A 257,294-nucleotide genomic window follows, 5' to 3' on the forward strand; every position below is an offset into this window, starting at 1 on the left:
CTAGGATCCTGACCTGAAAACTAGTGAAGCTGTTCTTGCTTATTGGTCCCTATCATGGTGAGCCAGAAAATAAGTGTGTGTGTGTGTGTGTGTGTGTGCATCCATCCATTTATAGCTACCTCTATATCTGCCCATATATCTTTTCACCAAATCTGGAGTCCACACCATCATTTCCAGTTCCAATTCAGTATGCAGGGTTTGTGGCAGTCCTTCCTGTGGAGAGCCCAATTCTTTTCCAATCTCTCATCTGACAGTGAGTGTGCAGATTCCATTACCTCCAGCCAGATGTTCTGTTTGCTCATCCATCCCCCCCCCATAGAATCAACCCCTTATCTCACAGCTCGTCTCCTCCAGTGTGACCCAACAGTCCCCAATCCGGCCCAGCAATGGGGAGAAGAGCCCAGAGCCATGACTTAGAGTGAATCCTCAAGCTGCCTCCCCTACAGTGTGGCCCTCCTGTAGCTGGCTCGTAGTTCACGGTGAACGGGTCACCTGGAGGAGCCCCTTGTCCCCTGCCCCAGGCCCTGGGCTTCTGGGCAGCTGCAGTAGTGTTCGTTTCAAGGAAAGAAAACACCACGGACTGTAGGACAGCTTCAAAGGAGAAGGCCACGGCACAAAAGCAGGGTGCTGGGGCAGCCCCGGCCCCGCTGCGCGGTGAATCTTCCCAGCTGGAGTGCTTGAGTTGGCTCCACCTTAAGAGCATCCAGCTGGGAGTGAGGAGGGCGGTTTGTCTGCAAAGTGCTTACCCCCAGACATAACCTCAGCTGCAGCAGCTGTGATCCTAGTGCCAGGGAGGCAGAGACAGGTGTTTCCCTGGAGTTTGCTGGCCATCCAGTCCAGTCTAATTGGTGAGCACCAGGTCAACAGGAGACCTTGTCTCAAAAAGAGGTGGTCTCGGGCTGGAGAGATGGCTTAGCGGTTAAGCATTTGCCTGTGAAGCCTAAGGACCCCGGTTCGAGGCTCGGTTCCCCAGGTCCCACGTTAGCCAGATGCACAAGGGGGCGCACGCGTCTGGAGTTCGTTTGCAGAGGCTGGTAAGCCCTGGCGCGCCCATCCTCTCTCTCCCTCTATCTGTCTTTCTCTCTGTGTCTGTCGCTCTCAAATAAAGAAATTTTAAAAAGAGGTGGTCACTATACCCAAGGAACAAATACCCAAAGCTGTCCTAAGGCCTCCACACTCATGCACACATGTATTCCACACATGCACACACCCTTCGTTTGACCCCGCCATTGGGTGCAACCGCAGGACAAAACCTGTATTTCCCACCGCAGCTGACTTCATGGGCCAGGCGTCATGGCTTTGCGTGCAGTTAGTCCTCTCAGGATCCTCAGAAGATGGGTCCCGGCTCACCCAGGGCACTAATGTCCCTGGATTCTTTAGTCCCTTCGGATGAAGCATTTGTATAAAATTAACACAAACCTTCCAGATAGGTTTATTTTTATTTTTGTTTTGTTTTTCAAGGCAGGGTCTCACTCTAGGCCAGGCTGTCTTGGAACTCACTCCAGGCTGGCCCTGAACTCATGGCAATCCTCCTACCCCAGCTTCCCAAATGCTGGGATTGAAGGCATGTGCCACCATGCCTGGCTAGTTTAGTATTTATCTATCGACATACTTAGGATGAAACCCAGGACTTTGCACATGCCAGGCAAGATTGCTACCACTAAGCTATAGCCCTAGTTTCTTTTTACTTTTTGTATGTTTTTGCTTTTTTGAGGTAGGGTCTCACTCTAGCCCAGGCTGACCTAGAACTCACTCTGTACTCTCAAGCTGGCCCCAAACTCACAGGGATCCTCCTACCTCTGCCTCCCAAGTGCTGGGTTTAAAGGCATGTGCCACCATACCCAGTTTTTTTTATTTCTTCAACTTTTTATTTTGCGATAGAATTTCACCGCGTTGCTAAATCTTAAATTCTCTCTGTAGCATAGTCAGGCTTTGAACTTGTGATCCTCTAGCCTCAGCCTCCTCAGTAGTGAGTATAGGGGTATAGTCCTGCACACCAGGCCTGCTCTTCCTTAAAGCATTGCAAGATTAGGATATCAACACTGTGGAGTGTTGTGCTGTATTTTTATGCGCATTATTACTGTTAGCATTATTATTATTTATTTGCAAGTAGAGAGAGATAAAAGAGAGACAGACAGAGAGAATGGGTGCATCAGGGCCTCCAGCCACTGCGAATGGACTCCAGGTGCACGCGCCACTTTGTGCGTCTGGCTTGACATGGGTACTGGGAAACTGAGTTCAGCTCATTAGGCTTTGCAGCAAGTACCTTAACCCCTGAGCCATCTTTCCAGCCCCCCTCCATCATTATTTATTGTTGTATTGTATTATTTATTCATTCATTCATTGTGTGTGTGTGTGCAGTACTGTGGTGTGGCATTAGCGCGTAGGCAGTTGTGCATATCCCATGGGCCTGTGTGCAGAAGCCAGAGAGCAGCAAGTGTCCCTCTCTGCTGTTAACCCCATGTGCTTCTTGTTGCAGTCAGGTCCGCGCTGCGGGTAGAAATCACCCAACCAAGAGCAGCTTGTGGGGGGAAAAGGAGGTTATTTTGGCTTACAGGCTCGAGGGGGAAGCTCCATGATGGAGGAAAAATGATGGCATGAGCAGAGGGTGGACATCACCCCCCTAGCCAACATAAGGTGGACAACAGCAACAGGAGAGTGTGCCAAACACTGGCAAGGGGACACTGGCTATAACACCCATAAGCCCTCCCCTAACAATACACTCCCTCCAGGGGGCATTAATTCCCAAATCTCCAACAGCTGGGAACCTGGCATTCAGGACACCTGAGTTTATGAGGGACACCTGAATCAAAGCACCACATTCCTGAAACGGGCTCTACCCTTGATTCCAGAGCTTGCTGCTTTTTGTAAGCTCCAGTGACTCTCAAGCCTCTGCTCTCCCACAGGACCGTTACAGATGTGTTGTGGCCATGCCCAGATGTTCCGTGTGGGTGCTGGGGAATTAAACTCAGGCAGCTCAGACTCCGCGTTTGTGAGGGAAGCGCTCTTGCCTGCTGAGCCATCCCTGCAGCCCCCATCGAATGTATCCATGATCGCCTCGGCTTCCTGGAGAATGCTTCAGCTGGCATGCTCATGGCTCCTCCTTCATCCAGCTGTCCCTGCCCATTGGCATCTGCTGGACCATTTCTTGGCTCCAGCATCATGGAGGGTAAATGCCTCCTTCCGACATTCCGCAAAGCTGTCTTCCTTTACACGCGCGAAACAAGTTCACAGGTAATGGAAGCTATAGGAGCACACACTTATCTTTTTGTGGGGGAGGGGTGTTGTGGTAAGGTCCCCTAGCCCAGGCTGACTGGGAACTGGCTCTCACTCTGCAGTCCCAGACTGGTCTTGAGTTCTGCAGTGATCCTCCTACCTCTGCCTCCTGAGGGCTGGGATTAAAGGCGTGCGCCACCAAACCCAGTGCAGCAAACACTTTTCTTTTAACTACTTTATTTTTATTTAGTATTAGAGAGAGAGAGAGAGAAAAAAAATATGGGCTGCCGGGGCCTCTACCCGCTGCAAACGATCTCCAGATGAATGCGCTACCTTGTGCATCTGATTTATGTGGGTACTGGGAATTGAACTTGGGGTCCTTTGGCTTTGCAAGAGAGTGCTTTAGCCACTGAGCCATCTCTCCAGCCCCTTCCTTTTCTTTTCTTTTCCTTTGTTTTTCCTGAGGCAGAGTCTCTTTCTAGCCCAGGCTGACCTGGAATTTACTGTGTAGTCTTAGGGTGGCCTCAAACTCATGGCCATCCACCTACCTCTGCCTCCCCAGTGCTGGGGTTAAAGGCGTGCGCCACCACGCCTGGCAGCACACAGTTTTCAAAAATTACTAGCATGCACTAACATTTGTAGGAGGACTGAAAGGAAATTAACATTTTGTGTGGTATACACGTGTGTACATATGTGTGTGTGCATATGTAGAGGCCAGGGGTAGTAGTCAGATGTCTCTTCCTATCACTTTCCACTTTATTGAGATACTGAATCTACCAATCACTAATCCAGCTAGTCTACTTAGCCAGCTTGCTCTGAGACCCCCATCTGCCTGTGCATCCTGACATAGACTTACATACATGTGCCACCGTGCTGGGCATTTACTTGGGTTCTGATGATCTGAACTCTGGTCCTTATGTTTGTATGGGATGCACTTTATCGACTGAACATCTCCTCTTAGCCCTGGAGATTAGCATCTAAGGACTGAATGTATATTCCATGTATAAGCGCTCTGGAAGCTGTCTGCATTGATACCTGCAGTTCCTATAAATGTCACAGTGACACAGGGACAGAGAGAGGTGTGGTATGTTGACTCGGATCCCTTACAGAAGGGATTTCTCACATCAGGAAACAGTTTTTGTTTTTTAACTCACTATGTATTCTCAGGGTGGCCTTGAACTCACAGTGATCCTCCTACGTCTGCCTCTCAAGCGCTGGGATTAAAGGTGTGCGCCACTGTGCCTGGCAAGGAAAGAGCTCTTGGTGGAGAAAAAAGAATCATGGCTTCCTTCCGTATTCATTGTTCATGAATTCCTCAGTGAATGATCCATTTGTGCACCAAATTCTTCAAACCAAGGTGTGCTCTGGATTCAAACAAATACAAGCAAAATTTTCACCTATGGGAATAGTAGTTAGAACATTCTAGAGTGAAACTCAGACAGTCTCTTTCATCCCCCATCTCTTCAACTATCTTGCGCATGGCAGGATGACTGGCTGACACCAGCCAGCTGAGCACCTGGTGTGCACCCTAATGTATGTGCGTCTGTGCTGAGGAGCTAGCTAAATTTCCAAACTACCCACTAGGTGGCACTGCCACACAGGGCAAGAAACACATCAGGCGTTGGGCTTTCTTTTTGTCCCCCACTCACTGCCCAGAAGCTTACTCCCTGCCTTGCCTGCTTCTAGCTGCAGGAGGGCACTGACGCATGCCCCGTGCTTAGAACAACGCCTCATATAGACCCAACGGAAAGTAGATGCCTGAGGAGCAGTTTCCTAGAACTCTTAAGAGTTCAGACTCATCTAGAAGGTTCACAAGATTTGATAGTCAAGCAGACCTACACTCAGTCTTTTTTAAAATACACTCCCTAACTTTGTTGACATTGAAGGTTTTCCATCATGGTGACATCCAGCACCCTCTCTGCCCATCCCATATTTTACTTTGGTTAAAGTAATGATTTTTTTTGGGGGGGGCGGGTTTCTAGGCAAGGTCTCACTCTGGTCCAGGCTGACCTGGAATTCACTATGTAGTCTCAGGGTGGCCTCAAACTCATGGCAATCCTCCTACCTCTGCCCCCGAGTGCTGGGATTAAAGGGATTAAAAGCATGCACCACCACGCCCGGCTTTACAGTAATGATTTCTGATATCCAGTCCAAGTTCCGAGCAAGCTTTGCAGGGGGGCTCTGCTTAACCTCCAGGAAATCCCTCCAGCCAGGTGCTGTCATGTCCCAGAGCTACAGAAGAAGGAAACTCATGCTCAGCAGTGGCTCCAGGCAACTTCACACACCCAAGCATGAGGCCTGGCTTTGAGGTCACACTCCTGAGGAAACCAGGAGTTTGGCACAAAAGGAGGAAGAAATTTCTAGAAACAAAATGGGCTTTCCAGCTAGAGGGGGAAGTTTAGGTGGACAGAGGCTAGGCAGGAAAGGGATCCAGAGTCTTCAAGCAGATCTTTTCCCCATCGCCAAGATGCAGGACAGATGGGCTGACGTTCTTCTCTGCTGGAGTTCCCTGCCGGGGGTTGAGGCTAAGGGCCCTTTCCCTTCAGGGCCAGGCCTGCCTGGATATTGCTCTCTCCCAAAAGATAACAGCTGGGCGTGGTGGTGTACGCCTTTAATTCCAGCTCTCCGGAGGCAGAGGTAGGAGGATCACCTTGAGACTACATAGTGAAATCCAGGTCAGCCTGGGCTGGAGAGAGACCCTATCTGAAGAAAGAAAAGAGAAAACAAACTTTTACTCACCCATGTAAGCAGGCAAGACAAACAAGCCAGCTCCTCTAGGCCATACCCCACTATCCAAATACGGCTTCAGGGACTGTACCCCCAGCATCAGTCCACACGACGATGGTCCCACTCAGAGGAGCAGAGACTGACTCCAGGTGCTAGATGAAAGTCATCTTCAGGGCTGGGGAGATGGTTCAGGGGAGCTTGCTTGTAAAGCCTGGCGTCATGGATTTGATTCCCCAGTACCCACGTAAAGCCAGATGCACAGATTGGCGCACGACCCTGGAGTTCGCTTGCAGTGGCAGGAGGCCCTGGCCTTCTCTCTCTTCCTGTCCCCCCACCCACTAGTTCTCTATCTCTTAAACAAACAAGAAAGTCATATTCACACTGAAGTGGCTTCAAAGAGCTTTCAGAGCAGAGTTGATGAATAAATACAGGACCAGTTACATTTGAATTTCCCATAAATAGCGACTTTTAAAAGCATATCTCCTTTGGGATACACTCAAATGCTGCTCATCACAGAGCGGGATTTATGTGGGCCTCCCGTATGTACGCAGCCTTCTGGGCCGCATAGAAACATGGCCAAAGACCTGACTGGTTTCTTTCAAGGGAAGAAGCACCTTTCAAAGATGGATATTGACCTTGAGCTTGTGGTCCAGTACTTCTCTGTGAAGCACTTACTATGTGCTTCTTAGGTGCCACGATCTAGGAAAACACAGCCCCTTTTGCACTAAAAAAAATAACCTATGCAGAAATGGCTGCTGCTGAGCAGGAATCACCACCCAGGAAGTTTAAGTCACTTTCAGTCCTGGGAACTACCTGTGACTTGGAATTTGGTCCTGTAGTTCACATAGGAGGAGTCATTCCCAGTTGTTCTCAAGAACATAGTAGTCGTAGGTAAGCCGGATGGGCTAAGGCCCTCACCCCTACCTGAAATTATCACTAACACGGACATGGTCATGCTGCACTGAGGCAAATTGCTTAACGCATACAATTCAAGTGAGTCAGAATAACACAGGGAGAACTCAGGTGCTCAGTTGTCAGGGGACCAGTGAAGTGAGATGATGGCCCAATTAATTGGTAGGCTGAATATTAGGCAGCCATTAAAACTAATGACTATGAACGCTGTTTTAGCACGTATGCTTAAGGTATGTTGACAAGAGGGGACATGCAGGATATGAAATGGAAAACATGTCACCTACGAGATAGTAAAGTCCCAATAAGGAAATACAGGTGAACTAATTATGTTGGATATTTTTTTTTTCTCTCATAATTTCATTTTCATAAACAACTGTTAATGAGGGCTGGGGGGGTAGCTCAGTGGGTAAGGTGCTTACCTCACAGTGGGACCTTGCAGGGCCGACGTGGGTTTGATTCCCAGTACTCAAATAAATGCCCAGCGTGGTAGCACATGCCTGTAATGCCAGCGCTGAGAAGTGGGGACAGGAGGATTCCTGGAGCTCACTAGCCAGTCAGTCTAGCATAATTGGTGAACTGAAGGCCATTGAGAGACTCAGACTTCAGCAGCAAGCACTTTACCCACTGAGATATCTCTCCAGCCCAGCAAAAATAAAAATAAAAAAATTTGCCGGGTGTGGTGGCGCATGCCTTTAATCCCAGCACTGGGGAGGCAGAGGTAGGAGGATCGCTGTGAGTTCAAGGCCACCCTGAGACTACATAGTGATTTCTAGGTTGGCCTGGGCTAGAGAAAGATCCTACCTCAAAAAAAAAACAAAAAATATCAGTTTGGGCTGGAGAAATGGCTTAGTAGTAAAGGTGCTGGCCTGCAAAGTCAAAGGATCCAGATTCAATTCCCCAGGACCCATATAAACAAGCTGCACATGGTGGCACATGTGTCTGGAGTTCATTTGCAGCAGCTGGAAGCCCTGGCGTGCCCATTCTCTCTCTCTATGTGCCTCTTTCTCTATCTCTTGCTCAAATAAAGAAAGAAATAGGGCTAGAGGGATGGATTAGTGGTTAAGGCACTTGCCTGCAAAGCCAAAGGACCCAGGTTCAATTACTCAGGACCCACGTTAGCCAGATGCACAAGGGGGTGCATGCATCTGGAGTTTGTTTAAAAATATATATATAGGGCTGGAGACATGGCTTAGCGGTTAAGCGCTTGCCTGTGAAGCCTAAGGACCACAGTTCAAGGCTCAGTTCTCCAGGACCCACGTTAGCCAGGTGCACAAGGGGGTGCATGTGTCTGGAGTTCGTTTGCAGTGGCTGGAAGCCCTGGCGCGCCCATTCTCTCTCTCTCTCTCTCTCTAACTGCCTCTTTCTCTCTGTCACTGTCAAATAAATAAATAAAAATACACAAAATATTAAAAATATATATATATTTAAATATGCCAGGTGTGGTGGCACACACCTTTAATCCCAGCACTTGGGAGGCAGAGGTAGGAGGATTGCCTTGAGTTCAAGGCCACCCTGAGACTCCATAGTGAATTCCAGGTCAGCCTGGGCTAGAGTGAGACCCCACCTCGAAAAACCAAAAACAAACTATACATACATACATACATACATATATATTTAACAGAGAAAGAGGGAGAGAGAGTGAGAGAATGGGCATACCAGAGCCTTGTGCCATTGCAAACGAACACCAGACGCATGCACCCCCTTGGGCACCTGGCTAACGTGGGTCTTGGGGAATTGGACCTGGGTCCTTTGGCTTTGCAGACAAGTGCCTTAACCACTAAGCCATCTTTCCAGCTCCAGTCTCACCATTCCATCACTGTGACCTTGGGCACAGCTGACCTTTCAGCTTCTAACTTTCCTCAGTTGTAAAATGGGAGGAAAGAATTGGCCAGCACACACCACTGTTAAGAAGACTGGCATGTACATTTAATCCCAGCACTCAAGAGGCAGAGGTAGGATTGCTATGAGTTCGAGGCCAGCCTGAGATACATAAGTGAATTGCAGGTCAGCCTGGCCTAGAACCCTACCTCAAAAAAACAAAAACAGAACAAAACAACAACAATAAAAAAGGGGGGGCTGGAGAGATGGTTTGGTGGTTAAGGCACTTGCCTGTAAAGCCTAAGGCCCCAGGTTCGATTCCTCAGCACCCATGTAAGTAAGCCCGATGCACAAGGTGGTGCATGCATCTGGAGTTTGCTTACACTGGCTAGAGGCCCTGGTGTGCCCATTCTCTCTGTCTTTCTTTATCTGACTCTTTTTCAATCTCTCTTACAAATAAATAAATAAATAAATAAAATACTTTTTATAAAAAGAAGCTGGAAGTGGTGGCACAGGACTTTAATCCCAGCACTAGGGAAGGGAGGCAGACGTAGGAGTATCACTGTGGGTTCAAGGCCAGCCTGAGACTACATAATGAATTCCAGGTCAACCTGGCCTAAAGCAAGACCTACCTCTTAATGAAGAAGAAGATGATGATTGGATATGGGACTGCTGGAATAATTCAATGGTTAAAGGTGCTTACTAGCAAAAGCTAATAGCCTGGGGTTTGGTTCCCCAGTGCCCATGTAAAGTCAGATGCACAAAGTGGCTCATGTGTCTGGAGTTCGTTTGCAGTGGCAGGAGGCCCTGGCACACTCACACTTACTCTCTTTCTGTCTGCCTCTCTCATTCTCAAACAAATTTTAAAACTATTTTATTTATGAGAGAGAAAGAGGTACAGAGAACAAGAGATAGAATGGGCCCACCAGAGCCTCTAGCCACTGCAAACATCCAGATACATGTGCCACCTTGTACATCTGGCTTTATGTAGGTATTGGGGAATTAAACCTTGGTCCTTAGGCATTTCAGGCATGAGCCCTAACTGCTGAGCCATCTCTCCAGCCCTTAAGATAAATAATTTTTTAAAAATGCATAAAAAAGAAGACTGGAAAGGCGGGCGTGGTGGCGCACACCTTTAATCCCAGCACTCGGGAGGCAGAGGTAAAAGGATCGCCGTGAGTTCGAGGCCACCCTGAGACTCCATAGTGAATTCCAGGTCAGCCTAGGCTAGAGACCCTACCTCTAAAACCAAACCAAACCAAAACAAAACAAAACAGACTGTATGTTCTAGGCACAGGTCATGTTTATAATACCAACACTTGGGGCTGGAGAGATGACTTAGCAGTTAAGGCCCTTGCCTGTGAAGCCTAAGGACCCAGGTTCGACTCTCCAGGTCCCATACTAGCCAGATGCACATCATGGCGCATGCATCTGGAATTCATTTGTAGTGGCTAGAGGCTCTGGTGCGCCTATTCTCTCTCTCCCCCTCAGTCCCTCTGTCTCAAATAAATAAATAAATAAATAAATAAATATCAACACTTGGTGCTTGCTTTTTTTTTTAATGCAAACAGCAAGAGGATTTTTATTCCAAGCGCGCTAGGGCCCACAGTCGTACACCACGCAGGGGTAGAGGACTGCAGAGCCCCAAATGCAGGAATGGGACAGCTTTTATTTATTTATTTATTTATTTTTTTGAGGTAGGTTTTCACTCTAGCCTACCGTGATCTGGAATTCACTCTGTAGTCTCAGAGTTGCCTAGTATAATACCAACACTTGGGAGGCCAAGGCAGGATGATTACTGTGTGTTAAAGCCCACCCTGAGCTATAGAGTTAGTTCCAAGTCAGCCTGGGCTAGAGTGAGATCTTGTCTTGAAAAACGTGTGTGTGTGTGTGTGTGTGTGTGTGTGTGTGTGTGTGTGTGTATGTGTGTGTTTCTATTTTATTATATATAATAAAAGTAAAATACATTTCTCTCACTGAAAGAGGAGTGGACATAGCATTGCCTACATATTTCAAGAACTTTATAAAAGTAGGCATGATAATATACATACCTTCTAAAAGATATTTTATTTATTTATTTATTGGAGAGAGAGAAAGGGGCAGATAGAGAGAATGGGTGCGCCAGGGCCTCCAGCCACTGCAAACGGACTCCAGATGCATGTGCCACCTTGGGCATCTGCCTTACATGGGTCCTGGGGAATCAAACCTGGGTTCTTAGGCTTTGCAGGCAAGCACCTTGATTGTTAAGCCATCCCTCCAGCCCTGCATGATACCTTTTTGTATATGCTGGGGATTGAACTCAGAGCTTTGTTCATGTTAGGTAAGAAATATACCCGTGAAGCCGGGCCTGGTGGCACATGCCTTTAATCCCAGCACTTGGGAGCCAGAGATAGGAGGATTGCTGAGAGTTCAAGACCACCCTGAGACTCCATAGTGAATTCCAGGTCAGCCTGGGCTAGAGTGAGACCCTACCTTGAAAAACAAAAACAAACAAAAAAGAAATGTATCCTGAGATGTATCCTTAAGCTTATTAGTTGTAGATATTGGGTGACTGAGAGATAGCTCAGTTGGTAAATTAGTTGCTGTGCTGGCTTCCTCTACTGAACAACTCTGAGGAAAATGCCATGTCACCCTTCCCACACAGTTAGAAAGAAGTGTGTGGTGGCACACACTTGTGATTGCGGCACTAGAGAGGTGGAGACAGGAGGATCCTGGGTTTCACCAGCCAGTCAGTCTAACCTACATGTTGAGTTCCAGGCCAGTGAGAGACCTAATCTTAAAAATAAGGTGGGCTGGGGCTAGAGGGATGGCTTAGCAGTTAAGGCATTTGCCTGCAAAGCCAAAGGACTCAGGTTCAATTTCCTAGGACACACGTTAGCCAGATGCACAAGATGCATGTGTCTGGATTTCGTTTGCAGTGGCTGGAGGCCCTGGCATGCCCATTCTCTCTCTCTCTCTCTCTCTCTCTCTCTGTTTTTCTCTCCCTCTTTCTTTGTCAAATGAACAAATAAAATATTTTTTTTTTTAAATAAGGTAAAAGCCAGGCATGGTAGCGCACACCTTTAATCCCAGCACTCGGGAGGCAGAGGTAGGAGGATGGCCATGAGTTCAAGGCCACCCTGAGACTACAGAGTTAATTCCAGGTCAGCCTGGACCAGAGTGAGACCCTACTTAGAAAAACAAAAACACAAACAAACAAACAAACAAAAAGAGGTGAGCTGGGTGTGGTGGCACACACCTTTTATCCCAGCACTCCAGGAAGGTGAGTTCCAGGACAGCCCAGGGCTAGAGTGAGACCCTCCCTCAAAACAACAACAAAATCAGTGGACAGCCCTGAGGAACTATGCCTGAGGCTGTTCTGTAGCCTCACTCGCACCTACACCCTACACACAAGAATACTGGGTCATTGAGTACAGAGGATGGCAGTGACTTCCTGATTCCCTCCCCCATTACTGTACAGAGCAGTGGTTCTCCATTCCTTGAGCACCAGAGTACCTGGGGAGTGCTGTTTGGCTTTTCATCGGAGGCCGAGGGTCCTTGCATCCCGGCTCTTCAGCCCTGGCTCGCCATCCTCCCTGTGCATTGCGTGCTGCTCTGGCTTGTGGATTTTCTTTTCTTTTCTTTTCTTTTCTTTTCTTTTCTTTTCTTTTCTTTTCTTTTCTTTTCTTTTCTTTTCTTTTCTTTCTTTCTTTTTTTTTTTAAGGCATGCGCCACCACGCCCAACTAGAAAGAGTGATTCTATTTTTTTTTTTGTTTTATTATTTTTATTTATTTGAGAGTGACAGAGAGAGAAAGAGGCATATATATATATATATATATATATATATAGAGAGAGAGAGAGAGAGAGAGAGAGAGAGAGGGAGAGAGAGAGAGAGAGAGAGAGAGAGAGAGAGAGGGAGGGAGGGAGAAGTGTGAATGGGCATGCCAGGGCCTCCAGCCACTGAAGACGAACTCCAGATGTGTGTGTCCCCTTGTGCATCTGGCTAACGTGGGTCCTGGAGAATCGAGACTCGAACTGGGGTCCTTAGGCTTCACAGGCAAGTGCTTGACAGCTAAGCCATCTCTCCAGCCCATGGCTTGTGTATTTTCTGTGTCCAACCTTTCCAAGAATTCTAATTTGACGGATTCAAAGTGAGACTCAAACAGGGGTCTCTGTGTGTGAGCGCAGCCAGGGAATACCTGATCCTGTGTTTTGCTAAGACGCATGCCTTTAGTCTCAGCACTCAGGAGACATATAGGAAGGACGGCCGTGAGTTTGAGGCCACCCTGAAACTACAGCATGAATTGCAGGTCAGCCTGGGCCAGAGTAAAACCTTACCTAAAAAAAAATAAAAAAAGAAATGAAGGAAAGAAAGAAAGACAGACAGACAGATCTTGGTCCCCATTGGGTAAAAGCTTGCAGGGATCTTTGTGGGTTTTGCAGTGCTGGGATTGAACTCAGGGCCTTACGCATAAGTGTGCACTTGACCCTTGAGCCCCCCTCCTGCTTCTGAAACCTACAGTTTAACCAGCTTTCAGTGCCTTGTGCGCTGATGGGAAGAGGCATAGCTCTCAGCACGTGCAGAATGCTGCCCTGTGTGTGTGACCGGTGCTTTAATGTGCTGTGTGAGTCCCACTGCTGTAGATGGGATCATGCTGGGACCCATACAGGTGCTGGTAAAGCACTGACCACCAGACTACCAAGGGATGTGGGCTGTGGACCTTCCTTCCCTCCCTTCCTCCCTTCCTCCCTTCTTCCCTCTTTCCCTTCCTCCTTTCCTTCCTTCCTCCCTTTAAAAATATTTAATTTTTTATTTGAGAGAGAGGCAGATAGAGCGATAGAGAGAACGGGCACATCAGGGCCTCCAGCCACTGCAAATGAACTCCAGACCCATGTGACACCTTGTCCATCTGGCTTACATGGATACTGGGGAACTGAACCTGGGTTCTTAGGCTTTGCAGGCAAGAAGCTTTCCCACTAAGCCATCTCTCCAGCCCTCTTACTTTCTTTCTTGTTTTCCTTTTTAATTCTAGATTTCTCGTAAAGTGAGATCCTGTTTCAGTTGTCTATCTGGCAGAAACCAGAGGGCAGGACCATGCCAGAAAAAGCAATTTAGGATCCAGGAGGCCACCAGGGGCCTCTTTCCCCATGACCCCAGAGGGTGGACGTCACTGGGCTGGTGGGGCTGGCTAGGGGTGGGTGGTGGCTGGCATTTCTTAATATAGTTAGTCAATAGTTATATTTTCCAAGTGCCACAGAGGACGAAAGGAATGCCACTAAATGTTTGCACCAAGGGAAATGATGGCTTTCCCAGGCCTTGGGAGGGTAACAGATATCACAGAGGGGCTGTCATGGAAACCAGTCCCCATGTCCAGGTCTGCTGAAAGCAGCAGGGTGAGCTAGCAATGCCCAGGGAGTCTTGGACTTGGCTCCGGCTCCAGCTCAGGCAGTCAGGCAGGCAGGGCAGGCTCTCTCCCTCCACCTTGCCTTGGTTTATTGGCCTGTGCAAAGGGCAGTTGCTGCAGAACTCTGTTTTGTTACCCTACTGCACTGCGGCCGTCCCTCTTGGAGAGTTTCCTTCTTCCTTCCCTCTGGAGGTCGTGAGCGGAGGATTTCTCTCGTTGCCTTTCCCCGCAGTAGCTGCATGTGTTTAGAATTCTCTCTGCCTCTCTCTCCCTCTTTTTAAAATATGTACTTATTTATATGAGAGAGAAGGAGAGAGAGAATAGATGTGTCAGGACCTCTAGCCACTGCAAACTCCAGATGCATGTGCCACCATGTGTATCTGTCCTTTGTGGGTACTGAGGGATTGAACTTGGGTCCTTAGGCTTCACAGGCAAGCTCCTTAACCATTAAGCAATCTTTCCAGCCCTCCCTCCCTTCCTCTTGATGATTGGGCCCAAGCCCTTCACATGCTACACAAGCACTCTTTGAGCTATGGCCTCAGCCCAGAACGAACTTCCCAAACATCCCTTTAATGAAATCATCTCCCTCCTTCAGGGCTTCTAATGTCCATTTGGATCTCTCCTCTCCCACTCTTGCCAGAGATACCAGCTGACATTTGTGTCTGGAAATCACTGATATGGGATTCAAGATATTGTTCAATGATTAAGGCATTTGCCTGCAAAGTCTAACAACCCAGGTTTGATTCTCCAGGACCCACTTAAAGCCAAATGTACAAACTGACACATGCATTTGGAATTTCTTTGCAGTGGCTAGAGATCCTGGAGTGTGTGCTCTCTCTCTCTCCCTCTCCTTGCAAATCAATAAATAAACATAAAACAAAATAATCAGGAAGTCAATTATCAGTGAGGAAAAACTGTGGCATATTTATGTAATGAACTAGGACAGTGATGGAGAAAAACATTGATACCCACACAAAATGGCTGTATCTTATGGACACTACCGTGGGAAAGTGTTCCTACAGGACAACCCCATTTGTATGAAGAATGGGGTCAGGCAAAAGTTACTCATGACCTTACTCTAAGCTCTACCTCTCAAAGATTTCACGTCAAGGTCTGAAGAGATGGCTTAAGGGTTAAGGGCTTGCCTGTGAAGCCTAAGGACCCCAGTTTGAGGCTTGATTCCCCAGGACCCATGTTAGCCAGATGCATAAGGGGGCGCATGCATCTGGAGTTCGTTTGCAGTGGCTGGAGGTCCTGGTGCGCCCATTCTCACTTTCTCTTTTTCTCTCTGCCTCTTTCTCTCTCTGTCACTCTCAAATAAATACAAATAAACAACAAAAATAATTTTAAAAAATTTCATGTCAATAGTGCCACAAAGGGGGTCAACCTTTGAGTGCATACATCTTTGAGGGCTCAAACCCAGTTCAGTCCATAGAAAATTCCGATTAAGTTTGGATGGTGTTAAGGAATTATTTGTAATGTTTGTGATGTTAAATTATTTGTAATGTTGAAGTATGTGAGTTCTAGTTTGATTTTACTGGGATATGTTTTGTTTTAGATTTCATTTTTGAAAATATTTATTTATTTCTTTGAGAGAGAGAATGGGTGTTCCAGGGCCTCCAGCCACTGAAAATGAGCACTATCTTGTGCATCTGGCTTTGTGTGGGTACTGGGGAATTGAACCTGGGTCTTTAGGCTTCACTGGCCAGGACCTTAACTGCTAAGCCATCTCTCCAGCCCCAAATATGTATGTATGTATGTATGTATGTATGCGTATATATATATATATATATATATATATATATATATATATATATATATATATACACACACACATATATATATATATATATATATGGAGAGAGAGAGAGAAAGAAAGAAGAGAGAGAGTCTTGCTGTCTTGCTATGTAGCCCAGGCTGGTCTTGAACTTGTTATACTCTTGCCTCAGCTTTCCAACGGCTGGAAATTGGAAAATATTATTTTTTTTAAAAGAATCTTTATTGTTTTTTTAAATATTTTATTTATTTATTTGAGAGTGACAGAGACAGACAGAAAGACAGATAGAGGGAGAGAGAGAGAAAATGGGCGCACCAGGGCTTCCAGCCTCTGCAAACGAACTCCAGACGCGTGCGCCCCCTTGTGCATCTGGCTAACGTGGGACCTGGGGAACTGAGCCTCGAACCGGGGTCCTTAGGCTTCACAGGCGAGCACTTAACCGCTAAGCCATCTCTCCAGCCCAGAAATATTGTTTTAAAAATAAACATATTGAAATAAAAAGATTTTTTGATACATTCCTAGCATGTTGAGGAAGAGGAGAACACACTTGGGTGTTTCAGGTACTTTCTGCAAATAGCCCTTTGTACAGGAAATGGACGTTACTTGGACTTTTATGCTCTGCCAGCACTTCACATATTTTCCCGCTTCCTAGCAGCCATGTGTTTTCCCTTGTTATCATTATTTTTACTCTAGAATATACATATATATTTGATTAAAAATATTTTAGCCAGGTGTGGTGGCACACACCTTTAATCCCCCAAAAATAAATATTTTAATTTATTGATTATTTATATAAAAAAAAGGTTGCACACAGAGACTCCCTTCTCCCCCGCCCCAGTTTTGCTGAGGGTCCTATGTGGGGTTATTGGTATTCACTGTGGGGACCAAGTCTCTGCAGGGACAGGGGAAACATTGTCTCAGGCTATTCCCACCTGCCCTGAGGAGTTCACAGTCTTCCCGCCCCTTCTTCCACGATGCTCCCTGAACCTTGGTGGACAAGACAGAGATCTGATTGAGTATTGCTTTCTCTGCATAGACTCGGGATCTCTGTTTTTATGAGGTTTGAGTGACCACAGTCACCATTTCCCTGGAATGGTGGGTTTTAGGCTTGCCATGAGAGCAGTATTTGCATCACCACTTCTTCTGTAATGTAATGACTTCTGGGCCTGGACAGGTGAGGTGGAGGTGGCCCATCTCCCGGTAGACAGTGGCTCTCTCTCCATGAGGTATTCATGTAACCTGGTTCTCCCCTCCACACACACACAGTTCCCCATGCCCCACACTAGCCGCCAGGGAACCAGGAGTTTCTATAAATGGATGCTTAAGGCAACCCACCACCTGGCTTTTTAATTTTTTTTTTTTAGTATTTTTAAAAATATTGTTTATTTATTTATTTGAGATTGAGAAAGGCAGATAGAGAGAATTGGCATGCCAGAGCCTCCAACCACTGCAAATGAACTCCAGACACATGCGCCACCTTGTGCATCTGGCTTACGGGGGTCCTGGAGAATTGAACCTGGGTCTTTAGGCTTTGCAGGTAAGTGCCTTAACCGCTAATCCATTTCTCCAGCCCCTATTATTTATTTATTTATTCATTGAGGGAGAATCTTATTCCAGCCTAGGCTGACCTAGAACTCACTCTCGTCTAGGCTGGCCTTGAACTCATGGTGATCCTCCTACCTCAGCCACCATGCCAAGCTTACATTTTTTTTAAAAATAACATCTCTGAGACACTTCGATATTTGCTCTTCTGAAGTCAATGGCTTCTGCCATTAGATCAAAGACTTTTGTTTCACCCAGCTAGTCACTGCTGTCTTGTTAGCCACACTTCCCTGCCTCGGCCCCTTGGTCTCGCTGGCTCTCCTGGCTCTTCCTCCCAGTGGCTGGTTCCCCTGCTTTCCCGAGCTCTGAGCATCGCCATGCCCCTGGGTGCAATCCTTGACCTTTTCTCTGCCTACTCTCACACCCTAGGTGATCTCATCTAGTCTTGTGGCTCCTGGTAACGTCTCAACACTCACACAACTCCCGATGTTATCTCTAGCCTGAGTCACAGTCCTGAACTCCTGCCTCTTTCAGCGAACTGTGTGCTGTCTCCACTGGAGCGAGCTGGTAGATCTCTGACTTGAGGCTCCACAACTGTGTTTTTTGTTTTTTGTTTTTTTTTCAAGGTAGGGTCTCACTCTATCCCAGGCTGACCTGGAATTCACTATGGAGTCTCAGGGTGGCCTCGAAGTCATGACAATCCTCCTACCTCTGCCTCCCGAGTGCTGGGATGAAAGGTGTGTGCCACCATGCCCAGCTTTTTTTTTTTTTTTTGACTTTTCTGTTTCAACAGTTGGAAACTCCATGATTCCAGTTGTTCAGGCCAGAATCCTCCATGTGTAAGACGTGTATTCTCAAATGCCACAGGCTTTTTCTTTCAGCCATTTCCAGAATCTGAGCACACCTCATCACCTTCTCTGCTGCCACCGGAACACCCATGTGGTCCTGTGCAATAGCCTTCGGGCTGGCCTCTCTACCATAGTATTTTTTTTTTATTACTTAACTTTTTATTGAGAACTTATATAATTATAAACAATAAACCATGGTAATTCCCTACCCCCACTTTCCATTTGCAACTCCACTCTCCATCATATCCCCTCCCCATCTCAGTCAGTCTTTTATTTTGATGTCATCATCTTTTTCTCCTATTATGATGGTCTTGTGTAGGTAGTGTCAGGCACTGCAAAGTCATGGATAGCCAGGTCATTTTATGTGTGATAGAGTGCATTGCACTGTAATCAGTCCTACCCTTCCTTTGGCTCTTACATTCTTTTTTTTGCTTTTGTTTTTGTTTTGACAGAGAAAGAGGGAGGATGAGAGAGAGAAAGAGAGAGAGAGAGAGAGAGAGAGAGAGAGAGAGAGAGAGAGAGGGAGAATGGGTGCGCCAGGGCCTCTAGTAACTGCAAACAAACTCCAGATGCATGCAACCCCTCAGGCATCTGGCTAACGTGGGTCCTGGGGAATCTAACCTGGGTCCTTTGGCTTTGCAGGCAAATGCCTTAATCGCTAAGCCATCCCTCCAGCCTGGCTCTTACATTCTTTCTGCTACCCTTTCTGCAATGGACCCTGAGCCATGGAAGGTGTGATAGAGATATTGCAGTGCCGAGCACTCCTCTGTCACTTCTTCTCAGCACTATGGTGCCTTCTGCATCATACCAAGGTCCCCGCCATCTGAAAATATAAGTTTCTCTAACTAAAAGTGAGAGTAGCATTAATATATGGGTATGAACATTAACAGAAGTGCTCACTGGGCAGTTTGGTGAGCATAGTATATACATTTAGCCAGACACAAGCAGATGTTACACCCCTAGGGCTCATGATTTCCCTTGTCATAGGTTTTCAGTATCAGCATGTATTCCCTCCTGTGGAGTGGGCCTCCAGTTCAATTAGAGAACAGTTGTTTTCCCCCATAACAGACATGCCATTATTGCACCCATTGGCTCATTTGGCCTAGCTGGACGAAATAAAGGCTTGCGGTGTCGACTGTTGTTTATCTCCACTGATAATTTCTCTCTCTCCCATGGAACTGCATGCAGTGTAGCTTTTTCCAGCTTTCTGTCAGCTGGTCAATAGGGAGGAGGTTTTCAGCTCAGCTCCAGCAAGAATTCGCAGTGACCTTGCAGCCTGCACATGGGAAGTCCTCAGCAGTAGGGTCTCACCATCTATTCCTGGTAGGAAACCAAGAGCCTCGGCAATGTCCTGAAATGTTTTGGAACATCAGTGACCACCCTGGCCAGCAGCTCACTGGAAGGTTTCCCACCCCTGCTTTCTGCCATATACTTGTTTCCGTGACTTAACACAGCAGCAGGGAGATCACTGGTTAAAACCAGATAAAGTCCCACTGCCCCCCAGGGGATTCCTATCTCACTGAGGAAGAGGCCCATGAACCTCTGTGACCTCCTTCCGCTTCTCCTCCCCCTACTCCCTGCCCAGCTCATTCTGCTCTGGCCAGCCTGGCTTCCTTGCTATCCACTGTCAACACCAGCTCCAAACCTGCCTCAGGGTGCTTACTGTTCCTCTGCCTCACCCCAGCCAGGTATCTGCTCAAAATGCTCACCTTTTGCCCCATTTTTTTTTTTTTTCTCCTGAGGTAGTGTCTCACTCTAGCCCAGGCTGACCTGGAATTCACTGTGTAATCTCAGAGTGGCCTTGAACTCACAGTGATCCTCCTACCTCTACCTCCTGAGTGCTTTTGCCACATTATTGCTCAAATATCATCTCCCTGTGGTATCCCTCGCAACCTGTTTAAATTCTCACCACATACTTCCTGACCAAGCTGAGAAGAGATGGACTTGCTCAGTAACCCCCAAGCCAGATCTGAAGAGAGAACTTCCATTATCCTGTCCCAGTCTTCCACCACGCTCTGAGAGCATGGCATATTTGAAATGTTTTTTTTTTTAAATATTTATTTATTTATAAGCAGGTAGAGATAGAAAGACTGACAGAGAGAATGGTTGTACCAGTCTCTAGCCACTGCAAAGGAACTCCAGATGCATGTGCCACTTTGTGCATTTGGCTTTACATGGGTCCTGGGGAATGGAACCTGGGTCGTTAGGCTTTGCAGGCAAGCACCTTAACCACTGAGGCATCTCCCCAGCCCTTTTAAAATTTTTAATTTTTTTTGAGGTAGGGTCTCCCTTTAGCCCAGGCTTAGGGTGGCCTTAAACTCCCAGTGATCCTACGTCTGCACCCCAAGTGTTGAGATCAAAGGTATGTGCCACCACACCTGGCTTTTAAAATATTTATTTATGCATGGCACATTTTAGATGATGCAGCCATTGCCCTCATAACCTGAAGTGCTCTTGTAGAGCAAGGCTTATTCCTGAGTTTCTAGGATGGAGGCTCTAAGGTGCTGAGAGTTAGTGGTCTGCAAAGTCACATAACAAGTGAATAGATGTTCCTGGTCACCTTGGAAGTTCCAGTGGACAAGCCTTACCTTGCTGCAACTCAGAATATCAGAAGGAGGAAAGGTTGAGAAAATGGTACTCAGGGCATGAAAGCAGGTTCTTGGGCTGGGCCTTAAAGAAGGGCTTATTTATTTATTTATTTATTTATTTATTTTAGGGGGTAGTGGGGGAGAGAGAATTGGCGGCGTTAGGGCCTCAGCCACTGAAATCAAACTCCAGATGCTTGTGCCACCTAGCGGGTATGTGTGACCTTGTGCTTGCCTCACTGTTGTGCATCTTGCTTATGTGAGATCTGGAGAGTTGAACATGGGTCCTTAGGCTTTGCAGGCAAGTGCCTTAATCGCTAAGGCATCTCTCCAGCTCTATGAGTCTGGAGATTTCAGGGCTTTGTACACAATTGGCCTTGAAGTCAGGTCTCTTTCTGGTACCTTCTACCCTCTCAACAACTCTGGGTGGAGCATTTTCTGTCAGATGAAGATAAAGGAACTTCACCCAGAGCCCACTAAGTGACCACACACCATTCCCCAGTGTCCTTTTCCAATGCCCTTGTCATCACTCCCATCTCCCCGCTCATTCCACCTTCCCAAGTATGCAGTGTTCTTGCTATTTCAGCCTTAGGATCTTTGCACTCCTTCTATTCATCTGGAAAGCTCCTCTACCCCAAACGCCTACTCACCCTTCAAGTTCCAGTGCCACAGTCTCCAGTCATTTGGCAAAGCACAAGACAGATTGCCCTGTCCCCTCCCATTTCTCATATGGCTCTCATCACGTTTTGAGTCAATGGCTTGTGTACTGGAGCCTTACTCATCTCTGGACTCCAAGGCCAGCAGCTGCCACACCCTGAGGTCCCTGTGTTTGCTGAAGGAGGGAAGGAACTCTAGCAAGAGTTGTGGCTATGTCATCTAAAATGTGACATGCTCCTGAGCCTCTCAGACTCACAGTTCCTTTCTCCTAAGAAACCCACACCTGGTGCCTGTGCGCAGGAATTTCTGCTGACAACACTGAAATGCTTATGGTTGCCTTCAATCCTCTTTTTTTTTTTTTTTTTTTTTGGTTTTTCAAGGTAGCATCTCGCTCTAGCCCAGGCTGACCTGGAATTCACTATGTAGTCTCAGGGTGGCCTTGAACTCATGGCGATCCTCTTACCTCTTTGCCTTCTGAGTACTGGGATTAAAGGTGTGCACCACCATGCCCAGCTTTTTTCTTCCCCTAATTTTAAAATTTTTATTTATTTATTTGTGAGAGAAAGACACAGATATATAGAGAGAATGGGCATGCCAGGGCCTCTAGCCACTGAAAATGAACTCCCTTTGTGCATCTGGCTCACGTGGGTCCTGGGGTATCAACCCTGGGCCCTTTGTCTTTTCAAGCAAGCACCTTAATCACTAAGGCATCTCTCCAGCCCCCCCTTTTTTTTGAGGTACGGTCTTGTCTCACTCTAGGCCAGGCTGACCTGGAACTCACTCTGTAGTCCCAGGCTGGTCTCTAGCACACAGTGATTCTCCTACCTCTGCCTCACAAGTACTGGGATTAAAGGCGTGTGCTGGGCCAATCTTTTCTTTTGATCTCCATAGCTTTCCTTTTTCCATTTCTTCCCTTGGCCCAGGGCAGGCCTTGCCACGATGTCTCCAGAAACAGTTTTCCTGAGGCACAGAGCTGACCCCTGACACTGTCACATCTGGCCTTCCAGGCTTACTGGAGGGGGCTTTCCAGGAGGGGGACTATAGGATTCCACTCTGGCTACAGCAAAGCTGGGAATTCACAGTCACGGAGAGGAGTGGGGCGTCTGTGGGTGCAGAATTACTGAGTGGAAAAATCAGGGCTCCTGAGATTCTAGCTCAATTCACTTGACAATATTCGTACCACAGGCCGTCCAAAGTGATCCAATACCAAGAGTGGCAAATCTTCCTGACTCAGTTGGAGTGTGTGTTTCGAGATAGGGTCTCACTTTAGCCTAGGTTGACCTCCAACTCACAGACATCCTCCTACCTCACCTTCCCGAGTGCTAGGATTAAAGGCATGCACCACCACGCCTGGTCTGGGCACAATTTTTTGTTAAAACTGGTCCAGTGGGGACAAGGACAGAGCCCAAGAGTGGGGCCCAGATAAAAGGAAGACCCGGAGTCTGATCCAAGTTTGGTCAAGGAATGATCCTGCCAGTTCCCCCTAACAACTTGTTTGATTATTTATTTGTTTTCATTTCTCTCTTCTCAGTCGAAGCTCTTCCACTTCTCAGTCAAAGCTCTTCCACTTCTCCGTCAAAATGGTCCTTATTTCCCAAGGCCGGCTTAAATCTCGAGAACGTTCTTGAGCTTCCCATGAGAATCCACTTTTCCTGCCTGTGTCTTGGGAGAGGGCTGATTTTCCCCTCGTCCCAAAGCTCGGAGCTCCGAGGGCAGGGACGCTGGGTCCCGCTTCCTGGGCCTCCCTGGGTAGGGCAGGTGGCCCAAGGAGGAAGCCAGGGGCTGAGGCTGATGCCCACCATCGCCTGAACCTGGCCAAGGCAAGGGCCCCCTGGGATTGCGCTTACACAACCCCGCCGCTCCAGTGCTTGGTAAAAGAGGGGGGCCCGGGGTGCGAGCTGGTGGCTAAGGTCCCGCGCCCGGGCCTGGCTGACCTGCCTGTAGCGCTGAGACCGCCTGGGGGGGCGGGGGAAGAGGAGGAAGGGGCGATCCCACTTGCAGGCACGGAGCTCATTGGCTAGGCCATCCTCCAAGGACGACGAGCTCACCCCGACTCCCTCACGGCTCGCTCCTCTACAAGTCAAACCTCCCGTGCCAGGGCCGCTCCGTTCCTTGGGCGCCCCCAGCACTCGCGCCACCGACAGCGGCGAGGGCCCGAGCGGCGCCTTTAAGAGGCGGCGGCGCCCCCTGGCGGTCATCGGCGTTTCCTGCGGCGCCCGGCGGGCTCCCGCTGCGGCCGGCTCCCGGGGCCGCGGGCGGGCGGAGTGTGGGGCGGGGGGGAGCGTCGCCGCCGGGCTTCTCTCCGCGAGGACGCGATCGGGGCGGAAGCGGCGGGTGAGCACCCGTGGGCGGTGGCTGGGGAGGTTCGGGAGGCACGGCGGCGCGCACCCCGGCCGAACCCCAGCGCACCCGGAAGGCACGCGGCCCGGCTCGGAAGGGCCGGTGCGACCCCAGCCGCCTTGCCTTCGCTGTCGCCGACCGCGGGAGGGCGTGCTGCTCGGGCTCGCGGCGGGAGGGCGGCGTCCCCGGGTTTCTTCGGAGCAGTCCCGGAGGCCGGGCCGGGGAGGGCGGAGGATCCCGGCGGGCGGAGGGGGGCGGTGTTGCGGAGTGCAGGGGGCGGGGGGTGGGGGGGAGAGACGACTCATCCCGCGCCGGGTCCAGCCAATGGCGAGCGGCGCTGAGCCTCCGCCCCGCCCCGGCCCGGCCCTCCCCGCAGGCCCGCGCGCCGGAGCCCGCTCCGCGTCCCCGTCCCCGCCGCCGCCGCCGTCCCCGCCGCCGCCGGAGGGAGGAGGTGTCCGCACGCTCGCGGCGCGCGCCGGCCCCGCAAGCACTCGGCCTGCGGGCGATCTCCTCCGTGGGACCCAGGCTCTGCCCCGCTCCGTGCCCCCGGCCCGAGGAGGAAGATGCAGACCTTTCTCAAAGGGAAGAGAGTTGGCTACTGGCTGAGCGAGAAGAAAATCAAGAAGCTCAATTTCCAGGCCTTCGCCGAGCTGTGCAGGTAAGGAAAGGGACCGCGGCTGCTGCACCCGGGGACACCCCCATCCCTCCCCTTCCCCCCCAACACGCACAGACACGCGCGCGCCACAACCTCCCCCCCTCAGCCCCCCCCTCCCGGCTCCCCTTCCTCCACCCGGCGCTGGGCTGGCGAGAGCCAAACGGGAAGGAGCCGTGCCCCGGGGAGGCTGGCTCCGAGCAGCCAGGTGGCTATGGGGCCGTGGTCCGAGGGGAGCTGTGGACAGTGGTGGGGCGATGGGCTCGCATCGCGGCTCTCAGGTGCATTGGGACCCTCCCCCCCCTCCGACCGGGAGACCCCCCTGGCTGCTTCATGGGGTTAGGTGGGTTGCGCTGCCCGAGGTCGGCGGTGGGACCTGCGAAATCAGGGGCTCGAGGGTACTTTTGCACCGGCGTGTTCTTCCTTCCTCGCCCTTTCCCTTAGTGGGGAACGGTACCAGCGTTCGTGGGGTTGCTACTACGTGCCCCGCGTGGGCTCGGCTCCCGACGCTGTCAGTGCCTATCACCCGCTTTAAGCCCAATTGAAGCGAGTAGCAATACTTGGCTTGCCTGTGGTGATTTGCTGTCTCATTAGAGCCTCGTAGCACCCTTGCAAATTGGCCAGGGTGGTGATTCCAGGCCACGTGTGTGTGTGTGTGTGTGTTTGTGTGAAGGGGGACCCATCAGCAGAGGTTGGGTGCCCGGGGTACCAGGGCTAAGGAATGGCAGGGCATAGAAAGTGCTGGGTGGATGCTTTGTGAGGCAGAATGGTCTTCTGCCATTTGGGCTGGGCACCCACTTCCCACCGTGCTGGTGCTCAGTGGCGAAGCCCGAAGCTTTGCAGAGCTTGCCTTCTTAATAAATTACCGAAGTCCCGAGGCTTGGGCCAGCATGCCTCGCCTTGCTCGGCAACTGAGGCTCTGCACTGGTCACATCCACCCCCTGCTACAAAAGCACATGAGGGTCCAGCCCTGAAACCTTTTGCGGACTCCAAGTGGAAACCTTGGATTAAGCAGTGTCTCCACTTGGTAGATTTGACTTTTGAAAGTGAGTCTTACTTATCTCTTCATCCCTGGTGGGTCCCCCAAATCCTGGAGAACCGAGCAGTTAGCTGGGTTTCCTTATCCCCCAGTGCACCGGGTGAGCGGCAGTCTGAGCTCCCACACACAGGCAACCTGCCAGCACCCGGGTGCCACTCACTGCTGCCCAAGGGCCTGCTGTTCCTCTGCCCTGTCCAAACCCCACAAGTCCTCCTTTCCCCTTAGCTGGAGGGAGCAGGCTTGTCTACAAGGGGTCTCTGGGTCTGGGCACCTTGGTCCCCAGGGTGGGTTTGGCTAGACAGGCTTCTTAGGAGAAAGCAGGCTTTTCATGGTTGGCAGGGCAAGCAGTGTGGGCCGAAATTTTACAAGGAGATCAGAAGGAACTCCAAGCCAGGAGTTTTAAAAAAGAGTAGGGTTTATGGAACCTTAAAAAAGTAAAATGAAATAAAAGGCCAGTTAAAGCCAGGAGTGATGGTGTATGTCTTTAATCCCAGCATTTAGGAGGCTGAGAGTTTAGGCCAGCCTGGGGCTACATAATGAGTTCCAGGTCATCCTGGGCTAGAGTGAGACCCTTCCTCAAAAAAAAAAAAAGACGTTTAAACACTGTACCCTAAATAAACACACTTGTGGAAAGGCTGATCCTAGACAGCAAAGAAATTTGGAGAAGCTCCTTTGGCATGTTCTGGAAGTCCAGTCGTGATGTGAGGCTCGGGAGCTCCCCCTGCTGTTCTATATGACTTGGGAAACCCTAGTTAATCCCTTACACACTTTTTACTGATAGCTGGATTTGTGCCACCCTGTGTCTGAAACTAAAGCTTGAGACTTGTTCTTAGGTTGGCATGTTTCATTCTGTAATTATCAGGTTCTAGCAAAACAGTTCCGGCTGAGATTCAGTGCTGGGTCCTTATTCCATACGTACCGGTTGGCTCACCCTGCCTGTGGACCCTCAGCTGTTAAATTAGCCCAGAACTCAGGGCACCTGAGTCAACTATTGTCATGGGAAATCTGTATGGCGCCTTTAATTTCTCTGAAGGGTTGTTGAATTCAAGGTCTTTCGACATTCCTTCTCTTTGCATACATATTGGTCTCTGAGAGACCCTAGAAGGCCTCTGGGACGTTGTAGAATTCCAAGAACTCCGCTCTGTGTTTTCATCAGCAAAGCTTTCAGTGTTTTGTTGCTTAAGCTCAAGAAGGAAAAGAAAACACCAAAAAAGAGTTCTGTTGCTTCTTTATTACTTCCAGGGCAGTGCCCCCTGGTGGCCACATTTCTCTATTGGCTTCTAAATCAACAGTGTTGGGATGGTCCCTTTGGTCTTTGCTGGGTTTTGCTCTGAGTGAATGCTGCAATAATTTCAGGGGCCCCAGAACTTTGGATGGACATCATTATGGTCTCCATATTCAGGACTTGGGGGTGTAATGTTTCTGTATGAGTTGTCTACCAGTTCCCTAGTGAAAGAGGCCAGGGATGTAGGGAAATGACTTGAACTCTGCTCTGCATGCTTGGGACCTTATCAGCGCCAGGGAGAAGAACCTCTTGCTTGGACCAGGAAGAATGGGTCATCTCATTCTACCCTTGGTTTAAAAATATATATATATGTATATATATAATTTTTATTTATTTATTTGAGGGGGAAGAGAATGGGTGCCCCAGAGCCTCCAGTTGCTACAAACGAACTCCAGATGCATGTACCACCTTGTGCATCTGGCTTACATGTGTCTTAGAGAACTGAACCTGGGTCCTTTGGCTTTGCAGGCAAGTGTCTTAACTGCTAAGCCATCTCTCCCGCCCCCTGCCCTTGTTTTACAGATGGGGACGTGAGTGTCAGAGGAGGCAGGGTCCGTACTTCTCCTTTCCTTTAACTCCTGTGAGCCATCCTGGTGACCTTGAGACTGGCTCAGGGAGCTTCTCCCCAGCACTCCTACAGAAGGCTCCCTTGTCATCTTCCCAGGTGTCCAGCTGCTGCTATTCTGTCCCCAGGGACACTTTCCTTGCAAGGCTGAGCTGTGTCCTCTGCAAGTGTAACAAGACCTTCCTGTTGTTTCAGGAGGGGTATCTTTAGGTGGCTGGTGCCTTGTCCAGTGAAGTGCCCCACCTAGTGTAGGCAAGCAAGGCCTTTAAACTGTGCCTTGATGTGGGACCCCTGGCTGGCCAGCAGGTGGGTTTTGAAGCCGCTTGTTTTTAGTGATGCTATTGATTCCTGTTTCTCCTCTGAGTCTTCTGTGTACAGAGACATTTCCCCTCCCCCACGGCCTCAAACTGGGTGTGACCTGGAGGCTCCCCACTCCATGGCTTTCTCAATATGCCCAGGAAAGGTTCCTGGGGCAATGGAGAAGCAATGGGACTTGGGAAGAGTGCCCTATAGAGGATGGCTGGACAAGCTGGGGTCCTTCTTCGTGTTTTGTGCCCTTCCTCCAGCTCCTTTCCTCCTCCTTCCTGCCAGGAGGCCTGGGGTATAGCTCCTTGGCTATTGGCTGGCAGAGCGCTCCCCCCCTTGCTTTGGCTCTTATATTCTTTCCTATGTTTCTTCCCAATGGGAAACTCAGGCCATCTTAATATTTTATTTGTTTATTTCATTTTATTTTTTTATTTTTCATTTTTTTTTGAGGCCGACCTGGCATTCACTATGTACTCTCAGAGTGGCCTCGAACTCATAGTGATCCTCCTACCTCTGCCTCCCAAGTGCTGGGATTAAAGTCATGTGCCACCACGCCCGGCCCTTATCTGTTTATTTTGAGACAGGGTCTCACTTTATCCCAGCCTGACCTAGAAATCACTATGTAGCCTATATTGGCCTCAACCTTGTGGTGTGCCTCCCACCTTATCTTCCAGGAGTGTTGGCATTACCAGAATGAGCCACCACCACACAGCTTTCTACTGTTATTGATTTTTATTTTTTTATTTGCAAGGAGAGAGGGAGAAAAAAAATATTCATGCGAGGACCTCTTGCCCCTGTATATGAATTCCAGACATACACACCACTTTGCATATTTGGCTGTATTATTGAGAATCTGAGCCTGGGCCAGCACGATTTGCAAGCAAGTACCTTTAAATGCTGAGCCATCCCCCCAGCCCTCTACTGCGTTTTTTTCCCCTTGAGGCAAGGACTCACTATAGCCCAAGTTTTTTAGGAACTTATTCTAAAGTCCTAGGTTGGTTGGTATTTATTTATTTATTTTATTTTTATTTTTATTTTTTTTTTTGATGTAGGGTTTCACTCTAGCTCAGGCTGACCTGGAATTCACTATGTAATCTCAGGGTGGCCTGGAACTAATGGCGATCCTCCTACCTTGGCCTCCCAAGGTGCTGGGATTGGCTACATTTCTACATTTTTCTTCTTTGTTCCTTTTTTTTTTGAGATAGTTTTACTGCGGCCTCAAGTTCAAGTTCCTTCTGCCTCTGCTTTCTCAGTGTAGGGACTATAGGCAACACCAGCATGCCTGGCCCATGCTTGCTTGCATTTTACTTATTTTAGCCCTGGGGACTGAATGAAGGCCATCTTACATGATAGGCAAGTGCTCTCCCACTGAGCTACGTTACCAGTCATTTCTTTAGGGCCTTCTGGAGGTTGTTTCTGCTTATAATGGTTTAATGTTCTGAGCTGGGGTTCTAGGAGGTCCCTCAGGAGAGGAAGACTCTATCTACCAGGATTGAATGATGCCAGTCTGTGGGTCTGCATTTTCCTGCGTGATAATGATTGGCTTTGCCACCATCTCAGAGGTGTGGATGAGTCTTGGCAGTATTGCATGAAAAATATCTGACCATCTTACACATAAACCCTTTCCTCCAGTGTTTGGCATTTGTAGGTTTAGTGTTCTTCCGTCTGTGACGTGTGCTGGCTGACCATCTTGTATGGGATTTGTGGACTTGAACAGGTTGGGTGGGCTAGGCCAAGGAGGGGAGCCCACCTTACCTGGGGCCTGTTGTCCTGTAACATACAGCCCATCTGACTGGTGTAGCCCCCCTGCCCCCACCCCCCCCCCCCCCCCCCCCCCCCCCCGGTGGTGACCCCAGCTATGTGTAGAGAAGCTGAGAAAATTAAACGAGTGCAAAGTGATACTCTCACTCTTGGGAAGAGTTTGTTCTGAGTTTCCTGTAAGTAATCATATTACTTATTGTTAGCTAACATTTCTTGTTTTCTCCTTCTTCTAAAATATTTAATACAGACATATGAGACAATTTCAGAGGGCTTGAAGCACACAATGGGAAGTCGGCCTGTCCCTTTCTTGGTCCTGAGTTCTGAGTTCAGCTCCTCAGGGAGTTCAGTTGGCAGACTGTGCCCATGAGGGCTCATGTGAACATTGGGGCACCTGAGGCCCAGACCTCATCCTTACTGTTGGGAGCTTGCTCGGTGCGTGGGATTGTGTGCTTTGGAGAAGTTCACATCAGTGCTTCCTTTGGAGAAAGTTCTATAGCATTGTCTTATTTTTTTCCCCCATGGCAGCGTGGTCCAGCTCTTTAAAGTAGTAGTGTGTTTCTCCTGGCATCGGCTTCTGCTGGTTAGCTTGGCAGTGAGTGTTCTTGCCCCTTGGCTGGGCTGTGCAGTGCTAGGTAGAGGTCACAGGAGGTCACAGGCATCTTTGCTTTTACTTTCAAGGTCTGAAACTGTTCAGAAAAAGATGATTTGGGTTTCATTGTTTCAGTCCAAGTGACAAGAAGTGGGTGGGTGGGTGGGGGCCCCGTTACCCATGCACTCCCCAGCCCAGAGCCTGGACAGATGCAGGGGTGAGGATGGGCTCCCGGATTTGCATTTCTTTCTCCGTAATGAGATTGAGGGATCTCTCTTGTAGTTAACCAGGCGCCAGGTACAGTTGGATTTATGGTCTTCCAGGCTGGGTGCCCAGTCCTAACCTTCAGGCAACCCAGCCTGGCTCTTCCTCCTACACAGTTTAGGAGGTTTGAGAAATTCAGTAGCAGTGCTGTTCAGGAGTGTAGTTTTATACATATACATATACATATACATATACATATACATATACATATACATACGTACATACATACATATATATATATATATATATATATGAAGGATTTCTGTTCCCATTCATTTTGAATTCAGCTGCTAAGCTAGCTTTTGAAGGAAGGTGATGGCATATCTTTTTAAAAAATGGTATTTATTGTAGAGAGCAGATCATTATTCAGGACCTAGACATTGCCTCTCTGTACAGATAAAGCCTCATGTGGGCCCCATTCTCCTTCCCACCTGTCTTGGCACTCCCTTGCCAGGGCTCCCGGAGAGCTGGTCTGGGGCTGTGACCTTGCTGTGGAGAGGGCAGTAGACTCTCCAGAGGACCTGTGGGATGTAGTGGACGGTTCCAAGTCTCACAGTCATCTGGCCTTGCTCTGAAGCCAGTAAGTACCCCTTGCCATGACTGCAGCCTTCTTGCAAACAAGCCTTTTCTGGGAGCTGTGAATGAGGTTGTCTCTTGGAACAGGCCGGGCCATTCCCACTGGGCTGTTTCAATCTCCACTGGGGCTTTGTTTTGCCTGCTCTGAGTTTCCTTCTCAGAAAGCAGCCTTTGTGGTCAGTGCAGGCCTCAGTGACTGGTGTCCGAGTGCCAAGCTGAAGATTCAGGTCCCCCACCCTCTTAGAATCCTCCCCCACCTGCTTCTAAGATTCAGTGGGGTGGACTTGTCTCCTAGCAGGGAGCCCCAGACTTCCTTCTGCCTTCCCCCAGGCCCATGCGCACTGGATGCCCCACCCTGCTAACTGCTCAGTGTCCCTGGGCACGCCTAGGGGACTCTGCGAAACCACCAGCTGTCTGGGTGAATCAGGCAAGATGCATGTGAGGTCAAAGGCCTTCAGCTCTGGGAGATGCCTTTTTCCTCTTTCACTTAGTCAAATGAATCTTCAGTAAAATTTTGAGACCCATAGCTGCTGCTCTTGCCTGTCCTTTGAGTGTGCACTCTTACTTATTGTCTGTTTTCCCTTTAGAAGGTGAGTTCCACGAAGGGAGGGACTCAGCAGTGCCTGTGCGCTCCGCCCCGAGGAAGGGCTCAAGGAGTGTGTGAGGGGTCTGGGACCACCTGATGCTATTGGAAGCCTTCGGCATAGTCCTGTGGCTCAGCTAGCGCCTCTTGAGACCCTGGGTTGCTCTGGGCCAGGGAGAAAGCCCCTGGGATAGGAGGTATGGAAGAAGTAAGGGCAAGTCCTGGGTCCCTCTCATTCATTCCCCTCAGCAAATCCTGAGCCTCTGCCCAGTGGCCCTGAGCTGCGGGCTGCTTCTCATCCCCTTGTTCCTGGGGAGACGGGGGTAAGCCAGCACGTCACGTGCTGCGAGGTGCCATTAGAGCCAGGCTCTTGCAAACCAGAGAGAAAGAACTGTTTTGGGGTGGCTGTGAACTCAGTGCTCTGGTCAGGGAGAAGTAATACAAGGTGCCGAGAGCTCCCCTAGTGGTGAAAGAGCCACAGAGTGGACAGAGTCCCCGGCCTGAGGGCCACACACCTGGCTGTTTTGGTCAGTCCTGCATTGCACGTGACTGAACCGAGCCACTGGGGAAGTGCTGCAGCGCTGGGCAGAGCTGATGCCAGCATCATTTAGATGGTGTCCACCCCACGCCTGTTCTTTGAAACTGCAAGGGAGGCCGTGTGGGTGGCAGTGTGACCTTTCTTGTACCTGCTACCTGATCAGGAAGACGTAGTTCCTTCTGGTCTGTCTCAGTTCAGTCTTCTTGTTCGGGAAATCAGGAGCTGTGGGCTGAGGAGCAGGGTGGCCGGCCTTCAGGCTAGCTGACCTTGCCCAGTGCGGGCCTTAGTGTCCCAGGGCAGGAGGAAGCCCTGCTGCTGCTTGTGCCCTTTGGCAGTCATGTGACCAAGAGTTGGCTCAACTGAAGGCCCCTGGGAAGTTCATGAGGTGTACGTCCTCTTCCAGGCCTCTAAGGATAGGAGTTCTCTGATGAAGGGGCTGAGGGTTTTTTGGAGGGCCTGGTCATTCCTTTGGAAGACTCACACTGTCATTTCCTAATTATTACTGTCTTCACACCAAAACTGTCAGATGTGAGCAGCAATGAGTTAAGGCTGCGCAGGACCTACGGCCTTTCCAGGGGTGCATGTTGGAAAATGAGGTTCTCAGGCTAGTAGTCTGTGCCCATAGCCCCTGGCTACCAGATTTGGACTCCAGGGTATCTGTCCCCAGTACCCTCACTGGTACCAGATCCAGACTCCAGGCTGCCTGTCCCCAGTACTCACACTGGATACCAGATCCAGACTCCAGGGTGTCTGTCCCCAGTACCCTCACTGGTACCAGATCTGGACTCTAGGCTGCCTGTCCCCAGTACTCACACTGGGTACCAGATCCAGACTTCAGGGTGTCTGTCCCTAGTATCCACACTGGGTCTGGCATTGGCTAGAGGTCATCTGATGCCTCAGTGGAGCCCATCCCATGGCAGTGGGACAAGGCTGGACTACTGAGCTGCTGTCCATCCTGGCTCCTGGTTTACCCTGGATTGTCCTGATAGGGCAGCTAAAAGGAGACATTCCTGGGGACTGGCCAGGCCAGGTGTGGCACTGGTTATCAGGCGAGGGCTCAAGCGTTGAGAGCGCTGACAGCTCCGTGTTTCCCTCGGCCGCTTATGGGCTTCTCAGCTGCTCTTATGTAACTTGGGTTCACTCAGGACCTGGGAAGTCAGGACGTTGGGCTTGTTCAGGTGGTGTCTGTGCCTCTAAAGGACAGTGTTTTCCTCCTTTCAGCCCCATTGTGCATGGGTGGCTCGTACCAGATCTCAGAGGCTACTGGGAGACTCCACTGGCCGGGCATGACTGTCGATGGGCAACCTACTATTTGCTTGTCGGGACTCTGAGGTGCAGGGGGAAGCACAGAGCCAGTCACCCTTTCCAGTTGTTCCTGAGACCGTACAGCTTGCGCCTGTGTCACTTCCATCTTGAACGTAACATGCAGCCACTACCCACCGGGCACCAGCTTCAGAGGAGAATCGATGCTGTCTGCGCATCCTCTGTGTGCGGTTGCCGGGCTCAGGGGGCGGCTGGTGGAGGAGGCAGTGAACTTAGCTTCAGGGGGCCGGCTGGCTGAGAGGGCTGCAGGCAGTTCCGCGCTCCCCCCCCCCCCCAGCCTCTGCTCCTCCCTCTGGGGCCAGTGGGCATGGCAGTCCTTGATGGCGAGCATCTTCTGCCCTCCCAGATCTGGGCACGGGCCCTCAGCTGAGGCAGACAGGCTGCTCCTTCCACTGCAGGCTCTTCCTGCCCGAGTGTCCTTCGCTGTTTCCCAGAAGGGTTAAGGGTGGCAGGTGGGTAGAGGAGTGGGGCCGCTGGCAGAGAGGCCGCTCAGTGACAGTTTCACTTTCATTTCTGCCCCACACCCTGTTTCCATCCATTAGTCGGGGCTGGACTGCTGAGGTAAGGACACATCCGGTCCCCACGCTGGGGCATTTATCCTAGTTGCTAGTCCTCCTCTCCCCAAATGGATTTTGGGTATGTCTGGCATCTGTTATAAAGCCTTCCAGGGCTGAGGACCTCTGTTTGAATCCATGTAAAAAAGCCAGCTGTGGGCTGGAGCAATGGCTCAGTGGTTAAACGTGCTTGCTTACTTGCTCGCCAAGCCTGAAAGCCTGATGACGTGGGTTCCGCTCCCCAGTAGCAACATAAAGCCAGATGCACAAAGTGGCACATGTGTCTGGAGTTTGTTTGCAGTGGCAGAAGGCCCTGTGCCCTTACTCACTCTTTGTCTGCTCTCCCCAGTTAAAAAAAAAAAAAGCTGGCATTGTGATACAAGTTTAATCTTGGCACGGGGGAGGTGGAGGCAGGTGGATCCCTTGGGGCTTGTGGCTAGCCAGTCAGCCCAGCTGCTGAGCTTCGTGCCAGTGAGAACCTTGCCTCAAGGAAAGGTGGATGGCCTTCCTGAGGAAGGTTGCCCGAGATTGTTCTCAGGACCCTGGGCTCAGGGTTCCCCCCGTGAGGAAGTAAGTCACACAGGCCTGTTTCTCTTTCTCGGTGGAATGTCTTTTTTTTTTCTTTAATTTTTTTTCATTTTTATTTATTTATTTGAGAGTGACAGAGAGAGACAGAGAATGGGCGCACCAGAGCCTCCAGCCACTGCAAATGAACTCCAGACGCGTGTGCCCCCTTGTGCATCTGGCTAACATGGGTCCTAGGGAATTGAGCCTCGAACCGGGGTCCTTAGGCTTCATAGGCAAGCCCTTAACCACTAAGCCATCTCTCCAGCCCTGGAATGTCTTTTTTTTTTTTGCCTTGCTGACCCCTTTTCCACTTTTCAGAAGTGAAAATGAGGCTCTGAAAGAGTTCCTGTTGAGCTAGCAGACCAGGAGCCCAGATTTGACCTGGCCTGGCTGACATTAAAGCTTACTTTCGACAGAGCATGGTGGCACATACCTTTAAATGCCAGCACTTGGGATTGCCTCTCAGCCATCCTGAGACTACAGAGTGAAGTGGAGTCTCACTCCAGCCCAGGCTGACTTGGACTTCACTCTGTAGTCTCAGGCTGGCCTTGAACTCACAGCGATCCTCCTACCTTGGCCGACTGGACCAGTGTTGGGATTAAAGGCGGGCACCACCACACCTTGCAAAGCTCACTTTTTAAAGATTTATTCAAGCCCTAACCTTCATTGGTATTTGAAAAGAAAGGCATGCTGACCACCCTCTGCCCCTCTTCCTGTTACTGACTCCTGGGCAGTCTCGGGTGGCGCCTGGTGGAACTGGGTACCAAAGTGTTCTTCCTGCCCTCCCTTCCTCACTTTGACCCAAGTGCAACCATGTGGTGTCCTGTGCCCAAGAAGGTTTGGGTGCCCTGTCCCCTTGCTGGATTCCTGTGAGAGCAGGGCAGTAGGGATCTGACTCAGTGGCGGGGTGAGGGAGGGGTTGGAGCTCTGACTGGTCTCTTCACTAGGCGGCTGACCTGGAATGTTGTAGCCTCTCTGGACTCTCATTTCTTCTCTGGTAGGACTTGTCCCTGCCTGTGTGTCAGGAGTTTAGCATGCACAGACTTCCATCCTGTCTCAAGTAGGCCAGAGGCCATTTCTGGAAAGAGCTGCCCTTCAGTCATGTGAGTCACACAGGTGAGAGCAGCGTAACCTTGCTGTCCTGAAGTGTGTGGTGTGGAGATTCGGGATCACTCGGGTATTTTCTGGAACCTTTGAGTCAGAAGGGTCCTTGCCGACGCTAAGAAGGGGTGGGGGCCCTGCAGGTCCAGGCATGTGAATGTTTGACCTGACTGCTCTGGGGCCTCAGCTATCCTAGGTTTACAGGGAATCTCAGCAATGCCAGGCCATTGCGTTTTCAGCAGGTTGATAGGCTCGGGTGGCTGGTGCTCCTTCCCCCAGCCTAGTAGCCCATTCGCCTTGCTGGGAATTCTCTGGGGTTGGGATGCTGTCCTGGGCAGGAGGGGAATAGGCGCTGGTCCCCTGAGGTAGCTATTTGTGACGTGGCTCGCTCTGTGGGTGCTTCTGTATCAGTAGTGGGACCTCCCAAAGTATGAGACCATGTGTAAGGGACCATGTGCCTACAAAGCTATGCCACTGCTGTACCTGTGACACACGCCACTTGGGACCCAGCAGGTATGGTGAACTGGGTTTTGACAGATGCCCGCTGGGTACCATCTGGATCCTGTGACACAGCAGGGTACGCTAGCCCCCAAGAGTGTGACTTCCGGTAGAGGTGAGTTCAGGGCCTTGCAACCCGGACTCTGCTTTCCTGGGCTCCTCCGCTCGGCCCGTTCTAAGGCGTGCGGTGTGTGGTGAGTGTTCTGGGCAGGGCGCCGGGCTGAGTTCCTCCCTGTGTTTCCTCCTTTGATCTGCCTCACCACCCGGCGATGGCCTTTTCAGTACTGCCATCCACTTTCCAGACTTTCCCGGAGTCACACAACTTGTGGGGGTCAGAGCTGGCTCGGAGCTGGGCTGGTCAGCCCCAGGGCCCCTTTCTGCCTTAGGCCCAGGTGCATAGGGATGGGTATTCACTGTGACCTGTCATTGGGACACTTAGGCTGGTCTCTGAGCCAGGGCTGGGTCCAGAGAGTGCTGTGATCCAGGGCGAAAGGGGGGCTGCTCCTGCTGAATTATTTGGGTGGACCTCCAAAGGAATGTTGGACACTGTTCCTGGAGGTAGTGGGATAGAGATGACAGCCAGGGAGAGGTGGATGGCTTCCTCCCTGGTTCTGGTGACTGGCCTGGTGAGAACAGGACTACTGGACTGTGAAGACCCCGGATGGGGACACATAGTGTCCAGGGCCCAGGCTGAGGAGTGCATGACCCACAAATTAGTGCCCATGGCAGGACCCTAGCTTCACTTCAAATAAGTCTGATTCTGACTTGTTCCCATGGCCAGTCTGCCCAGGCAAGTGTGAGGGTCCTGGGGCCAGAAGCTGTTGGGAGGCATCTTTAGGAAAGTGCTGGTGTCTTCCTGCCCTGCGGGTGGGATTTCATAGGGCCCGAAGAGGCTACCTGGGGCTCAGGGTGAAGGACAGTGTCTTCCCTGTCCTCTTATGCTGTGGTCCTTGATTGTGTGTGTGGCTTGTGGATGTGTACACATGCATGTGGAGCCAGAGGTTGACATCAGGGTCTTCCTTATTGTTCTCTGTGCCTTAGGTTTATTTTTATTTTTATTTATTTATTTGAGAGCTACAGAGAGAAAGAGGCCTATAGAGAGAGGGAGAGAGAATGGGCGTGCCAGGGCCTCCAGCCACTGTAAGCCAATTTCAGACGCGTGCCTTGTGCATCTGACTAACGTGGGTCCTGGGGAATCGAGCCTTGAACCAGGGTCCTTAGGCTTCACAGGCAAGCACTTAACTGCTAAGCCATCTCTCCAGCCCCACCTTCGTTTTTTAAAAAAAATATTTAAATTTTTTTTTAAATTACTAGAGACAAAGAGAAAGGGGGTGGGGGGGTGAGGCGCAGAGAATGGGCACACCAGGCCTCTGGCCACTGCAAAGGAATTCCAGATGCATGCACGCCATGTGCATCTGGCTTATGTGGGACTTGGAGAAACAAACTTGAGTCCTTAGGCCTCACAGGCAAGCACCTTAACCACTGAACCATCTCTCCAGCCCCATCTTAATGCTTGAAACAAGGTCTTTTACGATTTTGAGACTCAGTAATTCAGGTAGACAAAGTAGCCTTCAAGTTCTAGGGATCCTCCTGTCTCCACCTCCCCAGTGCTGTGGTTACAAGCACTGTGCCACACTTGGCTTTCATGCGGGTGCTAGGGATTGAACTCAGGTCCTTATGTCACACATCAGTGACTGAGGCATCACCCAAACCCTGGCTTTGAAGGTTTGAAATTTAGTCTTTTTTTTTTTTTTTTGAGGTAAGATCTTGCTGCAGCCCAAGCTGACCTGGAATTCACTGTGTACTCTCAGGGTGGCCTCGAACTCTCGGCAATCCTCCTACCTCTGCCTCCTGAGTGCTGGGATTAAAGGCGTGCGCCACCAGGCCCAGTCCAACTTCAGTCTTTTTGAATGAAGCAGTCTAGTATGTAAGCTCAGCAGCCTGTTGCCATTTGGCCTTGTTCTGCTCGGAGAAAGTTGAGCTGTCTGCCTGCCAAGATCCCAGATGAGCCTGTGAGCCAGGAGCAGCTGTAAGTGATTGGGTCATTGGATCCAGAGGAAGCATTGGTCCAGTGGGTCACTGACCTGTTCAAGCTTCAGCTCCAGTGATACGCACAGCCAGGTCCCCTGAGAGCCATGGGAGACATCCCGAGAGTGTTCCCACCTGGAAGGGGGAGGAAGTAGCTAGGGAGCAGCTGTTGGTCACAAACTCCGGCTGTCCCCCATCTTAGAGCTCTGGGCAGAGGTAGTAGGAAGGCTGGGAGGAAGCTTGGGCCAGTGGATGTTGGGTCCCTATGGTCCTTTCTCAAGGAAATGAGGAGAGGACCTGTTAGAGACCCTTTCTGGGCTCAGTCAATGCTGCTGGGTGCCTCTACTTGGTGGCCTGATTCTCAGAGGCATGGGCCTCTGCATTGTTGGGAAGCAGCTGGAAGCCGCGCAGGGAGAGGGTGCTGTGGAAAAGAGTGCTGCTTTCCGCCATCCTCTGTGCTGTGGTCACCAGGCTGTGCCTGGGCTGAACTTTGTCCTCTGGGGCCATGAGCTCTTCTGGGAGGCAGAGGCTGGTACAGGAGCTCAGATCTGCTCTGTATTCTGCCGTGTGGGTCTGCGTTGCAGCCCCTATGGAAGATCAGAGATCCTGGAAAGTATCTGGCTCCCAGTGCTTCTGCTTGCTTAGCTGCGGGGTTGCCGGCCATCCCACTGGAGAGGGTTAGAACCACAGGGTCTGGGACCATGGGGTGGGTCAGCTGTCAGCTTATAAAGTCAGATCACTGGAAACTGAAACCACACTCAAGAAATTGGACCTCTTAACCTACACAGTTCTGGGAAGTCTCTCTGGGGCCAGGCTCACTGACATCTACAAATGGCACCAAGCAACTTTTGTTACAAAGCATTACTGGGAGCTGGGTGTGGTGGTACACACAGTAATTCCAGCCCTCTGGAGGCTGAGAGAGAAGGATGGCAAGTTCAAGGTCATCCTGGGCTACATATTGAGACCCTGTCTCAAGGAGAGCACATGATCAGAAGTCAAATGGTACCAAGGGCATGCAATGACAAGTGAGTCCCCACTCACCAAAACAAGTCAGCTGCCAGAGGCTGCTGTGTTGCCACATTCTTCAAATATTTATATTTACTTGTTTATTTATTTGACAGAGAGAGAGGGAGAGAGAATGGGCACGCCAGGGCCTCCAGCCACCGCAAATGAACTGGCACGTGCACTGCCTTGTGCATCTGGCTAACGTGGGTCCTTTGGCTTTGCAGGCAAACACCTTAACCGCTAAGCCATCCCTCCAGCCCTGCGTTGCCACGTTCTTAAATGTTCTCAGGCCTGTAGTGTGTCTGTATAAGCAAATATGCAAATGGGCTGACACAGCTGCACCCGCGTGGTGTGCATGCACACTACACACACTCACGAGGCTCTCTTCACGAGGCTCTCCGTTTAATAGAGCTTAAAGATGATTCATCATGTGCTCCAACTTGGTTCTGTGGGCACCAAGGAAGCAGTACAGGAAGACAGCTTTCCTTCACTGTCTCAGACCTCTGCTTGTCCCTGCTCTTCCTCTCCTGCCTCCGGACTCCTGGTGGCCCTTTCTCCTCATCGAATCAACTCCGGTTGCTTTAATAGTCACCATAGCCCGAGGGTTTGAAGCTCAAATTCAGTTCTCCTGCTTGGAGGCCGGAAGTCCAGGTGAGGCTTGCAGACCTGGCCCCTGGTAAAGGTGAAGGCTTTCTTCCCACCTTGCAAACAACTGCCTTCTGTCCTATGGCAGGGAGAGAGGGAGCGAGCTCCCTTTGATCTTTTTATTCATTTATTTATTTATTTTGGTTTTTCGAGGTAGGGTCTCACTCGAGCCCAAGCTGACCTGGAATTCACTATGTAGTCTCAGGGTGGCCTAGAACTCACGGCGATCCTCCTACCCCTGCCTCTGGAATGCTGGGATTAAAGGTGTGCGCCACCACACCAGGCTTTTTAAATTTTCTTATAAGGGTACTGATCTCATTATGGGGTACCCATTCTTGTGACTGGATGTAAACCTAATTACTTCCCGAAGCCCCCACCTCTGTATCCTTGTTTGCTGATCTCTGGGAAGACAAGCCTTCAGTCCATAGCATTCGTCTTGTGGTGCAGAGAGGCTTCACCTCACGAGTCGCCCCCTCAGCCCCCACCAAGGGTAGGAAAGGCTTCAGAATTTGGCCCCAGTGGGTGCTGTGTGGGAGGCAGGCTGTCAGGGGCACTGAAATCAGGTCAGAGCCGGGGACAGACAGAATGTGGGCAGGTTGGGACTCTGTAAAATGGAGTCTCAAGCACCCAGTCATGAGACAGTGTAGGGATCGGAGTGTATAACAACTGAATTGCTAGAGGTAGATTTCACAGAGTGGATAGTCTGATGGTCATTTTACCCTCCTCAAAAAAAATTTTTTGGGGGGCTCAGTGCCTAAACTGCTCACCATGCAAGTACGAGGACCAGAGTTTGGATCCCTGTCACTCATGCCAATGTTGGGTGGGCATGGTGACTGCTTATAATCCTAGCAACTCAGGAGGTATAGACAGGGGATCCTTGGAGCAAGCTAGACTAGGTCAACTCTGGTTCAAGTGAGAGTCCTTAGTAAAAAACTCAGAGAGTGGGGCTGGAAAGATGGCTTAGCAGTGAAGGCACTGCCTGTGAAGCCTAAGGACCCAGGCTTGATTCCTCAGAACCCATATAAGCCAGATGCACAAGGTGGTGCATGCATCTGAGTTCCTTTACAGTGGCTAGAGGCCCTGGTGTGCCCATTCTCTTTCTCAGTCTGCCTCTCTCATAAATAAATAAATAAATACATAAATAAAATTTATTAAAAAAACCCCATAGAGTGATTGGGAGAGATACTTGATGTCATTGTCTGGCTTCTGCATGCACACATACATGTGCCCCCACACCTGCAAACATGTAAGGCGTATTGTCGCACACACGTGTGCCCCCACACATGCAAACATGTAAGGCATAGTCAACACTGATCTCAAAGTGGTCTGAGGATGGGCTGCCAGTGTAGCCTGTGACCCAGGAAAGACTTCCCCCGGCCCGTATCTATATCTTGTCTTTGCCAGCTGGAGTAAGGGGCTGGGGCCCGTGGAGCGTTAGGGGCGGTCCTCACCTGTAAGGCATGTTTCCTCAGCTGGCCCATGGGGCTTCCAGCAAAGCTCTGTCACTCCCACTCTCACGGGCTTCTGGGAAGGGACCCCCAGCTTGCCCATGGCTTGCTCTGAGCCACAGCTATAGGAAATGAAACTTTAGTTCTCTGTAGACAAGTAACACCACACTAAAATTTGAAAAGACACATTATTTCTGTAGCCCATCCACCCACGTTTTCTTTTTGTGCATTCTTTTTCCTTTGAGTATCTAATTGTCCCAGTGTTGATGTCATTGTACAAGTAGCATTTTGGTTTCTGCCTTCTGCACATAGCATTGTAGGGAAGAGTGCATGTGTGCATGTATGTATAATTTTTTGTTATTGTTGTTGCTGCTGAGGATTGATCCCAAGCCTGGCACATGTTAAACACAGTCTACCATGAGCTATATATAGCCTTATCCCCATCTCATCTTTTAAAATTTTTTTTTGTTTATTTTTATTTATTTATTTGAGAGCCGACAGGCAGAGAGAGAAAGAGAGAGGGAGGGAGGGAGGGAGAGAGAGGTGAGTGAGAATGGGCATGCCAGGGCCTCCAGTCACTGCAAATGAACCTCAGATGCATGCGTCACCTTGTGTATCTGGCTTATGTGGGTCCTGGGGAATCAAGCTTCTAACCGGGGTCCTTAGGCTTCACAGGCAAGCACTTAACCACTAAGCCATCTCTCCAGCTCCTATCCAATCTTTTTTTTTAATCTCCCCCCATCCCCCCAGGTAGGGTCTTGCTCTAGCTCAGGCTGACCTGTAATTCACTGTGTAGTCTCAGGGTGGCCTTAAACTCACAGTGATCCTCTTACCTCTGCCTCCCTAGTGCTGGGATTAAAGGCATTAAAGTCATGTACAACCACACCCAGCCTTTTAAATCTTGATCAAACTTTTTATTATGAAAATTTCTAACATATACAAAAGAAATGGAATAAACACCTTCACCTTCCTTAACACCAACGGCTAACTATTACTAATTTATGGGTCCTCTTGGCTTATTTTCCCTGTATTTTTTTGAAGCAAAAAGTTAACATCTGATTTCATATGCACACAATTTTTTTGTGTGATCTTTAAAAGCTAAGAAAATGTAAAACACATGGTTATTATTGTGGCTGATAATTAAGTTCAATAGAGAAGGATCTTTTTCTTTTTCTTTTCTTTTTCTAGCTAGGGTCTCACACTAGCCCAGGCTGACCTAACTAACACTCATGCTGTAGTTTCAGGCTGGCCTTGAACTCACCGTGCTTCTTCTACCTTTGCCTCTTGAGTGTTGGGATTAAAGGTATGAGAATGAGTGTATGGGCATGTGTGCTGTGATACTTGTGTGGAGGTCAGAGGGCAATTTTGAGGTGTCTGTGCCCCACCTTCTCTGAGTCTCTGGCCTCTACAGACAAACTCTCCGACTGCAAGCGAACATCGGACTAACCGACCCTCATGCTGGATTCTCCAGGCTCTGCTTCCCTTGCGTAGGCAGGTTGGGATCACCAATGCACGTGCCACTTTACACTCCGCTTTCCCGAACGTGGGGGCTGGAGAACTGAACCACTGAGCCGTCTCGCCGGCCCTGAGAAGGATCACTTCTCATTAGTGTAGAAGTGCTTTATTGATCTATAACGTTATTATTGAGCATTTAGGTTATTTCCGTTTCTTTCTGGTGTCGCCAGCGTGTCGTCGCACGGCTCTGTGACAGCCCGTGGGGTCTTTCCGTAGGTGGTTGCTGTGTGACAGACGAGCCGCAACCTGCTGGCTTTGAGCAGTAGCATCTGTCAAGCTCGCTGCTCCAAAATTGGAGCCAGCTGTGTGGTGCTGGCCTGGGCTGGGCTCCCTTGCATGTCTGTGGTCAGCTGCAGGTCAGCAGGGGCTCTGGCACTGGAGGCTTGCTCTTTGGTTAGCCATGGTGGTGTCAGTGACCTGGCCACGTGCCTCATCCTCTGACAGGCCACCTGGGCTTGTTCTTGCCCAGGAGGCACAGTTTTGAGAGTCAGTGGACGTTTTCAAGGTCCCTGGAGGCTTCATCTCTCTGTCAGTCTGTTGGCCTCAACAAGACCCTAAGCCAGCCTGAATTCGAGGGGCGGGGAAAAAAACAAAACAAAACAGTTAACATCAACTTCAGCTCATGGGAGTGGCAAAGCCATTGCAAAGGGTATGGATTCAGGAGGGGTCAGGCATGGAGATAGTTTCTGCATGCTAGGTGTGTATGATCTGAGCCAGGCAGCCCATAGACTCTTCCCGATTCTGTATATGATAGCTGCCCCAGCTGGTGCCGGGCTGGGCATGGCAGCAGGTGGAAAGTCAGCTATTCACTTGGGGCCCTCTGTTTGCTTGTGAATGGATTCCACAAGAAATGAATATCTAGCTAATTCAGAAAGCTCTTCTTTCCCTCCCCTTCCCTCTCCTCCCTTTTCTTCTTTTCTCCTCCCCTCTCCCTCCCCTCTTTTTTCTTTCTGGTTTTTTTTTTTTTTTTTGTAGTTGTTATTGTTGTTTTTTGAGGTAGGGTCTCACTGTAGCCCAGGCTGACCTGGAATTCACTACAGAGTCTCAGGGTGGCCTTGAACTCACAGCTGAAGTTCTTGTTATGCTTATTTATTTATTTATTTATTTGAGGCAGGGTCGCACCCTAGTCCATGCTGACCTGAATCCACTCTGTAGTCCCAGGCTGGCCTCAAGCTCATGGTGATCCTCCCTCCTGGGATTAAAGGCGTGTGTCACCACGCCTGGCTGCATTGGTTTTTCTCTCTCCCCTTGGTAGGTTCAGAAGCCTTCAGAGAGGGGTGGCACTCTGAAGACATTAGCTCCGCCACTTTTCCCATGCACCTGTCTCTGCTGTCTGAATATTGCACCTGGCGTCTGGCTGACTTCCTCTTACCGTGGGCTGCTCGCCCCTTCCCTGGCAGCCTTGCTCTGGCTGCCTCGTCCTGCCATTCACTGGAAATCCACGTCCTTCTCCCTTTATTCCTTCTTGGAAAGTTGGTTCTACGCAGAGGAGCAGGGACCCTGGCTCCTCCTGATTCTGGGCTTTGGGTGACCTAGAACATGTCCAGTGTTCCGGACACGAGACCAGCCCTGCTAGGGACTGCTCCTCGGGTCTTAGGGACTCAAGTCCTTCGGGATCAGGGGTCCAAGGAAGGATTTTAGCCAGACTTGGGTGCAGGAATGTATGGGGTGGGGAAGAAGGGGGTGACTGTCTCCAGAGCAGTTCCTCTCCCAGAACTTTCAGAGGCCATAGACCTGAGACCCCCACCAACCCTGGTCAACCATTTCCTCTAGGGCCACCCCACAGTGTTGAGGGGCAAAGAGGTCCTTGCTGAGGGACAGCCATGACTTTAGGTTGTGGCGTTCTCATTCCTCTCGGACTCAGGTAAGAGTCGGTCTCTCATCTGAACGCATGTGACAGGCCTGCCCGGCAGCACAGCTATGGAAGTTAACTGTGAGGAATAGTTGAGTGCCCAAGCTGGCATTTGTGGGTGCCTCCAGCTCCGCCTCTTCCCTGTCCCGTCGCCTGCCTGGCTTGGTCAAGCAGGCCAGGTGGGAATGAGGCCACCCAGGCATTACAGATGTTGGCCTGGTTTTTATTTGGATCTCTGGAATTTCCCCAAACTTGAGAGTCTTGGGGGCATCAGGAGAAGGACTGTGTATTGCTAGAGTCAGGTGCTCAGTGCATCTGGGATGGGGGCTGGTACCAGTACCCTGCACCCCCAGGACCATAAGTGGGGAGCTTGCTGACTACTGCTGGACTCTGGTGTATCTGGGTGCTGGGCCCAGTGCTCAGGCTCCAACTCCTTCTGTGCTTGGAAAGTCTTGTCATGGCTAAGGGGGGACCTTCGGTAGAGCAGTGCCTAGGGCTAGTGGCTGGTCTGGACATCTCTCCGTGACCTCAGCATGAACTTGGGATCAGAATTGCCACCCCTCTTCCCAATTCCTAGCCAGAGTCCGAGACACGGGGAGTGGGTCACTATCCCCCAGGGCCCCTTTCTTCTTCCCAGGCCTAGGATTTCATCAGGGACCTCTGTGGCAGGTCTCTTTTGGAACCCCCTGTAGGCACTTTGTGAAGCTGAGTGCCAGCCTCCCCCTTGGGTGGTCATCCAGATGCCCCTTGAGATCCTGGACAGAGCCGCCTCAGTCTCTTCAGGCACCATGGGCACCTGGAGGGAGTGTCTGAGGGTCACAGGCTGGCAGAGCTGCTGGGTTTTGGTGCTGTGACTGACGGAGCAGGTCCTCAGAGACAACCAGGTCCCCGGGCTTAGCACCATCCGAGGACAAAGTGTTATCGCAGATGATCCTGGGGCTGGGTGGACCTAAGGCGGTTACAAAGGTCCTGATAGGAAGCTGGAGAGCCAGGAAGAGGAGTTGGGGCCAAGCAAGCAGAGACTTTGCGATGTGGCCAGGAGCCAGGGAATGCCACAGCCTCCCGGACTGGAGAAGATGGCGTGGCAGAGGCCTGCCACTGCTGCCCCTGGGCTGTGGATGCCCCGTGGTGCTTTTTGCTGCTCTGCTGTAGTTTTTTGTTACAGCAGCCACGGACGTGAACACAGTGTTCATTCATGCTGCCCTTTCAGGCCTGAGGATGAAACTGGGTCTCAGAGGGCAGGAGCTGGGTCAAGGTCAGAGCTGTGTGTGGCCCAGTGGGTTCCAGAGCCAGGCTTCTTGGCTCCCTACCCTACCACAGACAAGCAGCTAAAGTCACTGCCTGTTCCTTGGGACTTCCCAGCCTGTAGGCGTCTGAAGGCGGGGAAATATTTAGACAAATCTTCCGAGATGGGATCAGGGCCAACTCCTACCTTTGCTGTGATACGGCGGTGCCTGTGGTCCTCCTGGTGAGCGGCCCGGGAAACCCCAGGCCCTGCAGCTTGGCCACTGCCCCTCTGCTCTGAAGGCTTCCAGGGCTGGGCTCTGACCCCCCAAGGGCCTCCTGCCAGGGCCGGTGTTGGCTCTGCCTGGGGGCCCATGGCACGCACTGGTGCACGGCTTGTGTACTTCACCCATTTTCCAGGCAGCCGCCAGCATCTCTAGGCAGGGCTTGTGGCTTGAAAGCCCGTCTGCACCTGAGCCAGCCCAGGGTGCCACAGAGAAGCCCGGCACTGTCACATGGGCAAGCCTCTGCGTGAGGGTGGAGGCCCAGCAGCAGAGTGGGACCCAGACCCTAGGCCTTCAGGATTCCCTGTGGTGGGGCCAGGAGGGAGCTTCCAGCTGGAGGGCACGTTGGCAGCCCTCCCGGGCGGTGAGGGAGCGTTTGGCTACAGGCGTGTGTGCCCTTTCTGAGTGTCCGCATCCTGCATGAAGGTGGCAGACATGCCGGCTGATGCCCTCCAAGCAGGCACTAGAAAAATGTGGACCTCTGGGTGGGGGGCGGAGGGGCAGGCTTCTCCCTCCTAGAGCACCCACCCCCCCCCAGGAGTGCTGGCTCCCTACCCACAGCTGACCTTGCTCTCCAGGCAGAGATTAAAACTACTGTGCATTCTTGGGACTCAGTGCTGTGGGCAGAGACCCAGCCAGACTGTGCCAGGCAGGCTCAAGGAGGGTAGAGAACCCTTCGAGTCCTTCCTGTGCCTCCCTCCTCCAGTAGCGCCCCCTTCCCCCAGCTGAGAGGTCAGAAGAGCTTGGGTAGAGGCTTTTTCTACTAGGAAATGGAAGAAGGTCAGAGCAACTAAGGAAAAGACTTGGCTTCTTCGTGGCCTGCACCGGCCACACGTGGGGTGCAGAAGAGCACATCCTGGGTGCTTTGCAGTCTGCCTAGCCCCACCTTGGCTCCACACAGCCTCAAAGCCGCTGGCCTCTGCTGGAGGGGCAGCAGGGTGAGTCACCTGCTCTGCCCACATGCTGGGCCCCACGGGCTTGTCCAAGGTTCGAGGGATCAGTGACTCAGGCTGCTACATCAGCGCTGATGGAGACCCACACCTGGGGCTTGTCTGCCTCCCTTGGGTGGGGCACCAGTGTGGGTGGGAGCTTCAGTTAAGGTGAGTGCTGACCTTCCAGTCAGGGCAAGGACACTCCCACCCCCCACCCCCGCCATAAAAAAGACATATGGCAGCTTCCAGTTTATCTGATGCTTCTCTGGAGCCGGCCAAACAATTCATATGTTTGTACTGGCTTTAAAATTCTGCTCGTATGTTGTCTTTATATTGGGCCATTTCAGTTCCTGGCACTGTTAATAGGAGGAAAATCCAAATCACAAAGCAGTCGGCAAGGGAACCAGGATGCTGTGGAGGGAATAGGCAGGCGGGGTGGCTCCTGGCTGAGCCTGGCACCAGCTAAGCTGGCACTGGGTGGCTGGGAGGTGGCCACTAATACAAGAGAGCACCTTCCAAGCATTGGGAGGGGGCAATAAAGACCATCCTCTGTCCTAGGGACCTTATTGCCTGCAGCTGCAGCTGGTGGTGTGGCGGAAGAACCACTGTCTGCCCCGTGCTGGGTGGAAGGACCCCTGGAGAGAGTAGAGTGGGAGCAGGTCTCTTGCGCAAACTGCACTTGGATGGGTGAGGATGGGCAGTTAGAGGGGACAGCTGTGCAGAGGCCCAGGCGCAGGCCAGGGGTGAGAGCAGGGAGGGTCCCTGGCAGGCCGCCCCATCACGTGTTCCCATCCAGAGACTGTGCTAGGAGTTTGGGGTGTGCATAGGCCAGGTCAGGCTGCAAGGGATGGGAGCTGAGTTCTTAAAACAACCAAGGCCTCGTGTGGGCTTGTTCAGAGGCCTACCTGGGTCGCCTTCTCTCCAAGGCTGTGTCCCTTCCGCGGTGGCCCACTGTCATGTCATGCCCCTTTGTCTCTGCAGCCTGGATGTTTTCGGCGGGACCACTCTGTTTGTAGATCTCTGCCCCAGGCATCGTAGGGCCTCTCCCGCCACCTGCTTATAGCACCTCCCCCAGCTGCAGCAAGCAAAATGTCTCCCGTCTCCTGGGAGAGAACCAGCACTGGCTGAGGGCTCTCTTTTGCCAGGCAGGGGTTTGGCTGTTGCAGTCAGCTCCATGTTGCCAGGACAAGCATCCAGCCAGACACAGCTTATGGGAGGAAAGGGGCTTATTTCAGCTTTACAGAGTTCAGAGGAACACTATCAATGGTGGAAGAAGCTGGCTCCCTTTCATAGATCCAAGCACAGAGACACCACTGTATCAAGCAAACATCAACACCAGCAAGCATGGTCCACCACAGCCCAAACTTTGCTGAACAAACTTTAGGGCTGGACTTACAATTCACCGCCCCCCCCCCCGCCCCCGTGACACCTCTTCCCCAGTAGGGCATTGTCCACTGGAGACTCAAGATTCAAGCCTGAGTCTATGGGGCCATGCATTCGAACTACCACAGTGGGTAATGGTCTTACTATGTAGTCCAGGCTGACTATAAACTGCCAGTCCTCCTGCCTTAGTCTGGGCAGGGGTCTTTCTGATCATCGGTTTCTTTCTGGCCCACAGAGTGGCATCTTCATATGCTCTCACATGCTGAGGTCAGGCGGGCTGGCTGCAGGGTCCAGTCGTGGCAGTTGGACGCTGCTTCCCGGAAGGAACATGTCACTTCTGTTCACATTTCATTGGCCACAGAAACTCTTGTGGCCGTGCTTGACCGGAGGTGGGGGAGAGTCAGTGGCACCGAGGGTCCAGGAGGAAGACTGCTGGCATTGGTGACCATCTTGAACCTAGCTGTGGGCTCTGCTGCAGAGCCAGGTAGTCCCACTCTCTGCACTGGGTGCTGGGTGCTGGGTGTGGAGCAGCTTGGGCGTGGAGCTCTGGAAGACAGGAACCAAGGAAGGCTCCTCCAGAGGCGCTGACTTGGAGGGGGCAGGGATGATGCTGGATGTCATTAGAGACAAAGAACAGCATTCCAAATGAGGAGAGAGGAGGCCCCATGGCCCATCAGGAGCCCCAAGACCTTGGGAGACATCAAAGGCCTTTGGATGGGAGGCAGTGGACTCTGTCCTCTGCGGGCCAGAGAATATGGGGGATGCCAAAGGTACTGTTATTCCTTTGCTTTTTGTTTTGTTTTTCGAGGTAGGATCTCATTGTAGCCCAGGCTGACCTGGAATTTACTGTGTAGTCTCTGGGTGTTCTTGAACTCACTCAAGGTGATACTCCTATCCCAGCTTCCCCAAAACTGGGATTAAAGATATGCACCATGATGCAAAGCCCCGTTATTATTTTTTTTAATATTTTTATTTATTTATTTAAAACATTTAATTAATTTACTTTATTTGAGAGAGGGAGGGAGGGAGAGAGAAAGAGAGAGACATGGAGAGATAGAGGCAGATAGAATGGGCATGTCAGGACCTTCATCCACTGCAAATGAACTCCAGATGCATGTGCCACCTTGTGCATCTGGTTTAAGTGGATACTGGGGAATCAAACCTGGGTCCTTTGGTTTTGTAGGCAAGCGCCTTAACTACTAAGCCATCTCTCCTGCCGTATTTATTTACTTATTGGAGAGAGGGGGAGAGAGAGAGAAAGAGGTAGATAGAATTGGCGCTCCGGGGCCTCCAGCTATTGGGCTGTACCCCCAGCCCCTTTGTTACTGCTTTTGAGACAGAGTCTCACTGTTTAGCCCAGGTTGGCCTTGTGCTGTTTTGTTGCCCTTGCTTCCTGAGTGCTGGGATGCCACACCTGGCACCAGGTGCCCTTTGCAACAATGGCCTTCAGTTGTGCCTGGATAGGAAGCAGTGGCTGGGACTAGGCATGTTGGAAAGGCAGTTCTTTCCTTTCCTTTCCTTTCCTTTCCTTTCCTTTCCTTTCCTTTCCTTTCCTTTCCTTTCCTTTCCTTTCCTTTCCTTTCCTTTCCCCTTCCCCTTCCCCTTCCCCTTCCCCTTCCCCTTCCCCTTCCCCTTCCCCTTCCCCTTCCCCTTCCCCTTCCCCTTCCCCTTCCCCTTCCCCTTCCCCTTCCCCTTCCCCTTCCCCTTCCCCTTCCCTTCCCCCTTCCCCCTTCCCCCTTCCTCTTTCCCCCTTCCCCCTTCCCCCTTCCCCTTTCCCCTTTTCTTTTTCCTTTTCCTTTTCCTTTCCTTCCCCTTTCCATTCCTTTCCCTTTCCTTCCCTCTCTCCTTTCCCCCTTGGCTAGGTGCTAGGAACGCCCCCATGGGACACATGGGGAAACTGGGGACACAGCTGTAGCTGGGCTTGAGCCCATGTTCTTCTGAAGACCAGACCTTTTTTCTTCCCTCTTTGCCTTCTTTCTTCCCTTCTCTACCTCCCCTCCCATTGTATCCTTCCCTTCTTCCCTACCTCCCCCCCCCCCATTGTATTTTTCTGACCTCTGAACTGATTGCTAAGGTTAGTTCTGGCCTGGCACCACCCAGGTTGCAGAGAGTACCACTGCCACTTCCCTGTGGAGTCTTCTCCTTTGGTGGTCCTGCTGTGGGGCCTCAGCCAGCTCTTTCCAGTCTTTGTCTAGCTCTTAGGTTTCCTTTTCTGCCACCCCAAGACCTGGGTGAGCTGCCCTCAAGCCCTCTCACTCCTGTGCTTGCCCCAGCAGATGGATCTTGCTCCTGTACATCAAGGCCGAGTTCATCGTCAGAGTCAGGCTTGTAGGGTTGCTCCTTATTTTTTTTTTTTTTTTTTTTTGGTTTTTCAAGGTAGGGTCTCATTCTAGCCCAGGCTGACCTGGAATTCACTATGGAGTCTCAGGGTGGCCTTGAACTCACAGCGATCCTCCTACCTCTGCCTCCCAAGTGCTGGGATTAAAGGCGTGCGCCACCACGCCCGGCAGGGTTGCTCCTTATTGATAAGCTGCTGTTCTGGTGCTGCGGCTGGGGGTGTGCCAAGTCCCAACTCCCTCCCAGGCCCTGCGCAGAGCTTCTGAATCAGGAGTGGACCTCAAATTAGTGTATGTGACAAACCTGAGCAGTGAGCTTAGATCATTTCCTTGTTGTTCTGGACCCGCTGGTCCCTGTAAAGCAGCTTCATGGTGACATTTGGGCCTCTGAAGTGTACTCTGGTCTGCCTCGTCTGTCTTGTTCCTCACTGCCTACCTGGCTCTTGGTGGACACTCCTGTCTTCTGACACTTTGAGGGGACACTCCCAGGCCTTTGCTCCCCAGCGCCTGTCAGTGTCCTCAGCTGCCCTCCCAATGGCCAGTGCCGGGTCTGAAGCCTTCTCCAATGGCAGCACTTGTTCGTGAAAGGATGTAAACCTCTGGGAGGGGAGGGGCTGTTTTTCGTCAGTGATCAGCTTTTAGAACACAGATTTAGGGCTAGGGAGATGGCGCAGCAGTCACAGGCCCTTTGCTGGCAGTCTGCTTGCCAGGGTTCAATTACCTAGTGCCCACGTAAAGCTGGATGCAGAGTGGCATGTGCAGCTGTGACCCAGTGCACCTGGTGTTCATGCGCACTCTGGCAGGTGTTTTGTTCTTTTTAGATAGGATCTCACTGTACCCAGGCTGCCCTGGAATTCACTATACAGTCTTAGGGTGGCCTCGAACTCACTGCAGTCCTCCTACCTCTGCCTTCTAAGTGCTGGAATTAAAGGCGTGTGCCACCACACCCGACCTTTTTTTTTTTTTTTTTGAGGTAGTCTGTAGCCCAGGCTGACCTGAAATTTACTTTGTAGTCTCTGTCTGGCCTTGAACTCACAGAGCTCCTCCATCTTCTGCCTCTCTAGTGCTGCAGTTAAAGGTGTGTGCCACCACACCTGGCCAGTCCAGTCTGGCAGTTTAATTTGCAGCGGCAAGTAGCACTGTGACCTCCACATGTGCTGCACGCCATGGCACGTGGCCTCATACACAGATAAATAAATAAAAAACTAAAAGAAAGCAAAATAAAAAGTATTTCATTTATTTATTACAGAGGGAGATATTGAGAGAGAATGGGCACACCAGGGCCTCCAGACACTGCAAATGAATTCCAGATGCATATGCCACCATGCACATCTGACTTACGTGGGATCTGGAGAATCAAACCTGGGTCCTTAGGCTTCATAGGCAAGTGCCTTAACCACTGAGCCACCTCTCCAGCCCAAAAAAGAAAACAAAATTTTAAAGTTGTAGGTAGATCTCTGCTCCAAACTTATTAACGCGGTTGTTACAAAATGGAAATTTCCTGTGTGTGGTTTTTTTCCCCTTTGGTTTTTCAAGGGAGGGTCTCTCTTTAGTCCAGGCTGACCTGGAATTCACTGTGTACTCTCAGGCTGGCTTCGAACTCATAGTGATCCTTCTACCTCAGCTTCCTGAGTGCTAGGGTTAAAGGCGTGTGCAGATTTTCAACAGACGATATTAATTATTTAACTTTTCCCGTTACTCTTTCTGTGCTATTAGAAGCAGTGTATATGCTTATTGTAAAAAAGCACAGACAATTCAGGACAGTACTAAGGAAAAGCCCACTGGTCACTTTCCTGATGTCACCAGCCCTGTAACCACAGCAAAACTGAAGCCTGAGACCTTCCAGCCTGTTTTCCAAGGATCCAGATGCTTACACAAGTTTCGAATCAGTCCCAAGTGTCCAGTGGAGCTGTCCTGTGGTCCCACCACGAGGTCACTTCAGTGCCTCTTTGAACGTAACTTGGAAGCTCAGCAGCAGTCCTGAACACTGCGCTTCCTCCCTCAGCGGACCGTGTCTGCCACCATCAAGCCAGTGCCTTTCTGTCAGGTTCTGGAAAAGCTGGCAGTTCGGCTTTTACCTGTTTATTTAAAAATAATTGAATATTATTTTTCTTCTTTTTTTTGAGATTCTATTATAGTCACATGACAGAATTGAAGGACGTGGTGAAAGGGAAGTCACCTCTCCTGGTGCCTCTTGCCAACTGCCCCGCACTTGCCCCGGGGGTGTCCTGTGGTTGGTCTCTTGTAGCATTTACAGGTTCGTTCTGTGTGGACACAAACACGCGTCCTGGTTCTGGATGTTGCTCTCAACACACACTTGTGTACAGTACACAGGCGTTTGCCCCCTGCGTCTTTCCTGCCTGTTCCTCACGGCATGTACGTGTCATTCCTTCAGTAGCAGGTGGTTTGTCACTGGTGCCTGTTGGGGGCATGTAGGTTGCCCCCATCTTGCACAATCACAGCAGTTTTGGCAGGTGACATCCCAGAGCCTCCGGCATTTACATGTTTGAGTCTGGGTGATGAGGTAGATTGGGGGAGTCCCTTGACAGCGAGCTTCCCAGTTTCTCTCCTCTCCCCCATTCTCAAGATCCTGCTATCTCTTCCTCTTTTGTCTTAGGATTCTCTCTGTCTCTCTCTCTCTCTGTTTTTTCGAGGTAGGGTCTCGCTCTAGCCCAGGCTGACCAGGACTTCACTCTGTAGACTCAAGGTGGCCTCAAACTCATAGCCGTCCTTCTACCTCTGTCTTCCAAGTGCCGGGATTAAAGGCGTGCACAACCACACCCACTCCCCCCTCTCTACTTTAAAAATTATTTATTTCCAAAGAGAGAGAGGGAGAAAGGAAGATGGAGGGAGAGAATGGGCACACCAGGGCTTCTAATCACTGCAAATGAACTCCAGATGCATGTACCACTTGTGCATCTGTAGTACTAGAGAATCAAAACCCGGTCCTTAGGTTTTACAGGCAAACACCTCAACTCCCGAACCATCTTTCAGATTCCTCTTTCTGAACTTCCTGGTAGCAGCAGGAGCTCAGGAACCCCCGGGACTCCACACTTGCCAGTATCTTTGCTTTGCAGAAGTTTGTATGAAGAAACGAGCCTGACAGGGTGTCTTATGTTTCTGCGGTGCCCAGGGTTCCACCAACGCAGAGGTGGTGGTTTTCTGAGGTCCTCCTGGTGGCTGCAGACCAGCTGTACCACAGTTGGCTGGGATCCATTTTCCACCTCCCAGCTTCAGCTTTGTGCCTTTCTTGGGGCGGCAGGCCAGCAGCAAACAGCGAAGGACTTCTGATGTGCATGTAGACTGAGCCTGCCTGTTGTCCTCTCCGTGGAGCTGTGAGCGGGCGGAGTGCAGCGGTCCTGAAAGCTTAGGCCCTTCTAAGATCCCAGTATGTTAGTTGCCCTACCTCTTGCTTGCTTTTTTTCCCTGCTGCCTTACACACACACACACAGAGGGGGCGGGGGGAGAGAGAAGAATTTTTCTTTTTAAGTTTTTATTTTTATTTATTTATTAGAGACAGAGAGAGGGAGGGAAAGAGAGATTGAGAGAGGAAGAGAGAAAATGGGTGTGCCAGGGCCACTAGCCACTGCAAACGAACTCTAGGTGCATGTGCTACCTTGTGCACCCGGCTTATGTGGGACCTGGAGAATTGAACCTGGGACCTTTGGCTTTGCAAGCAAGCACCTTAACCACTAAGCCATTTCTCCAGCCCATCTTTTAAAAAAAATATACTTACTTATTTGAGAGAGAGGAAGAGGCAGATAGTGGGTGCTCTATGGCCTCCAGTCATGGCAAACAAACTCCAGACACATGCACCACCTTGTGCATCTGCCTTATGTGGATAGTGGGAGTTGAACCTGGGTCTTTACGCTTCGCAGGCAAGTGCCTCAACTCCTAAGCCATCTCTCCAGGCTTCTGCTTTCTTATTTTATGTGTCACATCTGCTTTTTGGGTTTTTTTTTGGGGGGAGTGGGGATAGACTTAAAATTATCATTAGTGCATTTAGAGTTTGGAGAAAGAACAAAGATACCTTTATAATACAATGTTAATGGAAATCAGCCGTGTATTGAGGTCACTTTAGTGAGCTATTGTTGCTTGAGTATAAGAAAAGTAATTTCTTGATCCAAATTAGTGAAATCTTTAAAAAAAATTCTTTAGAGAACATTATTTGAGGATAGTATTTTTTCAGATACATTCTGATACTCAGAATCACTTAATAATAGAATTATAGATTAGCCTTCCAATTATACCCTTCTTAACAAAAGCTGTCAGATTTCTGTTTCAGATTTTTATGTGCTGTTCATTTCCACATGGTAAGCTTTCTTCATTATTTTTAAGGACTTCATCCAGACTAGAAAGATTGCCATTTATTGTTTTGCCATCTTTTCGAAAAGACACAGGCAAACTGGCTAGACTAAAGTTGACATCTTTAAAGGCATGCAACAAAAATATCTCCATGGTGATGGAATAAGCCGCTCGTAGAGTCCCAATGACATCATCAACAGGCATATCTTGCCACTCCTTAAAAAGAATAGCTGAACAAGTTGAAACTGACGTAAAGAACGCATAATATATTGGAGTCATATTGGAGTCACTATGGAAGAGTTGACTATATCCAGAGCCAGGTTTAGGTAATTGATTGTATTTCTCATCTGTTTTAAAGTTACAGTCTCCATGGGGCTAGGGAGACGGTTCAGCAGTTTAAGGGTCTTGCTTGTAAAGTTACAGCCCCCACCCTCTTTTCTTCTGAAGGATTGGGATGTTGTAGAATGAGGTGACTAGAAGTGACCACCACTGGTTTGGTAGATGAGAGCCATGTGCTGGGATTACTTAGCTACTGGTAGGATTTTCCCAGAGGGAAACTGAGGCCCTGTTCCAGGGCCTAGGGAAACTGGCTTCCATGTGTCTCGTGCCTTTCCCTTTTAGAGGTTCATGTTGTGTTGAGGTTTACTATTTCCACTCTGGGGCAATGGTGGGAACTAGGCTGGCTACTTTGTCATGTGCTATGTGGTCTGGGGCAGGTTCCCTCCCCTGTGAGCAACTTCAGTTTTCTGTCTTCAGTGGAGCCAGTATGGTCTGGGAATGAGGTAGAGTGGGGTGCGGTGGCTGGAAGGGGTGACCCAGGTGCTCAGAATTGTTGTTGGTCCCCTTGGTGTGGGCTCTGGTGGCCTGAAACAGAGCTGTTGTGCCTCTGTCCTGCCCCTCACAAGTGGATGTTGGCCACCATTCCTTCAGAACTTCAGGGGTGGTCTGAGAGCCCCAGATGGCACCAGCACAGAGGTTTGCCTGCGGGGTTCGTCAGGGCCCTTGTGCCGTTGAGGTGTTGGGGTTGAAGGCAGGCTGGCCAGGTGCTTTTTTTTTTTTTTTTACGTTTATTTATTTGTTTGTTTATTTTAGAGAAAGAGAGAGAGAGAGGAAGAATGAGTGCGCCAGGGCCTCCAGCCACGGCAAACCAACTCCAGACGCATGTGCCACCTTGTGCATCTGGCTTACATAGGTCTTGGGGAATTGAACCAAGGTCCTTTGGTTTTGTAGGCAAGCGCCTTAACCACTAACCTATCTCTCTAGCCACGGCCAGGTGCTTTCTACAGTGGACCTGGTTGGCTCTCGTGAAGGGCTGGCTCTCAGGAGGAACTTGCCGAGCAAGCTGACAAACGTGTAGGCTGTGGTGGATGTGCCACATGTGACACCCTGCCCTCCTGGTCTGAGGTCCCCCTCTGCCGGCCTCTTCCCTGAGGCTATGAGGACCCAGGCTGGTTGAGGTACTTGTGACCTCTGAGGGCCATGCCAAGCTCTGGAGCTGAGTCGCTTTTCCGTATTTATGCCTCCACTGGCCAGCACTCCTTTATGAGCTAGACACGGGGCACACATGATGTTTTAGCTTTGTTCAGATCTTGCTCCAAGGAGCTTGGGCGAGTAAACTGGGGGCCTCCAGCTTTGGTCTGGTCTGAACCTTCTCTGAGCTTTCTTTTCCAGCAAAATACACACGCAGGCCATGTTGGTCCCTGTGGCTTAACCCTAGCACGCCTCCCGGGGGGGGCCATGGCCCACATGCAGGAACTAAGGACTGAGAGAGCCAGAGCTCCGGTTCTTGGGAAGAGCGTGTGGGTGGGCGAGGGAGAGCCCACTGAAGCTGAGTCCTGAGGGCCGAGCTTTTGCCCTTCTGGACGATGAGACAGTCCTCACAGAGATGGGCGCTAACTGGTGCTTGCAGTAAGAAATGGGGGGCAGGCCAATGCATGAAGGTAGTAGGTAGCCAGCAGGGAACCTTGGTACAGTGTGCTCTGGGCAAACATACCCAGACCCCAGGCTCTTAAAAGAGGTAGCGTGGACGGGAAAACGGTAGGGTGGGTGAGACGTGAGTGGACAAACACTAGGCGTGGAGCCCACGGGAGAAGGTAGAAGATGTGTCCCAGGTTATGTTCCGTACATGAGAGAAAACATGATGTCCGCCTCTCTGGGGTTGGTTGGTTTGTTTATTAGTTTATTTTAACACAATGATCTCCAGTTGCATCCATTTTTCTGCAAATACTATAATTTCATTCTTTATAGCTAATTAAACTCCATTGTATATATGTGCTGTATTTACTCTGTTCATGGACTTCTAGGCTGGTTCTGTACCTTGCCTATGGTGAATACCGTATCTCTGTGGCATGCTGACTTGAAGTCCTTTGGGTGTACACCCGTGAGACTATGAGAGGAGAGAAAGACATCTGAAGGGAGGGTAGTGGGGTGTGTGTGACATGACAGCAAGCGTGACTGTTCAGGAGAACGGATGGGACTAGCAGATGGGGAGGGCAGTGGGAAGGAGTTGAGAACAAAGTCTAACTCTATATACGAAAATATCACAGTGAAGCCCATTTCTTTGAGCGCTATCAGAAAACAGCTATATTGTTTATACAGAAAAAGAAGTAGTGAAAAAATTTTATGGGTTTTGCTAGATACAATAATGATGAAAGAAAGAAAGAAATGAAAAGAAAACCCAAAAAAGAAAGTCCAGGCTGAGAGGAACGCTGGTGAGCCAGGGGCCAAGACTGAAGGACAGAAGACCCGGGAAGGCTGGAGCCCGAACCCGAGGCTTCCTTTCTGCATAAGGGTGCCTGGGCTGTGTGTAACAGGTTGTGGCAAACGTGGGAGCCAGGCCAGGGTATTGCCACTGAGGTGAAAGGCTTTGGGGGACTGGCATGGTTGAGGTGAGCAGAGACATCTTGGTGCAGTCCAGGCTAGGGCTCCACCTCGGACTGCCTGGCCTAGGGTCCTGGGTGGGGGGAATGGATCCTGTAACTCTCCAAGCAAGTCCTCCAGGGAACCTGCCCTCCCTTCTAGGCTGAGTGGTGTATGGGCACTGAAGGCTCGGGAGTCATAAACCTTGCTCTGAAAAGGAGCTCATTCTGGCCTGAGAATCATCGCCCCTGCTCTCTCCTGCCTTCAGCTGGCTGTAGTGAACATTCTGGAAAGGATGCTTAGTGCTGATGGAGTGACACTTGTTTTCTTTGTTTTCTCCACAGGAAGCGAGGGATCGAGGTCGTGCAGGTGAGTACAGACCACTTCTTCATGTTTCCAGGTCATTGTCCCCTCTCCCTGGGCACCTGTTTGTGACTACCCCTTGAGGCTCTGATGCCGTGTCTGCCACAGGCTGCTCACAGACTTGGGCGATGGCTGCTTGGGTTTGGGAAGTTACAGTGGCCTCGTGTGTGCAGCGGGATAGAGAGCTGAGGAGCCCTGGGGGGGCATGGCACTTGGGTTTGTGGGGGTGGGGAACTAAAGTGACTGTAACCGCCCAACTGTGTTTCCTGTTACTCTGTCCTGTGTGGCTCAATCCTAGGCAGATTTGGGTCTGGTGCTTATTGGCTGGTGAAGGAGGAAGTGTGGATGGATGAAGGAAAAGGAAAGATGAATAGAGAGTATGAGAAGGAGGTAGGGAAGGAGGGAGAAGAAAGGATAGGTGCGGGGAGGGAGGAAGAAGATAGAGTGGTAAGGATAGAAAGAGGAAGAAGGAAAGTGGGTGGAAGAAAGAAGGGAAAAGGAATAATAGAGAAGGGGAGAAGGATGGATGGTTAGAAGAGGGAGAGAGATAAAAGGACAGAGGGCGGGGGAGAGAGGAGAAAGGTTGGATGAATGGATGGATGAGTGCAGGAGGGAGAGGAGGGACAGATCGATGGCTTCTGAGCTCTCCCAGGCACAGGCTGGGCCTGTGGCCATGCAGTGGATAGCCAGGCCCTGACAGCAGTCATGTCGGGAAAGCTGAGAGATCTGATCTGTCCCTGCCTAGAGCACTAGGGTGAGCAGCCTTGGCCTTCACTGGTATGTCTCAGCAGGGAGGGAAGGGGGAGGGGCGGAGTATTGTCCTCCATGTAAATACAGGCATACAGACCTGTAGTGAAGAACAAATGATTAGGGGCACCAAAGTTGTGCCCAACACCTCCTGTTGCCCTTTGCTGGCCTTGCAGGCAGGGTGAACCTGCCTGCCTCTGCTTCAAGCTGGCCGTCCTCCTCTTGCTTTACAGTCTGCCCGCAGCTGAGAGGCTCGGACCCCGAGCCGAGCTGATGGCAGACATCTGTAGGAAGTGGGGAGCACTTGGAGCCCACTTCTGTTAAATTTCAAGAAGCCCCCCTCCCCCACAAGCGGCAGCAGAGGGCTTTCTCAAGCTGACAGGCTCACACTTCGTAGGGACAGAGTGTCCTGTGCTCTGGGACCTTCTGTGCACCCAGTCTGTGGGTGGCACAGGAGCCTGGAGCATTGTTGTAGAGTGCGCCAGGCAGGAGGAAGGTTTTGCAATCCTTCAAGATGTGTGTGCTGTTCATTTGGATGATGACTTGGGGGCGGAAGTGATGGCTGGGGACCAGAGTGAAGCCAAACTGGATGCTTTCCACTCTGGCATCTAAAAATAAAAGCCATGCCTCACGAAGCCTCCCCCTGCACCTCCACCTCTTTTACAACTTGAGATGCTGAGAAGACGCAGGGAAGCCAAACCACTTGGCCGGTTTTCCAAAATCATCTGGCTTCTGTGTGCCAGATCCCAGGCCGTGGGCCCCTGGAAGCCAGAGGTGGGCCAGGTGCCAGTCACTGGGGTTCAAGCATGAATGAGTGAGAGGATGAGTGTGACTGTGTCCTGGCTACTCCTGTGTGGATCCTGTTGATGTGAGAGGTAGTCTCCCGTGTCGAGATAAGGCTATGAGGCTCATTATGTTGTGGCCTATTGGAGATGGGACCTGGTGACTGGTAGAGTCGAAGGTTCCTGTCTGTTTGTGGTCTCCTTCCCATGCTAGTAGATGCACTGTCTGCTACGTGCTTCTTTGCCTGGTGCTTTTGGTTGCTGTCTTAAGTGGATATAGAGGTACGGGGTCAGGACCCAAGCCTTTAGAACCCTGGTAACATTGGCACGTTGGCCCACGTCACGGGAGTCATTTCCCTTCCCGCTTCCCTCATGGCAATCGTGCAGTATCAGCGTTTGGTATTTACCGGGACTGTGGTCCACCAGCGAGCTGCATCTGCTCTCAAGGCACACTTGTGCAGAACCCTCCCCAGGTACGGCAGGAGCATGTTGAAGAAAGCGAAACCTGCAGGTCTCCAGCCGCCCCCCTGTGCCTGCCCGGCCCAGTGCCTGAGAGCTGATCTGGTGCCTGGGGGAGGAGCTTCCAAGTACTTTCCTGTTGCCTACTTGTCCCGCCTCTCCTCCCTCCAGAGCCACCCCGGGTTAGGTTCCCGGCTGAGTGACTGAGCCCTGCGCACAACAGTCTGCCCATCTGTACAGTGGGATAATCGTGCCTGACCCAGGACAGAAGCTGGTGGTCTGCGGAGCCATGGACTGACTGTCCCTGGCCGACCTGAGCCTCTGTGTGGGGCTGTAGGACACAGCCCGCTGGTCATCGGGGAGGGTGGCCACTCGTCATAATCCTGGGCCTGGGAGTGTTGTATTCAGGTTCACACTGTTGCAGAAATCACCCGACCAAGGGCAGCTTGTGGGGAAAGGTTTATTTTGGCTTACAGGCTTGAGGGGAAGCTCCATGATGGCAGGGAAAACAATGGCATGAGCAGAAGGTGGACATCATCTTTTGGCCAACATCAGGTGGACAACAGGCACAGGAGAGTGTGCCAAACACTGGCAAGGGGACACTGTCTATAACACCCATAAGCCCGTCCCCAGCAATACACCGCCTCCAGGAGGCGTTAATTCCCGAATCTCTATCAGCTGGTAACCCAGCATTCAGAACACCTGACTTTATGGGGGACACCTGAATCAAATCACCACAGGGAGGTAGTTCCCATTCTATAGTAGTGACAAAATGGAAAGAAGATCTGATAGAATTAACAACGGCCAGCACGCGATTAGTGGTTTCTGATGAGACTCGTGGGTGTGATTTAGAGGGAGCCCCCTGAATTTGCGATGAAAATCACCAGTCCTTTTTTTTTTTTTTTTAAATGTAAATGGTTGAAACATTAGTATCTATAGCAACTAGAAAAATGGACAGAACTGTTAAATTTTGTCTTATTGTTAGCAGTAGGCAATGCTCATCTACAAATACATGAAATAACTTTTTCTTATATGATTTAGGTCTTTTGTTTGTTTATGACATCCATTAAGCCATGGATTCATGGGGAGTAGGCTGCAGCCGCTCAGGCTCTTTTCCCTTAGTTCTCACACATGGGCTGCTCTGGGCGGGGCCGGCGGCCGCTCCAACTTCCTTTCTCTTTGGCTTCCTTCTTCCATCATCTTCCTTTACCTGTTTCAGGAAGCTGTCTCGGCTCTTAGAGTGCTTGATATGCTTGATACGCACATTAATTCCCTTGGCAAGAATCTTGCCCATAACTTGCTTGTCCACGACCATGCCAGCAGCATGCTGGGTGACCCTGTAGACTCTTCCAGGCTTCCCATGGTGACACTGATGGGGCATTCCTTTTTGGACAGTACCTCTTCTCGTGATGTCTACAGTATCACCCTTCTTGTAGGTTCACATGTATGTGACCAAAGGGACTGGGTGCCTCTGCTCTCTCCCCTTGTGTTGGCCACTCTGGCAGGTTACTAGAGGATGGCAGTTCCTACATACAGGCTGAAATAACTTAAAAAACAAATTATCAGGCTGGAGAGATGGCGTAGCAGTTGCCTGTGAAGCCTTAAGACCCAGGCTTGATTCCCCAGTACTCACGTAAGACAGAGGTGCACAAGGTGGCTCATGTGTCTGGAGTTTGTTTTCAGTAGCTAGAGGCCTTGGCACACTCATTCTGTATCTGCCTCTCTCATAAGTAAATAAAAATAAAATATTAAAAATAAGCAAATTAGGGCTGGAGAGATGGCTTAGTGGTTAAGGCGCTTGCCTGTGAAGCCTAAGAGCTCAAACCTCCAGGACCCATGTAAGCCATACGCACAGTGACACAAGCGTGCAATGTTGCTCATGTGCACAAGGGCTGCATGGCGTTTGTTTGTAGTGGCTAAAGGTCCTGGCTTACCCATTCTTTCTATCTCAAAAAAACAAACAAACAAACAATTTTTTTTTTTTTTTACAAACACAGAATGAGAATGAATAGATACACCAAGGCTTATGCTTCTACAAACATACTCCAGAAGCTTGCCCCACTGGCTTTATGTGGGACTGGGGAGTTGAACCCAGGCCGGGAGGCTTTGCAAGCAAGCACCTTTAGCCACTGATTCATCTCCCAGCCCCTAAAATATCTTTTTAAAAAGTTTTATTTGTCTCTTCAGAGTTGTGTTTTTAATCTTTCTATGCTTAGTATTTGTATAGGCTTTGCAGGCAAATGCCTTAACCACTAAACCATCTCAGTCCTATTTGTACAGTTTTGGGTATACTTCCATTATGTTGATCAGTTGTATATTAATAATAATAGTGATAATAATGTATTCCAGAAAAAACTTTTTTGACATGTAAGAATTTTAATATATTAATTTCTTTCTTTTTTTTTTTTTTCTCAAGGTAGGGGCTTACTGTAGCCCAGGCTGACCTGGAATTCACTGTATAGTCTCAGGGTGGCCTCAAACTCACAGCAGTCTTCTACCTCTACCTCCCAAATGCTGGGATTAAAGGCGTATGTCACCACACTTGGCTGCTTATTAATTTTTAAAAATATTTTATTTTTACTTATTTATTTGAAAGGGAGAGAGAATGAGAAAGAGGCAGATAGAGAAAGAGAGAATGGGTGCACCAGGGCCTCTAAGCCACTGCACATGAACTCCAGATACCATGTGCATCTGGCTTCCATGAGTACTGGGGAATCGAACCTGTATCTTTAGGCTTTGCAGGCAAGTGCCTTAACTGCTAAGCCATCTCTCCAGCCTTATATTAATTTTTTTAAAGAATATCTATGCATATCTGTTGCTTTAGCCCAGTGGTATAGTAGAATAATCAGTAAAAGGCTTTCTGACATAAAATACTCTGGCAGTATGAACATCTCTGAGGGAAGAGGATTGGAAATTAGAGTCTGAGGAAAAGCAAAAAGAACATTGCAGTTTCCAGCTGTCAAAGTCGGGTCTGATTATATAATTTTAAAATGGATGATGGTGGATCCCAGACCACTGTGGTATTTAGATTCCATTGGATCCATTTAAAAGAGAAACAGTAACAGTTTTATTTTAAAATGTTAATATTTACAGTATGTTGGAAATTACATCCTCTGCAAGTATTTAAACTTATGATGAGAAATTCTGGATGTCAGCTTGAAAATGTGCAAATAGTTTTTAAAAATTTATTTTGGGTTTTGGTGTGCAGACTGTTTACATTTCAGAGCCAGGTGTCTCCTTGAAGAGGGGCCGCAGCAGGCCTGGTTCTGGGGCCATCCAGTGGCCCTGCTGGGGCTGGGCTGGGCCGGGCCTGGCCTGTATTTCCCCAGAGACCAGAGGGACCTGCCAAGGTTTCCTAGCCGTGAGTTTGTCTGCAGAGGGACTAGCCTCCTCTGAAAGCTGGGCTTCTTACTTGGGGTAGCTTGGGAGAGGCCACAGGTGAGGGGCTTAGGAGGAGCATGGGTCCTGCTACATGTCAGTGCTGAGAGGCCCAGGCCGTGTGAAAGGGTTGAGGGATGAGGTGAGGACTGAGCAGGTATTGCCCTCCACACTGCACCTCTCATGGATGCTCTTGTAGGTCACGCAGTAGGTGTTGGGCCCATCTCTTCAGTTCCCATTAAAATATACATTAGGCTGCTAGGGGCCCAGGTGGACAGGGACATAGAGCTAGGCCCTCACTCCGCAAGTGCTCTCCAGAGGAGGAACCTAGCTGGTAGTGAGCCTTGTCCATTGGCAGGGCCTGCTTGAGAGGTGGGTCCAGGCTCACAGGGCCCTTAGGACTTGCTAACTTCTCAAAGCCCATCAGCCTCTAAAATAACCAAGTGTTGAGCACAGTGCAGCGACCACTGCCCACTGACCAGTGAGTCCTTGTTGGAGACAGCTTCTGGAGCGGAAGATCATTGGACCCAGTAATCTGTTCATCTGCTTACATATATACAATACCATCCCCTTAAGTCCTCCCCTCTTCTCCCTCCATTATAGCCCCTTTCTAGTTTACTGGCCTCTGCCTCCGAGGTCTTTTTTTTTTTTGGTTTTTCGAGGTAGGGTCTCACTCTAGCCCAGGCTGACCTGGAATTCACTATGGAGTCTCAGGTTGGCCTCGAACTCATGGCAATCTTCCTACCTCTGCCTCCTGAGTGCTGGGATTAAAGGCATGCGCCACCACGCCCAGCTTTTTTTTTTTTTTTTTGGTTTTTTGAATTAAGGTCTCACTTTAGCCCAGACTGACCTGGAATTCACTATGTAGCCTCAGGGTGGCCTCGAACCCTTGAACTCACTGAGATCCTCTTACCTCTGCCTCCTGATTGGCTTTTATTTTGTTTATTTTTAAATAATAATAACACACAGAGTGGAGAAGTTAGGTAAATTCGTGTCTGCTTGTAGTTTTCGTGTAGTTCAGGCGCACAGATGTGACTGAGGAGGCGTGTTGGGGTGACAGCTGTCACAGTCGCAGTGAGGCATGGAGATATGTGCAGCCCCCAGCTCACCGCCAAAGACCACACAGCTTTATATTCCTCTCGGGTGGGAGCCAGTGTCTCCCCACTCCCGTCTGGGCGTGCCTTCAGACCTGCCGAGATGCCCTCTTGCCTATGACCCTGCCCTGCGGCTGCCTGTCTGTCCACTGTCCCCCTGAGGCCAGAGCTTGCTAGCCTGTGAGGATTGTGTGACCTGGCCTGGGTGTGTGTGCTGTGTGCTCCGTGAGTGACTTGAGCACTGAGCTGTCCCTCCACACAGGCCGTGACAGGCCCTGAGGGTCTGCGCGTTAAAAGTAACTCTACCTTACTCTTTGTTTCTGAAGTCGTGTGAGCTCGCTGTCAGAACCTTGGGAAGTACCGAGGCGTAACAGCGTACACCCATAGGAAATCATCAGATAGAGCACTTTTTAGTATAGGTTCCTCTCCTAGTAGATAATGCTTTTATTATCACCTCTACTTCAGATGAGGAAACTGAGTCAGAATACTCACCCCAAATCCTCAGCCAGTGGGTAGTGGAGCTGGCATTCAAGCCCCACAGTTAGTTTGTGGCCCATCTGTATTTAAAACTATATATACAGGGCTGGAGGGATGGCTTAGTGGTGAAGGTATTTGCCTGCAAAGCCAAAGGACCCAGGCTCGATTCCCCAGGACCCACATTAGCCAGATGCACAAGGGGAAGCATGCATCTGGAGTTAGCTTGCAGTGGCTAGAGGCCCTGGCGTACCCATTCTCTCTCTCTCTCTCTTTCTCTGTCAAGTAAAAATGTTTAAAATTGCATATATATATACACACCCATGCACACATATTCTGTGTATTGACTCAACCTTGCTATAGATAGCACAGACTAGCCTCAGGTCTGCTACACTGCCAGACTGGTCTTGAACATGAGGTCCTGCCTCAGCCTGCTGGGATTAAAAGCGTGTGCAACCAGGCTCAGCCAAAAATACTTATTTATATGAGAGAGGGAGAGAATGGGAACTTCTGGGCCTCCTGCCACTGCAAATGAATTTGACGCATGTGCCACTTTATATACCTCTGGCTTTAAGTGGGTACTGGAGAATCCAACCCAGGCCATCAGACATTGTAAACAAGTATCTTTAGCTGCTGAACAATCTCTCCAGCCCCCCCCCCTTTTTATACAGTCCAGGACCCCAGCTTGTAGAATACAGGATGGTGCCACTTCCGGTTAGGGTAGGTCTTCCCACCTCATCCTAACCTAGAAACATTTTCACAGACATATCCAGATTTGTCTTCTAGGTGGTTCTAGATCCTGTCAGATTGACAGAAGTAACCATTATGAGACCTTTAGTTGATTCCCGCTCCAGGGAACTCAGCCCAGGCTCCACCCACACATGTCCCCTCAAAGCAGCCTGTGCAGGGTCCTGGTGTCCATGGGACTGGTCTTGTTTGCCACATCCTGTTCCGGCCATATCCCTCCCCTCTTCCATCTGGCAGGCACTCATTGTTCTGTCAAAACAAGATTCGCAGTTAGAGCTCCTTAGAGCCTTCTGGAATCTCCTCCCTCCATGCATATGCCCGGTGTGCCCGGCCTCACAGATGTCTAAGGTCTGATGTCACGATGTCATTGCTTGCTGCGTGGGTGTCTCCTGTCCTCTGTAAGGGCCATGTGTCCTGTTCTTGTTCTTCAGAGGCTGTGGCTGTGAGCACACATTCTGGCTTGCATAAGCATCTTGTCAAGAAACCTTTGGAAATCATCAGAAAGCCATTGAATATTACAGGAATATGTAAAGTGGAAAGGTTCCCCATTATCTCATTTTCTCAAAGTAGTCATAGTTAGCTTCTCTGGTCTCCCTGAATTTGTACTTACTTTTTGTTTTTCTTCTCTCCTTGGTTCTGTAAAAGCTGCTTAAATGCTTTTCAGTGCTTTCAAAATTGGAATGTGCCAAGTTTCCATGTTGGCCATGATGAAGGTGCCTTTGAATGTGAGAAATAGTTTCATAGCTGTGTCCCGTGGAAGATCCGTGGTCTGTCCTTGGTATGTACAGGCTGGGGCCGGGGGTAGAACTTGGCGGTACTTTCTCCATGATAGGCTGCTATCACCTGGTACCATTTTCAAAGGCCCATCCCTTTGGTACTTGTTCTAGGAACCCCTGTGGTACCAAATCCGTGGGTGCTCGAGTCCCCGATGTAGATATGTCATGCTTGCATATAAACTACACACGTTCCCTCCTAAGACTTTAAATCAACTCTAAATTACCTATAATACCTAATGCATGTAGATACTGTATATGAATGACAAAAAATGTCTGTTCTTGATCAGTACTGATGCAATTTCTTTCCTTTCAGATTTTTCTATTCTTTACTTTTTGGTTTTTCAAGGTAGGGTCTCACTCTAGCCCAGGCTGACCTGGATTTCACTATGTAGCCTCAGGGTGGCCTTGAACTCATGGCAATCCTCCTACCTCTGCCTCCCAAGTGCTGGGATGAAAGGCGTGCCCTACCATGCCCAGATTTCCTCTTAGATATTTAAACAAACAAACAAACAATATATATATATATATATATATATATATATATATATATTTAACTTTTTTTCTCATTTTTTTTCATTGACTGGATTTATTTATTTATTTAATTAATTTTTTATTAGCATTTTCCATGATTATAAAAAATATCCCATGGTAATCCCCCCCCCCACTTTCCCCTTTGAAATTCCATTCTCCATCATATTACCTCCCCATCTCAATCATTGTACTTACATATATACAATATCAACCTATTCAGTACCCTCCTCCCTTCCTTTCTCTTCCCTTTATGTCTCCTTCTTCTGAATGTTTTAAACATTGTCCATGATTATAAAAAGTATCCCATGCTAATACCCCCCCCCCCACTTTTCCCTTTGAAATTCCATTCTTCATCATATCCCCTCCCCATCTCAACCAGTCTCTCTTTTATTTTGATGTCATGATCTTTTCCTCCTCTTATGATGGTCTTGTGTAGATGGTGTCAGGCACTATGAAGTCATGGATATCCAGGCCATTTTATGTCTGGAGGGAGCACGTTGTAAGGAGTCCTACCCTTCCTGTGGCTCTTACATTCTTTCTGCCACCTCTTCCGCATTAGACCCTGAGCCTTGGAAGGTGTGATTTGAGATGTTACTCAGTACTCCAGTCACTTCTTTCCAGCACTGTGATACCTTCTGAGTCATCCCAATGTCACTTCCATCTGAAAAGAGAAGATTCTCTACCCAGAGTGAGAGTAGCATTAATATAAGGGTATAAATATTAAGAGAACTGCTTACTGGGCAGTTTGATAAGCATAGTTATATACATTTTTCCAGACATCAGCAGATGTTACATCCCTAGGGCTCATGACTAGCCCTGTTTTAAGTTTTCAATATCAGGGATGTGTTTCCCCCCATGGAGTGGGCCTCCAGTCCAGTTGGAGGGCAGTTGGTTTCTACCATGACAGATGTGCCACTATTGCACCCGTTGGCTCATTTGGCCTGGCTGGCCAATTATAAGGCTTGCAGTGTCCACTGTTGAGTATCTTCACTGGTGGTATCTCTTTCTCCCAATGAACTACATGTAGAATGACTTCTTCCAGCTTTCTGTCAGCTAGTATACATGGAGGAGGTTATCAGCTCAGTTCCAGCAGGATTTCTCAGTGGCCTTGCAGCCCAAGTATGTGAAGTTTTCAGCAGTAGGGTCTTACCATCTATTCCTGGTGGGAAACCAAGGGCCTTGGCAATGGCCTATAATGTTTTGGGGGCATCAGGGACCTCCCTGGCCAACAACTCACTGGAGGTATCCCATCCCTGGCACTGAAATTTTCTAACAATCTAAGAGTATGCAAATAAATCATATGGAATCCTCCGGTTTTAGACAATGGAACACTCAAGAGCCATAGATCGTTGTTAAAAAAATATGATGGAGAATGGAATGTCAAAGGGGAAGGGTATGACCATGGAATATATATATTTTTTATTTTTATTTTTTTATTAACATTTTCCATGATTATAAAAAAATTCCATGGTCATACCCTCCCCCGCCACACTTTCCCCTTTGACATCCCATTCTCCATCATCTTACCTCCCCATATCAATCATTGTACTTACATATATACAATACCAACCTATTAAGTACCCTCCTCCCTTCCTTTCTCTTCCCTTTATATCTCCTTTTTAACTTACTGGACTCTGCTACTAAGTATTTTCCTTCTCACGCAGAAACCCAATCATCTGTAGCTAGGATCCACATATGAGGGAGAACATACGGCGCTTGGTTTTCTGGGCCTGGGTTACCTCACTTAGTATAATCCTTTCCAGATCCATCCATTTCTCTGCAAATTCCGTAACTTCATTTTTCTTTACCGCTGAGTAGAACTCCATTGTATAAATGTGCCACATCTTCATTATCCACTCATCAGTTGAGGGACATCTAGGCTGATTCCATTTCCCAGCTATTGTAAATTTAGCAGCAATAAACATGGTTGAGCACGTACTTCTAAGGAATTGAGATGAGTCCTTAGGATATATGCCTAGGAGTGCTATAGATGGGTCATATGGAAGATCAATCTTTAGCTGCTTTAGGAACCTCCACACTGATTTCCACAATGGCTGGACCAGATTGCATTCCCACCAGCAGTGTAGAAGGGTTCCTCTTTTTCCACATCCCCACCAGCATTTATGATCATTTGTTTTCATGATGGTGGCCAATCTGACAGGAGTGAGATGGAATCTCAATGTAGTTTTAATCTGCATTTCCCTGATGATTAGTGACGTAGAACATTTGTTTAGATGCTTATATGCCATTCGTATTCTTTCCTTTGAGAATGCTCTATTTAGCTCCAAAGCCCATTTTTTGATTGGCTTGTTTGATTCCTTATTATCATGGGATATTTTTATAATCGAGGAAAATGTTAATAAAAATTGTGAAAAGATAAAAAATTAAATTAAATTAAAAAATACATTTATTTATTTGAGAGGGAGAGAGTGGGTGTGTTAGGGCCTCTATCCACTGCACACTGTCTCGGTCCTTTGGCATTACAAGCAAGTGCTTTCACTGCAAAGCTATCTCTCTGGCCCTGCTTTCAGGTATTTCTAAATGTTGGGTTGTTTGAACTTGCCAGGCACAAAGGGCTGGCTGTTTTCCTGAGCTGGAAGTCGTTTTATTTGTATGCAATACTAGCTTGTTAGATAAATTACCATCTAACTATTCTCAGAAGGGGCAGGATGAGCTGCTTTCATCAGCTTTGCAGTCCAGGATTTTTAGCTCTGAAGCATTCTGTGTGCTTTGCTTTTCATTTCCCTCCACGAAGGAGGCTCCTGCAGGCTTACAGGCCAGGGAGCAAGGCGCAGCCCTGCTGTGGGCAGCATCTCCCGGCGGTTGCAGTAGTGCATGCGGGAAGATGAGATTAGTTATTGTGCCGAAGACACAAGCTAAGTCCTCAGTGGGCGGGGGGTGGGGGAGAAAAACCACGGAGAGGCTTGGGGATAGGTACCTGTAACCCCTGAACCCACGAGGTAGTGGCAGGAGGATTACAGTTTCCAGGTCAGTTTTGACTACATAGTGAGATCTTGTCTCAAAAACAATAACAAGGGCTAGAGAGATGGCTTAGCAGTTAAGGTACTTGCCAGTGAAGCCGAAAGACCCAGGTTCAATTACCCAGGACCCACCTAAAGCTTGATGCATTAGGGGGCACATGGGAAGTTCGTTTGCAGTGGCTGGAGGCCCTGGCACACCCATTCTCTCACTTCCTTTCCCCCTCTCCCTCCCTCTCTGTCAATTCACTAACTAACTAAATAAATATTAAGAAAACAGTAACAAAGAACTAGGGAGATGGCTCAGCCGTTAAAGGTATTTGTTTGCAAAGCCTGATTGCTCAGATTGAATTTCCCAGTACCCAAGTAAAGCCAGTTGCACAAAAGTGTCACATGCATCTGGAGTTCATTTGAGGCCCTGGTACACCCATTTCTTCTCATTCTCTCCCCATCTCTCTTCTTGTAATTAAATAAAAATATTTAAAAACAATAACAAAACCACCAGCCCCCAAATAACCACCACCAAAACCAAAAGAACAAACAGCAAACAAACCAGACCATGTTGACTATTGAAGAAGCAGGCAGTGTCTCAAGCAGGAAGTCTTTATTTTGACCTGGATGGAAAAAAGGAGAATTACAATAAAATCAGGAGTGTGTGCTCTGAGCCCTTCTTCTGTAAGACTGGTGCAGGGGCATTGCACTCCGGGTCACGTCTCTCCTGGTCAGCCTGTCTTCCTGTTCTGCCTGGCCAGTGCCCATTCTCCAGCCCCTGGTGCCCATGAAGCTTCTCTGGGGGACTGGCAGAATTGTCAGCTGTCAGTAGCCAAGTGGGAATGACCGCGACCTATGATGTGTGGCTCCCACACCAAAGATGCTGGGTGCTGGTATACGTGGTTGGGTTGGGGCTCCAACATGCTAGTATATGCCCTCTGCCCAGGCCATGCCAGTCCCTACCCTCCATGCCAGCCTCCTGGCTCCAGGTCACCGCCGTGCTTCTCCTGTAACTAGAGCTGCAGCCCCAACACTTTCTAGGTAGTGGGGAAGGAGCCCCTCCACCCCCGCCCCCATGGCATCTGAATCTCCTCTCACTTGGTGGCCTCTCTAAAGGTCCCTTGTTCCACTGCTGCCCACCATGCCAGGTCAGAACTGAGCCACATCTGACGTCAGCGGGCAGAGTGTGTGAGGTCCTGAAGCAACCTCCAGATTCCGTTAGTGAGGAAGGGGGACCTTCAGAGTGGCTGCTGGGGTGCAGCTAGTGAGCTGCAGGCAGGTTTCTGTGGCTCTTGCTTAAAGCTAGACGTGTTACTTGTCCCCACCCACCAACTGATCCCAGTCTCAGTTTCTTCATCTGTAGAATGGGAGTTCCACTGATGGAGTCTCATAGGACTATCAGGCCTGAGATAATGCTAATTGGGTGTGGCTCCAAGCCCGGCGTGTGGTTTGTCCCTGGAAGCAGAGGTCCAGTACTGCTTACCAGTGCTGCCACAACCTTTGTCATTGTCCTCGGTGGCCCTTAGCGAATGCAAATCTAAGTGAGGCATTACATAAACTGCATGGGGAAGAGCCATGACACAGAGATCTCGTAAGGGAAGAACCAGAAATGCCAGTGAAGTGTATGCATGTCCAGTTTGCCAATACGAGGGATGCCCAGGGACAGTTCCCCACTATGGTCCTGACTCCTGGTCGCCCTCCGGTTCAGCAGCCCGGCTCTCTTGTACCCAAGGGTGGATACTCAGTGGCCTGTGGCACTGGCCTAAGTTTTGCTCTGGTTAGGATACACTTGTGGACATGGGCTATTTGACTTCTTTCTTCTGTTGGCTCTCCCAGGATCCTGCCATGTTGGGGTACAGAGGGCAACCCCTTTCCCCAAACCTAGCATGCTGCTGTGGTTGTCTAGGGAGCTCCAGACACTTCAGTTCATGGCTTTTCAAAAAGGGTTGCTCATCCGGGGCTGTAATTTGGCCTCTGCCTTTTGTCGCTCCCCATTACCCAGATCCTGGTGACTCCTCCTCCCCAAGGTCCTGTGCTTTCCACAAGTGGCTGGTGGTGACCACCTTTCAGGGCTTGGGCCTTTGGGGTCCTGGGCTCCTGTCCCAGGCCTGCTTCTTGCCATCCCTGCCTGTCTGCATCTCGCTTTTCTCCAGTTTTATAGGACGGCTGTGCAGTGTACCCTATAAGGAGATGCCGGCTTGCTGGGGCCCAGCCCACAGCCCCGTCTCGGGAACTTGATGGTGGTGTGGGGTTCAGTGAACTGTCTTCGGAAGCCACTTGGGGAGGCTCTCAGTGATCTGATGGGAATGAGGTATAGGGGCTGGGGTGGGGGTTGTAACCAAGAGTGCTGAGGAACATTTTGAAGGAGGTAGACTGGAGGCTAGGATTTAGGGAATGCCCGTATAGAACTTGGTGTCTTTGGGCTGGGCCTCCATGAACCAGCCCCATAGCAACCATGGTGGCTGCCTGAGTGAGTGCCAGCTTGCCAGACAAGAGCACTCAGACTCTTTAGTCGGACTTGGATTTGCCTTGTGCTGCCCAGCGAGACGGCTGCAGACCTGGGATCGGAGTCCAGTGTGCTGTGCTGGCAAAGCCAGTACCGTCTGTGCTCCAAAGACTACTGGCTAGGACTCACTTCTGGTTCTAGCTGCACCTCTTTGTAGCTGGGCATCCCTGGATAAATGCCATCACCTCTCGGAGATCCATTGACCAGATTGTGACAAGATGGGTGCCTAAGCTGAGGTGAGGGCTGGGAGAAGGCCTTATAAAGCTGTCAGCCTTCCTGTCAGGAGATGTGGGTAGCCTGAGGCTGGAGACAGGGCTGGGGTGGGGGAGCAGTGGCAGGGGTTGTGGGGAGTAAGAACTTGTCCACATTGCACTGGGCTTCCAGTTCCCAAGATGACTGCAGACGTCTGAAGTCTACGCTCTGACTAACTGAGTGGGAATTTGGCCTTGCCTCGCTGTGTTTCCCATCTCAGGTGGGAGGGCTGTGGTTTCCTGGTAAGGAGGTCTTTCACTTTGCTTTCTCCCCGCCTGCACAGTATTTTGCTGCAGGCCCTGCCAAGTGAGCATAAGTCATTTACGGTGTCTCGACAAGATCAACAGGAGCCAGGATGGGCGAGGATGCCTCTGGGGCAGAGCTGAGAGCCTGGGAGTGTGGCTGAGGCAGAGCCTGGCATGGGGGAGGTGGCGAAGGCACACAGTGACTGAGTTTGATCCACTGGTGGCCCAGCTCTCTCCTCAGCTCAGGCAGCAGGGCCCGGAGAGGAGGGCTTGATACGGCTGTCTGAAGACTGCATATTCTAGACCAGTTGTTCAGGACCAAGGATCTTTTGCTCTCTATTACCCTAGTGTTTTTTCTGGCCAGTGGGGACAAGGGCCCCTATTGTTTTTACTTAATTTATTGTTTATTTGAGGGTGAAAGTGGACAGGGAGAATGGGCATGCCAGGGCCCCTAGGCACTGCAAATGAACTCCAGACTTATGTACCTTGTGCATCTGGCTTACATGGGTACTGGGGAATTGAACCTGGGTCCTTAGCCTTCATAGGCAAGTGCCTTAGCCATTAAGCTATTTCTCTAGCCCAGAACTCCTACTTTTTAGTATATGTGCTGCCAAAGTGAGCATGGTACAAGGACTCCTAACTGTCCACTTTGTTTGGCCTTTACTGCAAATCAGGGAGACCCTCCAGTTGGGTTTTAGTGACCCTTGCTTCCTGGCACAGCACAGAGCTACTGTAGGACCAGGGCCCTGTTGCAGTCCTGCCTCTGACCACGTGATTTTCTGACCCCTTAGAAGGAAGTTCTAGAGCCTCCTATGTGGCTTGAAGGAGCAAAACCCACTTCCTCACAGCAAGGGATTCCACATGTCCTTTGACTACAGAGATAGACTGGGCCTTGATATGTTGTTAGTTTTTTTTTTTTGGTTTTTCGAGGTAGGGTCTCACTCTGGTTCAGGCTGACCTGGAATTCACTATGTAGCCTCAGGGTGGCCTCGAACTCACGGCGATCCTCCTACCTCTGCCTCCCGAGTGCTGGGATTAAAGGCGTGTGCCACCACACCCGGCTGTTGTTGGTTTTTAAAAATTAATCAATTAATTAATTTGACAGAGAAAAAGAGAGAGAGAGAAATGGGTGTTCCAGGGCTTCCAGCCACTGCAAACGAACTCCAGTGCATGCACCACCTTGTGCATCTGGCTTACGTGGGTCCTGGGGAATCGAACTTCTGTCCTTTGGCTTTGTGGGCAAGCGCCTTAACCACTAAGCCATCTCTCCAGCCCAATACATTGTTGTTGTTGTTTTTAAAGAAGTCGTGGCCTTGTTATAATCTGCCCCACAGTGTAGCTAGCTGCCGGAGTGTGAGTGCTGGCCTCCGGTGTGTGTGTGTGGGCTGGCTGAGCCCAGCCTTCCTAACCACGGGCAGTGCTGTCTGATGGTGGCTGTGGTTACTTGAAACTGTGGATGCTGGCCTGGCTCTCTGCTGTCATCAGTGTAAATAGTGAGTAGCCAGGTCTCACGTTGTAGGGAGAGGGCCATGAGGATTACTTTGTGCTGTATAAATAATGTTTATTGGTTCACAGCTTGTTAAAGTAACATACTTTTCAGGGGAAAATAACCCAGGCATCAAAGGCAATTGTAGACAGGGTGTGCTGGATTAGAGGTTGTCCTTCCAGGCTTGGCATGCCCTGCTGCCACACACTGCACAGACGTGTGGCGCTTGCTTCTCTCTTTTGTGTTTTTCCTCCTACCTTCCTTTATTTATTTATTTTTTGTTTTTTTTTTTTTAATTTTATTTATTTATTTGAGAGCGACAGACACAGAGAGAAAGACAGGTAGAGGGAGAGAGAGAGAATGGGCGCACCAGGGCTTCCAGCCCTGCAAACAAACTCCAGACGCGTGCGCCCCCTTGTGCATCTGGCTAACGTGGGACCTGGGGAACCGAGCCTCGAACCGGGGTCCTTAGGCTTCACAGGCAAGCGCTTAACCGCTAAGCCATCTCTCCAGCCCCCTTCCTTTATTTTTCTCTCACACCTCAGACCCTTCTCTTCACTGAGGCTGGGGACTGCCTGGCTGTAGTTTTGCTCACAAGCACTTGTTTCTGACAGGGCCAGAGTGTGGGCTGGTGAGAGGTGGCAGGTTCCTCCATTCCTTCTCTGACTGAGGAATGTCCACCTAGACCCTCTGCTGTCCTGCAAGATGACCAAGCCTCCAGCTTACTACTGTGCACTTGAGGCTCTAGGGCCAGGATGTCCATAGTGCTGCAGTAGGAGAGCTGAGGAGAAGGGCGGCCCTTGCCTGACCTGTGTCGCTCTCTGTCACCAGGCCGGGCTCGTGCTAGCCTGTGTGGTGAACCAGCAGCAGGTGGTCCCTTAGATGAGCTATGACTCCACCTCCCCTCAGCTCTTGATCACTTTCTCTGGGGCCGCCAAGCCTGGCAGGAAGGGCCCAGCACACACCTGTTGAGCATGTGGTGCCCAGTGTGTTGAGAAGAGACAGCACCAGGCCAGGGTTGCTGGTCCTGAAGGCCTACCCGCCCACCCTCCTGGGCTGTACTCTGGCCTCTCTGGTGGGGTCTCTCAGTTTCCAGCTCACTTGCATCTCTGCCAAATCTCTGCCTCTTCAGTGGGTAGGGAATCTCCCTAAGGTGCCCTCCCTCCCTGACTCCTCCCTTCTTAGCCTTTCATCTGGAAGACTTGTGCTCACACTGCAGAATCCAGGGCCTGAGCCCCTCCCACCCTGTGGGGGGTGAAGGGTTTGAGAACTTGTTGATCTGTTTGAAGCCAGCCCTTTTGATGGTCTCAGTAAGACAGATTTCCTGAGAATTCAGCCAGCTCCCTACTTAAGTGTGATGTTTTTGCACACAGCAAGTACATCACATGCTTGCGTGTAGACATGGAGCCGGCTAGCTAGGCTTCCATCTGCCTCTGACCTTGTCTGGTTTTGTGACCTTGGGCTAGTTGCTATGCTTCTCAAGCTTCCTGGCACCATTGCTCCTCATCCTGCTCCATGCCACTCCCTGTGTGTGCTGCAGTGTGCCCTGAGTGTGAGCTGTAGTGTGCCCTGAGTGTGAGCTGTAGTGTGCCCTGGGTGTGAGCTGCTCTCCCAGCAGTCCTGGTTGTGAAGGTCCAAGAGGCGTTCCCAGCAAGACCTGCTTTTAGCCTTGCAACATCATGCTCCAAAAATGCTCCCATGCAGTTTATTTAACTTTAAGTGGGGCAAATTCTGAAATGGGTTGTTTATTGTCCAAGTTGAATTTTTAATTTCTCATAAATTCCCCGCAAATTGCTGTAGTACACTTATATTTATTGAATCTGTCAGGCTTGTTTATGGCACCGCAGCCTGGGCTCTTTGTGTTTGTGGGCTGTTGCCACGGCAACTGTGGGGTCTGAGGCTCTGAAGGCGAGGCCCTGCTCCAGTGCCATGTGGAAGGTTCTGGATTGGACTCTGGTTGAGAAGTAGAGCTGTGGCTTGCCTTGGCTGGGCTGCACTGTTTGACTCTGGGGGTTTCTCTCTAACTTTGCCCGCCTTCTTTCCCGCGTCCCTCAGGGTCTATTGCAACATCACCTAGCTCTGCTCCCCAGGCCTGGCTGCTGCAGCATGGCCCGGGGCCATAACGAGTGCGCCGGGATGCCTCCAGCTGGCTACAGTCCTATGCACGGGCCCTGCCACGCTGCACTCAGGTGACCCTGAGGCCTTGGCCTAGTGGCTCTTTGCCCCTGCTGCCGTCCTGCCTTGTCGTCTTTCTAGCCCCTTTCCCGTTTGTCCGAATCTGCCCAGAGTGGGCTTTTACCCTTCAGCCCTGGCATTTTGAACAGGCAGCTTCCTCTGCTAACCCCTCCCTGTGCCCCCAGGTCAGGGGCAGTTGGAGGTGGAGGGGTTTGCCAACTGCCTCTTACCTCCTCGGGCAAGAGCTCTGTATTCCTTCAGTCTCTTAAGTTCTAGAATTAAGTTCCCCGTTTCTGGGAACTCCACTTCATCATGCCTCTTGGGAATGAGCTCTGTCTTCCTTCTCTTACGTTCTACTTATAATCTAATAAATTAACCTGGGCTACAGAGATGGCTTAGTGGTTGAGGCGTTCGACTGCAAAGCCTAAGGACCCAGGTTCAATTCTCCAGGTCCCACGTAAGCCAGATGTACATGGTGGCACATGCGTCTGGAGTTCATTTGCAGTGGCTAGAGGCCCTGGCATGCCCATTCTCTCTATCTTTCTCCCTCTCTCTGTCTCTAATAAATAAATAAATAAAAATAAATCTTAAAAAAAAAAGCCCTATAAGCTTTACCCTCTGGTCTATGGATGACAGTTTTTTCAAATAACACAAGAATCTGGAGATAGCCCCAAAATACCAGTGTGCTTGTGTATCATATTGGTGCATTAGCAAGGCACCCCCATTCCTGTATCACACCCTGCGGAACAAGCTCACAGGCAGGGAAGGCACAGCAAGGGAGGTAAGGCAGGTGGGCTACCCGGGCTAGGGGTCACAGGGAGCTCTGTGAAATGCACCTGACCTGGGGGCACAGGGAGGGGTTGGCAGAGGAAGCTGCCTATTCAAAATGCCAGAGTACGGGCTGGAGAAATAGCTCAGTGGTTAAGGCACTTGCCTGCAAAGCCTAATGACCCAGGTTGGATTCCCCAGTACCCATGTAAAGCCAGATGCACAAAGAGGCACGTGTATCTGACTTCCTTTGTAGCAGCTGGAGGCCCTGGTGCTCAGTTTATGTCTCTCTGTTTGCAAATAAATAATTAATAATATTGTTTAAAAAACTGCCAGAACTTCTAAAGAGTGAAGGTTAGGGGTGACGGGCTTGCAGTGGAAGTGGCAGGACCATGTTTTGTGGCAGGGCTGAAGGGAAGAAGGCAAGAGGACGGGTAAAGTCCACACAAGGGGTTCAGTTGGAGCTAGAAATGTCCTGGGTAGGGGCTTAATTGATCAGTCCTGGCTCCTGGTTTCTGTATCAAATGGGGGCTGAGTTCACCAACTACAACTCCAGGTTTAGGTTTGTACCTGGAATCTTGGTTCTAGGAAAGGTGAACTCCTTTCTAAAGAGGGACTCGGGTAAAATTTAAGGAGAAACAGCTCTAGGGAATTCCTTTAGGGAGCTGGAGGCAAGGAGAAGCCAGAGCCTTCTCTGACCTGGAGCCAAGTGGAGACTGGCAGGACAGGCTCAAGGGCATTCCTCACTTGTACTTCCTGGGGCCTTGTTACCCCTGAGATGCCTCCCGTGCTCCCGTGTTATTCCTTTCTCCCAGGTGTCCAGCAGCCAGAGCCTAAGGCTAAGCTTGCCCTGAGAACTGCCAGGCCTTAGCCCTCTGTCCTGGGGATTGTGGGAACAGCCCACAGCTCTCAGCCGCCACAAGAGGCCTGATTGGCACCAGAGGCTGGTCTGGGAAAGGCTGACCTTGGCAAATCACCTGTAGGAAGAAGGGCTCCAGGAATCAGTGTGACCCCACGAGACGTACGCTCGTGTGTGAAGGTGTTCCTAATAGGTTTGTCTTGGACCAGGCAGTGTCCAGGTCTGGAGTCTGTACAAGGAACAAAATAAATAAAGATGAGCATCCACGCCTGAAGGTCAAGAGACCGAGACCTGTCATGAGTACGTATGACCCCCGAAAAGGTAGAGAGAGAAGGGGAGAGAAATAGGCTGTGCTGCTGCCCTCTGACCTTACGATCCCACCTCCCACGTGTGCTCAGAGAAGGCAGTGCTCATGTCTACCAAGAGCGCCTAGGATGCCACAATGAAGGCAAACCAGCCACTGACATGTGCAAAACACATGCCCGTGTCTCTCAGACAAATCCAGGCCAAGCAGCCTTACCAGCAAACTCGGTGTGTGTTCCGTGTAGGTGAGGGTCCCGAGCCCAGCAGTCTGTGCCCCCGGGTCGGGAGGCAGGCCAGCGGTTCCCTTGGAGACCAGGTACTGGCTGGGAACACAGGGGGTCCTGCAAACACCTGCTCTTCAGTCTCCTCTTGAGTACATATTTTCTTTTTTATTATTTTTATTTATTTATTTTTGTTTGTTTTTTGAGGTAGGGTCTGTCTCTCTCCCTCTCTCTCTAGCCCAGGCTAATCTGGAATTCAGTATGTACACTCAAGGTGGCCTTGAATTCATGGCAGTCCTCTTACCTCTGCCTCCCAAGCTGGGACTAAAGGCGGGCGCCGCCACGCCCGGCTCCCTCCTTTCTATTTTAGACAGCACTTTGTTTATGATGCTAGGGGTTTTGAACCCGTGGCTGTGTCCATGCTCTGCTGTGAGCTACAGCCTTAGCTGTACTTTCTTTCATTGCACGGTACATACACTTCAGGAAAAGACACACACGCAGTGTGATAGTTGATGGAGGCAGACTGGCATGCCAAGTTCTGTAGTTTGTAATGCTGGGAGCTTTGGAGTGATGGTTCTTGTGCTGCTATGTCTGTCAGGACAGGGTGCCCCTCTGCCTGAGGGTGCCTGGTAGGAAGACCTCCCATTGCCAGGAGTGACCCAGGCCCCCTGCAGGAGCCACCTGGTAGAAAATGGCAGCCCCAAGGCGTGCTTGCTCCCAGTACACTGGAGCCCCTGCCTGGGAAGCACAAGCTCTGTGGCTGGCTCAGCGAAGGCCTGCAACACTTACTGCATGAAGGGGTCGCTGTTCCAGTGGCTCCTGATGCTTTTGGGGGTGTAGCGTCTGTTTCTTGGAGTGGAGATCCTGAGCCCCTCTTGCGGCTTCAGGTTGGCAGGGATGAAGCCACCTGCTGTGTGGGTTCTGTTTTCCATGCAGACGACACGGGCTCTTGTCTGTCAGGCACTCTTAAGTAAATAACCCATATTTGCTCTGTTCACCCTGCACCAGACGGAGTCTCATTCGAGCCCACAGGTGCTCAGCTCAGTGGCCAGGAAGTGGGGTTCTGCTGACTCTGTTGGGCTGAGCCTCAGGCCAGCATTTGACCCAGAGTCCATGCCAGAGAAGGGCTGAAAAAGTCACAAGAGGAAGTGGGGTGTTAGGTTCGGGGCTGGGTGAGGCTACAGAGGGTGCTGTCAGGCCCGCCACTCTTGCTTCCTTCCCACCCCATGTGACCCCCCTCTAGCGTTCCCCGAGGGCTCTGGCCCTGGGTGCTTTTGCTTGCTGTCTCTGAAGCCTGGTTGTCCTGTCCATGTCCCAAGCATCGTCCCAGGCTCCGCAGACCACCCGTGTCACTCTTCATTTGGGAGATTTCTTGAAAAATACAATTTTTTAAAAGCAATAATTAGTTCAAAGCACAAAGGGACAGAAAATAGGGTTGTCACCTGCCATCCGGGGTCTTGGCCTCTCCCAGGCGACACTCCCTCCCACCCCAGAGTGCATTTGTTACACTCAGAGAGCCTGTGTGGACACGTCATCGTCACCCTGAGTCCATAGTCAACACTAGCGCTCGCTCCTGCTGACATGCACTGTCGTGATGCCACACAGAGCGGTCATTGTCCTGAGAATCCTCTATTCTTGTCCTCTTGTCTTCAGGAGCATTTAAGTAGCTGATGCGAGGGTGTCACAGGAGTCACTCTGGGGTGCATTCTGACTTTGGAGTACCCGGAAGTTCCCAGGAGGTTCGGATTGCCACGTAGCCAGAAGGGGGGTCTGGGTTAAAGTAGTTGTTCTTAGAGCTGAGTGTGTGCCTGAACCCCCAGGATGGGCCTTTGGATAGGTGGCTGCCCACTCGGGGTCTCTGCACCCGCACAGAGGGGCTGAGAATGTGCACCTTTGGCTCCTGGGTGAGCTGGACCGTGCGGGTCTGAGCCAGTCTTGAACAGTGGTGGGGAAGGACAGGCTTCGACCAGAATGCAAGTCCAGTGCCACCCAAGTCCTTGGGGAGCCCGGGCGATAGAGCTGACTTCTTTCCCAGCCTGTATTGCCTGCTTTCAAGTACAAAGCCAGGGCCACTTCCCACATCCTCAGCCTCCTAGAGCTCTGGTTTGGGGGGAAACTTGGGGCAGGGAAGGTATTATATTGAATGTACCTGGCCATGAACTTTTGGCCCACTGACTCCCTCCCAGTAGTCTCTGGCCTCATTAGGGCCGCTCTGACCTCCCTCCCAGACACACAGAACCCTTGAGGTAAGGATGCCCTGCACTGGCCTCCCTGAGTGGGGGTGGAGGCTTAGACCCAACCTTGCCCGTGGCCCTGTGGGGGAGAGGCAGCCTGCTCTCCAGTCCCGGCTGCCCAGTGCCTGCATCAGTCATAAAAGGCTTGGAGCAGAAGCCGAACCAGCCAGACTTCCCTCCTGGGAGCCCGGCAGTGACATCAATGTAAATATAGCTAACATTTGGGAGTGCTTTATAAAGCACTTGAAAAAAAAATCCCTCCTATAAACCCAAAGCCAGTCCTACGAGCTGTTGGGACGATTAATTGTCCTACCTTTTGGCTGTGGAAACTGAAGTTCAGAACCGTTGACTCACTTGCCCGAGGCCACAGAGCCAGGATTCACACACAGGACCCTGGGCGCTCTGCACTCATAGTCCGCTTTCCGGTGGCCTTCCCTGGCTGGGATACAGGCTTCTCCCATGTTTGTTCTGGCTACAGGAGGACGAGGGTACTGACTGGTGGAATGTTGTAGTCAGCTCCACATTGCTGGGACAAATCCTTACCAGGCATAGTTTAAGTAGGAGGGGATTTATTTTTTATTTTTTTTATTTTTATTTTTTTCTGTGTTGGTATCAAGATAGGAGGGGATTTATTTATTTCAAGCTTGCAGATCCGGGGGAAGATCTGTCAGTGGCACAAGAAGCTACTTCTGCACACCCAAGCAGAGAGAGAAACCATCACTAGACAGGAAACACCAAAAGCAACAAGCACAAAACCTGCAGCAAACTCCAGGGGTCAGGCCCGAGCTCAGACTGCTCTGCTCGAAATCAGATCTGCCCCCAAACACACCTTAGGGCTGGACCCCAAGATCTAGCCAAGTAGCTAGAGAAGTTACAAGCTTTTTATTATTCATTTAGTTTTTGGTTTTTTTTTTTTTTTTTTTTTTTGAGGTAGGCTCTCGCTCTAGCTTAGGCTGACCTGGAATTCACTATGTAGTCTCAGGGTGGCCTTGAACTCATGGCAATCTTCCTACCACCTCTGCCTCCCGAGTGCTGGGATTAAAAGGCATGTGCTACCATACCAGCTTTGAATATTTTTTATTTGAGAGACAGAGAGAAAGAATGGGTGTGCCAGAGCATCCAGCTGCTGAAAATGAACTCCATATGTATGTGCCACCTTGTACATCTGCCTTATGTGGGTCCTGGGGAAATTGAACCTGGGTCCATTGGCTTTGCAGGTGCCATCTCTCCAGCCGATACTGGTCTTTTCAGACTTATCCTAACCAAACTCAACTGCCCACACCTTGATCTGCTACTATTCTTGTTGGTGAAGGAACTAAGGAGTTTGCATGAGCCCAGACTGACCCCCAAGGCATGTATGGATCTATTCAGAGGCCCACGTGTGATGATGCCTCAGTGCTGGCTCAGACTTTTGTTTTCTCTTGTTTTAGAGAGGCAGAGTTTCTAACTCAAAGGGCTTTTGGAGAGCGATTCTTTCTACTTTCAAGGTAGTGTCTCACTGTAGCCCATGCTGGACTCAAACTCACAGTGATCCTCCTGCCTCTATCTCCTGAGTGCTGGGATAAAGGTGTGTGCCACCACACCCAGGTTGGAGAGCTGTTCTGTGTTATGCTCAAGAGTGCATTGCTTTGCTTGTTTGTTTTGGGGGGGGGGGAGGGAGAGGAAGAAGGAGAAGGAGGCGGAGAGGGAGGAGAGAGAGAGTATGGGTATGCCAGGGCTTCTAGCCACTGTGAACGAACTCTGGACACATGTGCCACTCTGTGCATCTAGTTTTACATGGATACTGGGGAATCGAACCCAAATCGCTAGACTTTTTAGGCAAGCACCTTAATCACTGAGCCATCTCTCCAGCCCATATTGCTTAAATTTTGCTGTATGGCCTCATAGCCACTGTAATGGGAACTTTATTGGGCCAGCAGGAGAGGAAGGACCTCCCATCCTTCTGGGTGGATTGCTGGAGATTAGAGGCATTTTAGGGTCTCTTGGAGGACACACAATTGCAAACCCAGTTGTTTTACAGGCTGGCACAGCGATGCAGGCCAGTTAACCACTGGGCTTTCTTTAAAGTACTCCGGCCAGCGGCCCATCCTCCTTTGTAAACTCTGCACCAGCCACACATGGTTCTCTTCTATTTAAGGCAGTAAGCACACTTCCTCCAGCCTGCTGCCCCCCTGGCCTTACTTTGTCCCTCACAGGACCTTTTGGGACTGAGTGAGGCAGCCAGGAGCTGCCCTCTGTAGGCAGTGGGGCTTGTTCGCCCATTGCCTTCTGCAGGCCTGGGGTGTTCGAAGCTCCTGGACCTGAAGGGATTTGAGCTGAGCAAACCCGGAAACATGCCATCTGTGCCTATGCACTTCTATACATGCTCTGTTCCACCCTCCTGGGACCGGAGGAGATGCCACGGAGCATGTGGCCCCTGTTCCCTGGGCTGCTGTGAGGGTTTACTCACCGTAGTACCTGCGGGGGACCTGGGACAAGAGAGGTGCCAGGAAGGCCAGGCTGGCCGACCTTACCCCACGCTCAGCAGAGCAGCTGCAGAAGTGAAGTTTTTAGTTTCCCAAGGTGCTGCTGGGCTCTCTTACCCCTTTCCCTCAGCATGGGAGATCGAATCCAGGGTCTTCCCCATGCTAAGCCAATGCTCATAATTAAGCTATGTCTCCAGCCCTCTTTTGACTTTTATTTTGAGACAGGGTCTCTCACTAAGTTGCCCAGACTAGCCTTTAATTAATTAATTAATCAATCAGCATGTGAGATGGGGAGAGAGGGAGGGAAGCAGAGCAAGCATGGGCATGCCAGGGCCTCTTGCCCTGCACACTCTAGATGCATGTGGCACTGTGCATCTGGCTTCATGTGGGTACAAGGGAATTGAACCCAGGCTGTGGGGCTTTACAAGCAATGCCTTTAGTCAGGGTGTCACCACACCTGGGGATTCTCTTGTTCTTTCCTGTTAGCAGCAGGGTTTCCTTCCTCACATCTCTTCACTCTCATTCCCACAGTCTCTTTGGCTTGGGTGGCTGTGGACTGGCCGGGACTTTCCACACAAACACAGCTCCTTGGATTCCACACACTTCCGACCACTAAGACATCAGGGAAAAGAGCATGTCTCTGTGGAAGATTGCTGCCTGGCCCTGTTCCCCTCTTCCTGCCTCCTCGATACCCTGTTAGGAGTGTGCGGCCCTGGGACAGTCATTGTGACTACAAAGTAGACAAAAGTCACTCATGATAAACGTGGCAAAATAGGAACTTGAAAAGATCCTGGGTTCTTGCTAACATCAAGCTATTGAAACACGCTGACCCCAACTTTCTGTTTTTATGATTAAAGCCATTTTTAGTCAGTACTTAAAAACCAGTCATATGTTTACTCAATTCTGAGCTTGGTGGACGTTTGTTTGCTATTAAAAATAATTCTGGTACGCCTTTGGGATAAGTACTGGCCATCACGGGCACCGGTGTGCAAAGGGCAGGTACCCGAGCTGATGCCCGCTGCGTCCCATGCTCACGAGGCAGATCATGCCTGCGCCTAGGAGAAAAAGGCTCTTGAGGCTCTTGAGGTTGTTGGGAGTAGTTAAGTTATTTAACAGTTTTATTTGCTTGAGAGAAAGAGAGAGAGGAGGGAGAAAGAAAATATGGACGCTCCAGGGTCTCTTGTCACCGCAAATGAACTCCAGGTGCACGCACTACATTGTGCATATGGCTTTACGTGGGTCCTGGGAATCAAACCCAGGCCAGCATGCTTTACAGGCAAGCTCTTGAACCTCTGAGCCATCTCTCTAGCCCAGATCGTATTTTTAGATGAGTGAAAAAAGTCAAAGGATGTCATAAGTAGTATTTATTGGCTCGTACGTTCCCAAAGGTCCAGAGATAGGGCAGGCATGCTTCAGGCCATTAAAGACTCAAATTTGTGTCATTGGAAATATTTCTTTAGGCTTCCTGAGAAAGTTATTTCGGGCAGGTCCCTGCCAAGTCATGAGAAGAGGGCTGCCAGCCACTGTTTCCCTCAGCTTAGCAACCCCAGAGGAAGCTGGTGTCTCTAGGCCAGGAGTCCACCCCCACTCAGCTTGGCTCACTGGTAGGCATTGGTAGGTTCTGATCAACCTGGCAGCCCAAGTACCTTTGTCTTCGTCTTTCGCCTTAGTCTCCAGAGGCCGCAGCTGAAAAGAACTGAAGCTTATTTTTAGCTCTAGAGGTTAGGAGTTTGAAGTCAGGGTGTGGACCAGGCCATGATGCCTCCAGGGCTTCCTGGACTGGTTTTTATTTTTATTTTTTTTTCCCTTCCCTCCTCTAGCTGCAGAAGGTTCCAGGCTTTCCTGGCCAATGGCAGCATAACTCTACCCTCTGCCTACATCTTCCCATGGCTATCTCCGGTGGCCTCTATTTCTTCATACGGCTTTCCCTTTTCTGAGTCTACCAACATAGCCTTGATGCTATCTAGGGGTTTGGGGCTTGTTTTCTCTGCCAATTAAAAGGCAGGAAAGTATTTAAAAGAATAAAATGCATTTCAGAGTAAGAGGGAAAGAGAGCAGACTCCTTTGGGCAGAGGGGATTTTGAGAGTTGGCAAAACCACAGTCTCAAAGGAAACTGTCTAGCTGCTGTAGTGTTTTAACCTCACCTTGACTTGATGTTGCTGGCACAAAGCACCCAACCAAAAGTAGTTGATGGGAGGAAAGGGTTTATTTTGGCTTACAGGCTTGAGGGGAAGCTCCATGCTGGCAGGAGAAAGGATGGCATGAGCAGGTGGCAAACAGTGGCAGTAGAGTGAGCCAAACACTGGCTATAGCACCCATAATCCTTCCCCCAACAACACACCTCCAACAAGGTTTCCATTCCCAATTTTCCATCAGCTAGGGACCAAGCATTCAGAGCACACAAGTTTATGGGGGGCACCTGACCACACTTTATGACATCTGCCAAATCCTTGTTTCTAAACAGCCCATTCCAGTCACTGGTCTGAGTGGGGCTCCTACTGGCCAGGCCTGCATCACCCACTTACCTGGACTGATGTTTCTAGGTGGGGGAAGGACGGCTCTCCAGGGAACCTGAATTACAGGTAGACCTCAGCTGGGGCCAGGGTCACAAGCACGGGGACAGACCTCTCTTCGGTGTGTGAGTGGCCCATGGTTCCATTCTTTCCTCCCAGACAGCGCCCCCACCCCCCAACCCATGCTTTGACTTTGGAGAGAGCATAGTTAGTGAGGTGGGAGATTGATGGAGAAGAGAGCTGAGAGACAGCAGAGGCGTCTGTTCACCCCTCGGTCCTCACTGGTCAAGGCCAGCCCTGATGCTGCGTGCACGCTCTGCGTAGGCATCCCGAAGGCATTCCCAAGTACAGCGCCAATGTGATGCAGCCTGGGCTGGTGGTGCCGTCGTGGAGCTGGAGGAGGATGGACTGTCCGCTTGCCGTTCTTGTTCATTGACGGCGTTTCCAGCTGCTGCAGGAGGCGGTGGCAGTGTCACGGAGCAGGAGAAGGCTGCTGGGGTGTTCAAGTCACAGAAAAATGGAAAAATACTGGCTCCCCGAATCTCCCTGGCTTTTCTAGTTGGCTACTCATTTGGAGATGTTTTTGGCTGTTGGATTTTTTTTTTTTCTTCCTTCCTACCCAGCCATTTGTGGAAGGCCCTGGAGCCCCAGATCTCTTGGTGAAGTTTGAGCAGTGACTTGGGGCCTGCATGCCCACTGCTTCCTGTATACTGGCTTCATCTCTTTTATGTCAGCATCGTGGCTCCCAATTTCCTTCAATCTAGAATGGGGGGGGGAAGGGTGGCAACTCAGAGAGGAAACTGGAGTCAGACCGACACCAGCAGATCCTGGTGCCAGGTGCCACCACCACGCGTTGTGAGCCAGCACAGTTTCTTGAGCCTCAGTTTCCTCCTCTCCAAAATAGGAAATGGGAGCTCCGTGGTTGTGACATCCCTGGGCTGATTTCCTGCCAGCAGGCAGATTTGTGTTTAGGCTGCAAGAGCATTGCATCGATGTTGGCCAGGAGCTGAGATCCCCGTGTCCGGAGAAGGAAGATGGGGGGGTGGTACTGTCTTGGACTTTCGCAGAAGCAGAGCACAGGGGGAGCTGCAGGCAGAGAGCCTCGTGGGCTGTGGAAGGCATGGGGCCAGCAGTGGACTGGCCTGACCAGAGGAGTGAGCTGCTTTGGGAGGCAGCGAGGCGAGTGCGTGGAAGGGAGCCAGGGGAGTGTGCCCTGGTTTAGGGGCAGTGGGAAGCCATGGAAGACTTTTAAGTGGGTGAGAATATTTTCAGGAAAGGTGTCTTGGCAGGTCATGCCCAAGGTGCGTTGGGTTTTCCCCAGGCTAGAAACTGGCTTCTGCACTAGAGTGTGGCTTCCTTCCAGTTGCTGGTCCTGCGACGCAGGTCCGGGATTGCATGTAGCCACTGCCCTCTCCCTGGGTTTGGGGTGCTGTAATGGGGTTTAGGCGGGTCCACTTCTTTCTTTGCAATGGTGTCGCCTCGCTTCTGGCCACTGGCTGCAGAGCCTTGTGATGGGGGAGTCATAAAAGCTTCAGGTCTCCTTGTCCAGAGCAGGGCTCAGTGGAGTCCTCAGAGGAATTGAATTCAAGCCTCACTGACCTGGCCCCATGGTTTTCTGCCTGTTTGCCTGGACCAGCACTCTGAGGGGCTGCAGGAGGCCTCGTGTTGTCGACTGGCAAGGACAGAGGGCCCTGGGGTTTACCCAGAGAGAGAACTGGATCCCGCGCTCCCCCGAGCCGAGACCCCAAGGTTTGGCCTGGTTTTGAACCTCTGTGTGGTGAGCTAGTTTGTTGTGCATTGCAGCTCAGCGTTGGATTTGGACTTCAGCTCAGGCATGGGCTGTGGAGTCAGGGCTGAGCTCACAGCATGAGTCCTTCAAGCCCCTTCTCCTGAGTGAAGGGCTAGACCTGGGGCTGGCCCCTGCTGGTTGTAGTCTCAAGGGAATTTTTGTTCTCTTTTTTGCTTCTTCCTTTTACCATCCTCAGTGCCCTTCTGGCTCTGCCTGTAGATAGAGGCCACGCCCCTCTTCCCACCCCACAACCCTTATTCCTACGCCTCCTTTAATATCTGTGGCCCCTAGGTGGGTGGGTGGTATTCAGCCGGACCACTGGCTCCTGCTTGTGAATTGTTCTATGAGTGGCCTAAGGGGGCTTTGTCTCCACAGGGCTCTGAAGTCCAGCCCTGGCGTCTGTCCGTCTGCTGCCCAGCCTCCAGTACTCACTCGCCAGCCCTGGCCTGGGCTGTAGGCTAACTCTTGTGCCAGGCTTTCTCAGTAGCGACCAACCTGACCATAGTCATGATCCCCTTCCTTTCAGTGGAACCTCTGTTTCCCCATCTGCAGGGAAGGGGGTGGACCAGATCAGCTGGTGACGGTATAGCTGGGCCCACGGGCGGCTTCTTTGTCCCGCACGGGGTCTCTACTCTTAACTTTGAATTAGTTGCTGGTATGGACACCACCTGTTCCCGTAGCAGCGGGTCTCACAGCTCACATTTCCCCTGGACATCTTGGATCGGGCTTCTCTCTGTGGCTGTCAGGGACATCGGATGGAAGGGAAGTGAGGGGCTCGTTGATCCCCTTGTTTCCAAGGATACCTGGAGCTCAGGGCCTGGGCTTGGAGGAGGAGGCTCAGCACTCGGTGCGGGAGGGGCAGGGCTGGTGGCCGTGGAGACTGGAACACACGTGAGGCCTGGATGGTAGCATGGTGCACGTTGGAGCCATTGAGGAATGACAGAAGAGGAGTGGGCAGATGCTGTGGGAACCCAGGCAGGATACCAGCCCTGTGCTGCTGGGGTGAAGGAGAGGCTGCTACTTGCGGGCACCCCCTGGAACTTGGCAGGGGCCAGCTCCTGTGGCACACACCTGGCACTAGCAGTCCTAGCCTCCGCAAGTGAAACTGGACTTTCCCTTGCCTTGCCAAGGCTGCCCAGGCCTGGGCACACTGTCCTGTGGGTGTCCTTGGTTCTTCCAGGCAGGTGCGGCCAGAAGGAGGCTGCTTTGGACCTAGGATGGTATTTCCCATGTGCCCAGTACACATGGGCTCTCCTGTTGGAAATAGCCCCAGAGGAAAAAGCGGTCAGTGGAGCGACCATGTGTGTGCTGGCCATCTTCTGCAGAGGCCTGGACGCTTGCGGATACGGACATTCTCCAGCCCTGATGTCTTATGCTTTGCTGCTGGCCTTCCCCCCCACTCCCGCCACCTGCCACCCACTCGGCATACACCGGATAGACTTGAGTCTTAACACTGGGGCTGTGTGAATGAGTGTAAGTGCGTGCGCCTGTGCGTGGAGGCCAGAGGACAGCCTCGTGCCTCAGAGACACCATCCGCCTGTGTTTGAGATGAGGCCTCATTGTCCTGGAGCTCGCCAAGTAGGCTGCACTGCTCTCTGGCTAGGCAACCGCAGGGCTCCATCAGTCTCCTCCGCAGTGCTGGGATGACAAGGTCACACCACCCTGCTTGATGTTTCTGTGTGGGGCCTGGGGGCAAGCTGAGATCCCTCGTGTCTATGAGGCAAGCACTTTGAGGACTGAGCCACCTCCCCAGCTGCCTTGTGTAATCTTGGGTAAGTTAAGATGTTACCTACCCCTTGAGCTCCAGCTTTGCAGCTCTGCTGTGAACCTACCTGTGGCTCACCTGGCCAACCCTGGGTTCTAGAAAGTCTCTAAGGTGATCTTCAAAGCATAAGCCTAAGCCTGAGAGAGGGTTGCAGCTCTCCCCTTCTCTGTGGAGACCCTTGTCTTTCCTTTGGCTCTCGGTCCTCTCCTCTGTTCCTCAGCGCCGCAGCCTCTGAACCAGAACCTGGATCTCCCGCCAGGCCCGGCGGGAAGTGGAGAGAGAGCCTGAGTTTGGATCTTGACCGCAGTGCTGGGTCAGGCCCCAGCTCTACCTTGTCCCAGATCCCAGCCCTGTCCCTCGTCGCTGGTCGGGGGCCTCTTTTGATCAGCACCCTCAAAATGAGCAGGATCACAGACTCCCAAGTCCTTCCACAATGACGACATGGTGAGGGAGCAAGGGGTCCTGGAAATGAACTTCCCTCTGGCATCAGGCCACCCAGGGATCTGGGCTGAAACTCCTTGGGTAGAAGGAGGCATGTTTGTAACCACAGATGAGCAGAAAGTGGCTGCCATCTTCTGGGCATTCGGACAACAAGGTAGCAAAAGCGTGTCTGTCTGTCCCACCATATTTAACCCTTGGATTGTTCTGTGAGATCCGAGTTATGTATTTGTACTCTCCAAGGTTGATTTCCTTAAGTGGGGAAATGACTAACTGTTCCTGTTGAGGTGGGTGTCGCCAGGAGAGAGATAGGTATGAAACTAGTGAGGGCCCAGTGTGATGTCCTATGGGGACCATACGCAGTAGGTGGCATTGCTGTTAACATTTTGTAGGTGGCCTGTGGTATTCAACCCAGTGGGGAGACCCAGGCTCAAGTGAGGGTCTTGCCACTAGGAATTTAGGTTTGAGAGGGTCATCAGGGGCTGTAGTACAGGTGTGCTCTTGGGGCTCCGTGCATGTGATCTCTGTTTTGGTTTATATCTGAAGTTTCTCTTCCTCATTCTAGATTGTCCTCTGGTTCTGTAACGGGGTGCTAAGAGTTCAGGAAAGTCCTTCCTCCCAAAACCCTGGGTTCATTTCTAATTTTAGTCAAAGAATCGAGTGAAAAAGAAAACCGAGAAGGGTAATTATTAAATTATGATATTTATTGAGGGAAGTAGAGCCAAGGAAAGGCACCCACGTGGCTAGAGATCCCACATGGAGGGCCTGGGGGAAAAACATGGAAAGAAAAGAGAAAAGAAAGTTCAAGGAGCTCCAGCCATGTGGGGAGCTTCAGGGGATAAGGAACCCATGTGGAGGGTAAGAGCTAGGGGGGGCTCCCCACTGGGCCTGGGCCTGGGCCTGAGCCAGGCTAGCCCCGGCCCAGCCAAGAGAAAAACTCATCCACACCTGGAAGATCCCAAGTGATCAGAGATTCTGCCCTCCCCTCGCATAGGTGTTTAAACCCTTATAGTGGGGGGCTGTCTTCCAGCCCAGGTGAACCAGAGGGACAGCTGGTTGGTTAGGGATAGAGACTGTCTCAGGAAGAGATTAATTCTGGCACCAAGTTGGGGGGGGGGGTGAACTTGACCAACCACAATGTTTAATTCCTATGAAAGACCTCCCTCCCAGGAGGGGTCCTGATTGGTTGTGGAAAAACTGGTCTCTAGGGAACTAGGCAAAAGCTAAGAAGTCAGCCTGCTCTCTTCACCTTCCAGGGTCCCATCACCATAACTCTACCCCCCTCTCTGTTCTGGCCCTACAGAGGCTGCTGGCCTCTGGTCATGGGGTGTGCAGTAGAGGCAAGTACCAGGTAGATAGCACTAAGTGCCTGGGTTTGGGCAGAGTGGCAAGCCCGGTCCGCTTGCTGCTGGGCCCCGTTAATAGGCCTGTGGGCCAGCAGCCCCTGTTGCAGGGCCTGATTTCTGATCAGCCGTCCCTGGCTTCCCGCCTCTGCTGAGCTGCAAAGTGAAGTTTGAATGAGGCCATTTGCTCCTCAGGCCGGCCCCGCATAGGTTCTGTTGCTCACGCTCCCCTCACTTTGTTCTAGAACCCAGAGCAGCACACACTAAAAGCAGGAAGGGACGCTCAGAGTGTCCCCTCCAGGACAGAGGGACTGCTTCCTCTGCCAGCAGGGAGCCTCATAGAGGCTTCCAGGGGGGAGGAAGCTTTGAGGACAGGGAGGTTGGATAAATGTCCAGTGTGAGGAGAGAACATGGGATCCCCACACTCAAGGGATTGCTCCTCCCTTGGATTCATTTGTTCATAAGACATGGAGTATGTTGAGCTCCTCACCCCCTACATCCTAGCTTGCCAGCTGCGGCCTGGCCCTAACCCTGTATGTAGTCTCTCTGAACCTGTGGTAAAACACAAGTGACACTGGTGCCCATGAGCAGGGGCCTTTGTGAGGAGGAAGCCTTGGAATACGGAACAATTGGCTCCCAGCAAATGAATCAGGCCCACCGAGGACCACATGCTGGGCTTGTGGCAGGACCGGCTGCTCAGGGATTAACACAAGATTAGCCACCTCCCTGCCTGCATGCCTGCGTGGAGTGGGACAGGAGGCAGGGATTAGGGGCCTGCACACTTTGTGAAGCAGGCCTGGAGCCTTCCCTTCATGCAGCTTCACGGAGGATGGCTTTACTAGCTTGCCCGGGCTGTGCATCTACTTCTCCTGTCGCCCAGCCCTGGCTGGTTCCCATCACTTCATAGGCCTGACCAAGTCATGGGGAGTGAGAAAGCCAGGGCACTGGAGGAGCTGCTTGCAGATCCTTTGGAGGCATGGGCAGGTGCTAGCATTTGGGGGCACTCGGCTTTTGGTAATGTGGGGTACCCAAGCAAGAGCGATGGGAGGATGTTGTATGCTCATATCTTCCCAGAACATACTCTGCAGGGGCATGTGGCATGGGGGGCAAAGACTCATTTTCCCTTTGTACCTCAAGAGTATGCAGAGCCTTGGCTCTAATTTGACAGGAAAAAGCTTCATGAAGCTTGAGTCTGGGACCCAGCTGGGGCCTGTCTCTCCTCACACAGGTCCTCTAAGTCCCCAGTTCCCTGGCCTGCATGGTGGCTGTGAATCCTATATGTCTGCCTTCCCTAGGGAAATGAGCACACAGAGCCTACCAAAGGAGTGAAGATGTAGTCTTTAAAACTAAGATACTTGGTCTGGAGAGATGGCTTAGTGGTTAAGCACTTGCATGTGAAGCCTAAGGACCCCGGTTCGAGGCTCGATTCCCCAGGACCCACGTTAGCCAGATGCACAAGGGGGCGCACGTGTGTGGAATTCATTTGCAGTGGCCCCAGTCTATTCTGACCCACCCAGACCCCTCCCTCTGGCAGCCTGTGACGAGGATAAAGGGTGGGTGGTTAAGAACCTTACTGAAGTAGTCTGGAGGAAAGAGTGCCATTCACTCCTTCCCTCCCACCCTGGACTGAGGGCCAGCCAAGTGTACAGCTGTGTCTTGCTGGGGGACATGAGCTAAGGGCCTCTGGTTCCTCCATCATGTGTGAGGTGGCAGTGCTGTCTCCTCCCTCCCCAGCTGTTTGTGAGGGACACAGCGGGGCTCCCGGGCCTCCAGGTCTTTAGGTAGCAGCCAGATGTCTGCTTAGTCAGGGGCTTATTGAAGTGAACCTGAAGAAATTTCTGGGTCTAAGAATGAGAGGTTGAATTCAGGAACATGGGCTTACTGTGGAGGCATGAAGGTGGGTACAGGATGGACCCTGGCACTCACACTGGGAGTCAGGGGCTTTGAGCACTGTGAGAGCTGGGTGTCAAAGGAACCAGACAGAGGGCTCCAAGTCAGCATGGGTAGCCCACAGAATTTATTCCAAATCTTTAGAGCTCTGTTCCGAGAAAAATTGGGAAAGAAACAGTTTACTAGTTTCATGAAAAGTTCTCAGAGAACCTTGTTTTTCTACAGGTGCAGATGGCTGCCTAGCAGTTTGTGCCTTTTTGAACGAGCACTTTCAGCTCTTTTCCCTTCTAACAAGGGCCCATGGGTGGAATCTCTCTGCCTGTGTCTTAACCGTGCAGCTAGACAGCAGTCAAATGTTACACGGTGGGAATTGGCTCAATAAATTCTGCTTTATTGACCTTTTAGTGACAGTGCTTTGGAAGAATAGGCGCTGTCCAGAGTATGTTCAGTATAGCTTGTTAATTGAAAAGTGGGATTCAAACTTGTTTTCCCCAATTTGGGGGAAAATATTTTAAAAACTTGGGAGGATATAACAACAAAATGTTATTATGTGCTGTCTTAGAAATCAAATTAAAATTGCTTGGTATGAATAAATGGAAGTTTTAAGCCTCTGGTACAATGACCATATGTTAATTCGTTTGATAAGGCAACAAAGACGATTGTTTTTAGAAGCACATTCCCTTGTAGTGGCATGGGACTCTGTCTAGCTCCAAGTGTGACTTGGCCAGCTTTCCATACTGGCTTGAGTGTTCACAGCCGCCTTGGTCTGAAAGCAGGTTTAAATCCCAGTCCTGTCCTGTCTGGTGTGCACTGAGTATCAATTTGGCCTTGGGGTCCCAGCGGGGTTTGGGGACCTGCTGACTTTGCAGGTGATGCGGGCAGCTTGTTGGCTCTTGTTTTTGGGTCAGTTTGCTTGCCTTCGAGTCCCTCGCTGCCATTTCCTTCCCACGATGAGGCTGAACCTCACCATGGTTCAGTCTGAGCTTGGCCTGTAGTCAGCTATGTGAAACTAAGGCAGATATGCACACACACGCATGTGCAAGATGCTCCGCTCTCCTTATGTGTCCCGTGGGATCTCGTGTCCTGCGTGGGGAAGTGCTGGTCTTGTCCTCTCCTGTCAGGTTTGTGGGGATGGCTTTGTTCTGGGGTCAGGCAGTTGGTGGGAAAGTTTGCTGTGGTCCAGGGGCTTCCTCTGCAGCCCTCAGGAACTGGACTGGCTTGACCTAGAGCAGAAACCACCTAGGGAGTAGGGGATCAACCTCCGGGACCACCCCCCCACCTTGTCCAGAAGCATGGTCTGTCCTGCAGGTTCCTCTAAGTGGGGGTCATTGGCCCCACTAAAGAAGCATTGCTGATTGGGGACATTGCCAAAGGAAGGTGTTGCATGTCCTTTGACTTTCCCTGTGAGGCAGTGGGGCTTGGCTTCCTCCTGCTGGGCAGAGTCCCCTGTGGTCCTTTATAGCTGCTCTTGCTTCAGTAGCTGCCAGTGCCTTTGAGTCCCAGCTCAGCTCCGGGAGACTTTTCTTAGCATCTTCCCCTTCCCCTGCACCCACCCACCCGCCTGCCACCCTGGGTATTGAGTTGAGTGGGAGAGAAAGCAGTGTGTTGTTGATGGTGCCAGAGTAGAGGGTAGGGCAGTGTTCCTGGGGAGAGCACTCAGCGGGGGGGGGCGGGGGGAGCTGAGTCTGATGAGTCATGAGCCACAGGGGGTTGGGAAGGGAGCCATAGGTAGATCTCATGGGCTAGCATCTAGGAAGAAGTCACATTTTATTAGCTGTTTATTTGGGAGTGCATGAAAGGAGCCACCACCGTCAGGAAGGAGCCCAAGACATGTTTCCCTGTATTTTTACTGTGCCTTTGGTCTTGTCTTGATCGTTGAGAGATGCTGCCAGGTCTGAATGGCTTAGGGAGTCTGTCCTGGTGGTGTGGTCATTTCAGATCAGTGCAGGGGTCCTGGGCCAGGAGGAGCTGTTCCCAGCAGGCTGGAACAGGTTGTTTCATCTGCTCTCACAGCTCTCTGCTCACAAACCCTCTGGGAGGGTTAAGTTTACAGACTCAGCAGTTGCTTTTTGGAGTGGAGAAGCCTTCGAAATAGGCGTGCCAATGCTTGGGTCAGCCTGGGATGAAGTGACTGCTTGGCCACTTCACCGCTTCCCACTTGCTTCCCACCACCTTGTCTGGAATGCCCAGGCCCACTGTTCACATCCTTGAGCCTGTCCCCCAAACCCTGGCCAGGCCACACTCAAGGTACTGGCCTTCTGGGTCCCATCTGTTGATGTCTTACAAGAAGTACCAGGGCCAGTAATTAAAGGGAAGGCTCTGGTTGCTTCCTGTCTGTGCTATCTTCTGTGCCAAGCTGGGCTGGCAGTATATGTTGGTGCTACCAGGCAAAATCTGATCTGCTGTGGCTGTTGCTACCCTGGACTACATCAGGTGTGCCTGGCAGACCACAGTTTCCCCTCCATGGTCAGGAGAGAGAGGGAGTCTCTTGTTCCAAGTTGCTCTTCCTGTTGCCCAGGCAACACTGACTCTGGCCATTTGTTGGCCTTCCATTCCCTCGAGCCCCATATGCAGAATTTCTGTAGTGTAACTGGTTGGTACTATAATGGGGTGCTTGGGGGTTCATTATGTGTCCGCTCAGATGTTTCCAGAGTCCCCACCTCTGTAGGATGTGCAGTGTCCCAAAACACCAAGTGACGGGCCCCAGCCCTCAATGGTAAGCATAGCATGCCAGTGAGCTGTGAAGGAGCCCCCTCAGTTTCCACTCTTGGGGGCAGGGGTGAGGCTGCCACCGTCATGCAAGAAAATGAATACACTGGGGCAAGAACTGGGCAGAGGAGCTGGGGTCGTCCTCTGAGGAGGCCCACAGGAGCCCCAGAGGGAAAGAGAATTTTCTGGGTCAGAACCAGAAAGCTTGAGACCCTCTCCACATTCCAGTGAACACTAGCTTTGTCCTTGGTTGGTGTGTGCTTCTCAGAACCTTTCTGCTTCTTCAGGGACCTAGAGGGGTTTGCCATAGGCCCCCTTGGTTGACGTGGATGCTGTGCAGCCGAGGAGCCGAAACCCTTCCTCGTTCATTTTGATGCGCTGGGTCAGATCCTGGGGGCCGTGGGAGGAAGGCAGCTGTGCTGGTGCAGTTAGTTTAAGGTGGCATCACCCTGTCCCTGCTCCCACTCAGGCTTGTGGCACCACCCAGGGCCCTGTATACCCCCTGTGGTTGCACTCAGAAAATGACATGGTCAAATGGTCTCTGAGCAGAATCTGAAGCCCTATAAGTTGAATATGTGGGTGTCACTTGTGGACCTGGAGAACCCCAGGCCTGGCCTCCCTTGTACCCATGTAGGGCACAGGCATGCTTGCTGTCATATTGCTGCCCAGTGAGATGGAACCTTCCAGACCCTTTGCCAAAGGCCTCAGGCCCAGCTCTCAGGGAGAGGGGCTGGCTTCCCAGGGTGTACAGCCTGTGCTGGCCCGTGTCAGCTGCTGCCCCAAGCTTCAAAGCAGCAGCTCAGAGCTGTGGAGTGTATCAGTCAGCAGAAGCCCCCCCCCCGCCCCCCCCCCCCCCCGCCCATAACACATCTCGGTACTTGCCAAGGTCACAGCTAGAGCAGGCCGACACATGTCCTCCAAGATGTGGCTAATTGGAAAATATTCAAGGGCATCAAACTGCTCTCCTAGCATGGCACGTGTGTGGTCCACAGGGACTCTCCCTCCTTGAGGCCTGGTGCAGTGGGGGAGGGGCATGTGGTTACATTGGGTCTAGAAGTTTCTAAGACCTGGCCTCATCCCCTAGAACATTCTGACATGAGTACAGCAGAGTTTCAGCATTGCCTGAAACTCCAGTGCGCAGAGCCTATATGAGGAGACCTTTAATTCTCCTTAATGTTATGTCAAATACCAGGCTGGAAACTGCCTTAAGGGATGCTGTCTTTGGATTTGGAGGAAATGAATATAGAAGGAATATTGGCCTCAGAACTTAAGAAGGAATCTATGTGGGCTTTGTGGAACTTTGACTCAAGAGTTTTCCTTCCCCATTGTTACAGAGAATGCCAGGAGAGTATTTTGGGCTTGGAGGATTCTTAGCCACTTGTGGCGGGGGCTGTCAGTGGCATTCTGGGAGGAACATGGAGATAAAGGATGCATTCAGATAGAGATGTATTTTCCCTTTGTCAGCAGAGAAAAACATCCTGGGCCTGGAGCCAGGGTGGAGGAGAAAGGAGGTGGTTTGGGGCATGAAGTGGGGTCCAGCGGGAGGTGGACACTTGCTCTTATACTACCAGCTCCTTGGAGCCAAACTCAGAAGCCCTACTGCGGTCTTGGATCCTCATTTTTAAAGCCTAAACCCGAGCTGGAGGGATGGCTTAGAAGTTAAGGCGTTTGCCTGCCAAGTCAAAGGACCCAGGTTCGATTCCCCAGGACCCACATAAGCCAGATGCACAAGGGAGCGCACACATCTGGAGTTCATTTGCAGTGGCTGGAGCCCTGGTGTGCCCATTCTCTCTCTCCCTCCCTCTCCTTTTCCCTCTTTCTCTCTGTCAAATAAATAAATAAAAATAAAATATTTAAAGCCTAAATCCTAAGCTGCAATAGGGAAAGTTCACATGGAGGATGTGTCTGTGCCGCCCACCCCCGCTACCCATTGCTGCTTTCTTCGCATTGTGGTTTCTGAGGACTTACCTGAGCCCCATGTTCCATCGTGCTGACAAGCGGCGCCAAGCCCCGTGCTGCTGCTACCCATGTGTTGAGGGCATGTGGCTTCCAGAGTGCTCTCTCTAAGGAAACAGGAAACATCCAACTGTGTGCTGAGCCACTGGGATCTTGCCCTCATATTTGGTGCACCAGTGTCTAGTCATGTCCTTCCTAGGTTCTGAGATTCCTCACGACCTGCCCCCCCCCCCCCCCCCGGCTGCTATCCCCACACCCATTCTCTTCTCTGTGCCATGCAAGAGACACCCGCCAGGCACACCTGAGCACCTCCTGGGTCCTTCTCTTCAGAGCTCACTCAGACGTGGCTTCCCGAGACAGGCCGTGCGTGTGCTCCCAGTGGCTTAACAGCAGAGCTGGGCTGTTGTGAAGTCGGAGGCCAAGGAGCAGGCCTGTAGAGCTCTGCTGGCTCTGCGACCATTGACACCACTGATCGTGGATTTGTTCCTCATCTCCGCCTGCACCTTCCCGTGCTATTCTCCCTGTGTGTTGTCTGTATCCAAATGTCCCCTTTTGACAAAGACACCAGTCCCATTGGGTTGGCAGGCCACCCTAGTCTAGTATGATGCCATCTTAGCTAATTATGTCCGCAGTGACCCTCTTTCTGAGGTAATGGAGTTTAGGACTCCATAACATTTCTATGGATCAAGTCAGCCTGCATGGGACCTTCTATGAGAAGTCCACTTTCCTACCAAGACTCAACCACAGCCCTTGATGGCCTCCGGCGTTACCATATTTCCTTGTTTATTGTCATCTCCCCTGGCTAGGGTTTGGGGTCTTGAGAGCAGGGACCACAGCCACTGTCCCGCCTGCTGTGTCTTCAGTGCAGGAGCAATGCCGGCACAAAGCAGCCCTGCAAGGCACTACCAGGTTTCAGGAAAAGCAGAGCAGAATAGAGAATGTCTTCTGTGGAGAAGCCGTGGTGTCCTTTATAGAAACCTCAGATAACGGGCAGAAGCCCGATTACTACTAGCACGCCCCCTGGTTTTGTTTGCATGCATGCTGCGGTTGGCCTTGCTGAATGCACACTTGCACCCTGTCGTGAGGAGTATGTTCCCTTGTCCTCGGTCCCCACGCCTCCTAGTGAGCAGGAGCCAGTGGTGGTTTGTGAGAGGCAGCAGCTGGCGGGCAGGCTATTGGATGTGGGATGCACCAAGCACCGTAACCCTCCATTTGCCTCTGGGAGGGAAGTTGGGATCCAGGCCAGTTCGTCCTCACTGGAGGCCCCCTGCGGATGGTCCTACATGCAAGGAGGGCGCGTGCCACTGAGTTTGTGTGGCCAGAAGCTCAGAACCACACACCTCACCTCGGGTCCTATGTTCAGCTTCAGGTCAGTAACATGTCATGAGGAAGCCAGGACTGTTGGCCTGTTCCCTGTGTTGTCCATTTCCAGATGTGTGATGACTGTCCAGGCCTCTAGTAGATGCCCCAGGGCAGGGTCCTTCAGTGCTTCATGCCCTGCTTGCAAGGATGAGACTTGGGTCCAGCCTGTTGGGCTGGTGGCTCCTCCTTCAGCCTCTTCCTTGGTCTCTGTGGAAGCTGTGGAACCTTTAGTCCCCAGATCATGGCTGCAGACAAGTGGCGGAAAGCCTCCGTGCCTCTCAGACACCCCGTGGTCGTGGGTCCTCTGCAAGGGCCGTGTCCTAGGGCCGGAACCACAGTGCTCTAGTGTCCTTGCTTGCTCTGAAGCCCAGGATCCCCTGCATATTGCTTCCCCTGCTAGGTCAACTTACTCTTGGGCCTCTTGAGACTTGGAGAATTTAATGAGCAGGTGTCTCTCTGGTGGATCCCATGGAGCACCTCCAAAAGCCCGGCATAGGGATCCAGACATGGGGCTCGTTTAGAGAGAACTGTCGGCTGATCCCTGGTGAGCTATGGCTATGAGGAAAGGAGAAGGTGAGCATTTGTGGTGAGAAGATGCTTGTGTCTCTTTCTCCCTAGCAGTGGTGTGTTTGGGTGACTTAGTCTCCCCCAGCCCTCTCAGAGCAAGATGGCTTTACGTGTGCTTAGCGTGATGGTTGTGAGGTGGTCAGGAATTTCTGTGTACAGAGGTGGGTGAGTGGATAGTATGAGTCTTTTCCATGCATGTCTGCTTCCCTGGCACAGTTGGGCACTGTCAGGCCACACAAGGAATAGGGTACAATCCTGACGTTGACAAGGATGTAGAGGTCTTTTATGCCAAAGGTCTTTCTGCAGCTCACGGTGGGCATGCTTGGCCAGGCCAGGCTGGGCCATGTCAATACTTCTGAAGCCAGAGAGTGAGGCAGCTGAAAGCCCTGACATTGCACCTGGGCTCCTGAACCTGAAATACACTTCCTGTTTGGCACCTGAGGTGGAGGCTGCCCCTCCCTGCAAAGACCAAGACTGATGGATTAAGTGCTGGAGGGACCAGAGCAGAGAAGCCCCAGGACACAAGGCTGGCACCCTGCACAGGGGAGGGGCCTCCTGAGAACCTGCTCTGGGCCGGCTAGTTGCTGATACACTTGCCAGCGCTGCTTCGTTGAATGTGAAATGCGGGTGCCCGGGCTCCATGGTACAGATGAAGAAGCAGACGCAGGTGTGCTGAGAGTGACTGACCAAATCCTGGGCACTGCTCACGGCTTCCTACCCTACTCCATCCTTCCCAGTCCTGGTGATCGGAGTACCAAGGCACCCACTGGCATGGGGTCCCCGTGAGAGACACCCTGCCTCACAGGTAGTAGTGTGAGGATTAAAGGCAGAAATCTATCTGCAATGCTTACAGGCCTGGCCTAGAGCAGGGGCTCAGTGCATATTAGGTAATGATTGAATTTGAACCCAGGCTTCTTAGTCTCTAGACATGCTCTTCCTACATAAGATGCTTTACTGGTTTGAAGCTCTAGTTTTCTTTTTTTTTTTTTTTAAATTGTTTTGTTCATTTTTTATTTATCTATTTGAGAGAGACAGACACAGAGAGAAAGGCAGAGAGAAAGAGAGAGAGAGGGAGAGAGAGAGGGAGAGAATGGGAACGCCAGGGCCTCCAGCCACTGCAAACGAACTCCAGACGCGTGTGCCCCCTTGTGCATCTGGGTAACGTGGGTCCTGGGGAATCGAGCCTCGAACCAGGGTCCTTAGGCTTCACAGGCAAGCGCTTAACCGCTAAGCCATCTCTCCAGCCCACAGCTCTAGTTTTCCCAGTGTGAGAAGACTCCCTCACCCAGTCCCATGGGAGCCCCCCTCCCATCCAGAGAGGCTGCCACTCACACTAGGTCTTCAGAGCACACTAAGACACTCTAGGCACAGGTAAGCAGATGCCGCTGACTGTCCTGCTTCCGCATGCCGTAGCACACTGCCCTGGGCCCTCTGTCCTCTCACTCACTTCCTAAGCTTGCTCATGACAGCCTGGCATCCTGTTGCATTCTTTCTTACTGGATTTGGTTTATTAGTTTTGGTGATTATAAATAATGCCCCATGTGCTGGCCCACCAGCAGGATGCAAGAGACCAGAACCTTAGCCTTGGGCACACTCAGGAAACTTTCACAAGGAGGGTCAGGAGATGGAGTTCTGCTGGAGAGCTACAGTGCCCCCTGCTGGGGTTCCATAACATCCTCCATCTCCTAGATCCACAAGCCAAGAGTGGCTGAGATGCCAGGGCAGATGTTCTTGGATATAATCTTGGGTCACATAATCACTGCCTGTCACCTCCAGGGAAGGTTGTCTGGCTAGCTATGCCATCTGAAGGAAGCAGAGGCATTAGGGAACTCGCTCTGGATCCCAGGGATGGTATGGGGTGGCAACCCCTTGCTCACTGTTTTCCTGCTTTATTTCATTGTTTTGCCTCCTGGAACCTTCCTCACCTCACTTGTAGATGGTCGCCTTGACCTTGGCTGCTCTAGATGGAATGAGGGGGATTAATGTTTTGATCTGCTCAATTCGGCACTTGGTCTGGGTGGGGTAAGGCTCCTCCATTCCCGGGATGGGCTTACTAGGTTCACCTTGGCGGAGAGAGCCAACAAGGTGAAAAGTATTCAATTGAAGCTAGAGCAAATCCAGTCTCACATGACCACGGTGAAATCCCTGCCATTGACATCTGCACCACAAGCTGGCTGTGCTCAGCAGCTTGTCCGTGGTATATGCTGTTATGGGAAGGCCTAGGGCATGAGCCTTGTGTCCTCCCCAGGCCTGTGCAGCTGGACGCTTCAGCCCTACCCTCTGACCCCTTGGTACCGTTCTACCTGCGGAGGAGCCACCTTGAGCCTGGGGAGGCTCAGGTGGCGAAACGGCACTGAAAGAGAAGGGACCTAAGACAAGAGGATGCAGGGAGCTGCTTCCTCCAATCCCGGACGCCCACTGTATGTTCAGGACAGTCAGACAGTCGGACGCTGCATGTGGGTCCAGATCTGCCAGTCCTTGTCTGTTCCTTCCTCCATCCATTTATTTGTCTATTTGTGCCAGCCTGTGACGTGTGCTTCCCCTCAGGAAGGAAGGACGGCCTGGCGACAGGCACGGTTTGCTTCACATGGCACTGTCTTTGTCCCAAGCGTGCCACTGTGAACAGTAACAAGACAGGCAGCCTGTTGGGCAAGCACCTAGCTTTGAGGGACTCATGGGCGGGTTTAGGGGTTCTTAGCAGCTGTCCTGGGTGTGTGCAGCTTGCTCAGGGTCTCAGCCTGCGACTCCAAGAGATCCCCAAGTATTCTTCCCCTGACAGCTTAAATTATTGTTCCTGTGTTTCATCCAGAAACCAAACCATAGTTTTAAAAATCCCATCCGAAGCCCACTGGGGCCACTGCTGTAATTGACTTTTCTCCCATAGTTCCTGTCCCGTCTGCACACACTTCCCTCATTTCAGTCAGTGAAAGAAGAAGCACTTGGGGTGGGGGAAGAACCTGCGAGGTCCCAGGGGCCGGAACCCAGACTTTCCTTTTCCTTGTGCCACCCGTCATGGGGATGTCAGAGCCCTCCATCTCCAGGATCACAGGAACAGAGCCAGCCAGGAAGAACAAGAGCACCCCAGAGACCCTCACATTGTAGTGAAATACTCTGCCCAGGAAGGGGCATGGACCACTTCCTCCTCAGATCACTGGTTAGAGGTACTCACACTTGCCCTCCAAGGAAGCAGGAAGTACAGCGGCGCCTGCCCTGTGTCCACACGATCACTGCTATGCCCACTGTGCTCTGGCCACACTTGTAGTTTTCTCCTGTGCCCAGTGGTCAGAATACAGACACACGCCTTTTCTTCACCAGGACCTCCTTGTTGCCGTCTTGGTGGCTCCCTTGAGGAGTGCAGCCAGCCCCCACCCTTGACAAGTGCACCAGGTCTTCACTCTGGTCCGTGCGGACCCTTTCCTCACACCTCCCGGAGAGGGACTTCTAGACCAGAGGGCCTAGGTGGGTTTAGCCTTTCAACTCACTCTTGAACTTGGCTCTCAGACGCAGGAACGAAGCCTGGGCTTTTGCAGCTCCCAATAATGAGAGGTCGGCCCTGTTCTTGAAGAGCTGTGCTGCCGAGTGACTCTGGATCTCTGAGTAAACTTGGTTCGTAGGTTTCTCGACGTAGGAGCCACAAGGCCACTGTCCTGGGTCGGCTCTCCTCTGTGGTGGGGGGAGCTTGCCCTCTCTTCTGCCTTTACTGAGTAGCTGCTTTCTCCCACTTCTTTTTAAAAAAATATTTAATTAATTAATTTGTTTGAGACACAGAGAGCGAGAGAAAGAGAGAGGATGGGAGAATGGGCACAGCAGGGCCTCTAGGCCCTCCAAATGAACTCCAGATGCACCACCATGTGTATCAGGCTTACATAGGACCTGGAGAACTGAACCTGGATCCTGAGGCTTTGCAGGCATGAGCCTTAACTGCTAAGCCACTTCTTTGTCCCTGGAAATGGTTACTGGGGAACTGGGTCAGAGACCACTGGCACCAGCTTCCTTCCCTGGTCTGGGGCAGAGGCCTTTGGGTGACTGCTGGTTTTAGTGGCCTGGCACAGGTGACCCCCCCTCCCCCCCCCCCGCTGACCTTACTGAGGGACACACAGCCCTCCTTTGGGAGTGAGTTGCTCGTCCAGAAAGCCCCTGTGTCCTCTCTTGAGCCTGCCTCTGGAGTCAAACCCACAGAATGCCCGCTGTCTTTGAGGGGCGCAGACCTGAGTCTGACCTGCTTCTCCCTGCCAGACTCTAACCTCAGGGCCGGCCCCTGCTTGATCCGGGACTCTTAGTGGGTGCAGAGGCACACATCAGGCCTTTCTTCTAGATCATCTGTCCCACTCACGTTGAGGCAAAACTTTTGCTGCAGCAGCTTGCATTTGAAGTTGCAGCTGAGAACACACTGCCCCACAGGCTGCATGCAAGGAGGAAAGGGGAGGGACGCCTTGGGTACCTGGGGTACAGTAGTGAGGTGCCCGCGAGGGAGCAACCTGGGTTTTCGCCGTCCCTTGGGCGTGTGGCCAGCCATCTTCGTGACTCAGCGTCCTCATCCGCACCCCATGTGGTCAGTGCTTACCATCAGCACCGTTGCACCCATGGCCCTTTTAGTGGACAGCTGTCATTAGAACCGCAGCCTGCTTAAGTGTGGCCGTGCTTGCTTTGACAATGCTAATGTCAGCCAGTACGAGTGACCCAGGCTTTGCAGAACTTAAGTTCTGGCATGTGCTGAGCTCTTATGACACAATGCCAGGTTCACATTGGTCAGTCATAACGTGATTAACAAGGAGGCGTATAACAGCTGACATTTATTGAGTGCACTGAGCTCACTGGCAAGGTACCGTTAACATAGTGTCCAAGCTATGAGACCTCAGAACATGTGTTGGCTTACCACACTCTGCCTGCCTCAGGGGCCCTCGCCTTAGATCGCCGATTGAATTCATGAGTCCCCGCGTGTTCATGGCAGGCCTGAGCAGCTGTGTGGGAGCTGGATGTGGTGTAGACCTGCAAAGCTTTGCGCACCAGAGGCTCTGCAAAGGCGATGGCACCTGACCTCCCCTCCGGCTTCAGGTAGAGCTTTTGCACGCTGCGGCCTGATTGGACTCTCCAGGCAGCTGTAGGCTTTGGTCAGCAACCATGAGCTTCTGTGGCCCCGAGATGCCACATGCTGTGCATGAAGGATCCTGAAGAGCCAATAGTGATGAACAGTCCTAGAGTCGGGCAGTCATCACGTGTCCCAGGGAAACAGTGGGTTAAAGGAATGCCATGTATTGGAAGCTAGGAGGGAGTCCTAGTGCAGGTACCAAGGACTCTGGGAGTGTGGATGAGAAGAGGGGCCCAGGAATTCTTTCTGTTGTGGACAGGGTGAGTTAAGAAATGAGCAAAAGCATTGAACTTTTGCTTGGGTAAGTGTGAGAAGGGCTGACAACATCTTTGTCATATGAATGGGGAAACTGAGGCAGAGCTCAGTTCGATGACCTTGGTTAGCCGGGAAGCAGTGGAGTTGGGTGGATTTCCCAGTGTGCCTCGCTGTGGGCGCGGGGTGGTGGTCTCGGCGTGAGGGCCAGGCTCACTGCGGAGCCGTCCATGCCATGACCAGGTTAGATGAAGTCAGAGGCGACTCTCGGGCCACTGGTGTTTGTGGGCTTTGTCCTGCCCACTCCCCCAGCTGCCCCACCCCCTGTAAGCTTCACCGCTTTTGTCACCGAGAGAAACAGTGGCCCCTTGTTCTCTGTGAATTCTGAGCCCTGCATGCTGCAGGGAACTGGGCCCAGCGCTGGCCTCGCAGGATGGCGTGACTTGGGAATGGAGCACCCGCAGACCTCTGGCCTCAGCGGGCAGCCTTTTCACAGAGACGCCCTTACCACTTGCTGAGAGGGACAAATCAGACCCCTTTCCACAGAAGAGAACAAGACACTCCCTGGAATGTTCTCTGTTTTGGGAGCAGAGTGGTCACAAGTTTACACTCAGTTCAGGTATGCCCAGGTTCCCACTCCATGGGGACCGTGCTTTGGCTGACCCCTGCTCTGAGGTATACCTTCCCCTCCTCCAAGGAGTCCTTACTTCATGGAGGTGGCATTCTGGCTGCAGGAAGCGGTCTTTTTCCCCATGACACACTGTTCTGGTCTCATCAGAGTCCCATCCTGCCCTTTCTAAGCAGTAGGGAGAGCTTGAGGCTTCTTTGAAGAAGTTTCATGGTAACACATGGTAACACATGTTTTTGGAGTGATCGTGGCTTGTGGGGCTACTTGAGGGAACATGGTCCTGGCAGAATCCTGTGAGACATCTCAGGCCTGCTTACTGCCCCAGCAGAGCCCAGTATGGAAGTGCGTGCTTGTTATCCCAGCACTCAGGAGGCAGAATCAGGAGTATGGCTGCAAGTTCAGAAGCAGCCTGAACTACTGAGACCCTGTCTCAAAAAGCCAAAAAGAAAAGATGGCTGGAAAGATGGCCCAGCAATTAAGGTGCTTGCCTGCAAAGCCTAATAATCTGGGTTCTATTCCCCAATACCCACGTAAAGCCAGATGTGCAAAGGTGGCACATGTCTCTGGAGTTCATTTGCAGCAGTTAGAGGTCCTGGTGAGCCCATTTTCTCCCTCCCTCTCCCTCCCCCTTCCCCTGCCAGGCATGGTGGCTCACACCTTTAATGCTAGCACTCAGGAGGCAGAGGTAGGAGGATCACTGTAGCCTGACACTATGCAGTAAATTCTAGGTCAGCCTGGGCTAGAGCGGGACCCTATCTCAAAAAAAAAAAAAAAAAAAAAAAAGAAAAGAAAAGAAAAGAAGAAAAGATGCCATGGCAGGAAGTGGTCATGCTGGAGAATGGAGAGCCACCAGGCCTGATGCATGTCCCAAGTTAATGTTCTTATGAAAGGGTTTTACTGGCATAAAAATGCTTGGAAAATACACAAAGGAAGATGGCCAGTTTCCAGACTCAACTGTTTACCTTTAGCGGAGTAGCCAGGAATGCAGGGAGCTTATTTTCCAAACAGCCCCTGGTTGTCAGGTCTACAGGCCTCAGGCTGGTGCCCACCTCCTTCCCTGATCCCTCAGGGGACCCCTGGCTTATTTTGGGTTGGTGGTCTCTGTCCCACCTATATTGCAGGGAGAACTGGAGATGTAAGGATCCAGCTGTCATCACAGCTTTCTGGGTCTGACAATACTGACCTCCCGTGTGGTGCTTGTCCACAATGGAGATCACCTGGCATGGCCGTGCCACCTTGAAAGTCTCCCGTTCTCTTCCTGCCAGCTTCTCCACGTCCCTGCAGATTCTGCTGGGGTAGGATCAGAGTGTCATACTGTATCTGCAGATAGAGCCAGGGAGGCCCCTGCAGTTTCTTCACTTTACCAGAAGAAAAGCTGGGGTCTGGGGCATGATGAGCTCTGGCGAGCTGGTGGCTTGGCAGGGGCCGGCACTGGGACTGCTGATTTTCCTCTCTGGGCTCTTGGTGTTCAGTCCTGGAAGGTGGGAAGGTCATTCCCTCTCCTGGTCTTGCAGTGAGGACAAATGTGTGCCCAGGTTTCAGAAGACCCTTGGGAGGAAAAAGCAGGGGGATACCCGTAAGTTCAAGGCCAGCTGGGTGACATAGTGAGACCTTGTTTTGAACAATGAAACAGAACCCTCAGAATGTGCCCCTTCCTTTCCTCCTCCTGGCGTCTCAGCTGTCTGGCCATGCTGTGTTGGTTTGTTTGGTACACAAGCTTGTCACCATGGAAAGGAAGCATATTCTTCAGTGATTTCTTACTGTGAGGGCTCTTGGATTTTTTTTCCCCTCCCTCTAAGTAGGGTCTATCCCTTAACATCTTTCCTGGCAGACAGTAAAAAGTGGAGTTAAGGACATCAGCAGGAAAGAGCAGGCACATTCCAAAGGCTTATCGGAAAAGTTAAAATAAGGGGCTATCTGTGACAGGTGTGGGCAAGGGGATATCTGTAACGAGACAAAGTACCCAGTATTAACAAGTGTGGCGAGCTGTCACTACCCACAGCACTGCCAGGATGAAGGAACTGAAAATGCCACTCAAGCCACATGGCAGACTGGGAAAGGGGCTGTGAAGAAATACCCCAGGAGCTGAAGGGAAATGATTCTTTTGACCAACCTTTCCTGCCATCTTCTACTGGGGTCTCCAGTTCTCCAGTTCTGATTGCCAGCAGCCAGCAGCTAGGTGCTTGTGGCTCTGAAGGACAGACTCCCAGGGCATGGAGTAGGCACACAGCAGAGAACGGAGGTGGGTTGGGAGGCAGACCAGTTGCCTCAGGTCCCAGTTAGCCATCAGGCCACATTCATCAAGGCAGATTCAAAAGTCGCGTCTGTGAAATCCTTTCCACAGTGGTTGGGAATGAAAGGACACACTCACGCTGTCAGCCTGGCACCTCCTTGAAATGACCATTTACTGTCCTTCGATGACACGGCCAGCCTTGAATCCCCTGGATGGAGTTATGGTCAAGTGGGAGGTTGGGGATGAGGCAGAAGGGGCCTCTGGCCTCCGTTCAGGCTGTGTGTGGGGTCGGCCAGATGCCAGGCTGGCGCCACCCACCCCACCCCCACCCCCAGGAGACTGGCCTTGCAGGTGGTGGCGGCCGCGTGCTGGCGGCAGACATCTGGCGAGTCAGGAAGCATAGTGTCAGGCTGCCCCTGCTGTTGGCAGGTGTTCCTGGCTTGGGGTCAGGTGATGCTGACTGTCAGTCCGCGGCTCTGGCTCCCTTGGGGCGTGATCTTCCCAACCCTGTGTTCTTGACAAAACAAACACATTTTCTAGCAGAGCAGAGCACGCAGCACTCAGCTGACACAGGCACTCCTCCGCTGTCCGTGGTGGACCCAGGTTTTAGGGTGGACTGCAAGTGGCCGGGTTCTCGAGCAGTAACGCTTAGGTTTGCCAAGAGAGCCACGTTGTTGAGACTTTATGAATCTCCTTGAAAGAATACCTGCTTCCATCCCAGTTCTGATCTATGTGCCTACTTACATTACTTAGTCTCTCTGAGCCCTGCGTTCCCTAGCTGTAGGAGTGACGTGACGTGCTCAGTGAGCTTGGCTTGCTCGTCTGTTTCTGCACTGGGTGGCGAAGGGCTTGGGGAGCAGAGGTGTGTCTTTGGAGTTGTTAGGAGTGTAGAGTGGTGGGATCCCGGGGGGCATGGGGCTTGTCCCGGCCATATTTCTCTCTGGTGTGCTGACAAGGCTCAAGGGTGCTCTGACAACATGCACCGTGCAGGTGGGCGGTAGAAGGGACGTAGACTCAGGTGCTGAAACTGTTCTCGTGTGCTCTGCCTCACAGCTGAACCTCAGCAGGCCCATCGAGGAGCAGGGCCCCCTGGATGTCATCATTCACAAGTTGACCGATGTCATCCTTGAGGCCGACCAGAACGACAGCCAGTCCTTGGAGCTGGTACACAGGTTCCAGGTGAGTCGGTGCGGTGGGACTTTGCGGTGGGGCCTGTGGAGCAGAGGGAAAGCCCAGGACGGCCATAAGCATCTTGGAGCTATGGCGTGTGCAGATGGGTTCTGTCACTGGTGGGTCATAGGCTTTGCTCCAAGCCAGGCCTTAGTCTTGGGGTGTAGCATGGGAACTGACCCAATAGCAGCCCTCACTTCCCTGCACCTGTATTGGTTCCGATGGGCCCCTGTATTCTCAGCACAGGTATACTTGGCCCTGACTGGTGGCTCCTCCTTGGCTCTAGGGTGGGATCCTGAAGCGAGGGGTCTCCTAAGGGCCTTTGTACCATGACATGCCTTGGTAGCGTACCCCCCAGCTGTGTGCCTTGCTGAGCCCAGCTTGATGTTTCTCACGACTCTGCAGCCTGTTCCCCACTCCCCACCCATTTCCCCAGCAACTCCGGGTCCTGACCCCCGGGTGATCCACCCTCTGCCCCAGGCCTTTCACATGGGGCTGCAGTTGCTGTCGCCATTGCTGTCTTGCCCTGTGTGTCCTCTTTTGTGGACAGACGTGATTCTTTCCTCTGGAAAGCCACGTGGGGGTCATGAAACAAAGTCACAGTATCAGCAAAAATGCAGCCCAAACAGTGGATGTCCCTGGGCCTCCCTGGGGCATGGAGTGATTGAACTAGCGCTTTTCATGCGTGATGATTGGAGGGTGGACATCCGTTTCTCTGCCAGGACAAAGGGGCTCTTGTCGCACAGCAGCCATCCTGCTGACAGCGTTCCTCTTTGCCACGTGTTCAGGGTTGGTGGCCTCAACCTCCTGAGCTCCACATGGGTTTCCCCCACTTCCTGGCAACTCTAACTGTGGACATCGCCCCCGCCCCCCCCAACTACCACTCAGAGCTGCTCCTGGCGCCCTGTGTCTGGGGCACAGATTGGCGGGGTAGGGTTGCCTCCATGTCACACCCTGCCAGTCACTTGTGAGGTAGCAGCCCTGAGTTTTTCCCAGTTGCAAGCTCTGTCTTCTTACAGACTGAGATTGCTGGAAAGGTGTTGTTACAGTCCCCTCCCACTGAAGGGAGCCCCAGAAAGCTAGGGACGCCTGCTGAGGTAGGCTCTGCCTAGGAGCGCATCAAGGCGAGAATGTGTGCCCTATACCTCGGTATACAGTCGGTTGGCCGTATACCTCTCCCCATGACCCGGCCTGGCTGAGCCGAGAAGGAACCAGCCTGTCCCCACTTCATACGACTATGTCCCTCGGGCAGGACTTCTGCCAGGCTTGTTTTGTAACCAGGAACCTGAGGCTCATAATCACATGCAGCATGTCTGCAGGGACCCGCAGAGCCAGAACTTCATGTTGTCTTTCTTGGAGGATTTACTGCCAGCTTGGTCCCTCGAGCAGCCCACGTGCCGCCTCTCAAGCCCCTGCCTCTGCCACCATTCCGTGGTGCCGTCCCCATGGGAGTCACCGAAGAAGCAATCATCCTCATGCCTGCTGGCCATGGCTGCCTCCTCTTCTGTCCTATGAGAGGCCCACAAGTGTCCGGCCCCTGGGTGACAGATGTGGTCTGGGGAGACGCTGACCCTGCTAAGTCACATGGTCCCTTAGGATAGGAGCTGCTGATCCCATGGAGGATGGTGTCCTGCCAGGGACCCTGCTAAGCTGTGTGTGGTTAGGCTGGATGGTGTGTAAGGAGAGTAAGGAGACGCTCACAGAGTGGTCACCCTGCCGGGCTCTGGCGTAAAGCCCTTTACTGACCTCAGCCCACTCGCTCGTGGAACAGTGAACTAGCCCCACTCCCTGCCTAGGTGAGGAGGGGGAGGAGCCTGCCCACATCTCTGTGGTCTGGTAGGATTTGAACCCTTGCCAGCTACACTGCTTGCCTGCCTGCCTTTGCAGTTGGATAAGAGGGAGGACTGGAGTCAGACCACCCGGGAGACCCACCCAGCTTCTAAATCCACTGGCCACGTGACCCCCGCGATGGCAGTTTCTCATCATGAAGATGAGGTTCCCTTCCCAGGGAGGGTGTGAGGAGTAAATGTGGGCAGTGTGCTGAGGCCCTACCGTCTTCTTACTGCGGCTGCTTCCAGCTTGACCTCTGCACTTCCATGGGGGCCATCTATAAAGGCCTGGCCCTTAAGTAGCCCCTGCCCTGAGGGGGCCAGACCCGTTGCTCATTGCCCAGATACGCAGGGCCCTCAGCCCAGGAAGATGGCTTCACAGGACAGCTGCTCTGGGTCTAGGAAACAGCATCACAGAATGTGCGTGCTTTGGGACATGCGATTTGCAGTTCAAGGCTACCAGCTGTGGGGGGAGTTTTCCTGGGAGGGTCTTGGCTGTGTCCCGGAGTCTGCCTGTCCAGGCCACACAACTAGCTGGCCCCTGCCCAGGGAAGTGACCTCATGATAACCTTCTACCTGGGTACTTCTGGGGTACATTTTCATTACAGTCTATTTCAGTGAAAGGCCAGGCCAGATCCCTGATAAGGCCAGGACATGCCCTCCAGGGAAGACAACAAACCTTTGGGGAAGGATCTCCAAAGGCCGGGGTAAAGGCCAGCACACAATGGGGAGACCCCATAAGCTCTGCTTTAGTTATCTCCCTCAGCCACAGATGAGAGAGCCAGACTACATGGACTTAGGAAGCTGACATTTGACCATAACTATGTCCTTTGTTTTCAATTCCTTGTTTCAACTCTTATCTTTGGACAAAAACAAGGGGGCATTGGCATGATTTGGGGCCTTGGAGAGATAGGGAGGTCACAGTGGTCATGCACATTGATTTTCGAGACAAGAAGCAGAGCCCATGCTGGGCATGGTGGCACACGTCTTATAATCCCAGCACTCGGGAGGCAGAGGTAGGAGGATCACCGTGAGTTCTAGGCCACCCTGAGACTACATAGTGAATTCCAGGTCAGCCTGAGCTAGAGTGAGACCCTACCTCGGGGAAAAAAAGAAGAAGAAGCACAGCCCAGGATCCAGTGTGCAGAGCAGTCCTTCCTCACCTTAGATGTCACTAGCAGTAAGGCAGGATGAAGGAGCTTTGCCTCAAGGGGAGCTGTACTGTCCTGTCTGGGATCAGGTGTCTGGCAAAGGGTCGAGGGGCTGGTTGCCACAGAAACCACTGCTTCCATTTCTCTCTCCCTCTCCCTCCCTCTCTCTTGCTCTCTCTCTGTCTCTCTTGGTTGTTATTGTTTGTTTGAATCAGCCTCACCAAGGCTGCATTTGGGGGGGTCCCTGTGGTGATTCAGTTGACTTTCTGCTCCAAGGGTCATGTGGAGCCAGCAGCCTGGCACCTCTGCCCCTGCCTACTTCCTGAGATTTGGTTATCAGTGTACAGACCTGGGCAAAGGTCCCTTGGGGATCTGCCCTCCTGGGCCAGGGGTGTGGCCCATCCACAAGGACCCTGGGGCCTCTTGGCCTCGTTGTCAATTCCTCAGGAGCTCCAGGAGCCTTCTTTGCTGCTTCTGGCTCCACCTGTTAGGTATGGCTGCTAGGGTTGGAGCTGGTGGCCCTTCTCTGTAGTTGCCCCTTTGGACTCAGAACCCCAGAATTGCCCCATAAGGATTGTAACCCACAAGGCATGTGACTCTTCTGGGCCACATGCATGAGCTTAGAGGGCGGAGGCTGTTGTCTCCGTCCCATCTTGATCAGCTGGAAAGACCTTGATTGTCCCCAGTATGCCCTGAGAGACATGGCTGCTGCCTTTGTCCCAGTCTTGTCTACCCTCCGCAGCACACTCAGGGCTGACTCTTGCCCTCCCTTTGCACATGTTTCTTCAGCTCAGACACATTTCCTGAGGAGCATCTTCCTCCCTGACAGCTGGCACGGCTCCTGGCCTGGGCCCCCCTCATCTTGAACCTGTCCTTGCCACCATTTGAATGTCTGCAACTTGTCATCAGTTGTATGTTCTGCCCTCCTGGATGGGGGGTAAGGAGACAAGGCTGCATCTATTCCTGGTACCTTGCCCCTGGTGCCTAGTACATCAGAAACATGCCTGTGCACATGTCAGCAGGAGCATGTTAGGGGACAGCCTTGGCTGGGCGGACCCGAGGGGTACGCGGTTGTGGTAGGAAGTGGACAGCGAGAGGAGGAAGGTTAGGAGGGCTGATGCAGGCAGCACAGGCTAGGCTGGTACTAAGAGCATTTTTTTAATTATTTTTTTAAAAAATTATTTATTTATTTATTTGAGAGCGACAGACACAGAGAGAAAGACAGGTGGGGGGGAGGGAGGGAGAGAGAGAGAGAGTGAGAGAGAGAGAGAGAGAGAATGGGCGCGCCAGGGCTTCTAGCCTCTGCAAACGAACTCCAGACGCGTGCGCCCCCTTGTGCACCTGGCTAACATGGGACCTGGGGAACCGAGCCTTGAACTGGGGTCCTTAGGCTTCACAGGCAAGCGCTTAACCGCTAAGCCATCTCTCCAGCCCACTAAGAGCATTTTCGTGCCAGGTTCTAGAGCCAGGATTGCCTCCTGTGGAGAGACCAGGGAGCAGGATGGTGGAGATGAGAGCAGTCGCATTGGCAGACAGAGGCTGTGTTCAGGAGGAGCACTGCCAGTGCGAGATGAACTCCGAGCAGGCAAGACGCCAGACAGTCCCCTGCAGCCCGAGGTTCCAGGCTGTGAAGGGAGCGTGTTCTCAGCCTCAGCTATACTGCGGTTGAGTGTCAGCTCAGCTGCTGGGACAGGAAAAAGCATCGTCCTCGGGCCTTCATTACGTGTAGAGGGACAGAGTGCTTTACTGGCCCCACGGATATAGGAAGGGAGTGACACCATGCGTTGGCTCTCCACCGTGCTAAGTGGGAGAAACAGTGCTTCGTCACAGCGCAGAAGCTCCATCCAGGGGACAGGAATCAGGCAGGTCTGGGCCCTGGCAGGAGGGTGTCTCCTACCTCTAAGAGGGGATTTCAGGCTGGGCTCTCCCGCTAGCGAGTCATGCAAGTGGTTCCTTGAGCCTCGTGACCTCAGGAGACTGCATGCAGCCCCTCGGAGTGTTGAGAGCCCGGGGTAACGCGACAGCCCCCGACAGGTTGACTGGCCACAGGCACAAGAAGGTGGTGAAGTTCGTGGTTCTGCCCTGCAGCGACATGGCCTCTTATGCCACACTGGCCCCTTCAGCGTCCTGGCCATGACCAGTTCCTGCATTAGCAAATAGGCTCTCCCTGTAGGCGACAGACTTGAGTGCTGCCACAGTCCCTTACCTTGCTAAAAAAAAAAAAATTGAAACATCCCGTAGGTTTGTTGTATTAGATTAATAATAATGCGCTGAGCTTAGAACAATGCCTGGCATAAGTAAGTACTGCCGGCACTTGCATGTGTGTGTGTCGGGGGGCAGCACATGTGGACCCTTGGCACTGGCCTGGCCCTTTGGAGCGCTCGGCCACCCTGCTGAGCACGTTGTTACTGCAGTGCAGTAGCAATGCTCTCCCAGCCTTATCTCTGGCCCCAGCCGACCTGAGAGTCCTCAGTTGTAAGTGGAGTCAGTGAGACAGTGATTAGGAAAGTGTCCCAAAGTGGGAGGCAAGCCCGTGAGAGGGCAGCGGAAATATGGCTGCACTTAGTTTAAGAGGCAGGGTCGGGAGGTGGGCCAGGGGGATTTGGCTCTTGTTCCTGGTTCTGCTCCTCCCCAGCCAACCTACTTGGGCCCCGATTACCCTGCTTGCTGCTCAGGACGCACGCTGGACGGCACTTAAGTGACTTTTGGAGTGGTCCCATCTAGTTCCAAAGGTGGCCACCGTGAGCATGGGCCATCACCTCCTAGGTCCTGGTGCAATTGGGCCTCCAGCAGGGTGTGCTGGCCCTGAGGCCGACCTGCCAGCCGCAGGAGAGGGTCTGTGCTGCACTGAAGGGGTGAGAGGAAGGAGCGAAGGACAAAGGTTTCATTGTTCTCAGCCCAATTAGGAAGCCTGCATCGAAACCCGTGGAAACATTATGTAACATTATAAACTTGTGTTGGTTTTGCATGTGGCTCTGGGGCTCAGAGTCAGAACCTGGTCGCTGCGTCGTCACCACCCATCCCCAGCTGAGGCTGCCTTTGGTTGGGCAGTGCCATCACTCTGCCCGTGGCTCTTCTCCCACCAATCTTCACGCTAACGAAGTAGTTACTGAGTTTTCAGTCAAGGAAGCTCACTCCAAGGAAGTTGTCACTTGCCCCTGGTCAGTTAGCAGCAGGGCCAGCATTGTAGCTCACGTTCTCTCTCTTTTTTTCCTTCTTCTGAGGTAGTCTCAGGGTGGCCTCGAACTCATGGCGATCCTCCTGCCTCTGCCTCCCGAGTGCTGGGATTAAAGGATACACCACCATGCCTGGATGTTGCCCATATTCTTTACGTATGTGGCCCAGAAGGGCTTTGACTACCAGCCAGTGGACACTCCTCTACCAGGTGGCTGGCTGGCTAGTCAGTGGCCCAGGGGTAGCCAAACATTGGCTGGTAGAAGGCAAGGACTCAAAGCGGGCTCTCATACTAATCCCTAAGGAGCAGATCCAATCCTGGGGTGACCATGAGGTCAGTGTCCATGTGACTGCTCCTGCGGGTCACAAGTCCAGTCCTCCCATGAGGGAGATGGCCACACAATTTGCCCATTGTGTGCAGAGGCTGAATCAGGTGGCAGGGCTGGACGTTGCTCTTTCTGCCACAGGAGGGGGCCGTTCAGTGCCTTTGGCCTGCCCTGTGGACAGGAGGTTCAGGCATCAGGTAGACCTGCCTCCCGTTACCACCCAAGAGAGGGGCTGGGCGTGATGGCAAAGGATGCTCGGAATCCTTGCCAAGAGTGAAGATGCCCCTCTGCTGATGTTGGTCCTCTGTGGGAGGACAGTGTGAGGCATGACATTTTCCAAGTCCCTCCCTGCGCACCCGTGTGGGTGGCTCTGCACCTCCTGGCACCCGGCCCCCATGTGTCTTTCCTTCTCTGCACTGATCTGTGGTGTCAGTCATTCGTCATGTTGTAATTGGGCTCTCAACTATGTGCCAGGCACTGTAAAGGACATTACAGATACAGCAGTGGGTAAGACAGGCCAGGAGGACGCAGCGCCTGCCCTTGCGCAGTGGGTTCCCTTGGTGCGTGTGTGAGCTGGGAACAGGGATGCTGCAAGCAAAACCCGAGTAAGTGGACGAGAACATAACACGGCCCAGTTAAGATAAGGACTGGGACAAAGCAAGGCCTGTGCAACAGGGAGGCCCTTGTCACTGGACATGCCGGCTGAACCTGGCCTCTTAAGCCAGGGGAATCCAGAAGCAAGTAGAAGTTCTGCCCGGGCCCTTGGGGGACGGGAGACATGCAGGGACCTGGGGTTGCAGTGGCTGGGGGAGGATGCCCGCAGTGCGCTGAGGGACAGGCGGGGCTCAGAACAGGCCTGGGCCGGGTCGCCTCTGAGAAGCCGTGGGCCCCTTGAGGACAAATGGCATTGCCTTTCTGATGACCCTTGAGTTGACCTCCAGGCGCCACAGTCTACTTCTTTTTCTTTTTTAAATATATTTTTTTAATTAATTTATTTATTTGAGAGCAACAGGCACAGAGAGAAAGACAGATAGAGGGAGAGAGAGAGAATGGGTGCGCCAGGGCTTCCAGCCTCTGCAAACAAACTCCAGACGTGTGCGTCCCCTTGTGCATCTGGCTAACGTGGGACCTGGGGAACCGAGCCTCGAACCGGGGTCCTTAGGCTTCACAGGCAAGTGCTTAACCGCTAAGCCATCTCTGCAGCCCACAGTCTACTTCTTAAGCTCACTAAGTGGGAAGAGGCCCTTGCCCGTGGCAAGGATTGGTGGTAGGGCAGTTCCCACCTCCAGCCTTTCCTTGGCTGCTGTTGAAGTAGAAACCCAAGCATTGCAGCAGCAGGCCAGCTGTCTGTAGAACTGTGTGCCAGGCTGGGAGTACCCCTGGCAACGAGAGCTCTTCCTGTTCTCACGTGGCCAGAGCGTGCTGGAGACGGGCAGGCTGCAGAGGCTCATACACAGGTGAGGAGCCTCGGGTGCCTGGCCCCCGCCCCTTGCTGTCCCGCAGCTCAGCCGCACTGCCAGAGACGGTGCCCGGTCCCAGGACTTGTCTTTCTCTTGGAGGTAGAAGCTGAGTTTCTTGGATCATGGCTTCCTCCTGCCAACCAGCCACGTGCTGTGTGGAGCGGGCGGGGAGCCCATGGTCACAGGGTGTCCCTGCTTGCTCCGGGAACTCGGGCAGAGACGGGCTGCAGGCGGGCCTTTGCTGCTGCGGGTTTCACTGTAAAAGTCTCAGAGGAGAGTGGGGAGGACTCTGTAGGCACTTTGGTTCATGGAGTAGGACTACTGGGGGGTGAGACTATACATACATTTATATTTTATTCATAGATTGATTGATAGATAGATAGATAGGCTGGAGAGATGGCTTAGCAGTTAAAGCACTTGCCCACAAAGCCCCCGCGAAAGCCAAACGTACAGTGACACAAGTGCACAAGGTCACACGTGCACAAGGGGTTGCACACATCTGGAGCTCAATTGCAGTGGCTGAAGCCCCTGGCTCACCTATTCTCTCTCTCCCTTTCAAAAAAACAAAAAACAAAAAAAAGGCCAGTCTGTTGGGCTTGTGTTTAAAAAAAAATATATATGTATATATATATATACATATATATATGTATGTATGTATGTATATGTACATGTACATACACACATACATGTATACATATATATGCGCACATATGCATACATGCACACTATATATATGTATATATATGTGTATGTATGTGTATTATACATATACATAGTGTGTGTATATATATATGTATGTATGTATACACACACACACACACACACACACACACACACACACACACACACATTCATTCATTCATTCTGTGTGACCTTGGACCAGGCCGCCTCTTTCCTGTCCTCATGTGGCTCAGCTGATCACGGTGACAGTGATGCAGGATGTACTTCAAGCCCTACCAGCCCCACAGCCTGTGGCCCTTAATAAGTGAAAGTCCCAGCCCGTCCCTCCGTCCTTCCTGCTCTATGGGTTGTGTGTAGTCTCTGCCTCGTCCAGATTCCCATCCGGTGCTGCGGCGCTAGGATAGAGCGACGACAGCTGGCGGTTAACTACGCAGGCTGGTGCCTCACCTGCCTTCCAGCGAGAGAAGATGGAGAAAGCTTGTGTCCAGTGCTGGCATCTGGGGACAGACAGGGAGGAGGTGTCTGCATTGGTGGCGCCCAGTCCCCAGCACTTGGGTTTTGGCCAGGGCATGGTTGTTCTGGGCTTTTCTGCAGGAGCAGCACTCTCCCCACAGAGCCCATGGCTCTCCACACTCACACTGCTCGCGGGTGGCTGGTGGGAGCATGAGCTGTGCTGCAGGCCGCCTGCGAGGTGGCTGAGGTGGATGGTCATGATTGGTATCTGCCTTCCCTGGTGTGCCAGTGCCCTGGGCATGCATGCAGAATCATATCTAGGAGCCCTGTTTTCTTTCTGGGTGCTCAAGCCACAGCCCCCATCGCCCAATCCGGAGTGGGCCTCCTCCTCCCATCAGGTGATGTAGGTCACATGAAGTTCTTTAAAGAGCCCAGAGCCTGCTGCTGTAACTTCCGGTGCTCCTTTGTGAACCCCTCACTGAATCCTGGAAGGGAGGCAGGTTGCTCTGCCCTTGTCGCACGTCCCCAGGTCTCGCCCACCCCTTGACCAATGTGGGATGCGAGTCTTATCAATGTGCACTGGCATGGTGATTCTTAACAGTCACACGTGGTGGCATCTCTGTGGCTCTCAGTCGTCCTGTGGCACATTGATGACACCAGTGCATGGAACACTTTCTGATGAGTTTTCCTCCTGCCCCTGCTGCCCAGCTGCTAGCTTTACCCCCTCTTGGGGCAGCCACTGGTTCTGGTGGCTGAGAGCTTCCAAAGGGGTGTGGATAGGCTGAGCACACAGGTCTTTCTTTACCCAGACCTGTCGTCGCATGCAGGGTACCTTGGAGTGAACGCGGTTAGTTGTTGTGAGCCGCTCAGTCATTTTACCAATGCACATCCGCCGGCCGTACCGCCCTTGGCTTGCTGGGGCTCCACTGTGGGGCTATCAGGACATCTCCAGCCACTGTTGAGAAACAAGCGCCGGTGACCACCCTTGCATGCTCGTCTTAGGAATCTACAGGATGGATACTGGGAATGGAAATAGCATGTCTGCGTTCTCCATCTTACCTCCATAGAAGCAGTCCCAGTTCTGCCCCCACCTGCCAGGGGTCGCTGCACTTCCTACTGCTTTCTTTCTAATCAGTGAGTCTTGGCCTGGAGATAACCTGGTGCCCAGAGTGCCAGGATCCCAGCCATCTCCTGTTGCCTACTGGTGTGTTGCCACATGCCCAAGGCCCTGGAAAGGACCCTGTGGGCTGGCATCGCGCAGCTTGCTTGGACCTTGAACCTGGACCCTCTTGCTCTTGGCTGTTGTGTCAGGGCCTGATCACCTCAGTCTGCACTCAGGCCCACGCGACAGGCAGGACTGAGGGGCAGGCAGGCGGGGGCTGGATTGTGCTGTCATCTTCTTTGTCCCCTCTCCCCCACCAAGTCGCAGAGATGGGGTTTGCTCAAGAAACCTTTGAGTTCTTCCTCTACATGCCGTCCAAGGACACAGCCCCAAGGTTAGCAGTGCATCTCACACCGCCAAGGCCTGTCTGCTCCAGTCTCACCCCATGGCCTTGTGCTGTTACTCAGCTTCAGAGCTGCCCCCATCACCCACCCTGGTCCAGGAGCCCATCAAGGCCAGCTTCCCTGCTGGTCTGTATCTAATTGCTCCTGCCGTTGGCCTGAATGTAACCTTCCCCCTTGGATTTGATCGCCCCAGCCACACCATGCATCTGGCAAGTCCTTGGTTGTGCCAGGCTCCCCCTCCCCAGCCTATGCTTTTTGCCCCTGCTCAGAATAACCTTCCTCCTCCTCGCCCATGCCCATGCCCCTTCATGAAGGCTTATTGCCAGGTGCTTTAGGAACCGCCCCCTCCATCTCTGTCATGGTTAGATTTTCTCTTTCATCCCTGTGCCCACTTCCCATCAACACTGCAGACCCAGTGTCACCAGTCATCCCACTCAGCACGTTGCCGCTTGGGAGGCCCCTCAGCCCTGTGACAGGAGAGCGACGGGACTACTCAGTAGCTGAGCGGTGGCACCTACACCAGCCTCACACTCTTGCCGGTGTGTGTGTGTGTGTGTGTGTGTGTTCATAGAGGCTAGCCTCCTACCCTCAGCTCTGTGACAGTTCCCTGAGGTCATGGAACAGACTTGCTTCTGTGGGGTCCAAGTGGGTCACTCCATAAGTGTTCCTGAGGTGTGCCTTCCTGGAGCCTGTGTTTCTAACAGCAGTCATCTGCAGACTTGTCCACTGGGCTGCAGGACATCTGGATAGTTCCAGCCTCTTCTCCCCGACCTGCTGCTAGCTGCACCCCTGGTCTGCTGGTCCAGACCCACCTAGCCAGGCTGTGCACAGAATTGTGTAGCACTGAGCTTCCAGATGAGTCCTCAGTCTTTGTGGGGAATGAAAGCCCTTCAGACAGTCTTAGCCTCTGTAAGTGTGGTCGTCTGAAAGTGAAATGTCCCACAGCTTCACATAGTTTATATACTTGGGCACCAGCTGGTGGCACTTAGGAAGCCTGAGCCTTGCTGGAGGAGGTGTGCTGGGGGCCAGACCTTGACACTTATCAGTCCCCTTGCCAACAGTAGCTCAGCTCATCCTTGCTACTTCCTATCAGCTGCTGTTGCAAGATGTGGTGCCCAGCCTCTGCCATTCTTTTCTGCCACAATGAACCTTCCCCTTGAAGCTATAAGCTGAAATCAAAAACCCTCTCCAGCCAAGCATGGTGGCACACACCTTTAATTCCAGCACTGGGGAGGCAGAGGTAGAAGGATTGCTGTGAGTTTGAGGCCACCCTGAGACTACATAGTGAATTCCAGGTCAGCCTGGGCCAGAGTGAGACCCTACCTTGTGGCGGGGGGAGGGAAGGACAAACTTTTCCTCCTGTCAGCTGCTTTTGGCCAGATTTTTCCCAGAAATAGTAGGTGCTAAGGTGCTCGGCAGAGCTCTGAGGCGTGATACTGGGCCCATTGGTTGGATTGTGGCAGAACTCCTGCTGGTTGTCTGTGAACCTAGTCAGAAGACTAGGTCATTCCCCTTCCCTCCCTCCCTTAACCATCTTCCGCTTTCTTACCTCCTGCCCTCATTTCTACCTTCCTTCCATTGAGACAGGCTCTCACTGTGTAGCTCAGGTTAGCCTAAAACTCACTATGTAGCTCAAACTGCCCTTGAACTCACAATCTTCCCACCTCATTCTCCTGAGTGCTGGGCTTACACCATGCCTAGCTTGAAACTTCTATCTGCAAACAATAATAAAAATGTCAGTGCTTGCTCTGTAGACCACAGGGCTGCTCTGAGAGCTAAATGCAATGTCTTGTATGACTTGCGTGTTAGATAGCAGACAAGGTGCTATGCTTGTATCCACAGTGGATTATGACTGTAAGACACCCATGCCTGAGGAGCTAGCTCAGTTCTGTGGTTTTTGTCTTCTCATCCCCAGACATATGCCAGGGAGAAATGGAAACATTACTGTTCACAAGCATGCTCATAGCAGTGTTATTCATAGTAGCCCAAAAGTAACAAATAAGCACATATCTGCAGAGTGATGAGTGGGACATTCATGCACAGATGTGATTGGGCTAAAAGGAGGAACGAGACGCTGACATTCTACAACAGGAATGACTTGAAAGCCGTGTGTAAGTGGAGGAAGCCAGTCGCAAAACAGAGCTGTTTTTTGATTCTGTTCCTAGGAGTGCTCAGAATGTAGAGTCATGGTTTCAGGGAGTTGGGAGAAATGGGAAATGGGTGCTGTCGGAGAAAAGAAGAGAGATCTCCTTTTTAAAATTTCTTTTCTGTGTGGTACGGGCACATGCCCTGTGCACATTCAGAGCAGAGGAGGCATCGGGTTTCTGCTCTCTGTAGCCCTTCTTCATGTCCCTGAGACTGGAATCTCTTGCTAAACCTAGACTTGTCTTTGTTTCATTCAACAGTGGGGTTCTAGGCAAGCACCCCATTTTGGGTGGGAGAGGATGCTAGGATTCAACATACTAGGCCAGCACTCTGCTGCTGAGTTATGTCCCCAGCCAAATATAGGAAACACTTGTGAGTTAGAAGTGGGTAACTTTGATGCCATATGGGATATATCCCAATAAAGCTGAGGTGTTTTTTTTTTTTTTTCTCCTTAAAGTCCTATGAGGTAAAATCTTTTGCAAGCTCTAATTTACAGATGAGGGCCAAAGTTTAGGGAGGCCCAAATTCACAAGTGAGGAAGGCAGGAGTTTCCCCCGGGCCAGGTGGTCTTCACTTGGCAGGGAAGGGCATTAGGGTGCATTCTTCCGTTCCAGTGAGCCAGTCACCAGCAGAGAGATTACTAGGCTGTCCATCAAGCCAGAGCCCCACGATGGCAGTCCCAATGAGGCCACATCCCCTGGTGGGGCGGGTTTTCAGCTCTTAGTCATGAGTGTAATGTGGGGCTCAATGCTGTCAAGGGAAGTGGGCTGTTGGGACAGTTCACACGTATAGCCAGGAACCTCCTTTTCGATCAGAACCTCTCAGGGTCTTAAGGCCCCCCAAAATTAGATAGAACCATGTCACCCTCACATTACGGTTGGGGAACCCACAAGTACTTGGGCCCAGAAGCCCCTCCTGGCTCCGGCAGACAGGTTAGGGATTATGCATCTGCCAGGTGGAGGCCATGCCCAGGCTCTTGCTGGACAACATTGGGCCTTTGGTTTATAGCTCTTCATTCTGATGATATCTAGTTAGCCACCTTCCTCTTCCATGCCTTCTGCTTTTAGGTTCCAAACCATTGTTTTGTGACCAAAGTCACAGTGTTTTTGGTTTTGGCCCACAATTTTCTTCTAGGAGTTAGAATTTTAGCTCTTGCCCCATAGGACTTTTATATTAAAAGAAATGGTGCTTAGAAATCATGTTATCCAGAGCTGAGCTTATAGCAAGCCATAGACAAGTGACAGCTGCTTTCATTACTTGTCATTGGTTATGGTTATTTTTTTTTTCAGGAGTTTCTGAGATCTGTTTTTTTTTCTCAATTTTTATTAACATTTTCCATGATTATAAAAAGCATCCCATGGTAATACCCCCCCACTTTCCCCTTTGAAATTCCATTCTCCATCATATTGCCTCCCCTTCTCAATCATTGTACTTACATATATGCAATATCAACCTATTAAGTACCCTCCTCCCTTCCTTTCTCTTCCCTTTATATCCCTTTTTAACTTGCTGGCCTCTGCTACTAAGTATTTTCATTCTCACACAGAAGCCCAATCATCTGTAGCTAGGATCCACATATGAGGGAGAACATATGGCGCTTGGCTTTCTGGGCCTGGGTTACCTCACTTAGTATAAACCTTTCCAGATCCATCCATTTTTCTGCAAATTTCATAACTTCATTTTTCTTTCCTGCTGAGTAGAACTCCATTGTATAAATGTGCCACATCTTCATTATCCACTCATCAGTTGAGGGACATCTAGGCTGGTTCCATTTCCCAGCTATTATAAGTTGAGCAGCAATAAAAAATATTTATTTTTATTTATCTGAGAGAAAGAGAGGAAGACTATGGGTGCATCAGAGACTCTAGCCATTGCAAATGAACTCTAAATGAATCCCTGTACACCTGGTGATTTTCAAGTAAACCTCAGACACATTGAATCTACAGATAAATTTGGCATGCATCTCTAAGAAATGAGCCACTACCTTCTCAAAAGTGGGGGATAGCTTGGGCTGTTGCTAAAAGCCATTGGACCCCTCTAGTCAGTGTGGTAGACTCAGTCCATCTCCATGACTTGGGCCATTTCCAGAGGGTCACTGCTTGTGGCCTGTGGCCGGTGCTGCTGGGGGGGGGGGCAGGGTGCACAGGCTGGGTAGGGCAAGCCCAGAACCTGGTGTCAGGCTCACTTCTGACTTCAGTGTTTCAGAATCTCAGGACTCCTCTTGTTTACCCTCTGCTCAGTGCTTACACATCTGACATCCCCTGGATATCCCAGTGGCTCCTGCAGGTAGCTTCATCCAGAGCACGCTGTGGAGTCACGACTCTAGAGTCTTGCTCCAGACATGGAGGATGTGAGCAGAGGCAAGATTGGAACTCAAGACTTCTGTTAGTATTCTGTTGCATGAGAGCAAATCTTGTGCCTCGCTCCCCGCCCATGGGGCTGTGGAGGAAGTGGCACCTCGTCTGTTGGACTCACAGGGCGGAAACCATGTTCCCCCTCACCCTTTGAGGTATCAGTAGTCCCCTGTTGACCTCATCCTGTGGGTCTGGGGAACTTGTGCTCCACATGGGCACCTGACTGCCCTCCTCTGTCCCCCAATGGTGGGACTTTCTCTCCCTTCTTGGCCCTCCCGCACTTAAGATCCCAATCTGGGCTCTTGGCAGGCCAGTCCTCCCAGGAAACAAGTGTTTAGCATTTGCCATGGAGATGGCTTGGGCCTTTCTTCCTGCAATTTGTTAATTCTAGAAGAATTGTGAAAAATGCATGAGGCCTTCAATGTAATAGATGAGCTGAAAAGCTTGGAAGAAAACCTACTTGTGATAGCAAAGCAGTTGGAAGATGTCTTTGCCCCCGTTTCTCTGTCTCCAGAGAGCTCTGGTTTAGCAGGGCCCTTCTAAGAGAACTTGCGCCTTCATCCCTCCAAAGCTCACCAGCGCCTGCTTGTCAGGTTATTTCCCCCTTGGTTCCATGCACGCTTATTTCCTCCACAAACTTGGCTTAAATTCCTGCTTTGGTGATTTTGGGCCCTCGTTAAAGGTCATTGTCTTGCCAGGCATGGTGGTGCATACCTTTAATCCCAGCACTCAGGAGGCAGAGGTGGGAGGAATGTCATGAGTTCAAGGCCACCCTGAGACTACATAGTTAATTCCAGGTCAGTCTGGGCTAGAGTGAGACCCTACCTTGAAAAACAAAACAAACAAACAAACAAACAAAAAAGCATTGTCTTGGTGATGAGGCCAGCATCAGCTTTGTTTTTCAGTGACCAGTGGATATTCCTGTGGGGCCTGGGGCCTTGAAAGGTGTGTGTCTGTGATGGCCTCAGTTTCTGGGGAGGAGTGAGGCCATCCCTGCACGGTGTGTCTGTCAGCATCCTTAGCGCAGGATGTAGCAAGTGCACGTGACCTTGGTGACACCTGGAGTGCCCCCAGCAAACAGCTGTCCCTCCCGTATAGGACAGCCCTGTGTGACTTTGAAGTGCTGCTACTCAGGTTTCTCCTGTCAGTAGACTTGTGGAATTTGAGGCCATCCTTCAAGGATCTTCAGGGTCAGATACAGTAAGCCCTTGCAGCCCCTGAGAAGCCCAGCGTGAAAGGGGGGCAGCCCAAAGAGCCTGGATGGCCTGATCCTGGCCACATGCTCTTCCCACACGCCAGGTTGCTTCTGGGCAGGGGGAGGCGGGGGAGGCTCTGGAGTTTTAAGGCCTGGTCAAAATCTGAACCTTCTGGCTAGGATTGCGAAGCTGGGAGCCGGGTGTTCAGCCATGCATCTGCTGTCTTTTAGCCCCGTCAGCGGCTGACGGCTGATGTGAGGTATGCTGAGTGGAAGCCTTGGAGCATTAGGACCCGGATGTGTGAACAGGGTGAGGAGGGTTCCCACGTGACAGGCCCTTGGGAAAGCAGACTTAGCTCATTGGATGTGCTCTGGTAAAGGAAGAGTTCTATGGTATGCCTGCCTAGGCTCCTAGGAGAAGGCAAGGCTCAAGTGCTGCTCTTGGGTGAGCGGGGGCTGCAGAGGAGGGATACTGGGCACAGCTGCATGGCTCCAGGGCAGCTCTTCACACATCTGCAGCAAGCCTCTCTGTTTGCCCCAATCTGAGGCAGTGGCAGATCCAGCTGCCTGGCTCTTTCTTTAAGAGCACCAGGTCTGGGCAAGTCGATATGTGGGTCTAAGGGAGAGAGAAGCATTGAAGGGCTGTGTTCTACATTTAGGTTGGTGGCACTGTAGTGGAACCATGGAATCCACTACAGTGGGCACACAGTCACCAGTGAGGGACAGAGGGCATTTCTCAGCTTTCAGCAGACAGGGCAGAGAAGAGCCATGACCTGGAGACAAATTTCAGACAAGAAGTGGATATGAATCTGTTTTTGGAAAGTTTGTAGGGAAAAAGCACCGAGGATTTTTTTTTCTCCCCTGGCCTTTGCTGACCTCAGACTGGAATGTGGGCTGGTGTGTGTTGGAGGGGGGTTGTGCCAGGCTACAGGGTGGCAGTGGGTGAAGGAAGGTGGTGAGTTAATTTCGAAGGGCTCTTAACCAAGTGCCTGGCTGACTGGCTTAATAACAGCAGCTTGCTCCGCTATAGTTCTGGGGCTGAAAATGTAAGGTCAAGGTGCTGGTAGGACTGGTCCCTTCCCAAAGCTGAGGGAGAGTGATCCATGCCTCACACCTGGCTTCCGGTGGCTGCAGGTGCTCCTTGGTGCTCCTTGGCAGGTAGACATCTGCCCTTCCCAGGGCTTCTCATTGTGTGTATCCACATACCTTGCATTTTACGAGTAACCATCCACATGGACCATGACCTTATCCTAACTTGGTCACATTGAAAGACCCAATTTCCAGCTGGGTTCCATTCACATGGACTGGAGAATTAGGGCTTGAGCATTGTTTGGGGGACCCAGTTCAACCTGACATAAGGGAATGGGCCTTCCTTAAGCCCAGCCTTTTCTCTGAGGCTCTCTGTCATTTCTTCAAAATCCCAAAATTTTATCCCTAGAGTCATATCTTGTAAGAGGGGCCAGTCTCATTTTCCATCTGCCAACAAGCTGCTCACCAAAATGACTGGGGTTTCTGTAGTCACCATGCAGTGCCCCCCTCCCCAAGGTAGGGTTTCACGCTAGCCTAGGCTGACCTGGAATTCACTAGGTAGTCTCAGGGTGGCTTTGAACTCACGGCGACCCTCTTCCCTTTGCCTCCCCAGTGCTGGGATGAAAGGTGTGTGCCACCATGCTTGGCTTGCAATGGCTTTTCTGATCCTTGGCCTGTGTCCTAGAAACACTCTGCCTTGCATGCTGTTGAAGTCTGTGATAGGTAATAGCATCTCTGATAGTTAATAACATCTCTCTAGGTCATAGCACCTTTTCTCCCATGTAAGTTATACTTCCTTCCCCAGAATGATGGCAGAGTCCTTAAAAACTGATTTTTGCCCTGGGAAACACTAGGCATTAAGGGGAAGTCCTCCTGAGTGGCAGATTGACGAGATCGGATGCGTTCAAAGTGCTAGGAAGCTTCCCGTGGATCCCAGCGTCGTTAGCCTTCCGCTACACCTCCCCCCCCGCCCCCGCTGCCCAGCCTGGAGTGCAGGGGCTGGGCAGATGCTCCCAGGGGCAGAATCTGCGTTAAGGGGAGATGGGAGGCTTATCCAGGGGCCAGGTGATCGGACCAGAGCATGCTCACTCTTGTGTCCCGAGCTCTGTCTTCTGAATTCAGGCCTTTAACACACTTAGGCCTAAATTCTCACTGTGACCGCTGTCAGATGGCCAGTCTCTGTGCTTCTTCCTCAGAAGACTGGTCACTTTGTCCCAGTATTTTCCAGCAAGACCTCAGAGCCTGTTTCTGACTGGACAGACTCAGGGTCACGTGTCTTCTTCTGAGCCAGCAGAAGCCCTGATTGGCCTTTACAAAGTCATGTGATGGGATGGAGGCAAGAGAGGGGCTGATGCTTGTAGGACTCAAGGGGAAAAAAAACCCAACTCACTACTGCCCTTGTTTTACCACCCACTTCCCTTCTACTTATAAGTGGGCTTTTCTTTCAGGAGTACATAGACGCCCACCCCGAGACCATCATCCTGGACCCCCTCCCTGCCATCAGGACCTTGCTCGACCGCTCCAAGTCCTATGAGCTCATCCGCAAGATCGAGGCCTACATGAAAGGTATGGAGGTGTGTCTCGCTCTCTTGGGACATCGTGGTCCCAGGTTGTCACTGAGAAGGGCGGAAGCAAGGATCTTGTCTTGTTAAGCACTCTGGCATGGGAAGCAGCTGCGCTCCATGGAAAAGCAGTTCTTGGAGGATCTTTGTTCTCCTTTGCAACCAGAGTTAAGAAACAAGAGCCTCAGAAGCTCTTGGGGAGAGTCATTCTGACGGCTGCCAGAGGTTTTGTTTTGCTGTGCTGAACCCCTGGAGGTGATGAGGTATCCTGATAACACCGTGGCCAGGGAGCCGGAGTGTGTGTAGAGCCGCTGAGGCGGCGGGCAGGCGAGTGGAGTTGTGTAACGGGGTGAAGGAGACAAACAGAAAACAGGGAGACTTGCAAGGCTGCTGCCGGACTTGGCTCCTCCCTCAGCCAGGGAGCTTCTGCCAGCTCTGGCTCTGGTCCCCAAGTCCTTGTCTCCCCATCCTGCCCCACCAGGGCAGCCATAGGGAAGTACAGTTTGTCTTTTCAGAGTGTCTATTTATGTGAGATGGACTGGAAAGATGCGTCTGAATAGTAACCTCCTAGTCATCTTTGCCTGCGGCCGCATATGGAGTCCCTGTTGGCAGAAGAGCCCCTGCCACACAGGCTGCTTGTGGCATTGGCTACCTTGAGCTGCCCAGGGTAGTTCTTTCCTGTGCCAGTGGGACCCGTGGGCACAGTTTTGGTCAGCAGGACCAGAGACAGCCCTGGCGATGGTGATGGCAGTGGGGCTGTGAGAACGGGAAGTGCCATGGCACTGACTGGCTTTGGGTGAAGCCTCCTCCTTCATTTCTGTCAGTCAGTGCTCTTCGCTGGACACTGTGATCTGGTCTGTTTTAAGGATGTGTCATTGAGGCTGTGTTAGTCAGCTTTCTGTCACTATAACAGAACACCTGAGACAAACTGTCTTTATAAAGTTTATTCAGTTCACAGTTTGGGAGGCTAATGTCCAAGCAGTATGTGGCAAGGGTCATTTCTTGGCTGCATCATTTCATGGTGGGTGACACCACCAGGAACACATGAGACAAACAGGTGATGACATCTTGAAGCACAAGCAGAGAGGCTTACTCTTTTCAGAACAACACAGAAACTGTCAGGAGGCCCCGGTGACCCCAGGAGCCCCTCCCTGCAAGCCCCATCCCTTAAAAGACCTGTCACCTGTCAATACTGCCACCCTTAGGGCCAAGCCTCCAATGACATTAGCCTTTGGAGGGGAGACAGACTGTCTCCAGTTTGACAGTGGGAAGATGAGCAGACAAGCTGGCCTTACCTAGGGAGTAGCAGCTCCCCAGCATAGGCTCTTCAGTCCCCAGGTCCCAAGCTTATCTTCAGACCCTGCCCGGAATAGTGGTGGCCTCCTGACCTCTTGGAGTAACTTGTCCTGGGAGCAGCTGGGTCTGGGCCTGACTCTCTTGGAGGGGTCTAGAGGTTCATTCTGAGGATCACCATCCTGGTGAGGGGCCGAGTGGCACACCCCACCCCCCCATGCAGGAGGGTCATGTTTACATGGACATGCCTTCTTCCTTGGGTCTGGAATCATCATATTCATTTTCAAGATGAGTCCAGGATCCCAGATGAGGAGAAGGGTTCTATGAAGGAAGTCAGCCTCCTTCTGGAATGTGTGTTTCTTGGAAACTGACTGCATGAAGGGTTGGAGAGCAGCATTAAATGTAGGAATCTGGAGGGGCCAGAGGCAGCCCATCTGGACTGGAGCCATTCTTGGATGGGCTATTAGAGCTGGTCTTTCTGACCTCGAGCAGCTTGCTCTTGATTAGTGAATCAGCGATGGAGACAGGGGCTCCATCTTGGGAGTCTGCTGTGGGCCGGAAGTGAGATGCCGCTGACTGGACCTCAGAAGAGCAAGGAGTGCTCCTCAGTGTGTTTGGACCAAGACTGTCCCCGGTGGCCAGAGCTAGGGTTGGGGAAGACCAAGGGTACAGGAGTGGGCAGCGGGGCACGCACAGCTTGGAGAGACGCCAGGTGCTGTGGGACTCCCAGACCATCGGCAGCAAGGTGCTGTGGGGACTTCACTTTGTTTTCAGACTTTGTTGGGGTGCTTGAGCTGGTAGTGAGATGAGGGTGTAGGCAGTCCAAGACAGACACAGCTAGAAACGGCTTCTCATAGCCATTCCCAGTGTCACATGAGGGGCGCCTGGGTCCTGGGCATTTGACAGTGGCCGTGGCCCACACCCAGCACAGGATTGGAGAGTTGGTGACAGTCCCCTGAAGGGGAGGGGCCAGGGAGAAGCCATTCTGTGGGGTCCACTGCCTCCATCCCTGATGTCCAGGAGCTACCCAGGGAGAACAGTTGAGTGAACCCTAAAGCAGGCTTGGCCTGGGCCAGCAGGAAGGGCTGGGGGGTTGTGTGCTGCACCCTGGATTTTCCATATTGTGTCCACCAAGCCAGCCTGTATTCTTCCAGGAGGGCAGTGAGAGGCTGGGACTTCCCAGGCCTTTTCCTGCTGCTAGGGGACTGTCCATGGCAGCGCGGCTGGCAGGGTCCCTGCTGCATCCTGCTCCAGCTCCTCTGCAGATGCAGAGTCCTTTTTGGGGAAGCACTTCTTGATGCACCTGCACCCCCCACGCTGCTCTCCCTTGGAGGCACACAGCCCTCTTTAGACATACTGTAAGTGGCCTCCCTTGAAGCTTTCTCAGATAATTATAGCAATCAGGTGACAGGGCTTCGTGTTGGAAGGAGGGGCTCGAGCCTTTCCCCGCCTGCCAGCACCCTGCCCCCAGACTGAACTTGTTCCCGTTCTCAGAGAACCAACGCAGGCTGCAGGGAAGCCAGACCTGGGGGAGGCTGCAGAGCTGCTTGGCTCCTCCTGGACTCTGTGTGGTCATGTCGCCCCTGCCTCTGTCGTGACCCATGAAGGGGGGGGGGTTCTCCCAGGAATAACGGGAAGGGACCACAGACCAGCATCCCTGCTCAGGTGAGCATCTGTGTCCAGGCAGAACATCTGCTATAGATGGCCTTCCGTCCAGCATCAGGGCAGTAGAGAGGCCTGGGGCCCCAGCGTTCTGTCTCTGCTCAAGCCTTTGTATGGTCAGTGCTTTCTCAGCCCAGCATTCCCAGAGCTCACATCCCCCAGAGCCAGGAGGAGAAACGAGGTTTGTTCTTTCCCTCACACCCTCAGCGTGGAGGTTGCCATGACAGCGGTCCTGAACTGAAATAGGACTTTTCCTTCTCCTGAGGTGTGCAGGCCTGCAGGAGGGACTCGCATCTTCTAAGCGGGGACTTGGACAGCTTTCAGTTCCTCATTCTGGTAGGATGACCCTCCTGGTCCACGCTGGTGACTGAATCAGCCTCACATTCAGATCTGGCTGTTGGGATAGTGAGTAACGAAAAGTGAATAAGCCTTAGTTATCTTTTTTTTATTTATTTATTTGATTTGAGAAAGAGAGAATGGATGCACTGTGGCCTTCAGCACTATAAATGAACTCCAGGCACATGAGCCACCTTGTGCATCTGGCTTACGTGGGTCCTGGGGAATTGAACCTATGTCCTTTGGCTTCGCAGGCAAACACCTTAACCGTTAACCATCTCTCCAGCCCCCTAGTTATCTTTTAAAGAAGCTCCAAAATGCTGTTCCTCATTGGCCAGAATTAACCACATGTCAAGACGTAATGGAGTTGGGGAATGCAGTCCCTGTTCTGGGCAACCACGTGCCCTCTGAAAGCAGGGAGTTGCGTCATCATAGAGGAAGGGCTAGCATGAATTTGGGGGCAGGCTGTCTGCCAGGTCACCATCCAAGATGTGGGTTCCTGTTGTGGGCACTACCTGTTCCATGGGTGAGTGCCATTTGGGATGCCCGTTGCTCATCTGGCTGGTCCCGGTGTGGAGTCAGCCGCGACCTCAGCAGCAGTCCCCTCTGTGCAAGCAGCTTGAGGCCTTGAGCCTGGGGGCTTCACAGTGACCTTCCCGGGACCTAGGCCAGGACTCATTCACAGGACTGCTCTTGGGCGGCAACTGCTTGGTGACGGGCTTGTACGCACACCCATCGCCACCACCCCCCAGGCAGAAGCAAAGGCAGCCCTGCGCCTAGCTCTGCTTCAGAGCGTGAGCAGGAGCTCCCAGAAGCTGGGCGCTGCCTGGGACAGAGGGAGCACGCTGCAGCGACAGAGGGTCATTGCCTTGCATGCCTCTGAAGGGCAACTCTCGCAGGGAAACCCACTGTGCCACACAGGGCAGGGTCCAGAAACGCAGGCCTGGCTGTGCTGTGGCAGGCCAAGTCATTCTGTCCACAGCTCCAGGCATCTCTCACATGGGCTGAAACCCCATGTGTGACTGACTGACTGACTGAGGCTGTCCTTTCTCCAGCAATAGCGGACGTGAAGGGTCTCAGGCCAAGAGCAGAAAGCTCCTTTAGGACTTGAGGACACTCGGGTAAGGGTAGCTCTCTGCTTTCTTCCAGAATCTCCCCCATGAGGCAAGGAAGGTGACAGATGGCCTGTCCCAAGCGCTGCCTCCCCAGGGAGGCGTGTGCACAGCACAGAGCGCACTGCTTTCTCTGCCTGTGGCTTTATGGGGACTTATTCACAGCTCCTCTTGGAGGAGCTTTGGAAGCTGGCTTGTAGTTGAGTAATTCAGACACCAAGTGAAGAGAAAAAAAGAACACTCCTTAGAGGCCCTGAGAAGTGGTTCCTTGAAGATAGAGTGAGTGTTGGGGTGAGGGTGGGGTCTGTCCACTCTTGGCGAGCTACAGAGGAACGTGGTGGGAGGGCCTCTGACTCCTTGCCCTGCGTCATCGCCTGTCTCTGAGCCATGTTCAGGCTGCCACTGAGCCTCCAGTGTGCCCGCACTAGGGTGGCACTTTGTCAGATGATCCCATGAGGACGGTTTCATTGCTGCATTCATCGTAGAGATGAGTGGCTCAGGGCCCCAGGACTGCCGGGGACAGGTCTGGGTAGGACCCGGCACCATCTGGGTGGCTCTTAGCCAGGACTCCCGAGCCTGGCTCCTAACCCCTGAGCATTCTGTGTCTTGCCCTGCCCTCCCCACAACTCTGTGGCTAACGGGGATGAAGCCACGCGGCTGTGCTGCGTGTGAGCTAATGATCTGAGCTATCCTCCATCTGATGCAGCGCTGCCGGCTGGCATTGCTCCCAGGGGTCTCCGACAGCGACACTGGCCTGAGAAGCTCCTCGGTGGCTACTTGCTGCTCTGATTCACGTGGTTGCCAGACCTCTGTACCATGTGCTTATCTGCACAAAAGCCCGAGGTCTTTGCAAGGGAGCAGCACACTGTCACAGGGCAGGGCCTTGTCACTGGTATAGACCTAGGTGGTATCTCAGCCCCTGCCTGTAGCCTGGCCACCCATCTGTAAGAGCATTGCCACCACCGTGGCCCAGCCAAGGCCAGAGCAGGTGGCCCTGGGTCATGACCCAAGAGCAAATCTGTGGCACAAGTTCATTTTATGCCGTCTCTTCTCCACAGCAACCCAGGCAGGCGCCTGCTTTCAGGCGAGGGAGGGCGCTGTGGAGCGAGCTCCCTGTGAGCCCACAGGCACTCCCAGGGGATGCATGCCAGCTGTGAGCATGTCAGGAGGTCTGTAAGCCCTGGAGCCTTTAGGAGCCCCCTGTCGTCACCTCATATGCAGGTCGGTGATCTTACCACACCCAGGATGAAATTGACTTGTGGACACTGGGACCAGCCAGCCCTAGCAAGCAGTATATTGACCTCTCACCCAGCAGTGGCCAATTTCCAACAGGAACCACAGCCTGGGAGAAAATCAGCGGCCTGTTGTGGTTTCAAAGCTGGAGTGAGGCTCTCTCCCGGGGGACGCCACCCTAGCTCCCTTTCCTTACGTCTGCTCGGCAGTAGCGGCTTTAGTCTGCCCACCTCCGTGCCCTCCGCTCCCTCACGGTGGGGCTGCCTCGCCTCTGGCTCCCAGACAAAGGCCACAAATGGGGCCCAGGGCCAGGAGACGCCTGCACTATCAGCAGGGCCCCCTCTCTGTGGGGAATTCTGTGTCTCCCTTCTTTACTCTGCAATTCAGGCGCAGACCTCGGGCATCCCATGCTGAGATGAGGCCCTTTCGGGCCCTGGAGGCCCAGGCCCTGCTGGCTGAGCTCCCGCAGCGTCAAGTCCTGAATGCTACTGAGGGCAGAGCTTCCTAGAGCATTGCCTCAGTCTGCTGGAGCCACCTGTCCTTTCCTGCCTCCTGGCCCTGCCTGTGCCTTATCAGGCCTATAGGCCAACTTGGGGGTGTGTGTCCATGGCATCTGTCCACTGGTTGCGGCAGAGGCCAAGGCCTTCAGGGGAGGGGTGATGTAGAGCAGACCCCAGCCTCTCACTGTGCCTCCCTTCTGTGCCGAGAGTGTCCCAGAGGGCCGTAGCCTGCTGCCCGCAGCAGAGGCAGTGTTCCTCTACAGCCTCTAGGTCCCCCTTCCTTCAAGGGCCCTCCCCTATGTGGATGGAGGCCTCACTCTACCCGGCCTCTTGCAGTGCCCTCATGAATGTGCATCCCAAAGCCTGGGTTCAGATCCGAGCCCCAGCCACATGTCCATTGAAGTGGAACATTTAACTGTACCAAGCCTCAGCTTTCTAATCTGTAAAATGGGGGGGTGATGATAGTGTCCCCTTTGTCACTGTGTCAGAAATGTTGGGGTTTGTTCTTGTGCCACAGGACTTCTCAGGGCCTTAATGCAGTAGTGTGGCTCTTTGGTCCAGGGTAGGCGTGGGAGAAGGGAGTATCCCTAGGACTTCCTAGCCAACTAGTCTAACCAAACTGGTGAGCTCCAAGTTCCGAGAGACTCTTAGCAAAAGGAATGGGTGAAGAAGACCCCTGACCCGCACGTGCACACACATGCATCTGAGTGTGTGTACACATGGGCGTACATGCCACACCACACACACATGGACACAATAGCACAGTTCCGCCAGCGTAAGCATCACCTTCTCGCTGCTTTCGGGACCCGCCTTCCCAGAAAGAGCAGGCCAATCACTAGTTTTTAGATGTTTTGGAAATGAAAAGGTCTGGGGGGAGTTGAAGCAGAGGGGCCGAGCCCCGGAGGACCTGGAGGGGCTGTAACTCAGTAGGGACAGCTGCCTCCAAGCTAATCCACTTTTCCAGCAGCTGGTTGAGGCTCAGGAATGTGTGTCTCCCCGTCCAGGGTCTGTCTCCGCTGCTTCTGGGCTGTGAACATTCCAAGCGCAAATGGCTGTCTGGCCCCACACGACGGGGCGGGAGGGGTCACCAGTCACTTGGGAGGAAAGCCTGTCACCCAGCTGACCACAGCATGCGTCACCCAGCCACACTGGCCCCTGCTGCAGAGTGCCGCCCCGTGACGTGACGTGACATTTGGTCCCTGCCCCGGGTTGCACGGTGGCTCCTTGGCCTCTAGAATCTTCCCATGACCACTCCCTAAAGCCGGTGAGCTGAGCGAGGACCTGACCTTCAGGGAGGGAAGCGTGGAGCAAGACTGTGGGGCTTCTGAGCCTTCCGGGAGCTGAGTAGCAGCTGTGCCATGGACAGACTCCCCCCTTCTCCCCCAGAGTGGCTCCCCATAACCCAGTCAAGTTGTCCTCTTGAGAACCCATAGCAGTCGGGTATGGCAAATGCTTACCTGTTGCCGGGTAATGAATGGCAGCCAGCTGGGCTGTTTGCCACAGCCCTATTCTTGTTCCCGAGCCACGAGGGGCTCGCAGCTCAGCTTGATTTCAGCTGTGCCCAGTGCTCCTCCAGAGGCCCCAGGGAAGCAGCAGCCTCCCAGCATGTTCTTAGGGGCAGACAGAGGCTTCTTGTTTTGGCTGGCTTTCAGCTCCCCCTTTCAAGCCACAGTTCACCCTTGTGCTCAGGGCCTCTGACCTCCTTTTCAGGAAAGACGCCCCGCCCTGTCATGGAGTCATTCCCCACATAGGTCACCAGCCTAAAAGAACCAACCCAACCATAGGGCAAAAGCTGTCACATACACAGTCCATCCATCACACCAGGTACTGGGGACAGTGAGTCTTGGGGGGTCTTATGTCCTTGTCCTGGTACCTGGGTTAAGCATCCTGGGGCATGTGGCCCAACCTCTCCTGGGTGTTGTCTTTTCCCAGCAGACCCTCATGTTCTGTCCTCCAGCCTTTTCCACTTTCCAGCCCCCCTTCCTGAGCCCTGCTTTCAATTATGGAGTTCTGTCTGTCTGGAATCTTTTCAGTCCTCTTGACTAGCTCCAACTTTGGGCTTTGTCTCAGGCCACCTCCTCTGCTACTTACTATCCCTCTGGGCCGCCTCAAGGTCTTCTGCCGGCCCCCAGACCCACTGCCTTTTCTGGTAAATGGTCTCTTCTCTACCCGACCTCGAGGTCTCTTGACCTCTTTGGGATGTGGTGTTGTGCTCAATAAACAGTAACCAGGTCTGGGAGAAGGAGAGGTGCCGGCACAGTCTCTGAGGCAGAAGTTCCTGAGACCACTGGTCTGAGGTGGGGAGGGAGCCATGGGTCGCAGACAGGCATGACCCTGACCATGTGGGGACTGCTCGTGAGGTGTATTAGCAGCTGGCTAGAGGCAGGGCACCTTTCCAGGAGGAAAGGGGCTTGGCTGTTCTGCAGGGGAACTCCAGCTGTTCTGCAGGGGAACTCCATGCCAGTTCCCAAGGAGCCAGGAATGCTTCCACACGGCCTGTGGAGGAAGGTAGTAGGCTGCTATGTTGGGGAGAAGATGCTAAGGGCCTGGTGAGCTGGTCGTGGGCAGGAGTAGGGGATGGAGGTTAGCATCTGTCCCTTTGGCAACAGACAGCATGTCTTCCTGTGCCATGGATACTGGAGAAGGGCAAGCCGTATTGGTGACATGTCCCAAACTTTCAGGGGCAAAATGGTGCTCTGGTGTTCTAGGGGCCAGCTGAGGGCATCTGTGGCTACCAAGAAGCCCTACAAAGGAGAGGCCTTGTAGGGAACCAGCACATGAGCCACCAGCCTCGCTCATATTCTGAGACATTAGTAAGAGGACTCCAGGTCAATAGGCAGAGAAGAGAGGGATCCTTTCTGGCACAGGTACCCTGCCTCTCGAGTCCTCATTCTTTTTCTGGGGTACTGCAGGACCTCGCTTCTAATGCTCATGGGGTGGCTCCAGTTCCTAGCAAGCCCTCCAGACCCCTGCATGGGTCTAGAATGGACTCAGGGTCCTTGGGGGGAGAACTCAGTGAACAAGGAAGTGGCAAACTGGGCTCCAGCTGGTCAGAGCAGCAAAGCCTTACCTCAGATGCTCTGTGTACCTCTGCCTAGCATGGTACCCAAAACCCACTTATTCCTCACAGCAACTCCCATCAGAGGTGATATTGTTCAACCCACATTGCAGGTGAGGGAACTGAGGCATAGAGAGGTGAAGTGGCCACCGTAGGGCGAGGCACTGGGCTCAGGATTAAAACTTAGCACCTGGCTGCTTGAGCTGCTGTCTCAGCTCCGACCTGAGGCTGATGTTCGAGAAGCTTCCAGAGTCAGGCTCCCTTCTCCCATTCCTAGGCATGCTGCCTTCAGGGCCTGGGACTGTTAGGGTGTACCAAACACAACAGGACATGATAGTTCAGTTTCACATCACCCAGGACTAAAGATACATGGGGTGATGTCACTGCCATCCAATTGTTGCCACCCTTTGAAGCAACACAAACCCAAGCCCTCTCAGTGTCGCCAGGTCCCTGCCCCAGAGGGCCCCTTGGGCTCAGAAGGATGAGTCATTGTCCTGAGTGCGGGAGGAATCGTTCCAGTCCCGGTAGGTCTTCAGGGAGGCACTCTGTGTCCTGTCTAGAGGGGCAGGAGTGGTGACGCTGACTCACAGGGGCAGCATGGGTGGACAGCTGCTGTCGGGGAAGGCCATGAGATCCACTGTGTCCGGATGCCTGGCACCTTTCCAGCCAGGCAGAACGGGTTCCATGTTGCTGTTGGTGTTAGCCGCTGAGGACTTGTTGATTCTTCCACCCACCCACCCCCAGGCCCCACAGTGGCCACCATCTCCTGGCTAGTCTGCAACGGCTTCCCATCCCGCACAGCTCTGACTTACGGACGTTGCTGGGCACCTCCCATACCGTCACCACCAAAATGTTATAATGCCATGCAGGTTGTTTTCAGCACTGCTCTATGCTGAGAGCAGTTTGCCTGGACACACAGTCTTTCCCTGTCCAGAATTCAAGAGTGTTTGGCTCCTGCCCCTAAACAGCAGTGGGGGGAAGAGACTGGACAGCTTGGCCCGAGCTCATGAACTGGCCCACCACCGTCCAGCCTAAGTCTGTGCCGGGGCTGCTCTGTGCCAACAGCGCCACTTGGTGGCCAGGTGTGGGATTGCATGATACTTCTTTTCGTGTTTATCTTTGAGCTTTCCCCACTCTTCCCAGTGCTAGCAGTTCCTAGTCCATATGTCACTCCCCACTTTCCTCAGTGCTAACAGTTCCTGGTCCATATGTCACTTGGTCTTCATGTATGTATAATTGTCAAAGAGAGGGTTCTTACTGATGCCTGCCTTCTGCCAAGTAACCTCTACGTGGTTGCTTAATCCCAAACATTGTAGGCATTTAATAGGATTCAAAAGAGGAACAACAGGCCGGGCATGGTGGTGCACACCTTTATTCTCAGCACTTGGGAGGCAGAGGTAGGAGGATTGCTGTGACTTCGAGGCCACCCTGAGACTACATAGTAAATACCAGGTCAGCCTAAGCTAGAGTGAAACCCTACCTTGAGAAAAAAAAAAAGGAACAACAAATAGGATGGAGCCAGAATTAGGAGAGGAGGAAGGTGACTGTCAGCAAAAGATGCTGGGCAAGCCAGTAGGGAGGTGGCCTCATGGGACAGCTTGTTCCCTAGAGCCCTGGGGAAGAGGTGGGACTCAGTGATGCTTGGAACACGGAGAGCCATGCAGCCTGGAGCCAGGGTGTGTCTGAATACTGCACTACCCACAAGGCCTTGATCAGCAGAAACTTACTCTCTTGCGTGAGGGGGGCAGAAGTCTAGAAGCCGAGTCTGGGCAGGTGGGCAGAGCTGCTTTCTTCTTGGGCCTTTCTCCTTGGCTGGTGGGCGGCCACCTTCTCCCCGGGTCTCTACAGGGTCTGTGTGTGTTGTTGTCCTTATTCATTCATTCTCTTTTGGTACTAGGGGTTGAACCTAGCTCAGGATAGCAAGTGCTCTATCAATGGGTACCCCAACTCTTTATATAATTTTTTAAAAAATTCTTTCACTTGGGCTGGAGAGATGGCTTAGCGGTTAAGCGCTTGCCTGAGAAGCCTAAGGACCCCGGTTCGAGGCTCAATTCCCCAGGACCCACATTAGCCAGATGCACAAGGGGGCGCACGCGTCTGGAGTTCGTTCGCAGGGGCTGGAAGCCCTGGCGCGCCCATTCTCTCCCTCTTTTCTCTATCTGCCTCTTTCTCTCTCTCTGACGCTCTCAAATAACTAAATAAAAATAAACAAAATTAAAAAAAAATTCTTTCACTTTATTTTATTTGTCAGCAGAGAGAGAGAAGAGAAACAGAGAATGGGTACACCGTGGCCTCTAGACACAGCAAACAAATTCTAGACACTTTGTGCATCTGACTTGGGTACTGGGGAATCAAACTCAGGTTACTAGGGTTTACAGAAAAGTGCCTTCACCATGGGACCATCTCTCCAGGCCCTCCTCCTTTTTATATACTTTTTTAAAATTTCAAGGCAGGGTCTCTAAATTGCCCGGGTTGGCCTTGAACTTGCAACTCTGAGATCAGCTCTCATCTCTTCTGAGAAGGATACCGGTCCTGTTGGATCAGCATCTACCCTTATAGCATCATTTTACCTTGACACCTCATTAAAGAACCTTTGTTCCCTAGATAAGGGAACCCAGAAGACTAGGACTTGAGCATGAACTTTGGAAGACAGTTCACCCTATCATAGGAAAGTACACAGGACCAGGTTAGGAAGGCCAGCAGTGGCTTTGTCCTTCACTTGGGGGCTGGCCGTAGTCCTTGAATGTAACGTTATCAGGATGCAGAGCTTTAGGAAATGAGCTGGGGGTCAACAGCTTTTGGGAGCCTGGAGTGGCTGGGGGATGCCAGGGATCCAGGGGAATAGTAGCCTGAGAGAGAGAAGGCAGCTGTGAGGGGTGGTCCCAGGGAGAGACTGTGATGACAAACTCCAGAAGCACATCAGGGCATGGGCACAAGTCCCAGGGCAGTGGTGGTCTTATTGGTGTCCTAGTGTGGTCCTGGTTGGGCAGGGGTTAGAGCTCCCAAGGTCCCCTCCCTGGAAACAAGGCTGGTTCAAGTTCTGTTGTTTCCAGATGCCCCACCAGGGCATGGCCTCACTGTGTCCTGCAGCAGCCCGGGAGGTCAGCAGCATTACTGTCTCATCTCATAGATGAGAAAGGTCTGATACAAGCACTGGTGGCCTGGCTGGTGGCATAGGTGGCAGTGACGGCTGACTCTGGGGCCTCAGGTAATCCTCACTGTCTCTGTCGCAGTCCGCTTGCTGAGCCCTCCTCCCACATGAGGGCTTTAGCCCTCAGCGTCCCCTGCCCGAGCATCTGACACGGTGGCAGTGCTGAGTTCATCTTGCCCATTGTCCCGCTCCATGGTGCGTGGTGGCATTTGATCCACGCTGAGAACTTCATCCATCCTCCACCCCCCGCCCCCACACTGCTGCTGACATGTGACAGTGCAGGCATATCCAGTCCTTGATGTGCACTTACCATGATGTCAGCCTGGCAGCTTTCCTGGTGCCTGCTGAAAGGTGACACCCCCCCCAAGTGAGGCACCAGGCCCTGCAAACTAGGTGGAAGGGTCAGCTATACCCCTAACAGTTTACTTCTTGCTCAATAAAAAGGGTCTGAAGCAAAGATGGTGAGTTGTAAACCCATGGTCCTTTAATCATGTCATCAATGGCTAATGGAGAGGGGAGGCAGTCCTTAGAACCAGGTACTGTTCTTGTCCTGACCTTTCAGTGGGGAAACTGAGTCCCATGGAGGTGAAGTGATGTGGAGGGCGTCACACGGTAAAGAAAATCTGGAGCTGGGAGGCCTGGGACCTGCAGGGCGCCCAGTGACATGGAGGTGAGGCCAGCATTGGCATCGCTGCTCTCCAGAGGGTCAGCATATGGCTGGCACAGCCAGAAGGGCCCCCCACCCCATCCCGCGGGTCACCGAGTCACCGCAGCGGGGCTGCTCAGTGAAGCCATCCAACCAGGGAGGCGGCTTGGGGGAAAAGCATGAGTTGCCCACGCCAAGAGGGGGCCAGGAGACGCTCGCAAGCCTGAAGGACCGGTAAGCACGCCACACGCTCACACGTGCACACTCAAGCACGCACGCCACAGGGCCTGAAAAGGCAAGTGTTGGTTCCACCCAACTCTTACATTCAGAGGACTTGGTGAGAACCTGGATCCTGCTGCCCCCTCTTCCTGCACATTGAACACAATGGGCCCCTCACCACCCCTCTTGAATAAGGCGGCTTCCTGCCATACAGCCGAGCCCCTGGGAACAGGGAGGGGCAGAGAGAGCGGAGCTGAGCCGCACTCCGAGAGGCCTTGGCTGAGGCATACAGCTGGGCTTGGGCCTGTGGGAACCTGCCTTTCTACGTGCACCCATGCGCCGCTCCCTCAGGGAAGGGGAGATGGGAGCCTCGCCTGGTGTGTGGGTGACGTGTGTGGTGGTCCGTCTGAGGGAGTATAACCGTGATCATATTCCATCCTGCTGAAATGTGGTGGGTGGGTGCCCAGCCCTCCCTGGCCAAGCCCCAGCCAGGTTGCAGGTGGCCCCCTTCTGCAGAGCCCATCCCTAGCCTTTCCAACGGTGCAGTTAGGAGTGACAGCCCGAGCCATGAGTGGCAGCACTGCTTTCCTGGGGGCCGGGGGGACTCCGTTCCGCCAGGTGAAAATGCCGGTCACCTGCTCACTCCTGGCTCTGCCCTCAGCACGTGGGGAGGGAGGCATTGGTGTGCCCCTACTGCCTTCACTTTCCTTTCTGGGAGCAGCTGGTATCCTAGGGCAAGCTCGCTGTGCCCCGGACTGGGATGGGAACAGAGCTCCGGGCCCCGCTCGCTGTTCCCAGAGCAGGTGACGGGTACCTGCCATGGTACGGATTGAATTCCATGGTGCACCTTCTCCGTCGTGGGTGCCACAGCTCCTGCAGAAGGCCAAGCACCGCGAGGCTGTGTGGCTGGCCCAGGGCCAGGAAATGGTTGGAACACGCACCCCAGTCTCCAGGCCGAAGTCCAGGGCTCTCTCTGCTCCTGGTAACATATTGCACACCTTGCTCTGAGCCCCTGGGCTAGCCTCACTCCCTGCTGGGCTGTGTGGTCACTGGGTGATCATAGTGGGGGATGGGATTACCTACCACGGTGCACACCCCTCCCTTCATGAAAGCACTGCCAAGGTCAGCAAGGGGCTGCAGAGGGCGTGGTCATTTATTATGAGGGCCACAGCCAAATACCACAATCCTTTGCGGACGCATGTAGCAAGGGCTATTGAAATCATAATACATATGGACCCCAAACTTCTAGGACCTGAGCCTGTGCAAGCAGTTCACCATAGGTGAAAACCCATGTGCACAGAGAGGGTCTTTGAAAGTTAGCTGCAACAGAGAAGGGTTGATATCACCGTCCTGGGGAAATGTCACCAGCCATGTGGCCAGGAGATGCAGGGTCATAATGAAACACAGATGGTGGCGGTGTTCAGTAAAAGCAGAAGCAAAACACAAAAATTCACTTACCAAAGTAAACTAGTGGGATGAGGACCAAAAGACCACGAGGGAAGCCACGGATGGCGCTGTCAGCCTTGCACCTGGACAGGTGTCATGCTCTGCGGAGTGGGCCATGGACACGTGGCCATGGTTCAAAACCTGCCTGCTCTCCTGTGAGTCCCTCCAGCTGGGTGCTGGCTTCGTGACAGGCCTCTAATAGCCCATGTTGCAGACATGCAAAGTCATTCACCAAAGGTTTCAGAGAGTGCGTGGGTCGGCCCAGGGTCAGTGTCAGCACGGCCGCTTCAGAGCTGCACCTCGGCAGCGGTGGGCTCTTCTTCCCTGCCCGCTGTCTCACATCCACCTGCTGTTGCCCGTTGGTCTTTCTCTTTTCCAGCTAGTTCTGTCGCAGCCGCCCACCATCATGAGAGAGAGGCTTTCTGCAGAACGGACAGGACAGTCTGTGTGACCTTGTTCTGGTCCTCATGGCAACTTGTGTGTGGCCTCGGATAGTTCTTTTCTTCTCTGTGTGGACTTGGGAAAGCGTGAGGTCAGGGCCTGCTCCTCGCCAAGGGCCTCCAGCCTCAAGCTGCCTGACCTGGGGCAGCAGAGCAGGAAGCTGGGAGCCTCATAGTTTCCCAGGGGCTGATGTCACCGCTCTTAGAAGAGCACAGCCCACCATCTGACCCCCCAAAAAGCCCCTTTCGAAGGGAGGAGGGTACTTCTAAGTTGATATTGTATATATATACGTACAATGATTGTGATGGGGAGGTAATATGATGGAGAATGGAATTTCAAAGGGGAAAGTGTGGGGGGAAGGGAGGGAATTAACATGGGATTTTTTTTTATAATCGTGGAAAATGCTAATAAAAAATTTTTTAAAAAGCCCCTTTCCAAATCCCATCCATAAATAAGGATGGTGGATAAATGAGCAACAGTAGCCTCTCTCCAGGAGCCAGAAATAGCCTGCCAGGCTAGCAGCACTGACTTCCTGAAAGATCCCTTATCCCGTCCGTCATGTCATGGCCAGAGGAGTCTGCTAGCCTCCCCTCACAGGCAGCTGCTGCTGCTCGATCGAGGCTGTGGGGTTGCACTGTCCTCCCAGCCAGAAGGCGGCTGAGGCACTGGCCCCGTTACTGTCTCCCATTTCGTACGGAGACCTCTGCGTCCACCTGCTGGGACTGATCCCAGAGCCTGTGGAAGCAGATTGTCACAGGACATGTGTCCTGACAGCAGCATGTTGGGCCTTGTCACTGTCTGTCTTATCTGCCCAGAAGGCACTTGCCCCAAAGCTGCGGCCCATCCGCTCACCTCCGGGTCTCCACCCAACAGGGCCCTCCATCGTCACGTTGGTCATCGTACACCCCACCTCCACCAGGGCCTCTGGCACTCCTCTCACCTGCGCGTTTCCCTGCCAGCCCTCCAGCTGTCTGCTTAACATTTCAGTATCTGGGCACCTCTCACTGGACTTCTTGTTGCATCTCTGGCTCTCAGAGATTAGTAAAGGCACATTTGCTGCTGGTGGTGGTAGCTGGCTGTTCGTATTTTGGTTTAACAGGAATAGTTTCCACTTCATTGATTTCACAGGCATTGGCATGATTCTGGCCCAAGCCACACACAGGCTGTGGTTAGTTGTCCCAAGATGCCACAGTAGGCCAGGCTCTGAGCCAGGGTGGTCTGTGGTCGCTCTCACGCTGCTCTGTGGGCTCCAGGCTGCCTTTGCCCAAAGCTGTCCCCATGGTGGTGAGTTGGCGGCCAGGTCTGGGCTTATGATGGCAGCCCCTCCTGGCCATGGGATTTGGCCATCCCAAAGTCCCCCTTCCCCATGTGAGACGGGGATCCGCAGCTCAGGGTGTGGGCAGCCAGCTCCAAGGTCAGATACAGGGACAAGAGCGCTACTAGCAGGGAGACACGCCCTTCTCTCTTTGCCTCACTCCCACTCAGGCTTCCTGCTTAACCCACCAGCGATTCCTGAGGGTCTGGCCCAGTGCCTGCTGGCTGTGTCCTGTTGGTTGGAGAGTCTTGTCTCATGTTCATCTGGACTCGGGCAGCGGGGGGCGGGGGGGGGAGAGGGGATAGACTCTGCTTGTTGTCTCTCTGCCCTCACCTGGGGCCCACCAGGGGTGGAAAATTTCCCCTCTGTCTATTGTTGATATTTTTGCTACAAAGAGTGCTCGGTTTTGTCAAATGCTTTTCCATGCCTGTTGAGATGATTGTGTGGTTTTGCCCTTTATTCTATTATAGTGTCCCCCTTATCCACAGGGATGCCTTATGCTTCAGAGGACAGTGATCCCACTATTTACTATTGTTTTCTTTATATAGATAGAGCTGGAGTTGTGGCTCAGTGGCAGAGTGCAGAACATCTACTCACATTCACTCCCCAGCCCCGGAAACAAGTTTATAGGTTAGGTATAGTGAGAGATAAATAATTATATGGTGAAGAGAACAATTATAACAGTAGACAGTAAAATAAAACAATAGTAATAAAATTGTGGGAGCTGGAGGGATGTGCAAGCATGAGGGGCTGAGGAGTCCTGAGGGTCTGCTCATATTCAGTCCCCAGGACCCACATAAACAGCTAGGCATGGCCACACACGTCTGTAACCCCAGTCCTGGAGGGCAGCAGAGGATCAAGAATCACTAGAGCTCGCCAAGAAAAAGGGGACATCTCACATTCCTCCCCTGACCCCACAGGGGAGCCTGCCCCACAAGCAGGTGTATGGAGTGCCACAAGGGCACATGCATAACACACACACACACACACACACACACACACACACACAAGAAAACCTACCATCTCTACTCTTTGTTGTTGAGACAAAGTTTCATTTTGTGGCCCAGACTGGCCTAGAACCTACCATGTAGCCCAGGAGGCCTTGAACTCATGATCCTCTTGCTTCAGTCCTCCAGGCCCTGGGATTGTAGATTTGTGTGACCTCACCCAAAAGCATCCCTTATCTTGCCCAATGAAGCGGAGATTAAGTTAGACAGGTGTCGTGAGACTGTGACAAGCAGTCTGATGACTGACTCAGCGCCTGCATGCGTGCAGCAGGGCCAGGCCAGGGGTAGCCCCGGTCAAGACCCAGCTGAGGCGGAATGTCATTGCCGACAGAAGGTCCCGTGGCTTAAAATGTGTGAGTTATTCATCTTTGCAATTTCATGTTTCAGTGCTGCAGACACTAGTTGACTGTAAGTGGTGAAAGCTTATGGGATGTGAATCGCTTTGGTTGGTTTCCATATGTATGTCAAAGCTTCTGTCATTCAGAGAGCCTGCTCAGGGCTGGGAGCGTACTGTTGGGACCCACTGGCCTTTTCCACTAGGTCCGCTGTGGTCAGCAGCATGGACGTGAGGCTCAAACTGCCTGGCATGTGCCCTGCCCCCCAGCTGCACCACGTGCTCACCATAACCCCACACAGATGTCCCCTCCATGCTGGTCTCCTCGTTTATAAGTGGGGTGACAGAGCTGCGTCCTCGCGGGGCTGTCGAGTGTGAGTGACTGGAACTATGTGGAACAGGGGCTGTCACCGAACAAGTACGGTTTATTGGAATGTTGGCCGTCATCCGTGGCATTATATAAAGGTCTGACTGGTATGCGGCAGGACCGATGTGGAAATGAGAAGGAAAAATCAGAAGGTCAGGCTGGTCTAGCTGCACCGAAAGTTCTGGCATGGGGAGTCTCAGGACATGGCCTTTGAGACCTCAGCAGTCTCCGCATCTCCCAGGAGAGCGGGCAGGTCCAGTCCTAGGCTGAAGGTGAGAATGAACCCCTGCCAGGCCTTAAGCCCCAGCCTTAAGCCTAATCACTGTAGGATCTTAACAGGTTGCTCAGGCCTGGGCACCGTGCCACTTCGTAGCTGGGGCACAGGGATTAGATGGCTGTAGTGGTCCGCGTGAGCAACCCATTGTCTCCCTCGCCGACACCTGAGCCAGAGCCTGCCAGCCCCTCACCAGGCTTCCATACTTGGGCTCTGGCCCTGAGCGGGGCGCAGGCTCGGACCTTGTTGGAATTCCCCTGCCGCTGCAACTCTGCCTTCCCTTCTGCCGAGCAGTCAGGCGGCCTGCCCTCCTTTCCGCCCGGAGAGGCTGCCAGACCTTGGCTGAATCTTGCTCCTGGGCCTGCTTCTGGATCGGTGCCACCGGCCACTGTCACCACATGTCGGAGGTGAAGTGAGCAATTCACGTAGATAGGCTGCCAGTGCTGCCTCCGCCTCCCCCCCCCCCCCCCCCAGAGCCGCTCCGCACCCACCAAATACTGTGCCTGTTTGGACGTTGCCTAGGGGCGAGGAGGGCTGAGGAGGGAGACAAGGACCGTTTTCGTATTGCTTTGTATGAGATAAAGGAGGCTGGATCTTGGTTTAATGCATTGTCCCCCCTCCCCCAGCCAAGTGGCTAGGAGCTCTGGGAATGGTGCTTTGGGGTTTGCTTTAGGCTTGGTTTTGGTGTTTGTGGGTGCCATTGCCCCTTCACTACTAACACTCAGGCTTCCCTAGCCCCCGTGGCCAGAACTGCGGGATGGTCCGGCCTCCTGGAGGCTCACACCTTTTCTGTCTTTTGAGGCAAGAGTACTGCGATAAGCAGGCAGGGCCAGCCAGCTGCCGGGGCATCAGTGGAGATTGCGGGTGCACTTTGCTTTCCCAACACTTATCTGCTTTACCCAGCAGCATCTAACGCAGCACTGGAGTCCCCAGACAGGGCACCTGAGAGTGGGGGCTCAGGACAGTGTGAAGCGGCAGGTGTCGGGAGGGGCCTGAGAGAGTCAGAGCTTGCTGTGGCCCTGTGAGGGGCAGTCGGGTCACTACCCAGAGTTCTTCCATCCCTGGGACCAGTTCCCTCCTTAGAGGGCGACTCTGCAGACTGGAGGACGTGTGACTGGCCGGGCCTATGCTGATTGCTAAGCTAACCACATGGCATTTTCTTGCGATGGTCATAGAGTCGAGTTACAGATGGCTCATTAGCAGGGAAGCATTATTGAGCTAGGAGAGGGATCACAGTGTGTTAATTTAAAATTCAGGTTACAAAGCCATGTTCTGTTAGAACTGCTAGTGTGAATGTATGCTTAAAGACTAAGAAGTTATTAATTATTGTTGCAAAAATGTGCTGATTTTTTACCATGCTCTTCAAATTTTCCAATTATCATATAAGAATTTTGTATTTACAGAAACACTACTGGAAACGATAATGAAAGATTATGCCATTTTACTCACATGTACATATACACAAAGGCGCAGAATTTGGGGCCAATCAGAGTTGGGATGCTCAGGGACAGTTGTCAAGGGTGGCCCTGCAGGAATGTGCTGACCTGACCGTCCTCTGCCCTAGATGACAGGATTTGCTCACCGCCCTTCATGGAGCTCACGAGCCTGTGTGGAGACGACACCATGCAGCTGCTGGAGCAGAACGGTCTGGCCTTCCCCTTCAGTACGTACACATCTGGCTTCCAGGTTGGGCATTGTTGCCATGGGAGGGGGTAGTATTTATAGTCCTCTCTGGATTTGAACTCACCTGAGGCTGGGTGAAGGCCTCTCCTACCAAGATGGGCACTCCTCTGGGTCCCATCACCATTGACAGGACCCTCAAGAGATGTGCTGAAGGTGGTCTTCCTGCCTGGCCTGAGCGCCTATCCGTATTACCCTGAGCGTAGACAGTCTCATCTGGTCTCAGAAGCTAGGCAGGGTGGGTCCTGTTTAATACTTGGATGAAAGGCCAGTCCCCCTGTGTCTGGCTCTGTAGGTGAACGACTTACTAATTCCTCTCTGTTCATCTGTCTCCTGTGCACAGTTTGCAAAACCAGAGTGGCTCATGGCACCAACTCTCATGAGGTGAGTGGATGACTTGCCCATCTCTGCTGTGCCCCTGCTCATTGGTCTCACTGGGACCCTGCTAAATCCTAAGGCCAAAGCCATGCTGCGGCTTCTTGCTGTCCTGCACTGAGGGCTCCCTGGGGAACTGTGGCTGCTCCCTTCCCAGGCTTAGTAAAAGTCCATCAGGAACACTGTGGCTTTGTCCTGCTTCCTGCCCCATTCCACTGTCCCTGTCCCCAAGACAGCCTCCCCCACTTTGGAGCCTGGCTGAGTCTGCTGGGGCCGCTGTGACAGAAGGCTTCAGGCTGGGTGGCTAGAACAACATTTATTTTCTCCCAGTTCAGGAGACCACAGTTGAGTTTTGGTGGGAGCTCTTCCCAGATTACTGATGGCCACCCTCTCACTGGGTCCCCATGCCTCCCTTTCTTTGCCACGTGCATGCATGTGTGAGGGGAGACAGAACTCTCTGGTAAGGGCTCACATCCTCCCATGAAGAAACCCATGCTTAAAGATCTCATCCAAGCCTCATTACATGCAAATCAGGGGTGAGGAGCTGAGCTTTTGGAGGTGGGAGACCCCACATGCAGCCCGAATATGTCACACCAGCTTGTCCCTCCCCTGGATTGCTGTTCTGAGGTCCAGTGGCAGGTACTGGCTGTACCACAGAGGGACTGCTTAGCAGTGTCTGAGCGCTGCTGGCTCAGAGGGTCTGGGAGAACAGAGCCACACCTGCTGGCGTGCGCAGACCCTTCCTTCTGCACAGGTGCCCTGCCCGCCCCCGGGCACAGCAGAGACAGGCCCTGCCCCAGTGTGGGGACAGATTCCCTGGAGATACAACACCTGGGGGATTTGTGTGAGGGCTGAGGGGCCAGAGGGACAGTGACTCCCTTGGGTCTCTAGCCCTCCAAGCACTCAGGAAATACACAGGGACATTGCTTGCAGGCTTCAAAAATGGCCCCACACTTTTCAGGGTGCTCCAAGTGCCCCTTGTGGGGAATGGCACTCAGGAGTACCCCGCTGTCATGAGCGGCCCCCCTCGGGAGACTAAAAGTGGAAGCTAGCCCTTCTCCTTGGCTCCAGTGTCAGAGCAGCAGGGGACAGGCTGTGACAGGAGCTGGCTCTCTGGGAAGGAAGCCATTGCCTGGTGCTGAGGTCAGGGGCCCCGCGGGTGCATTGTGTTCCCCTGGGCTCCCAGCTGTGGTTGCACCCTGGGGTGCGCCCCCTGAGCATGCTGGGAAGGGAGCCAGCAGGCCCCAGAGCTGCCACCGTGCCATTTCCCTGCCGCCACCAGGTGGCTCTGCTGCAGGGTCCTAGTAGCCTGTGTCAGGATGGGTTAGCTGGGAAACTCCAACTTGGGGCTACACACAACCAGGGCAGCACACCGCCCGCTGTGCACCCCCAGAAAAAGGGCGGTGCCTCTGAGCATCCGCCCCACAAATGTCAGCGTCCGTGGCGAAGGGTAAAGGACCGCCGTATGGTTTCCCATGGTTCCTGGCCCACCGGGATTGTCGGATAAGTTGTAAAGAAGCAGGAGTTTGGGGTCCAGATGCATTTTCTTTACCGGGCCCCCAGTGGGCCACTGCAAGTTTCAACCTCCACATCTGGGTCAGCGCTCCCTGGGGAGGCCATCTATCTGGCTTCCAGGTGGATGCCAATGCCTGCCTTCTGCCGCCACCCCAGCGCCAGGCACTCTCCCGACCCACAGCCAGCAGCGCAGCCCATTCTCAGGATGTGGAGACCCTTGCGTGTAGCAGGTGGGACTCCTGATTTAAGTGCACAGAGTGGAGGACCATTGCCTTCTACCTTTCAGGGACAGTAAGTGCAGTGAGGATGGGGGTACACCGTATAGGTAGAGGGCTGTGGACAGTAAAGGGGGGTGCTGAACAAAAATGGGTCCTTGTCCTCGTCTCGGCCTGGCCACCTGTGCCCCTGCTGCTCCCCGGTTCTGCACGCAGTCCTCACACCCAGTGCCTCCCCCTGCCCAGGAACTGCTGGTTCAGAAGCCAGGGCCGGCACATTTGCTCCACAGGGGGAGTCAACCTCCTCCCTTCCCTCTGTGAAGCCCCCGGGGCTCATGTGATGGGCTCTGGCTGCTGGTTACAGCCCCAGAAAGCAGAGCTTGTGTAGGACATGTATTGGCACCAGGGACTTGAACCTGCCCAAGTCGCAAGCACCTGGGCTCTTCCCTGCTTTGCATTTCAGTCCTTTCCCTCATTTTTGCCAGGAGAATAAGGGGACACCCCCAACCCATGTGTGCACTTTGTTTTTCCCTCACGGCCAGGACTCCAGCTTCTCTTCTGCTCAGCTAAACTCCAGGTGTCCAGAGCGGGGCTCTGGGACAGTTGACGAGAAGGTGGCAGCTGCTGCGGAAACCAGCTGTCTGGGCCCATGTTTCCCTGTTCAGTAGCCCCAGACAGCCGCTGATTAGCAGTGACCTGGTTTGGCCACTGGTTCAGGTGAACGGGAAACCCCGTCCCGTGTTCCCCGGGGCAGACGTAGCAGACCCAGCCCTGGGCAGAGGAGGAGGGCAGCAGCCGCCCCTGTCCCCCTGCCTTACTCCCACCAGAGTCTCCATATGTACATTTGTCCCCAGAGGAGCAGGAGGCTGGAACAAAGTCGCATTCCTATTTAAAGCATCCCGTGGTGCTATGGGTTAGGACAAGGAAGAATGCCATTGCTGGTTCTAACTCGGGCTGTCCCTCTCCCATGGGTCACTGCAGTCTGCATGGCTTCAGTTTCCTCATCTGAGAAGGGGTGCTAATACACCCATCTTAGGGGCACTGTGAGGAATGACTTGGGTGCTGATGAGGAGGTCTTGCTGCTCATGATGGCTCAGGAAGAGACCTCCAGCTCTGGCCCATAGTCCTGGCTTTCTGCCCTGCCCTCCTGGCTCTTTGAGGAAAGTCTCCAGGTCCCCTTTGGGCTGGGTCACACCCAGCCAAGGGAGCCCCAGTCCCAGGGACTATGAGGAAAAGCACTTTCAGAAGCTGTGCCGGCCCAGTGGATTCAGAGTTTCCCAACCCCACACGAGTGACCATGTATGTCATTTCCTAGTCCACTCGTCCTGGCTTGAGATTCATCTGCAGGCGTCCTCGAGCCACATTCCCTAGGAGAGGTCTTGGTGGGGGTGCCCAGGAAGGGAACACACCACTGTGTTGGAGATGGGTAGACTGACGGAGCCTGTGTCTCCCTAGATGGCCATCATCTTCAACAAGGAGGGTCTGAGCGCCATCCAGCCCCCCTGTGTGGTCCAGAACTTCATCAACCACAATGCTGTGCTGTACAAGGTGTTTGTGGTGGGCGAGTCGTACACGGTGGTCCAGAGGCCCTCGCTAAAGAACTTCTCCGCGGGCACGTCAGGTAACTCGCTGTCCCTCGCCCTCTCACGCTGTACCAGACCCTGGGACAGGGCTGGGACAGCGCTTGGTGTCTGTCCCTTGGAACCCGTGTTACTTTTGGTTGGGCAGAGAGATGTCCTGCACTGAAAGAGTTGTGTATAGCAGGTGAATAAGTAAGTCTTGCAGAACCACCAAGAGACCTGATTCAACAACCTGATTCTGCTCCAGCCCTAAGAGCCACTGTCGACTCCAGAAAAGACTACAAGCTCCCTGTCCCATGCAGTGATGGGACTTAGGAGGACTACATTCAAGCGGGAGTGGACGTGGCCAGTCAGCTGTCCAGGGACCTCAGAGGAGTGAGGGAGGGAGGTGGGGTGCTGAGTGCTGTGTCACACCACCCTTGTCTGTGTCTCCAGTTTCCAGAGAGGACCCTCAGCTCCAGTTCCTGGGGGCTTCTGCAGCTGCAGGCACCAGTATTCTGATAGCAGGCACAGGCTGCTGGGTCACAGAGGTCCCTGAGGGAGACCTAAGGCAAGTTCCAGTGAGGAGAGTCACCCCTGCCGGGCCACAGTGAGAGGCCCCCAGTTGATGGGTGCAGCCCTAAAGTGTTTCTCACATGTCACATGGGATAGATGTTTACATGATATGCTGACCTTCAGGGTCTTGGAAGGGGCCCCTGGGGAGCAGCCTGCGGACCTTGTGAAGGTCTCCTTAGGCCAGCTGCCCACCTCTATCCAGGCTTGGCTCATGCTGACCTTAGCCATTGTAAAGCTGACTTAAAAATATGCTAGCACTGGGGCTGCTTGAAAGAATGTTGTCATGCTCCTGAAGGCCTCTCTAGAGCAAGTTCCAGAAACTTGCGGGATGGAGCAGTGCCTTTGGAATGAGCATAGCTTTCCCAGAGGACTCCTCGGAGGACAAGTGGCTACCGTGCCACTTGTAGAGAGAGTTGTGATTCTCGCTGTGAGGGAAATGCCACCTGTGAAGGAAGCGCGGCCAGCCCCAGCTGAGCAGAGTGCCTTCTCGAAAGCTCTCCTCCTGAGAGACTGCCTGCCACTCGCCCCTTGTGGCTTGTCTCAGCAGCTCCTCCCGCTCGCCCTTCCCTCGGTCACTTTGTCCTTTCCATTAGCACGACAGCGCAGACACTTGGGAGTGTGCACAGATTCTCATGTCCCTCCTGAGTCTGGGTGGGCCTCCCAACCGAGACTTGGGGCAGCCCCATGTTGACCTGGAACAGAGATGGGGGGTACAAATGTGACAAGTACAATCATGTGACCTTTTTCCAAATCATGGGACAAAAGAGGCTGATGTTTCCCAAAAACGTGGTTATTTTGCTGGTGTTAAATCTATGAAAAGTGTTGTTGTTTTTTGTTTTTTGAGGTAAGGTCTCACGCTAGCCCAGACTGACCTGGAATTCACTATGTAGTCTCAGGGTGGCCTCAAACTCAGAGCAATCCTCCTATCTCTTCCCGAGTGCTAGGATTAAAGGCCTATGCCACTACACCCAGCCTAATTTCCTTTCTTATTCCCACAAAAGTATTTGTTTGCTGTTTCCTCCTTTTTCCTTACTGGTGATACAGTCCTCCAGCCAGTTTCCAGCCTGGCGCTGGGAGTCATGAGTGGGGAAGATAAGGACTCCTAAGCGTGTCTTCTCATGACTGCTTCTAGATGAGGAAGTGGCCCTTACCAACCAATGCAGCGCTGGGCTGAGACCAAAGAAGCACACGGGCGATGGGAGTAACTTCCAGGGTGTCTGATCCCTGACCCATGTCTGCTGGACAGTGTCAGGAGTGGCCTGCCACCAGCCACTGTGCATGTTTTGCAGAGCAGAGGCCTTACGCCCCAGAAGCCCTTTTCTCCAGATCATTTGGAAAGGGGGCTCTCGGGTGCTAGCCTCTGTCTAGCTCCCACCCAGCCTTCCGGTGCCCCCACTATACAGTGGGACAGGTCTGTTGTCAGCTTCCCGTGAACGCAGGAAGGCGGGGCTCCCGGCCCTGGACATTGGCAAAAGCAGCTTCATTTCATAGCTGCCGTTCTTTGATTCCCAAGCACATTTCTGTCCTTTTCCTCTCAATATCTGAAGTTAGGTGGGGGACATATATACATATATGCCTGGACTGGCACTCAAGGCATTCTTGATAAAGAGCTGGCATTGGCTTATGCCAGCCACTAAACACAGCCTGGCTCACAGTGCACGCAGCTCTCTGCTCCCTCCTTGACACTGAGGTTGCGTCACCTTGAGCTCTCAGCTTTGTGCAGGGATGGAGGTGCTTGATTGCCCTTTCCCTCCTGGGTCCTTTCCCTCAGAGGTTCCTAAGAGAGTGGCGCCTCCAGTGCAGGCTTCTTCCAGGAAAGGCAGAGTCATTACCCTCAGGGCTGGAGAGATGTATGGAAGAATGGGCAGGGCTCCGCTCCAGGGAGACGTCCCATGCCAGTGGCCTGTGCTTCCAAAGTCACAGGCTGCTGATTTTATTTTATTGCATCTGCCGTGGAGCCATCCTGCGTGGCATGCTGGGCAGGGCTGAGGGCCACCCAAGCAAGTTCCTGCCCTGGTGAGCGGTGTGTATTCCAGTGGGGAATAGCATGCAGAGTAGAGAAACGCCCCAAAGGTCAGTTGTCATGGAGATGAGGGTTCCAGGTGATAGGCACATGCTGGGACACCAGAAGGTGAGAGAACCACATGAGGACTGAGCCTGGCAAGCTGCTTAGTGGCAACTGGAAAGTAACACGTACCTTGGGAGAGACAGGCTAAAGTCGTGTGACCACAGCTCGGGATGCTGCCGCATTGCTCTGTCCTTTTGAGTCAGCTTTTCTCGTCTGTAGACGGAGAACATAATGCAGTGCCCCTTCCCTTGCCCTCCTCCTCCCGAGGAAGTTTGGCACGTATCCTGTGCTGTGTTTCCGAGAACTGACTAGTCTAGGAGCAGGCGCTGCCTGGGACTCCTGAATCCTGGGTGCTTCCCCAAACAAGAGCCCTGTCCTTCAGCTCGAGGAGCAAGTTCCAGGCCCTGTCCATCTGTCATAGGAACCAATTGTCTTAAAGTTGACCCCAGAGCGGGCACCAGGGCTTTGCACCAGGTGCCTCCAACTCATCTCAGCGCCTCATTGGTTCTTGGTGACAGGTAGTGGCTACAAGTTGTGCTGATGCCCTCCGTCCCTGCTCTGCCACAGATGACAAGGGTGCCAGGCCTGGGCCCGGGTTCCCTCTTCTGGACTTCTGAGTAGTCCTTAGGCCGGAGCAACTCGGGCCAGCAGTAGCAGTGTGTAGAGAGGGAGGCCTCCTTTAACACTTGAGCCTTCCATGGGAAGCTGTTGAGGACGTGATCTGTCCAGCTCAGTGGGCAGTGCAAGCCTCTGGTGTAGTGCCAGCCCTGCCTGGCACCTGTGAAATAAGTGTGCATTCTCCTTGTAGTCCCTTTGGGCCTCCCAGCTTCCCTGAGCCTGTGCTGTGTCCACCTGCTCCTGGCAGCCTCTCCTTGTGCCACAGACCTGCTCTACCACTGTGGCTCTTGCCCTTGGGGACCTATAGGGACCTGGGTGGGAAAGTGCCACAAGCTGAGAATGCCATCCCAAGTGGGGAAGCCCTGCCCAGTCTTGGGCTCACTGGGCTTTGCTACTGCTGAAGGCTCACTCTGGGTCACCAGTCCCTACTGGTGGGCCCGATTGGCACAAGTCCCGCAGGGTGTTTATTTTCCCCAGGCTCCTACCCAGGACCATCTCTCATGCCTCCTGTCTGGACCGGCTCTGGTCGGAGCGGCAGGAGAACTGTCGGGCACACCGGGGTAGCCAGGGGCCTCTGTGCCCCACTAGCGGGAAGGATGCCAGGTACTTCATAGCGCCTGCCTACTTGGCCTCTGCCCGAATCACTTCCTTATGCATGATTGTTGCAGCGCCATAGTCAGGGAGCCACCGGGGCCGTGGCAGCAGCGCGGGCCCCGAGCCGGGCGGCAGCACACAGACAGTGTGTCCCCGTCCTAATGCCTGGGGCCTGCATGCAGGGTGATCACTGAGTCCTGGGAGATGGGATCCGTGGCTCCCCTCTGCAAGGACTTGAGCAGGGGCTGTCAGGATCCCTTGGGGGCTCCTAGTCCAGAATGGTCCTGTGTTGTTTTGGGGTGTGGGACAAAGTTATATATAAATAGATGATAATCTTGGCCATGGTTTTGTGAACTTTTTTTTTTACCTTGGTGTGCCCACACTCCCTAGTGCTTGAGAATGTGTGTCTGCCCAGCCAGCCTTCCATCTCCCCAGAGCCTAAAGACGTCCTAAAGCAGCTTGTTGTACCGGGGGATGGATGAACATACATCACATTCCTGGGACTGGTCTGCCTCTGGGTGTCCAGAGAGATGGAGAAAGGACGGTGCGGTGGCAGCAGACGTGGAGCAGGGGATTATGGGATGGAGAAGGAGGGGGTATCTCGAGGTGCACCAGTCATTCTGCGTGCTTTCCTGGGTGGAGCCTGTGGAAACCCCTATTCTAGTTTCCCAAGTACCCCTTTGTGTGTTGAGCTCCCATCCCAGCAGCAGCCTGGCCGGGAGCTCCTGGACCAAATGGCCCTTACTAGACCTCTGGACACCTCGAGCCTTTGAAACTGTGCACAGCTTGTTCCGCTCCCATTGCCCCCTTCCCTTCCAGCCAGGCCTGGCCTTAGATGTTAGGGAAGCTCTGGTATGACGCTGTAAGATAAACTAATCATTTTTATGTGGGAGGACAAATTGAAACGAGGGCCCTTACGGACACATGCCCATCCACAATGCAGTTAGGGGCGTCCAGCTCTCAGGACACTGCTGTGGCTGCTGTTCGGAGCTGACCCTGGAGCGTGGCTGGGGTGGTGCCGCCCCCTGGTGCCGGGTGGCAGAATTGGATCCCTGCCTCCTGGTCTAACTCACTCTACCTGTCTGGGCTTTTTCAGACCGTGAATCTATCTTCTTCAACAGCCACAACGTGTCAAAGCCAGAATCGTCATCAGTCCTCACCGAGGTATGTCCACCGCACCAGAGCCTGGGGTTTGGGTGTGCTGATGGCCATGGGATCCTCAGCTGCACTCTCCAGTAAGCCAGGGTAGAAAGGTGCTTGTCCCCATGCCAAGGACCCAGAGAACTTCCGAGACCCTCTCTCCCTGCTTTGCACGGGCCCTCATGTTGGCAGGCATCGCAGCTGTGAAACACCCTCCTAGTTCTGAGGGAAACAAAGACCCCCCACACGATGGGGCTCCTCCATCCCTGACTGGATGGCTGGTTTTCACTGAGGGTCACTATGTCAGGCTTTCCCTGGTGTTCAGTGCAACGGCCTCATGGGCAAGGAAGAAGAGGGTCAGTTGACTGGGCAAGCAGGAATCCGGTGCCCATCTGTACGATTCCAAAACGAGGTCTCCTAGGAATTCCTTCCCATGCTGGTGACAGAAGGTGCCTCATGGCCACGGTGTGCTGTTCCTGAGAAGTCAGCCTCCAGATGCCTCCTGCACTCACAGCCCCTGCTGGCCTCCTGCTCCCATGAACTTGCAGCTGTCTGATATTCTAGGAGGTTCTGCTTGAGCCCTCCTTCCATTCTTAGCTGGAATCACTGAGAGGAGCTGCCAGTGACCTGGTGCCTGGCCTAGCGCCTCTGCTGGGGCCCAGTTCGTCCTCCCACCTGTTGAGCCAAGTGGCCTGTCCATTCCTTGTTGTCCCTGATTCCTCTGAGGAACTGTGTGTTGAGAGAGCATGGCCTGGACAGGGATCCGAGGTATACTCCCATCCCTCAGGACGTTAAAAGGTGTCCAGTGGGAACAAATAAGAGAATCTTTGGATAACCAGCTTTTAAGCAGACCCTCTCAGGGCAGCTGTGCACGCTGTGAGATGTCAGTAGGGCCTTGTGCAGGGGAAGGCACTCTTATCCAGGTGTCGGTAGCATTAGCACCTCACCCCCTTCTGTGCCTCTCAGAGCCCTGTTCACCAGGGGTCAGAAGGAACTCAGCATTGCGCAGGCTTCCTGAGAAGTTCTCTCTGCTGATGCACTCACACCATATAGGGCTGATGGCCACTGAGGCTGTTAACTGATCTAGAGGGACACTTGGGGCCTGGGAACAGAGTGACCACCTAACATCACCTCTTGAGTTATCTTCTATTGCCCAGCGGTCTGTTTCCTATTTGAGAAATCGGAAGGGCCCATCTAGATGTAGCAGGGTCCTTCCCTCCTCCTCCTGAGGCTTGCAGTCACCTTACTTTCCAGTTAGCATATGACTGCTGGCTGGGAACTCACCACAGTTGATACCTGCCAGAGAGGGCAGAGGGCCAGGACCACCTTTTCCCTAGGAACACCAGCCTAGACACCTGCAAGCTGGCCTGACAGATGGCTCCACTCCCAGAAACTGGTGGTGACCTTACTCATCCCACCTTATTGGCCCATGCCATGCAGTGGCCCCCACTGACTCTGCAGGCCTACCTCCTTACTAGCCAACACCCTTGATGGTGGGCCTAGCTTCCCCTCAGCCTGCATATTGCTGGCCACCTTCTGCCGTCCAGAGCCAGGGCAGGGTATTATGAGCTCCAGCTCTAGGGATAGCCAGTGGCGGAGCCCTTGTATCCCACACACAAGTCCCTTGGATCCCCCAGCACTACCAAAAGAGGAGGGTGCTCTGATGGGCAAGTGTCACATCCCCTTCCTGAACTTGATCCTCATCTTGACCAAGAAAGTTTCTGGGGGCTTTCCTGAGTGGCAAGTGTCATACTGAAGCACCCAGTGTAATCCTCGGAGGCCACTGGGGCCACCCACGGAAGCACCTGCTCAACTTTTTCATTGCGCCTTGTTTCCCAGAACCCTGAGCCTCACTTGGCTCTAATCCACACACTGATTTCCATGCCTTTATCTAGTCCTGGGTTGGCTGTTTGGTTTTGGATAATCAAATGGCTTTGGAAGGATTTCTGAGATTCCTCAGCTGAGCTGAGAAAGTGCTTTAGTAAACAGCATGTCACGAGACCCGGACAGGCGCAGCCAGGGCTGTGAGGCCCTGTGCCCTGAGCTCCGCAGTCCCTGCCCGATTGTGGCCTAGGTATTTTTATTACCCCACTTACTGGGGTGAGAAAACACAGTCCAGAGGGCTGTGTGACAGCTGTGATGCACACAACAGGGAATAGGCAGGCCAAGACTGGTCTCTGACTTGGTGGGGCCAGTGGTCAGGCTGTCTTGCTAGGTTGAGCCACTGACCCGAGTGACCAGAAGCTCAGGTGGGGCTAAGCACACAGTGACTGTGGCAGCTGCTGCTCCTGAGCAAACACTTTCTCAGGCCAGGTGCTGGGAGCAGGGTTGTGAATAGAGAGGCCCTGCATGCTCTGCAGAGAGGGCAGGGGTGGCCTAGAGACTAAGGCGTGGGTGGCGCCCTGACATCTGTACCTGATCAGCAATCGCGTGTCTGCATGGTCCCTGCTCTGCATTTCAAGGCCATTTGTCTTGGTCACCAGGCCTCTGTCCCCAACTCTCCTGACCCAACTTTACTTCTCTTTTAATTGAGATGCAATTCGCTGGGCATGGTGGCGCACGCCTTTAATCCCAGCACTCAGGAGGCAGAGGTAGGAGGATCGCCCTGAATTCAAGGCCACACTGAGACTACATAGTGAATTCCAGGTCAGCCTGGACTAGAGTGAAACCTTAACTCAGAAAAAAAACAAAAACAAAAAAAATGCACATATTTTTGCTATGTTAAAGTGGATAATTCAATAGCAATAATCATATTTCCAATGTTGTATAGACACACCTCTGTCTGGTTCCTCAACATTTCTCTCATCTTTTGCCATGAGCACTGACTCCCCACTCCTCCATCCCAGCGCCCAGCAACTCTGGGTCTGGCATCATCTGTATGACCCACCTGTTCCGAATGTTTCCTGTGTGAGTGGGATCTTGAGCATATAGCTTCCTGTGACTCACTATTTTCAAATGTCCCCTCTGGCCAGGGAGACGGCTCAATAGGTGAATGTTTTTCTTCAAGTAAGAGGACCCGAGTCCAATCCACAAGACCCATGTAAAAAAGAGTCAGGCACACACTTATGATCCCACTGGGGAGGCGATCCCTGCGCCTTGCTGGCCGTCCAGACTAGCCCACTTGGCAAGCTCCAGGCCATTGAGAAACCCTGTCTCGAAAAAGGGAGGTGGTGGGGGAGGAGGGAGGGTATTACCATGCGATTTTTTTTTTTATAATCATGGAAAATGTTAATAAAAATTAAATTTAAAAAATGGGGGTGGGTAGAGGGGGAGGGTGCTACCTGAGAGGAACGTCGCTCACGATTGCCCTTAGCAGGGCGTGGTGGCACACGCCTTTAATCCCAGCACTCGGGAGGCAGAGAGGTAGGTGGATTGCTGTGAGTTCAAGACCGCTCTGAGAATAGAGTGAATTCCAGGTCAGCCTGGGCTACAGTGAGACCCTACCTTGAAAAACCAAAATTAAAAAAAAAAAAAAAGATTGCCCTTGACTTCTGTGTGTATGCGCACACATGTGCATTTGCACCTGTACACACATGTGCACGCACACAACTTCATCCCTGTTCGTGGATGGACCGTATTCCTCTCGATAAACCCGTTTGTCCACGTCTCTACTGATGGCCGCTTGAGTCGCCATTGTGCTGCAGTACGGTTAGTGCGCAAGGTTTGGCTCCAGGGCTCTGTCTCCAGCAAGACTCCCTGTCACCTCCCTCCCTCTGAAGAGGACTGGGTTCTAGCTGCTGGAAACCCTGAGTCGCTCTCCTGCCCTGTGCTTTCGGTTGGCGCGGCCGTGCATCAGCCTCTGAGCCTGGTTTTCCCACGTGCAAAATCCGACATCAGCTTCCTGGGTAGTATTTGAGCATTGGACGCCAGTGCCCGCCTGGCTCTGGCAGGACTGGGACTCGAGGGGTTACTGCAGTTACCTTCTTTGGCAGCTGATGGGAGGAAAGTATTTATCTTGGCTTCCCGTCTCAAGATTAAGCTCTAGGATGGCAGGGGAAGGCTGTCAGAGCACAGGCTGGACGTCCCCTCTGCCACAGCAGGAGAGCGAGCCAACTAACACTGGAGAGCTAGGGGCCAGTAAACCCCAACAACACACCTCCACCTGCAAGGCTGCACCTCCCAAATTGTCACCAGCTGGGGATCAAGCACTCAGAACACAGGAGTTTATGGTTCAAACCACCACGGTGATCCCAGAGCTTACCTGGCAGGTTGGCCCTGCCTCCCGGCCTGAACAGTGGTAGCACCTTGGCTCCTCGTGGGTGGGCGGTCTCCCCTGCTCTAACTTGACCCATGTGTTTTGGCAGCTGGACAAGATTGAGGGCGTGTTTGAGAGGCCAAGTGACGAGGTCATCCGAGAGCTCTCCCGGGCTCTGCGGCAGGCGCTGGGCGTGTCGCTCTTCGGGATCGACATCATCATCAACAACCAGACAGGGCAGCATGCTGTCATTGATGTCAATGCTTTTCCAGGTGAGCAGCGGGCCTGGGTAACCCCGTGCGGTCAGTCCCCTGGGCGTACACCTGTCTGTAGTCTACCGCCATTGTTCAGGTCAGCTTAGGTAGAATGTGTGAGTCCTCCATGCTCTGGGGTCCCAGGTAAGTGCTGCTCTGGAGAACCTCAGCCTACCAGTGGGATGAGCTTCCAGGGTGTGGTGAAGGGTTGAGGAGACCTGGACACGCAGCACTGGGAAGGCACAAGGCCTGGATGCCCCGCGTCCAGCCCTGCCAGCAGCATTAGCCTGACTGGCCAAACCAGTCCATCCTGCGGATCTTTCCAGACCCAAGGGACTGAAAGGACCCTGTGAGAGGCATGGCTCTCCAGGGTTCATGTGTAGGGAAGCTGATGCCACTCTAGAGAAGGAGATTGCCCAAGGTCATACAGCATGTGCTGACAGAGCCAGGCCCTCCTGGGGGAGCACAGCTTCCACTGCCCTGAGCTGTGCGGCTGCGAGTCAAGGCTGAGCCCCGAACTCCGCGCCATGCTCTCTGCTGCCATGGCATCCTCACTGCTCCCTGCTGGGACGCTGCTGGCTTGGAGTCCAGCTCTGCTGTGCTCCCCTCCATCTCCCCTGAGCCAGGGCCTCCAGGAGGGGCAGCACCAGCACAGCCCAGGCCTAGGCCCATTGTGCTGGCAGGGACAGTGGGCTGATGTCCAGGGTCAATGTTCGCAGGCTGCATGGGCCCCTCAGAGACTCTGAGACCAATAGCCCAGGCACTGTACGCTCACTGAGATTAAGCAGTGGAGCACGGCAGTCCGAGGGCTCCCGTCTATAATCCCAGCACCCAGGAGGCTGAGGCAGCGGGGATTGCCACGAGTTCAAGGCCAGCCAGGGCTATGGAGCAAGCCCTTTTCTTGGAAAACCAAGGGGGAAACAATAAATGAAAAACAGCCTTGGCTCCACATGGCCTCAGAGCAAGGCCTCATAATCTCCCAGACCCCAGGCATCTCTGCCTCATACTGGCCCCAAGTTCCTGAGCTCAAGCCACCCCACTGCAGGAGCGGCACTGTGCCTGACGACTATCCTTCCTTTTCTTTTTTTCTTAAGATTTATTTTTATTTATTTACTGTTCGAGACAGAGAGGGAGAGAGAGCGTGAAAATGGGTGAGCCCAGCCACTGTATACAAACTCCAGACACATGTGCCACCTTGTACATCTGGCTTATGTGGGGTCTAGAGAATAGACCTGTCTCCTTAGGCTTTGCAAGCATGCACCTTAACTGCTAAGCCATCTCTCCAGTCCTGCCCTTCCTTTTTTTCTTTTTTTCTTTTTTTTGGTTTTTTGAGGTAGGTTCTCACTCTAGCCCAGGCTGACCTGGAATTCACTCTGGAGTCTCACGGTGGCCTTGAACTCACAGCAGTCCTCCTGCCTCTGCCTCCCGAGTGCTGAGATTAAAGATGTGCACCACCACGCCCAGCTTCTTTTTTTTTAAAGTTTTTTTGACTATTTTATTTATTCATTTATTTGAGAGAGGGGAAGAGGAAGAGAGAGAGAGAGAATGGGAGTGCCAGGGCTTCCAGTCACTGCAAACAAACTCCAGATGCACGTGCCACCTTGTGCATCTGGCTTACATGGGTCCTGGGGAACCAAACCGAGGTCCTTTGACTTTGCAGGGAAGCACCTTAAACGCTAGGCCATCTGTCCAGCCCCCTTTCCTTTTCTTGATGTGGAGGAAAAGCAAGCTTCTCTTTCTAAGGAAGGAGGCCACCCCTCCCCAGGCTGAACTTCAGGCCCCAGGTACCCTGCGTCGTCTCTGCTCCCCAGAGAGCTCATGAGCCTTCTGCACGGTGTCACAGTTCTCAGGCACATGGAGCTGGGCCCTGAAGAACCCGTCAGCTCCATCTGTCACCCAGCTGGTCTTATTACCAGGGGCTACGGCTCCCAGCTGGTCCAGACACTAGGTGCAGAGTGAGCCCAGCTGAGAGCCCTGCCCTTGGAGCTCATGTCACAGTTAGGAAGATGCAGAGGATGGAGAGGAGGGACGGCCGATGGCTCTTCTGTGGGACACTGACACCAGAGAAAGCTCAGCAAGAAGGAAAAGAGCTGCCACCAAAGATGGACGTGCTGGGGTGCAGGAGAACATGGCCAGAGGGACATCTATGGCCTGGCAACATCAGAGCTTTATCGTGGCAAGATGGGAACAGCCTGTGTCTGAGGCTGTGTCCAGTGCTCACGTGGCTCCTTGGGGTTATCCCGGCTCTGGGGTGCAGATGAAGGGGCTTTGCATTAGCCAGAGTGTGAGAATAAGGATTGTATTGGGAGGACCGCCACAGAGATTAATTAGGGATGTGGCAGGGCCGCGGTCCAGGAGCACAACCCGCCAGCTGGGGGTTGAGGGCAGGTGGCCGAGGGCCTCTGGAGAGGGAACTGTGGGGGGGCGGGGGGGCGGGTTCTGCCACTAGATACAGGCAGCCGTGCCAAGTGTAAACAGCCAAAATGAGTCCTGGAGTTCAGGGCACAATCACCAAGCCAGTGTGGTCAGGAGTCACTCGGGTGGGGCAGGGCATGGCGTTGGGTCAGTGGCTACTGGAGGATTGGGGCTGAGCCCTGTGGAGGCAGGTGAGGAGCCGAATGCTGAGTGAGGGCTTGTTGGGAAAGCCACATTGGTCCTGCGCCCCACTACTGCCCATCCCCATCCAGGAAGGCTGCCTCTGTTTCTCAGGATAGATGGTGGCCTTGCCACAGGGGCCAGCGTCTAGGCTCTGGGAAGTGGGCTTCTGGCCTCACTGTGTGCTGTGTTCATGAGAAGAGCTGCTGTGGTCTCTTCTGGCCTATGAGAAGGTAAAGCCAGGTGCTGAGGGAGTTTCCCAGGGTCCCCTGAGTTGTAGAGCCAGGCTAGGTGCTGGTTAGCCCCAAACCTTCATCTGACCCTGAGGCCTCGGCTTCTCGGAGCACCACTTTTTCAGCCTGATGGTTTGGGGTACTTCACATGAGCCCCACATTCACTCCTGTGCAAACGGGCATTCACCCACCCTGCAGATAGATGAGTTTTCACTGTGTCTGCCTTGGACTTGGCAACCTGCTCAGTCAGTTTTCACCTTTGTTGCTCCTCTCAGAGCGACAGGCAGCAGCCTGCCCCGGCTCCCTCTGCATTGCAGGCCCAGCTGGTCGCTTAAGCCCCCCTCCCTTCACTGTCCCAGGCTGCCGGGGCCTCATCTGGTTGCTGGGGAGCAGCCTCCTGGGTTCTTTGGCAACCTGACTGGGTCGGTCCCTGGTGCCCCTCTTACCTAGCCTACGTATGTTCCCGAGGCCAGTAGCGTACCTGGTCTGGCAGCGGGGTGTCTCCATGCTAGGTCGTATTGAAGGCAAAGGCCGGCCTAGTTCGGATCCCACCTTCGCCACTTAGGAGCTTTGTGACACGGTGCTGAGCCCCTGTGTTCTCTGTGAGATGAGGCTGTGACACCTGCCGTGAACACCTGTGGGGGTGCTATCGCCACCTCCATAGGGGTTGGCAGTCTTGCACCACATCTCTATGAGGAGAAAGCTGAAGACGGTGTGTGTCATGTCTGCAGGGCACTGCGCCGCATGCCAGCCGCCTTGACTGCTGTTGGCCTCATCATATTGCCTTGCTTCAGTCAGCCTCAGGCTTCCTCCAAACCACAGGGAAACTTGCTGCATTCAGAGGTGTGAGCTAAGGAGACAAGCGGCCCAGTAACTTGACCCCCACAGCCCCCCAGAACTGTTCTGTAAGAGGTCACACGATGCCCTGTCCCTGGTTCTTGCGTCAGTGGCATGACTGTCATCAGAGCACATGCTAGGGTTTCCTAGCCTCTTAGCACTTGGGGAAGTATTGATGGTGTTGGTCGTAGCTGCTGTGGGATGGACAGTACCTGGAGACCCCCAGAGCTGGCTTGCCGTGGCTCCTTTATGAGGCAGGTTTCCTTCCCAGTTGTTAGGGTAGCTGTATGCCAGGTCTCTTCACTGCACATTGGTCTAGGCATTTGGGAAGAAATGCTCATCCTGGATTGCATCTCTCTCGTTGGGATCCAGCAAAATTCTTATCCTTAATCTAGACTGTCCCCTTAGTCCCAAGAACCCTGCTGACATTTGCATGTGTGGGGTAGGGACTTCTCCCCAGGTGGCCCCCAGAAGTTTCGATTCCTGAGACACCCTTGGCCTGGTTGGTCATGGCAGCCAAATAGAATCTGTTCCTCACAACCTAGGGTGCACAGGGCCTCCCCAGCTGGTATCTGGGAAATGGCTTTGGGCCTGCTGGGTTTGAGGGTTAAAGGGAACAGTTTGAGTTTTGGCTGCTGGGTCAGAGCCCACCCATGTTCCGGGCACGCTGATGTAGATGTCTCCACTGTAAGAGGATGAGGAAGCTGAGCCTCAGGATAGATGCAGTCACCAGCAGCTGAGCCAGAGGCCACACTCAAAGGGTCTGTCTGCTTGAACAGTGGCGGTCTTTGGCATGGCCAACTCAGACCATATATCTTGCCATGTTGTGTGGGTGTGTTCATCAGCTTTCTGTTACTGTTACAAAATACCCGAGAGGGTCAAACTCAAAAAGAAATGTTTTGAATGTTTCAATATGCAGTCCGTTAATCCCATTGACCTGGGCCTGTGCATGTTGCCAGGAAAGCATATGGCAGAGGGAACTCACCTAAATAGGAGAGGAAGGGGCTGGAGGCACCCCTCTTCAGGGGCACTCCCACAATGACTGAAAGACCTCCCAATAGGGCTCTCTTAAAGGTTCCTTCCAGTAGCTCCATGGGCTGAGGGACAAGGCTGCCCAGGGCCTTTTGGGGAGAGCTTACTCAAACCGTAGTAATGGTAACTGGGTGGTTATATGGAGCACTGTGTGACGAGCACAGGGTATATACAAACCAGCTTCTCACACTCTGGCGATGGAGCAGTGTCGAGCGCTAGCTAGCCCTGTGGGGCCACACGTAGTGGGCTCTGTGACTTGTCTGTTAAGCCTGGGTTTCCTGTGTAAATGACATAGACTGAAAGAGCCCTTCCTTATCCTACCAGCCCATGATACCCCTTCCCCTTCTCCCGACCCGCTCAGCTAACATCCAGTGCTGTCTGTCTGTCTCTCCATCCCCAGGCTACGAGGGTGTGAGTGAGTTCTTCACAGACCTCCTGAACCACATTGCTACCGTCCTACAGGGCCAGAGCACGGGCGCGGCTGCCGTGGGGGACGTGGCCCCACTGAGGCACAGCCGGCTTCCAGTGGAGCAGGCAGGCAGCGCGGCCGACGGGCGGACATGCAGCGCCAGCCCCGGCTGCTGCAGCAGCTTGAAGGGCCAGGACGCGCCCTGGAAGACGGAGGCTGATGCAGGCAGCCTGGGTGCCAGTGGCTCGACCAAGCTGCCACACCAGAGACTCGGCTGCACCGCTGGCGTGTCACCCAGCTTTCAGCAGCACTGTGTGGCCTCCCTGGCCACCAAAGCCTCCTCACAGTAGCCACAGAGCCCAGGACCCAGAGGGGCGGCACGCAGCACAGAGCACACCCGCTGGGCCAGCAGCTCCCACCGGCGATGCTGCTAAGAATTCCCAATGACCTGACGCTTCTATGTTTTAATTTCTAACTTGATTTTCTGATGTGATGATTGGAACGAGGGAGGAAGATGAAACAGAGCACCAAGTGGTCCGGCCTCGAGGACGAGGGGCATCTGGCCTGGTTCCTGCTGTTCAGACCTCCTCACTGACTTTACACATGCTTGTGTTCTCAACACTAGGTCTGAATGTGAGATGTGGGGGGTGTATGTGTGCATGTGGTTGTCACACGAGTGTGTGTGCACATCTATGTCTGTCTGTCTGTCTCTGTGGCTGCTGTGGACCAGGCTTCTGGGGTCCCTTGGAAGGAGACCCATTCCTGGCTAGGCTATTGTGGCTCAGCAGGTGAGAGAAGGACCAGTTCCCCTTCTTCCTGCCGTCCCTGGACCTCTCCCTTCTTCCTTTTCCCTCCTCTTGTCTCCTCCGAGGTGAACTCCTGTCCCCCACATGTGGGGCCAACCCTTGCTCTCCAGAGCCAGAGAGCAGTGGATCACCCTGGGGAGCTTCATGCTGGGAGTGTGGGTTGAGACCACCTTCCATGAAAGGGATGGGAGAGGAAGCTTCCTGTGGGTTAGCCAAAGCCACTCTGTACTGGCTCCTCAAAGTGCACCAGGCCATGCCATCTCCTCCTTCGTGTTCCACCCAGGGACAAGGAGGAAGACTACCTTGGTGGGAGCCCAGGGCTGAGTCTGCTGGTGCCAAAAGTTTGTGCTGGGATTTTGGGCAGATCATTCCACAAATCTTCAGGCTTCCATCTCCTCACCTTTCTTGGGTGGCTGAGACCAGAGGCCCGAAGGGCTGGCCTAGACCTCCAGCCCAGAAGGACCCCTGCTTCTCCATGACGTCATCCGGGATGAGGACTGTGGAGGAGCCTTCACTGGGCATTGTGGCCGCCTGGGCCCCTCTTTAGGTGGGAGGAGGCTGTCCACAAGGCCCATCCTGTCCACATGTGTCACTTATGGCACAGCCTACTGCATTCATCACAAGGCCATCCTGTGTGGGACCTATGTCCCACCCCAGTCTCACCCTGTCACCACAGCAGCAGGCAAACCAGCAGCTGGCCCCAAGGCTAAAGTAAGGGACACTGCGCTTCCTCCAACCTGAAGGTTGTAGAGTCCTGGACAAGCAGCCCAGGACCCTTGAAGACAATCTTGTGTCTTAAGATAACAGCTCAGTTTGCAAAGAGACCGAGGCCTGCGAGTTGTCCTTAGGTCCAGTTAGATGGAGGACACCAGTGGCGGTGGGGGGGGGGAGCCCCCAGCAGCGCTGCCAGGTGGGAGCTTGGGGGAAGGACTCTTGGAAATTGAGGGCCCCAGGACTAACCACGTTTACGTGACCTGAACGATGGACCTGATCTATCTGTGCGTCACCTTCCCAGGCCTGACCCTGAGCCCAGTGGGGTGGGAAGCGTGGCCAGGCCTGACCCTGAGTCCAGGGGGCGGGAAGCGTGGCCACCTCTTGCCCTGCTTTGTCTTCAGAATAAACTACTGAAATCGACCTGCATTTCACACGCGCTCAGTGTTGCTCATGCTTGGCATGCCGTCCCCCTTAAAGAAGAGATACTGAATAAAATAGCTTGATCTCATAAGAACAGAACCCAATCCCAGTCTGCCTTGAAAACAGCAGGGTGGCCTGTCACCAGGCTACATCTGTTCCCTAGAGCTCCTTACTCCAGAGTCACACATGGTGGAAGCTGTGTCCAGGTATGTCCCCTAGCAACATGGCATTTTCCACAGGCCTCCATGCCATTTACAGAAGTGGAAATACTGTATTTTGCCTCCTAATGGCTTAGCAGCCGTGAGATAGTTTATAGGAGCTCCCAGTATAGCCTGGTGGATGTGGCCAGTCAACCCCCAGAGGCATCTCAGTGAGGATGAGAATGCTGCCTCTTAAGTGTCCCCAGAGTGCCCACTAACCTTGGTTAGTCCTAGCATGCATGCCATAGTTGGTTGGTCTCCGGCCTCTGGCCAGGCTTTAGGGGGTGCCCCTTAGGGAAGAGACCCTTGAGGCAAGACAGTTGTGACTTCCTCCTCTCCTCAGGGCATGGTGGTGCCGCCCCTGTCCTTAGACTCACGGACAGTGGGAAGCCCTGCCAGCTGAGGAGGAAGCCGTGCTCAGGCCTAGCTTCCTACATCCCTGAGGACTTCTGGGAGCAAGGGGAAGGATTGTGTTTTGTTTTCATAAGAGACAGAATTGGCATGCGAGGGCCTCTAACCACTGCATTCGAACTCCAGACACGTGTGCCACCTTGTGTGTGTAGCTTACATAGGATCTGGGGCATCCAACATAGGTTCTCAGGCAAGTGCCTTAACCACTAAGCCACCTCTCCAGCCCAGGGTCATGTTTTGCTGAGACCTTGGGCAGTTTCTGTGCGGTAGAGCAGTTCCGATGTGCTCAGATGGTGGGACATGACTTCACAAACGTGACACCACAGCACTAGCTATTGGCGTCTGTCCTCGCCAGCAGAGCAGAGTAGAGTCTGCCGTTAGTACCAGAAGTGTCCTGGCTTGGCCGTGGTTACCCAGCATTGCCTTTGGGAATCAGACCCCACTGAAGCCTCAAGGGATTAAGGACACCCTGTCCGTGGACTGGCCCATTATTAGTCCCATGAGTGAAGTTAAAAAAAAAAAACAAAACACACTTTGAGTAAATGGGCTTCACAGCATGTCAGAAGATCTCCAGTATGAAGCTGGGTTTCTCCTACCCACATACTGACCAGGCCCAGCCCTGTTTAGCTTCCCAGATCAGACAAGATCAGGCATGTTTAAGGTGGCACGGTCCTAGACAGGAAGCTGAGAAAAGTGCCTGCTGGACAGGCACTCAAACAAAGGGATACGGTGTGGCCCTTGTCCTTCCAACCTGGAGGACATCCTTGGCTCTAGGACATTCATACCTAGGCTGTTGGCCGTCGAGTCACTGGCTAGCCTCACCAGTGCACCTGGGGCACGTGCCTGCCCTTTCTTGTCCCCTAGAAACCAGCCCCTAGTAAAAGAAATAAAAAAGCCACCCAGAATGGGATGCCGCTAGCTGAATGGGTGGCTCAGCCCTTGAGGGGAACCCAGGCCCAGAGCCTGTGCTTCCTGCGATGGGCCTGGCTGTGCCTACAACTGCTACCATGTCACCTGCCCTAGCCACCTGGGGACAGCCCAGATGACGGGTCCAAGGCTTCTCATGATTGGGCTCCAAGCTTCTGCCCCTGCCCTCCACACAGTTGTCAGCCAGGTCCTGGGCCGGGCTCTTTCCATGCTCTGTGCAGAAGAGGGCTGACTATTGCTTGACGTGGCCCCTGCCACTTGGGTCGTCCACCTTCTGGTTGTGACCAGCAGAGACACCTCTTCCCCACCAGACCTCAGGACCCTGTTCAGAACTAGTTGTTTTCTCTGCCTTTTCCAGACAACTGTGATCCAGCAGCTTGGAGAGGCTGACTTCCACAGGGCGTAGGAGGTGGCACCTCCCTGAAGCTCCCCACAGAGGAGACCCCCCTCATGCCAGGATGGACGGTTGTGACCACACCTGTGCTTTGTGACAGCTGCCGCTGGCTGCCTATCCTGATCACGAGCAGCTCTGCCAGAACCCTCGGCTGGCTGTCATTTAATGCACATCCAACATGTAGTGTGCATGGCTGGCTCTGCTGTCTACCAGCTCGGCTCTGTCCCTAGCTCCCCAGGTCCCTGTGATTCTGCCAACACAGGCAGCCCTTCTTTGGGGTGAGTTCTGGAGACCAGGTGTTCCCGTGTGCTCTGTTTTCCACCTAGTCTTGGTGGATGTTTTGATTTCTAGTGGCCTGGTGATAGGTCTGTTATTCTCTAGCTATCAGGAGAGGTGTGAACCTATTTCTATAATGTGTGAAGAAAAACAGCATCAGCTGCTTAGAGGGTCTGCCTCTGCCCTGGGCATGGGCATCAGCAACAGGGGGCAGACCAGCCTCATCAGAAAGGCTCAGGCTGGGCTGGAGAGGTGGCTTAGCAGTTAAGACGCTTGCGAAGCCTGAGGACTTGTGTTGGACTGTCGAAGTCTCATGTAAGCCGGACGCACAGTGACACTCAGGCAAGGTCGCACATGCAAACAAAGGGGCAAACACGTCGGGAGTTTGATTGCAGTGACTGGAGGCCTTGGCACACCAATTCTCATTCTCTGTGTCTCTCTCTCTCAAAAAAAAAAAAAAAAAAACAAGAGAGAGAGAGAAAAAAAAAAGAAAGAAAAGCAGTATGTTGGGCTTGCCTCAAGTAAAAGAATAAACAAAGGCCAGGCTTTCTGTGACCCCTCCCCAGATGATGGGCATTCCCATAGTTGTGCCATCTGGCCCAATCAGCCTTTACTATGATCTGGTAAGGAGATAACAAGTATTATACCTATCTTACACCTGGGAAACAGAGGCTCTGCGAGGACCAGGAAGGCTGCCTGGGCTCTCCAGCTCGTGAGTGGGTGGGCTGAGGACACCCCCTGCTCAGACCAGATGGAGCGGGTTTGCTCTTAGTGGAGGTGCACAGACTTGGGGGGGGGGCACGGGTGAGCTCCCGCAGCAGCGAGCTCAGAGCCAGCCTCCTCTGAGCGCACATCTGCCCCCGCGTGCTGCTTTGGCTGCGGAAGGTCTGGCTCTCCCCGCAGGCCTTCCAAAGCCAGAGGTCATCCTGACAGGCCGACTAAGCCCAAAGCAGCCGCTTAATGTGTTTGATGGTCCCTGAAGGATTCGTCCTAGAGTAGCTAGCATGCAAACCTATCCTATCCTGGTCCTACAGGAATCCTATGTTGAAATGTTTCACAGTTACCCCTGCTTGTGACTTTGATGTGTTCTCTGACTCAGTTTCTGCATTCTCAAAAGTGTGCCTAAGGATCTGGGAAGCTGGCTCAGCAGTCAAAGGTTGCAAAGTCTGTCAGCCTGGGCTCCATTCCCAAGCCATCCATCTAGGCCTGATGCAAGAAGTGGTACAAACATCTGGCATTTGTTTGCAGTAGCAGTGGCCCTGGTGCACCCATACACAGACACAATCAAAGAAATAAATTTTAAAAGAAATGGCCCAAGCCGGGCATGGTGGCTCACGCCTTTGATCCCAACACTCGGGGCAGAGGTAGGAGGATCACCATGAGTTTGAGGCCACCCTGAGACTACATAGTGAATTCCAGGTCAGCCTGAGCCAGAGTGAGACCCTACCTCGAAAAAAACAAAATGGCCCAAGACCCACTTTGTTCTAGTGAACCGTTGATACCCCTTGGTCCTGTGCGCACGATGGGCTTGAGATAATCATGGGGTACAGTGTGGACTTAGGACAAGCACGGCCTATTGCACAGATGCCCGGGTCTGGACGTAGTTCTAATCTACTGCCTGTGGCCCCTGAAAGGCTGTTGGGACCTCAACCCAGCCCCAAGGCGACTATAGTTGGGGGAAAGAGGAAACTGTCTCAACACAAGTTGTGCCCAACTTAGCCTCCCCCATCCATGGCCTAGCTCCAGAGGAGGGAGAGGAAGAAGCGGCAGCGGGGCCTCTGTGTGTGTGTTAACCCCACACACCCTTCCGGGCAGCTCCGCATCCCCATGGTAGAGGCTAGGACAAAGGCTCACAGGTGCACAGACCAAGAAGTGGACCAGAGAGGTCCCCCCGCCGCAAGTCACAGTGACACTCTCCTAATCCTGTGCCTCTCACCCCACTCACAGCGGAGTTGGGGGGGCGGGAACAAAGAACAAGGAAAGAGCCTGGTTCAGGTTTATTCTTCCTTAGATAAATTTTGCCTGGAATATATTACAGTCAGGAGCTCTCGGCTTTCACTCAAAGGTAAGAAGTTATTGCAGTTGTGCCCCATGGACAGGAAGGTGGAAGAGAAACTTCTAGAAAGCTGCCTGTGCTCAGAGAAGGAATCCGTGCTGACAGTCAGGGCTGTCCTGCAGAAGTGTCCAGGGTTGGGGCTGAGAGCAGAAGAGGTGCAAGGGGCAACACGGTGGTCTGGGCTCTGGCAGCAGGAGGCCATTTCCCTACCAGAAGCAGCTTCCAGCAGTGGCCAGGCAGAGGGAACAGCAGAGCCAAGACCACAGGGGGGCCCTGGGCCCCACCACCGGTGCTCAGCCCCGCCGCAGCGCGTGCAGCCGATGCGCCACCTTCTCCAGCTCTGCCTCGATGGCGGACAGGCTCTCCAGCTCCTGGTCCTAGGAGAGAACACAGAAGGTCCCTTGGGGCCTGCGGCACCAATGTTGAGAACACAGTCAGCTGACTGGCTGGCCAGCTGTGTGGCCTCAGAGACTGCAGGGTGGGGGGACCTCGCCCATGTCACAAGGGCATTGCTGCCACACAGCTGGGATGTACTGGGTTTGATTGTTTTTTTTTGTTTTTTTTTTTTTAATATATTTTATTTATTTGAGAGAGAAAGAGGCAGAGAGAGAATGGATGCGCCAGGGCCTCCAGCCACTGCAAACGAACGGCTTACGTGGGTCCTGGAGAATTGAACCGGGATCCTTTGGCTTTGCAGGCAAATGCCTTAACCGCTAAGCCATCTCTCCAGCCCACTGTTTGTTGTTGTTGTTTTGTTTTTTTCTTAATGCACAAAAGGACTCCACACTACTCCCACTGGCCTCTTCGCCAGCCCTCACTCCCTCCTACAAGGTTCTAGACAGACGGGTCTGTTCTTTCTAGGTATGTGGTTTCCTAAAGGATTCTCCCTCAGACATCCATGAATGAGTGGCCTTCAGGATGGATGTGGCTTGGCCTCGGTTCATCCGTCTCCCACAGTCTTTGGACCTGTGGAGATTGTGGGAACCAATGCTGAGAACCCACCTCACATGGGCCTGCCCAGGGCTGGGCCCTGACCCTTGTTCCTGACCCTAGAGGATCCCAAGCTCCAAACAGGGTGGTCAGGAAAGCAAAAGACCCTCCTCTGCTGGGACCCAGTCACCTGAAGCCTTTAGACCCCTGGGAGCTTGGACAATGGCCGAACATCGAGAAAGGCCATCTCCCTGGCCTTGACCTGGGAGTTGTCACGTTTCTGGGATCCTCACCGTGGAGAGGCTAAGGGCAAACTTACTGCCCCTCTAAGAACCAGGACCACAGGGACACCAACAGTGCTTGCCTTATTTCAACCCTAGAGCCCTCAGTGTTGAAGCAGCCCCTGGGGTATGTGATTTCAGCGTTTCTAAGAAAGACCTCTACCTCACCCTGTCCCTAAGACCTGAGGTCTCCATTTCTCCTCCACCTATCACTGTAGGCTCCTTCCACCCATGAGAGAGAAGTCGGTGGATGTCTCTCTCTGGCTTCTCGGTGGGTAAGAGGGTGCCCAAGGTCACCCACCTAGCCCTGGTGTTACTGCTGCCACCCACCCCCCCATCACCAAGCAACACAGGCAGAGAGACCCTCTCTTAGCCCTCAATGCCAAGAGGAATCTCACTTAACAGAGCCTGGCTCCAAGTTCAGAGCACCCCACCCCCAAGAGGGGCTCCATCCTCTTCGTGTGGGCAGGGATGAACCTTGGGGTCAAGACCATGGATGGACATGGTACACCACATAGTCTGGATTCCCTCTTGAACACTGAGGCCTCAGTCAGGATGGAGCCCATCCCCACCCCTCTGTGGGGGCCATGTGCCCTGCACAAACCCTGAAGCTGCCCACACAGCCTCCAGTAGACCCAGGTTTTGAAGATCATGTGTGTTCTAGTCAGAACAATGAGGTCAGTAGAAAAGACCCCATCTCATACAAAGGCGGGACTGATGAGGCTCAGACAGGGACAATGACCTGCTCAAGGTTACACAGTTCAGAAGACACAGAACCAGGGCGCTGCATACACCCACACCCGAAGGCCCTGGGCCCCACTTTGCCATCATGGGTTGGATGTGGATCTAACCCGGGAGGAGGTGCCAATGGGGCTGGCTGGCAGCCAGGAGGACGTCACCACCAACTGCACTGTCTTCCTACATCATGGCTGGTTGGGTCCCTTTGCATCCTGTCTCCCTGTCCTCCCAGCTCTCAGGACCATCAGTATCCCTGGGAGACCCTAGCCAGTCCAGCCAGGCTCTCTACCCGAAGCCCCCCACCCCCACCCCGCCACACACTTGCAAAGTCCCTGCTTAGTGTCTCAGATGGGGCTGAGGCCTCCGGACCCGCTCATTCCCGCTGTCTGTCCAGCACTTTGGCTGCATGCCCGCTGTGAGCTGGTGCCCGGTTACGCTACCCAGGGAGCCCCTCTGAGCATGCTCCATCGGGCAAAGGCCGCCTAGGTGTGGCTGCCTTAGGCGGTACCAACCTCTGCTCTGCGGTTGGCGCTGCCCTCCTCCTCCTTCTTCTCTCCGGGGTCACTGTGGGTCTGCAGGGGCAGGCTGGCCTCCACACTGTCCTCCCGCGAGGACGGTGGGCTCCAGCCCCAGCGTGGCTGTGGCCCGGGTTCCCTGAAACCGTAGGGCCGGGCCCGGAAGGGGCGCTTCATGGAGCGGTCAGGGTCCTCCTCGCCCGGGCGCTTCTCTGCCGTCAGCTCCTTGGCCAGCTGCTCCATCCTGCCCCATCGCTTGGCACCCTCCCACTCCCTGGAGAGCCGCTGCTGCTCCTGCTGCTGCTGTGGCTGTAGCTCCTGGCTCTTCCCGCCCTGCAAGACATCTCCAGGGGCCCCTGGCATCACCTCTTCCTCCTCCTCTTCCTCCTCTTGCTCAGAGCGCTCCCACTGTCCCTTCCCCTTCGAGGGCCGAGCCTCTGCAGCGACCATCTTTCCACCTCCACCCACAGTCTGAGTCTCAGAGGGACCTGGAGTAGGTGACAGAAAAGAGCAACACGTGAGGAGCGGCTGCCACTCCCGGGGGCCTCTGTGTGGCCTCCACTAGGGCCAGGCTCCGACCCAGGGTCCAGCCAACCTCTCCACAATGGTCCTACTTGGAGCACGGAGCCATCTTGATGCTGTGTTTGGCAAGAGCCTCCCAGAGCTCAAAGGGAGTTGGTTAAGCCCTGCTGGCTGAAGTCCCCTCATCCTAAAGCCTTGTCCCAGTGTGGGTTAGCCTGGCCTCACTGGCATTCGCCCCACCCCTAGCTCAGCCTGCTTCCACCTGCCTCACTGTCTTCTCTCTGTTCCCCGAGTCCCGTCCACAAAGTCCCCCTCACCTCCTAGGTCAACCCATGCTGGAATCTCGGGTTTTCAGCTGTGTGACCTCAGACAACTTATGTAACCTCTCTGAGCCTCACTTGCCCTGCTGGACAAAGGAGTACCTCTCAGGACTGTTATGGGGGTGGGCTAAGATGATGTATGACAGCCCTCCTGCCCCTCCCCAGACAACCTGTCGAGGTTCCAGTGACCATACATGCTGTCACCTTTCTGGATCTCCTTGTAGTCAAGGCCAGAGTCAAAGCCACGGCCAGAGCTGGGTGCTGCCGTGGGGCCTTCTTCCTCCTCAGGCCCCGCCTTCTCTTCAGCCTCCCCCTCCTCCTCCTCTTCCTGTCTGGGCTGCTGGTCTTGCTGAGCACTCAGACCCTCCTCTATGTCCTCTGCAGCCTGTGGGGGTGGGTGTTCCCGGCCGGGGAGGCTGGCTGGTGGCTGGGTGTTGGTGACATCCTTTTCCCCATGCCCCACCATGGGCGAGTCTTGCTTTGGCTCTAGGAAGGCCTGGGGCCTGGCTCCCTCGGTGACCCCGCCACCCTGCGGTGCCTCTTCAGAATCCTCTCTTTTCTCCACAGTGTCCTTGGAGGGTGCCTCTGCTGTCTCCTCTGTGGAAGCAATAGGACAGAGTCAGACCAGGGTCCAGGCTGCTCTCCAGAGGCCAAACTCAAGTTGTTGTCATCAGACATCTTGGCCCCCAGGAAGCACAATGCAAGACAAGGATTAGGGTCCCCCTTCCATGTTGTGGCTTGGTCTGAGTACAACCGGAGTGGTCTTTCATTTTGCTTTTTATAACAGAAGATGATTTCAGAGTGCAAATAAAAACCAATGGACATTGAAGTGGCCCCGGAAGGCAGAGTGAACGCTGAACTGAAAATGAGGATGGCAGCTGGACCAGACTGCTGTGTGGTTTGGGGCAAAGTGCTCATAACCTCTCTGTGTAAGAAGCCCATTCCCGCATGCCCACGCGGGCTGCTCTGTCTTGTGGAATTTTCTTGAAGACGGCCTCTAAACAGTGAAAATCCCTTCTGTCCCCAGAATGACTACTGTTGAACAAGTGTCACCTCAGGGGACAGATGCTGCCGTGTCCAGTCCACAGAAACGCAACCTAGTGCTCAGGGATGAGACAGGCTTAGGAGACAAACCTTCACATCCCTCCTCCAAATGCCAAGTTCAGGGTCTCTGTAGTAAAACCTTCCAGGCACACTCACATGCACTTGCACACACACATGTGCACACACACACGGAGGTGCCACATGTCCCCCCTCTCGCTGCCCACATGGGCTCCACAGTGATCCAAACTCCCCTTCCCATGGAAGCTGGATGTGGGAATCCACACAGCATTCCATGCAGCACAAGGGTGACGGAGCAGCCAATGTGTGGGTGGCCACTCACACCTACAGGTGTCCCCACTTGCCCCAGAGGGAGATCACAGACTAGCTCCTGGGAACTGGCCTTGCCACCCACCTCCTGCATGAGAAGCGGCGCTGTGGGTGTCATTTGTGGATCTTCCCAGGCAGGTGAGGGACAAGGAACCATGTTATTGAGCCATGACTTCTTTGAGCCCTTTAAAGGCTCTTCGGTTTCACCGGTGGCCCAAGGTCATTTCACGTTTTGAGCCTGTTCCTTCGGACCCTCCTACAACAGCTATTCTAAGACATCGCCAAGATCCAGGAGGGCAGCTGCTGGGGACATGGATCCACGGCAGGGCCCAGTGTCGATGCTGCTCACCTGCCGTGTCAGACACTGTCTAGCCTAGAACACCACGGCTGGCGTGGGGACCAGCAGAGACCTTTGGTTGTCGTGTGGCTTCACTTTCTGGACCTCCACTTCCCCTTATGCAGAGAGAAGGGAATGGCAGCCACCTTCAAGAGCTCACAGAAGTTCCTGCTCTGAGGACACTCTGCCTCCTCCCACCGCTGCCAGCCAGGCTACACTGACCTTCTGCCTTGGCCTCAGGGTCCTGGTTCTCCAGCACCTCCGAGAGTTCATCCTCGAAGTCGCCGTGCTGCTGCTTCTGCTGCTGGACCCGCTCGGTGGCCCCTGGTATGGGGGGCGGGAGGGAAGGTTCCATGTGGTCAAGCCCTGTATCTGTCCATGACTTTGAAGGCCCCACCTCCATGTAGCAAACTGCACAGCGTTCCAGGCCTGCCCAAAAAGATGCTGGGGGCACAGTCTCTCAACCCCAATCTGAGGCCTATCAGGCAGCCACGCCACCTCTCTGACTCAGTTTCTCCACCAGGAAAGGAGAACAAGCCCTGTCTATTTCGCACAGGGCAATAAAGACCCAAGTGGGGTTGAGGATTCCGGATCAGCAGAAGGAGGAACACTCATGACCCAGCTGTGGCTTGGGGACCTTGTAGTCAGAGGCCACAGCAGCTGTTGGGCCCCCTGTGGGTGTTTTTGGTTCGGGCCATGGCAGTCTGGAGAAGGCCAAGTGCTGGGCCTGCCTCCAAAGCCAGGAGCACATCTGCTCTGCATCCCAGAGCCCCTGCTGCTGCCGCCTCCCGAGCATCCTACGCTACTTCTGGACCCGATGCTGGCCTCGCGGCCAGGCCAACTCTGTAGCTGCTGGTGGCTTTCCTCATGACAGGAACCCTGTGGGCCCGGGATTGTGCCCAGCCTGGCCACAGACAGACGTGGATACCAGGCCACTCCTGGCCATGTGCCAGCTCTGTGATCTTGGGCAGTGTGGGTCCCCTGAGGTCCAGATGCTCATCAATTGGATGGGTGCTTCATGGTGGGTGCTAATATAGAGGCTGTGTGTGAAGATGCTACAGGCACCCAACAGGGCATGGAGGGACACCAAAGATGGCTGGAGACACAAGTAGTGAACTCAATGGAAAACAGCCGAGTGTGTACCAGACGCTGTGTAAGTTCCTTGAACATTTGTGTGCATGGTGGGGGACATACTCCTCTCCAACAGTCTCCACTGACATAGTGAATCATTGAAATGTAACATTAGCCATTCAGTATTTAATTTTAAAACTATCATATCATCATATAATATGTAATGTTTTGTTAAAAAGAGCAAACCCTAGACTGGGTGTGGTGGCACACACCTTTAGTCTCAGCACTCCATTGGCAGAGGTAGGAGTATCGCTGTGAGTTCAAGGCCACTCTGAGACAACATAGTGAATTCCAGGTCAGCCTGGGCTAGAGTGTGATCCTACCTTGAAAAGCAAACAAAATTTGCAAACCCAGGGCTAGGTGTGGTGGGACAGGCCTTTAGTCCCAGCACTTGGAATGCATAGGTAGGGGATCGCTGTGAGTTCAGGACCAGCCTAGAACTACAGAGGGAGTTCCAGGTCAGCTTGGGCGAGAGTGAGCAAACCCAGGTGGGCATGGCAGTACATACTTGTAACCCCAGCGCTCAGATGGCTGAAGGCAAAAGGACTGCAAGTTCAAGGGCCCTGTGGGCTACTCCGCGAGGCCTTGCCTCAAGCAAACAAACAAGTACAAACTCAAACCCAGAGTTATTGGTATCAAAATTATTAACAAAGGCAATAATGGCTGCAGCAGAGACTACATGCCAGGCACACATTTCATCCTTGCATAACCATCAGAGGATCAGATAGTATAGTACCTGCCTGGCATGCAAGAAGCCTTGGGTTCAATCACCAACACTGCGTCACCTGGGTCTGGTGACACCTGCCAGTAACCCCAGGATTTGGGAGGATAAGAGGCAGGAGGGTCAGGAGATCAAAGTTACCCTTGACTACATATCAAATTTGAGGCCAGCCTGGGCTAACATGACACTCTATGTCAAAAAAAAAAAAATCCAGGGCTGGATAAATGGCTTAGTGGTTAGTTAACACCCTTGCTTGCCAAGCCTAAGGACCTAGGTTCAATTCCCCAGGACCTACATAAGCCAGATGCACAAAGTAGCAGATTCATTTAGAGTTCATTTGCAATGGCTAGAGTCTCTGATGCACCCATACTCTTCCTCTCTTTCTCTCAGATAAATAAAAATAAATGTTTTTTATTGCTGCTCAATTTATAATAGCTGGGAAATGGAACCAGACTAGATGTCCCTCAACTGATGAGTGGATAATGAAGATGTGGCACATTTATACAATGGAGTTCTTTCTACTCAGTGGTAAAGAAAAATGAAGTCATTAAATTTGAAGAAAAATGGATGGATCTGTAAAGGATTATACTAAGTGAGGTAACCCAGGCCCAGAAAGCCAAGTGCCATATGTTCTCCCTCATATGTGGATCCTAACTACAGATGATTGGGTTTCTGTATGAGAAGGAAAAAACTCAGTAGCAGAGGCCAGTAAGTTAAAAAGGAGACATAAAGGGTAGAGAAAGGAAGGGAGGAGGGTACTTAATAGGTTGGTATTGTATATATGTAAGTAGAATGATTGAGATGGGGAGGTAATATGATGGAGAATGGAATTTCAAAGGGGAAAGTGCAGGGGGGGAAGGGTATTACCATGAGATATTTTTTATAATCATGGAAAATGTTAATAAAAATTGTAAAAAGATTAAAAAAAAGAAAAGAAAAAAAATCCAGGACTGGGCATGGCGGTGCACGCCTGTGATGTCAGCGTGAGTTCAAAGGCCGCCCTGAGACCCCATAGTGAACTCCAGGTCAGCCTGGGCTAGACCAAGACCCTACCTTGAAAAGAAAAAAAAAAAAAGAAAGAAAGAGAATCACTAGGAGATGGCCACTCCCTCCCAGTGCACAATTTCATTTACAGAAGTGAGGAGCCCTCTGGCCTCCTCTTGAAATGACTGCTCCCTGAGATGACTGCTCAGAGACCAGGGGTGTGAGCAGAGCTGGATCTGCACTTGGTGGGTTCTACTCGACTTCGTGACCTCGGGAGAATCACTCAGCCTCTCCGAACCTTGACCTCTTCAGCACTATCAATCACAGACTGCACTGGGGCATGGCGGACCCGACTGCTCTGCTCTAAAGCTGAGTAACTTCCATCTTGGTTCTCCAGCGCTTGGTTTACTGGCCTTTTCCCAGAACTGTGCACAGTGCTGGAAATACCTTGGAAAGCCAGATCCTGGAGCTCCTTCAGCAGATTCTGGTGTCGCAGGATGGAAAGGATCCGCTCGTCTGCAGGAGGGAACACAGTTATGGGTGGACTGCCTCAAAAGATCATCACGATTTTCAGCTGAGCACAAGCATTTATTCTGGGAACTCAGCACCCGGGCGGCGGTGGCAAGATGGGAGCTTGATACGCTTGGGAAATTCCTCTTTCCCAAGGCGTGAATCAGTTTTCTACCGCAGCAGAACGCTTGGCCACTGACCCTGTGCCTAGCCCTCAGCCAAGGGCAGCAGGCCCTGGGCACGAGAAAAGGTCTAACACGCTTCCTACCTCCATGGTTTTGCCCATGTTGTCTGCCCCTCCCACCCGCCTTCCTTCAGTTCCTCCCTGTCCATGACCAGCACTGCTTTCAAAACACCACCTCGGCCAACTCCATCCTGCTGCTGATCAAACTGGACTGTCAGTCTGGAAAGACACGGTCATTGTGAAGCCCACAACCAAAATCTTCTTGTTTAGCATATATCAGCGCCAGAGGGGCTCCTGACGCTGAGTGTATAGCACACAAAACCGTGGTCCACAAGGTGTGCTCCCAGAACCCCCTCATTCTGCCTAGGATTCTAGTTAACTGCTGCATGTCTGCCAGTCTGGAAGCCCCTCAGCTCCCAGCACAGCACTGGCCCAGCAGTGCTGGGTGAAATGGTTAATCCTATCAAGAGCTGTTTACTACCTCCTGGCCTCATAGACCCTCCTCCAGCCTCTGGCCCTTACCTCCTTGGAGGGTCTCCAGACAGTCAAGGCTGACAGGCATGGGGCTGGGCTTGGACAGAGAGTCAGAGATGACCTCCAAGACGCATCTCATCACCTGGCGAGAGAGCAGGGTAGGCTGGGGCTGGGCTGGGTACAGGGCTCAGCTCCTGCGAAGGGCATGGGAAAACTTCCCAGGACGTGGCCGGCGGGAGTCCATGGAGCCCAGCACTGCTTCTGTAGCCAGACCGTCAGAGCCATGGAGAAAGAAAAGCCTCCAGTGGTGTGTACCATGGGCCAGGCACTCTAATCACATGGCCAGGGGAACAGGGTCCCCCAAGGAGACCACAGGGAAGGAGGAGTGGGATAGGTATGTGGCATCTTCTCATCCCTAAGGAGGTTCTCCACGGGAGAGGTGAACCAGGAGGACAGCTAGTCACAGGTCACGCTCCTGCAGATGCCCCAGGCCACAACACCCCCCAGACTGCCCAGAGTAGAACAAAGACCTCCGTGTCTGGAGACAGAACCAGCATCCAGAGTGCTGCTACGTGTAGGCAGAAATAAAATCATAAGAGAGAGCTGGGCGTGGTGGTGCACACCTCTAATACCAGCACTTGGGAGGCAGAGGTAGGAGGATCATCATGAATCCGAGGCCACCCTGAGACTACAGAGTGAATTCCAGGTCAGCCTGGGCTAGAATGAGACCCTACCTCAACCCCCCTACATAAAAAGTCACCCTCAATAAATAATTTAATAAAAAGAAGAAAATCATAGTGTGGCTCCACATTGTCCCACCGTATGAATCTTATGGCTGGATGCGGGACACCCACTGGCTACCTCTGGCTGCCCATCCCAGGCCAATAACATGCGTCTTTGAATGTCTTATCTACGTCAGCAGGGTGCGGTGGGTAGCCCAGCACAAGCTGGATGGTCTTTGAAGACGGTGCTCACTAGCGTGGTATGCTAGCTGTGAGATCCTGGGTAAGTGACCTAACTTCTCTGAGCCTCAGTTTCCTCCTATGTAAAGTGGGAGTGAGAAAGCTTTCCTACAGACCTCCTAGGGTGAGGAGGCACAGATGGGAAAGTTTCCACCAACTGCCCCCCCCCCACACACACACACAGGGAGGGACTTGAGACTTCACCTCCAACAGTCTACAACTGAGTGGAGGAGCTGAAGGTGTCAGACACGCGACAGGCAAAGCTGGCAGTAAGCGAGGGGGCGGGAGGCTGCATCTGTGCTATGCCAGGACAACATGTCCACAGCTCCAGGATGGCAAGCTGGCAGACACTCTCAGACTGTGCAGTGGCAACCTAAAGGGAACATTCTGTCTTACCCAGCTGCTGGTGCCTCTGAACCCAGCCTGCTGGGTATACTGTGGTAGCCAGAGTGGATTCCCAAGGGGGACTTGACAAGCCTCACCCAGCAACCAGCACTTTGCATCTCCCTGCGGCCCTAGACCTTGCTTGGGCAGTGTCAGACAAGCCGTCAGTGGAGGCAGATTCTGCTAGACGGTACTGGGTAGTGGTCCCAAGAGGGCTGGAGAGTCCATTAATTTGCTGAGTACTTCACACTCATGATTCTAACTCTTCACATCTCCCAAGGAAAGAGAGGCAAGAGGACTCACAGGAAGTTCAGGCATTTCCCCCAAGGCTGACCTGCTCAAATGACCAGCAAAGGTTTAACTGCTGAGCTACGTGCAACTAAACACGCACACGCGCACTCGGGGAAATAGACCCAAATAAATTGAGGTCGAAATCTCTTCAATGCATTTGGTTTTGAAATGTGGTCTCCTAGAAGAAAACAGCCCTTGGAATCCCTGATATTCAAACAGAGATAGATGTGAGCTCATAACCTGGATAGACAGCCCCAGCTCAGAGAAAGAACCCCAAGCATATGTCAGGTGTACAGTGTTTCTTATTGCCGGAGGGATCCCGGCTGGTATATCCGAAGGCCCTTTCCTAGGCGACCTCCACCATCAGACAGCTCTAGATGGCAGGGCACAGGGTCAAGAGTGTGTCTGCTGTGGCCCGAGGGCCTGCAGCGGAGGGATGTGGTTAGCAGAGGGATGAGCAAAGGGGAGGCTACGACCGGGCTGGTCTGTGGACATCTGGGATCACAAGAAGCCACATCCCCAGCCCCTGGTGAACCTAGTGCACCAGGAGTGTTTAGGGCAGGGGCCTGGCCACAGAAGTCCCCACAGTTGGACAGCAGGGAAAACCAGGCATCTGTGATGTCTTCTTAGGCAAGCTGTCCCCCGGCTCAGCCGCCGCAGTGCTGGCTTTTTGGCTTTCTGCCAGACTCACTCCTGCAGCTGCCCGAGGACTAGCCATGAGGTGCCCTCAGGGCCACCGCCCCTTCCCAGGGACCCCCCCCACTCCCCCTTCTTACCTTGGTGTCCCCCTTTGACATAGGACTGTTCACAGGGAGGGCAGACACTGGGGAGAGAGAGGGGGATCACTCATCTGTACCTAGAGGGACCCAGTCGCCCAGCTCCCTCTCAAACGGCCCCTACCCCCCCCCCCACGAGAGGCCAGAGCTGACTCTGCTTCCCACACACACACACATGCTGCCCCAGGAGGGTGGCCCCCCAGAGGCAGCCCTGACTGGGCCTCAGCACTTCCCCTGGGATGTGCAAACAGAAAAAGCAAGTGCAATGAACACAAGGCTAACCCTACAACAGGACTGGGATGGGCAAAGGGAGAGACCCCAGGGGTGGCTGGCAAGAGCTGGGCATGGGGTGGGGATGAGAGGCAACCCCGAGAGAGAGAGAGAGAAAGAGAAAGAGAGAGAGAGAGAGAGAGAGAGAGAGAGAGAGGTCAAGGGCAGAAGGGGGAGTAGAAGAATGGAAGAGGGAGAGGGGTGCGGAAGGGGGTGGGGGTGGCGGCAGTGCCAGTGACCTTGGCGGAGCAGGGACAGCGGGCAGGGGCGTGTGGAGGGGGTGGTCCATCCCACGGGGGCGTTGCGGGGCCGGGCACGAGGTAGGGGTGCTGTCCGCGGTGCTGAAGCCCGGGGCGCCGCGCCGTGAGGGAGCCTGGCCCTGGGGCAGGAGCAGGCAGGACGCGGGGACCCCACGGGCTCCCCACCACCACCACCCTCCGCGCGCTGCTCACCTTGCCCGGCGCACAGCAGCAGCGCCAGGGCGGCGGCGGCGGAGTGCATGGCGAGCCGGGTGCGGAGCGGGTGGCGGGGCGGCCGGGCCCGAGGCGACGCGGGCACCAGGGACGCAGACACGGAGACCGGCGAGCGTGGGTCCGAGCTCCGCCCGCGGGGAATCTGCTCCGCGCGGGGCCCGGGCACTGCGGTCACGGTAGCAGCAGCAGCCGCCGCCGCCGTGCGCCCCGCTTATATACACCCCGGGCCCGGAAGTGACGTCATCGCCCGCCCTCCTCACCCCCTCTCTCCCCCACCCCCGGGGGGTCCAAGCCAGCTCGCTCCACCTCCAGCCCCACTTCAGCGCCTCTCGGCTTCCAGCACTCCGTCCTACCTGGGGGCTGCGAAGACTATCCCGGCTTCCGGGAAGGAAGTGGCAGAGCTCAGCCTCCACCTGTCTGTCTGCTGTGCGTCCTTGGGCAAGTCACACCCCGTCTCTGAGCCTCCAGGTCTTCCAGCTGTTCCCTGATCCCTGCTGAGTGTCCCTCGGCTCGACAGGGTTTCTCTTGATTTTCACCTGCTAGAGAGGCAGGCTTGTGCCATTCAGGGCTCCCCGGAATATCTAGGAGGTCCCACAGGGGCCTGTGGACCTCCACCTGAGTCAGGCCTGGCTCTGGCCATCCAGTTTTGTGCTTTCATATTTGGTCACTTCATATTGATTTGGTGAGGGTTTTTTTTCGTGGGGGGGGGGCTGTCTGCCTCATACTCTGGCAAAGTTGGCGACTTCACACGTTTCTCATGTGTATGTGTTGAATGAAGGTTCTGCCCACAGGTGGGTAGTCCTGGGTTCTGCCTGCACCCGCCCCCAGGACTTTCCCGCCAGGGGCTGCTGAAATGGGCGTCAGTCTTCAGGGTGAGGCATAAGCAGAAGTTGTCTGTAACATGACTAGCCCTGGGCAGCCCCTCGGGGACACCTCGAAACCCAGCAGCACAGCCCCCTCTTTCTTTCTTGACTGTTCCCAGACCCACACGTTTTGGGCCCGTTTCCTATTTGGTTTCTTGCTGCTCCAGGGCCCCGGGAGCTCAGCTGCTCCTTTAGGAGCCACATGGGAAAGTCTGTGTTATCTGACCCCACTGTCATAGGGACCCTAGTATCTGGATGACAGCTTGACACTGACGCATCCTCTAGATCCCCGCCTTCCTGTCCTCATCTGCTGCCGTTTCCTGCTTCCTGCCCACACCTCTGCCCACTCGTGTCTCTAAACGAGAAATTGCTGTGCCTTCGCTCGTTCTTGTTAGGCCTCTTCATGCCTTAACACTTGTCAAACGTCTACTATGATCTTGGCGCACCCAAGAACTGAGCTCGTTTGTGTGAGATGCTGAAGATGCAGCAGTAGATGCAAGGGCAGGACTTACATTTTAAAAAGTTTTAAAAAGCCGGGAGCTGGAGAGATGGCTTAGCGGTTAGGGCATTGGCCTGCGAAGCCTCAGGACCCGGGTTTGACTCCCCAGAACCCACGTAAGCCAAATGCACAAGGGGGCACATGTGTCTGGAGTTCGTATGTAGTGGCTAGAGGCCCTGGTGTGCCCATTCTCTCTTTCTCTCTGCCTCTCTCTCATAAATAAATAAATTAATTATTTTAAAAATTAAAAAAGCCAAGAGCTGGAGAGATAGCTTAGCGGTTAAAGCAGTTGCCTGCAAAACCAAAGGGTCACGTGCACCTAAAGTTTGCAGTGGCTGGAGGCCCTGGTGCACCCATTCTCTCTCTCTCTCTGCCTGCTTATTTCTGTATCTCTCTCTCTCTCAAATAAATAAATAAATTAAAATTAAATTGTTTTTTAAAAATCCAAGCCTGAGTGCACATGCTGGTAGCTGCAGTGCTGACGGGGCAAAGACAGAAGGATCACTGGAGCTCCCTGGACAGTCGGTCTGGCCAGGAGAACCAAACCTGAGCCAGGTTCAGTGAAAGACTTTGTCTCGAAACAATAAGGTGGGAGAGTGGTAGCAGAGGAAACCCAACATCCTCCTCTTGCCTCTGCACATGTGCACCAGGCAAGTGCATCTGCACACTGCATGCGTACACCACACACACAAGAAAAGGGATAAAAGGTAACCAGGGAAGGGGCTCGGTATGCTGAGGAGGGGTAAAGCTGTAGCAAAGAGAGAGGATTTGGACCCAGGTGTAGTGACACATGCCTTAAATACCTGCACTCAGGAGGCAGAGGTAGGATGATCACTGTGAGTTCAAGGCCACCCTGAGACTCCGTACTACTATACCCTGAGGCTAGAGTGAGACTCTACCTCAACAAAACAAAAGAAAAAATCTTATTTATTTATTTATTTGAGAGAAAGAGACAGACACAGAGAGAAAATGGGCACTCCAGGGCCCCCAACCACTGCAAACGAACTCCAGATGCATGCACCACCTTGTGCATCTGGCTTTATGTGGATACTGGGAAATTGAACCTGAGTCCTTTTGGCTTTGCAGGCAAGTGTCTTAGCCACTAAGCAATCTCTCCAGCCCCACCTGTTTTTTGTTTTGGTTTTGGTTTTTGTTTTTAGACATGGTCTCACCTTGACGGGGATCTCACCTGTGAGGCTAGACTGGTTGGCTAACCAGCCCCAGAGAGTCTCCTTTCTCCACCTCCCTTGTGGGTAGTGAAGATCAAACTCAGGTCCTCACGCTTGCAAGGCCAGCACTCTAGTGACTGGGCAACCTCCCAGTCCTGGGAACACGTATTTCATCTCAAACTTGAGAAGTGTAGGAAAGCTGCCTATGCACACAGTGCCCAGAGAAAAGCACTATTGGTTTTTAGGCATTTATTCTGTGCTCTGTGTTGAAGTGTCTCCATTCATTTGATGCTAGTTTCCAGCAAGAGACTCCAGCCATGTGTGGCAAGAATAAGCGTTCCAGATCCTTCAGGTTTGCTCCAGGTGAATGTGTGCGTGCTTCCTTCCGGATGTCACCATACATATTAACCCAGATCATGATCATCGTCGTCTGACACCCTTATTCGTGGGCCACAGCTTAACATACAAATAGGTGTGCTGGTTCTTTGGGTTTTTTGCTAAACAATAAAGAACAGTGTCTTAGGCAAACTCCTGCAGTATTTCATGAATGGACAAGAAATGAATGACGGAGAGGTCATTCTGGCAACCTCCTCACAGCTTGAGTCCAGGCGGTGGCCTGAGCAGGAGGCGGGGCAGGGCAGGGCAGGGCAGGGCAGAGAGAACTACATGGGTGCTTTGCAAAGGGTCAGCTTTACAGGGGATGGTATCGGGGTTGTGCAGGCCAGGAAAACAGGAAGTGGGGAGCTAGATTCGCATGAGCATGGGGTTTGGGAAGATGGGAACATTTGGGGGATGGATTTTGGTGGTGACCAAATGTGAAGTTGATAATGTCACTGAGCCATTCACCTAAAAAAAACAAAAAACAATTAAAATGGTATCTTCCGGATTATGTATATTTTACCATAATAAAAACAATGTCTCTACCAATTACGGGAGGGTGAGGAACAGGGGACAGGAAGGGCGTCCTGGCCTCTCTGAAGAGCAGACATTGTCCACCTGCCTGGCATGTCTGGGAGCTGTCCAGGCGCAACCCTGTAAAGATCAGGTGTGGACCAGAGTGCACCCAGCCTCCAGAGGCAGGCTCACAGGTGTGCACCCCCCCCAATATTGATACAGACAGGCCCCAGAAGAAACCCACACACCCCCACGGAGGGCTGAAGGCCCAGGTTGGCTCCCCTCATCCACAGCAGAGTCCAGCTCTGACAGGGGCAGCTGGAGGCCTGCCTGGGTCTTGTTTTGTTCAGAGCTCTGCCCAACCTCCAGCAGCCACCGTTCTGCGCTCACAGACTTTCTGCACAGGCCACAGGGCCGGGAAGCTCAGGGAGTCAGCCCCTGATTTCCGGCTTCCTCACAGTGAGCAGTAGGTGCTTGCCAAGGGGTCACCCACCCTGTGTTCTGACCTGGGTAGAGTCTAAGGTGGAAGCTCAGAGAGGTTGCCCTGGTCACGTGGTAACTTGAGTAAAGGAGGGTGTCACGCAGCTGGTAACGGGAAGCAGGATCTGCACTCGGGCTCGAGGCCCCCAAAGCTGAAGTGAGGAGGTCTGTTGCTTTCAGACACAGAGGGTGAATACCACCATCACCTGTCCCCACAGAAAGAGCAAAGAGACTTGCCCTGAGTCACTTAGCATAGCAACTGCAGAGTGGGGTGAGAGCCAAGCCCTCCTGGTGCCCAGCCTGAGGTCTTCCTTCCTGGCAAGGCAGCCTCCTTCTCAGAGCCCCAGGTGGTGACCCTGGAGGACAGGTTCCTCCCAGGCCATTTACCTGGCACGGGCTCACTACAAGCACAGACGATATTCCTTTCTTTTTTTAAACCATTGGTCCTTTTGTTTGACAGAAAGAAAGAGGGAGAGAGAGGGGGAGAGAGAATGGGTGTACCCGGGCCTCAGACACTACAAACAAACTCCAGACACGTATGCCACCTTGTACATCTGGCTAACGTGAGTCCTGGGGAATCGAGCCTGGGTCCTTTGGCTTTGCAGGCAAACACCTTAACTGCTAAGCCATCCTTCCAGCCCAGCACAGACGTATTCTCACCAGATCGAACCAAAACTGTTTGGGGACTGAGAACAAGACATGTCCTTGTTCAACAAGCATTAATTGAATACCTGCTGTGTACCTGGTTCACATACTAGAATACGTTGGCAAGGCGGACAGGTCAGAACCAGGCCTCCTGGGAGCCTGTACCCTAGGCTGAGGAGACACACCATGTGCAAGGAGCCATAAGAACCGAGGACCTTGGCTAGTAGGTTAGTGGTGGTAGGTAAGCCAGCATGGGGCTGTGGGTGAGGGGCTTTGGAGTGCCAATAGGGAGGTATGGGCTGCACTGAATATGGGAATCAGGGTGGGCCTCCAGGTGGTAACTTGAATAAGGAGGGCTTAAAGGAACAGAGACGGGGAGAGAGCTAGCCATGTAGACCCATTGGGGAGATGCGCGCTGGCAGGATGGTCAGGTCTTGGAGTAGCAACACACCTGGCAGGTGTAAGGTAGAGTAAAAAGACCAAGGTGACTAGAAGGGAATGAGCGAGAAAGGCCATGGCAGAAGGGACAGCGCTGGGTCAGCCCAGGAAGAGGGAGTCACTGCGAGAAGAGAGACAGCAGCGGTATGAGGCCCAGCCATGCTGCCTTGGACCTAGCTCGTCCCCACAGCCCGCCCTCACATCCCTCCATCCTCAGGCCTGGGAGAGGGGAGAGCGAATGCCATTGTCTCCACCTGCCTCTGATGGCCAGAAGTGTCCCCTTTGGTAGCATCCTATCTTAAGGGGTGACAGGCTGCTCTCTGGCTGGGACTCAGTGTGTTCCTCATTGGGATAGGACCTGGGGGTGGGGGGGGGGCCCTAGGGAACAGCACTGCTGGTACCCCCAGGGACAGCGGCAGCTGCTTATCTGATGGTGAGGCCTAGCTTTGAGCAGCAGAGTCAACACGCTCATGGCCTGTTTCACAGAATCATATTTTCCAAACACGCAGCTCCCCCAGGCCCCTTATCAGGCGTCCAGGTGGAGAAGCCCGTTGCCTGGCAATGAGGCTTATCTGTGAGGTCTGCTCAGAGAACTCTGGTGTGGTGATTTCATTAGATCCCCTCCCATCTGTCTCCACAAACAGCCCTGGGGCCTCCAATTAAGGCTTGGCCTTTCTTCTCTGTCAGATATTTACTTTAATCTAATAAAGGCTTACAGGCCTCCTCAGCAGGTGGATGATGGCTTCAGGGGCCCCAACCCAAGTGGGTGACGGGAGGGGGGGGGGATGAAAGGAGAAAGTGTCATCTACTCCAAGCCCCAGGCCCCTGAGGCTGGTTCACACAGCCTTAGACTTAGCAAACCTGGATAAACCTTGAGGCCAGAGGAACATCCTGGCTGCCTTCTTCCCTCCTTCCTAGGCCATATTCCCCCAGGGATCCCCAGCGAGTCTGCCTCCAAAGCACCATGCCTTTTAGGACAATGATGCCGGGTCCAGACACTCCTGCACCGGAGCGGGGAGATTGTCTGGTGGAGGGGGGGATCTGCAGGGGCTCCATAAGGAGGCCGTTGTGGGAGCGGGGGAGATTGTGGGCAACATTCAAGCTCCAAGGTCATGCAAGTGGACTAGGACAGGGGAAGCTGCAGAGCCTGGGCAGAGGGGCGGACATGGGAAAAAGAAGAGTTGGGAGAGGGTTGTTGGCCTGTGAGGGGGGGACATTCCTGCCCTAGGAGCAGGTCAGAGCAGTGAGGTGAGGAGCCACTGGGAAGGGGCCTGATGGGCTAGGGCTCTGAGGGAGAGAGACCCCCTTGCCTAACTCTCATCCTGCAGCTCTGTGAGTCCCCAGAGGGTGGTTTTAGCCTCCCACACAGGAGTCTTCAGGTGACTTTTGGGTGATCCTGGCCTCCACAGTCCTTGCTGACTAGCAGGAGCAGCTCCGAGTGGTAGAAAAAGCTGCACTTTGGAGCCAGGGAGCCATGAGTTTGAGTCCTGACTGTTTAGTACTCACTGTGTGGACCTTGAGAAATCCCTTAACCTCTCTGAACCTCTGCTTCCTACTCTACAAAATGGCTGGTCTTTCCTCGAGTGATTTCTGGAGAATAAAGTGTCACTAGTATGTGTCAGTGTCTACTGTGTCTCTATTGTCTGTGTCCTTTCTGCAGGTGACTTGCTAAGTAATCTCCGGGCTTCAGCACAGCAAGGTCTCTGCAGGATCCTCAGTTTTCTCTTCTGTGTAATGGGGCCACTGGTGATAGTATCTATCTCCTAGGACCATGGAGTCACTAGTGCTGGGCCCAGAGTGAGTTTGGGTCAGGGGCAGAGCAACCTGCACTTGCAGAAACTTAGGGAGATGGTTTTCCTTTGGCAGCCAAGTACCTGTGATGCTCAGGGCAGTACAGTTCCCTGCTTCTGTGTCTAGTGCCCTGAGAAAGAAACCCCTGGAGAGACCACTCTTGGGAGACAGAAGGGTGTTGGATCTGCTCCCTACTGAGGGTAGTGTGGTGAGCCAATGCTCCAGGCCTCGACCCCGCCCAAGTCAGTGCAGCTGCAAGTTGGGGTTCCAGCAAACAAGTCTTTGGGGAACTAGTGTCCTGAAAGGAGATGCACAGGGACGCCTTAAATGGCCCACAAGTTGCTGCCTAGGGAGCTTTGTCCCTGCCAAATGACATCACAGAACCAAGTAAGGAACAGCCTTTTTCCCTCAGGACAGACTGTCCTCTTGCCTCTCTCTTGGGTTCATGGCTCAGTGATGGAGTGGTTTGGGTTTTCCTTTTGCCTCCCCACCTTGCATGGGGCTGCTAGAGAATCTATGAGCCTAGGCGCCTTCATCCCAGGCCTTCCTGGACATGAGGCAGTCCAGAGGTGCCCTGGCACCCACAGCTTTGTCCATCTGCCAAAGAATCCCCTCCCTTCTCCATCGAGACCCCTGATGAGCACTTGATCCTGTGGGCAAATCTCCACTCCCCACGTCATCCCCAGCAGGAGGTGCCACACACTGGACACTAGCAGTCGTGGTGACACGTGCAGGTGTGAGGTCAGCACCACACCTGGCGGGGGTGAGGAGATATTACTCAGGAGACAGCAGAACAGTTCCCTGCCAGTTCTTAGCCTTTGTTCTTCTGGCTCCTCTCCACATCCCCACCAGTGACCGCCTGGCCCACGGCACCTACTGCTGCCTCCACACTTCCGTGCCCTCCGTAGCTTTCTGTATATGGCATCCTCAGTTTTCGTAGACCACAATTCCTCTTGCAGGCCTTCTTGTTCATTTGTTTTCCCCAACTAAAAGGCTCAGCCTAATGCCACTCAGTGCCTTCTGACCCCAAGAAATCTTTGTGACCAGTCCAAACCCAGAGTCCCACTCTTCATGAGATTGTGAACCCTGACCAGCAGGACCACCCCTCAGCTCTGCTCACACGCTGTGTTGCCTCGTGTGTGTGTGTGTGTGTGTGTGTGTGTGTGTGTCTGCTGTGTTCAACGTACTCTCAACCCTTTTGAGGGAGAGACATTGCTTCAAATCATCCCGACTCTACATTCATAGGAAGAGGACCAATTTCTTTTTTCCTTCTTTCTTCTTCTTCTTCTCCTTCTCCTCCTCCTTCTTTTTTCCTTTTCCAAGGTAGGGTCTCACTCTAGCATAGGCTGACTTGGAATTCACTATGTAGTCTCAGGGTGGCCTCAAACTCACAGAGATCCTCCTACCTCTGGGATTAAATTAGTGCTGGGATTAAAGGCGTGTACCACCACAGTCAGCACAATTTAAAAAAAAAAAAAAATTACCTAACCCAGATAAAGGGCTATAGTGAACAGTTTTGCAAAAAGGGAGACTGGTTGGGGAGACGTTTTGGCCTTGTGAGTCCTTCCTGGGCCTTGTAGCTTTTCATAGCCCTGTGCACAGGACTCATGCTGGGTCCTCATGTAAAGGCAAACGGTTCAGTTTAGATGTGGAGCGCTCTGCTGGCTGAGAGACCCAGAGCAACGCAATGCCCCTGCGGATGTGCGTGGCGCTGTTCATGGTTCTGAGCAATCCCTCCTGCTCCAAGCTCTGATTGGGGACTTGTCTGACAGGTCCTAGGGATCATAACTTTAAAATATTGAGTTGTTCTAGTGGTGTAAACTTTAAAAGGGGAGCTGGAGAGATGGATTAGTGGTTAAGGTGCTTGCTAGAAATCCAAAGAACCCAGGTTCAATTCCCCAGTACCCACGTGACGCTAGATGCACAAGATGTGGTACACGCATCTGGAGTTCATTTGCAATGGCTAGAGGCCCTGGTGTACCCATTCTCTCTCTCTCTCAAATAAATAAACAAATAAACGTTTAAAATGTGGGGTTCGGGCTGGAGAGATGGCTTAGTGATTAAGGCACATGCCTGCAAAGCGTAAGGACCCAGGTTTGAATCTCCAGGTCCCATATAACTCCACATGCATCTGGAGTTCGTTTGCAGTGGCTAGAGGCCCTGGTGTGCCAGTTCTCTCTCTCCCTTTCTCTGTCTAAAATAAAATACTTTTTAAAATGTGGGGCTGGAAAGATAGATCAGTGGTTAAAGCACGTGCCTATGAAGCCTATGGACCCAGGTTTGATTCTCCAGTACCCATGTAAGCCAGATGCACAAGGTGGCACATACATCTGAAGTTTCATTGCAGTGGCTTGAGGCCCTGGTGTGCCCATTCTCTCTTTCTCTCTTAAATAAATAAATAAAATAGTTTTTAAATGTGACAGAATAATTAGAATCATGTATTTTTTCCCTCAAAAAATTATGGAGTAAAGCTGAGCATGGTGGCACATGCCTTTAATCCCAGCTCTCAGGAGGCAGAGGTAGGAGGATCACCATGAGTTTGAGGCCACCCTGAGACTACATAGTAAATTCCAGGTCAGCCTGGGCTATAACAAGACACTACCTCGAAAAACCATAAAGAAAAATAAAATTATGGAGTACTAGTGTGTCAAGAATATTATGGGAGTAGCCAGTGGTTTTCTGGCTGGATCTGAGGCCTCTTCAACAGGAGCAAATTCATGCCTTTTACCGTAACCTAACCAAAAGTCTATGGCTAAGAACATAATTCTTGGGTGGCAGAGACCTATTGCTGTGGTTATGCTAAATGGAGAGCATGTCAAATGTTAAGTGGCCTTCTAAGGATTTATATTTGTCCCCATAGGTTAGTCCTGTTTGAAGCCTCCATCCCAGAAGTCTCTTACTACAATGGCAATGGTTGGCACAGAGATTCTTAGATACTCAGAATTGTTAAGAATAAGTGACCACTATGTGCTCAGCTTCAGATAGAACATTTAAACCACCCACTGCAAGGATCAGGGGATCCGAAGGAAGAAGGGGTGGAAAGAATATAAGAGTAAGAGGATGGGAAGGAGAGCTACAAAATGCTTACATCTGGATATAACATGGCCATTACACTCGTGAGCTCATAGCATCTGTGGTTTCCAGCACAAGTTTGACCTTGTCAATACTCCACCATCAATGGGGGAAGAATACATGAGACCCCCCACACCAGACTACCTAACGGCAGCTAGTGGGTTGGCTGGGAGAGGGAGAGCCAGGTTCATCCGTAGTATAGCTGCTGGTGTAAGTTACTCATTCCACAGTGAACAACCTTCCACCCATGATCATGCAAGCGACCCTACTTTAACTAAATGAGTTAAGAAAGGATGAAAGTGAGATAAGATTAATGGGAAAGAAGAAGGGTGTTGATGGAGGAGATAAGAGAAGGTGATTGTTGAGAATAGGATCATAATACATTATATACATGTATGAAAATGTCAAAATTGAAATACATAAAAATAAACTATGGAAGTTGTGTCACATTTCCAATAGTTAAAGAGGCTGAAGCAAAGAGGAGTGGCATGTCTCCTCCATCATGTCCTTCACAGCGATGTGTTCATTAAGCTTCGAAGAGATGCTCCCTCGTCTGTAGGGGAGAACATTAGCGCATTTGAACCCAGGTGGGCCTCTAACTTGCTATGTAGCCAAAGGTGACCTTGAACTCCTGATCGTTCTGCCTCCACCTCCTGAGTTCTGGGATTATAGGCATGGACCACCACTTTTGTATATGGTGAGAGGTAGGAATCTAGTGTCAAGCTTCTACACTTCTCAGCACCATTTGTTAAACAGGCTCTTTCTCCAACAAATGTTTTTGACACCATTGTTGAGAACCAGGTAGACATAATTGTATGGGTTTCTTTCTGAAGCCTCTGTTCTTTGTCTTCTAATATTTTATTTATTTATTTGCTTGCAAGGAGAGAGAGAGAGAGAGAGAATATGGGCATGCCAGGGTCTCTAGCCACTACCAACAAACTTCAGAGGCATGCATGCTGTGTGCACCTGGCTTCACTTGAGTACTGGGGAATCAAATCTGGGTTGGTAGGCTTTACAGGCAAGTTCTCAGCCGCTGAGCCATCTCTCCAGCTCTATTCTATTTGGCCTCAGACTTACTATGTAGCCAAGGATAACTTTGAACTTCTGATCCTCCTCCCTCTGCCTCCCAAGTGCAGGGGTTTCGGGCGTGGGCTACCACGTCTGGTTGACGTGGCCCTAGGGAGAACTTCATTACACTACGCAAGTACCCTCCCGCCAGCGCTGCACACCGTGCTTGGAGTTTTTATGTTTCTTTTGTGATTTTTATTTATTTATTTATTAGAGACACAGAGAGAAAAAAATGTGTACACTAGGACCTCTAGCCACAGCAAACGAACTCCAGACACATGCACCACCATGTGCATCTGGCTTACATGGGACCTGGAGAATCAAACCTGGGTCTTTAGGCTTCTCAGGCGAATACCTTAAACCGCTAAGCCATATTCCCAGCCCAGTTTTCACAGTTTTAAATAGGATCTTCATGTGTACTCTTTTTTTTTTTTCTTTTTGGTTTTTCGAGGTAGGGTCTCACTCTGGTCCAGGCTGATCTGGAATTAACTCTGTCATCTCAGGGTGGCCTTGAACTCATGGAGATCCTCCTACCTCTGCCTCCTGAGTGCTGGGATTAAAGGCGTGCGCCACCACGCCCGGCTTCCATGTGTACTCTTTTTTTTTTTAAATTTTTATTTATTTATTTATTTGAGAGTGACAGACACAGAGAGAAAGACAGATAGAGGGAGAGAGAGAGAATGGGCGCGCCAGGGCTTCCAGCCTCTGCAAACGAACTCCAGACACGTGCGCCCCCTTGTGCATCTGGCTAACGTGGGACCTGGGGAACCGAGCCTCGAACCGGGGTCCTTAGGCTTCACAGGCAAGCACTTAACCGCTAAGCCATCTCTCCAGCCCCCATATGTACTCTTGATTGGCCTTGAGTGCAAGATCCTCCTGCCTCAACCTACCAAGTGCAGTCTTGTCCCAATACATCAGGTTGTATCATCACCCCTTTTTTCTTATTTTTTTTTAAAAATTATTTATTTATTTGAGAAAGAGAGAGAGAATGGGCGCACCAGGGCCTCCAGCCACTGCAAATGAACTCCAGATGCATGCGCCACCTTGTGCATCTGGCTTACGTGGGTCCTGGGGAATTGAACCCGGGTCCTTAGGCTTTGCAGGCAAACACCTTAACTGCTAAGACATCTCTCTCAGCCCTCATCACCCTTTTGACGTTATTTAAAAAAACATTGTTTGGCTGGCAAGATGGCTCAGTAAGTGAAGTGATCACTGGGTAGACATGAGTTTGACCCCTCCCCAGTTTCCATGTAAAAGCTAGGCACAGTGGCACATACCAGTCATTCCAAAGCCAGGGAGACGGTGACAGGAGCATCTCTGGGGCAGGCTGGCCAGCTAGTCCCTCCTAATTGGTGAGCTCTAGGTTCATGGGGAGTCCCTAGCTTAAATAAACAAGGTGGAGTGCTATTGAGAAACATGCGACATCAACCTCTGGTACATGAACCCAAACACGCATGCGTGCCCACATATAAACAAGCATGCACACACATATGCATGAGCACACAGATTAAAAAAGACATTGTCAGGCTGGAGAGATTGCTTAGTGGCTAAGGTGCTTGCCTGTGAAGCCGAAGGATTCATGTTCAACTCTGTGGGTCCCATGTAAGCCAGTCACACAGCAATGTAAGCGTACAAGGTAGCATCTGTATGCAAGGGAGCGCACACACATGGAGCTCAGCTGCAGTGGCTGGAGGCCCTGGCATGCCAATTCTCTCTCTCTGTCCCTCTGTCTCTGTCTCTCTCTCCCCCCCTTCCTCTCTGTCTCTCTTACTCTCTTATTTCCACATTTAAAAAAAAAAGGCAGTCTGGTAGGCTTGCCTCAAAAAGAAAGAAAGAAAGAGAAAAAGAAAGATATTGTCCCAGCTCTACTTGTACTGGATGATTTTGACAAGTTAACTCACTTATCTGAGTCTCATTTTTCTCCTTTTGAAGTGGCAAAAGCATCCAGGCATCTAATTGTTAACACTTGCGAAGCTGAGGCAGGAGGATTGTGAGTTTGAGGCAAGTCTAAGCTACATAGTGAGATCCTGTCTTAAAATAAATGAATGTAAGCTGGACATGGTGACCCACGCCTTTAATCCCAGCATTTGGGAGGCAGAGGTAGCAGGATTGCCATAAGTTCGAAGCCACCCTGAGACTACATAGTGAATTCCAGGTCAGCCTGGGCTACAGTGAGATTCTACCTTGAAAAACCAAAAATAAATAAACTAATTAATTAAAATAATAATAATAAATGAATATGGCTTGAGAGATAGCTTAGCTGGTAAGAGTGCTTACTGCATAAACATGAGGACCTGAGTTCAATCTCCACCACCCACATGAAAAATGGAGCATGGTTGCATATACCTGTAACCCCAGCCCTGAGAGGGGCAGATACAGAAGGATTGCTGGGGCTCCCTGGTCAACCAATCTAACTGAAAAGCAGGAAGTTCCAAGCTCAGTGAGACACTCTATGTCAAGGAAATAATGCAGAAGAGGGATAGAGAAGGACATTTGATATCCTCTTCCGGCCTCTGCATGTGTGGGCAAGGGATATGCACAATGCATACATTGTACATACATAATAAATGGTTAAATATTAAAATGATGAAAGCGATGGAAGAAATTGAGACTGGATTACCCTAAGATCCCTTTAGTTTTTTATTTGAGAGAGAGAGAGAGGCAGAGAGGAGAAAGAGAGAAAGAGAGAATGGGCATGCCAGGGTCTCCAGCCACTGCAAATGAACTCCAGACACATGTGCATCTGGCTTATGTGGGTCCTGGAGAGTCGAACTGGGATCCTTTGACTTTGCAGGCAAATGCCTTAACTGCTAAACCATCTCTTCAGCCCGGATCCCTTTATTTTTCTATAAAATTTCAAATTTATTTGGCATCCCAGGGCCTTTTGCAACTATAAACAAACTCCAGATGCATGAGATGCATGTGCCACTTTGTGCACCTGGCTTTATGTGGGTAGTGGGGAATTGAACCTGGACCATCAGGCTTTGCAAGCCAGCACCTTTAACCGCTGAGCCATCCCACCAGCTCTCTGGTGCGCTGTCTTTTGATTCTCTATCACTGTCTTCTGCATCTCCATGGATACTTCTTCCCTAGCTCTCTACAATAAGCAGGAAAAATCTGAGGCATTTCCCACATCAATAGGCAGCTACTTGTGGATGGCTTTGCCTCCAGTTGCTAATAACCAGAGGGCTTTGCCTAGTGCCCACTCCCATTTTAGAACATCCAAGTACAAGGTTAGAGAGTTACTTAATATCTCTGATTCTCTGGTAGCAATTATGTGGTGAGAGGCATCTGCCCCAAGCAGGAGGCCTGGGCCAACTAAGACCCCTGAGTGATCCTTAGAACAGGGAAGCCCCCACCTTGGATGACCCCAGAGGGCTTCAGATGCTGGGTCCCTCCCTAGTGAGGAGCCTCAGGAGAAGTCACAACACTCCTCCCCCAGCCTGTCTCCTTTGCCGCCAGCTCTTGGACCTGCAGGTCAGGACCAGGGACCAAAGGAAGCTTTAGGACAAGCCTGCCTTCCCCGGACAGCCCGCCCTCCTCATCTCCCCTCCTAGAGAGAGATCTTATTCCCAAGGCATCGAATGCCAATAAATAATATATGCTGAAGTGGACTGGGCAAATGATACCAAGGGGTCAGAGAATTTTTATGAAAGAAAAGAGTTGCATCTCAAATGCATTTGCCCTGGAATCATGGCCTGGAAGTCGCGGGGAGGTCACCCTGTACAGCATGGAAGACACACGGGGCATACCAGGGATCTCCAAGCCTAGCCTCGCTTTCCAATTAAGGGGGGAAGTGGGGGGGGGCAAGGCCTTGGGACCCACTGACTCTGAGCTGGGCTCATGGTGCAAGTTGAGCAAAGTTCCACAGCCCCTTCAGCCTCATTTTTCTCAAACGCTGGTTGGAAGTCACGTTGCCTTTGCCCCACAGAGGGTGGGTTTGGGGAGAAGAGCACTTAGATCATCAGTTCAGAACAATTTGCTCTGTCATCATTGAGTCATTAATTCAAGTGCCCACTGTGTGCCAGGCTTGATGTTTGTTACGTGCTAGGGAAGTAGTGATGGACACGGGCAAGACCCTCATCACAGGGCTTTCTTCCTCGTGTGTAGGGAGACAGTGGGAGGCACGGAGCCTCATGGGTTCCCAGGGAGGCAGGTCCCCCCCCTGCCTGAGCCCATAGAGGAAGATGAAGGAGGAGATGAGGATGTGGAAGAAGACCTGACTGAGTGAATGAATGGAAGTAAGGGAGAGGGGTGGTTAATGAGGTGATGGCATGAATCCAGACTAAGACACTCTGATTTAAAAATTCATGCTATTTGCCGGATATGGTAGCACACACCTTTAATCCTAGCACTTGGGAGGCAGAGGTAGGAGGATCGCCGTGTGTTTGAGGCCACCCTGAGACTACATATTGAATTCCAGGTTAGCCTAAACTAGAGTGAAACCCTACCATGAAAAACCAAAATAAATAAATAAATAAAAATTGGAGCCAGGCATGGTGGTGCATGCCTTTAATTCCAGCATTTGGGAAGCAGAGGTAGGAAGATTACCATGAGTGCGAGACCACCTTGAGACTACACAGTGAATTCCAGGTTAGCCTGAGCTAGAGCGAGACCCTACCTCAGAAAACCAAAACATAAATGAATAATAAAAAGTTCATGCTATTGGCAGCATAAGTTAAGAAATCTTAAGTAGGGGGTGCAGATCAATGGTAGATTACTCATTTAGCATGTCTGAGGCCCTGAGTTCAATCCCCAGCAGTAAACAAAAAAAGAAACCTTAAAATGCTTTTGCCTTCTAACCCAGATACTCCAGAAGCATGTGCACATGAACACGCAGAGAGGTTCCTTGTGGCATTGCTACTAAAGTGCCCATGTGGAAACCACCCAGGTGTCTGCTCACGGAGGCTCAGTGAACACAACCACCTCACATACACGGTGGAATATTATAAAGATGCTTGCACTGATGTTTCTGAAACTTATGGTAGGATGCTCATGAATATGTGTTTAAATGAAAATATAAATGGGATATAATCATGTTTGTGTATATGCTTTATGCATATAAAGTATCTGCAGGGCTGGAGAGATGGCTTAGCGGTTAAGCGCTTGCCTGTGAAGCCTAAGGACCCCAGTTCTAGGCTCAATTCCCCAGGACCCACGTTAGCCAGATGCACAAGGGGGCGCACGCGTCTGGAGTTCGTTTGCAATGGCTGATGGCCCTGGCGTGCCCATTCTCTCTCTCTCTCTCTCTCTCTTTCTCTGCCTCTTTCTCCGAGCCTGACGCTCTCAAATAAATAAATAAAAATAAACAAAAATAAAGTATCTACAGACATACATCATGTTAACAGTAGCTATTTAAAATGGTTGGTTTTTGGATTTAGTTTTTGTTTCTTTATACTAAGGGGTATTTCTGGTATACCTATTTATAGAGTTAAAATGTTTTCTTAAAAACTTCCACAGAAGGGCTGGAGAAATAGCTTAGCAGTTAAAGCACATGCCTGTGAAGCCTAAGGAGCCAGGTTTGATTCTCCAGGTTCCACGTAGGTCAGATGCACGTGGTGGCGCATGCGTCTGGAGTTCGTTTGCAGTGGTTGGAGGCTCTCTATCTTTCTCTCTCTCTTTCTGTCTCTAATAAATAAATAAAAATCCTTTTTTTTAAAAAAAATCACACAAATAGGCACATGAAAAGATGCTAATGTTATCAGTGATTAGGGAAATGCAGATGAAAAGGATGAGATATTGCCACACACCTATTAGAATGTCCAAGCTTAAAAAAAAAAAAGACAAAAGTAAGTGTTGGTGAAGATGGGGGTATCTTGAATTCATACACTGCTGGAGGAAAGGTAAAATGGTAAAATCACTTAGTTTGCTTGTTTGTTTGGTCAGTTGAGCCAGGTTCTCATGTAGCCCAGGCTGGCTCTGAAGTCATTTTTAGCCAATGTCCTTGAATTTATGATTCTCTTACCTCCACCTCTCAAATGCTGCATCACAGTGTGTAACCATCTTGGTACACTTTGGAAACTAATTTGTCGGCTTCTTTAAAAATTAAGCCCATGCCTCCACCTAACTTAGCCACTCCACTCCTAAGTATTTACCCAAGAAATGAAAGCATTTGAACACTTACACATATTTGTAGAGCTTTAATGTTTAAGTCCCCAAATGTTAGCAACATAAACATCTACAAACAGGTAAGTCTTAAAAAAATGTACCCCCAAAGTCCACATGTTGCAAACTGGGTCCCCAGTGTAGTCCCACTAGGTGGTGGCGCCCTTGGAAGGTGATAAAAATCATAGGATGTGTCCCCTGAGCTGTTGTAAGAGAACTCTCTGGCAGCACCCTGGCTCTCTTCCCACCACGGGACACCCTCCCGCCAGCATCTGACCCTGAGCTTGGACCTGAAGCCTTGGGACCCCCAGACCAGGAAGCCTCTCCTTCTTCCAAGTCCCCTCCCTGGAAGCTCAGAAGCATGCTCCCACCTGTTTGGGATTCTGGCTTCTTCTTTTCCCTCAGGCCTTACTTGTCATGAGGCCTTCCTGTCTCCTTCCCCACTCTGAACATTCCTGACTCGTTACAGAATTCTAGCCACAGTGTTTGCTCCCCGCAGCCTTGAGGCTGCTCCCTCACTGTTCCCTGGAATCACAATGCTGCCAGACTCGTCTAACGACATTTCAGGGTTCCTGATGTATAGTGCTCCAACATGTGGCTCAAGGCCGTCCCTCCTTAGGTGGTATGAGGACCTGGTATTCCTTTGCACCTGGCTCTCACCTCCACATTGTGGGGCTGTCTCAGCTCATCCTCTGCCCCTGGTATACTGGTTGTCCCTCAGTCCTGTCCAGTCTGTGACTCAAACAACCCGTGTCATTTTGTCTCCCGCCAGCCCTGGCTTCCATCAGAACATCTGGGATTGGCTCTATATACAACATGCATGTTGAGGGTACACCATCATCCCATTTCTCTCGGGGGATATTAACTACAGTCTTACAAAAAGCCCTGATGGATATCCTGTTAGTTGTGTTTCCTTGGATGTCACTGTTCTTGTTTCCCATTGTCTTTTCTTTTTCTTTCTTTTTTTCTTTTTTTTTTTTTTTTTGGTTTTCGAGGTAGGGTCTCACTCTAGCCCAGGCTGACCTGGAATTCACTATGGAGTCTCATGGTGGCCTCGAACTCACGGCGATCCTCCTACCTCTGCCTCCCGAGTGCTGGGATTAAAGGCGTGCGCCACCATGCCCAGATTTATTTATTTCCTTCCTTCCTTCCTTCCTTCCTTCCTTCCTTCCTTCCTTCCTTCCTTCCTTCTTTCTTTCTTTCTTTCTTTCTTTCTTTCTTTCTTTCTTTCTTTCTTTCTTTCTTTCTTTCTTTCTTTCCGAGGTAGGGTCTCACTGTGGTCCAGGCTGACCTAGAATTAACTGTGTGGCCTCGAACTCTCCATGATCCTCCTACCTCTGCCTCTCAAGTGCTGGGATTAAAGACATGCACCACCATGCCCAGCTCCATTGTGTTTTCTTTTTGACAAATGTTTGGTGGCTATACATCTGGAGACGGGTTGGTACTAGGTTCGACAGGCCAGATACCAACGTGAGTGAAGAACTCTGGGATCCCGAGCACATGGGTTCCAAAGGAGGTCTGCAGGAAGCGCAGGGCAGTACCAGACAGAGGGGTGAAGGCGATACTGGGTACAGGGTGACTGCCTGATGTCCCATGAAGGACCAGTGGCCAGAGGGGGGGGGGCAGCTCCTGGATACACCCCACTGGCATTGCTGTTATTTCAGTAAAGAGGAAATATGGGGCTGGCCCACCTTCAAAGTCAGTGTCCAGGTCCAGCTCCTCATTGTTGTCATCCACCTGTCCCATGTCCATAAAGTGCTCCTGAGGGGCTTCTGGTGGCTCCTGCGAGGCTGCCTGCTGGGGGCGGCGGCTCCTTCTCTCTGTCCTCCCTCCCCTGGGTGGCTTCGTTGCACTCCATGGTGTCTTCTGCTGTGGCGTCTTTCTGGTCTTCGTGTGGCTGGGGCGGCCTCTGGCTGGAGCCTCAATGTGCGTGGGCTTCACATAGGCCATGGGTTTGGGGGTTGGCCTGGCCCTGTGGCCCTTCTGCTTTCACAGGGTCTTTATGCTCCACACCAAGAGAGTCTGGCTCCCGGAGATGCTCAATTTGATTAGCAGTTACCCCGCAACCGCCTCCGAAGCCTTCTTCCCTCCAGGAGGATTCTGCCCTCCTGCTTTGAGGTCCTAGCACATGGCTATGGAGGTCTGAGAAGGCACTTCTGGGAGATCCTTCTAGAAAGAGAGCTGGAGGCTGGGAGCCCCAGAGGCTGGGTCAGGGCCAAGCTCTTTTCTCAGGGGCTGGAGGACTCTCTGGTTTTTTTATTTTTGTTTTTGTTTTTGAGGTAGTGTTCACTCTAGTCCAGGCTGACCTGGAATTCACTATGTAGTCTCAAGGTGGTCTCAAATTTGCTACAATCCTCCTACCTCTGCCTCCCAAGTGTTGGGATTAAAGACATGCACCACCACACCCAGCTTGAAATCTCAATTAAAAAATATATTTATTTGAGAGAGAGAGTCAGATATATATATGGAGAAAGAGAGAATGGGCACACCAGGGCCTCCTGCAAATGAACTTCAGATGCACCTGCCACCTTATGCATCTGGTTTACATGAGCACTGGGGAATCAAATCTCAGTCCTTAGGCTTCACAGGCAAGTGCCTTAACCACTGAGCAATCTCTCCAGCCCCTCAATTTTTAAAAAATGAAAAAAATAAGATGGAGAATGATTGCGGAAGACACCTGATATTGACCATGGCCTCCTCATACGCATACATACATGCATGCCAGCATACATGTTCACCCACATGCAAACAGACAAACACCTTTAACCACCTAGCAATTTTTTCAGCCCCTCCAGATGCATATAAACATGCATGTACAACATGCATATACACCACACAAACATGCAAAAAAAAAAAAAAAGCAAACAACACAAATACATCTCCCAGTAGAAGCCAGAGGAAGAGAGTGTAGTGTGTAGGTATTTAAGATGCTGGGACATGGAAACGAGTCTATGGAGACTGAAAGCTGTTGACTGGTGGCAGGCCAGGGAAGAATGTGGAGGGAGGAAGAGGGGGATCATGAAAGGTCAAGAGAAAGTATGGAGAGGCGTGGAGGTTTGAATCAAGTGCTCCTCCACAAAATTATGTTCTGGGTGCTTGGTTCCCAGCTGATGGCAATTTGGGAGCGGAGCCTTGCTGGAAGAGGCATGTTGCTGGGGATCGGACCCTAGCTTGCCATTGTTAATCAGCTCACACTTCCGCTGCTATGGTCTACCTGATGTTGGCAGGAAAGTAAGCTCTTCTCCACCACTTTTTCCCTGCCATCATGAAGCTTCCCCTTGAGACTGGGAGCCAAAATAAACAACTTTCCTCCCATCTACTACGTTCGGTCGGGTGCTTGGTCCCAGCAACAAGAAGGTGTCTACTACAGGAGGTGATGGATCTGTTCACTGTTTTGGCTGTGGTGATGGCTCCACGCGTGTGTACTTATGTCAGAACTCAACACATCGTACAAGTTAACATGTGCAAACACATGTCAATAAGGCTGGATTTTTGTTTTATGGCTAGTCCAAGAACACAGGGATTTGACTTAGATGTCTCTGCGTCTCAAGGTGGTTTGATCATTAGGGAAGAGAGCTACTGCTCTGGTTTGACCCATGCAGATTCTGGGGTCTGAAAAGGGTATGTGCTAGTCCTGAGGTCACACCAAGATACAATCGCCACTCCCTCCCTCCCACACTTGTCCTCTCCGTGCTTCTTCAGCCTGCAGCTTAATTGTGGAGAGAGATAAGGGACAAATGTAATTACCTAATGATGCTCCTATCTGCTCACAGGAGGACATGAGCCAAGCTGGGCGCTTCTTGCCCCCTGTCTCGGAGTCCTGGGGAGGCTTTGCGGGGCCACTAGAAAGTGCCTGGGACAAGGGATCGTAGCAGGAGGCAGAGGAGGTGGAGGATGGTAGGAACGGGGTTCTGAGCAGGCCCAAGCACCCACCCGGTTTGTGTCCCTGTGTCCTCCCTCAATTCTGGGGGCCCGCCGAAGGTTGGGACTCAGAGAAGAGTAGGTTCTGGAAGTGCCAATCAAGTGGGGGCTTTTCACAGGGACAGAGCTGGGTGTGTCTCTGATCAGATTCTTTCTCATTGCTGGACAAGACACCCGCCAAAAGCAGCTGAAATAAGTAAAGAGTTTATTTCAGCTTACAGTTTCAAGGAGACAGCTGGGTATTGTGGTGCACGCCTGTAATCCCAGCACTTCAGAGGCAGAGGTAGGGATCACTGTGATTTCAAGGCCAGCCTGAAACTAGAGTGAGCTTTAGATCAGCCCAGGATACAGCAAGACCCTACCTCAAAAAATGGGGCTGGAGAGATGGCTAGAAGTTAAGGCACTTGCTTGTCAAGCCTGACGGCCTGGGTTCGATTTTCCAGTAAAGCCAAATGCACATAGGCCAGGCATGGTGGCACATGCCTTTAATACCAGCACTTGGGAAGCAGAAGTAGGAGGATTTCTATGAGTCCAAGGCCACTCTGAGACTACATAGTGAATTCCAGGACAGCCTGGGCTAGAGTGAGACTCTACCTTGAAAAAACAAAACAAAACAAAAAAGCCAAATGCACAAAGTGGTGCATGAATCTGGAGTTCATTTGCAGCAGCAAGAGGCCCTGGCACGCCCATATTCTCTCTCTCTCCTTGCAAATATATAAATAAAAGATTGAGGTTTTTTGTTTTGTTTTGTTGAGGTAGGGTCTTAATCTACCCCATGCTGACCTGGAATTCACATCTAGTCTCAGGCTGCCCTTGAACTCATAATGATCCTCCTACCTCTGCCTCCCAAGTGCTGGGATTAAAGGTGTGCACCATCACACTGGGATAAAAGTATTTAATGAAAAAAAAAAAAAAAAAGGAAGTGACCATCATGGCAGAGGGGAAAAAACAGGAGCAGACAGCCAGCGTCACATCTTCACATCAGCATGAAGGAAGTAGAGCAAGCAAAAGCACCGCGTGGAGCTGGACTCTAACCCTGCAAAGCCAAGCCTGCCCCCAGCAACGTTGCCTCTTCCAGAAAGGCTCCACCTCCTAAACTCCACAAACTTTCCCAGAGGCACCACCAACTGGGGATTAATTATTCAAACAAAAGTCTATTGGGGATTTAAAAATTTTTTTTTGTTTTTTGCTTATTTATTTGAGAGTGATAGACAAAGAAAGAGGGAGAGAGACAGAGAGGGAGGGAGAGAATGGATGCGCCAGGGCCTCCAGCCACTGCAAACGAACTCCAGACACGTGCGCCCCCTCGTGCATCTGGCCAGCGTGGGTCCTGGGGAATCAAGCCTTGAACCGGGGTCCTCAGGCTTCACAGGCAAGCGCTTAACCACTAAGCCATCTCTCCAGCCCTAGTGGGGATATTTTACACTCAATCCACCACAGTGTGTCAGGCCACAGGGACCCTGCCTCATACCATAATGACCTGCCACGTAAGACCTGACCAAATGCTACCCACCCATCCTCCATCAGCTTGTCCTCCCGCTGGGGCAGACAGCCTCGAGCCATGAGAGTGGGCGGAAAAGTGAGATTGTGGAGATGTGAGGCAGCTGCGCTGCCTCGGTACCTACTGCATTCCAGATGTGGGCCAAGTCCTCCCGAGGCTTCAACCATTCAGTCCCCCAGCCACCACCGTTCTCTCTCGTCTCCCCTACCCCCACTGGCCAATTACCAGCAAGAACACGAGGCCTCGCAGCAACGTCCCTGATTCCGAGGTCACAAAGCAGAAAGGTGCCTGACTCCCACGTCTATGGCCTTGTCCAGGAATTTTCCCAGTGGGCTCCAGGCCCTGTCTGTTCCTGGTCCCCGCTCTTCTTGGTGGAAGGCTCGCCCCAGCAGCTGCGGGGTCAGGCTCTCTCGGCCACACTGGGCTACTCAAGCTATCCCAGGATCTCTTGGGGGTGCTCAGCACTGCACAGTTTGCAAAGAACTCTCCCGTGCCTTACCCGATCGGTGGTTCCGAAACCCTTGGGTGATGAGAATTGCTGTTATCTCTACTTCTTGGATTTATTGGGAGGATAGTATGAATCCCTTTGGGGCGGGGGGAGAGGGAACAAGGAGCCATTTTATCTGTGAGACATCCCTGGGGAATATCTATGATGACCACTTAATCCACATGAAACCGAGGCTTGGAGTCATTCATCTGCCTGCGTTCACTAAACTACCCAACTAGTGAGTCGTCAGTATTTCCTCCCTCGTTTTTAAAAGAAATTTTTATTTTCCTCCCAGATTTGATGGACATTAATGCCCAAGCTCTTCACTACTGTGGCTTGCCCTTGACCAGGTACCGACCCTAGCTCACTGATGTGGTGTTAGCCCAGCACAAGAAGGGCTTCCGAGCCCCCCTTCCCCCGGGGGAAGCCTTCGGGTCCTGTATCAGCGGGTTCAGTCCTGTCATTTCCTGAGGTGATCAGACAGCATTAATCCATTTACTCAACCAACATGGAAGAGCACCTGCAGAGTTCCAGCTGCCTCTGGACACTTGGTTTTCGAATGTCTGTTGGCCGTGGCCTTTGTCCTTGAAGGACCCACTCTGTACGCGACATACAGCAGTGACCCCACCTGCACCCCGTGTACTCTGTGGAGAAAACCGAGTTCAAGTAGTAGCAGTCAGCAGTTTCCATGGATACCAAATCGTAAGAACTAGGCTGAATCAGGCACAAATCAAGGATCTGTTTCAATCTTTTAAAAAAAAATTATTATGGATTCTTAAAATTAATTACGGACAGGGGCTGGAGAGATGGCTTAGCGGTTAAGACATTTGCTTGCAAAGCCAAAGGACCCAAGTTTGATTCCCCAGGACCCATGTAAGCCAGATGCACAAGGGGGTGCATGCATCTGGAGTTCATTTGCAGTGGCTGGAAGCCCTGGTGTGACCATTCTCCCTCTCTCTCTCTCTGTCTCCCTCCCACTTTCTCAAATAAAATTAAAATAATTAATTACAGGCATACTTTGTATGGCTACATCATGTGTTGTTACGCTCTTTTCCCTTACCCTTTCCCCCAGTCCGCTGGGGGCTCTCCTCAGAGGGGTCACAGGTTTTCCCCATAGGGTTGTGGGTTATGCATTGTGGGATCAACAGTCGGTTACTGGGGAGAGGCAGTGCCTCTGGGCATGGTGTCCCAACTTGTGGCTCTAACAATCTTATGCCCCTCTTCCACAAAATTCCCCAAGCTGTGTTGGGTGTGTTTTAGGTCTGTTCCAATCTTTGATGTCATTCACTTCCAACCTTTTATCCACTCATTCATGGATATGTTTCTAATTCAATACTAAGTGAGCGCCTTCCTCGTTACACGCTAGCGTGCATAAACTAACAGCAATTACTACAAGCCATCTAAAAATAACCAACTTACCGGGAATTTACTATTGGCAGTCTGTTACATACCAGGCTCTGTCTTGCAATAATCTTCTGAATGAGGCCCCATCCCCGTCCCCTGGGCAGGGTAACACTGAGCTGAAGAGAGGGATATATCTACTAACACATAGTCCTGGGAAATGAGTGGGAGATGGCTCAGCAGGTAAAGTGCTTAGTGTGGATCCGTAGCATCCACAGAAAACTTGGTTGATGTCTGCCTGTAATCCCAGTACTGGAAAGGCAGAGACTGGAGGATCCTGGGGCTCGCTGGTCAACAAGTCTAGCCGAATTAGTGAGCTCCAGGTCTCAAAAAATAAAACTGGGAAGTGATTGAGGAAGGCAACTGATGTTAACCTCTGGTACACACACACACACACACACACACCACCTATCCACAAGCCAAAAGAAAAGTCCTAGGAAGATATTGATGTCATCTGACGACTTCGTAATTCAAACATGATGGCCTCTGAGGCTTAACTCCCCTCTGAAATTGCTGGGCTACCTCTTTCTCTCCCTGACCTATTCCAGTCATATCTCTGCACCTAGTACACAAAGCCTCTGTGAACACCAGCAGACGCCCCCAGGCTGAGCCACAAGCCTAACCAGTCTACGTAAGGTGACAGGTCTGCTCTTGGAGCTTGCTTCACCCATGGCTCCCACCCAGGAGGGATCTTAGAAAAGCAGGGAGTGAATATGTGAATCCTTACCCCTGATCCTTCCCCCACCCCCACAAAGCCCTCATAAGGGCTCCTGTATTGTCAGGGCCTGCGCATGGGAGAATGTGAGGATTTGTGGGATTTGAGTGAGGCTGGAAGCCATGAGGGCTGGTTCTTCGCCAGAGACAAAGGACATAGGGAGAAGACGGAGAGTCCTCACTGCTGAGATCTGGGCAGGCCAATTTCATTCATTAAAGCTCTTCCCCCACTCTTCCACCCCAGAGTCTCTGGCCCTCTGGATCTTGCTGATGAAAGACCACTGGCCCCAGAGGCTCCTCGCCCACCTTCAGGATAAGCTCAGACCAGCCCAAGGACACGTGGATTTGGATTAAGAGTCCATTGGCCTGCATCGCCTTAAGCCCTTTGGTCTTAGTCTTCACCTGGGTTTTTTTTGGGGGGTCTTCTGTGTTTGGTGGGAACATAGCTGGACCCTGTGGCTCCCCCCAACCCCAGCCTGGCTTTATTTAACCTCCTTGCCACCGGTTTGTTTGCTTTTTGACTCCAGTCCAGGCTGACCTGGAATTTAGTATGTAGTCTCAGGCTGGCCTCGAACTCACGGCAAACCCTCACCTCTGCCTCCCAAGAGCTGGGATCCACCACAACCAGCTCCTCACCTTTGGAAGTCATCATGTGCACACAGAGAACTTCCCGTGGGTTTCTCCACCCACAGAGCCGAATTTGCATTTGTTCTAGAAACATGGGCTGGGAAAAGGACAAGAGCTGGAGCAGGTGGCTTACCCTCTGATTTCATGATATAGTGTGTGACATTGAGCCCACATCTGGTGGAGAACACTTCACGTGGAACATACTATAATCTTATCTTTCCAGCAAGTCTGTGGGACATGTGGTCCATAGTATGTAAAGACTCGAACCTGAGATCTCAGCTTCCAAGGCTGACGCTCTTCCCTAGGCAGCGTCTCGCATCTTGCTACGGAAGGTGCAATGGGAGCGATCCTAACACCTGAGCAATTCACCCCTTTGGAATTGCCCTGGGCTGGGAGCTGGTCCCATCTCAGATCCTCTGTTAACCCAGCCCAAGGAGGGGTAATGGGGTCAGCTTCCCCAGTCCCTCCCTCTCTGAGGGAGTCTCCAGGTCAGTACTGATATTATCCCTGAGTTGATCAGACAACATTCCTTCATTCCTTCACCCACATACCCCTCAAACTTGATATAAATACCAGAATGCAGCAGAGGAGGGCTTAGTATGGCGCCGTGGAGGAGAGTCTGCAGGTTCCAAAGATAGGTGTGGGGTCTTCCATCCTCAGCACACTGGGTGTGCTGATTACAGGAAGTGGCTAGCTTGTCTGTCCCACTTATATTTTCTCAACAGATCATACCACAGCCGGCAAGCAGCCTTCTGCCTCTTGGGCACCCGTGGTTGCCGTCTCATTTCACGCCCTGATAACTGGCACCAAGGCACTCGTGTTTTCCCTCACAGTTTTCCAGTGGAGGAGGTCCCTTCTTCCAAATCAGGAAAAGAGGTTAGAAGAAAATAGCTCAGCAGATGTGCTGAGACTTGCTCGCCTCTGCTGTTGGACCAGTGTAGGGCTGTGTGTATTGGGATTCCACATGGCCCATGACAGACAACGCCTCTCCTTCAGCATCTCCGCTGTGTGTCTTGGCTTCCCTCAGACCCCCGCTGACACCACCCCCCCCCCCCACTGACACCAGACGCAGCCTTGGCTGATGGTTCCTACACCTGTCAGTGGTTTCCCAGCTTGAAGCCCTCCTTCGCCTTTGCTTGTCTGCTTCAGAATTCTCCCCTAATGCAGGGCAGAAGTTTGTGTCCCCACCAGCAATCCTATCACGGAACAGAGGTCATGTCCCAGCCTCCTCATCACTGAGGATGATTTTGATGATTTGCAATGGTTCCTTACAGGGCTGGGTGGCATTAAGCCCCAGTTGCCCATGTCAGTGGCCAGTCCAGTAACACAGCTGAGTAGCTTCCTCTCTTCCCCTCTCACTGCGGCTTCCTCCCGTGGGAGTCTCCAGGGATGGATTCCCTAGAAGTGCCCTGAACCCAAGTTGTTGCCTGAGGCTCTGCTTCAGGGAGAACCTGAACTAAGACTACATGTGAGCCAGGCTGCCAGTGGGTGTTAACTACAACAACGACACTGGCTCAGGAGCCAGGGGACCTGTGTTTCCCCCCCACCTCACTGTCCTATCAGCCTGGCACCATCCAAGTATATCAGTAGTGTTCAAATGGACGCATGAGAATGGATGACGGCAGATATTACTCAGATACCAAGCAGATTTGGAAATTGCACACGGCCTTTCTACTGGTCACAAATTTCTAGATATCCATTGTCATCTCTGACGAAACCAGCCCCAGTCTCACGCCTTGAATTAAGGGTGGCCATGTGACTTCCTTTGGCCGGTGAAAGGTGAGCAGAATTAGTGTGTTTCACTTCTGGATGACAGTGATTGGGAGGAGAAGGAGGAAGATGAAGAAGAGGAGAGTGTGGGCCCGGGAACAAACAGGGTCCGATCTTGGCTCCATTTCTTGCTGTTTTTCCTCAGCCAAGACTATTCCCAGGAATGGTGGGGGGTGTGAAAGAGGGAAAGAACATTTTATACTTACATGAAGATGGCCTTATGTAATAGAACAACAAGTTTAAAAACCATGTTCTTGCCATCATTTTCTGCATCTGTAAATGGGAACAATTGTCATACTATCAAAAGATAACAAATTTAGGGCTGGAGAGAGAGCTCTGAAGTTAAAGGCACTTGCTTGCAAAGCCTGACAGCCTGGCTTCAATTCCCCAACACCCATGTATGATGGTTAAGTTTATGTCAACTTGATCTGTTTAGGAGTCCACAGACATTCCTCTCATAAGCGGGTCTCTGAGGTTGCTTCCAGGAAGGATTAACTAAAGGAGGAATCCTTCCCCCAGGGTGAGCCCTTCCCCCAGAGTGGGAAGCCCCTCTCGGAGGGAGGCTTTATCAAAAGCTCTGGGAAGAAAGGAATCCACCTCCCCTCCCACCTTGCTGCCCATGATGCTTGCTGCTTTCCAGTGTGGACCGACCAACGTGGACTGAAGAGCAGCGTCTCTCCAGGACACCTCCAGGCCTTCAGTGTTGGATTGGGACAGCTGAGACCTCATGGACTGAGCAGCTGCCAGGTTCCTTGACTCTCAGGCCCGTAATCTGCTGTTGTTGGACTGCCATAAACTAACCCAACGAATTCCCCTTTAATGCAATTCATTCTATTGGTTCTGTTCCTCTAGAGAACCCTGACTAATACACCATGTAAGGCCAGATGCAGAGTGGGGCATGTCTGGAGTTCATTTGCAGTGGGAGGAGGCCCTGGCATACCTATTCATTCTCTCTCTTTCTCTCTCAAATAAATATTTTTAGAAAGATAACAGAGGCTGGGCGTGGTGGCACACACCTATGATCCCAGCACTTAGGAGGCAGAGGTAGGAGGATTGCTATTGCGTTCGAGACCACCCTGAGACTAGAGACTATGTAGTGAATTCCAGGCCAGCCTGGACTAGAGTGAGACCTTACCTCGCAAAAGAAAAAAAAAAAAATTAGTTGTAAATCACTTAGTTTTTTTGGATTGGGGCAGCTCCTACTTCACAAAACAGAATGAATGCTCCACCTCAGCAATGGCTGAACAGTGGGTTTTGCAAGTGAGAGGACTAGGAAATGAAGCAATAGGACCACCCTGACTGGTTCAGTTACTTTGCTGCAAAATCAGAAGGGACCTCCTTGCTGCACTGACTCAAGTAGACTGGAACTTGGTCATTTCTGGGGTCTGCCTGCTGCACAAAGATTTTGTCTTGGTGATATGACACTTAGCGTGTGTGACTCCATTTTGGTCTAGTTGGTCTGGGGCCTTGTGCCAGAACTCGGTCAAAAACGATGGACTCCTGTGATTTTGTCCAGCATTGCCTGACTTCAGTGTTGAGTGAGAAAATGTTTAAAGGTCCTGGCACACACCTGACGCCGGGGCTTTCATGTAACTGGTTGTTAAGTTTCCTGTCCACGTACGCAAGAGGAAGGGCAGAGAGGCCCTAGTGACTGGAACAGGCTTGGAACTAGTTCTGTCCACCTCTCTCTTCCTCTGGGTCTTCGGGGGCCGTCTTTGTCCCTTCTCTGAGCATCTGCTCCATCCCAGGAGCCTCGTGCCTCCCTTTCCTTCTTCACACCAATCCCAGAGCCCACACAGGCCCCAGGATCTCTTCTGATGGAAGCCAGTGCTTCTGCTAACTTGACAGAATCTAGAACCACCAAGGACACAAGCCTCGAAGCTCGTCTGTAAGGGAATTTCTAGACTGGGTTGATTAAGGTCGGAAAAACTACCTGAGGAGCACCATCCCATGGACTGGTGTCCTAGACTGAATAAAAAGGAGGACCTTACCTCAAGAAATAAATAAAAGCAAAACAAAAATAAACCCTTCCTTCCTTAAATTACTTTTGTCAGGGTTTTTTGCTTTGTTTTGTTTTTCACTTTGTTGGTTTGTTTTGTTTTTCAAGGTAGAGTCTCACTGTAGCTCAGGCTGACCTGGAATTCGCTCTGTAGTCTCAGGGTGGCCTCGAACTCACAGGATCCTCCTACCTCTGCCTCCCAAGTGCTGGGATTAAAGGCGTGCGCCACCACGCTTGGCTGTTTTGTTTTGTTTTGTCACAGGAATGACAGAAAGTAACACACCAGGCAATCAGTCCTTCCTTTTTGCTGAATGAAATTGACTTCTGTGAGATCAGGTGCCAAACCAGGCCTGGACTGTCAACAGGGCAGGGCAGCCCATCCCCCCATCGAGCCACACACCTAGCAATACCTCAGCAAGTGGCTGCCCAGTTCCTGATATCCCTCGGAAAGGATGGCTGAGTCCTCCAATGCCTTCCGTTTCTGGTGGGCTCGAAGAGGCAAAGCTGGAGTGGCTCTGTGCAGTAGAATAGGTGGGGTGGCAGCTTTGGGGAAGGGGGCTCATGACTGAGAAGTAGGGGCACCACAGGAGAGTCCCTGCGCTCCTGGAGAGCAGATAGATGCTGCTGTTTGCTTTGGCTTCCACCCAGAGTCCAGCTTGCAGGTTGCTTGGCAACCTTTGCCCATTTGATCACTATTGACTGTGAAAATAAAAATCAATGTCCTTTATGACGTGAGCCAGAAGACCATATGAACATCTAAGTTTTACTAGTCCCACCATCTTGTTCCAAGAGCTCAGAATATGGATGTACAGGGGGTCCTAGTTACATAACAGGGAAAGGCCTAAGGGGTGAACAAAAGGTCCACTGAGGAAGAGTCCAGTAAGGCTCTTCTTTACAACGGAACATTCTGTAGGGAACAAGGATGGAGATGAATACGCTGGCCACTGACAGGGAAACATCTCACGATCCAGGCAAGGAACACCAGGCAAGTTATTCATATAGGTTGCCATTTGTTTTCACAACAACAAAGAGTGCATGTTTAGCACTGCTCCGCTTAATGAACACATTCTGGGAAGATACACAGTGAAGTAGGATTTTTACTAGGGAATGAGGTTACAAATCATTTTTATTTCCTATTTTTATGATCCAATTAAAAATAAAACAGCCAGGTGTGGTGGCGCATGTCTTTAATCCCAGCACTCCAGAGGCAGAGGTAAGAGGATCATGGTGAGTTCAAGGCCACCCTGAGACTACATAGTGAATTCCAGGTCAGCCAGGGATACAGTGAAACCCTACCTTGAAAAAAAAAAAACCAGAAGAATAAATAAATAAAAACAGGTCAGGTATGGTGGTGCACACCTTTAATGCTAGCAGTTGGGAGGCAGAGGTAGGATGATTACCATGAGTTCAAGGCCAGCCGGGGACTACAGAGTGAGTGCCAGGTCAGCCTGGGCTAGAGTGAGACCCTACCTCAAAAACAAAAACAAAACAAAATAAAAACATGCCTGTGCTACTTTTCAATATGGAAGAAGAAGTCGTTTCTATTTTACTGACAACTTCCATAATTATAGCCAATAAACCATAATGATTCCCTCCCCTGCTTCACTTTCCCCTTTGCAATTCTAATCTCCATCATATCCCCTCCCTCTCTCCATTAGTCTCTTATTTTATTTTGATGTCATCATCTTTTCCTCATATTATAAGGGTATGGTGTAGGTAGTGCCAAGCACTGCAAGGTCATGGATATCCAGGCCAGTTTGTGTCTGGAAGAGCACGAGGTAAGGAGTCCTACCCTTCCTTTGGCTCTTCCATTCTTTCCTCCACCTCTTCCTCAATGGACCCTGAGCCTTGGAAGGTGTGTTAAAGATATTTCAGTGCTGAGCACTCCTCTGTCACTTCTTCTCAGTCAGCACTATGGTGCCTTTGTTTTTTTTTTTTGTTTGTTTGTTTTGGTTTAGTTTTTCAAGGTAGGGTCTCACTCTAGCCCAGGCTGACCTGAAATTCACTCTTTATTCTCAGGATGGGCTTAAACTCATGGCGATCTTCCTACCTCTGCCGGGAATAAAGACTTGCACCACCACACCCCACTTACAGTGTCTTTTGAGTCATCCCAGAGGTCACTCTGCCATCTGAAAAAAAGAGGCGTCTCTATCCAAAAGTGAGAGTAACATTAGTATATGGGTATGAACATTAAGAGAAGTGCTTACTGGGCAGTTTGGTGAGCATAATATATGTGCATTTAACCAGACACCAGCAGGTGTTATACCCCTAGGGCTCCTGACCTCTCCTGTCATAGATTTTCAGTACCAGACACTTATTCCCTCCCATGGAGTGGGCCTCCAGTCCAATTAGAGAGCAGTTGGTTTCCCCCATAACAGACATGCCATATTTGCACCTGTTGGATCATTTGGCCTGGATGACCAAACTTAAGGTTTGCAGTGTCCACTGTTGAGTATCTTCACTGATGACTTCTCTCTCCCATGGAGGGAGCTTCATGCAGCATAGCTTTTTCCAGCTTTCTGTCAGCTGGTCTATAGGAAGGAGGTTTTCAGCTCAGTTTCAGCTTGATGTCTCAGTGACCTGCAGCCCAAGCATGGGGACTCTTCAGCAGTAGGGTCTTACCATTTATTCCTGGTGGGAAACCAAGAGCCTCAGCAATGGCCTGTAATGTTTGGGGAGCATCAAGGGCCTCCCTAGCCAATAACTCACTGGAAGGTATCCCATTCCTGGCACTGAAAATTTTCTAGTAACAATCTATGACTTTGGGGTGCACCACTGTCCAAAAATTAGGTTTCCATATGACTTATTCATACTGTCTTAGATTTTTATTAACCCTCCCTCCACCCTTCTTTTGCTCAACCTCTTCCCTTGACCTCATTTAGGCCTTTCCACCCCCACTAATCTGTTCATCTGTATATATATATACAATACCATCCCCTTAAATCCTCCCCTCTCCTCCCTCCCTCACAGCCCCTTTCTAGCTTCCTGGCCTCTGCTACCAAGTTTTATTCCAGTTCACATACAAATCCAAACATTTGTAGCTAGGATCCATGTATGAGAGAGAACATGTGGCACTTGGCTTTCTGGGCTTGGGTTACCTCACTTAGTATAATCCTTTCCAGATCCATCCATTTCCCTGCAAATTTCTTTTTTTTTTTCTTTTTTGAGGTAGGGTCTCACTCTAGCTCAGGCTGACCTGGAATTCACTCTGTAGTCTCAGGGTGGCCTCGAGCTCTCTGCGATCCTCCTACCTCTGCCTCCCAAGTGCTGGGATTAAAAGCGTGTGTCACCACGCCCGGCGCCCTGCAAATTTCATAATTTCATCTTTCTTTACCACTGAATAGAACTTCATTGTATAAATGTACCACATCTTCATTATCCACTCATCAGCTGAGGGACATCTAGGCTGGTTCCATTTCCTATTGTGAATAGAACAGCAATAAACATGGTTGAGCAAGTATCTCTAAAGTAGTGAGAAGAGTCATTAGGATACATGTTTAGGAGTGATACAACTGGCTCATATAGTAAATCTATTTTTAGCTGTCTCAAGACCCTCCACACTGATTTCCACAATGGCTGTATCACTTTACATTTCCACCAATAGTGTAAAAGGGTTCTTCTTTTTCCATATCCTCACCAGCATTTATTGTCATTTATTTTCTTGATGATAACCATTCTGACAGGAGTGAGATGGAATCTCAAAGTAGTTTTAATTTGCATTTCCCTGGTGGCTAAGGATGTAGAACAATTTTTTTTTTAAATTTATTTATTTGAGAGCGACAGACACAGAGAGAAAGACAGATAGAGGGAGAGAGAGAGAATGAGCGTGCCAGGGCTTCCAGCCTCTGCAAACGAACTCCAGATGCGTGCGCCCCCTTGTGCATCTGGCTAACGTGGGACCTGGGGAACTGAGCCTCGAACCGGGGTCCTTAGGCTTCACAGGCAAGCGCTTAACCGCTAAGCCATCTCTCCAGCCCTGTAGAACAATTTTTTAGATGCTTATATGACATCGGTATTTCTTCTTTTGAGAACTCTCTATTTAGTTCCATAGACCATTTTTTATTTATTTTTATTTTCTTTCCTTCTTTATTTATTCATTTATTATTATTATTATTTTTTTTTTTTTGGTTTTTTTGAGATAGGGTCTCACTCTAGCCCAGGCTGACCTGGAATTCACTATGGAGTCTCAGGGTGGCCTTGAATTCATGGCAATCCTCCTACCTCTGCCTCCCAAGTGCTGGGATTAAAGGTGTGCATTACTACGTCTGGCACTTTTATTTACTTTTTTTTATTAACAACTTCCATGATTATAAACAATATTCCATGGTAATGCCCTCCATCCCCCCACATTCCCCTTTGAAACTCTGTTCTCCATTGTATCCCCGCCCCCTTTCAATCAGTCTCTCTTTTTTTCAATTTTTTTTTATTAACAACTTCCATCATTATAAAAAATATCCTATGGTAATACCCTCCCTCCCCACACTTCCCCCTTTGAAACTCTACTCTCCATCATATCTCCTCCCCCTCTAAATCAGTCTCTCTTATTTTAATGTCATGATCTTTTCCTCTTATTATGATGGTCTTGTGTAGGTAGTGTCAGGTACTGTGAGGTCATGGATATCCAGGCCATTTTGTGTTGGGGGGAGCATGTTGTAAGGAGTCCTACCCTTCCTTTGGCTCTTACATTCTTTCAGCCACCTCTTCTGCAATGGACCCTGAGCCTTGGAAGGTGTGATAAGAGATATTACAGTACTGAGCACTCCAGTCACTTCTTTCCAGCACCATGATACCTCTGAGTCGTCCCAAGGTCACTGCCATCTGAAAAGAGAAGATTCTCTACCCAAAGTGTGAGTAACATTAGCATAAGGGCATGAATATTAAGATAAGTGCTTACTGAGCAGTTTGATAAGCATAGTATATACATTTATCCAGGCATCAGATGTTACACCCCTAGGGCTCATGACTACCCATGTTTTAAGTTTTCAGTATCAGGGAGGTATCCCCTCCCATGGAGTTCCAGTCCAATTAGAGGGCAGTTGGTTTCCACCATGATAGATGTGCCACTATTGCACCCGTTGGCTCATTTGGCCTGGCTGGCCAATTATAAGACTTGCAGTGTCCACTGTTGAGTATCTTCACTGGTGGTATCTCTTTCTCCCATTCAGCTGCATGTAGAATGGCTTTTGCCAGCTTTCTGTCAGCTGGTCTGCATGGAGGTTTTCAGCTCAGCTCCAACAAGATTTCTCAGTGGCCTTACAGCCCAAGTATATGGAATCTTCAGCAATAGGGTCTTACCACCTATTCCTGGTGGGAAACCAAGGGCCTCAGCCATGACCTGTAATGTTTTGGGGGCATCAGGGACCTCTCTGGCCAACAACTCACTGGAAGGTATCCCATCCCTGTCCATAACCCATTTTTTAACTGGGTTGTTTGATTTCTCATTATTTTTTTTGAATTCTTTGTGTATCCTGGATATTAATCCTCTGTCACATGTACAGCTGGCAAAGATTTTTCTCTCATTCTTTAGGTTTTCTCTTTGCTCTACTCACAGTGTCCTTTTGCTGCACAAAAGCTTTGTAATTTTCTTGTTTTAAAACATTTTTATTATTTATTTATTCATTTATTTGAGAGAAACGGGGCGGGGGGAGAATGGGCATGCCAGGGCCTATAGCCACTGCAAATGAACTCCAGATGCATGCACCACCTTGTGCATCTGGTTTACATGGATCCTGGGGAATCAAACTGAGGTCCTTTGGCTTTGCAGGCAAGCACCTTAACTGCTAAGCCATCTCTCCAGCCCTAATTTTCTTTTTTTCCCCCTAATTTTCTTTTATATAATGTGTGTGTGTGTGTGTGTGTGTGTGTGTACACATGCATGCGTGAATGCACACGAAGGCCAGAGGACAACCTCAGATGTCATCTTCAGGAACACATGTCACCTCTTTTTTTTTTTTTTTTTTTTGGTTTTTTGAGGTAGGGTCTCACTCTAGCCCAGGCTAACCTGGAATTCACTCTGTAGTCTCAGGGTGGCCTCGAACTCACAGTGATCCTCCTACCTCTGCCTCCCGAGTGCTGGGACTAGAGGCAAGCGCCACCACTACATGTCACCTCTTTTAAGACAAGTTCTCTCATTGGCCTGGAATTCACGATTAGGTTAGACTGACTGGCCAGTGAGCCCCAGAGATCCTCCAGTCTCCACCACCACGGTTCTGGGATTTATACATACATGCCACACCCCAAATCTTTTATGTAGGTACTGGGGATTCAGCTCAGGTCCTCAAATGCTTCTGATGAAGAATTCCAGCTTGGGCTGGAGAGATGGCTTAGTAGGTTAAGTGCTTGCCTACAAAGCTTAACAACCCACAATTGCTTCCCCAGTATCCACACGAAGCTGGAGGTCCTGGTGTGCCCATTCTCTCTGTCTCCTATTCTCTCTTTCTCTCTCTGTCCTTGCTAATAAATAAATACATTTTTTGGCTTATTTTTATTTATTTATTTGAAAGTGACAGATAGAGAAAGAGGCAGATAGAGAGAGAATGGTCATGCCGGGACCTCCAGCCACTGCCAATGAACTCCAGACGTGTGCACCCCCTTGTGCATCTGACTAACGTGGGTCCTGGGGAATTGAGCCTCGAACCGGGGTCCTTAGGCTTCACAGGCAAGCACTTAACCGCTAAGCCATCTCTCCAGCCATAAATAAATAATTTTTAAACAAGGAATTCTAGCCTTGGTGAGCCAGGGAACAGCTCTTCAAGAGCTCAGACTATATGGACCATGTCTCACTCCATTTAGCCTGCTATGACAAAATACCAGAAACCAGGTGGCTTATAAACATCACACAGCTGATGGGTATAGTTCTGAAGTCTGGGAAGTCCAAGATCAAGGCTCTGGCAGACTCAGTGTCTGATGAGGGCCCCCTTCCGCGTTAGGAGATGGCGCTTTTTCTTCTTGCGTGTGGAAGGGATGAGGCAGCGTCCCCATTCATCTGCCCCGATGACCTCATCATTTTCTGAAGTACCTGCCTCCAAACTCTGTCACCCTGGTGACTAGATCTTGCCATGTGACTTTTGGGAGATCAGACCAGCCCGGGCTGCACAGGGGAGCAGCTGGAGGAAGGGGGGCTGAGGCTTCCTGCAGGGGCAGCCTGGTGTAATTGCACAGTGCGCTCCCCTTGTCTGGGATCTGGGGTTCTGGAAATGCGTGAAGCTGGGTGCTGTGTAGGTGAGCCCTTCTGTGTCGGAGACTGGAACACGAGGGACTCCGGGAAGAGGGAAAGATGGAAACAGTTTACTGAGAATGCAGGGGAAGCAGATCAGCGGGCTGAGACTAGCTAGGGCAGGGCTGGAGGCAGAAGAGGAGCCCGCCACCATCAGTGGCTTCTTCTCTTCCCTCTCTTTCTCCAGGCTGGTGCTCATTCAGGTTCCCTTTCCTCTTTGAAATCAATACTCTCCCTAAAGGGGGTATTGTTCAAGTGCAGGGCTGGGTCATCTCCAAGACCTTGACCATGGTCTCTTCTCCACACCTGAGTATCCTCCAGGTGCCCCCAAACACTCTTGGTTACGTCACTCTCTTGCTCCTGTGTTTAAATCTGGCCCCTGCCCAAGCTCCCTCCAGTGCACGCTTCTTTACCTTAGCACAAGGGACCTCGCAATGCCACCCTCCCTTGGACATGCCCAGCTCAAAGGTCAGCCTCTGTTATGAGGCCTTCGAGTCTAACTTCATCCCTGGTCTTACAGTCCTCCATAACTCAGCCCTTGTCACAGTTCACCGATGCTGTGGGTGATTCATGCCCCGCTCTCAGCTTTATGAGTTCCGTGAGCAGAGAGCTCCTAGGCCCCAGCTCCCAGCTCAGAGCTGGTACATGCAGGCACGCAGCCTGTGCTGGGGGGACAGGTGGTGTGTGTGTGTGTGTGTATGGATGGACAGATGAGCATGTGGATGGAAGGATGGACAGATGAGTGGATGATGAGTAAGAGAACAGATGGGTAGATGGGTGGATAGATGGAGGGATGGATGGATAGACTGCATTATTCCCTTCAATATCAAAACACTGGATCTCTTCTTACATCTTAAAAACCAAACCAAGCCTACCTGTGATCCCATACTCCTGCTCCCCTTTGTCTCAAGCCTCCTTAGGAGAGCTGTTCACTGCAAATCTCCATTTCCTATACCCCATGCTCCTTTTGCCTGCTCTCCTGTCCACCAAAACTGCACTGGACATCACCACTGACCTTCCTATTGCTATATCTACTGGAAAAGTTCAGTCACTAGTGGCCTTGAACTCATAGTGATCTTCCTACCTCTGCCTCCTGAATGCTGAGATTAAAGGCACATGTCACCACACCCTGCTTTTTTTGTATTTTTGTTTAGTTTTATTTTTGAGGCACAGTCTCACTCTAGCCCAGGCTGACGTGGAATTCACTATGTAGTCTCAGGGTGGCCTCGAACTCACAGCAATCCTCCCACTTCTGCCTCCTGAGTGCTGGGATCAAAGGCATGCGCCACTATGCCCAGACATTCGGCCCTTTCTTTTTTTAAAATTTAAAATTTATATTTATTTAATCTTTTTATTTATTTATCTGACCAGTAGAAAGAGGGAGAGAGAGAGGTGTGCCAGGGACTCCAGCCATTGCAAACCAACCCCAGACACACGTGTCACCTTGTGTATCTGGCTTATGTGGGTCCGGGGGAATCAAACCTGAGTTCTTTGGCTCTGCAGGCAAGTGCCTTAACCATCAAGCCATCCCTTCAGCTCAGGACCTTTCTTGACAAATATTCTTCTCCTGGCTTCCAGGAACCTGACTCCTCCTACCCCAGTGACTGCAGCTTCCCAGTCCCCATAGCTTAGCTCAGACCTAGGCCCCTTATTTGTTATGACTCCTGAGGGTTTCATAAGAGTCATGACAAACCCCTCACCTTCCCCCTAAAATGTGGTTCTTTGTCAACTCTCCCCATCTGAGGACTCAGCAGCCTGATCCCAGACAGTTCGGCCCTTCTTTGTTTCTCTCTCTCTCATATCCAATCCTTCAAAACACATTCTGAATCTAAATGCTTCTCCCGCCTCCATGACAACACCCACGCAAGCCACCCCAGCTCCTCTCCTACCCTTCACCCCACTCTCACCCTTGCCTCCCCCCAGCTCTTCTTAACACCGTCCTTTCATAATGGACCCGTGCCGGCTGGGTGTGGTGGCTCATGCCGGTAATTCCAGCACTCAGGAGCATGAGACAGGAGGATTGCTAGAGTTTGAGGCCAGCCTGGGCTATGGAGTGGGGTGCTATTTCACTCCACTGCGTAAAACCTCCCGGCAGCTGCTTGCCTCAGCCATGGTGGGCTGGGAGGTTCTCACGAGGGTCCTCAAGGCCTTGCACCTCCTTTCTTATTGCTTCCTTTTTCCATCCACCCACACACGTATTCATCTACTTGTCCATCTCCCCATCTGTCCACCCATCCATCCTTCCACCAAGCACCCACCCACCTGCTTCCACGCGTCTCCACACCGTTCCCCAGACATGCCCTGTCTGGTCTTGCAGTACGGAGCCTGACAGTCACCCTTCCTACTTCTGGAATGCAGTTCCCAGCCACCTATCTGGCTCACTCCATGGGCTCTGGGCTGCAGTGTCCCAGGTCTCTTTGTGTGAGACTGGAGCCCAGCCTCCTCCCCCTTCACACTTCTCCGTGACACTAAGTGGCAGCCACACCTTAGCATTCACCCTTTCTATGCTCTTGTGTCCTCCTTAGCAGATCAGCTCCCTAAGGGGGGAGAGGTCTAGCACATATTTGCCTGCATGCTTGCTGGCTGAAGCAATAAAATGTCTATAGTAGAGGCTGGAGAGATGGTTCAGTGGCTAAGGCACTTGCCTGTAAAACCTAAGGACCTAGGTTTGATTCCCCAGTACACGCACAAAGCCAGACGCACAAGGTGGCCCATGCATCTGGAGTTCGTTGGCAGTGGCTAGAGGCCCTGGTGCGCCCTTTCTCTCTCTCTCATAAATAAATAAAATTAAAACGTTTATATACTAAATGGTATGGGGGGGTGTCGGGGCCACAGCTTCCTGCAGTGAGGGGACGTGCTGGCTATCCTCGGGGTGTCATGATCTCCATGGCACTAGTGCCTTCCATCCAGGGACGAGACGTGCAGGAGAGGGATCAGGCAAGTGGGCCGGGAGCCAGTTGGCAGGAGGTGGCATCCGGGAGGGAGCAGTTAATTCATTAGTCACGCAGGCCAGCCACGCTTCTCCCATTATCCCCTTTATCTCCCTGCCATTGCATCCGATCAAGGCAATTGAGAGCAATTTGGTAAGTGGCAAATCTAATCACTCCACAGCCCGTTCAGAACCACTTAGCGCCTGGCACTGCCATTGGCCGTGGGTCTCTGTTTACCTGGAGAGCTGCTTCCTGCCAAGGCAGGCCCCCAGGCTCTCACAGCGCTGGCCCAGGATGGGGGAAAATGCGGCCTGTCTTTGGGGCTCAGCGCTCTCACGCGGAAGGGCTAAGAGAAGAATGTGCTGGGATCACTAGTTCCTGCACAGGACATGCGGGCACCCCTTCATCTCAGCCCTGCTGAGATCGTCTCTCAGGAAGGTGACCTTCCTTATCAAGTGAGCCTTTGTCTTCACACAGCACCTCTGTCACTGGCACTCTTTCCAGGGCACCCAGCCTCCCAGCTCTCCACTGCGTCTCTCCATCTTTCTGGGCAATCTGCTTCCCTCACCGTAATGGGATCACCAAGTTCAAACCCACATAACTTCGTGTCAGCATTGTTGCCACCCCAACCCTACCCCCATGACCTCTGTGTCCCCGATCGTGACGTCCGCCACCTTCTGCTGTGTTGCTGCCCGAGGGGAATCTTTCTAAAAAGCTGATCGTGGCAAATCTGTCTGCTGGAAACCCTCAATGGCTCCAATCACCCTTGCTACTTGGGAGCCCTTCTGGGGAGCCTCAAGGGGGGAGGTATGAAGTGACCTGGGAGGTGCTGGGACCACCACTGCCATGGCCCTGTCTGCCGCCCCCTAGCTCACAATCCTCCCATGTTTCCCTTTTATTTGCAGGATAATATCCAAGCGTGTTGGCTGGGTGTTCAAGACCTTTAGCCTTCAACCCTTACCTGCCTTCCCTCCCATAATGCCCGCTCACCATTTCTCACACAAAACACTCATTCATGGCCTGAGTAGCTAAACCTCTTGCAACAAATAGGGCCTTCCCTCTGCCTGGACCTTGACTCCTCATGGCCTCCTGCCTCCAGATCCTATGACTGACTGACTACTTCTCACACTTCATATCCCGGCTTCGGCCTTCACAGGGGTCAGGTTCACTTGGTGAAAACTCTGAGATTCATGGGTGAGTGATTCTTTAAGGGGTACTGGGTGGTTGGGAAGAGGATGGGGGAAACAGGTGCCCACCTGGAATACATCAAGCAGGCACATGATCTCAGGGAAAGTTCCAGGCTCAGCCTGATGCCATGGGAGCTCCAGATTGACTCTCGCCTCTAAGGAGGTGGTATTAGCCTGTTTTCTGTTGCTATAACAAAATACTGGAGGCTGGGTAGTATGTAAAGGACAGAGACTTATAGGGCTCACTGTTTTGGAAGCTGAAAGAATGTCCTCTGGGTTTGGACTCAGCTGAGGGCCCCATGTAGAGGTCACAGAAGACAGAAGATCAGCGTCCCAGCTCACTTTTTAAAAAAAAATTATTTATTTATTTATTTAACAGAGAAAGAGGGAGAGAGTGTGAGAGAATGGGGACACCAGGGCCTCTAGCCACTGAAAATGAACTCCAAATGTATTGTCCCCCTTGTGCATCTGGCTTATGTGGGTCCTGGGGAATCAAACATGGGTCCTTTGGCTTTGCAGGCAAACACCTTAACCTCTAACCCATCTCTCCAGCCCACCAGCTCACTTTTTTTTTTCTTTCAAATTTTTATTAACAACTTCCATGATTATAAAAAATACCTCATGGTAATACCCTCTCTCCCCCCACTTTCCCCTTTAAAACTCCATTCTCCATCATACCCCCTCCCCATCTCAATCAGTCTCTCTTTTATTTTGATGTCATGATCTTTTCCTCCTCTTATGATGGTCTTGTGTAGGTAGTGTCAGGCACTGTGATGTCATGGATATCCAGGCCATTTGTGTCTGGAGGAAGCACGTTGTAAGGAGTCCTGCCCTTCCTTTGGCTCTTACATTCTTTCCTCCACCTCTTCTGTATTAGACCCTGAGCCTTGGAAGGTGTGATAAGAGATATTGCAATATTGAGCACTGTGGTCATTTCTTTCCATCAACACGATACCTTCTGAGTAAGGTCACTGCCATCAGAAAAGAGAAGATTCTCTATCAAAAGTGAGATAGCATTAATATAAGGGTTATGAACATTAACAGAAGTGCTTACTGAGCAGTTTGATGAGCATAGTGTATACATTTAGCCAGACAGCAGCAGACGTTACACCCCTAGGGCTCATAACTACCCCTGTTTTAAGTTTTCAGTATTAGGGATGTATTCCCTCCCATGGAGCAGACCTCCAGTCCAATTAGAGGGCAGTTGGTTTCCCTCATAACAGATGTGCCACTATTGCACTTGTTGGCTCATTTGGCCTGGCTGGCCAATTATAAGGCTTGCAGTGTCCACTGATGAGTACCTTCACTGGTGATTTCTCTTTCTCCCATTGAACTGCATGCAGAATGGCTTCTTCCAGCTTTCTGTCAGCTGGTCTATAGGGAGGAGGTTATCAGCTCAGTTCCAGCAGGATTTCTCAGTGGCCTTGCAGCCCAAGTATGTGGAGTCTTCAGCAATAGGGTCTTACCATCTATTCCTGGTGGGAAACCAAAGGCCTCGGCAATGGCCTATAATGTTTTGGGGGCATCAGGGACCTCTCTGGCCAACAACTCACTGAAAGGTATCCCATCCTGGCACTGAAAATTTTCTAGCAACAACCTATGGCTCCTGAGTGTTCCATTGTCCAAAAAGGTAGGATTTCATATGATTTATTTATATCCTCTTAAATTTTGATTAGCCCTCCCTCTACCTTTCCTTTAGTCAATCTCTTCCCCTCCCACCTCACTTTTTATTTTTATTTATTTATTTTTTTATTTTTTTTGTTCATTTTTTATTTATTTATTTGAGAGCGACAGACATAGAGAGAAAGACAGATGGAGAGAGAGAGAGAGAATGGGCGCGCCAGGGCTTCCAGCCACTGCAAACGAACTCCAGACACGTGCGCCCCCTTGTGCATCTGGCTAACGTGGGACCTGGGGAACCGAGCCTCGAACCAGGGTCCTTAGGCTTCACAGGCAAGCGCTTAACCACTAAGCCATCTCTCCAGCCCCCACCTCACTTTTTATAACAACCTTCTATAAGGGAACTAACTGGCATCCCCAGAGAGCTACACTAATCTTTCTGAAGGCAGCACCCTCATGACCTAGCTATCTTCCATCAGGCCTGACCGTTTACTTTTCTTTATCTGAGCACCTTGGGGAATGCACTCAGACCCGCTCCAGACCATAGCATAAGACATCTCTTGTGATTTTCAGAGTCCTGCCCAGTCAGCAGAAACCTCCCCAGGGAAGGAAGACCAACCCCCAGGGCTCCCAGCTGCAGGGGCTCAGAGAGCTGGGCTGAAAAGCCCAGCTGTGAGCTCTGAGAAGCAAAGGGCACCTGGCAGGACATGGACACTCAGCATGGGAGACTCACAGGCCTGGACAGCATCGGAGTGGGCACAGTAGGGAGCTGAGGCCTTATAACCACACACACACTCACCTCTAGGAAGTCTTTCTTCTTAGTCCTAGATCCCCTGCTGTTTCCTTATCCCCCCCAACAAAAACCGCTTTGGTTTGTCCTTGCTTATGTGTGTGTGTGGGGTCAGTCTCTTTCTGGACAATGAGGGTGTCTTGCAGGCAGGGCCCCTGCCATAGTTCCTAAGCCCTGGCATTTATTAGAATCCAAAAGCATGTATACAATGAATGCATGAAGAAAAGAAGACGGAAGGAAGGAAGGAAAGAAGAAAGGGAGGGAGGAAGAAAGAGGGAAGAAAGGGAGGAGGGAGGGAAGAAAGGAGAAAGGAAGAAAAGAAAAAAGGGCACAAGGGAGGGAGGAAAGAAGAAAGGAAGCTGTTAAATAGTTGCATTCATTACTTTTCTTGTTACTGTGACCAAATCCCTGACAAAGGCAACGTAAGGGGGAAGTGTCTATTTGGCTCATGGTTGGAGGAGCCACAGTCCATTGTGGGGAAGCATTTCAACTCATCATGTGGCAGTCAGGAAGCAGAGAAAGAGGAATGTTGCTGCTCAGCTCACTTTCTCCTTTTCTTTAAAAAAAATTTTTTTTCTTAAGTTTTTTGAGAAAGGGAGAAAGAGAATAGGCATGCCAGGGCCTTCAGCCACTGTGAATGAGCTCTAGACATGTGCACACACACACACACACACACACACACACACACACACACACACACACACCCCGTGTGCATGTGCCACATAGCTTTCTTGTGTCACTATGCATCTGGCTTACCATGGGAGCTGGAGATTTAAGCATGAGTATCTTAACTACTAAGCCAACTCTCTAGGCCCCCTTTCCCTCTTTTTATTCAGGCCAGGACCCCAATCCATGGGATGGTGTCACCCTCTTAGGTTAAACTTCTCTGGAAATGCCCTCTCAGACATGCCCAGAGATGTGCCTTCTAGGTCATTCCAAATCCAGTCAAGTTGACAGTGAAGATACAAAACCCACCCCCCAATTCAGGACTCCTAGCCAAACTCTGTAAGCTAAGAACTGCCACACCTAGTGTGATCAGTGAGATTGACGGTACAGAAAAAGGCTGACAAAGTCATTATAAACAAAAAGAGTTGGAGCAGGTGGCATCTGCTCCCTTTTGTCAGGAGAAGCCTGGTCACTTCTGCCTGCTTTATCTGGCAGCCCAGAAACCACTGGGCCCAACAGTTCATACAGAGGAGACACATGTATGCTGGGTGTGGTGGCACACATCTTTAATTCTTTAATCCCAGCATTCAGGAGGCAGAGGTAGGAGAATCTTCATAAGTTCAAGGATAGCCTGAGACTACATAGTGAATCCCGTATCAGTTTGGGCTAGAGTGAGACTCTACCTCGGGGAAAAAAAAAATAGAGGAGGCAAATAAGCAGTTGTGGGGTTGGGGAGATGGCTCAGAGGATGAAACACTTGCAACGCAAGCCTGAGTTTGGATTCCCAAGCCAGGCGTGGTGGCGCACGCCTTTAATCCCAGCACTGGGGAGGCAGAGGTAGGAGGATCGCCATGAGTTCAAGGCCACCCTGAGACTACAGAGTTAATTCCAGGTCAGCCTGGACCAGAGTGAGACCCTACCTTGGAAAAAAAAAATGAAAAAAAAATCTGAATTTGGATTCCCAGACTCTACATGAAAACCAGGCCCTGTTGCAGGCATCTGAGATCCCAGCATCCTATAGCTAAAAGGGAGAATTTCCCAGAAGCTTGTGGGCCAGCTAGCCTGGAGAATACAGTACAGTGAACAAGAGACCCTGCCTTAAACAAGGCAGAAGGTGAGGACTGATACACAGCTGGCCTCTGACCTCCACACATGTGCCATGACACACACACACACACACAGCGGCTGTGTAACAGGCGGTGGTCCACCACTGCCAGTGGCCCCGTCCCAGAAGAGGCGCTGGACCTGCACACTCCCCTCTTGGACCCGATCGGGGTGCATTTCCTTGCAGAGGACAAATACAACAGCGGAGTGGGCCAGTTGTCCTGTGATTCACAGGCTTAAGAGGGACAGAGGAGCACACAGTCTGCAGCAGGGGCCCACGTGGCCCTGGGCGCTGTGGGCACAGCACATACTGTGCTTATCAGATAAGGAGGTTCCGGCCCCAGGCCCCACTCTGCACTGCCTTCCCCCACACAGACGTTTCCACGAAAGACGTAGTTTTGTTTTGTGTGTGTGTGTGTGTGTGTGTGTGTGTGTGTGTGTGTGTGTGTAACAGGCTCTCGCTCTGTAGGCCACACTGGCCTGGAACTCATAGTGATCCTTCTATCTCAGCCTCCCATGTGCAGGGATGACGGGTGAGCCACCATGTCTAGCCATGCCAAATGTTCTATTTTGTGTGTATATGAGTGTGGTGTGCATGCGTGTGTGTTCTTACGTGAGTGGGTATCTGTGTGTGCAAGTGTGCATGCATGCACGTGTGTGTGTGTGTGCGTGTATAGAAGCCAGAGATCCCCTGCTGTTTCCTTACCAGTGGCTCAGAGAAACCGGCTGAAAAACACAGACGTCAGGGGCCTTCCTATTATTTTCTATTCCTACTATTTGAGACAGGATGTCTTGCTCAACCTAGAGCTCATAAATCTGGCTAGACTAGCAAACAGTGAGTCCTGGGAGTCCTTGTTTCTGCCTCCCCAGGCTGAGATGACAGGCCGCTCCATGTGCCCCACATTCTCTGAGTTCAGAAAGCAGGTTCTTACGCCTTGCCCTTTACCCGCTGAGCCATCTGCCCAGCCCCCTGCCAAATGCTCTTAATCAACAATTCCTTTCAGCCGGACGTTGTGGTGCAGGCCTCAATCCCAGCTCTCTGGAAGCAGAGGTAGGAGGATTGCCTTGAGTTCCTGACCAGCCTGAAACTACAGAGTAAGTTCCAGATTAGCCTGGGCTAGGGTAAAACCCTACCTCAAAAAAAAAAAAAAAAAATAGCCACATATATATATATATTGAGGTAGGGCTCACTGTAGTTCAGGCTGACCTGGAATTCACTATGTAGTCTCAGGGTGGCCTCGAACTCACGGGGACCCTCCTATCTCTGCCTCCCGAGTGCTGGGATTAAAGGCGTGGCTCCTAAAAATGTACTTTTTAAAAAGATTAGAACTGTATAGATAGCTTAGTGGTTAAGGTGCTTGCCTGCAAAGCCTAGGGACCCAGCTTCAATTCCCCAGTACCCACGTAAGCCAGATGCACAGGGTGGCACATGAGTCTGGTCTTTGTTTGCTGTGGCTAGAGGCCCTGGCACGCCCAAAACCCAGCACAGTCCAATGTTATTAGGGAAGAAAATTAGTCCCCATATTTTTTACCATCTCCATGGCACAATTATTTTAAAGTTAACATAGGAAATAAAGATAAGAATGAGGGTTTTTAAAAGTCAGGAAGAGGCCAGTCATGGTGGTGCATGCCTTTAATCCCAGCACTGAAGAGGCCGAAGCAGGAGGATCTCTGTGAGTTCTAGGCATGCCTAAGACTAATTCCAGGTCAGCCTGGGCTATAGCAAGACCCTACCTAAAAAATTAAATAAATAAAAATAAAATAAATAAATAAATAAAACAAAATAGCCATAAGTAAGACAACACAACATGGTGCTGACACTTGGGATGAAATAGATGAATACCAGAACGGTCATTTGTCCCCAAAGCAGACTCTAATGGATGGTTGTACTTATAAGGGACCCTTAGAGACACTTGAAGGGGTCAAAACAGAGAGGAGGAACTGAGGCTGGGCTTTCATGAACACTCAATTTGAATGAACACCTGGGCTGGAATCCTGGGCCTATCACTTATCAGCAGAGGAGCTGGAATGCCTGGCATTTGAGACGCAATTTCCTCATCTCTATAATAGAGATAGTCATATTGGAGTTTTGAAGATGATAATGAAAGCACTTTACCTGGAAAAATAAATAACAAATGTTAAATGTTCTGGAGTCAGGGTCTGAGTCTGAGAGGAGAAGAGCCTGGGTTGTTATGATCAATAACAGTGGGATTTTCTGAAGTGCCATCTGATGACAATTTCCCTTTATTTTATTTTAATTTTGTTCATTTTTTATTTATTTATTTGAGAGCAACAGACATAGAGAGAAAGACAGATGGAGGGAGAGAGAGAGAATGGGCGCACCAGGGCTTCCAGCCACTGCAAACGAACTCCAGACGCGTGCGCCCCCTTGTGCATCTGGCTAACGTGGGACCTGGGGAACCGAGCCTTGAACCGGGGTCTTAGGCTTCACAGGCAAGTGCTTAACTGCTAAGCCATCTCTCCAGCCCTTCCCTTTATTTTTAAGTATTTTATTTTTATTTATTTATTTGAGAGAGACAGAGAGAAAGAGTCAGAGAGAGGCAGATAGAGAGAATCAGTACACCAGGGCCTCCAGCCACTGCAAATGAACTCCAGATGCATGCGCCACCTTGTGCATCTGGCTTACGTGGGTCCTGTGGAATCGAACCTGGGTCCTTTGGCTTTGCAGGCAAGTGCCTTAACCACTAAGCCATTTCTACAGTTCTGATTTCCTATTAAATGGCAGGCTTCATCCATTCACTTTTAGTGTGACTAGTGTTGTTGGATGCATGTCTAACCCTTAAGGTTGCTATACCCCTGACCATTTCATCTTTTTCCTTCTTTAATGAATTTGATAGATCAGGTTTTCTTTTTTTCCCTCTTTGTTCCTTTCCTGGCTATAAAGTTATAATTCTGTTTCTTCTTCAGTGGTTATCCTTGAAATTTTAGCCTACTTGACTTAATAAAACCTAAAGCTAATTGAGATTTCTTTTTCATCCCAAGTAAGAAGGGGAAAAAAAAATCTTACAATGTTGTATCTCTAATTCTACCTTCCTGTGTGACATGCTGTTGTTGGTCAGTGTTTCTATGTTTAAAGTTTCTCAGATTATGTACCCACTTCGGGAGCAAGTATACTAAAACTGGAACGGCGCAGAGAGGTTTAGCATGGCCCCTTGCACAAGGACCACCCACGCACACATGAAGCATTCCATACGTTGACATCCTTCGCACCAGCCTGGACCTCTGTGCCAACATCATAGGCCAGGAGTGGTGACCCAACACAAGGACGTAGACGTCATTATTGTGCAGGGAAACGCAGAGGGCAAGTACAACCGCAGCCAGAGCGTGAGATGGTGGCAGGAGAGATGGCAAGTCTGAAGGTCATCACCAAGGCCAAGTCCCTTCGCGTTCTGAATATGCCTTCGAGCTGGCCCAGGAGGGTGGGCATAAGAAAGTGTTCGGAAGGCAGAGGTAGGAGGATCGCCATGAGTTCAAGGCTGCCCTGAGACTATATGAAGAATCGCAGGTCAGCCTGAGCTAGAGTGAGACCCTGACTGAAAAAAAAAAAAAAAGTGACAGCTGTGCATAAGACCAGCATCATGAAACTGGGCAAAGTGCTCCTCATCCGGTGCTGCAGGGAGGTGGCCCCCCCATTACCCCAAGATTGCCTTTGACAGCATGCTTGTGGACACCACCACCATGCAGCCAGTATCCTGGCCCCAGCAGTTGGATGTCATGGTAATAGCCAATCTCTACAGCAACATTGTCAACAATGTCTGTGAAGGGCCGGTTGGGGGCCCGGGACTTATAGCTGGGGCCAGCCTTAGCCACGTGTACGTGGTATTGGAGAGGGCGGCAAGGGCCACGGGCCGAAGTACTGCCAATAAAACACCGCCAACCCCACCGCCACGCTGCTGGCAAGTCGCATGACGCGAGGCCACCTCAAGCTCTATGGCTATGTCACCTCCAGCTGCAGAGCTGCCATAGTATCGGTGCACAATGAAAACACGCTCCCCCCAGACATCAGCGGCCAGGGCCCCACATCCCAAGCCATGTGGGACAGCATCCGCCACATCCGTGCCATCCAGGGAAAGGCTCTGGAGACTTAGCTCTCCCTGGAGCCACCTTGGCCTGTCCGTAGAACCCCGTTTCTCAGCCCAGAACCCCAGTCATCTTGGTAGGCAGATCCCACAATAAACCCATTTCTGTTCCAGGAAAAAAAAAAAATTCCTCAAATTAATCAATTTTATGATGGCAGTTCCTCTGGTGGATATTTGTTTAAACTTATCCATGCTTATGAATTTATTTGGCCAAGACTCCTTCACTAGTGAGGTGTGGATGGTACACACCTGTCATCCCAGCACTCGGGGAGACAGAAGGAGGCCTAGGAGCTCTGGCCAGCCTTGGCTATGTCATAAATCTGAAGCCAGCCTGGGCTACATGACACCCCCGGCCAATTCAGTCCTCCTCGGATTTCTTTGTCCTGTGGGCAATCCTTCAGCACCCCTCTGACATGGCCAGTGACAGCTTTGTCTTCATACTCCCTTGGTCTAGAGCGAGTGCATCCACTGGGCAGTAGATACTCCTCCAGCACTCCAAGTTATTACTAAAGATCACACTTACGAAGCGATAAAATGCCATTCCGTTACATCGTCCTGTGATTAAGACTCCATTTTCCAGGCTGGAGAGACAGCTTAGCGATTAAATGCACTGGCTTGCAAAGCCTGACTGCCTGCGTTCAGTTCCCCAGGGCTCATGTAAAGCCATATACACCCATCAGGGGCCAGACATACCCATGAGGAGGCCCTGATGCACCCATACTCACTCTCTCCTCCCCTGCCCCACTCAAATAAATTAATTAATTAAAAGAAAAAGAAGGACTAGAGGGATGGCTTAGCGGCTAAGGCATTTGCCTGCAAAACCAAAGGACCCAGGTTTGCTTCCCCAGGACCCACGTTAGCTAGATGCACAAGGGGGCACATGTGTCTGGAGTTTGTTTGCAGTGGCTAGAGGTCCTAGTGCGCCCATTCTCTCTCACCCTCTTTCTCTGTCAAATAAATAAATACAAAATTTTTTTTAAGAAAAAGAAGCCAGGCCTGGTGGCGCACGACTTAATCCCAGCCCTTGGGAGGCAGAAGTAGGAGGATCACTGTGAGTTTGAGGCCACCCTGAAACTGTGTAGTGAATTCCAGGTCAGCCTGAGCTACAGTGAGACCCTACCTTGAAAAACAAACAAAAGAAAGAGAAAGAGTCTGGGGACTGGAGAGATGGCTCAGCAGCTAAAGGTGCTTGCTTGCAAAGCCTGATGGTTAGGCTTTGATCCCCCAGTACCCATGTAGAGCCATGTACAAAGTGATACATGCACCTAGAGTTTGTTTGCAATGGCAAAAGGCCCTGGCACACCCATTTCTCTTTTTCTTTCTCTCTCCTTACAAGTACATAACATATAGATTTTAAAAAGAGTGTTTTTCCAGTCATGGTGGTGCATATCTTTAATCCCAGTACTCAGGAAGCAGAGGTAGGAGGATCACCGTTAGTTTGAGACCACCCTGAGACTACATAGTGAATTCTAGGTCAGCGTGGGCTAGAGTGAGATCCTACCTCAAAAACAAAAACAAAAAACAAAAAAAGTGTTTTCAGTTTTTAAATATTTATTTATTTTGGTCTTAGAGAGAGAAAAGGAGAGAGAATGAGTGATACCCCAGGGCCTCCTGCCTCTGAAAACATACTCCAGACACATGTGCCACTTAACACATCTTGCTTTACATGGGTACTGGGGAATTGCTTGCAGGCTTTGCAAGCAAATGTCCTTAACCTCTTAGCCATCTCCCCAGCCCAAGAGTCTGTTTTCCTTTGTCTCCCAGTGCTTTGAAGATCCCTTCTGGTAGGCATGGTGGCACACACTTGGGAGGCAGAGGTAGGAGGATCACCATGAGTTTGATGCCACTCTGAGACTACATAGTGAATTCTAGGTCAACTTGAGCTAGAGTGAGACCCTACCTTGAAAAACCAAAATTAAAAAAAAAGTCTCTTCTACAGTGTGTCTGACGTCAGCTCATTTACATCTACCCTGCCCAACATCCCTCATGCTTCTCCAATCAAAGGATTTGTGCGCTTTTTTTTTAAATATAATAAAGGGGATTTGTTAAATTATCTTTCACAATACAGGCCGCAGCAGCCTAACAATGGCTGTCTGCAGGCTGAAGAGGCCGAGAGCCCCATAGCTGCTCAGTCCACAAGGCTGGATGTCTCAGCCGTTCCAATCTGCTGCTGACCGCCTGGAAGGTTCTGCTGGCCTTTGGTCCAGGAGTTGTGTTTCTCTTCTAAGCTGGAAACTTTTTAGCCATCGCATCTCTGAGCGTCACCTTTCCTCCACCGCTGTATTTCCTTCTCATTCTGTCTCCAGGTGTCTGAGACTCTCTCTCTGAATGTTCCAGCTCTAACTTCTTCATGTCTTCAGCCTCTCCTGATGGATGCTTTCCTCTCATACAGAGATGAGTATCCTCAAGGCCTGCTTCCCTGAAGCCCCAACCACGCAGGGTGAGTGAGAGTCGGCAGTGTCTAGCCCCAGAAGAGGCCAGAAGCTCCAGGAGACCCCAGGTGCTATTGGCAAGAAGCTGGGGGATCCAGGGACGATTCTAGCAACGAGCAAGAGCCTCTTTTCCCACAGTGCCTGGGGTCTGGGTGGTGCGGGTGACAGAAGTCCCAGCTATGATGAGAGGGGAGGAAGTGCCCACTGGGGTTGGCGGAAGCCACTGAGTCTCATTTCCTCCCACTTTAGCAGAAACACCCAGAACCCATTTGCCTTGACTCAGAGTGGGGTACAAGCCTCAGCCACCCATGTTGGCTCCTCTCTGCTTATGTGAAAGTCTGGGCAGCCCCCAGGCTTGCTTCCGTACCCTGCTACTCTCCCAGCGGCCCTTCACTCACCGGAGCTCATGGAGAGTCCATGTCCTGGCCCCTCACCTCTGCCTGGGACCACCCTGCCTCGCTCAAACGTTTAGGCTTAGGCTGGTCATTCTGCTCATTTCTTTCCTCCACTGCTGAGAGAATCCGGCTGGGGCCCCAGCGTGGACCAGCCCAGAAGTACTGAGAGGTTGCCAAGGAGACACATGTGGAGCAGGTCCAAGGAAGAGCATTAGAGTCACTTTGCAGGGTCTACGTCACCTGGAGGTCAGGAAAGTGACTTTATCACAGAAAATAGAATGCTGGGCTGAAGAGATGGCTTAGCAGTTAAGGCATTTGCCTGCAAGGCCAAAGGACCCTGGTTCAATTCCCCAGGACCCACATAAGCCAGATAGATGCACAAGGGGGCGCATGCATCTGGAGTTTGTTTGCAACGGCTGGAGGCCCTGACATGCCCATTCTCTCTCTCACAAGCATACACACAAATAAATAAATTTAAAAATATATAATGTCACTTCATTTTTTTTTTAATTTATGAGAGGGAGGGAGAGAGATGGTAATGGCGCGGGGGGGGGGGTGTTGTAGAATGCACAAGCAAGCCCCCAGGCATCTTGCAAATCTAGCTTTACATGAGCACTGGGGGATCGAACCTGGTTTTGCAAGCCATGAAGACATCACAGGCTGTAAACACAGACAAGCATTCCCCAGGTGCTGGACTCGAGAGGGGAGCAGTCATCTGTATCAACCTCATCTCATAAACAAAACTATTGAGTCTATTGAGAGCTTGTTCCCTGAGCTCCCTGTTAAGAGACAGGGAGGGAACTCTGCTTGGGGTCACTCCCAAGGGAAACTCAGTGAGGTCGGACAACCAGTGGGTCAGGTCTGGATTTAGAGCACTGGACCCCACCGCCCCAGGGCAGGGAGGAAAGGGGTTCTTCAACAGCTGAGATAGAGCTGGGTTTGAACCCAGAGCTCTGGGCCTCTCATCTGTTCTGTGGGTAGTAAGAGCTGTTGGGTAGAGATGCTTCCTGCTTGAGGCTCTCTGGGCTAACTCGGCAGGGACCTTATCAGATGGCTCTTTCAGAGTCGCTGCAGGTTTTGTTACGCAGCATCGCCCCCTAGTGTTCATAAAAAGACTAAAGCGGTATTGAAAAAGGGAAAGAATTCTGTAATTATGGAAGTTGTCAATAGTAAAAAAAATTAATTAAATAACATAAATTTCAAAAAGGGAGGGCTGGGGCTGCAGGGATGGCTTAGCGGTTAAGACGTTTGCCTGCAAAGCCAAAGGACCCAGGTTCTATTCCTCAGGACCCACATTAGCCAGATGCACAAGGGGGCTCACGTGTCTGGAGTTCTTTTGCAGTGGCTGGAAGCCCTGGCGCGCCCATTCTCTTTCTTTCTCTCCCTCTTCTCTGTCAAGTAAATAAATAAGTAAATGAATAATTTTTTTTTAAAAAAGGGAGGGCTGGAGTGATGGCTTAGCTGTTAAGGTGCTTGCCTGCAAAGCCTAAGGACCCAGTGCATCTGGAGTTCATTTGCAATGGTTAGAGGCCCTGCCACACCCCCTCTCTCTCTGTCTCTTTCTCTCCCTCTCTCTCTATCTCAAATAAAAATAAATTTAAAAAAATTAAAAATATATTTACTATGCTTATCAAACTTCCCAGTAAGCACTTCTCTTAATATTTATATTCTCTGAATATTTATACCCTTATATTAACTCTACTCTCACTTTGTGTAGAGAATCTTCTCTTTTCAGATGGCAGTGACCTTGGGATGACTCAGAAGGTATCATACTGCTGGAAAGAAGTGACTGAAGTACTGAGTAACATCTCGATCACACCTTCCAAGGCTCAGGGTCTAATGTGGAAGAGGTGGCGGAAAGAAGAGCCAAAGGAAGGGCAGGACTCCTTACAAAGTGCTCCCTCCAGACATAAAATGGCCTGGATATCCATGACTTCATAGTGCCTGACACTACCTACACAAGACTGTCATAAGACAAGGAAAAGATGATGACATCAAAATAAAAGAGAGACTGATTGAGATGGGGAGGGGATATGATGGAGAATGGAATTTCAAAGGGGAAAGTTGGGGGGAGGGTATTACCATGGGAAATTTTTTTAAATTAATTTATTTATTTATTTGAGAGTGACAGACACAGAGAGAAAGACAGATAGAGGGAGAGAGAGAGAATGGGCGCGCCAGGGCTTCCAGCCTCTGCAAACGAACTCCAGACACGTGCGCCCCCTTGTGCATTTGGCTAACGTGGGACCTGGGGAACCGAGCCTCGAACCGGGGTCCTTAGGCTTCACAGGCAAGCGCTTAACTGCTAAGCCATCTCTCCAGCCCCCATGGGATATTTTTTATAATCATGGAAAATGTTAATAAAAATTGAGAGGAAAAAAATAAATAAATAAAAAATAAAAAGGGAAAGAAAAAAAACAGAAGCAGGAAGGGAAAAGAAAGACAAAGAAAAAGAAGAAAAGAAAGAAAACATAATAAGGACACATGTATAAACTATGTCTAAAAGCTGTGATTGTGATTCAGGAATTTGGGGTGGCCTCTGCCAATGTACCAATAGATGCCAACACCCTAAGAATTTTGGGATGTCTCCAGATTCTGGTCTTTAGCATTCAGAGAATGAAATCCACCAACCAGAGGATGAGGCTCAGAAAGATTATAGCTTAGAGCTGTGGGAGGAAAAGTTCCAAGTGAAGTGGCTTAAGGGGAGGAAGAAAGTCATCGTTCTTGGCCAAGGAGGCAAGACAGGGTTTGAGAAGCCCATAACTTAAGAGAAGGAAGCAGGGTAGAGCTCTTGTCCAGGGAGGCAAGCAGTGGCTTGAGAGGTCCTCCTCTAGAATCAGGTTGGGAATTTTTTAAATTATTTATTTATTTATTTTATTAACAACTTCCATGATTGTAAACAATATCCCATGGTAATGCCCTCTCTCCCCCCACTTTCCCCTTTGAAACTCCACTCTCCATCATGTCTCCTCCTCCTCTCAATCAGTCTCTTTTATTTTGATGTCATGATCTCTTCCTCCTATTATGATGGTCTTGTGTAGGTAGTGTCAGGCACTGTGAGGTCATGGATATGCAGGCCATTTCGTGTCTGGAGGAGAATGTTGTAAGAAGTCCTACCCTTCCTTTGGCTCTTATGTTCTTTCCTCCACCTCTTCCACAATGGACATGGGCTGGAGAGGTGGCTTAGCATTAAGGTGCTTGCCTACAAAGCCAAAGGACCCAGGTTCAATTCCCCAGTACCTATGTAAATTAGTTAGATGAGCAAGGTAGCATATCATCTGGAGTTTGTTTTAGTGCCTAAAAGCCCTGACACACCCATTCTCTCGCATTCTCAGTCTTTCTCTCTCTTTCTCTGTGTGTGTGTCAAATAAATAAATAAAATTATAAATATATAAAAAGAAATCTTTGGCCAGGCATGGTGGCACACGCTTTTAATCCCAGCAATTAGGAGGAAGAGGTAGAAGGATAACTGTGAGTTCAAGGCCAGCCTAGGACTACAGGGTGAGTTCCAGGTCAGCCTGGGGTAGAGTGAGACCCTACAATTTTCTTTAAAAAATCTTTGTTATTTTTAGATGCGACATGCTGCTGAGATGATTGAAAATAAAGCTCTCCCTTTGCTTGTGTGAACTGATGTGTAAAGTAAATGGTGTCTAAAATGTATTCCACGGTAATCTGGGAAATGTGTAGGATTGGCTTGCCAATGAGATCAGATTTGTTCTCCTATTTTCATGAACTTCGTGGAGTTAAATTTTATATCATTATTAAAAGAATTAGCCAGACCCCTTCTGGTCTGCAGCTGTCTTCCCTCGCTTCAAAACTACAGACGCGGGCTGGAGAGATGGCTTAGCGGTTAAGCGCTTGCCTGTGAAGCCTAAGGACCCCGGTTTGAGGCTCGGTTCCCCAGGTCCCACGTTAGCCAGATGCACAAGGGGGCGCACGTGTCTGGAGTTCGTTTGCAGAGGCTGGAAGCTCTGGCGTGCCCATTCTCTCTCTCCCTCTATCTGTCTTTCTCTCTGTGTCTGTCACTCTCAAATAAATAAATAAAATTATAAAAAAAAAAAAAACAACTACAGACGCCACGGGCTGGAGCGTTGTAAGGACTCGATCTGCGCCCCCAGCAGGATCTGTTCCCTTCTGATCCTCAGCCACACCGGTGTTGGTGACCATAACGACCACAATGTCGTCGTCATCATCGTCCTCCACCACCACGGGGTCTCCTGGGGCGCTCACACAGCCCCTGGGCCTGCTCCGGCTATCACAGCTGATGCCCACCTGTGTGGCTTTCTGGCTGGTGGCCAGCGCGGGTGCCTGGATGGGGCCCATGGGTAACTGGTCCATGCTCGCCTGGTGCTTCTGCTTTGCAGTGACCTTCGTCATCCGCGTTGTGGAGTTAGGTGGGCTCCAGGCATACTTTGCCCATCACCTGCCGTCAGAGCGCCCCCTCGAGTCTCTAAGCCAAAATACCTCCCCCCCCTTTTGTTTTCTCACACCAGGGTCTCTAGCCACTGTAAACAAATTCCAGATACATATGCTACCTTGTGCATCTGGTTTTACGTGGGTATTGAGGAATTGACCCAGGGTCCTTTGTCTTTGCAGCCAAATGCCTTAGCCATTAGGCAATCTCTCTAGCATGCCCCTCTTTTTTTTTTTTTTTTAGGTAGGGTCTTGCTCTAGCCCAAGCTACCTGGAATTCACTATGTTGTCTCAGGCTGGCCTCAAACTCACTCACAGTGATCCTCCTACCTTGACCTCCCGAGTGCTGGGATTAAAGCGGTGTGCCACCACACCCGGCCTAGATCCAGCATTTTCTGTGTTTCCAGAAGACGAGTCACACTCAACCCTGTCCAGAGGTCTATGCAGGTGAAGACCAGCTCGTATGTGGAGCTGCCTGGGCCCTGAGGTCTCAGCCTGGCCCTTGAGGGCACTCTGGGAGCTTATGGCTCCACCACATCCCCCTTCTGGGACACAGCCCAGGCCTTGGACACCAGACTTGATCAACGGTATCCTTGGGGGCCCTAGAACACCTCTGACACTCAGCAGGTGGCCTCTTGGAGACAGACTTGGTGTTGGCAGAGGGTCAGATCCTGCAGGAAACGTGGAACCCAAACAGGAACCACACGTTTGTACTCCCCAGGGTTTGGAAGGACACACGGGTGTCCTTGCTTGGAGAAGACAACTGTGATATTTCAAACCTCTGGCAAGAGGCTAATCTGAGAGGACAGAGCCAAGGCAGAAGGATGTCCCTGTCTTCGGGCCTCGCAGGCTCTTGTGGAAGGTCAAGTTGGAGTACTAGAGTTCTGTAGTAACGCCAGAAACCAAAGAGGACCAAGGACACTGTCAGCAAGAGCACCAAAGTCAGAGGCAAGGGCTGGGAATTTAGCTTTGTGGCACAGTACCCGCCTAGTGCCAGCCTCGGTTCCCAGCACCGGAGGGGGAAATGAGAAGAGAGACAGAGAAAGAGAGAAAGGAATAATTCACACCCACAGAAATGGTTAGCTTGGTCAGAAATGAAAACAAGATGCCATCTTGGGCCTTTCAAATTGGAAAATATATTAAAGCTTATAATGGTCCAGATTAAAAGGGACAAAAGAGACCTGGGGTCATGGCTCAGTGGCTAAAAGCACGGGCTTGAAAAGCCTTGACAGCCTGGGTTCGATTCCCCAGCACACACGTAAAGCCGGACGCAAACGCGGTCCGTGCGTCTGGAGTTCGTTTGCAGTGGCAGGAGGCCCTGCTGTGCCCATGCTCCTCTCTCCTTCACTCTCCAATCTCTCTTTCTCCTTCCAAAGAAATAAATACAAGTATTTAAAAAAAATATTATGGGGGAACCCGGCCATGGTGGTGCATGCCTTTAACCCCAGCACTTGGGAGGCAAAGGTAGGAGGATCGCTGTGAGTTGAGACTACATAGTGAATTCCAGGTCAGTCTGAGCTAGAATGAGAGACCCTACCTCGAAAAAAACAAAAATAAATAAATAAACATTAACAAAATTATGTGGGGGGGGGCTAGAGAGATGACTTAGCGGTTGAGCACTTACCTATGAAGCCTAAGGACCCTGGTTCAAGGCTTGATTCCCCAGGACCCACATAAGCCAGATACAAAAGGTGGTACATGCATCTCAGAGTTCGTTTGAAGTGGCTGGAGGCCCTGGCACGCCCATTCTCTCTCTCTTTCTGCCTCTTTCTCTGTCTGTCTGTCTGTTGCTCTCAAGTCAATTAAAATAAACCAAAAAAAATATGAATCCAGGCATGGTGGCTCACGCCTTTAAACCCAGCATTCAGGAGGCAGAGGTAGAAGGATCATTGTGAGTTCAAGGCCACCCTAAAACTACGTAGTGAATTCCAGGTCAGCCTGGGCTAGAGTGAGACCCTACCTCAAAAAGAACAACAACAAAACAAATATATATATTGAGGGGGTGAAGAGATGGCTTAGCACTTAAGACACTTGCCTGCAAAGCCAAAGGACCTAGGTTTGATTCCCCAGGACCCATGTAAGTCAGGATGTATAAGGTGGTGCATGTGTCTGGAATTTGTTTGCAGCAGCTGAAGGCCCTGGCACTCCAATTCTCTCTCTTTCTCTTTCTGTCTGCCTCTCTCTCTCTCTCTCTCTCTCTCTCTCTCTCTCTCCAATAAGTAAAAATAAATAAAAAATTTTAAACTCTTACAAGGGATTGGGTAAATGGCTTTGTTGGCAAAATGCTTTCCTCTCAAGCATGAACACCTGAGTTTGAGCCCCAGAACCCATATAAAACAGTCAGGCTAAGCCAGGCGTGGTGGCACACACCTTTCATCCCAGCACTCGGGAGGCAAAGGTAGGAGGATCACTGTGAGTTCAAGGCCACCCTGAGACTACATAGTGAATTCCAGGTCAGCCTGAGAAAGCATGAGACCCTACCTCAGAAAACAAAAACAAACAAACAAACAAACAAAGTCAGGCGTGATGGTACTTAGCACCGAAGAGGCAGAGACTTGTGAATTCCTGGGGCTCACTGGACGGCCAGCCAGTCTAGCCTGTGGGTGAACTCCAGGCCAGTGAGAAACCCTGCCTCCAAAAAGGTAGACAGCAACTGAGTAAGGACACCTAGACACGCAGACACGTGCACATGTACATACCTAAACACACATCACACACATATAGAGGCGCATGCGTACACAAATCCTGTGCTCGATGCCGGCAGGGTGTAGGGAAATGGAAACTCTCATCCTGGAGATGCAGAAGGAAGTTGACATGAGTGTACTAGGGGAGAATTAGGCAACTGGTAGCAAAAGTGTTCACCTAGTAAGGCCACTTCTAGGCGTTTTTAAAGACATGATGAGAGAATGCCAAGTTAAAGGTAGTCCATCCTTACAATGGAATATTTGTCTGCCTTGCAAAGGAAAGCGGTTGTGACGTGAGAGACCGCGGGGACGTCATGGCAAGTGCAATAGGCCAGTCACATAGCAACAGGTACCATACGATTTCATTTACACGAAGTGACTAAACAGCCACATCTACAGAGACAGGAAGCAGGTGGTCTGCAGGGTTTGGGGAGAAAGTGTCTAAGAGCCACACCATCAAAACGTCCTAAGATGGGAGTGTCTGGAGAAGGATGAGGTGTCAATCTTACAACAATGCACACATACCTAACGCCACTTAAACTGTGTTCCTGAGAATGGCTGAAATGGTACTTTTAAAATAATATGTATTTTCTCATAATAATAAAAAAAATTGAAAAAAGTAATCGAGCACAAGGACACAGCTGTGAAGACTTTCACTGACGCACTACATGTCCAGCAATAGACAGACTAAATGAATGATGGTCCAGTCACAGAAGGGGACATCGCGTGACTCCCAAGACGGTGTTGTGAAACGGGGATCGGTCACACGGAATGTGTACCTAATGCATGAAGTGGGAAGGTGAGTTTCTCAGATGCTGTGTTCAAAGCCAAGCCCCGTTGCCTGCCTGCAGACAGGCAAGAGCGCACATCTGCTTTAAGCTTCTTGAGGTCAAGCTTCACTTAGTGTTATGTTCCCGGTGCAAGGCTAAGTGTAGACATCCAGGGACAGTTAACGAGGTTTTGTTTGATGAATGAGGCACAGAAGAAAGGGTCAGCGGGCTTACTCCAAGCCCCCTCAGCTGTATGTCTGCCTGGTGTCTCAGCAGTGACCCTAACTTTCTTCTTGTCTACCTACCGGGTTCAAATGCTCTGCATGGATCACTGGTCAGCTCTCGGGATGGTATGTATGACAATAAAGGCTGTTGTGTAAAGCAAGTGTGAAATATTATTTAAAATAACAAACACAAAGACTTAAAACAATTGAAACTTATTTAAAACAATAAATTAAAAAGCCTCTCAGCCTTAGGGCCCTCGGAAACAGGATCTCTTATGGTCAGGGGTCAAGGTTCCCTTAAATCACATAAGAACATCAGCCAGTCCTTGAAGTGTGGCAAAGTCACCAGAGCTTGGCCAGATGGGGTTGGGGGAGGGCTGTGACTGTAAGCAGTGCACTGACCTCTGGGTATGGATGGCATCCGTGACAAATCCAGGGTTAGTCAGCGTCCCTCCATGCATGCTGTGTGCCCAGGATGGTGTGACTGGGCTGGGAAAGAGATGAAGATTATTGTTGCTATTTGATAGCATATGGCTATTAGAGAGAGAGAGAAGGAGAGAGAGAGAAAGAGAGAGAGAGTGAGAATGGATGCTCCAGGGCCTCTAGCCACTGCAAACAAACGCCAGATGCATTTGCCACCATGCGCATCTGGCTTACGTGGGACCTGGAGAATCAAACCGGGGTCCTTAGGCTTCAGAGGCAAGTGCCCTAACCGCTAAGCCATCTCGCCAGCCCCCATAGATGATGTTTATTGGTTCTATACCTCCATCCTTCCCGACACTCAAGAAGCCTGCCCCAGTCTTCCTCCACACTGCCTGGTTCCAACCATGGTGGGGGGGGGCAGATGGCCCGGGCAAGCCTTGTCGCTATCCGTTGAGCACCCTGTGGACAGCAGTTCCCTCTAGGATGACCCAGGTCTGGATGAGACTTGCCTGTCTGAAGGGATGAGTCACAGCTGACCTTCCTTCTCTGCACAAGAGCCTGGCCAGGGCCATCGGGAACACACACAGCCTGCAGCTCACTCGTCACGAGAAGGCTGTTGACACGACCCAGCCTTTGCTTTTAACCCAAAGCATCATGAGGATGTTAAAAATGAGTGGAGTTTATTTTTGAGAGCAATTGAAGGTTTACATAAAAATGGAGTGGAAAGTACAGAGAGTCCCCATGTGCCATGGACCAGCCCTTCCCTTCACAGTCTCCCTGGGAACATCTTTGTGCTGGTGTTGCATGCACTACACTTGGTAAGCTGACCGTGGTACATGACCACTACCTGCAATCTATAGAGTTCTCTCTTTTAAAAATCATGGTAAGCCAGGTGTGGTGGTGCACACCCTAACCCCAGCGCTCAGGAGGCAGAGGTAGGAGGATCGCCGTGAGTCTGAGGCCACCCTGAGATACATAGTGAATTCCAGGTCAGCCTGAGCTAGAGCGAGTCCCTACCTCGAAAACAAGTAAGCCAGGAACAGAAAAACAAAGAACCATTTGTGGAAGCTGAAAAGAAAGACACCCTAAAAGTAAGAGAAAGGCTAGAGAGGTGGCTCAGCTGTTAAGGTGCTTGCCTGCATAGCCTGAGGACCCAGATTTGATTTCCACAACACCCACATAAAGCCAGATGCACAAGGTGGCACATGTCTGGAATTCATTTGCAGTGACTAGAGGCCCTTTGTGCCCATTCTCTTTCTCTCGAACTCCCGATGCATATGCCACCCTGTGCATCTGGCTTTATGTTGGTACTGGGGAATCCAACCCAGATCATTAAGCTTTGCAGTCAAACACCTTAACTGCTGAGCCATCTCTCCAGCCCACACACCTTTTTAAAAATATATATATACTTATTGTTATTGTATTTATTTATTTGAGAGGAGATAATGGGGATCCCAGGGTCTCCAGCCACTGCAAATGAACCACATGCACCACCTTGTGCATCTGGTTTACTTGGATCCTGGGGAATTGAACCTCGGTCCTTTGGCTTTGCAGGCAAGTGCCTTAACCACTAAGCCATCTCTCCAGCCCCTATACACTTGTTATTAGAACCGTGTGAATGCACTACCCATTCAGGATGTAAATAAATGCAGTGTAAACAAATGCCCCAAACACTTTTCCATTGCACTATAACTAGAACTTCAAATAAGCCCCACGTAGGCATCCAATGTTACCTCCCTGGGCTGAAAAGCTGCCAGTGGTGGGCAGAGCCACTCAAGGCCTCCTCATACAGGAGTCAACTGGGCCACAGCCTTCTCCTAGGACTCTTGCCTTGGAATGGCTTGACTCTGACCTGCTAGACCCAGCCCCCACCCCCACTCCTACCCCTCCACCCACAGCAAGCTGCTTGCTGCCTTCCTGGCAACTGAGCATCCCAACTACACTGTGAGAAACCTTCACTGCCAGTGCTGGGGCTCTTCCCCAGTCCCAGGCATTAGCGGAAGACACGCCTAACAAGCCTCACCATTCATTATCTGTACTCACTGCTCCGGGATTTAATTATGCCTTGGCAGGAAAGAACAAACCGCATTAGTCGACCAAGGACACAGAGCTCGCAAAGATCTTTCTGCTTACAGGGCGGCCTGGAAACGCTGCCCCAATTGGGGCAGCAAGGAAAGGAGCCTTTGTATGCCAGACAGACCCAGGCATCGTCAAATCCATCACCTCCCTAATCCTCACAATCACTGAAGAACATGGGTCCCTATTTCACAGATGGAAAAACAAAGGCTCCAAGGGACCCTGTGACCTGGCAAGCAATAGGAAGAGTCAGGCCTGCATGAGCTTCAGGCCCACACCTGGGTCCCAGTGATCTTTTTTACTCTAGTCTTAAAGATTTTTAGTGTGCATTTATCTCACCAAAGCATTAAGAGGAATTATTTCACTTTTGTTTCACATTTGTTAATCAAGAAAACAAAATTCAGCTGGGTGTGGTGGCGCACGCCTTTAATTCCAGCACTGGGGTGGCAGAGGAAGAAGGGTCGCTGTGAGTTCAATGCCACACTGAGAATACATAGTGAATTCCAGATTCCAGATCAGCCTGGACTAGAGTGAGAACCTACCTCAGGAAAAAAAAAAAAAAAAAAAAAAGCCGGGCATGGTGGTGCACGCCTTTAATCCCAGCACTCGGGAAGCAAAGATAGGAGGATCACTGTGAGTTCCAGGCCACCTTGAGGATAAAGAGTGAATTCCAGGTCAGCCTGGGACAGAGTGAGACCCTACCTCGGAAAAACAACAACAACAACAACAAAAAAAAACAAAACAAAAAAAAAAAAACAGGGCTGGAGAGTTAGCTTAGTAGTTAAGGAATGCCTCTGAAGCCTAAGGACCCAGGTTCAATTCTCCAGGTCCCACATAAGACAGATGTACATGTTGGTGCATGCATCTGGAGTTTGTTTGCAGTGGCTAGAGGCCCTGACATGCCCATTCTCTCTCTCTCTCTCTCTCTCTCTAATAAATAAATAAATCTTTTTTTAAAAGTAACAAAGGGGGCTGGAGGGATGGCTTAGTGGTTAAGGCGTTTGCCTGCCAAGCCAAAGGACCCAGGTTTGATTTCCCCAGGACCCATTTAGCCAGATGCACAAGGGGCCACATGTGTCTGGAGTTTGTTTGCAGTGGCTGGAGGCCCTGGCATGCCCATTTTTTCTCTTTCTCTCTCTATCTCCTTTTTTGTCAAATAAATAAAAATAAAATATTTTTAGAAAGTAACACAGGGCTGGAGGGATGGTGTAGTGGTTAAGGCATTTGCCTACAAAGCCAAAGGACCCAGGCTCAATTCCCCAGGACCCATGTTAGCCAGATGCACAATGGGCGCATGCATCTGGAGTTCATTTGCAGTGGCTGGAAGCCCTGGTGCACCCATTCTTTCTCTCTCTCCCTCTTTCTCTGCCAGATAAATTAAAAAAAAAATCTGGACTAGAGAGATGGCTCAGAGGATAAGGTACTTGCCTGCAAAACCTAAGAACCCAGGTTCAATTCCCTAGTACCCATATAAAAAGCCAGATGCCCAAGATGGTGCATGTATCTGGAGTTCGTTTGCAGTGGCTAGAAGCCCTGGTGCACCCATTCTCTCTCTCTTTCTCGCAAATAAATAAATAAAATATCTTAAAACAAAAGAAAGCAAAATGCTGGGGCTGGGAAGATGGCTCAGTGGGTAAAGTGCTTGCTTCTCAAGCATGAGGACCTGAGTTCAAATCTCCAGCACTAGGCTGGAGAGACGGTTTAGCAATTAGCTAAAAGCAGTTGATCACAAAGCCTGCTGGCCCAGGTTCAACTCCTCAGTATGAACAACATGTTGCATGCATCATTTGCAGAAGGCCCAGACATGCCTATTTCCCCTCTTTTTCATTCTCTTCTCTCTCTGCCTACAAATAAATAAACAAATTAAAAAAAAAAAAAGTATCCTCACGGGGCTGGAAGTATGGCTCAGCTGTTAAGGTGCTTGTTTCCAGAGCCTAACGATTGATTGCCCAGTATCCACATAAACCAGATGCACAAAGTGGCACATGGATCTGGAGTACATTTGCAAGCCCTATTGTGCCCATACTCTCTCTCTCTCTCATTGACTCTTTCCTCTCGATATCTCTCTGCTTGCAAATACATAAATAAAAATATATTTTTTAAAAAGGCCAAGCCAATGTGGTGGCACATGCTTTTAATCCCAGCACTCAGGAGGCAGAGGTAGGAGGATCGCTGTGAGTTCAAGGCCACCCTGAGATTCCATAGTGAATTCCAGGTCAGCCTGGGCTAGAGCAAGACTCTACCTTGAAAAACCAAAAAAAAAAAAAAAAAAGGGAACGCAGCTGGAGAGAGATGGCTCTGTTAGTGAGAGCAGCTGTCGTGAATCTCAGGGCCTGAGACTCCTGGGTTCCATTCCACAGCACCCATAAGAACAGCTAAGCACAGCCATGCACACTACTCAGCCCTGTCCGGCAGGGAGCAAAGACCCGAGGGTTGCTGGGATGTTTGATATCCACAGTTCTGCAGTTAGAGACTGCCTCCCAAGAAACCGTGTGGATGAGCCACAGAGGAGGACATCCAATGTTCTCTGGTGAGAGTGTCTGCACACACACACACACACACACACACACACACACCAGGCACCACCAGGCCAAAAGTAAAAGGAGTTTACAAAGAACACTTTTTTGTACTATTGGGGAAAAGAAATTGGATATACACCATATAAGGCAGCATCATCACACAAAGTAAGTTTCTTGGCTGCATTAATGGAGTTGTTAGTTACGCAGGAGCAACTTTTCTTAGATCCAAGCTGTTAATGAGGGCTGCAAGTTACCTTAAGAGGCTCAGAGAAAAAAAAAAAGATAGAAAGAACAGGTGTGGCAAGCAGCTAACATTGACGGAATCTAAGAGGAGGGCATATGGACTTTCACACTTACTGTATGTGTGAGAAGTCCCTAAACACTAAGTTGTAATGAGAAGTATTTACTGCAACATTGTAACATGTTGTTACATCAACAGAGTAAGACAGAAAGTTGTGTGCATATGGGCTGGAGAGATGGCTTAGTGGTTAAGGCACTTGCCTACAAAGCCAAAGGACCCAGATTCGATTCCCCAGGACCCACGTAAGCCAGATGCTTGGGTCTGGAGTGGCTAGAGGCCCTGACGTGGCCATTCTCTCTCTCTCTCTCTCTCTGCCTCTTTCTCTCTCAAATAACTATTTTTTAAAAAGAAAGTTGTATGCATATTCAGACGTATATCCACAGTGAGGAACTGCTGGGATTTTTTTGTTTGTTTTTGTTTTGTTTTGTTTTTTTATTTTGTTTTGTTTTTCAAGGTAGAGTCTCACTCTAGCCCAGGCTAACCTGGAATTCACAATTGCTTTCCTTTCTCTTCAGAGTGAAGGATCCCTTCAGCTGGTTTCATGCTCATATATTCCTTTAGCCTCTTTTTGTTGTGTAATATCCTTATCTCTCTGTCAATTTGGATGGATAGCTTTGCTGGATAAAGTAATCTTGGTTGACAGTTGTTATCTTTCAGAACATAGAATACATCATTCCAAGCCCTTCTGGCTTTTAAAATTTGTGTTGAGTAATCTGAAATTATTCTGATGGGCTTGCCTTTGTATGTGACTTGATTTTTCTCTCTAAATGCTTTCAATATATTTTCTTTGGTTTGTGTGTTTAGTAGCTTAATTATAATATGGCAAGGAGAGGTTCTTTCCTGGTTTTGACTGTTTGGTGTTCTTAAAGGCTTCCTGTATCTGCATTGGCATCTCTTTTCCTATTTGGGGAAATTTTTCTTCTATGATGTTGTTGAGAATGCCTACTATACCTTTGAAGTGAAATTCTCCTACTATACCCTGAATTCTTACGTTTGATCTTTTCATAGTGTCCCAAATATCCTGAAATTCCCATTCATACCTTTCTATTAGTTGTTTTTTTTTTTTTTTTAATCTTTGTTGGACTGTATTAGATCTGCCACCTGGTCTTTGAGTTTAGATATTCTGTCTTCTCCTTGATGCATTCTACTGGGGAGGCTTTCTACAGAGTTTTTCTATTTGACTTTGTTTTGCATTTCTACTATTTCTGATTGGTATGTCTTCATTATTTCTATTTCCTTACTCATGTCTTGTATTATCTCCTTATTTCATTAAGTTGGTTTCCTGTGTTTTCTTGGGATTCCTTCAGGTGTTTGTTTTCTTCTTTGATTTCTTTGAACATGGATATAATCACCCTTTTGAATGTCAGGCATTTCATCTAAATGTTTCACTTCAGGCCATTGCTGATGGATTTATAGTTTTTGGTGAAATTATACTGTTCTGATTTTTTTGTGTATGTTTTTGTATTATAGAGATTTTTGCATCTTGGGTTAGTTTGGTGTTGGTTTTCTAATTATCTTCTGTATTCTTAGATATGTAAATCAGACATTACATATCTCCAGGGTAGGAACCTAAGGAAGCAGCTATGGCTCTTATATTACTCCCAGAGTAGCAGCAGAAGTGACCCTAGGTTGAGTTTGCCTGCTGTGCAAGTGTTCTAGTACACTGAGTGGAGCAAAATGCAGGCAAATTTTAAAATTCAACTGAGCAGTGAACACATTCAATCAAAACCAGCAGAGAATTTAGGCAAGAGTGGTGATTAAAACAAACAGGTAATATAACAAACCTCAGTCCCTAAGGGTGTGTGTTAATCCACACCCTTAATCCTGTCAACTGGGAGGCTGAGATTTCGGGTCTGTACTGGGTACCAGGTCAGCCTGGGGACTGGGTTGACACCCTGTCCCCAAGAAAGGCAGAAGCAAAAGGCACAACAAATCAAGAAGTAAATACCCTGACATGAACGGTGTGATTAGCACTTCCTGAGCAGGCCTATATACCTGGCTGTGGGGCAGGTATTGACCCAGAGTGAGTAGACCCTGTCACCTTCTGGAATGGCTTTGGTCTCACCCATGCTGAGCGTCCGCTTGGGTTCCCTCTTTACTGCACTGTGGACTTGGCTAGGCTGCAGGGGTCAGTGGATCTGTTGTTTTGATTGGCTGTGATGGATGCTGTGTGGTCAAGATCCCTTGTAGTTCTCCAGTGGTTGCTAGCACTGGAAGTTGGGGGGAAGGAGAGAGGCTGTGGAGGGTGCCTGAAGTTTCTGGGCTGCTCAGCTGGTCCCTAATTGTATTCTCCTTCAGGTTTGTTGACTTTTGGGGGCTGATGTGAGTGGCGAATCCCTTCACTGTGGTTTTGCTCCTGTATGTAGCTCTTCCCAGCAGAGCAGTTGCTGGCACCATGGCGGGAGCTGATTCCGGCTACTTAACGTAGTTGCTAGAGGCACTGGGTCTCTCCTGCTTCTCTGCTGTGTTTTATAATTCCTTATACACCGGCTCTTTTCAGTAGAAGAGTGCTGTTTGTCTGCTTACTCCCCTCTACCCCACGCAGCTTTGGCATGGCTATTATGCCACCATCTTAACCAGAAATACCTGGGGTGACTTCAAGGCTTTTCTACCTGTACGTCTAGACCTTTCTATAGACATCCACACATAATGGAGGAAAAAAAGACTGGAAGGAAACAGGCCAAAACACAATGACTGGTTGGTTTAAAGGGAAAAGTCTGTGGATGAATGATATTTTCTTCTTTAAACTTTTCTGTATTTTCCACAATTAAGGAATATTATTTTAATAATGAGGGAAAAAAGCCCTCAAGTGATTTGAAAAGCTTTTAGGTCCAATTTTATGGCTAAAAATAAAGCCAATGCTCTTGTTTACTCGCTGTGGGAAGCCAATTTCCTGCCTGGGTGGTTGGTGGAGTGTCTGTTCCTAGAGCCCAAAGACATCAATCAGGGGAGCGGGGGACACACACCTGCTTCCTCTCACACTGATGAGAACAATTACCTCTCATCAGAATGCAACTGGCTTTGGCCCAGGACTGAGTGTTATTTGAAAAACTATGGCAGATTTTCTCCTGCGGCTAAAAGCTACTGGGAGGTTCTAGCCAAGATGTGAAGTAGAAGGTGGTGTGCCAGACAGATCTGAGAAACTGCCTTGTTTTGTAATCAAAAAGTCCAAGCTCATGGCTATGTGAAAGCAAACAAGATACGTGCGACCCCCACTCGTAACTGGAGGAACCTGGTGACCATCTAAGCCTATCTTGCTTGTCTTCAAAATTATGGAACTGAACAAGCTGCCTAGCCAAAGGTCACACTTGTGGTCAAAACAATCAAACCAAACACAAACGCTGAAGTCAGGTACAAAGCCGGCTGCAGCCCACAGCTAGGGATGAAAGGGCTTCTGTGAGGACTGGGCCTTGGCTGAGTGTGAGGGGGAGGGCCAGCCATCAGGAGCGAGTTCTGGGGTGCTGTCCAGAGTGGGGACAATCTGGTAACTGAGAACCCTGGTGACTGTCATAGAGGGAGGGTCCCATGCCATTACTGGAGAAACATCAATAGTCTCTTGGCAAGGAGTGACACTTGGGTTGGGGGGAATATTTGGGGATTTTTTTAAAATGTATTTTATTCATTCATTTGAGAGAGAGAGAGAATGGGCGTGCTAGGGCATGCAGCCACTGCAGACGAACTCCAGATGCATGTGCCCCCTTGTGCATGTGGCTTACAAGTGTCCTGGAGAATCGAACCGGGATCCTTTGGCTTTGTAAGGAAATGCCTTAACCGCTAAGCCATCTCTCCAGCCCATGTTTTGGGATTTTTGTGTTTATGAGTGGCTGGCTTTTAGGAAGTGATGGGAGTCCTGAGAGCTCTGACGTAATGAATGGATTAATTTATAATACGATGGCAATTTTGGAGGTGTTGAGAAGTAGGTGGGCCCAGTGTGTTCTCCAGAGCCACATTCGGTCTTGCCCTCTTCCTGTGCTCTCCTTTGTCTGCCTTCTGGCCGCTGTGCTGTGAACGGCTCTGTCCTCCTTACCACATTGGACAGAACCCTCAGAAACTGTGAACCTGACAGAGCGCCTTCCGTGAAGCTGTTTACACCAGGTGTCTTGTTACACAGTGAGAAGTCTGACACAGGTAGTACTTTTAGTGACTACATAGGAAGACAGCCTCAAGGGGCAGCTGTCTTGACCTTGACAAAATGAACTATCATCACTTAGCATTTGCGTGTAATCTCTCTCTAGATCCCAAAAGATACTTTTAAAATATTTTTATTTATTTATTTGCAAGGAGGGGGGGATGGGCACACCAGGGCCTGTAAGCCACTGCAAACGAACTAGAGATGCATGACCCTCTTTGTGCATCTGGCTTTAAGTGGGTACTCGGGTGTAGAACTTAGGTCGTTGGGCTCTGCCTTAACTGCTGAGTCATCTCTCCAGCCCCCCAAACAGATTTTTTCCAAATATTTTTTAAAATTATTTATTTATTTATTTATTTGAGAGCAACAGACACAGAGAGAAAGACAGGTAGAGGGAGAGAGAGAGAATGGGCGCGCCAGGGCTTCCAGCCTCTGCAAATGAACTCCAGACGCGTGTGCCCCCTTGTGCATCTGGCTAACGTGGGACCTGGGGAACCAAGCCTTGAACCGGGGTCCTTAGGCTTCACAGGCGAGTGCTTAACCGCTAAGCCATCTCTCCAGCCCAAACAAATTTTTTCTTTTCAATTTTTTATTAACAACTTCCATGATTATAAATAATATCCCATGGTAGTGCCCTCCCTTCCCCCACTTTCCCCTTTGAAACTCCATTCTCCATCATATCCCCTCCCCATCTCAATCAGTCTTTGTATCTTTTCCTCCTATTTTGATGGTCTTCTGTAGGTAGTGTCAGGCACTGTGAGGTCATGGATATCCAGGCCATTTTGGGTCTGGAGGAGCACATTGTAAGGAGTCCTACCCTTTCTTTGGCTCTTACAATCTTTCCACCACCTCTTCCGCAATAGACCCTAAGCCTTGTAACGTATGATAGAGATATTGCAGTGCTGAGCACTCCTCTGTCACTTCTTTCCAGTACCATGATGCTGTCTGAGTCATCCCAGGGTCACTGCCATCTGAAAAGAGAAGATTCTCTACCAAAAGTGAGAGTAGCATTAATATAAGGGTATGAACACTAAGAGAAGTGCTTACTGGGCAGTTTGGTGAGCATAGTATATACATTTAGCCAGACAGCAGCAGGTGTTACACCCTTAGGGCTCATGACTACCCCTGTTGTAGGTTTTCAGTATCAGGGATGGATGTATTCCCTCCCATGGAGCAGGCCTCCAGTCAAATTAGAGGGTGGTTGGTTTCCACCATGATAGTCGTGCCATTATGGCACCTGTTGGCTCATTTGGCCTGGCTGGCTGAATATAAGGCTTGCAGTGTCCACCGTTGAGTATCTTCACTGATGATTTCTCTTTCTCCCATTGAACTGCATGCAGAATCGCTTCTTCCAGCTTTCCGTCAGCTGGACTACATGGAGGTTTTCAGCTCAGGTCCAGCAGGATTTCTCAGTGGCCTTAAAGCCCCTTACCATCTATTCCTTTTCAAAGATGTTTTAAGCCAGGTGTGGTGGTGCACACTTTTAATCCCAGCACTCAGGAGGCTGAGATAGGGGAAATCCTGAGTTCAAGGCCACCCTGAGACTGCATAGTGAATTCCAGGTCGGGCTAGAGTAAGAGCCTATCTCGAAAAAACAAAAACAAAAATGTATTAATTTATTTGAGAGAGAGTATGGATGTACCATCTGCCTCTGCAAATGAACTCCAGACATCTATGCCTCCAGCGAGGCCTAAACTTCCTCAAACAGTGCCACTAGTTGGGTGCCAATGTTCAAACACATGAGCCCAGCGGGGATATTTTACACACACACACCTCAGCAGGCTTGGGTTGGGAATTTCCTGAAACAGGGTTCACTCCTCTTTTCTGTCTGAATATGGGTCACGGTACCAAATATATGATGGGAGCAGGCGATTTTGCAAGGCTGATGCTGTGGGGATGTCATTATCATGAAGCTAGGAGAGCAGTCATGAAGCTAGGAGAGCAGTGGGCACTGACTCAGCCATGCTGGTTCTGGCTGGTGTGATTTGGGGTGGGCTTCCTCCAACACAGCTCTGCGGTTGCATCAGCCTTTAACCATTGGTGAAGGCTGACTTTTTTTTTTTTTTAATTTATTTATTTGAGAGCGACAGACACAGAGCGAAAGACAGATAGAGGGAGAGAGAGAGAATGGGCGCGCTAGGGCTTCCAGCCTCTGCAAACGAACTCCAGACGCGTGCGCCCCCTTGTGCATCTGGCTAACGTGGGACCTGGGGAACCGAGCCTCGAACCGGGGTCCTTAGGCTTCACAGGCAAGCGCTTAACCGCTAAGCCATCTCTCCAGCCCAAGGCTGACTCTTTTTCCTCCTTTGTCTAGCAGCCTACCCTATTTCCCCCTCAGAGATCTTTGAGGGGCTAAAGAAGGGCAAAGACCCATTTTTTTTTTCTTTTTTGAGTCAATGCAGCCTTACATAGCTCCCCATGTCCTTCCACCCAGACCCGCTGTGTGCAGCGCTCGGCTGGCCCCTCGCAAAAGTAAGCTGGAGGCCAGAGCGTCTGAGCAGTTTGGCTCTCCCACGAGGGCCAGGTAGCTGGCTAAGTTCTTAAACAAAGCTGCTCTATGGGCCGATGCATTCTTTTTCCTCATCTACAGAAATTGCACAACAGCCCATTTCTACTACGTTTTAATAAAATCCAGGCTTTCCTTTGAAGTTTGTGCTGTGTAGCAGTAGGAATGGTAGTTTTCACAAAACACAATGTCTAAAGAAGGGAACTTTGAAAATAATCCTCTTTTCTGACTGGCACCTATAAACACAAAGCCATACAGAAATTCTGAGAGCACGCATGCATACACACGCACATACATGTAATACGTGTGTGTGGAATCCCTTGACGTAGATGTGCTGGACGGGGAAGGTCACAGACCCAGCCCTCATGCCAGCTCTCTTCCTAGGTCGAGAGCATCTCGTGAGGGTAAAGGGGTGACAGCACTTTAAAAGCTCCCCAGTTCGTTAGTGGCCAAGAGTCGGGAAGCTAAAC

At 51.3% G+C, this 257,294-nt stretch overlaps 2 protein-coding genes, 1 non-coding gene and 1 pseudogene across 3 annotated transcripts; 3 read left to right on the top strand and 1 right to left on the bottom strand.

The window, feature by feature from the left end:
- The first annotated feature begins 24,270 nt into the window (after positions 1-24,270).
- Itpk1 (inositol-tetrakisphosphate 1-kinase) lies at positions 24,271-168,457 on the top strand. The gene is made up of 10 exons (XM_004649325.2): positions 24,271-24,465; positions 58,169-58,193; positions 109,247-109,372; positions 128,115-128,232; positions 148,187-148,285; positions 148,646-148,686; positions 151,863-152,028; positions 156,919-156,986; positions 161,267-161,429; positions 166,509-168,457. Exons 1-10 carry the CDS (start codon positions 24,371-24,373, stop codon positions 166,865-166,867), a joined length of 1,260 nt encoding a protein of 419 aa, XP_004649382.1. The 5' UTR covers positions 24,271-24,370; the 3' UTR covers positions 166,868-168,457.
- A 4,190-nt stretch (positions 168,458-172,647) lies between these two features.
- Positions 172,648-184,952, bottom strand: Chga (chromogranin A). Its single transcript, XM_045154786.1, has 8 exons — positions 184,875-184,952; positions 184,153-184,199; positions 181,788-181,881; positions 181,019-181,087; positions 177,958-178,059; positions 176,232-176,624; positions 175,183-175,673; positions 172,648-173,098 (listed from the first exon to the last, which is right to left on the bottom strand). The coding sequence occupies exons 1-8, from the start codon at positions 184,921-184,923 to the stop codon at positions 173,015-173,017; spliced, it is 1,329 nt and encodes a 442-aa protein (XP_045010721.1). The 5' UTR covers positions 184,924-184,952; the 3' UTR covers positions 172,648-173,014.
- A 20,172-nt stretch (positions 184,953-205,124) lies between these two features.
- On the top strand, positions 205,125-233,961 carry LOC101605696 (annotated as a pseudogene).
- Positions 232,962-233,070, top strand: LOC123462561. The gene has a single exon (XR_006638363.1). It is a non-coding gene; the product is annotated as a U6 spliceosomal RNA (small nuclear RNA).
- Positions 233,962-257,294: the final 23,333 nt, after the last annotated feature.

Source organism: Jaculus jaculus, chromosome 7 (genome assembly GCF_020740685.1).
Source record: "Jaculus jaculus isolate mJacJac1 chromosome 7, mJacJac1.mat.Y.cur, whole genome shotgun sequence".
Classification (NCBI taxonomy): domain Eukaryota; kingdom Metazoa; phylum Chordata; class Mammalia; order Rodentia; family Dipodidae; genus Jaculus; species Jaculus jaculus.

Bases quoted from the DNA above. Each gene is read 5' to 3' on its own strand.
- Itpk1 (XM_004649325.2), top strand. From the start codon at position 24,371: ATGCAGACCTTTCTCAAAGGGAAGAGAGTTGGCTACTGGCTGAGCGAG. The intron at 24,466-58,168 runs GTAAGGAAAGGG...TTTTCTCCACAG, and splicing joins GCCTTCGCCGAGCTGTGCAG to GAAGCGAGGGATCGAGGTCG. The intron at 161,430-166,508 runs GTGAGCAGCGGG...CTCCATCCCCAG, and splicing joins TGATGTCAATGCTTTTCCAG to GCTACGAGGGTGTGAGTGAG.
- Chga (XM_045154786.1), bottom strand. From the start codon at position 184,923: ATGCACTCCGCCGCCGCCGCCCTGGCGCTGCTGCTGTGCGCCGGGCAA. The intron at 181,882-184,152 runs GTAAGAAGGGGG...CTCTCTCGCCAG, and splicing joins TGTCAAAGGGGGACACCAAG to GTGATGAGATGCGTCTTGGA. The intron at 176,625-177,957 runs GTCAGTGTAGCC...TTGCTTCCACAG, and splicing joins CCCTGAGGCCAAGGCAGAAG to AGGAGACAGCAGAGGCACCC.